General features: G+C 37.3%; 2 protein-coding genes, 1 long non-coding RNA gene and 1 other non-coding gene across 10 annotated transcripts; 2 read left to right on the forward strand and 2 right to left on the reverse strand.

Moving 5' to 3' along the window:
• Positions 1-49,530: 49,530 nt before the first annotated feature.
• On the reverse strand, positions 49,531-50,529 carry LOC120071821 (uncharacterized). Its single transcript, XR_005480348.2, has 2 exons — positions 50,422-50,529; positions 49,531-49,945 (listed from the first exon to the last, which is right to left on the reverse strand). It is a non-coding gene; the product is annotated as an uncharacterized LOC120071821 (long non-coding RNA).
• An 18,539-nt stretch (positions 50,530-69,068) lies between these two features.
• LOC120072241 (prohibitin-3, mitochondrial) lies at positions 69,069-72,271 on the forward strand. Its single transcript, XM_039024657.2, has 2 exons — positions 69,069-70,075; positions 71,961-72,271. Exon 1 carries the CDS (start codon positions 69,224-69,226, stop codon positions 70,061-70,063), a length of 840 nt encoding a protein of 279 aa, XP_038880585.1. The 5' UTR covers positions 69,069-69,223; the 3' UTR covers positions 70,064-70,075; positions 71,961-72,271.
• Positions 72,272-84,303: 12,032 nt separating this feature from the next.
• Positions 84,304-235,003, reverse strand: ATM (Serine/Threonine-kinase ATM-like protein). 7 transcript variants are annotated; one of them, XM_039022968.2, is made up of 79 exons: positions 234,705-235,003; positions 234,232-234,340; positions 233,996-234,139; positions 232,705-232,866; positions 232,371-232,566; positions 232,077-232,233; positions 231,848-231,990; positions 231,645-231,732; positions 231,263-231,366; positions 231,073-231,171; positions 220,713-220,769; positions 220,453-220,522; positions 219,661-219,726; positions 211,291-211,332; positions 211,078-211,148; positions 210,093-210,141; positions 208,850-208,921; positions 197,224-197,349; positions 197,054-197,140; positions 196,789-196,976; positions 190,068-190,668; positions 189,912-189,983; positions 189,641-189,802; positions 187,409-187,534; positions 185,875-186,002; positions 181,240-181,396; positions 172,802-172,848; positions 172,658-172,721; positions 163,167-163,241; positions 162,358-162,477; positions 161,761-161,946; positions 156,098-156,219; positions 155,917-155,986; positions 154,599-154,726; positions 153,940-154,081; positions 153,725-153,865; positions 153,217-153,315; positions 153,056-153,102; positions 152,495-152,672; positions 152,188-152,409; positions 140,088-140,159; positions 139,411-139,480; positions 138,889-139,006; positions 138,637-138,760; positions 137,570-137,704; positions 136,260-136,370; positions 136,130-136,177; positions 135,935-136,039; positions 135,677-135,763; positions 134,333-134,647; positions 124,749-124,864; positions 123,038-123,104; positions 122,890-122,964; positions 122,098-122,214; positions 117,597-117,761; positions 117,426-117,524; positions 117,121-117,272; positions 116,764-116,965; positions 116,623-116,670; positions 115,651-115,734; positions 114,697-114,780; positions 114,524-114,604; positions 114,250-114,339; positions 114,116-114,178; positions 113,874-114,014; positions 113,726-113,782; positions 113,530-113,589; positions 112,437-112,531; positions 112,194-112,302; positions 98,915-99,004; positions 97,067-97,146; positions 96,913-96,991; positions 92,659-92,705; positions 92,482-92,581; positions 85,893-86,024; positions 85,647-85,781; positions 85,487-85,552; positions 84,875-85,018; positions 84,304-84,718 (listed from the first exon to the last, which is right to left on the reverse strand). In XM_039022968.2, exons 1-79 carry the CDS (start codon positions 234,771-234,773, stop codon positions 84,641-84,643), a joined length of 9,027 nt encoding a protein of 3,008 aa, XP_038878896.1. In that variant the 5' UTR covers positions 234,774-235,003; the 3' UTR covers positions 84,304-84,640. The 7 variants fall into 7 exon arrangements, 5 of the variants coding, with proteins under 5 accessions (XP_038878896.1, XP_038878897.1, XP_038878895.1 ...); XM_039022969.2 differs by having other exon boundaries at positions 117,597-117,659; positions 219,661-219,735; XM_039022967.2 differs by having other exon boundaries at positions 219,661-219,735.
• On the forward strand, positions 224,891-224,993 carry LOC120072418 (U6 spliceosomal RNA). Its single transcript, XR_005480477.1, has one exon. It is a non-coding gene; the product is annotated as a U6 spliceosomal RNA (small nuclear RNA).
• Positions 235,004-275,958: the final 40,955 nt, after the last annotated feature.

Here is a 275,958-nt window from a genome sequence, read left to right on the forward strand (position 1 = left end):
TATTACATTTAATCCACAAATTCTGCTAAAAATTATAATTTAAAAGGCCGTACAATAATTCAGCCCTTGAAAACACAAATTACAAGTAATACAAACATTATGATTTTACAAACATTATGAGTTTACTGTCCCTCTCCAATTGGTTAGTATGGATCCTTTCATAATTCTTCTTGAACAGACCCCCCAGCTTCAGCAGTGTCTGGTTATAGGCATCTTTGTCTAACCACTGTTGTTCAAAGGATCACAAACAAAAAAGGTTTAAGACAAAGGATTGAAAGTGAAAATGTGATCAGAATTCATATTCAACTAACTGTGTTTATTGGGAATGTGTATAAATGGTACATTCAAGGAAAAATTCTTTACTAGAGTTCCCTAAGAAAAAGCATAAAGAGGTTGTAATACCAAATCTTTACTCATTTGTTGCACCTGCAAAATAAGAAAGCTCAATAGTTGAATAAATGAGAGAATCTTCTTTTTAAAACTATGAGTCATCAACTAAAACTTATTAAAACTTAGCATAATGCACATGTTCTCAAGCCAATCAATCATTTAGTTCCTGCATCTATCGCTTAGCTCCAACAGCCCATCGTGTAGCTCAATTTTTTAGTAAACGATCTTGCGCATAGGCTATCGTTTAGCTACCGCACCCATCGTTTAGCGTTGATGCCTTATCGTCTAACGCATTCGCCTATCACTTAACGCCATCGCCTATCGCTTAGCATTCCGCCTATCGTGTAGCGCGTCTGCTCATCATCTAGCGCAGCATGGTTATCGTCTAGCGCTCATGCCCATCGCGTAGTGCCATCATGTAGTCTATCGCTTAGTGTCACAATCGCTCTTTCGGAAGCTTCTCTTAGCGATTGTGCGACATTTGTTCCCGCTCACGAACAAGTCAGCCAACTCGAATACGGACTGCCGGTGGCACACCGAGTGTCTCTCGCAACCTCCACCCCTGTTTTAGGGAAAACGGGTTTGGAGAAAAGGTTTTCATAAGAAGTTTTTGTGAGTGTGAATAAAGAAAGAAAGATTGTAGTAGGCTAGAAAGCAATAAGCAACAACAACAGCTTTATAGAGTACTACTCCGGGTATGGGAAAGTGATGATTAGTCTTATCCCCATATAGTGCATTCTGAACAAAAAGCCAACTGGCACCCTTGCATATGCAAAAGGGCGAGTGGTCACTTACAATGAAAATGTAAAGAAAGCAAGCTAACTAAGCTAATACAATACAAGATATGAAAGTATGCTAGAAGGGGGTTGGATCGGGCATGCGGCCATGGGCAACAGGCCCTGGACAAGCATGACCGTGACATTCTCCCCCACTTAATTGGTTGACGTCCCCGTCAACTGACCTTGTTCAAAATCTGCGATGGCTGGAGCTGCATTCTTCCAATCTTCGGCCCGCTCCCAACTAATCTCTTCGTCGGGGAGATCCTTCCATTTCACTAAGAACTCTGTCAGTTCTCGTCTAGGTCTTCCAATACGGCGCGTACGTTTATTCAGGATTTGTGCAACTTCTTTCTTAGTGGAATTCTTCATCGTGACCGGTGGGCGCCTTAGCATGTTTCGTTGTTCATCCTCGGTATCGGGATGATAGGGCTTCAGGATACTCACATGGATGACAGGATGAATCTTCATCCATGAGGGTAACTGAACCTTATATGAGGTTCTCCCGACCTTCTCAACTACCTCCACTGGACCTTCATATTTCCTTACTAGCCGTTGGTCTCTCTGGCCTCGGAAACGAAACTGTTCCGGTCGTAGCTTGATTAGGACCTTGTCCCCGGCTTGAAACTCGAGGGCCCTCAGCTTCTTATCAGCCCACTTATTCATCCTTCTTGATGCTCTTTCTAGGTAGGCACGAGCTATCTCAGAGGTTTTTCTCCACTCTTTAGTGAAGTTATGTGCCTGAGGACTTTTGCCTACATAAGGGTGGTCCACCAAGTGTGGCATGAGTGGCTGTCTACCGCACACCACTTCGAAGGGCGTTTTTTCCGGTCGCGGAACTCTGCTGGCTATTGAAGCTGAACTGAGCCACATCTAATAACTGGACCCAGTTCTTCTGCCTAGCGTCGATAAAGTGATGCAGATATTCCTCAAGCATACTATTGAAGCGTTTCATTTGGCCGTCGGTTTGGGGATGATAGCTAGAGGAGATATTCAATGTTGACCCCAATATTTTGAACAATTCTGTCCAGAATGTCCCAGTGAATCTTCCGTCCCGATCGCTAACACTGCTCACGGGGACGCCCCATAATTTCACGATGTGTTTGAAGAACAGCTGGGCAGTCATCACGGCTGTGCACATTTTCAGCGTCGGGATGAAAGTGGCATATTTTGAGAACCGGTCGATGATAACAAGGATCGATTCGAACTCTCCCACCTTGGGCAAATGGGTGATGAAGTCGAGAGACACGCTCTCTCATGGTCTAGAGGGCACAGGTAGAGGTTCCAGCAGACTTGCTAATTTCGCCCTTTCGACCTTGTCTTATTGGAAGACAAGGCAAGTCTTGGTAAATTGCATGACATCGTCTCGAAGGCTTGGCCAATAGTAGCCTTGTTTCAGAAGGGCATAAGTCCTCTGCCAACCATTATGTCCTGCCCATGGTGTGTCGTAACACTCCTTCATCAGCGACCTTCGTAACTCCCTGGATCTGGGGATGTAGAGGCGATTGCCCTTGGTGTATAGTAGATCGTCTTCCACCCAAAACTGGCGTGTCTTCCCCTCTTTGACTAACTGTATGATGGCCTGCGCCGCTGTGTCGTTTGTCAAGTGAGTTTTGACAGTTTCTCGTACTGTTGCACTCAATGTACTTGCTTGTAGGCGGGCGAACATGCACAGGGCCGCATGTTCGCTATTTCAGCTAAGAGCATCCACCGCTTGGTTATTTTTCCCCGGTCTATGTTCGAATTGGAAGTCGAACTCTGCTAGACACTCCTGCCACCATGCCTGTTTCGACGACAACTTCAGTTGGTTGAAGAAGTGGCAAATGGAGTTGTTGTCGGTCTTAACCACGAACTTGGCCCCCAAGAGATACTGTCTCCAGGCCCTTAAGCAGTAAACTACTGCTAACATCTCTTTCTCGGAGGCGACATACCTCCGTTCGGCATCATTTAGTTTCCTACTCTCATACGCGATGGGGTGTCCGTCTTAGAGGAGGACACCGCCCAACGCGAAGTTAGAAGCATCAGTCTCTACTTCAAATGGCTTGGTCACGTCGGCAATTCCGAGGATCGGCCCTTCAATCATCACTTTCTTCAAGCCCTCAAAGGCGGCTTGACATTCAGGAGTCCAGCTCCATTGGCTATCTTTCTTCAACAGTTCAGTTAATGGCCTTGTTCTTCTCGAGAATCCTTCTACGAACCGCTTATAGTAGTTGGCTAGTCCGAGGAAGGATCGTAGTTCGGTCATGGATGATGGTACCCTCCAGTCTCTGATCGCGGCCACCTTGCCCTTTTCCATACCAATCCGACCACACTCAATCACGTGGCCAAGGAAATTTATGCGCTCTTGGGCAAAGGAGCACTTCTCTCTCTTTACATACAACTGATTTTTCCTCAACTTTTCGAAGACTAGTTAGAGGTGATGTCGATGGTCCTCCAGCGAGGCACTATAGACCACAATGTCTTCGAGATACACTACGACGAATTTGTCGAGGTATTCGTGAAACACTTGGTTCATTAAGGCACAGAAAGTTGCTGGAGCATTGGTGAGGCCAAAGGGCATCACGAGGAATTCGAAGGCTCCATATCTCGTGACACATGTCGTCTTAGGTTCGTCTCCTTCAGAAATTTGGACCTGATAATATCCCGACCGTAGGTCCAGCTTTGAGAAATACTTAGCACCGTGAAGCCGATCAAATAAGTCGGTAATAATAGGAAGGGGATATTTGTTGTGGACTGTGAGCTTATTCAAGGCCCGATAGTCGATGCACAATCGGAGGCTCCCATCCTTCATCTTCTGGAACAGTACTGGGGCCCTGTAAGGGGCCTTCGCCGGTCTGATAAATCCTACATCTAACAATTCGTCTAACTATTTACGGAGTTCGGCCAATTCTGGCGGGGCCATCCGATATGCATTCTTGGCAGGCGGCTTTGCCCCTGGTAACAACTCAATCTCATGGTCAATCTCCCTTCGTGGGGGTAAGGACTTGGGCAAGCTTTTAGGCATGACATCCCGATACTCTTCCAAGACAAATAGAACATCTTAGGGGATCTCCTTTTCAGTGGATTCAACTGATTCTATCGGGATGGCCATGAACGTGGGTTCATCGTGGGCCAGGCCTCTCTTCAATTGGAGGGCTGAGATCATTCTCACCCCATTTGGCTGCTTGATACTGGCTTGAACTACGGTGGGTGTAGATCCGGTAATGACTAGACATTTGGCGAGGGGCATTGGTATGACTTTATGTTCAAGTAGGAACTTCATCCCCAATACCACGTCAAAATCATCCATCTTGACAATCACGAAGTCAACGAGGCCCTTCCAGTCTCCTAACTTCACCGGAGTTCTCTTCGCTATCCCCGTAATCGGTAGGGCTGCAGAATTCACAGCTTTCATCTTTCCTGCATCTCTTTCCCAAGTCAAGTTTAGGCGGCGGGCTTCCGTTTCAGCCATGAAGTTATGGGTGGCCCCGGAGTCAACCATAGTGTTCTTGGACGATCTTTGGTTGACCCAAGCGTCCACATACATGAGTCCTTTCTCTAGTGGCTCCGTCGCCTTTCCCATTTTCTTCTGGAGTGCAGATAAGAATTTCAATGCCCCCATCCTGTGATTCTCAATTTCTGCAGCTGGCTCGATTACCGTTTCCTCCAGTTCAACCTTTTCTTCGGAGGTAGAGGCTAATGTGGCTTGAAAAGCATTGAACGCAGTTCGAATTAGACATTCGCCCGCCCTGAGAGGGCGATTATAATTGTTATGCTGTTGCGGCGGCCCCCGCCAGTTGTTTCCTGATCTCGGTTGGGATGATTTACGGTCCCCCCTGTGTTCTTGTCTCCTCCCCCAGGTCTGGGAGGACTGGAACAACTGTTTCTGTTTCCCCCATTGGAGGAAGTTGACTGCTTCCTCACATCTTGCGAGTCAGTGCTAAGGTCGTATAGCCATTCAGCTGTCGCATAGGCAGAGGGGAGATCCTATACTCTCTGTTCATATAGTTTTGATTTCGCCCACGGTTTTAGCCCTTCAACAAAGCAAAAGACCTTGTCTTTTTCAGACATATCTCGTATGTCCAACATGAGTCCTGCAAACTGTTTTACGTAGTCCCTGATGTTACCTATTTGCTTCAGCTCTCGGAGTTTTCGTCGAGCCAAGATCTCGACATTTTCAGGGAAGAACTGCGAGCAAAGTTCTTGTTTTAATCTATCCCAAGTATCAATAATGCATCGTCCTTCCTGTATGTCTGTAAATCGTGATCTCCACCACAGTTTTGCATCTTTAGCCAGATGCATCGTTGCTAGTGTGACTTTCGCCTCTTCAGTCACTGTGTTCGTCGCCTTGAAGTACTGCTCAAGGTCGAAGATAAAATTTTCCAGGGCTTTCGCTTCTCGCACCCTACATAAGGTTTCAGTTCTGGGATTTTTATTCTGCTTACTGCCATTGCTCCCCCAGATGGGGCTTGGTTCCCTACCGCTCGGATGTGAGATTCACCCTAGCACTCACATCCGCTATCTCGGCTCTAACGACGTCAAGGGCTGACCGAAAGTTTTCAGACAAATCGGTTACCATCTGAAGTATTTCTTTTTGGGAGCCGTCCAGCTCTTCGACGCTCCTCTATGTGGGCAACAGAGCCCGATGAGCTATCGCCACGTTCAAAGCTGTCGGACCGTGCTGTTTTGGTCTCGAAGGTCTCTACCCTCATCATCAATTCTCTGACGGGTAATCCGTCTAAGCGGCCCACTACCGCATCAATTTCATCGGCTTTCTCAGCAACTTCTTGTAGCCGAGTCTCTAGGAAATGGACATTATCCAGGACCTCTCTCAGGTAGAGCATTTGCTCTTCCATCTCTACCAACCTATCCACATGGGACTTGTTGAGGTTCTTCGTCGCTGACATGATCACTGATCTTCCTTCTGTGAGCCGACTTGGCTCTGATACCAACTGTCACAATCGCTCTTTTGGAAGCTTCTCTTAGCGATTGTGCGACACTTGTTCCCGCTCACGAACAAGTCAGGCAACTCGAATACGGACTGCCGGTGGCACACCGAGTGTCTCTCGCAACCTCCACCCCCGTTTTAGGGAAAACAGGTTTGGAGAAAAGGTTTTCGTAAGAAGTTTTTGTGAGTGTGAATAAAGAAAGAAAGATTGTAGTAGGCTAGAAAGCAATAAGCAACAACAACATCTTTATAGAGTACTACTCCGGGTATGGGGAAGTGATGATTAGTCTTATCCCCATATAGTGCATTCTGAACAAAAAGCCAACTGGCACCCTTGCATATGCAAAAGGGCGAGTGGTCACTTACAATGAAAATGTAAAGAAAGCAAGCTAACTAAGTTAATACAATACAAGATATGAAAGTATGCTAGAAGGGGGTTGGATCGGGCATGCGGCCATGGGCAACAGGCCCTGGACAAGCATGACCGTGATAATTATCCTTTATCGTGTAGTGCATCTGCTCATCATCTAGCACAGCACGGTTATCGTCTAGCGCTCATGCCCATCGCGTAGTGCCATCATGTAGTCTATCGCTTAGCGCCCGCACATCTGCTATACGATCGTCTAGCGCCCGTGCATCTTCTATATGATCGTCCAGCGCCCGCCTATACGATCGACGATTGTCCAGCACCCGCCTACACCATCGTCCAGCGCTCACACATATCTAGACGATCGTCTAGCGCATCGCTTAGCTCCTCGCATCTGCTAAATGATCGTCTACCTCATCATTTAGCTCCTCGCATTGCTACACGATCGTTCAGCGCCCGCCTACACGATCACCTACCTCATCGTGTAGCGCTACTCATTTGCTACACGATCGTCTACCCAGCGTCGTGCACTCAACATTTCGCTTTCATTGCTCATGCTCACGCATACCCAACGCAGAAGCAACTCTTGGCAACGCCTCTTGCCAATACTTCAACAAATGTATCATATACAACAAAACCATTAATCAAATCAAATTTCAAAGGCCATAGACACATAAAAAGTAGACCCAAATCTAGGAGCAAAGAGACATATTGAAGTGAAACCGCAGCTGGCTTTCATTGAGACATTACACAAACAGTTGAGAGGCGTAACATAAGAACAAAAATTGTTGTGAGTTTAAGAGAGGAAAGAGAAGAAGAACATATTGATCTGGACGAACGACGAACGATGAACTTCAGATCTTTAGATCTGGACTTCAGATCGAATGACGAACGACGACACACGGATCCAGGCGACTTCAGATTCGGGCGACTGGGTGCGGTGGCGCGGGTTGCACGACGAACGGACTTGCACGGAAGCCAGATCTACACCATGATAGACTTGCACGGGTTGCATGTCGGCACGAGTTACGTTACCCATTGACAAGGGTTTGGAAGAGAGAAGTGAGAAAGAAGAGGGTCTGAAGAGGAAAGTGTGAGAATGAGAGGAAAAATAAAATAAGGGGAGAGTGAAGAGGGAAAAATAAAAAAAAGGGGGGAAAATAGAAAATAGGGGGAGAGTGACGAGGGAAAAATTAAGCGGGTCTTTAATGTCGGTTTAAAATTAAAAGTAAAGGTACCCCTACAATGTCGGTTTAAAACCGACATTAAAGATCCGCTTTTTTAAAAAAAAAACAAAACCGACATTATACATCCGATTTCACTTTTTTCAACTGACATTAAAGGCGAAAATTCTTGTAGTGCTTTCTGAATGATAGTTGTTATTTTCTGGTTTTAGTACCTCTCTTTGGTTCTATATGCTAATCACCAGAGTGCATATGTAGTTCTTTGAGCATGGACTTGCAGTATAGAGAAGAGAATTGGCCAATAAGCTTTTTGGTTATGTACTTACACTGAGTCTTCAGATGTATGGTTGTCAATTGATCCAGAAGGTACTGCTTATCTTAAGTTGGAATCCATATTATCTTATGAACACTGTGCCTGTTTTATCTTCTCTCAACTGTTGAATTCAATATCCTCTTTAAAACGTTTTTAGTCACTGTAGTATTGTTGGGTTTTATGTCCTAAAATTCGTGATTTGTAAACAATAAATGGATTCTATTTTACAATAAAGTTGTTATTGAGGCTTATACAGTAAAAATGTTATTGAATATGTGAATTGCACTTAAAAATCTCAAATCCAATAAACTAAGAACCACTGGCTATTGTATGAATACTTGAACTATATGTGGAGACATATAAGTGGATCAAGTTCGAGTAATAGCCAAAATGGTCTATTGTATAGGGATAAGGATGGGTACCTTATCTTAGAGACACTATGGATGTAACCCACTTTGTATTTGATACAAACAATGTGATCCTATCGTTCATATGGAGATGCAACCCACTATGAAATGAGTTTTTATAAGATCGAACCACAAAATAGTCACATTTACTTTATAACGGCATCTACTATTAAGATTGACTATTTCAATACGATGATCAAGGTAACTCGATCTTAGTCCTGAGCTAACTATGAACTCTTGTTCATTTGGAATTATTCTTTAATCTACATGGGTGAGAGTGGCCTGAGTTTTCCAACTCAATAACCCTACCATTTTAGGGATAAGATCGGGTAGATAGCTGGGGACATAGTCCTGCAAGATGGAATTCGCTCCTATCCGATTATAAGAATAATGGATAGATTGTTCTCTCTTAAGTGCTGACTCCAAGTCTTGAACAAAGGGTCCCACCCTCTCATTAGCCCGAGTGGGACTCGACTTGGTGGTTGGACCACAAATCAATTGTTCATTAAAATATCAATGAGACTTAAAGAACAAGATGTAATTATAGGGGTAAAACAGTAAATTTAACCAGTTGTAATTACGAAAAACATGTGAAGGATCGACGTACTTATCATGATATATCTGGACAGAAATATATCTACAGTGAGGAGAGTGCAACTATTGGGCTATGGTGGAGTGTCCCGGTAGTTAACGAATGTTGGTTAACTAGGTTAAAAAGTTTAGTCGGTTAATCTCAGATCGTTAGGGCTTATGATCTGTAGGTCCATTAGGTCCCCCTACTAACTCATATTGGACTAAACGTTAGAACAATGTGATGAGAGAATTTGAATTGTTCAAATTCTGCTAAGGGAATAAGCATTAATTATATTTGATATACTAAACGACTTAATGTTTAATTATGAACTAAACAATATAGTGAGCTGAAAATATTTAAATATGATTTAAATATTACATACATGAATAGAGATTCATGATTGGGATTGGTGTTATTAGTTAATTTAATATTTGATATTAAATTAATTTTATTAATTAAATTGTTTAATTAATTATTTAAAATTAATTTGATCTAGAATTAGTTTTTTAAAATTAGTTTTAAAATTAATTTTATTCAAAATTAATTATTTGAATACTTTAAGAAAATTCATTTTGAATTTTAGAAATTCCAAATTTGTTGAATTTTAGAAGCAGTGGGATTTTTCCACATTTTAACCTCTTTAACACCTCAAATCCCACTTAATTAAAACTTCAATTTGTTGTCACTTTGAAGTGAATTTTAAGAGCATGATTTCTTCTTTAAATAGAAGAAGGATTTACGTAGATTGGGGTTGAAACAATTAGCTTTTGAAGCCGTTTTTTTTTCTCTCAAAACCATAGCTCCAAGTTAACTTTAACTCCATTTTCCCACAATTTTGGATCCCACAATCCGTTCTAAGGTCAGAGAATAGCGGAAAAGACTCTAGCGGTGGTCCACGAAGTGTTTGTGATAAAAACAACTAGAGGATCACTTCAATTTTAAGCTACATCAAGGTTTGCTCTACAAACTTTGTTTTATAGTTTTAAACAAGCATGTTTAATCCTTAAATTAATGTAATTAGAGTGCTTTAGATCTTAATTGCTTCCGTTTGCATGTAACTCCAACAACTGGTATCAGAGCATATTTTAGGTACTCAATTTGCATTAATTTAAGCTTGGTGGGTGAATTTTCATGGGATGAATGTTGTGGTTGCTAAAGTTGGATATATTATGGTTTTGATATCAAATTAAGCTTCATTATGTTGAAATTATTGTAATTATGCGCTTTTATATGGGCTTTAATGTGTGAGGAAGGGTTTGTATTTTTCCTAGAGTCGTTAGAGTTGAAATTAGGTTGTAATTTGAAGAAATTTGAAGCAAAGCTGAAACAGGGAGCTGGGACCTGAGCAGAGCGTCGCAACGATCCTCAACAGCATTACGACGCTGCTTTTCATTTTTTTTTCAGAAACGCACGTGTCAGGAAGAACGGTCCAACAAGATCAGTTCGGTCCGATTCAGCCCAATTCCAGTCGATTTCGTCCTATTTGAAGCCTTTGGCGTCCAGTTCAAGCTATTTTCACTTGGTTCGGGCCGATTCGAAGTGTTCGGGAGTGGTTCAAGCCAGTTTTTCAGTTATTATTGTAATAATTTAGTTGTTTAATAGCCTAGGATGCCAAAACTGGTCCACTTTAGTGTGCTTAATTAATTGTGCATTATGAATGTATGTTTTAATTAAATTAAATTTGTTTGTGCATAAAGTATGCCATATAGATTTAAAATCCCATCATAGGATAAACATTTTTCATGTATTGAAAATATGTTATAAAGTGTTCTAATATATAGTATGTATGTATAAGTTTTCATGAGAATTAATAAAAGTTGTTATATTAATTTATGAAATGTTTGGTTTATGTCATAGATTTTGTCTAAGTTATAATTATTATAAAATGAATTAGACTGTTAAAATGTATAACACAGAAAATTGCATGCTCACACAAGGTTAACAACTAGAACCTTTTTTAATAGTTAAAATAAGTAAATAACTTGTAAAATTAAGGTTACAAGATAACTCACTCGGAAAGATCCTGTCTAATGCTAGAGGTACTTAAGTTGACGGTTTACGGAACATCTGTTACCTGGGGATTGAGTTGATACTTGAGTTAGGTTAATATGAATTTATGAGCATGCGTGAATGATGTGAGGTTTTAAAGAGTTTATCACTTAGACATTGTAGGTTAAATCCAATATAAAAGTTATACTCAGATAAACACCTAGATTTAGATATATTTAACTAGCCGAAATATGCCTAAGTAAAAGCATACCCAAACCGTCTAGAACACTTCAGTAGGAGAAAAATGATTTTTACTTTTTAGCTCTCACATTTCTAAGAGTTCGCACCATGAGATCCATGCTCGGCTTTGTGTCACCCCGGGCATGGCCTCCATTTGGAAAGTGTTTGCATGGGTCAATAGCAAGGTGAATAGGGAAAGTTGTCTATAGTAAGTGGGAGAAGGAAGTGTATCAACGCATCCTACGATCTCTTCCATTAGGTTGCACCATGAGATTCCCATGTTCTGCCTACGTGTTGTTCTAGAGCGACTACCCATTCGGAGGGTCGTAACATGGGGACCAGAACAACGTAAGCTTCATAAATGAATAAGGTCTCTTAGGTCCATTCTCAACATTTTCTTTCCATTCGATAGAATGTTGGGACTGATCCTGAGATCCAAAAATGGAGGGTTACACTTACAAGAATTATTAATGAAGGATCTCATACCGAGAGTTCCATGAGCGGGTTTAGATCGCTCCGATTTCACAGTGACTGGAATATAAACGATATACATTCCATACTAATTTTTATGCATATTAAACTCATCAACAACATGCTCAGAATACGATAAAACATAGAGAAAAGGGGTTCATACCAGAGGAAGACTATCTTCGTATGTGTGAACTCACAACAGCGGAAAACTCGCATCGATCTACCAGCACCCGACGAGTCTGTAAACTGTTACTACACGATACGAACATACATGAACAAGGCCATAGGAACAACACCACCACAAGGAAAACCCGGGTATCCTTAGTGTCAAAAACGCAAAGAGTGGGCTCTGGTGAGTTTGGTAGAGGACGGAGGAAAATACTTTGTGTAGACGATAAGCGCGTGCGAGAAGAACTCTACTATCGTATAGCGGAGACGCTTATCGTATAGTAGAACTACACGATCATTTAGGAAAAACTGGACGATCGTTTAGGAAAGTGGTATAGGATTGTTTAGAGAACGGGCAAACTAGACGATCATTTAGACGAATGAGATTCTATCGTATAGGCTCTCGCGATCGCTCTTTCACGGTTTCTTTTGGGCGTGGGATATCAAAAGCATGACTGAATTAATTCTTCAAAATGAAAATGATTTTTAAACTTTAACTCGCCGGTTACCCTAACCTTCGCGGCCCCATGTTCCCATGTTCCCACGTTCAAACGTGAATTAATTGGTTAATTATTAAATAATTAATCAATTAATTTAATTAATGAATATAATCATATTATATTTATATTTTATAGTTTGATATCATATATCTACTATAGTATTTTTCCTCTACTTGATATAAATCATATTTATATCTAATTTCCTCCAAAATAATGTATCTCATACATTTAGCCAATTATATCATATATAATTAACCAGCCCAATTATATCATATATAATTGAACTTCCTTTTGTCAATTTGAACATTTCAAATTAACCCAAACACTGGTTCACGACTTTATCCAAGCTACCCAGGTGTCCTAATGGACTTGTGGCTCGAAGCTTCAACGCTACGTGAATAGCTGACTAAACTCTTTAGCCACGAGATTCACCATCCGTTAACTGTTAGTGATTCCACTAAAGACCAACAGCTGAACTCTTCTTACCACATATATATTTTTGTGTCCATTGGATATAACCAATCATGAGTACGATAACCCTTCACAGATGCTTGTAAGTACAACTGGGCCAATTTATGGTTTTGCCCCTGTAGTTACATCTCACTCCTTAAGTACCACTGATTCCTCTAATGAACAATACAACATAGTCCAACTATGTATGAACACCTCTTAGGCCAAGAGAAGGTGTGTAGCGTCACATTGTTCAAGTCCCAGAATCAGTCCTTAAAGGAGCCATCTATCTACTTACCCCTGCCTAGGGGAAGGAGTGAAATCCATCTTGTGTAGTTGAGCTCCCAGCTCCCAAACCAGACGTATCCCCAAAATAGTAGGTTTGAATCGGTGACTTGGCCACTGGCACCCATACAAATCAAAGGACCGCCCTCAATGGCAGGAGTTCCCAACTCACTAAGGATTGAGGTCATTACGTATGGTCATCCTAATGAAGTGAAGTCTCTGTCATGAACAGTGTTATATAACAAGACATTAACACTTCGTAGTCAGGTCTTATACAAACTCTTTGTATAGGACGCCCCCGCTCGCATGTCCCCAACAGAATGATCAGGATCAGATTATCTTTGGCAAGTCACAACACTTGTGACCATTCCACAAAGCGGGCCGCATCTGTAGCATTACCAGGATAAGGTTTCCCTCTCATATCCATATACTAGAGACCATTTTGGTTATCACTCAAGACATGATCCACTTGTATGTCACCACATACATGCTTGAGTCACATACAGATAATCAGGAATTTTATGTTTATTGGTTTGTGGTAAAGCAAATAAAACAAGTAAATGAGCAAAACAACAAGAGGTGAAGTAAATATCATATATTAACAATCACAGGTGTCCGTATATACTGTTTACAAACTATAGGACACGAGACTTTAGGGCATCAACCCCAACAATTTAGTGTTAGTAAGTTCTTGACCAAACAAGTGAACCAAATGCTATAGGGATAAGAGTTATTATGGTATTAGTGTTTAGTCAAGAATGTCTTGGTTCAGTGAAGAAGTAATTGACTGCCCCCCAAATCGGTTATTCTAACTCACTGAAGTATCGTTACAAAGTTAGTAAATTATATGGGTACATTATTAATTTTGCTAAAACCTGATTGGATTTAATAGAAATTCATTAATAGAACCTGTTTATTTTTCAGCATGTCTAGCTCATTAGTTCAACTACCTGCTTCCGAAAAATTAAACAGAGACAACTACGCAAGTTGGAAATCAAATTTAAACATGATACTAATAATCAATGATCTTAGGTTCGTTTTAACAGAGGAATGCCCTTCAGATCCCGACTCATCAACGAATTGAAATTTTCAGAAATCCTATGACATATGGATTAGGACAACGGTAATGCCCAAGTCTATATCTTAGCGAGCATATCTAATGTTTTGACTAAGAAACACGAGAGTATGGCCACCGTTAAGGAGATCATGGACTCGTTGCAGGCAATATTTGGACAACCGTCCTCATCTGTCAAGCGTGATGCTCTCAAATATGTTGACAACTCTCGCATGAAGGAAGAAACCTCTGTTAGAGAACATGTTCTGGATATGATGGTCCATTTCAATGTAGCAGAGGTAAACAGTGTTGTCATTGATGAGAAAAGTCAGGGTAGTTTCATCATGGAGTCTCTTTCGAAGAGTTTCCTATAGTTTTGTACAAATGCGATGATAAACAAGATTGAGTATAATCTGACTACTCTCTTGGATGAGCTTTAGACATACCAGTCTCTTATGAAGATTAAGGGACAAGAAGAGTAAACGAATGTTGTTACCTCAAAGAAGTTCCAAAAGGGATCATTCTCAGGAACTAAGTCTGGACCTTCCACTTTAAAGAATAAAAGTATTCAAATGAAAAAGAAGGGAAAAGGGAAAGGTAAGACTCATGCTGTCACACCCCCTCCCAGATTATCCTATAAATCTGAGAAGAGATGTGAAGACAACAATCGTCAACTCTCTTATGACAATTATGGTCCAACTTGTTCCTGTGAACCTATCTCTTTAGTACTTGTTAAACCTGATTAGCAATTCATAATCTTAACATCCTACCACAATCTCATCAACATTTCACTATACTTATATATATATATATATATATATATATTACTATACAGTTACTAGACCAACATACATTAACAAATTATGGAAACTTAAGTTTAGTACAACAACAGTTCGACACAAGTTCTACCCATTTTCCCATGATAGGCACAAATAAAATTAAGGTCTAAACATAACAAAGTGGACCACCTAAACTTCAAAATGCTTGGAAGATCCTAAGTAGTGATTGGCTGGCAAATCTTCTAGGCTTCGGGACGTTGACCGCCACCTGGGGAGTGAAAACATTTTAAAGAATGAGCTTAAAATACCCAGTGAGTGACTATTTTAAGAAATATGCTTTCATACAAGAACAACATAACCAATGCTTTCCACAAAACATTTAAAAGAACATCTACAGGGTTTTAAGATTAAAGCTGAAAAAAATGAAAACATGGCACATAAAAACCCTGAAATGAAACTCATCATCATTTCCTGCAAAGAATCCCTACTCCTCTAACTAAACATGTGGGAGATTCCTTTTGCTCAATCCCTAATAACCTTAGTTGAGAGAGAGCCCTTTTGCTCGATCTCATCAATGTCGATAACATAGATCTTACGTGCACGTAGAATTGATTAGGATTCTATCTAGCTTACCATACCTTCGGTAGCGAAGACCTTCATATAACTGGGTACCCTACCATACTTTTGGTACCAATGTCTAAGAGTAGGTTTTACATACAAAGCATAAAACATTTTACTTTACATGAATCTTTATCATAAAAAAGTATGCTCAACATGTTATTGGAATTCCTTAAAAAGCTTAATCTCATACTAAAACATGGCAGAATTCCTTAAAAAGCTTAATCTCATACTAAAACATGGCGTAAAGCTTAGTTGGAACGCATGGAAGTTATATTTAAAGTCTGTCATTAAACTATACTCATGTGTTCAACATCAATTTCCAGTACTTAAGTCATGTGTTAAGAAAATCAAGTTAAAACTAACTATGCGTTGCAAACTCATTAGTGAAAAACTTTGTAAATGTTTGAAAGCTAGTCACTCACAGTTTATGAGTTACTTCCTCAAAGGGTCATAGGTCTCCCCTATATGCATTTACCCCGTAAAAACAATAAGAACCTTGGCTAATGTCTTTAGCTCCCTCTTGGGTTTAACTTCACTATTCAACTTTAATATATACTAAGTCCAAATCTAGTTCAACGCGTCATCTTAATCCTTTTACTCGGTGCATCCCTAACACATAGGTACTCAGTGTATTACCATCTTTAACCAGACTTTACCTTGTAATTAGTTAAGTGGGTATCAATCCACACATAGGTGCTCAATGGCATTAGGATGCACTTACCTCGCCTATGCGATGGGTATTTGTGGCCACAACCCTCAGCATGCCTCTTCTTTTACACGCAGCCTCTCGAAAACTTGTGGAACACTTCGGCCAACGCCTGCTTACTCTATCACATACCCTCTCTTATGTGTGCACTCACCCACACTTAGCCTCATCCAGTTAGCTGCTTGTTTGTGCTTGGGTGGCAGCTACCTGTTTTTTCATCCAACCAAAAGTTCCAAATTTAATTTTCCAATTCGAATAACTTAAGTTCCAGACTTTATCTTATGAGACTTCCTTCTAAGGACTTATTCCCTGACATCTTAAATAACTTACCTTAAAATTCTAGCCTCTGATTCCTTTCCATGGGCTTGAAATTCTTCAATCTTTACAACATATTTGAGTAACCTAAGAATTTCAAGCCCTTGAGGAATTCTTCAACTTCCAGCTCAATTCCATAAGAATTTCCCTCCGACAACCCTGGAGTAACTTCTTCACTATTCAAGCTCCAAGTTGGCAACAAATTTTCTTCTTTAACACGAGTAACTGAGCTCTCTTTTTCTAAATTCCATTTATACTAGTGTATGCATGATCAGAGGGCTTAATAAAGTGACACCTAGGCCACTAACTCCAGCTTAAGGCTTTAACACGTCACATGGCCCCCTAACCGGGTCATTATCCTAAGTACTTCAGCCTCACCCAACGCATAGGTTGGACACCATCACAAAGGGTATGTTCATTGCTTAAATCCCCATTCTCTCTCATCCATTTCCCTATCAGCCATTGTCTCTTACACCTTGCCTTAGGCACTTGCGTTGAGACTTGCTGCTCGTCAAAGCCTTAGTTAACCTTTAAGGCACACCTCAACACCCCTCAAACCAGCGTTTATGCCTTTACACATCTACATCAACCTAACCTCTCTGTACCTCGATTAGCGCATACCTTGAGCCTTGCGACTCGCCTAACTCTTGCCTTGGTGCTCCACATGCGTTCTCCTAGGCAAGTTTGATTGTATACTTATTGCATGCCCTGACTTTTACTAACCTTTGGTGAAGCCAACACATCATGGATAACCATTCCCTCGGTAGGCTCTTCTAACCTCTTCATGGCCCTCAACGCAAGCCTCACATTTAGTCATTTTTCTCTTTGAAACCTTGAACACATGACATGAAAAAATCATCCTCAAGCTTTTTTATTTCTCTTAAGTACCACTTCCACTTATTTTACCAGAGAGCCTCCATTTCCACACTTTGAAAATTTTTTGAACTTCTCAACTTTGCCACACGCCTATCTTCTCATTTCTTTATGCTCTTGCCTAAGTGTCAACTACCCTTTATAACTCGAGAGCACATATTCCTAACACTTAGGAAATTTTCCTCTTTTAAACATTATATACAATCATAGCACATTTTACATAACATTCAACTACATAAACACCATTAACTCATAATCATAGAAATTTAAACACAATTAATTAGTAAAATATGCTTAGAGGTTTACAATTTACCTTTCACTTAGAGAAATTTCGTCCTCGAAATCTCCTTTAAGCGCTATCAATAAGATTTCTTCAAAGTTCTATACATCTTGGTACTACCTGGATGCATAGCATACGTTGAACTGTGAGCCTCCTCAAAAACTACATTTTTCAATGCCTCGTCATTAGAAACACATAACCTGTACTCCTTCAGTAAGATTCCATCCTGTCTTAACACATAATCTGTTCTCTATTGTTTACTTACCTCTTCAGCTAACTTCTTGAGACTAGGGTCTCCTGTCTGAGCTTTGATAATATCATCTACCAAGGTAGGCCTTACCTGAAAATGTGCCAAAAGTTCACCTAGGCGACCTATTGACAATGCTGCATTAGCATTCCTGAATTCCTGCAATAACCTTCCCTTTAGAGAACTAAGCACATTCCTGGGGTAACTCGACTTCCTGCTCAATGCATCGACTACCACGTTTGCTTTATCTGAGTGGTAGCCGATGGTGCAATCATAATTTTTAATTAACTCTATCCATCTTCTTTGCCTTAATTTCAGCTCTTTCTGCTTGAATATGTACTTCAAACTTTTATGATCTGTAAAGATATGACATCTCTCACCATACAAGTAATATCTCCAAATCTTCAATGCTAACACTATAGTTGCTAGCTCTAAATCATGTGTAGGGTAATTACCCTCATGCTTCTTCAGTTGTCTGAATGCATATGCTACTACTTTTCTATCCTACATCAACACACATCCTAATCCCTGTCTAGATGTATTATAGTAAATCTTGAACTCCTTATCTGGAACTGGATGGGTAAAGATTGGTGCAGGCACCAATCTTTGCTTCAGCTCCCGAAAACTCTGTTCACAACTATCCATCCATTCAAACTTTGCATCTTTTCTAGTTAAATTGATCAATGAGAGAGCTATCTTTGAAAAACCTAGTATCATGCCAAACCAAGGAAACTACATACCTATGTTACTGAGGTGAGCCGTTCCCATCTAACTATGGCTTCTATCTTCCAAGGATCAGCACTAACTTCTACTACTGGCACCACGTGCCCTAAGAATACTACCTAGTAGAGCAAAAATTCACATTTACTGAACTTGGCTTATAACTGCTTTTCATGTAGTGTTTGCAATACTATCCTCAGATGCTCTGCATGTTTTTCCCTACTATCTGAATAAACCAAGATATCATTTATGAAGACAATTACAAACTAATCTAAGTATAGATGAAATATCCTGTTCATTAGATCTATAAACACTATTGAGGAATTAGTTAAGCCAAATGGCATAACCAGAAACTCATAATGCCTATACCTAGTTCTAAAGGTCGTCTTAGGGATATCTGACTTCCTGACCTTTAACTGATGATAACCTGATCACAAATCGATCTTGGAGAACATCGATGCTTCTTTCAACTGATAAAAAAGATCATCAATATGAGGCAACAGATACTTATTCTGTATAGTTACCTTGTTCAACTGACTTTAGTCAATGCATAACCTAAGTGTGCCATCTTTCTTCTTTACAAATAAGACCGATGGTCCCCAAGGTGATACACTGGGCCTGATATAACCCTTATCAACTAATTCCCGCAATTGAGTTTTCAATTTCTTCAACGCAGCAGGTGTTGTTCTGTAAGGTGCCTGAGAAATAGGCATCGTTCCTGGAATCAGATATATAGTAAACTCCACCTCTCTATCAGGTGGTAATCCTACTAATTCTTCAGGAACACATTAATAAATTCTTGCACAATAGGAACACTTTCTGGTCTTAACTTTTTCCCTGTGAAACTGTAACATGAGGCAACTACGTTGTGCATCCTTTAGTCAACAGCTTCTCGGGCTTTACCGCTAAAATTATACAAGCAGAAAAAATTTTCCTTTCTCCTACAAACACTATTTCCACTTTTCCTAGTAATTTGAATGTCACTTCCTTCTTATGACAATCAATAGATGCATGGTATTTAAACAAGAAACATCCTCAGAATAGCATCAATCTCTAACAATTCTAAGGGAATCAAATCAATCACCATGCTCTGTCCCTCTATTAAAATCACATAGTTTTTCTAATAATCATTTACTATTAGTACATTACCAATAGGGGTGGAAATAACTAACTCTTCAGGCATAGTTTCTAACACCCTATTAATATTCAATGCAAACATGCTTGAAATAAATGAATGGGTCGCCCTTTTATCAAATAATATATGAGCAGGCCTATCTTGAATAAGTATTGTACCAATAACAATATATGGTGCATCTTCAGCCTACTGTTGGGTCATAACATAGACCTTACCCTGCTGATGTGGTTGTCCTGCTACGCTCTTCTATTTTGCACCACTGATGTGCTTTTTTGCTGCATCTACCTTAGGCTCATTCACAGTCTGGGATACTACTCTCTGCTCAACCTGTGCCCCGAAACTAACTAGAGACACTCTCTTCGATAATGACCGAGCTGTCCGCACTAGTAGCAAAAATTCTACCCCTCGTTACACTATCCTGAATGGCGCTTACCACGTTTCCACACTGAGGTTTTTTGACTGAACTGGCGATAGACTCTACTATATGCCCTGATCTAGATCCTCCAATTGTCTAACTATATCTTTGTCTGCTTCTCTTCTGCTAGCTTTCTGTCGTACTACCCTAGGAAGTCATTTGCTCACTGAAATAAGGCTTAAAATCTCTCTTTCCTGAGCCTCTTGGAGGGTGTCTTCGCTTCTCACCTCTGAAGACCTCCCTGTCTTGCGTATCCTCTGCCAAGCTTTTTTAAGCTCTCATTGCTAATTCAACTAGCTGAGAGAAATCCGTCCAGTTGGCTATAGCAGTCACAAATGTTCAAATCTCCTTCCTCAGTCCATTCTTAAATCGTTTACATCTATCCTTTTCCTCAACTATAATTGTATAAGCCTATCTGGATAACTCAATATACTGCTATTCATATTCAGCAACTTTCATCTTTTCTTGAACAAGTCTCAAGAACTCGTTTCTCTTTGCCTCATGAAAGGAAGCATGATAGTTTTTTTTCTTAAAAAATTCTCTTGAACTCATCCCAGGTCATCACCTCTGACCTGTTTCTTCTAGAGTCTATCACTTTCCACCACTATTTTGCTATTTTCAGTAATAAAAATGGAAGGAAATTAGACACAAGGATTTCCATGAGCAGCGGAAGGATCGTTCCAAATTTCAATCATATTTGAACAACAACAATTACAGTCAATAAACGGAAACTTAAAGGCTATGCACAACAGAAAATTACAACATGCTTTACTAAGATCAAGGGACAAAATACACATACCTTTGAAGACTCATCTTCAACACCCTTGATCACGAACAATCAGCAACCACCACACGAACATCACAAACGGCCTCCAAAAACCTCGACAATAGTTAGTTGAGTACGACACCACCACAAAGGCTACCTTGGTATTCCCGGTATGAGAATCCAGAAGTGTGGGCTCTGAGTGGACTTGGTTAGAGAAGAGACCAGAGGAACAATCGTGTAAACGATTGAGCAAGTAGGAGATGACAGTGTCTATTGTATAAACGATACACAATCGTTTAGAAGAAGCTCCACGATTATTTACCAAAAGCTCCAAGATCGTTTAGCTAATCGGCCAGTTGAGTGACTATTGTATAGAAACACTCTACGATCATCTAGTCTCTCTTCAGCTGTCGTTTCGTAAATCTCATTTACTTGAAAGCCACCGTGAGTAATTTCTGAGAATAGAAACTCTCAATCATCAACTTCTAAATTTAGGAAAACGTTTTTCCTTTTATCTTACGGTTACAATGAAACTACCAATAACCTCCCATTCAATTGGTTATTAGAGAAAAAGAAATAATTATCCAATACTTAATATTATTATAAATATATATGATAACCAATTTACAATACTATATTAATAACCTATAGTTTTAATATTTCATCTCATGAAACATATAATCCATAGCTCTTTTTCTATTTCATGACACTTAATGTAAATCTCATTTACATTAGTCCTCCACTAGATGTATCTCATACATCACACCGATCATATCATATATAATCGAATTACCTTTTGTTAATTTGAACATTTCAAATCAACACTAAGAACTAATCCTCAACTTGAATCCATTAAGCTACCAAGGGGACCTTATGGACCTGTAGCTCGAAGCTTCAACGGTATGTGAATAACTGACTAAACTCTTTAGTCACGGGATCCACCATCCGTTAACTAAAGGTACTCCACTAAAGACCGATAGCTGAACTCTCCTTACTACAGATATATTGTGTGTCCATCTTAACCAATCAACAGTGTGATAACCCTTCACAGATCGCTCGTAGGTGATAACGGGCAGAAATGCATGTTATCATAGTGCTAAGTTCTTAAACAATGTTGACTTGCGTTGATAAAATGTGTTACATTGCAGTCGCATGCGTTCATCGCATAGGAACAGTTGATTTTTGTATTTTTATGCAGAATATGCGTTGACGCAAGGCAGAAATTGCGATAATAGAAAATCATTGGTCGAGCGTAGCATTACTGCAAGGCTTTGCAGTGATTGTGTTCGCAAACATTTGCTCAAGAAGGATTGCCGCAACTCGGTGGGCGCATCTGGGTGAAAGACATAATTAATCGCGATGGGACAAAAAGCTGATGACGGTCGAATCCGAATTAAGTTGATAGCCGCTAATGATAACAAGTACATTCAGTTTTTCGGTGACGAATATTCGGCGCATCAGTCAGGGAATTAAAGCCATCCCATCTGTGCAATCATAAGAGAGAAGCCGCCTTTCACCTCGGAAGCTCTATAAATACCAAAGGCATCTTTTAGAAAAGGGGTTCACCTATTCACCAATTTAAGAGCTCAGCTCGTCTTTCTCCATAGCTTTTCCTTTTTATTTTAAGGCGGAGCAAGAGAAGAATAGAGACGCCAGAGATCGCTCAGGGAAACTCGAGAGAGAACCCTGAGGCGTAAAAGTAGAGAGCAGGCCGACTCTCGCCAGAGCGAGATCATCTTTTGAACACGAGTAGAAAGATGGTGTAAAAGCCTGGGGAGCAAGAAATTGCTACCGAGCTCTTATTTCTATTCTTTCATTGTTGTTTTGTACTTCATCTTTATATTTATACAATGGAAGTTCTTATTCTACATCTGTTCACTCTCTTAGTACGCATGAGTAGCTAAACTAGTCGAATGGGTTGAGAAGAACTAAGCTAACATGACCTAGGATTTTCATTGCTTGCGATTGTCTTGTTTTATGTTGTGCTAAATATCCATTTAGAGCTACTCGAGAGAGAATCTAAAGAAAGAACCTAAAACTCGAGAGAGTTAGGTTAGAATCTAGACTCGAGAGAGCAAGATTAGAACTGCAAAAACAAGAGATAGGGACTTAGAGATAAGCTCTATTTGCCAACCTGCATCGCATGCAGCCTAGAGATAAGTATGATATTATGTGGTCGCCTTATTTGTGTGTGTGTCATTTTTTCATCGCATAAATAAGAATAGAGGCTTATGTGTAGGTCCTATAGACTTCTCACATATATCGCATGCGTTCTAGCCTTAGAAGTCGTGGCATTCGAACCGAGAGGTGGTTTACTGTTGTATGCATGTTGTTAGATCGCATAGCATGAACGTATCCTAGGAAGTGTTAGCCGAAACTTTTCTCAACCCATTCACCACATATTCATCGTATCTTTCGTTTATCAACTCTTTTCGAACTCCGCCACATTTATTTATTTTTCATTACCACAATCAACAAAACCACAACTTATTTGAGTTACCGGATACCGCAAAGTTTTCATAAAAATTACCACCGCAACCTATTTTCCCAAGTCCCCCCAAGTCCCTGAGTTCGTCCCTGGACTTACCAGGAAACTCAGTGGGGTTTACACTTGGATTCCGCTGAGAAAATTTGAGTGCTCAATACATTTTCATCATTGCAATTCATCCATAATTCCACATCATAAAATAACGCATCAGTAGGTACAACTCGGCTAATAACCATTATGCCCCTATAGTTACATCTAACTCGTTAAGTACCACTGATCCCTCTAATGAACATAAGTCATAGTCCTACTATGACTGAGTTCTCTCTTCCAAAGAAAAGTTGTGGCCACTATGTTCAAGCCCTGAAATCAGCCCTTAAGGGAGCAATCTATCTACTTACCCCTGCTTCGAGGAAGAAGCGAATTCCATCTTGTGTAACTGATCAATTCTCAGCTCCCAACTCCCAAATCAGATAAGTCCCCAAAAAGGTAGGCATGTTGAGTTGGCAATCTGGCCACTCTCACCCATACTAATCAAAGGACTGCCCTCAAAGGCAGGAGTTCCCTAAACACTCAAGATTGAGGTCATGTCACCTATGGTCGTTTAGGTGAGATGTAAGTCTCCAGTATCAACAACGTTATATACATAGTCTAGTCATCTCGTGGTCCGGTCTTATATAAACTCTTTTTATAGGACACCCTCGTTCGCATGTTTCCACATGAATGGTCAAGATCCACTTGTATATCTCATATATATGCTTAAGTTTACATATGATAACCATGGATCTTTGTTTATTGGATATGAGTAAATGCCAGATAAAATGACTCTTACTTTATTCATAACAATGTGTATATATTACAAACTACAAGACACAGGGAGAATTAGGACACCAATCCCAACAATCTCCCACTTGTCCTAATGCCTTGCGAGACTAATGTATAATACAAGAAAAATACATGTACAATATACAATAAACTAGGGCATACCTCAGTATCATCTCCTACTTACCCTAGACAAGATGCCGCATGTCCCACAGACCGAGACTCTTCAGGTGACCCTCGAACACTTTAGCCGTGAGAGCCTTTGTAAAGGAATCAGCAACATTGTGCTCCGACATGATCTTCATGACTATCACATCATCACAATGCTTCATGACTATCACATCATCACGATGCACAATCTCCCTAATCAAGTGGTATTGTCGCTTTATATGCTTGCCCTGACGATGACTCTAAGGTTCTTTTGAATTTACCACAGCCCCACTACTATCACAATAAAGAGTGATAGGAAAATCCATATTTGGAACAACATCCAAATCTGTAAGGAATTTCCTCAGCCAAACAGCCTCCTTAGCTGCTTCACAAGCGGCTATGTATTCAACTTCCATAGTGGAGTCCGCGATGCATCCTTGCTTGATGCTTCGCCATACTACAGCCCCTCTATTCAGAGTGAACACTGACCCCGATATCGATTTACGAGAATCTCTATCGGTCTGAAAGTCAGAGTTCGTGTATTCTGTAAGGATCAGATCCTTATCTTCATACACGAGCATGTAGTCCTTCGTTCTCCGAAGATACTAGAGGATCGTCTTGACCATTGTCCAGTGATCAAATCCATGATTGGACTGATAACGATTGACAATCCCTACTGCATTGCAAATGTCGGGTATGGTACACAACATTGCATACATTAAGCTTCTGCAGCTGAAGCATAGGAAACCCGTGTCATTTCTTTAACCTCTTGAGGTGACTTAGGACATTGATCCTTAGATAAAACGATTCCATGCCTACAGGGTAACAAACCCTTCTTGGAATCCTGCATCCTGTACCTGATCAACATTTGATTGATGTACGATGCCTAAGACAAGCTAACCTCTTGTTCTTACGATCCCGAGTGATCTGGATCCCTAGAATGTATTGTGCCTCACCCAAATCTTTCATTTGGAACTTGGCAGTAGCCACTTCTTAATGTCAGTCAGATACCCTAAATCATTCCCAATGAATAGGATATCATCCACATACAATATCAAGAAAGCTACTGAGTTGTTGATGATCTTCTTGTAAACACAAGGCTCATCAACGTTTTGTTCAAAGCCAAACGATTTGACTGCACTATCAAACCTAATGTTCCATGATCTAGACGCTTGTTTTAGCCCATAAGTGGACCTATTAAGCTTGCCAACTTTTTGCTCTTGATCTGGAACTACGAACCCCTCTGGTGAGCCATATAGATGGTCTCTTCAAGATTACTATTAAGAAAGGTAATTTTGACGTCCATTTGCCATATCTCATGATCATAAAATGTGGCTATGGACAGGAGTATCCTGATAGACTTGAGCATGACAACAGGTGAGAAAGTTTCCTCATAGTCAACTCCCTCAACCTGAGTATAACCCTTTGCCACGAGTCGAGCCTTAAAGGTTTGCACCTTTCCATCTACACCTCTCTTTCGCTTATAGATCCACTTACACCCTATAGATCTTATCCCATCAGGCGAATCCACAAGCTCCCAGACGTTATTGAAGTACATAGACTCCATTTCCTGGTTCATGGCTTTAATCCATTCATCTTTGTCAACATCCTCCATTACTTTCTTAAAAGACAATGGATTCTCGACCCCATCATTAGAATGACGTTTTGGGCTTCATTCAAACCTATGTAGCGATCCGATGGGTTGATAACCCTCCTACTACGTCAAGGCAGTCTTACTCTTGAGCTGGTTGACTAGATTGACTGACCTCACAATCCTTATTGATCTGTCGACCTGTTCAACAATTCTTGTCGAACCTTCAATAGTCTCAGTATCACTAGAAATCTCACGTAAAACAAGATTACTTTGTGGCTTATGATTTCTAATGTGGTCTTCTTCCAAGAAGATAGCATGTGTGGAAACAAACACTTTGTTCTCACTCGGATCATAGAAGTATCCACCCCTTGTTTCCCTGGGGTAGCCTACAAAGAGGCAAACTTTCGAACGCGGTTCCAACTTCTTCGAGTTAGTCACAAGCACATGTGTCAAACACCCTCAAATCCTGTAGTGGCGTAAACTACTTTTACGACCTCTCCACAGCTCAAAAGGTGTTTCAGAAACACTTTTCGAGGGAACATTATTCAGAATATAGCATGCAGTCTCCACTGCAAAACCAAAACGAGTCTGGAAGATGAGCACAACTCATCATCGACCTAACCATGTCCAACAAGGTTCTGTTTCTCCTTTCTGATACACCATTTTGTTGAGATGTACCTGGGGTCGAGAGTTGGGATGTAATCCCATGTTCTATTATAGTTATGGAATTGGAGGTCCATATACTCTCCACCATAATCAGATCGTAGTGTTTTTATCTTCTTACCTAACAAGTTTTCAACTTCAGTCTTATACTGCTTGAACTTTTCAAGGGCTTTAGACTTACGTTGCATTAGGTAGAGATACCCGTACCTTGAATAATCATCTATGAAAGAGATGAAATATTTATGCCCACCTCGAGCCCTAACACTCATCAGACCACAGAGGTCAGAATGTATAGCTCCATGGCTTCCTTGGCTATGTAACCTTTTCCAATAAAAGGTCGTTTGGTCATCTTGCTTTCGAGGCATGATTCACACACTGACAAAGAGTTTTCTTCTAAACTCTTTAAAAGTCCACTTTTCACCAACTGCTTAATCCTATTGAGGTTGATGTGGCCTAACCTTAAATGCCAAAGATGGGCGTTTTCCTTAGGAGAAACCTTTGGTCTTTTAACTGTTATCGTTGTACTGAACATTTCAGTATTAAACAAGGCTTTTATGACTAACGGCCTTAGTACATATAAGTTACTTTCCATTGAACCAAAACCAATCTCCATTCCATTCTTGAAAATAAACACTTTATTCTTAGAAAAAGAGACGGTATAACCTAGTTCAATGAGACAAGAAACTGAGATTAAGTTCCTTTTAATACGAGGAACTACTAAAATATTATCAGTAACAGATAACGTTTCTTGTACAAAAATAAATGCAGCCTGCCTATAGTAACAGCTGAAACAACCTCACCAATATTGACTCGAAGAGTCATCTCTCCTTGTGGCTACGTTTGCCGGGAACTGAATCCTTGGTAAGAGGAACTAACGTGGTTAACTTGGGAGCCTGCCTATAGTAATAGCTGTACTGAACATTTCACTCTCTACCTAACACGTCTCTAAAACCAATAAATCAGATTTACTGTCTTTAGACATCCTCCTCTTTTGGAGAGTAGTGGAATCTGTATCAGAACCTAAATAAGCTCCAAGTTCAATTTCAGAGAACACTTATCTTCTATGAACTTCAATAGAGTCAGCAACATTTGCTTCCTCTTCCTGAAGTTTAACTTGGGAACTGACACTACTGGTTTTGTTATCCATCCCTTAGTGCCCGAAAAGTAAGAACTGACATTCAAACAAATCTTGTTGAGTTCATGATCTTGCATGCAGTGACCATGTTTTCAACCCTTTTGGCCAAAACATTAGGTATGCTAGCCAAAATGTGAAGTCGAGCCAACGAATTAGCCTTCATCCACACTTCATATGCATTATGAACACTTCGCGATGCATCAAGGGTCCGGACTTGAGAACACTCCTCAACCATGACAAATTCGAGGTCGTTTACCACGAAATACGTTTTACAAGACTCTTTCCACTATATGTAATCATTCAAAGTAAAGGTATTAAACGAAAATACAAATGTGTTGTTGAAAACAAAAAACACATTGACCTACGTTAGGTTTTAAGCAAATACCCGTTGAAAAACATACAACATCAATAAGGTTTAACAAAACTAACATGAACCTTGTGTGATATCTAGTTTTGCAATGACGCTTCAAAGGTTTAGGACAAAAGCCACTGAAGGGAGGTTAATTATCCCTCCTCCGAATTGAGAAATTCTCAACCAGTCATTAATACCAGAACAACTCTTGCTCTTATAATGACTAGCCATCATTGATTTGGTCAAGAGATCATTAACTTACTTAACAATCTCCCGTAAGTGTTACCCGCCATTTTAGGCCCTAGAGATCCGCCCTAAGCAGCCAATCCGAAGGAAAAAATTTGATTGAGGAAAAATCTAAAGCGACCCTATCCACTTCTAGAGTTCACTTTGATCTTGACCAACTACACAAAACCCATCTGAAGAGGGACGCTCCCAAGGCACCATGAGGGAGCACAGAATGATCTCATGGTGTGAACCAATGACAGAGACTGTAGGACATGTTGACATGCACCCTTCACCCACTTACTATAAACACTCTTTCCATCCATCTTGTTATTAACTCATGCAAACACCATCCGAAGTGGGATGCTCCCAGGACACCACGAAGCCAAGTATGAATCTCATGCTGTGAACATACAGGGAGAAACGTGAGTGGAATCATTGACATATCAGATACATTTCTTCCTCCCACTGAGTATTTTATAACCTAGGGTTTAGTTTACTTAGAAAAACACGGCTAAGAATTTTAATTAAGTGACTTTTTAGGTTTGCCCAAGAGTAACATTTACCTTGGATAGTTTAAACAACTTTTGATCATCATCCATTAAACTCTTTAACAAAGTCTTTGACCAACTGTCGCATGCTTGCAGAAATCTATCTAATTCACCTTTCCAGGTAGGTTCCCAAGTAGGGTCCGTTTCCGTCAACTTAACTACCCCAACCTAGACAGAACCCGCCTTAGACAAAAAGTCCTGATAGATAGATTTAATATAGTTTTATCTTTTATGCCAATCAATATAATCCTATTAAACCAATTTAAAAAGATTAAACTAGGTTAGTAATCCCATTAGAACCTTGAACTTAGGTATCTCCATCCAATTTTAAAACCCTTTTAAAACATGAGTTCACACTAAGGTTGCATGTAACTCTTTCTTATTGATTTTAGTTCTAATTTCCTTTATAACACTTATAACCGAAAACAACCAAAACCATGCACAATGCAAAGAAAACACATAAAAGGAATTCATAACGCTTATAAACAACCTAAGTGTCATGCTCCATGCATTGTTCATTCATTGTTACCTTTTTATATAACACTTCTACAAAACAGCAATGAAACAAGCAAAACATGCTTCCATTCATCCTTATACTATAACACCTATAATATAAAGATGATGCATGAATATGCTTACTGCATGCACAAATATAACTCTTATATTTCATGATGCAAGCGCATGTTATCAAGTAATTTCTTCATGTCATATTATAACACTCATAGTACATGATGCATGAATGATTGCACAATCTAAGGTGGGTTTCAAATCTATATGTCAAACACTTTGCCATATAAACCACATACATCTCATGTACAATAAACAAATGTTGATGAACCGGGAAATAATGCCACAAAATTCTCAAATATAAAAGCTAACTATTACAAAATGCAAAGAGCCTTCGGTTCAAATAGGTGAACCGGGTCTCAAATCGTCGAGCGAAGTCCGCATCTCCACTGATTATGCACCAAACTTCCCCGTGATCATCCACACAAAGAGCAAACTCTTTACTCAATCGTTTACCTACGCTTCGAGCAAAATGACCGTGTACCTTTTACTATGCGATGAAGCACGAGGTACGCGATCGTGCAGTGCTCCGCAATACAAGCCTTATATGATCATCTAAACGACTACGATGCGATGAAGCATGATCGTCTAAACGATCGCTGAGCGAGCACCTTCGTATTGTATACCTTGTGATCGTGTAGGAAGTGACTATGCGATGAGGCATGCTAACTACTTGAACGTTTAGCATGCGCCTTTTTCTAAACGATGAGCATCATATGCTCCCCTTACAATCGTTTACCTTTAGAGTCTCCGTGATTGGGCAACCTACACGGTAGAGTAAACAATTTACCCCATCGTTTAACATTAGCTAGACGATTGTTTAGTAAATACTACACGATCGCATAGAAAAATCTACACGATCGTTTAGTTAAGCCCCAACGATCGTTTACTTGAGGCTACACGACATGACCAACTCTTGGTTTTCTTCTTCGCTGAGAGTCGCATCTCCATGCTTCGAAACTTCATCAAGAACGACTCGACTAACTCAAACACTGTGAGTTACAGACTCGATTGCACGTTAATTACACCAAAAACACAAGGGCCCTTACAAATTAACACTTTGTAATTTAAAGAAAGCTTTAAACAGAGGCAATTAACCTGTAAACATTCATCAACGCCATCCACAAATGCATTTAACAATTAAACGCAATACAGAAAACCCACCACGATTATAAAAGAAGATCAAAACAGAAGTGAAAATTTGGAACATTAGAACAACCTGGCTCTGATACCAATTGAAGGAAATGGGAAGGATTTCCATGAGCAACGGAATGATCATTCCAAAATTCATTCATATTTGAACAACAACAATTACAATACACAAATGGAAACATAAATGCTACGCACAAAACAAAATTATGACAGACTTTACTAAGAGATCAAGGGATAGATTAACATACCTTTGAAGACTCATCTTCAACATCCTTGATCACGAACGCTTGAATAGACTCCAAGACTGCAACACCCGAATGCTCAAACTCAGCGATCTTCAAGATAACGAACAATCAGAAACCACCACACGAACCCCTGAATGGCCTCCAAAAACCTCAACAATGTTGAGTTGAGTACGACACCACCACAAAGACTACCTTGATATTCTCGGTGTGAGAATCCAGAAGTGTGGGCTCTGAGTGGACTTGGTGAGAGGAAGAAATCGGAGGAACAATCGTGTAAACGATTGAGCAAATGGGAGATGATGGTGTCTATCGTATAGACGATGCCCAATTGTTTAGAAGAAACTCCATGATAGATTAGCAAAAGCTCCACGATCGTTTAGCTAATTGGCCAGCTGAGTGACTATCGTATAGAAACACTCCATAATCGTCTAGTCTCTGTTCAACTGTCGTTTAGTAAATCTCATTTACTTGATAGACACTATGAGTAATTTCCGAGAATAGAAATTCTTAATCATCAACTTCTAAATTTAGGAACGCATTTTTCCTTTTATCTTACGGTTATCATGAAAATACCAATAACCTTCCACTTAATTAGTTGTAGAGAAAAAGAGATAACTATCCTATACTTTATATTATTATGAATATATATGATAACGAACTTACCATACTATATTTATAACCTATAGTTTTAATATTTCATCTCATGAAACATATAAAACATAACTCTTTTTCTATTTCATGGCACTTAATGTAAATCTCATTTGCATTAGTCCTCCACTAGATGTATCTCATACATCACACCGATCATATCATATATAATCGAGTTACCTCTTATCAATTTGAGCAGTTCAAATTAACACCAAGAACTGATCCTTAACTTGAATCCATTGAGCTACCAAGGGGACCTTATGGACCTATAGATCGAAGCTCTAACGGTACGTGAATAACTGACTAAACTCTTTAGTCACAGGATCTACCATTCGTTAACTGTCAGGCACTCCACTAAAGACCGACAACTCAACTCTCCTTACTACAGATATATTGTGTGTCCATGTTAACAAATCAACAGTGCGATAACCCTTCATAAATTGCTCGTAAGTACAGCTCAACCAATAACCGTTATGCTCTTGTAGTTACATCTAACTCGTTAAGTACCACTGATCCCTCTAATGAATATAAGTCATAGTCCTACTATGACTGAGTCCTCTCTTCCAAAGAGAAGTTGTGGCCACTATGTTCAAGCCTCAGAATCAGCCCTTAAGGGAGCAATCTATCTACTTACCCCTGCTTCGGGGAAGGAGTGAATTCCATCTCGTGTAACTGAGTTCCCAGCTCCCAAATAAGACAAGTCTCCAAAAAGGTAGGCATGTTGAGTTGGCAATCTGGCCACTTTCACCTTTTTTACCCCCGAAATTATGTTTTACTCCTTAAGTTCTATTGATCCTCTAATGAGCAATTGGTTTGTGATCCAATTACTAAACCAGATCCCTCTCGGTCCAATGAGAATGTGAGGCCCCTTGTTCAAGACCTTAATTAAGTACTTAAGAGAACAACTTTCCTCTTATCCCTAAATCGGGTAGGCATGAATTCCATCTTGCACCATATGTCCCTAGTTATCTATCCAGTCTTACCCCTGAAATGGGAGGCTTATTGAGCTGGCACTGTTGAGCCAACCCTCACCTATAAAAATCTAAGGATAATCCCGATTAAATAAGAGTTCATAATTAGCTCATGATTAAGATCGAGTTACCTAGGTCATCTAAGCGAAATAGTCATTTTTAAATAATAAACAACGTTATAAGTAAGAGTGACTTATTTCTTGATCCGATCTTACGCAAACTCATTGTATAGGACACCCCTGCTCCTCATGTCAATACATGAATGAATCATTATCACTTCGTTTGTAGCACTTTACAACAAATTATAACAACTACAGAGTAGGCCGCATCCGATAGTGTTACTAGAATAAACCATCCAACCTTATTCGAATACTATAGATCATTTTGACTATTCACTCGAACCTGATCCACTTTTATGTCTCCACATAAAGTTCAAGTATTCATATAATAGCCATGGATCTTTGTTTATTAGATTTAGTCTTTACAAGTGCAATTTACAAATTCAATAACAACTTTATTGAATAAATGTTGAATAACATCTTTATTGATAATAGAAAATGTTTTAACTCAATAAAACCTACATCATTCCCAGTGAGTAGGATATCATCTACATATAATACTAGAAAAACTATTGAACTATTGATGATCTTTTTGTATACACAAGGCTCATTAACGTTTTGATCAAAGCCATAATATTTGATCGCAGTATCAAACCTTATGTTCTAAGATCGAGAAGCTTATTTCAGTCTATAAATGGACCGATTAAGCTTGCGTACCTTTTGCTCTTGACCTTGGATTATGAATCCCTCGGGCTGCCATGTAAATGGTCTCCTAAAGATTTCCATTTAGAAAGGAAGTCTTGATGTCCATCTGCTAAATCTCATAGTAATAATATGAGGCAATGGATAGGAGTATTCTGATAGATTTAAGTATGGCAACTGGTGAGAAAGTCTTCTCATAGTCAACTCTCTTGGGTATAACCCTTTGCCACTAATCTAGGCTTGAAGGTTTGTACCTTCTCATCAGCACCCCGTTTCCTCTTGTAGATCCATTTACAACCTATAAGTTTATCCCCATCAGGTTGATCTACAAGATCCCATATGGAATTGAAGTACATAGACTCCATTTCGAGATCCATCACTTTAATCCATTCATCTTTGTCAATATCCTCCATTGCCTTCTTGTATGACAATGGATCCTCAACTGCACCATTAGCTATCATAGCCAAGATTTCTGTTAAACCCATAGCGAACAGGTGGGTTCGCAACCCTTCCACTACATCGAGGTTTTCTTAACACGAGGTGGATTTAACCTACTAAATGATCCTACTTCAACAACTCTTGTAGAGGCACTAGGTTCTCCAACAAATTCTTGTTGAAGATTCAGTAGTTTCTTTAGAAATTTCATTCAAGACAATATTACTTCAGGGCTTGTGCTTCCTTATGTGGTCTTCTTCGAGAAATGTAGCGTTTGCAGATACAAACACTTTGTTTTCTTTAGGATTGAAGAAGTAACCACCTCTCATTCCTTTGGGGTAGCCTACAAATAGGCACAATTTTGAACGTGGTTCTAATTTCTTAGGATTAGCCTTAAGCATGTGCATTGGGCAACCTTGATTCTGAAATGGCGTAAACTAGCTTTACGACCATTGGTGTTCTAGCAACACTCTTGGATGGAATGCAGTTTAGGATGTACACTGCAGTCTCTACTGCATAACCCCAAAATGAGCTAGGTTAGAAAGCGTGACTCATCATTGATCGAACCATGTCCAACAGGGTTTGATTTCTCCTTTCTGATACACCATTCTACTGACGTGTATCAGATGCCGAGAGTTGGGATACTATTCCATGTTCTATCAAATAGTTCAAGAATGTTAAATCCATAAACTCTCCACCTCATTAGATCAAAATGTTTGAATAGTTCTGTTTAATGCATTTTCAAATTCAGTCTTGAATTCTTTGAACTTTTAAAAAGATTCAGATTTATGTTGCATTAATAAACGTACCCATATCTTGAATAATCATCAGTAAAGGTGATGGCATATTCATAGCCTCCCCCTTGCTTTAACATTCATCGAACCATAGAGGTCTAAATGTATTAACTCTAGTGGTTCTTTGGCTGTGTAACCCTTTCCAGTAAAAGGTATTTTAGTCATTTTGTCTTCGAGGCAAGACTCACACACAGGTAAAGAATTCTCTTTTAACTCACTTAGAAGACCATTCTTCACCAATCTCTCAATCCTATTGAGATTGATGTGTTCTAGTCTTAGATGTCAAAGTTGGACATTTTATTTAGGAGAAATTTTAAGCCTTTTATGTTGAGTTACTACAGTTTTAAACATTTTTGTGTTATGGAGGGCACTAGTTGCTAACGGTCTTAGCACATAAAGATTGTTTTCCAGTTTTGCATAACAAATATCAACACCATTCTTAGAAATAAACACTTTATTTAAAGGAAAGTTAATAGTATAGGATTGTTCAATCAAAGACTTTATAGAAACAAGGTTCCTTTTTAAATCAAGAACTACATATACATTTTCTAACATAAGAAATTTGTTCTGTAAAGTCAACCGGAGACCTCTCACTGCCACAACTGAGACGACGTATCCAGTTCCAACCCACATCGTCATCTCACTGGAATTTAGTAACTGCCAGGAACTAATTCCCTAAAATAAAGAACGAATGTGGTTAGTGGCCCCATAATCTATAATCCAAACAGAATCATCATTCTCGACTAAGCAATTTTTCAAAACATGTAAATCATATATACTTTGCTTGGCCTTCTTCTTTTTTGCCAAGTATTTGGGGTAGTTCCTCTTCCAATGTCCATCTTGATTGTAGTGGAAACAAATTCCCTTTGTAGCCTTGACTGGCCATCTGCCCCTTTGAGCAGTAACTACAGGGTTAACTTTCCTTATCCCACCCATCTTCTTCTTTCCCTTTTTGATGTGGGAGGAAGAAGGTACAAACTTTGTCCCAAAGGTCAAACCTCTATGGAACTTCTTTGAGGATGAAACAACATTTGCCTCACCCTTGGGTTCCTTGCTTTTCATCAAGGATTGGAAGGTTTGTAACTCATTGAGTAGAGTGGCTAGGTTGTAGTCAATCCTGTTCAAAATAGCATTGCTACGAAAGTGGAGGAAACTTTCAGGTAAAGATTCCAAAATAAAGCTAACCTGATTGGCTTCATTGATGCTTAACCCATTCATCTCCGCCACGTTGAAGTGGACCATCATGTTGAGAACATGTTCTCGAGCAGATGCCCCTTCTTGCATACGAGCATTGAAAATGTGTTTCAGAGCGTCATGCCTGAGCTGTGCGGATAGTTGTCCGAACATTTCCCCTCAGGGACTCCACGATCTCATGGGCTGTGAGCATAGACTCATGCTTCTTGGCCAAGACTTCGTTAAGACTTTCCAAGATATATGCTCGGGTCTTATCGCTTGCCCGTGTTGAACACTTGTAAGCTTCCTAAACGTTTCGAGGAGCATTGAGAGCTAGAATGGGAGGAGAATCCTCCATTAGGACAAAACAAAGATCATCGTTGATCAATATTGTGTTGATTGTGTTTTTCCAACTAGTGTAATTTTTGCCTGCTAATTTATCCGCGGTGAGCAAGTTTAATATAGCGGTAGCCATAAAAAAATAATTATTGAAAAAGAACAAACTACTTATAATTAATTTACTTTGCATTAATCCATTCATACAACCAATCAGTTTTAACAAATTTTAATGTACCCTAAGTGACATCCAATTTTGCAATGATGTTTTAGTAAGGCAGGACAAAAGTCACCGTAGGGTGTGAAGGAAATCTAAACAAGACATCATGTGAGCGAAAGCGGATCGTTTCAAATCCCATTCAGAATGAACACAAACAATTACAGTCTCAAATGGACACGATTATGCATCACCAGAAATTACAGCATGCTACTTATAAAGAAAGATATAAGGGATAGAGTATGCAAACCTTTGAAGAACTCTTCTTCAAGTATCCTTCGATCGTTCAGCAAATCGTTCAATCAGTATAAACTCGAACGCAACGATCAGAACACGATCTCAACGAACGTCTGAATGAACCTCGATCCCAATCGAGTCCAACTCGATCCTCTAACTGAATTAAAACACCACCATAATGGTTACCTTGGTATTTTCGGTGTGAGAATCCAGAAGCTATGGGCTCTATATGATTTTGGATTGAGGAAAGCAAGAGGTAGGTGATGAAGTAGATGATCGAGTAACTGGGAGATGAAGATTGTCTATCGCATAGACAAAATACTCAATTGTTTAGAAGATGAAGCCTATTGTATAGACTTTACTACTCGATCGTGTAACAACGATAAAACGAGTAATTACCGTATATTAAACTCGTAGCTCGATCGTGTATGCTCTCTATGCTATCGTTTAGTAAAACCTTACTTGATAGCCTTTTTGTGAGATTATTCCGAATGAATCATCAACTTAATTTTGAAAAAACATTTTCCTTTTTATCTCACAGTTACCATAAAACTTCCAGTAACCTTCCATTCAATTTAGTTATTAGAGAAAAAGAATAATTAATTATCATATAATTAATATGTTATAAACAAATATAATAACTAACTTATCATATTATATTTATAACCTATAGTTTTAATATTTCATCATATGAAACATATAAACCATAGTTCTTTTTCTATTTTATGGTATTTAATATAAATAATATTTATATTAATTCCTCCAATTAATGTATCTAATACATCATATCAATTATATCACATATAATTGAATTTCCTCTTGTTAATTTGAACACTTCAAATTAACCCAAAATCTGATTCTCAATTTGAATCCATTGAGCTACCAAAAAGACCTCATGAACCTGTAGCTTGAAGTTCCAACAGTACGTGAATAACTTATTAAACTCTTTAATCAGGAGATCCACCATCCATTAACTGTTGGTCACTCTACTAAAGATCGATAGCTGCACTCTTCGCACTACAGATATATTTTTGTGTCCATATGACCAATCAATAGTGCGACGACCCTTCACAAATTGCTCGTAACTACAACTGGGCCAATTCACTGTTTTGCCCCGTGTAGTTACATCTAACTCCTTAAGTACCACTGATTCCTCTAATGAACAATGAGTCATAGTCCTACTATGACTGAGTTCTCTCTTCCAAAGAGAGGTTGTGGCCACTATGTTCAAGACCCAGAATCAACCCTTAAGGGAGTAGTTTATATACTTACCCTTTCTTCGGGGAAGGAGTGAATTCTATCATGTGTAGCCGAGTTCCCAACTTTCCATCTGACGAATCCCCAAAATGGTAGGCTTGTTGAGTTGGCAATCTGGTCACTCTCACCCATACAAATTAAAGGACCGCCCTCATAGGCAGGAGTTCCAAACTCACTCAGGATTAAGAGCATGTCACCAATGGTTATTTTAGAGAAATGTAAGTCTCAATTATCAACGACATTGTATAAAGAGACTAATTATCTCGTGATCCGGTTTTATACAAACTCTTTATATAGGATACCCCACTCACATGTCTCCACATGAATGGTCAGGATCGGACCATTTGTGGCACTGTACAACACTTGTAACATCTACAAAGCGGGTCATATCCATAGTGTCACCAGGATAAGGTATCCCTCCTTTATCCATCTACTACATACATTTAGGTTATTACTTAAGACATGATCCACTTCTATGTCTCACATACATGCTTAGGTTACATGAAATAACCATGGATCTTAGTTTATTGGATTTGAGTAAATGCTTATAAAATAACATTTATTTTATTAATAACAATATGTGTACAATATGTTTACAAACTACGAGACCATTAGGAGAATTAGAACACTAATCCTAACAGGGTGATCAAGTGTCCCTTCACTGAAATGAGACATTCTCAACCATTAGATAGAAACAACACCTTGTTATTTTGACTAAGAGTCGCCATTGTTCGGTCTAAAATCTATTAACTTCCTTAACAATTCTTGTAAGTGTAGCCCCTCATTTTAGGTTCTACGGTTTCGCCCCAATAAGTCAACCATAGGGAAAGAAGGGAAGAAGCCTATCTCCATCCACAGATCATCATTTTCTTTTTTTGTTGTTGGGCGCCTCCTGGTCGACGCAAGCTCGTTGCTCTCTACTTTTGCCTTGCGCTTGTCTTGAGCAGACGCAAGGATGGATTTTTGTCTTTGTTTGCGTTCCCTTGCCTTGCGTTGCTCTTCCTTTTCCTTTTTCCATTTTTCCACTTCTTTTCTCTTCTTTTCTCGGACGCGCTGCACATTTGCTTTGTGACGTCTTTCCTTCTCCTCCTTCTCCTTCTTTTTTGCTTCTTCTTCTTCTCTCATTTCTCTTTCAAATTACTCCGAGGCAAGCATAATGCCCTGCTCTTCCTTGAGCCTTCTTCTTTCTTCTTCTTCCGCTCTTGCGTTGTTACAGTGGACCTCTTTATCATGAAGTTTTCTGGCCAAATCGCCTGATGCAATGATTTGGTGCGCACGTGACATCTTTTCTTGCTTCTTCTCTAATTCTCTTTTTCTTTTCTCCTCCTTCCCTACTATGCGTTGAAAGATGGGTCGCTTGTGGACCCTTGTAGTGCATTCTCCTTACAACACCGCATAAGAGGGGTGATGTCAGGGTCTTCTCTGTCTTTAGATGCAACCAATCTGGTATGCGGCGATAAAATTTGTGGTTGAGCTGATGCTCTAGCTTACACTGACATCCCCTCTTTCACCCTTGCGGTGGTTGATTCTCCGTCAAAATCTAAGCTTTCCGCTCTCTTCCTTCTTCAGGCGCTTCCCTTCCTGCCTGCATTGTTTTCTTTCACTTTTCTTCTTTTCCTTCTTCTCCTTCTTCAACCGGGCGACTTCATCTCTTTCCGCCCGTTTTTCTTTACTTTTTCTCTTATCCTTTTCTTTGGCCATCCCCGGCTGCTTCTTCGCCTCTACAACCTCCAAAACAGCCCTGATGGGTCCCTTATTGGAGTCTGTTGGAATAGTCTCCTTAGGATCCAAAATGGCACGGGCCATTCTCCGCAAAGCCAATGCCAACTCCTTCTCTGACGGCAAGGGCTGGTTCATTACTCCTGCCTCCGGCAACCCCCCCTCTCTTTCTAAATTGCTCAAAATGCTCCCAAATACCTCCTTATCGTCCTTTCTTTTCAGTTCACTTTCAGTCGAAGGTATTGGGAGTGCCACCTCAGGTCTGGTGGTAGGAGCACTCTCCGTGCTCGGCCCCTCTCGGTTGGTGGGTGGTTTGGCTGCTACAGAGGTCTTTTACCGGGGTTTCTCGGCGATTCTTAGGGAAGGCTTAGGCTGGACGGCGAGGCGGCGGCTAGCACCAAGGAAAGTCGCCTCCCGTGCGGTGACGGTGGCTTGGGAAGGGGACGATGGTTGGGAAGAAGAGTGTGAAGATTGTCTGGCCATAGGTTTAGTGAGGTGAAAGCTCGGAAGGGATGGGTATGCAGAGAGAATTACTTAAGGTTTTTCTTTCGCGAGAGATGCAAATGAGCTCCTCGGTTGAAGGAGGTGCAATTTATAGGTTAGGCCTTGATGGGCCCAATGCAATCGCAGCGTGGCAGGCCTCGGTATTCCCAAAAAGCTTGTCGTCGCGCCCCTCCCATTATGATTTAGCAGAAAGGACGTCCTTTCGTCTGCTAAGTCATAATTCCCTCGGAAGCTGAAGCGATTAGACTACTCTCTTTGCGAATATTTTATCATTTTTTTATTTTATTTAATCGGATGGGCCCAATGTTAAGTGTTTAACCCAATGCATCCGTTACAGCAAATGTATATTTGTGGAGGATGGGTACAACGTATGCATTAGTGCAACACACCCCTCAACGCAATGCATTTCTAGAGGACGGGCGCACGGTATTTCTACCAGCGCAACACAACCATCAACATAGCGCGTTTCTATTGAGGACGGGCGCAATGTACATATGCGCGTAACTCATTCGTCAACGCAATGCATTTTTGGAAAACGGGCGCAAAGTGTATCTATTATCGCAAGATACACCCGTCATTGCAATGCATACCGAATGTTATTTATGGTATCACCAACATCACAACGCTTATCCCAAAACCTAGTTGATAAGATGTTGCGGTGTTCATTTTTTAAAATTTATTCACAGAAATTTTGAGATCAACGCAACTAAGGCTGGAATGGAAATAAATTGACTAGGAATAAAATTAATGCAAACTGGAATTGAAGTAGAAGTAAATTCAAGTAAGCAATAAAAACTAATTTAAGGAAGCAATAATAATGCAATAAAGAAAGCAGTAAAGCAAGCGGTAAAGAACGCGATAAAGATAGTGTTAGGGATGCTGATTGAAAAAGGTTCTTCAAGGTTACCGCAACCGCATCCCCACAGACGGTCAGACTTACCTGCACAATGTCATTACTGACATTGCTCCTTCCCATTTGATCCAGGGGCTTCTGAATTGCTGGGCAGCGTTCCTGGTGTTCTGTTTCTGAGCTTGGCTGCCAATTGCCCGACCTGGACCTCTAAATTCCTTATGGAAGATACTTGCGATTGCATGACCGCATCATTTTTCTCGATATAATTCTTCAGCAGAGCTTCCAAGGACGATGAATTCGTTGAGGTGTTGGATGAGGAAGGTTGGTTGTGCAATTGCTTTTGTTGGTGGTGACTCTGATTCAGACCTTGGTGAAAAGCCGGAGGATTTCCTCGATTCCCAGAATTGTTCTGCAGATTCCTTTGTCCTCCCTGGTCATTGTTCCCTCCCCAACTGAAGTTGGGATGGTTCTGCCAACCCGGGTTGTAAGTATTGCTATACGGGTTATTCTGAATGGAGTACACTGTCTGTGGGTTCGATGGGCACATTTTTATTGAATGACCCCCTTCGCATTGTGTACAGCTTATCGCTGCCACTTGTGCTAGCGCATTGGCTTGAACTGCACCCTGGGAGAGGGTTCCCTAATTAATTGCCATCGTTTGGTGAAGAGAGGTAACTGCGGCCATTTGTGCGGCCAATGTGGTCATTGTATCCGCAAGTACAATGGCACTTTCTACTTTTCTTCGTTTTGGGCCTCTTCCCCCGTACCCATCATCTACCTAGTCATCTGTGTTTCGTGAAATGCGATCCAAGATGACCTTGGCTTCAGTATATGTTTTGTCCATAAATCTTTTTGCTGCGGAGGCATCAGCAATAGCTTACGTTGATATGTCCATGCCATTTTAAAAGGTTTTCATTAGAGCGTAATCGAGAATCCCGATGTACGGACAATTTTTTACCAATCTTCTGAATCGCACCCATGCGGTGCTGAGAATCTTGTTTTCCATCTGTTCAAAATCAACACATCCCTCCATCTTCTTGCGTTGATTGCGGGCGGGAAGAATTTTTTCATGAATCGCTCGACCAACTGGTCCCAAGAATTAATTTTGTTTGGCTTTAATGAATGAGCCCACCTCTTCGCCTCATCTCGAAGTGTATACGGGAAGCGGTATAGTCTAATTCCTTCTGGAGTCACGCCAGGAATAGAGAATGTATTGCACATTTCTACAAAACTGGTCAAGTCAGCATACGGGTCTTCACCTTGTAGACCTCCGAATTGCCTTGCATTTTGGATCATTTGAAGCATGACCGACTTTATCTCAAATCGTGCATTCTCCTCCACTGTGGGTCTTGCAATTCTGGGCGAGAAGTCATATAGTTTGGGCGCCGCATAGTTTCTCATTGGGATATTGCGGTCGACAGCCAGGAAAACTAGATCTTGCACCGGCCAATTTACCCTGTGATTCCTCTCGGGCCTATCGTTATTGTGCGGCCAGTTAACATAAAAGAATAATGAATTTGGGTTTGCAGAAAAGTAAATTGTGGTAAAGAATAAAATGTGATGGTAAATAAATTGCGGTGATAAAATAAATGAATAAAAAATTAATGCTACAAGTTGAGGACTGGCTGTGAAGTTATGCAAAAGAATCTAATGAATGCGGTGGCAAGTCTTGTGAAATGAGTCAGAAAGAGAATGGATTGAGGGAAAGGACATCGCAAGTTCGTCAATCTTGCTGAGGATGCAACTAAGGTTCCGCTTTCCCTTGGCTTACATCTTTCAGTGATCGGTCGCATTCCCATATGTCTCTGGTGAAATAGGGATGAATGTGATGAACGCAAGGTTGTTTCTATCTCTGGAAATACTTCTCGCTTTAGTTAACGCATTCTTCCAACCTTTTTTCGATAGACGGAATAACATCTTCACTTCTGCTCTCGCAGGTGAAGATGTTGTCGAGCATGCTTTAGCTAAACTCAGCCGATTTCCTTAACAAGGATTAACTCACTCACTTAATCTTTCCCCTTTACCCAGGAGATTAGTGACACATGATGAAGAAAATGGATGATGAACGTGTGGAAAAAAACAAAGAGATGATAATGATTACGATAATGGTACTAAAATCTAAGAATAAGCGTTTGTTATAGATGGTGAATGAAAGATTAAAGATAGATGAACACAGTAGATGAATGAAAAATAAGAACAAATACGGAAAGAGTGTCAATGTCTTGACACAGATCCCGATCGGAGACGATGTGCTTGCTGGCGTATGGAAGAAATGGAGTGGAAAGCTTCCCTCTCAGGCTTGCTTTCCAGGTAGCAGTGACCTTTTGCGCCGAGGTTCTTCTTCGGGAATGGAAATAATTTCTTGCTCAGAGACTTACCTTTCAGTCTTGTCTCGCTGTTCTCCCGGATTTTCTCTAAATTGTCTCTTCAGACTAGCCTCCTTTTCATTGAATTTAAGGAAGCTATTTATAGACCTTGGCTCCTTCTGTATTAGTGGTCCCACTTTGAAAATCTGATAATTCCTGACATGTCTTGGTGGAAACGTCCGCTCTGCTCCATGATTGATTTGTCAGAATCGTACAACAGAAAAGTTGTACACTGTCAGAAGTCCTTGTGAATGCATCGCTCTTCACATCTTCGATCGATCGCCATATGCGGTGTAGTTGTTTTGATCTTTTATCGATTGCCACATGCGGTGGAAATGCGTTGATTGTTTGAGTCCATGATCGATCGTCGCATGCGTTGCAATTGCGTTGTTCTTTTTCGTTCTTGATCGATTGCCGCATGCAATGTGGATGCGTTCATTTTTTTTTTGTCCTTGAGTGGTTGTTGCATGCGGTGACCTATTTTCCTGAACAAAGACTTGGACATTCCATTTTGACATCGCAATGGGATTAGCGGGTGTGCTCATGACACTTTACAACTTTTGTATTTCTAAGCCAATTTCTATACTGTCGACACAACTTTTCCTTCTTTTTGCTACATAATCTAAATAAAACAGAATAAATAACTTATATTTCTACAAGTTATCATCAAACGTCCCACTCCCACTTACTATAAACACTCTTTCCATTCACCTTGTTATTGGCCCACCCAAATGCCACTCGTAGGGGCGACACCCATGGTGCCTCGAGCCTGAGTGTAGATTTCACGGTGTGAATTTACAGAGAGAAACATGTAGAGGATAAATGAAGTATCATATACCCTATTTTCCTTCCACTGAGTGTTTTACCTAGGGTTAATTAACTTAGGAAAAGCCCGGTTACTGATTTTAACTAAATGAACATTTAATTTGCTAAAAGACAACACTTGTCTTTGATGATTAAACAATTTTGATTGAAGTCTCATTAAACTCTTTAATAGACTTTAATCAAACTTGTGTGCATGTAACATACTTTAGTTAATCATAACATTTATAAATTAACCTAAGGTAGTATCATGTTTCATGCAATCTCAATTCATTTCTAACATATATAACAATTATATAACAGGATAATGAATCATACTATACCATACTTCCATACACTCATTCAACCATATATTATAATAATTATAATATAAATGATACATGGATATATGCTATATATATGCATGCATACATATACTATAACATTTATACTATATGATGCATGAGCATGCTATATAATTTAATTCATGCATATACATATATTATAACACTATAAATGCATGCATGAATATACTATAAATGCCTAACCTATGGTGGGGTTTTTAAATCTATATGACATACATTATGACATATAAATTAATAAAACATACAATACATGTATATTTAAGACTAAAAGGTTAATGGACCGGGTTAGGACACCTAAAAGGAATTTTAAAACTAACTATTACAAGAATAAGAGTCAACTGGTTCAAATACAAGTGAATCAGGCATTGAACCACTTAAACCAGACCAACCAGCTACCGAACCAAATCGGAACCGCCCGAAATGACTGAACCATAGTCAAACCAGGTGAACCGCGAGCCGAACTGGACAAGAATCGATTGGTTCTTTCCGCATCGCAGCGTTGCAACGTTGTACCTTGCGTTGCAACGCTATGGAAAGAACACGATGTTATTCTTCCTTGCAGCATTGCAACATTAGGGCATAGCGTTGCAATGCTGTGAGGCAGTCCCTTCTGGACAACATCGCACTCGATCAGAAAAACACCGAAAAAGCCGCGATTTCTCCAGATCCACTTCGAAAACATCACGAATGACTTAAGGACAAACAATTATAGACTCTATTGCTCATAATTATGCTAGGGGCCTTTACAAAAACAAATTGTAAATAAAAACATCCATACATCTATGCCCTATCCCGAAAACATCCATCAACCAAAATCCACATTCAACAATAGCCATTCATCACATGAATTTTAAACAAAATGCAGAAACAAAAAAAATACCCACCATCACTGTAGAAATTAATTTTAAAAAATAGAATTTGGGATCTAAACCAAAGCTCTAATACCAATTGAAGGATCCCATTGAAAGGAACCTTGAGTGGAAGCAGGATCGTCCCAATCCTCATTTTTTACATAATGAAATTTTTACATAAAAGAAGAAAAAATTATGCATTTACATAAATTATAGCATGCTTAATTTTTTTTTTAAAAAAAAAAAAAAAAAAAAAAAAAAAACTTAGGGTTTCAGAAACCCTTACCTTTGAAGACGGATCTTCATGAATCCCTCGAACTGGAAACGGACACTACCACGATGGAAACCTTAGTATTCTCAGATAGAGAACCCAAGAGTGGTGGGCTCTGACTATTGTGGAATGGGGGAAGGGATTTAAAGAAGAGATGAAGATGAGGAATTGTGATTGTTCTCTAAGAACAACCTTACACACAGAACGTTTCTGTCTTCTTGGATGAAGAAGGAGACTCTCTCCTATCAAAAGCCAAATAAAATCAACCAACCATTTATGTGGGTGGAGAGAGAAGGGGGGAGGGAGTTGTAACTCCCTTCCTAATTTAATTAAATTAATTTTAAGAAAAAATAACCAAATTAATTTATTTTAAAAAAAAGTTAATATATATATATATGTAAATATGATAACTAATTTATCATATGATTAAATCCCTCATTTAATTTGAATAATTCAAATTAATCCAAAAACTGATTCTCATTCAATCCTATTGAGCTACCAAGGGGACCTCCTAGACCTGTAACTTGAAGCTCCAATGGTACATGAATAATTAATCAAACTTTTTAAAGAAATTATTCACCATCCGTTAATTGTCAGACACTCCACTAAAGACCGATAGTTGCACTCTTCGCACTACAGATTTATTTATGAGTCCATTGGATATAATCAATCAATAGTACGATGACCATTCACAAATTGCTCGTAAGTACAGTTGGGCCAAAATTACTGTTTTGCCCCTATAGTTGCATCTAACTCCTTAAGTACTACTAATCCCTCTAATGAACAATAGATCATAGTCCAACTATGACTAAACCTCTCTCGGGCCAGAGGAGGGTGTGGTGTCACATTGTTCAAGTACCGAAATCAGCCCTTAAGGGAGAAATGTATCTACTTACCCTAACCTCGGGAAAAGAGTGGATTTCTTCTTGTGTAGTTATGTTCCCAGTTCCCCAATCAGATAAATCTCCAAAATGGTAAGCTTATTGAGTCGGTGATCTGGCTACTCTCACCCATACAAATCAAAGAACCGTCCTCATAGGCAAGAGTTCACAACTTACTCAAGATTCAAGTCATATTACCTATGGTCATCCTAGTGAAATGTAAGTCTCTATTATAAACGATGTTATATAATGAGACTAAACATTTCGTTGTTCGATCTTATACAAACTCCTTTGTATAGAATATCCCTGCTCACACGTCTATACATGAATGGTCAAGATCAGATCATTTGTAACACTTTACAACAATTGTAACACCTACAAAGTGGGTCATACTCGTAGTGTCTCCAAGATAAGATACATAGCCTTATCCATCTACTACAGACCATTTGGGTTATCACTTAAACATTATCCACTCACTTAAACATGATCCACCCGTATGTCTCTACATACATGTTTAAGCTACAAGATAACCTTGTGTTGGGGATGATGCCCTAAAGTCTCGTGTCCTGTAGTTTGTAAACAGTTTGTACGAACGCTTTGATGTATAATATATGATATTTACTTCACTTCTTGACTTTACACATTGGATGTTTTATTTGCTTTACCACAAACCAATAAATTAAAATCCCTAGTTGTCATTATGTAACTTAAGCATGTATGTGGTGACATACAAGTGGGTCATATCTTAAGTGATAACCAAAATGGTCTGTAGTATATGGATTTAGAGGGAAACCTTATCATGATAGTGCTACTAATGGGGCTCGCTTTGTAGAGGTTACAAGTGTTGTGATTTACCACAGATGGTCTGATCCTGATCATTCGTGGAGACATGCGAGCAGGGGCGTCCTATATGAAGAGTTTGTATTAGATCTGACCACGAAGTGTTAACATCTCGTTATATAACATCGTTCATGACAGAGATTTTACTTCACTAGGATGACCATAGGTAACATGACCTCAATCCTGCGTGAGTTGGGAACTCCTACCATTGAGGGTAGTCCTTTGATTTGCATGGGTGTGAGTAACCAAGCTGCCAACTCAAACCTACCATTTTGGAGATTCATCTGATTTGAGAGCTGGGAACTCAGCTACACGAGATGGAATTCACTCATTCCTCGAAGCAGGGGTAAGTAGATAGATAGATAAATCTCTTAAGGGTTGATCCCAGGGCTTGAACGATGTGGTGCCACACACCTTCTCTTGGCCCGAGAGGTGTTCATACATAGTTGGACTATATTTTATTGTTCATTAGAGGGATCGGTGGTACTTAAGAAGTGAGATGTAACTACAAGGGAAAAATGGTAAGTTGGCCTAGTTGTACTTACGAGCATCTGTGAAGAGTTATCGTACTCATGATTGGTTATATTTGATGGACATAGAAATATATTTATGGTAAGAAGAGTTCAACTATCGGTCTTTAGTGGAATGCCTGACAGTTAACGGATGGTGGATCTCGTGGCTAAAGAGTTTAGTCAGCTATTGACGTACCGTCAAAGATTCAAGCCATAGGTCCATAAGGTCCCCTTGATAGCTTGGATAGAAGTTGAGAATAAGTTTTTGGGCCAGTTTGAAATGTTCAAATTGATAAGAGGGAGTTCGATTATATATGATATAATTGATCTGGTTAATTAAATATGATATGATTGACTAAATGTATGAGATAAATTAATTTGGAGGAAATTGGATATAAATATGATTTATATCAAGTAGAGGAGAAAATACTATGGTTGATATATGATATCAAACTATAGGTTATGAATATAATATGATTATATTTATTATTTTATTAATTGGACAGTTATAAGATAATTGCCCGACGGTTTGTCCATAATCATGTGTTAGTGGGAAGTTCAATTCAGTTTTCGTAACTAAAAATTAAAAAGAAAACTGTTTTCATTTTGCACACATGCAGTTAATTTGTTAGCATCCTATTGCTTAGTGAAACCAGAGCCTATACGATAGTGCTTCATTTTACTAAACGATCACTCACCCGTGCACCCGCTTCTCTAAAAGATCGCCAATAGTTTACTAAACGATCGCTTAGTGCCCGAGCCTTACTAAATGATCGTACAGACGACACCTAGCTTTTCCTATACGATCGAGTACCTCACCTAAACGATCAAGCACCCTGACTATACAATAGTCGTTCCCTTTTCCCACTTGCTTGATCTTTGTATACGATAACCTTTCCTCTTCACCTCTACTAAATCCGAACAAAGCCCACACTTTGGATTCTCATTCCAAGAATACTAAGGGCTTCGAGTGGTGGTGTGGTCCCCATTTCCTACTGTTCGTGTGAAGCTGTTCGTGGTAGATGATCGGGGTGTTGTTGAACAATTGCCTGACGTTCTAGTGAGAGGCAAGGAGTCCGTTCGTGTGAGAGCGAGACTTGTTCTGAAGAAAGTCTTCAACTGGTAAGTCCTCGTTCTCTTGTTTATTTATCTTTAAACATGCCAGTTGTTTAATGCATATCTGTATGTATGAATGTAAATGTGGAAATTCTGTCACAATGAATTGGAAAGATCTGCTTCCGCTCATAGGTACTCTTGTATAAGAGTTCCTTTACCTTGCATGGTAGTTTATTGGTTTGTGGTTAATGTAACTAAAATATGAAATAAAATATTGTATATTTTATTAAATAAATAATGAATTTGTACAAAACATTTACAAACTATAGGACCCTACGAGATTTAGAGCATCAACCCCAACATTTAAGGGGTATATAAGTTCTGGATCATGACATATGAAATCTTTTACGGAGCTTTTGAACACTTGATAAATTAAAACAAGTAAACAGAAATAGTGTAAATAAACTTAACTTCTATGCAAGATAGGAGTCCCACCTCCAACTTAGGTTAACAAACCAATACAACAAGAACCAATGTTTTAAAAATATATTGAGCGTTACGCCTAAGGCATACCTCGAAATAAGAATCCAATCTTATAAAGAACTTGTTCTTTCTCATTCATTCTAGCATAATTAAGGCCACAATCCTATCAAATTTCAACGCTAGGGTTGCTCTTCAACAACTTTTTTTTTTTTTTTTAAGAAAATAAATTTTAATTTAAAGAGTCACAACCTAACAAATTTACCAAAATTCTAATTCAAAATTATAATTTGGGGGAGAATAAAAACGTAAAATAAAAAGATTTATACATTAATTCTCTATATGCTGATATAACATAAACAAATCAGATTTTAAAGCAACAGAACAAAGGAGACAAAATGTTCAAAAGTCGAGCACAAAGCACTAACCAAACCATTGCAGCAGAAGGCAAAGCAAGTTCCAAATTGACAAATATGTAACTGAAAGTTTCAACAGAGAATCCTCCCCGTGTGAGTTCATATTTTTTAGACTGAAACATACGAATGACAATAGCCAGAAAAGCCACCCACAACGAAATGAAAGCAACCAAAATAGCTCCTTTCAGCCCAAAACTTCTCCAATGCACAAAAGCATAAGCAACACTCAGGTGAAGGATCAAAGGAATTGCAGAAGGCACAGCCAGAAACATAACATCCAACTGAGGCTAAATAAAACTCACAATGTTCTGCAAAAACCCATAAACAAAAAACCCAGGAACCAGAAATTTCACATACTAAGCCGCCGTTTTCGACATCGGAATCTTGTTACAAGAATTTCAAGACAGGCTTTGGTAAAACCACAAATTAAACTTGAAAATCGAGAAGGAGAAAGAAATTATGCAAGAGGATTTCAGATGAATCCCTAAGAATCTCCATGCATTTAATAACATGAAAATCTACCCACTTTATATAATTGTTACAGGCCAAACCCTAATGCTTGAAATTTATGCTTGAAGATATTGGAATGAGGTTCCACAATAAAGAGGAAACAAGTTTTGCAAGGCTGAGAAATAAAACTATTTGAAATGGGTTTTTTATTTTAAGAGGATGGAACTAAATTACATAGGAAAATACCGATACTATAATTTGAAATGCATACAATCTAAATTCTCTTCTAAATTTCCTAAGGTTTCATGAGATTCACCAATAAAGCTAGCCTTACCTTAAGACTCAGAGCCGTAGTGACAAGGGCACACAACATGGTTGGAACAAGCTTAAGAGATTTGTCATTTATGCAGCCTTATTTGGTCCACTTTACACGGTCATGAGTGTTCTCATAGATTTACGCAGGGGTGAATATCTAGTTTGGCACTAAACCCAAAATATCTTGAAGGAACACATAATAGCAAATACATTGGCACTAAACCCAAAATAAAACCAAACTAATTACCACAACATAAAAACTAAACTGTGTACTCATATCCAACTATGTATTCTATTACTAATAAACTTTCTTCAACAGATTAATGTATTTAATAACTAATTTAATCTAAACCTTCAAGATTTGTACTTCTACTTGAAAGATTAATCAAAAGTATAAACCTTCCATTTCAAAATTTATGAATTCAAACAACACCTTACTTTCAACTAAACTGGATAGGGATTGCAAATTGTAGATAAACCAAGAGTTGAGCAACAACCAAAACTCAAAAACATTCAAATTGTAAAAATAGAAATGAAAAGTGACAATGAAATTGGAAGAAATTCAAATAACTTGGGTCTAACCTCCCAAATTAACTTTAATGAAATGAAGGGCTAAAGAAGATTTCAAGAACTTACAAGTCTTTCAATGTGTGGCTATCCTTTCAGGGAAGCAGGGAGTATTATTTCTAGAATCCTTCAACCTTCCAAGTGAAGGAAGTCGGACATGAGGATTTCCATGAGCAGTGGAAGGATCGTTCAAATTTCAATCCTATATGAACATTAACAATTGCAATCATAAACGAAAATATACGGCTATACATAAAACAAAATTACAACATGCTCTATTAAACGATCAAGAGAAAGAACACACATACATTTGAATACTCATCTTCAACACCCTTGATCACGAACGCTCGAATAGACTCCTAGACTGCAACACATGAACGCTCGTCCACCACGACCGCAACACAGCACGATCAACAAAGGACTCGAACACCACGATCTCCAAGATCACGAACACAACAATTAGCACACGAACACCACAAACTCAACGAACGACCTCCAAAGAACCTTGACTAGTGTCGAGTTGAGTATGACACCATCACAATGTCTACCTTGGTATTCTCAGTGTAAGAATCTAGAAGTGTGGGCTCTGTATGGACTTGGTTAGAGGATGAGACCGTAGGAGAACGATTGTATAAACGATTGATCAAGTGGGAGATGTCAAAGTCTATCGTATAGGTTGATGCCTAATCGTTTAACAAAAGCTATGCAATCATTTAGCTAGTCGGCCAACTGAGTGTCTATCGTATAGGAACACTCCACGATCGTGTACTCTCTCCAAGCTATCGTTTAGTAAATTGTATTTAATTGACAACCTTTCTGTGAGTAATTTTCGAGAATGTAAATCTCCTTTCAACAACTTCTAAATTTAAGAAAATATTTTTTCTTTTATCTCATGGTTACCATGAAACCACCAATAACCTCCCACTCAATTGGTTATTAGAGAAAAAGAGATAATTATCCAATAATTAATATTATTATAAATATATATGATAATCAACTTACCATACTATATTTATAACCTATAGTTTTAATATTTCATCTCATGAAACATATAAACCATAGCTCTTTTTCTATTCCATGGTTCTTAATGTAAATCTCATTTACATTAACCCTCCACTAGATGTATCTCATACAACACATCGATCATATCATATATAATCGAATTACCTCTTGTCAATTTGAACATTTCAAATCAACACTAAGAACTAATTCTCAACTTGAGCTACCAAGGGGACCTTATGAACCTGTAGCTCGAAGCTCCAACGGTACGTGAATAACTGAATAAACTCTTTAGTCACGGGATCCACCATCCGTTAACTGTCAGACATTCCACTAAAGACCAACAGCTGAACTCTCTTTACTACAGATATATTATGTGTCCATCTTAACCAATCAACAGTGTGATAACCCTTCACATATCGCTCGTAAGAACAGCTGGGCCAATAACCATTATGCCCCTATAGTTATGTCTAACTCTTTAAGTATCACTGATCCCTCTGATGAACAGAAGCCATAATTCTACTATGACTGAGTCCTCTCTTCCAAAGAGAAGTTGCGGCCACTATGTTCAAGCCCTGGAATCAGCCTTTAAGGGAGCAATCTATCTACTTACCCTGCTTCGAGGAAGGAGTGAATTCCATCTTGTGTAATTGAGTTCCCAGCTCCCAAATCAGACAAGTCCCCAAAAAGGTAAATATGTTGAGTTGGCATTCTGGCCACTCTCACCCATACTAATCAAAGAACCGCCTTTAAAGGCAGGAGTTCCCAAAACACTTAGGATTGAGGTCATGTCACCTATGGTTGTTTAGGTGAGATGTAAGTCTCTAGTATCAACGATGTTATATACAGAGACGAATTCTCTCGTGGTTCGGTCTTATTAAAACTCTTTGTATAGGACATCCCCGCTCGCATGTCTCCACATGAATGGTTAGGATCTACCATCTGTAATAGTTCACAACTCTTGAAAACCTCTACAAAGCGGACCGTATCTGTAGTGTCACCAGGATCAGAAATCCCTCCTTAATCCTTATACTACAGACTTATTCAGGTTATCATTTAAGGAATGATCCACTTGTATATCTCATATACATGCTTAAGTTTACGATAACCATGGAGCTTTGTTTATTGGATATGAGTAAATGCCAGAATGAAATAACTCTTATTTTATTCATAACAATGTGTATAATTACAAACAATGAGATTCCAGGAGAATTAAGAGACCAATCCCAACAATCTTCCACTTGTCTTAATGCCTCGGGAGACTAATGTACAAGACAATATAAATACATGTACAATATACAATAAACTAGGGCATACCCCAATATCATCTTCTACTTGCCCTAGATAAGATGCCTCATGTTCCGTAGACCCAGACTCTCCAGGTGACTCTCGAACACTTTAGCCGTGAGAGCCTTTGTAAAGGGATCAGCAACGTTGTGCTCCAACACGATCTTCGTGACTATCACATCACCGCGATGCATAATCTCCCTGATGAAGTGGTATTTCCGCACTATATTCTTGCCTGACGATGACTCCAGGCTCCTTCAAATTTTCCACAGCCCCGTTGTTATCACAATAAAGAGTGATACGCAAATTCGTATTTGGAACAACTTTCAAATCTGTAAGGAATTTCCTCAGCCAAACAACCTCCTTAGCTGCTTCACAAGCTGCTACGTATTCGGCTTCCATAGTGGAGTTCGCGATGCATCCTTGCTTGATGCTTCTATTGGGGTTTGTGCCTTAAAGTCTCATTTCCTATAGTTTGTAAACAACTTTGTAAGAACACTTGTGATGTGTAATATATATGATATTTACCTCACTTCTTGACTTTGCACATTTAGATGTTTTTATTTTATCATAAACCAATAAACTTAATATCCTTGATTGTCTTTATGTAACTTAAGCATGTATGTAGTGACATACAAGTGGATCATGTCTTAAGTGACAACCAAAATAGTTTGTAGTATATGGATATAGGAGGAAAACCTTATCCTGGTAACACTACGGGCGCGACCCGCTTTGTGGAATTATTACAAGTGTTGTGACTTGTCACAGATGGTCTGATCCTGATCATTCATGTAGTGGACATGCGAGCGGGGGCATCCTAATACAAAGAGTTTGTATAAGACCTGACCTCGAAGTGTTAATGTCTCGTCATATAACTCCGTTCATGACTGAGACTTCACTTCACTAGGACGACCATAGGTAACATGACCTCAATCTTGAGTGAGTTGGGAACTCCTGCCATTGAGAGTGGTTCTTTGATTTGCACGGGTGCGAGTGGCCAGAGCACTGACTCAAACCTACCACTTTGGGGTTTCATCTGATTTAGGAGCTAGGAACTCAGATTCACAAGATGGAGTTCACTCATAACCCAAAGCAGAGGTAAGTAGATAGATTGCTCTCTTAAGGGCTGATCCCGAGGTTTGAACGATGTGGCGCCACACACCTTCTCATGGCTCGAAAGGTGTTCACACATAGTAGGACTATGTTGTATTGTTCATTAGAAGGATCAGTGGTACTTAAGGAGGAAGATGTAATTACAGGGAAAAAACGGTAAATTGGCCTGCTATAATTACAAGCATCTGTGAAGGGTCATCGTACTGATGATTGGTTATATCCAATGGACATAGAAATGTATCTATGGCAAGAAGAGTCAACTGTCGGTCTTTAGTGGAATGCCTAGCAGTAAACGGACGGTGGATATCGTGGCTAAAGAGTTTAGTCAGCTATTCACGTACTGTTAGAGCTTCAAGCCTTAGGTCCATAAGGTCTCCTTGGTAGCTTGGATACAAGTTGAGAGTCAGTTTTTGGGTTAGTTTTAAATGTTCAAATTGACAAGAGGGAGTTCGATTATATATGATATAATTGAACTAGTTAATTATATATGATATAATTAACTTTATGTATGAGATATATTAATTTGGAGGAAATTGGATATAAATATGATTTATATCTAGTGGAGGAAAAATACTATAATTAATATATGATATTAATTTATATGTTATGAATATGATGTGGTCACATTCATTGGACAGTTAAAAGGAAAATGGGACGGCGGCTCTTCTGATTTAATAACGGATGAGTGAGTTGAAAGATCACTTTGAGATGCATAAATAGCTCACAGTGTGTTAAGCATGGGATGCACGGACATTGTGTTACAAAGTGTGTTATCGCTTAGAAAATTAGTGCCTACACGACAGTGCCTGCACAATTGCTTACCTATACGATATTGCTAAGCGATCGATTAACGATTACACCCGCACATGCCATTTACTAAACGATCGTTTACCTTTTCCTAAGCAACCGTTAGCTCCCGATATTTACTAAACGGTTGCATAGACGACCACTTAGTTTTTCTACACGATCGTATACTTCACCTAAACGATCAAGAATTCTTTCTATACGATAGACAAGCCTATCTCCCACTTGCTTGATCGTTGTATACGATCTCTCTTCCTCTTTCCCTCTACCAAATTTGAACAAAGCCTACCCTTTGGATTCTCACTCCAAGAATACTAAAGGCTTTGAGTGGTGGTGTCATCTCCGTTTCCTTCTATCCTGTGGAGACTGTTTGAGGTAGACGATTGGGTTTTAGATTTGCTGTGAAGAAGAAGCGATCTCTTTAGCATTATGAATGCATTTTAGTATGTTTAAATGTATATGTGGTAATTCTGTCACAATGAATTGGAAAGATCCGCTTCTGCTCGTAGGTATTCTTGAATAAGGGTTCCTTCAGCTTCGCCACACTACAACCCCTCCATTCAGAGTAAAAACTGACCCCAATGTCAATTTATGAGAATCTCTATCGGTCTGAAAGTACGTATCCTGTAAGGATCAGATCCTTATCTCCATACACGAGCATGTAGTCCCTCGTTCTCCAAAGATACTTGAAGATCGTCTTGATTACCGTCCAGTGATCAAATCCTAGATTGGACTGATACCGATTGACAATCCCTACTGCATAGCAATAGTCGGGTCTAGTACACAACATTGCATATATTAAGCTTCCTACAGCTGAAGCATAGGGAATCCATGTCATTTCCTCAACCTCTCGAGGTGTCTTAGGACATTGATCCTTAGACAAAATGATTCCATGCCTAAAGGGTAATAAACCCCTCTTAGAATCCTGCATCCTGTACCTGATCAACATTTGATCGATGTACAATACCTGAGACAAGGCTAACCTCTTATTCTTACGATCCCGAATGATCTGGATCCCTAGAACATATTGTGCCTCACCCAAATCTTTCATTTGGAACTAGGCAGCTAGCCACTTCTTAATATTAGTCAGATACCCTACATCATTCCTAATGAATAGGATATCATCCACATACAGTACCAGGAAAGCTACTGAGTTATTGATGATCTTCTTGTAAACAAAAGGCTCATTATCGTTCTTATCAAAGCCAAATGACTTGAACACAGTGTGAAATCTAATGTTCCATGATCTAGATGCTTATTTCAGCCCATAAATAGACCTATTAAGCTTGCAAACTTTTTGCTCTTGATCTGGAACTACGAACCCCTCTAGTTAAGTCATATAGATGGTCTCCTCAAGATTACCATGAAGAAATGAAGTCTTGACGTCCATTTTCCATATCTCATAATCATAAAATGTGGTTATGGGCAGGAGTATCTTGATAAACTTGAGCATGACAACAGGTGAGAATTCCTCATAGTCAAATCCCTCGACCTGGGTATAACCATTTTCCACGAGTCGTGCCTTAAAGGTTTGCACCTTTCCATCTACACCTCTCTTTCGCTTATAAATCCACTTACACCCAATAGGTCCTACCCCATCAGGTGGATCCACAAGCTCCTAGACGTTATTGAAATACATAGACTCCATTTCCTGGTTCATGGCTTTAATCCATTCATCCTTGTCAACATCCTCCATTTCTTTCTTAAAAGACAATGGATTCTCGACTCCATCATTAGAAATGACGTTCTGGGCTTCAGTCAAACTCATGTAGCGATCCAGTGGGTTCATAACCCTTCCACTACGTCGAGGCAGTCTCAACTCTTGAGCTGGTTGACTAGATGTACCGACATCAACAACTCTTGTTGATCTATCGGCCTGTTCAACAACTCTTGTCGAACCCTCAGCAGTCTCAGTCTCACTAGAAATCTCACGTAAAATAAGCTTACTTTGTGGCTTATGATTCCTCATGTGGTATTCTTTCAAAAAGATAACATTTGTAGAATCATAAAAGTATCCACCCCTCGTTTCCCTGGGGTAGCCTACAAAGCGGCAAACTTTCAAACGTGATTCCAACTTCTTCTGGTTAGTCACAAGCACATTTATTGGACACCCCTAAATCTGGAAGTGGCGTAAACTATCTTTACGACTTCTCCACAGCTCAAAAGGTGTTTTAGAAACACTTTTTAAGGAAATGTTGTTCAGGATATAATATGCAGTCTCCATTGTAAAACCCCAAAACGAGTCTAGAAGACAAGCATAACTCATCATCGACCGAACCATGTCCAACAAGATTTTGTTTCTCCTTTCTGATACACCATTTTGCTGAGGTGTACCTGGGGCCGAGAGTTGGAATGCAATCCCATGTTGTATCAAATAGTTCTGGAAATTAGAGGTCCATATACTTTCCACCACGATCAGATCGTAGTGTTTTTATCTTCTTACCTAACAAGTTTTCTACTTCAGCCTTATACTCCTTGACTTGTCAAGGGCTTTAGACTTATGTTGCATTAGGTAGAGAAACCCATACCTTGAATAATCTATGAAAGAGATGAAATATTCATACCCACCTCGAGCCCTAACTCTCATTGGACCACAGAGGTCAGAATGTGCAAGCTCCAAGGCTTCTTTGGCTCTGTAACATTTTCCAGTAAAAGGTCGTTTGGTCATCTTACCTTCGAGGCATGATTCACACACTGGCAAGGAGTTTTCTTCTAAACTCTTTAGATGTCCACTTTTCACCAACTGCTTAATCCTATTGAGATTGATGTGACCTGACTTTAGATGCCAAAGATGGTCGTTTTCCTTAGGAGAAACCTTTGGTCTTTTAGTTGTAGTTGTCGTACTAAACATTTCAGTGTTAAACAAGGCTTTTTGACTAACGGCCTTAGTACATATAAGTTACTTTCCATTGAACCAAAACCAATCTCCATTCCATTCTTGAAAATAAACACTTTATTCTCAGAAAAGGAGACGGTATAACCTTGTTCAATGAGACAAGAAACCGAGATTAAGTTTCTCTTAATATGAGGAACTACGAAAACATTATCCAATAACAGATAACGTTTCTTGTCCAAAAATAACTTCAACCTGCCTACAACAACAATTGACATAACCTCACCAGTACCGACTCTAAGAGTCATCTCTCCCTGTGGCAATGTTTGCCAAGAAGTGAATCCTTAGTAAGAGGAACTGACATGGTTGGTAGCACTCGAATCTATGATCTAGGAAAAATCATCATTCTCTACCAAACATGTCTCCAAGACCAATAAATCAGATTTAATGTCTTTAGACATCCTTCTATTTTAGAGAGTAGTGGGATCTGTATCAGAACCTAAATAATCTCCAAGTTGCATTTCAGAGAACACTTCTCTTCTATGAACCTCAACAGAGTCAGCAACAATTGCTTCCTCTTCCTAGAGTTTAACTTTGGAACTGACATGACTGGTTTTTTCATCCATCTCTATATGCTTGAAAAGTAAGAACTGACATGACTGGTTTTTTCATCCATCTCTATATGCTTGAAAAGTAAGAACTGACGTTCAAACAAATCATGCAATGAGTCCATGATCTTGCCAATGACCATGTTTCTTAACCCTTTTGGCCAAAGCATCAGGTATGCTAGCCAAAATGTGAAGTTTGGCCAATGGATTAGCCTTCATTAATACCTCATATGCATTACGAACATTTCATGGTGCATCAAGGGTCGGGACTTGAGGACATTCCTCAACCATGACTAGAGATGTCCATGGGGTGGGGCGGGGACGGGGAAGGCTTCCCCGTCCCCATCCCCGCGGGGAAAAATTCCCCGCCTTTATTTTTCTCTAACATTTTTTTAATTTCAATTAAATTTTTTTTACAATTCTTTAAACATTTTCAATGGATTTTTCATTTAAATGAAATATAATCAATTTTACTAATTAAAACAATAATACACATACAATTTAAAAAATATAATTAAAATGTTAAATTCTCATATTTCTAAAAATTAAAATTCAATATTTAGAGCATACTAACTTAAATATTACAACATCTAAAGAATTAAAGTAATAAAAATCTTGAACTTAAATAATTAAAACATCCATAATTATCTTAATAAAGTATATAATATGAATATGAATATATATATATATATATATATATATATATATATAAATTTATAATTTATATACAAAGTCAGGGGAGAGAGGGGTCGGGATGGGGAATATATTCCCCGTCCCCGGCCCCGAATTGTAAATGGAGAAAAAAAATTCCCCACTCCCTCCCCCATTCCTCGTGTGTTTGCGGATTCGGGGCGGGTCTCCGTGGGGCCTCTACCCCGCGGATTTTTTGGACATCTCTAACCACGAAAAATTTGAGGTCGTTTACCACGAAAAACGTTTTACAAGAATCTTTACACTGTATGTAATCGGACAAATTTAAGGCATTAAACAGAAATACTAACAAGTTGCTGAAAACAAAAACACATTGACCTACGTTAGACTTTACGCAAATACCCGTTAAAAAACATACAACATCCAATAAGGTTTAGCAAAAATAACATGAACCACGTGTGACATATGGTTTCGGCATGACGCTTCAAAGGTTTAGAACAAAAGCCATCGAAGGGAGGTCAATTATCCCTCCTCTGAATTGAGAAATTCTCAACCAGTCATTAATACCATAACTACTTTTGCTCCTATAATGACTAACCATCATTGATTTGGTCAAGAGATCATTAACTTATTTAACAACCTCTCGTAAGTGTGACCCGCCATTTTAGGCCCTAGAGATCCGCCTCAAGCAGGCAATCCAAAGGGAAAAAAATATGATTGGGGCAAAACCTAAACCAACCCTATCCATTTATGGAGTTTACCTTGATCTTGACCAACTACACAAAACCCATCCGAAGGGGGACGCTCCCAGGGCGCCACGAGGGAGTACATAATGATCTCACGGTGTGAACCAATGACAAAGACCGTAGGACGTGTTGACACACACTCTTCACCCACTTACTATAAACACTCTTTCCGTCCACCTTGATATTGACTCATGCAAACACCATTCGAAGGAGGATGCTCCTAGAGCACCACGATGTCAAGCATGAATCTCACTTCGTGAACATTTAGGGAGAAACGTGAGTGGAATCATTGACATATCAGATACATCTCTTCCTCCCACTGAGTATTTTATAACCTAGGGTTTAGTTTACTTAGAAAAAACACGACTAAGAATTTTAACTGACTTTTTAGATTTGCCCAAGAGTAACTTTTACCTTGGATAGTTGAAATAACTTTTGATCATCATCCATAAAACTCTTTAACAGAGTCTTTGACCAATTGCCGTATGCTTTTAGAAAATCTATTTAATTCACCTTTTCAGGTAGGTTCCCAGGTAGGGGTGTTCCGTTTCCTTCAGCTTAAGTACTCCAGCTTCCTTAGACAAAAGGTCCCTTATAGGTATATTACAATTTTAATCTATGTCAATCAATTTAATCCTATTAAACCGATTTAAAAGATTAAACTAGGTTGCTAATCCCATTAGAACCTTTTTTAACTTAGGTCTGTCTCAATCCAATTTTAAAACCCTTTTAAAAACATGTGTTCACCCTAAGTCCGTATGTAACTCTTTTTTATCGATTTTAGTTCTAATTTCCTTCATAACACTTATAAACGGAAACAACCAAAACCAAACACAAGTCAAGCAAACACATAAAAGGCATTCATAACGCTTATAAACAACATAAGTGTCATGCTCAATGCATCGTTCATTCATTGCTACCTTTTTATATAACATTTATACAAACAAGCAACGAACCAAGCAAAAACATGCTTCCATACACCCTTATACTATAACGCTTATAATATAAAGATGATGCATGAATATGCTCACTGCATGCCAAAATATAACTCTTATATTTAATGATGCATGCTTTCATGTAATTTCTTAATCCAATATTTTAACTCTTATAATACATGATGCATGAATGATTGCACAACCTAAGGTGGGTTTCAAATCTATATGTCAAACACTTTGCCATATAAACCACATACATCTCATGTATAAAAAAAATGTTGATGAGCCGAGAAAAATTGCCTCAAATCCTAAAAAATACAAGCTAACTATTATAAAACGGGGAGTCTCTGGTTCAAATAGACGAACCGGGTCTTGAACTGTCGGGACAAAGCAATGTGTCTCCACTAATCATGTACCAAACTTCCCCATGATCGTCTGCACGAAAGAACAAACGCTTTGCTCAATCGTTTTCCAACCTCTCAGAGCTAAACGATTGTTTAGCAACGATCGTGTACCTTTTACTATGCGATGAAGCACGAGGTACGCGGTCGTGCAATGCATTTTGTATCACGAAAACTCTATATGATCGTCTAAATGACTACGATACGATGAAGCACGATTGTCTAAATGATTGTTGAGCGAGCACCTTCGTATCGTATACCGCGTGATTGTGTAGTTAGTGACTATGCGATGAGGCATGCTAACTATACGATCGTTTAGCGTGTGCCTTCTTCTAAACGATAAGCATTATATGCTCCCAATACGATCGTCTACCTCCAATGTCTACGCTATTGGGCAACTAACGCTACATGATGGAGTAAACAATTTACCCCATCGTTTAGCATTAGCTATACGATCGTTTAGTAAATACTACACGATCGTATAGAAAAATCTATACGATCGTTTAGTTAAATCTCAATGATCGTTTATCTGAGGCTACATGACACGACTAACTCTTGGTCTTCTTCTTCACTGAGAATCGCATCTCCATGCTTCGAAGCTTTAATACGAACGACTTGACCAACTCAAACAGTTTGAATTACAGACTTGACAACATGTTAATTACGCCCAAAAACACAGGGGCCCTTACAAATTAACACTTTGTAATTTAAAGAAAACTTTAAACATAGGCAATTAAACCCGTAAACATCCATCAACGCCATCCACAAAATCATTTAACAATTAAACGCAATGCAGAAAACCCACCATGACTGTAAAAAAAGTTCAAAACAAAAGTGAAACTTGGAATATCAGAACAACTTGACTCTGATACCAATTGAAGGAAATCAGACATGAGGATTTCCATGAGCAACGGAAGGATCATTCCAAATTTCAATCATATATGAACATAAACAATTACAATCATAAACGAAAACATACGGTCATGCATAAAACGAAATTACAACATGCTCTACTGAACAATCAAGGGAAAGAACACACATACCTTTAAAGACTCATCTTCAACACCCTTGATCACGAATGCTCGAACAAACTCCTAGATTGCAACACACAAACGTTTGTCCATCACGACCATAACATAGCACGATCAACAAAGGACTTGACAACGTGATCTCCAAGATCACGAACACAACAATCACCACATGAACACCGCGAACTCAACGAATGCCCTCCAAAGAACCTTGACTAATGTCGAGTTGAGTATGACACCACCACAATGGCTACCTTGGTATTCTCGGTGTGAGAATCCAGAAGTGTAGGCTCTGTGTGGACTTGGTTAGAGGATGAGACCAGAGGAGAACAATCGTGTAAATGATTGAGCAAGTGGGAGATGTCAAAGCTTATCGTATAGAACGATGCCTAATTGTTTAACAAACACTATGTGATCGTCTAGCTAAAGCTTGCGATCGTCTAGCTAATCGGTCAGTTGAGTGTCTATCGTATAGAAACACTCCACGATCGTGTAGTCTCTTCAAGCTATCGTTTAGTAAATCGTATTTACTTGACAACTTTTCGTGAGTAATTCCGAGAATAGAAATCTCTTTTCAACAACTTATAAATATAGGAAAACATTTTTCCTTTTATCTCACGGTTACCATGAAACCACTAATAACCTCCCACTCAATTGGTTATTAGAGAAAAAGAGATAATTATCCAATAATTAATATTATTATAAATATATATGATAACCAACTTACCATACTATATTTATAACCTAAAGTTTTAATATTTCATCTAATAAAACATATAAACCATAACTATTTTTCTATTCTATGGTTCTTAATGTAAATCTCATTTACATTAACCCTCCACTAAATGTATCTCATACATCACACCGATCATATCATATATAATCAAATTACCTCTTGTCAATTTGAACATTTCAAATCAACACCAAGAACTGATTCTCAACTGAAATCCATTGAGCTACCAAGGGGATCGTATGGACCTGTAGCTCGAAGCTCCAACGGTACGTGAATAACTGACTAAACTCTTTAATCACGAGATCCACCATCCGTTAACTGCTAGGCACTCCATTAAAGACTGATAGCTAAACTTTCCTTACTACAGATATATTATGTGTCCATCTTAACCAATCAACAGTCCAATAACCCTTCACAGATCACTCGTAAGTACAACTAGGCCAATAACTGATATGCCCCTGTAGTTACGTTTAACTCCTTACATACCACTGATCCCATTAATGAACATAAGTCATAGTTGTACTATGATCGAGTCCTCTATTGCAAAGAGAAGTTGTGGCCACTATGTTCAAGCCCCAGAATCAGCCCTTAAGGGAGCAATCTATCTACTTACCCCGCTTCCAGGAAGGAATGAATTTCATCTTGTGTTACTGAGTTCCCAACTCCTAAATCAGATAAGTCTCTAAAAAGGTAGGCATGTTAAGTTGGTAATCTGGCCACTCTCATCCATACTAATCAAAGGACCGCCCTCAAAGGCAGGAGTTTCTAAAACACTCAGGATTGAGGTCATGTCACCTATGGTCGTTTAGGTGAGATGTAAGTCTCCAGTATCAACGACGTTATATACAGAGACGAATCACCTCGTGGTCCGGTTTTATACAAACTCTTTGTATAGGACACCCCCGCTCGCATGTCTCTACATGAATGGTCAGGATCTACCATCTATAGTAGTTCACAATACTTGCAAACCTCTACAAAGCGGGTCGTATTTGTAGTGTCACCATGATCAGGAATCCTTCCTTAATCCTTATACTACAAACCTATTCAAGTTATCATTTAAGACATGATCCACTTGTATATCTCACATACATGCTTAAGTTTACATATGATAGCCATGGAGCTTTGTTTATTGGATATGAGTAAATGCCAGAATAAAATAACTCTTATTTTATTCATAACAATGTGTATAATTACAAACAACAAGACTTCAGAAGAATTAGGACACCAATCTCAACTCCAAGAGCATAAGAAATGTCGATATTAATTTACAAACTCTACAGAAAAACTCTTATTTTCTTCCAAGAAAGAAATCAGATTGCATTAGGCTCAAATGCTTCAAAATATCAAATCCTTCAATAATTATATCAAAATCATAGGATTAAACTACAGAACCAATATAGGCAAAAGATTAGACTCGCCACAGAACATAGAGTTATGAAAATTCCAACTCTTGAATAAACCATCCAAATCAAAGATTAACTAGAAATATAAAACATTAAAAAAAAAGATGACTCACAGATGGAAGAATGGCAAGAGCGTAGGCCATCACAACATTAGTGATATCGGCTAGAATTGTAGATTGCTTGAAAATCTCATTTTGACAAGGTACAAAAATCCATGGGGATAGCAAGAGAACAGTTTATATTGATTGAAGAAATTTCACACAACCATGGAAATAAGGCGATTCGATGAGGTGTAGAAGTGGAGGCCCTTTAATTATGACAATGGATGAAAAAACTAGCCATTGCAGATATGCTTGAACATGAAGGGTGTTGGAATTTCAAAGAACAGTTCATGGAGATGTGCTCACCAGATCAACGATCTTAGTAGATAGACCCATTTCTCCCAAACCACAATCGAATGCCAAATTGAAGTCCACCAGATACCTTTCGCCTGATTCCATGGTTACATAAATACAGTGAGTACACAATCAATCCTCTCGATCTTAACTCATCCTTACACTATTTTGTGAGCCATTGCTCCACTGGTAGTAGCAATTAAGAATTGGTAAGAATTTTTGCCTTGTCACCTGCAAAAAGGAGACGATGGAGCTAGGGTAATAGATGGAGAAAATGGAGTTAGGGTAATAGATGAAGGCGAAAAAAGCAGAAGATAGGGAGAATTGATAGATGGAGAACAAAAATGAAACAATGAGAGAGGATGAAAGCTGAGAGTGAAAACAAGAGGACAAAAATGAAACTTGAGAGGGAAATTGTAAAAAGCGTGATCCTTTTTCGAGAGGGCATACTTTGCGTGCTTCCAATATTTAGCCTTCCCGCTTTTTTCTTTTGCTTTTTTATAGAATTGTTTTAAAAATTCTTGTGCTCTGAAGCTGTTAATGTTGGGGATGATGCCCTAAAGTCTCGTGTTCTATAGTTTGTAAACACAGTTTTGTAACGCTTGTGATGTATAATAAATGATATTTTGTTCACTACTTGTCTTTGAACATTGGATGTTTTATTTGCTTTACCACAAACCAATAAACTAAAATCCCTAGCTGTCATTATGTAACTTAAGCATGCATGTGGTGACATACAAGTGGATCATGTCTTAAGTGACAACCAAGATGATCTATAGTATATGGATATAGGAGGGAAACATTATCCTAGTAACGCTATGGATGTGGCCCGCTTTGTGGAATAATTACAAGTGTTGAGACTTGCTACAGATGGTATGATCCTAATCATTCATGTGGGGACGTGCAAGCGAGGGTATCCTATACAAAGAGTTTATATAAGATCTGACCACGAAGTGTTAACGTCTCGTTATATAACGCCGTTCATGATAGAGACTTCACTTCACTAGGATGACCATAGGTAACATGACCTCAATTCTGAATGAGTTGGGAATTTCTGTCTTTGAGGGTGGTCCTTTGATTTGCATAAGTGCGAGTGGCCAAGTCGCCGACTCAAACCTACCACTTTGGGGATTCGTCTGATTTGGGAGCTGGGAACTCAACTACACAAGATGGAATTCAATCCTTCCCCAGAGCATGGGTAAGTAGATAGATTGCTTGAGCGATGTGGCGCCACACACCTTCTCATGGCCTAAGAGGTGTCCACACGTAGTAGGATTGTGTTGTATTGTTCATTAGAGGGATCAGTGGTACTTAAAGAGTTAGATGTAAATATAAGGGCAAAACGGTAAATTGGCCCAGCTGTACTTACGAGCATCTGTGAAGGATTAATGTACTATTAATTGGTTATATTCGATGGACACAGAAATATATCCGTGATAAGGAGAGTTCAGCTGTCGATCTTTAGTGGAATGCCTGGCAGTTAACGGATGGTAGATCTCGTAGCTAAAGAGTTTAGTAAGGTATTCACGTACTGTTGGAGCTTCGAGCCATAGGTCCATAAGGTCCCCTTAATAACTCAATGGATTCAAGTTGAGAATTAGTTTTTGGGTCAATTTGAAATGTTCAAATTGACAAGAGGGAGTTCGATTATATATAATATGATTGAACTGGTTAATTATATATGATATGATTGACTTTATGTATGAGATATATTAGTTAGAGGAAAATGGATATAAATATAATTTATATCTAGTAGAGGAGAAAACACTATGATTGATATATGATATTAAACTATAGGTTAATGAATATAATATGATTATATTTATTATTTTATTTTGACAATTATAGGATAATTGGCCACTGTTTTCTCCTTAACCGTGCGTTAGTGGGAAGTTTCAATCGGTTTTCATAACTGAAGAATAAAATGAAAATTGTTTTCATTTTGCAAGGATCACAGTTATTTTTGCTCGCGAAGTGTTTGCTACCTATCGCTTAGTAACTTGAGAGACTATACAATAGCTCGAACTTACTACCCGATCGCTTACATGCATGCGCCTTCTTTCTAAACGACCACTTACTTTTTACTAAACGATCGTCTAGCACTAAGCATTTACTAAACTATCGTATAGACGATCGCTGCCTATTTACTACATGGTCGTGTACTTCACATAAACGATCAAGCATTTTGTCTATACGATAGATGCAGCCTTCTCCCACTTGCTTGATTATTGTATATGATCTTAATTTCTCCTTCCCTCTACCAAATCCCAACAAAGCCCATTCTTTGGATTCTCACACTGAGAATACTAAGGGTTCCAAGTGGTGATGTTGTCCCCATCTTCCTTTTGTTCGTGTGGAGACCGTTCGTGGTAGACGATCGGAGTCTTGGTGAACGATAGTTTGACGTTCCAGCGAGAGCGAGAGCACCTGTTCCCTTGAAGAGAGCAAGATTTGCCGAGGAGAAAAGTTCTTCAACTAGTAAGTTTTCTTGTTCTCGTGTTTGTTAATCTTAAAGCATGCCGGTAATTTTACAGTATGATGCATATCTATTTATTTGAATGTGAATGTGGTAATTTTGTCACAATGTCTTTGGAAAGATCCGCTTCCGCTCAGAGGTACTCTTGTATAAGAGTTCCTTCAGTTAAAAGGTAAATTTGTTGTAGTGTTCTTTTATGCTTTCACATTTCCAGTGTGAAACAATCACTTATAATATTTTGTCAAAAGTCAACAAAATATATATAAGGTTTAAATATAGAATCTCCTTATGTTGTTTTTTGAATTTTCATTGTTCAAGGTTATGTTTAGTAACCATTTGGTTTTTTTATTTTTTGTTTTTGAAAATTAAGCCCATTATAACAAAGTGAAGCCAAAAGTAAAAAAATGAGATGATTATCAAATGAAGCAGGTAAAGTGTTTCTCATCATCACTATGTACTAATTTCGATGAACTTAGTGCACTTTCCTTTGTCCCAAAAATACAATCCCCAGTGATGCAAATTGGTCCAGCCATACCCTTCACTCGGTGTCTAAAATTAAAAACAAGATAATGAATTATAACTCTAATAAAAGTCACTATGCAATGTTGTTATAAACTTGTGAATTTGTCTTTTTTTTTTTTTTTTACTTTTTGGAAGGGTTAAAATGATTCTCGTGCAAACCTATGTTTTAAAGAAATTAGAAGAAAATAAGCACAATTTTCAAAAGACAAAAGACAAGAGATAAAAAGAAAATGAGAGAGTACCAAAATTTTAGAAATCAATGTAATTTTAAAAGTGATTTTCTTTGGATTACTTAACAATTGGTTTAACCAAAATATTGAAAATGTAAAAATTCTTAAGTAATCGCTTTTAGTGCCTCTAAAATCAATAATTCCAAACAAAGTTGTCTCTCGAGAAATTAGAAAAGGGTGGAGATAGAAATTTTATAACAGTCCTGACCTGCCCAACTTAAAATAGAGAGGGGAAAAAAATTAATTTTGACCTATAAATTTGTCCAATTTTACCAAATATTATCACGAAGTTTTAAATTAATCAAATGGTCCCTGACTTAGATAAGAGTTGTAACCTTTAAGGAAGTGTTATAGTATTTACCCAATGATAAGTTTAAGTATGAAAATGTGTAGAAAAACAAATTTTCATATGTTTCATTGAACAATAAAACATGGTAGAAAAATAACATTAAAGATCATATTCTTATTAAATTTTTGTGAATTTGACAAAGTTAAGCTAAATTATAAAAAAAAAAAAAAAAAAAAAAAGAAGAAGATAAGTTTAATTTTGCATTAAACTTTTAAAAAGTTTTATTCTGGCTATTGAATTTTTAAAAAAAATTTAACAAACACAATAAATTATGGAAACCGATGTAGCGACTATTAAAATGTGATACAAATAACTGCAGAAAAATCGAACCAACTCAAAAAAAAAAAAAAAAATTCACATACTCACAATTTTGCCAACAAGATCGTAGCTCAATTGGAATAGCGTTTGTATTATCGACCTCGAGATCTGAGGTTCGATTCCCCCACCCCACACTTTTAATTAACAATACTTTTCAAAAAAAAATCAACCGAACGGAAGAGATACTTTTGATAGGTTTAGTTTTTTCAGCAAAATAGTGGAGAGGTGAGTTTGAATTTGGAAAAACCGAGAATTTTCTGTTTGATTCGGGTTTTCTGAAAAATATACGAACCGAACCGGTTATATAAATATCCCTAAACCCTAAATCTTGCATATTCTTTCATTTCCGATCCTAAACCCTCTTCTCCATCGTCTCTGTTGTGAATTCTTCTCCATCGTCTCCATTTTCATTTCCTCTTCAGGATGGGTAGCAGCCAAGCCGCTGTCTCATTTCTCACCAATATTGCTCGTGCTGCTTTCGGTCTCGGCGCCGCCGCATCGGTTCTGAACGCCTCCTTGTACACCGTTGACGGTGGTGAAAGAGCTGTCCTCTTCGATCGATTTCGGGGTGTAATTGACGAAACTGTCGGTGAGGGAACGCACTTCTTGATTCCATGGCTTCAAAAGCCCTTTATATTTGATATTCGTACGAGACCACACACTTTCTCGTCTGTTTCCGGTACCAAAGATCTTCAGATGGTAAATCTGAGCCTACGAGTTCTTTCTCGCCCTGAGATTTCGCGCCTCCCTGATATTTTCAAAACCCTAGGTCTAGAGTACGACGAGAAGGTCCTCCCTTCTATTGGAAATGAGGTTCTGAAGGCCGTCGTCGCCCAATTCAACGCCGATCAGCTTTTGACTGAGCGGCCTCATGTTTCGGCTCTTGTGCGTGAGAGCCTGGTTCGGAGGGCTAAGGACTTCAACATTGAGCTGGATGACGTTGCCATCACACATTTGTCTTATAGCCCGGAGTTCTCTAAGGCAGTTGAGCAGAAGCAGGTAGCACAACAAGAGGCGGAGCGGTCAAAATTTGTTGTGGCGAAGGCCGAACAAGAAAGAAGGGCCGCAATTATTAGGGCCGAGGGTGAGAGCGAGTCAGCTAAGTTGATTTCTGATGCTACATCGGCCGCTGGTATGGGTTTGATCGAGCTGAGGAGAATTGAAGCATCAAGGGAGATCGCATCCACCCTCTCCAAGTCGCCGAATGTGGCTTACTTGCCTGGTGGTCAGAACATGCTTTTGGCTCTGAACCCGAGCCGTTGATGAATTTGTAAGGTAATGAACTCGTCTCACGTTATTGATCATAAAGCGACATTTCTTTTCTTGCTTTAGTCTGTATGAGTTTGATTTCTTCTTGAAACTATTGGTGAACTTGTCTCTTCGCATCTTTTTAATATTACAATTCAATGTGATTCCACTGTAGAACTCTTAGTTTTATTACGAGTTGAATCTGTGAAAGCCAAGCCCCTTGTTTTATCTCTATTATTGTTTTTTTTTATTATTCTTCTAGTTTAATTATTAATCAGCGGATTGCCATGCTCATCAACTAGGGATATCAGTTGAATAGCCTAGAAAATGTTATATTTATATTGTCAATAAGAAAAATGGAAAACATCAAAAGATATGAGCCCCAGATACAAGGTACAAACCTTTTTTTGAATACAAGGTTTAGGGAAGCTGAAAAGAAACCATGGCCGAAGATTACTCCGCCATAGTGTTAGTATGGAAGGGCTTATGAAAAGTAATCATGGCGGAAAATTGTTTTGAATCCTTTTTTTTTCCCACTGGATGATGAATGTCAAAATCAACTAAAATTTGAATGTGAATTCAGTTCCTTAGTGTTGGAGGCTTTGATTTGCTTATTCTTGTGCTATTTTTTTGGGAAAGAAGCAATATAATTTATAGAGGGGTTGAAAAATCTATAGGGGAGCCATGGTCCCTTATTAGTCTTCATATTTCTCCTTGGGTTTCCTTGTGTAAAGATTTTTGTAATTTTCTTAGGCCTTAGTTTACTTGATTGGTTTGAACCCTTTCCTTTGGGTTTTCTTTTAGTATTCCTCTTGTATTACTTGAATGGAGTGCAAGAGATATTGCAATACTAAGAAAGATCGTTGGATATGAGAGAGAGAGATTGAAGAAAAGATGAGAAATAAAGGGACGGAGTGAACAATTTGAAGCAGTAGTAGAGGGAAGAAAGAGGGTTGGGTGCGATTGGAGTATTGTGCCTCCAGTTCAAAGAGGGAAAGAAATCTGATTTGGATGGAGAAGCCAGAGATATAAAATGAGAAAAAGGTAAGAGGAGATGTGAAGAAGTGAGAAGTATCTACATTTTGCTTGTCATTCGCACCTTCTTTAGCATGCCCTAAAGGTGTGTGCCTGTGCCTAGTTGCTTGTCAGAGAGCTTTTGCCCATAGCATGTTTTCACGGTTAGGGATGTCCTAGTAGTCTTTGTCTTAGATATTAATATCTTGCAGATTTACCAATTCCAGGAGTTGCACTTTCATTAGGAAGTATAATTAGTGCAAACCCTAAATTGGTCATACACATTTTTTTTTTTTAAAGTAACAGTGATTGTGGTCGAAATTTTTGTCTTGGTCATGTTGTGTTGCTTATCTGTGCATGTACTAAATCATTAGATTGAACAAGTAAAAAAAGAGGCGATGTACTGACTTCATGGTATGGTAGCTTCATTGTGATAAGAACTTTAGGAAATACGAATTCGTATGTGCCATTCAGCCTATTTCAATTCAATAATTAAGGCTTATTGCTAATATTTCTTCACAGTTGCAAGGCAAACATCTGATTTTTTTGGTGTTGATTCATCATCTAGTTCTTTTGATCACCTTATTTATTTTGTCTTTCCTCCAAGGCCCCCAGCACGGGGAAAAAATTTGGCGGGAAAACAAGCTTTTTGTACCCCCATGAATGGGGGTGTGTGCCTAATCCTCTAGTTCATTAGGATTTGAATTATCCGATCATTTTCATCTTTTTTCCTACAGACTATTTTGATGTGACAAAAACACATTATAATTCGCTCCAATTGGTCGAGTTGAAATTATTTTCCTCAAGTATTATTTAGTGACTTCTTTGATGGTGTCATTCTGTTGAGTTATTATCCCATTTAAACTTAGTTTTACAGAAACCTTGTTTCTTCTTGCAGAGTTTCTTGAAGGGGTGGGTGTGCCCAGAACGGAAAGATGATATGCTGAATGACTTGTCTCAAATCTTGACTTCTCCCCCTATATTCGTAGTGGTAAATGAACATGATAGAATAAAAGTCTTTTAACATTTTTTTTTGTTTGTCGTAAAAATTAGTTTGATGAGCGAACCTATTATTGATTAAGCACTAGTCTTCATTGAGTTTTCGCCTGGTGAGGGACTCCCTCTTCTCTTATGAGACATCTTCATTTGAACATGAGGTCTGTTTCATTTGGTATACAGAATGGAGTTTAATGATCTTTATTTTCTTCATCATTACTTACTACATCATAATTTGAATTTCAAAAAGATGTGTGAAAAAGTACTTTCTTTTTTACATTTCTCATAAGTAATTTCTTTTTTACATTTCTCCTTTTTAAGGAAACTTGAAAGTTAGTGTGAGTTTGAAACTGATTTTGAAGAGAACAACTTCTTCCACAGGCTTTAATAGCATTTTAAAAATTGTTAGTCATTAAGTCGGCGTGTAAAATATTACTGTAAGAAATTGAATTTTCAATGTCATTGAAGTAGAACATATTTCTTATCCTAAAATAGTATAACTCAATGTTTGTGTTAATTGCATAGTTGGCTCAAGTCACACTTTTTAAAATGTGTTTTTTTATAAATATTTTTTTTGCTTCCGTCGTCATCCGTTGAAATTATTGGAACAAGTGCATGTTGTCTATCGTCTCTTATTCTTGCTGCTAGAGCAAGAGAATATGTAGTGAGAAGAAAATCTTAGTCCAAGGAGCAAGAGGTCCATGAGTGATAGAAAAAATCTAAAGGTAATGGATCGAGAGCAATACCTTAACTTGAGTTTAATCCATGGTGATCATCTATTTAGAAATTATTTTTTTATGATTGATATCTAAATGTAGTAAGGTAAGATAGCTTGTTTCGTAAAATTAGTCAAGGTATGTATAAGTTGGTAAATATGCATGAATATAAAAAAAAAAAAAAAGAAAAAGAAAAAAAAAAAAAGAAAAAGACTAATGGTATGATCAATGAGTTATCTATATATGGAGAAAGGCCGACAAATAAGTACTTAAGGAATAAAAGTGTAAAACATGTCTCATATTATTTTAATTATTAAGTTAGAAGTGTAAAATATGCCTCATATTATTTTAATTATTAAGTTTTTGTTTGACGATACTACATTCTTGAATACTAGAATTCACATCACAAGTGATGATTTTTTGAAAGTACATGGATGCTCAAACCAAAAACCTACGACTACAATTGACGTCTTACCATTGAGTTGTATTCCATTGGTACATATTATAGAAAGAGAAATTGATTAATGCATATTGAACATAGGGAAAAGCCATTTGTGAGGGGGAGGTTCTCTTTTTCTTTTCTCCCTTATGGAAATGATGGAAAGAAGGCTAAAACGATCACTTTTTTTTTTTCTTTCTTTCTTTTATAGAAGAATGGTTGCAGAAGTATTAAATAATTAGAACTATGTGAAATATTATTCATTAGTGGTAATTTGAAAAGTAGATTCCATTTGGTTACTTTTATTATTGTTTAACTATAATTGTAATAAATTGTGGGATCTATGTAATATTTGTTGGAGTTGATGCCCTAAAGTCTCGAGTACTGTAGTTTGTAAATAGTTTATATAGACATTTGTATTGTATAATATATGATATTTACTTCTACCACAAACCAATAAACATAAAATTCCTGGTTATCTGTATGTAACTTAAGCATGTATGTGGTGGCATACAAGTGAATCATTAACAAAAATGGCTTGTAGTAAATGTCTTGAGTGATAACAAAAATGGCTTGTAGTAAATGGATAAAGGAGAGAAACCTTATCCTGGTAACGCTAAGGATGTGGCTCGCTTTGTGGAATGGTCACTAGTGTTGTGACTTGTCATAGATGGTCTGATCCTGATCATTCGTGTTGGGGACATACGAGCGCATGACCTCAATCCGAATTGGAAACTCCTGCCATTGAGGGCAATCATTTGATTTGTATGGGTGCGAGTGGCCAGGTCGCCGATTCAAACCTACTATTTTGGGGATTCGTCTAATTTAGGAACTGGGAACTCAGTTACACGAGATGAAATTCACTCATTCCTAGAGGTAGGGGCAAGTAGATAGATAGCTTCTTTAAGGGCTGATTTTTAAGACTTGAACGATGTGGCGCCACACACTTCTCTTGGCCTGAGAGGTGTTCACACATAGTTGGACTATATTACTACAGGGGCAAAACGAGAAATTGGCCCAGCTGTACTTACGAGTATCTGTGAAGGATCATCATACTCATGATTAGTTATATTCGATGGACACATAAATATATCTGTGGTAAGAAGAGTTCAGCTGTTGGTCTTTAGTGGAATGCCTGACAGTTAACAAATGGTGGATCATGTGGCTAAAGAGTTTAGTCAGCTATTCACTGACCGTTGAAGCTTCGAGCCATAGGTCCATTAGGTCCTTGGGTAGCTTGGATAAAGTCGAGAATCAGTGTTTGGGTCAGTTTGAAATGTTCAAATTGACAAGAGGGAGTTCGATTATATATGATAAAATTGGATTGGTTAATTATATATGATATAATTAACTAAATGTATGAGATACATTATTTTGGAGGAAATTAGATATAAATATGATTTATATCATGTGGAGTAGAAATTACTATAGTAGATATGTGATATCAAACTACAGGGTAAGAATAGAATATGATTATATTTATTAATTATTAATTGATTAATTATATGATTATTGGCCTAAAATTTCTCTCGGACGTGTGTTAGTGGGATCAGCCGCGTCAGTTATTGTAACCGAAGAATAAAATGAAATTTTATTTCATTTTGCAAGAGTTCGAAAAGTTCGAAAAATTTGGCATCGGTGTGGAAACGTAAACGATCGCATAAGTCGAGAGCCCATACGATAGTCGCTTTACGCCTAAACGACCGCACACCTCGCGCCTAAACGATCGCACACTAGTTCCTAAACGATTGCTTAGCTTTCCTCGATCGCATAGTGTGCTGTGTTTTTCTAAACGATCGTCTACTTTTTACTAAACGACCGCTTAGTAAAACTACACGATCGTGTAGCTTCTTCTAAACGATAAGCATTTAGCTATACGATAGCTTCCTTTTCTCTCCCACTTGTTTATCGTCTACACGATTAGTTCTTCCTCCTACCTCTACCCAACTCACCAAAGACCACACTTTGGATTCTCACTCCGAGAATACCAAGGGCTCCGTTTTGGTGGTGTCGTCCCCGCTGCGTTCACTTGTTCGTGATAGTTCGTGTTGCTGCTGTTGGTGTAGACGATCGTGCTGCTGCAGACGACTTGGTTGTTGGACGATAGAGATCGCGTAGAGGTCTTTCACTGCATCAGAGTTCATCATTTGAAGAGCGTCTTCAACTAGTATGAGAACTCTTTCCCTTATTCTTTATTGATCAAAGCATATCGTTAATTTTTGTTTGTTTGCATAACTGTATGTTAGAATATATATGTTGTATTTCGATCACGGTGAAATCGGAAAGATCCAAATGCGCTCATGGATGCTCTTCGTTAAGAGATCCTTCAATTGGTATTAGAGCCAGGTTCTGATATTCCAATTTCATTGTTGCAATGAATTACATATACATTCTTGGTTGGTGCATGTCTGCTCTGATTAATTGTTAAATTGCTGTGGATGTGCGGATTAATGGATGTTTTCATGGGTGTTAGCCTCGGTTTGATTTAATTCTTTTACATTTGCGGTTGTTTGTAAAGGCCTCTGCGTTTTTGGGCATTTATAATCGTTATCGAGTCTGTAATTCAAAGTCTGTTCAAGTTTTGAGTTGTTCATGAAGAAGATCGGAGCAAACATTGCAGTTCTTCGAGGAAGGAGATGATCAAGGGTTGATCATGTCGTGTAGACGATGGGTAAGCGATCGCTGAGTATCGGGTCGTGTAGACGACATGATGCTCACATATCGTTTAACGAGCGAGCGCTCTAGACAATCGTTTAGGTCAGCAAGCTTCATCGCTTAGTAACTGACTAAACGATCGCTTAGTATCACAAGGTAAATCGTTTACCCGTCGCCGCGTTAAGCGATCGCATAGACGATCAGGCTTCGCAGCCTCGTAGTCGTCTACACGATCATTTAGGTTATGTGTCTTATGTCTAGTGTGCGTTGGGCGATCGTCTATCTTCGACGTTTACTACACGATGGAGTCTTTCTGGTACTTTAAGACCTGGTTTTCCTGTGAACTGGTTCGCTCAATGAAAAATGTAATAGATAGGGTTATTTCATTCCGGTTTTTGTAAAGGCTCATCCCAGTCCATTAATCCTTTAGTAATTATATGCGATGTATAGTTTTTATATGTCATATGGTATGAACATATAGTAAATCCCACCTTAGGTTATGCATTGGTCATGCATCATCTCTTTATTGTAATTATTATAATTTAGAGAAGCATGATTTAATTATGTAAGATCATGCTCATGCATCATATAATATAAGAATTATATTTATGCATGCATAAAAAGCATTGACATGCATCATCTTTATATTATAATTGTTATAGTATAAGGGTGAATGATAGCATGTTTGCTTGGTTATTACTCTTTATATAAAAGTTATGTATAGTAATGACCGGATAATACATGAAGCATGACACATAGGTTATTTTATAATTGTTATAAACACCTCGTGTGCAATGTTTTTTAGTTGTTTCTTTTTAAAAGTTAAAGAGAAACTAGAACTAAAAGAAATAAGAAAGACATGCATGCTCATTTAGGTATAATTCATGGTATTAAAATGTTTAAAACTTGGATCACATAGACCTAAGATCACGATTCTAAAATGATTAGCAACCCTAAGGCTTTAATCTTTTGATCAGTTTAATAGAATTAAATTGGCTAATAAAAGGTTAAAGTGTAGCAAATCTATCTATAAGGGACCTTTTGTCTAAGGTGGGTTCTGTCTAGGTTGGGGTATTTAAGTTGACCGAAACGTAACACCCCTACCTGAGAACTTACCTGAAAAAGTAAATTAGATAGATTTGATCCATGCATGCAAGTTAAGGACAGTCCCTTAAAGTGTTTAAACGTGACTATTTGAACTTGTTCATATTTCAAAGACAAATGTTGTTTATGAGCAGAGTTTAAAAAGACGACTTAGACTAAAATCAGTAGCTGGATTGTCTAAGTTAATGAACCCTAGGTAGAACATTCAGTGGGAGGTATTTGAGGCATAAGATGCTTCACTTAAACCTTTCACGTTTCTTCTAAATAGTCCACACTGTGAGATCTACCCTCGGCCTTAAGGCACCTTTGACGTGTCCCCCTAATAGATGGTATTTGGTTAGGTCAGTATAAAGGTGGATGGAGAGAGTGTTCATAGTAAGTGGGAGCGGGAAGTGCGATAGCATATCCCTTGGTCTCCCTCGTTAGGTTGAATAAAGTTATTGCCCATCGTCTCGAGGCACCCTAGGAGTGTCCCCCTAAAGGGTGGTAGTTTTACGTGTCTCTTTATTTGATCTCCTGTAAGAGGATAAGGTAACTTAGTCTCTTGTCATAATCTGCTTCTTCCCTACGGTGGACTCATTAGGGCGGGACTCTGGCATCGAACACCAAGCTTCACCTTAACTACATACAAGGTACCTATGAAAGCCCTGACCATGGTGGACGCATGCACTCGAAACACAAAAGTCAAGCAAAAGATGCCCATTTCTTCTTTTAAGCAGAATAAGATTATAAGCTATGCTATATTAAGCTGAATTGTTTAAGATTTCGGATTTGGAACTACAGCCTCAGCCTGGGAAGAGACTTAAGAATTTGGATTTGAACAAGAAACTACGTCCCCATCGGCTTTAGGAAGGGCCTTAGCTTTAGCTTCAAGATCTCAGTTTGCACCAAGGTTGGCGAATTACTACGATCTATAGATTCCCATCGATAGACAATCCCAACCAGAATAGAAGCAAGTTGCTTCCAGTTTGGCTTATAGTCATTGTCTTTTAGCTTATGTAGTGGTCGACCTTTCTACACGTGCGCGCTCGGCAGAATGCCCCCTTGGTTCTGCATGAAGCCAAGCCAATACATATGATAGGTGAAGGAAAGACCTCCATTTCATAGCGCCTGGGGAACGCAAGTTTGATCGAGGATTGGAGAGAAGAGGTGGAAGAAAAGGCTCGGGATGGATTTAGGAGTCTTTATGCGAGCCGCATGCGGTGAGAGTCCCACATACAGTAACGAGGGGGGTTCGCGTCTATACGTGTAGTGTGGTGGTTGGGCCTCGAGGGGTCACACTTACGCGAAATTGTTAAAGGTTAACAGTTCTAGACCGAAAAATGGTCTGTTAAGTTCAGTTCCAAAAGTTGGTTCTGTCTAATGATTGAGAATGTCTCATCCTAGCGAAGGGGCATTTTATCACCCCACCGGTGACGTTTGTCCTGTCTTACTGGGGCATCATTGCAAAATAGAAGTCTTTCACTTAGGATACTTAAAACTATTTTGCAAAACTGTTTGGTTTAAAAGTGGTTTAGCAAAATCTAATAAATTTTTGTTCGTATTTTCAGTAACAACTTTTTCAAAATGGCAACAACCACATTGGCTTTATTAAGCGTCGAAAAACTAACTGGCGATAATTTTGCAACAAGGAAACACATGATCATGACGATCCTAATCATTGAGGATCTCATGTTCGCTCTCACGGAGGCCTATCCTTCTATTCCAACTCCAAATGTTGCTCGAAATGTTTGGGAGGCATACGAGCGATGGACAAGGGCGAATGAGAAGGACCGAGATTACATCTTGGCAAGTCTTTCTGAAGTCTTGGCCAAGAAATATGAGCCTATGGTCTCAGCGCGTGAGATCATGGAGTCCCTGCGGGGGATGTTTGGACAACCGACTGAACAACTTATGCATGAGGCTCTTAAATATATATTCAAATCCAAAATAGAAGAAGGCATCTCTGTTCGTGAACACGTGCTTAACATGATGGTCCACTTTAATGTGGCAGAGTTCAAGTTGCAGACCTACCAATCTTTACTGAAAAGTAAGGAGAGGAAGAAGGGTGGAACAAATGTTACTTCATCCTCCATGACGTTCCATAGAGGTTCGACCTCAGGAACGAAGTTTGCACCTTCTACTTCTAACTCTGTAAAGGGGAAGAAGAAGAAGGGTGGTAAGGGAAAAGGGAAGGCGCCTGCTAACCCACCGTCTGTCGCCCCAAGTAGGCGTCTACCAATTAAAAAAAGAAAGTGTTTCCACTGCAACCAAGATAGACACTGAAAGAGGAATTGTCCTTGGTATCTGAAAGAGAAGAGAGCAGCCAAGGCTAGGGCCAAGACCGATAAAGGTAAATATAATTTACTAGTTCTTGAAGCTTGTTTAGTGGAGAATGATGATTCAGCCTGGATAATTGATTCAGACGCCACTAGCCACATTTGTTCTTCTTTTCATGGGATTAGATCTTGGCGACAGTTAGAGGCTGGTAAGATGACGATGCGAGTAGGCATCGAACACGTCATCTCAACTGTGGCAGTGGGAAGGCTCCAGTTAGCTTTACAAAATAGGTTTCTTGTTTTGAATGATGTATATATTATTCCTGAACTAAAGAGGAACCTCATTTCCATAAAGTGTTTATTGCATTGTAAATATACTATCTCTTTTAATGTGGATAAAGCGTTTATTCATAAAGATGATGTTTTTATTTGTACTGCAAATCTGAAATCGAATTTATATGTGCTAAGACAGTTAGCCATTAATTCCCTCAATAATACTGAATTGTTTAGAATTGCCGTAACTCAATCAAAATGTTTACGTATTTCTCCAAAAGAAAATGCCAAACTTTGGAATCTATGTTTAGGGCACATCAATCTCAATAGGATTGAGAGATTGGTGAAGAATGGACTTCTAAGTGAGTTAGAAGAAAATTCTTTACCAGTGTTCGAGTCTTGCCTTGAAGGTAAGATGACTAAACGACCTTTTATTGGAAAAGGTTATAGAGCCAAAGATCCTCTTGAGTTAGTACATTATGACCTTTGTGGTACTATGAGTGTGCGAGCTCGAGGTGGCTATGAGTACTTTATCAGTTTTACTGATGATTACTCCAAATACGGGTATGTTTATCTTATGCAACGAAAGTTTGAATTCTTTGAAAAGTTCAAAGAGTTCCAAGCTGAAGTTGAAAACGCATTGGATAGACGGATTAAAATACTTCAATCGAATCGAGGTGGAGAGTTTTTGGACTCAGCATTCCAGGACTATTTTGATAGAACATGGAATCGTTTCTTAACTCTCTGCGCCTAAATGATCGCACACCTCGCGCCTAAATGATTGCACGTTAGTTCCTAAACGATCGCATAGTATGCCATATTTTCTAAAAGATCGTCTACCTTTTACTAAACAATCGCTTAGTAAAACCTACACGATCGTGTAGCTTTTTCTAAACGATAAACATTTAGCTATACGATAGCTTCCTTTTCTCTCCCACTTGCTTATCGTCTACACGATTAGTTCTTCCTCCTACCTCTACCAAACTCGAAAGACCACACTTTGGATTCTTACTCAGAGAATACCAAGGGCTCCATTTTGGTGGTGTCGTCCCCGCTGCATTCACTTGTTTGTGATAGTTCATGTTGCTGTCGTTCATGTAGACGATCGTGCTGCAGTAGACGACTTGCTTGCTGGGCGATAGAGATCGCGTAGAGGTCTTCCGCTGCATCATAGTTTATCACTTGAAGAACGTCCTCAACTGGTATGAGAACTCTTTCCCTTATTCTTTATTGTTCAAAGCATGTCGTTAATTACTATTTGTTTGCATAATTGTGTGTTAGAATGTATATGTTGTATTTCGGTCACGGTAAAATCAGAAAGATCTGAATGCGCTCATGGATGCTCTTCGTTAAGAGATCCTTCAATACTCATTATCTTTACTAGTGATCCATGTAAGATTCACTACCTTTATCGTTGCAGATACGGTTAATGTAAGAGAATTATGAATCTATCACTGTTATTGTTACCTTAATGAAAATAAGATCGTGAAGCATGGAAACTATGAGAAAAAGGGTCGAGTTGAAAATGGAGGGAATGAAATGAGTTTGTTATTATAAATCGGGCCTAAAATGTCAATCCAAACATGAGTTTTGGATTACATTCCATTCTAAATCTATCTCGTTCCAGCAAAACAAAATAGGCCTAAATATAACGGTAATGCTAAGAAGATATTGCAAACTAAACAACTTTAAGGGTTGACCAGATAAATGGCAAAATAATTTTAAAATTATGAAAATGGCAAATTTGGATAAATAATAAAAAAGCACCAATATAAAAATGTCAAAAATACCTTTCATACAAAGAAAAATCTCCAACACTAAAATATTGAAGTCGGAGAGTTTCTAACTAATTCAAAAAAAGATGAAATACACTATAACTAAACTAAATACAATGATTAACAAAGCAACCTGCCATACATCAATTCCAAAGCTACCTGATCTGATTGTTACTCAAACCAACGCATTAATGCAAAATACCAAAAAATCTTCTCAAGAGTAAAATTTTTTTTAACCCACACCAAACGAAATAAGGGATTTCAAGTTTTCTCACCCAACATTAATTCACACCGGAAGCATGAATAAGCGAACCCATTGCTAATCGCCCGACCAACCATAAAATCCCTCTTTTCAAACCACCTATAGCTACAAATTTCTGCAAACCCTCAAGATAATGCCTTCCATTGCTGAAAACCCAACAAATACATTGGAGAAACCCTTACATTGTCATAAGGTAACTGGCTCTAAACATTGGACGAAACTTTAACCGTCTAATGTATACTCTTCTCTAACACTCGATTATACTTCTAGAGGATATTGAAACTGATAGTGCTACAAGTGAATCCGAAACTGATCTTTTTGCAAGCGGAAGCACGATTCCAACCAATCTCTATTTGTAGAAGAAGGAAATCAACAATACCACAACATCTTCATATGTAAGGAACCAAACCAAACCTACCCTATTTTCTTTCGGTCACGCACTGTAATTTCCTCTATACATTGTTTCCACCATTAGAGTTAGGAAATAATTTCTGAAGAAAATCTTTGGATATTATATATAGGTATGAGTAATTTTTTTTCATAAATATATACAAATTTAGCAAATTGTTTTAAATTAATATTTTATTTAAAATATTTAAGCAAAACGATAAAATCTTTGATATACAAAATATATCCCTACTTAGGATTCCGAAACAGAAATAGAAGAATAATTGTTTAGCAACATTTTTTTAGCTAATAACTTTAAAAATAAGGAATAAAGTTATATATATATATATATATATATATATATATATATATATATATAAACTAAAAGGAACAAGGGTCCTTGAAAGATTGAGGGCTGCTAGAATAACTGATAGGAAAAAATCGGCACACAAAAAACCAATAATTCTCACCAGTGAAGATGAGATATATTACTAATCTCTACTTCCAATGATTCTATAGGAACAACCTAAAAACATGTATACAACTGAAACCATTAGATACATAGGACATAAAAAATGTAAACGAAGCAATAAATGAATTTGAAGAGGAAATTTATGAGAACCTGAAAGATAAAGAGAGACTAGAAAAATCGATATGGTCATCAATAGGGATATGGATAGATAAGGATTAATACTAGCCAAACCAAAAGATGGAAATACACCTTTAGGTGAAAATTTTGAAACTAAACATCTCGAGTTTGTTAGTTATTAAGAAGTTTGGTTTGCGAAAGAACATGGTTTTGGAAAAATCTTTTTGTTATTTGTTTTGGAAGAATTACATGTGGATGTTTTTTAGAAAACATAATAGGACAAGCATTATAATGCTTGAAACTATATCTCTTTCAATCAGTTATTCTAATACAGGCTACTTTCTTTTAACTGCTAGTGATACAATGTAAATTTATGAGTTATCTTTAAAAACATACCGTATTTGTAACATTTGAGATCAGAAATAATTGAACATCAACAACACACTGTATTTGATTGATTATGGATAAACTGCTAATTTCCCATTTACATATATAAATTAAAGTATACTAACAACAATAATACTTAAATTCTAAAGTGCAACAATCGAAGTAAAGAAACTTAACCTCATTATACTAAATCGAGACCATATGTTGTGTAAAGATATCTTAATGTTTCGCAAATAATGTACTAAAAATCTTAAAAGTTTTAGATATTTCAAAATTAATAAATGTACATACCATTAAATATCAATAAATACAGTGTAAATCTAGAACATAACACAGGCAAAGTCCAACATGATAAATAGTGAATTTATTTATAAATATATAAATCGATTACAGTTACAAAGTAACAATAACAATTTCAAAATATAATATTCCAAAATGAATAATTGTACATATCGTTCAATGTCAGAACGTGACACATACAATCCAATAAGAAAAACAGTGAAGTTATTAGAAATGTATACAATGAGCCATAACAAAAACAGAAAAATTGAAACGATGGCATAGCAAAAATTGAAACAATGGCTAGTTACTCATGTGTAGAAAATACATACTTTTCTTGAGGTATTGATAAAATGAAGGGTACATAAAAAATATTAAAATGATATAATAATATAATAGGATGAAAATGAATAAAAGGTGATTTAAAAAAATAAAATGATAAAATTCAAATGAGATACATAGTTTGTTAGTTGGTAATATGTATAAAATAATAAGTAAAATCATAATAACAAAATATTTTAATCCGAATTTAAAATAAAAAATTAATAAGATAATGTAAAATCCAAAGATATATTATAAACTAAAATCAAAACGGTAATAAACAAATTAAAAATTAATTAATCCTTAATATATTCGAAAAGTGGATAAATCAAATAAAATATGATATGAACCCACCCTCTCAAATTTCAAATGAATGAAATTCTCGAATCCTTAGGTTGAAATCTTTGAATCGATGTCCCAATTTACAATATATTTCTAATGAAAATTGATATACAATATAGCATGCAATTATAATGTATCTAAAAAAGTTATCATCCAACAATACCAAGGACAATTTAGGAATTATAAAAATAGATATCATCTGCGCAACACACTTTTGAAAAAAATCTTGTTAGTTACATTTTTTTTTTTACAAAAATCCAAATAGAAATCCATTATGGTACCAACAATTCTGATTATAGATGGTAAGCGTGGCCTCGTATTAATTAATTAATTTAGCGACCAAAAGTAATTTCTATGTACAAACCAAAAATAGGCAAAATGATGCAAGAACAATGAGAATTAGGAAGCTTGCACTTAGCCTTCTAAGAATAAATAAGTTTATATGATGACGGTAATAGTTAAATTCAGAAACATTTCCTTTGTATTAAACCTCCATCGATCATTAGTCAAGATGAATTGGGTTAGATAGTTGGAATCTACATTTTGAAGTTCTAAACATCAAAAATCAAAATTCAGAAAAGATTGCGAGTTTTTGAAATAAAAACGTCTTGAGGAGATTGTGGGAACCTACGTTTGGAACACTGAAGAAGGTTATTGACATCATATTTCTTTTTTGGGGTGGGAGCGAATGTACATGTAAATTATATACAAAAAGAGCAAGAAGAAAGAGAGAAGATCCGCCTGTACAAGATATAGGGTGCTCAATTGGGGACGTCAATAAGTAAATAAGACCAATCACAACCAGGCTCCCCAGCCAGGAAACATGTGACACAAACGATCCGGGTCGATAGCATCCTGTATAAGCTGTTGGACCTGTTGTTATTTTGGTGGGGGGATCAAAGATATTACTATAGTGTCAGAAGACAAAGAACCAAAACAATGTGCAATAAAATAGGCATTTTCCCTCAACATCTTATCAAAACTATGCTGATGTTAATGCATTGTTGTTGAACAGAAATATGAAGTTACCTGTCCATGGACACTTCTCATTTCGCCATCTTCATATCCATCTAGTTTTTGTTTGACTCGCAACAGTGCACGTGCAGCATCCTTATTGCCTTCATATTCATCTTCTGAGCCTTCGAGACTAGTCTCCAAGTCATCATCAGTTTCCTATCAAATGTATACAGGTAAGCACTTGTTTAATGTTTAATGTGACACCCTTACGATAGCTATAAAGAATCAAAGAAGGAAATGGTCGTTTTTGTGAACCTTTCACTTAATTATACACTAAAAAAGAAGATCTCGTTCCTTTGTAAGACTAGTCTCAAGATCCAAATGATTTCTTACTATGACATGATTGAAGAAACATGACAATATGAACTACTACCACTTGTGCTTGTAGAAGTGTAGAAGACAATTTTATTGTAGAACTCAATCCAGTAAATGATAATAGGAGTGCGGTTGAAGATATCATTTTCAGAATTTTTGTCTAAGTGGCCACTGCTATGTTTAGCTATACTAGGATTTTTAGAATGTTTTTGGCTTATGCGTCATACTGCCTTGTTTAAAACATTGCTACATCCAACACATTTTACATTCTACTGTAGAACCCTACGGTCTAAACAATTCATGTAGTACCTTTTGACGCTGCAATGCCTTCAGAGGGGATAAAGCCCATTTATACAGAGGATCATGGATGAAAACCTGCACGGATTTTTTTTTTTTTAATGTTCAAGGGGAAAAAAACTAGAAGTGCTGAACATTAATGTTTTTTTTCATGGTAAAAATGAATAAATACTTCAATGATGGTTAGCAGCGCCTCTTTATTTGTCCGCATAACAGAGAGAGTTTCTTCGCAACATCTTCTGAAAACCCCTTCCACCCCCGTAACACCCATGCCATCAATCACATCTCTTGTAAGCCTGAACGGAACCTAAGATAATTGATCAAAGCAACAAATGAAGAATGAAGATCATATTATATGTCAGTTGTTATGGTACAAAAGAAAAAAAAAAGCGGGATAAATTCTAGTAGCATAACATACTCGCTCAGGTGTCTTAAGCATCAAGCCTTGTTCAAAGGCAACTCCCAGATCAATGTGAACCACCTCAGCCGTAGCTTGATCAATTAAAATATTCATGGAATGTCGATCTCCTAAGCCAACAATATAACCAACCTGAACCATCGATTTTTTTTCAGAGTTTTGCAACCAAATTATTTTTCCACGGGCTCCAGAAGAACATCATACAAATCACATGTTCGAATATGATTTTTAACTAAATTTCCCTCCATATATTTTGCACCGATATTTAGTTTTTTCTTTTTGAAAAGGAAATAGTCTCTTCAATAAGATAATGAAGTGAGACAAAAGCTCAAAGTACAATATGACTACGAAGAGCAAGAAATCCTAGGGATCAACAGGTGCATCTAAGCATCCCAACTAGGTTGGGATGTCCTTTAGTACCCTCATCATCTTCAAACTACTGAAAATTGTACCTAGAACAGATCATACACCAAACCAACAAACCACAAGAACAAATACATCTAATTCCACAATCAACCAAACAAAATGCAATAAAAAAAATCTACTGTTGATTATTTCCTTTATTATGAAATTTTATTTTATACTTATTGTATTATATTTGCTGTATTTTATTCTTTCCTTATTTGTAATTATTTTATTCTTTCCTTATTTGTAATTAGGTATTTCTTCTATTTAAGAAACCCTTTCCTCCTAAGATTAATAACAGAAAAAATAATGTTCTTTTAGCATGGTATCAGAGCAACAAAATTTTTGAAACTCTAAAAACCCAATTTTTTTTTTTTTTTTCCTTTTTGAAACCCTAGAAAAAAAATCCAACCTTCTGTCGTCGTGATTTCGCAGTCTGCTGCCGCCGACCACCTTTTCCGCTGTCTGTTAGCTATAATTTTCCTAGTTGCTGGGAAGAAAGCCGCAGACTTCCACGTTTTCTGCCGCCGCTTCACTTCAGACTTGAGAGTAAAAAAAAAAAAAAAAAAAGAATGAAGACCATTCTTTCATCCGAGTCTATGGATATCCCAGATGGGGTCAAAATCAAGTGCATGCCAAGATCATCGAGGTTGAAGGTCCTCGTGGTAAGCTTGTTCGCAACTTTAACACCTTAATCTCCACTTTCAACTTATCACTGACGAGGCCACCGACAAGAAGAAGCTCCAGATTGAAGCCTGGTTTGGGTCTAGGAAGACATCCGCCGCTATTCGTACTGCTCTCAACCATGTTGAGAACCTTATTAGAGGTGTCACTAAGGGCTATCGTTAAAAGATGCGTTTCGTCTATTAGTAAACTTTCTAAGGATTGAAATTTCGTCCATGTTGGTAACTTCACCTCTATTGCAGGAAAATGAACTATTCCTTTGACTGCAAAACTTATATTACGTTCTGTCCTTCATGTTCCAAAATTAGCTTGTAACTTGTTGTCTATTAGTAAACTTTCTAAGGATGCTAATTGTCGTGTTATCTTTTGTGAAACTCATTGTATCTTTTAGGTTCAGGAATCGGGTGGAAAATTGATTTTTTTTTTTAACCAATTTGGTTAATGGAATTTAGACCTCAAAGGATTAATTTGAATTTTGGACTCATTATTTTAGGCTATGGTTAAATTTAATTTGGTAATTTATGTTTTAGGACTGATTCAAGTTTACTCAAAAGCTTTAAGGAGATTATTTATGTGAACCATTTTTGTAACCAAATTTGAGGTAAGTAATCTACATAGGTGATAAATTTAAGATTAAATATAAGGATTGTAAGACTGTTTGAATTGAGATGCATGATGATAAGTAAGCTCATCTTGATTATGTTTTGAAGCATGATGTGAGTACCAGCATGAACCAAGTTATTTTGTTATTATGATTTGCTAAATGAAAATTGAGCATGATGATATGTATTTGCATATTTGTGAGACTATGTTTTATGTTGCATGTTATGTTTATGATAGTCGTAGTTACCCCTACCCATAATTAGATACCCACTAGAGATGGTGATCTCCTTTGGGATTTCACCAAAGGTTCGTGTTTCTTTTAGGATTGACCAGAGGTGGTGATCTCCTACGAGACTTCACCAGAGGTTTGTGTTTCCTTCGGGATTCACCAGAGGTTTGTGCGTACACCTAATCTATGTTAGAGTAGGTTCAACTATTCACTAGTTAGCCATCCCATGGAAAGTAGAGGTTATGAACGTCCCACTAGGGGGTGACATCTAGAGAACATAGATGCTTAGCCTAACCTCGGTAGTGGGGTTACTTGTTGAGTATTTTATACTCATTCTTTCTCTTGTTTATTTTTCAGGTAAGGGTAAGAACAGGCCGATGAATGACAAGCAGAATCCGTGATCGAGCCACTGGGACCAGTCATATGCGTCCCATCATGTTTACAGGATTTTATGTTTTAAAATTTTAGTTTTGATGTTTGAACTTCAAGTTTTGAGTGTTTTTGCTTTTAAACTTTTTTAAAGAGAATTTTCTAGTTGGTTTTATGGTTTTATGGGTACCCTGCTAAATGGACTTCAGTTATTTAGTCTTAATAAAGATAATTATTTCATGCTATTTATTTGGTTTTGTTAAGTCATGAAAAGATGTCAATTTAAATTGTATTCATGCATGTCTATAGTAACGACCCAATTTAAGTTTTAGGAAGCCGCATCGTTACAAGGAATGCCTAAAAACCCAAGATAAGTTAAAATATGAGAATAGCTTCCACCAACATTTACTTGAGAAAGGGCATACAAAAAATAGGTGCCATAAATCTTCTCCATTAGCTAAACAAAGGGGGCAAATGGATGGAGATAAAAGAATGACTTTGTAACTTATGTTGGAGAGTGGCCAAGCAATTTAGAGAGCCAGAAATGATAATCCATACCATGATTCTTTTGGGGCATTTGGATCTCCATAGTGCTTAAAATAAAACTTTCTCAAGTGAAGATGAGGCATTTAAATGCTTGGACAAAGACTTAACCGTGTACTTACCCCAGGAGTCCAAGGACCAAATTCTAGAATCAGGAGTTTGGGGAAGTCTTTTGCCTTCCAAACTGCATAACAGTTGCTGAAACTCTGCACATTCCACATCTTTTAAAGCTCGACGAAAAGATAGAATCCAAGATAAAGTAACCATATCCCAATGAGCATTTATACAATCATCTGAGGTGGAAACAATTCGAAATAAATGAGGAAATGATGACTTGAAGGGCTGATCAAGGCACCAAGGGTCATGCGAGATGTTCATTCCATTCCCCAATTTAAAAGCTGCATAGCTATTAAAACTGCTCCATATTTTTGAAATTCCAATCCATGGGCTGCTCAAACTCAAAACATACTTTCCAGATGTGTGCCAATACTTTTATTGTAAAACTCTTAGGTTTGAGAAAAAATCAGAATGCTCTGTTTATTCACCAAAGATATGAATATATACAAGTGTACAAAGCATAGAAAAGGAAAATATTACAAAATATTTACAAGAATGGAAAACCCTGAATTATAACACTCCCCCTCAAGTTGGAGCATATATGTTAATCATGCCCAACTTGTTACATAGATAATCTATACGTCTTCCATCCAATACTTTCGTGAAGATATCTCCTAATTGTTCTCCAATCTTTACATATCCTGTAGATACCAACCCTTGTTGAATTTTCTCACGTACAAAATGGCAATCAACTTCAATATGTTTAGTCCTTTCATGAAATACTGGATTAGACGCAATATGAAGTGCTACTTGATTATCACACCACAACTTTGTCAGTGTGGTGATTTCAAATCCCAACTCAACAAGAAGTTCATATATCCAAATCAATTCACACACAAATTATGCCATTGCTCTATATTCTGATTTTGCACTTGAATGTGACACCACATTTTGCTTCTTACTCTTCCAAGAAATCAAATTACCACCAACAAAAACATGATACCCTGATGTTGATCTTCTGTCTTCTTTAGTTCCTGCCCAATCGGCATCTGAGAAACATTCAATATTAGTATGACCATAATCCTTATATAATAAACCACGCCTGGAAGCAGCCTTCAAATAACAAAGAATCTGTTCCAATGCAGCCCAATGATCAACTGTAGGGCATGACATGTACTGACTCACAATACTTACTGAATAGGTTATGACGGGTCGAGTCACTATAAGGTAATTAAGTTTTTCCACTAACCTCCTATATCTTTCAAGATCTTTTAGCAATTCTCCATCTTTTGTGAGCTGTAAGTTGGGCATCATTGGGGTACTACATGGCTTAGCCCCTAGCTTTCCTGTTTTAGTTAACAAGTCAAGTATATATTTTCTCTGTAATAATAGAATTCCTTTCTTGCTTCTTATTGCCTCAATTCCTAAGAAGTATTTCAACATGTCCTAATCTTTTGTATGGAATTGACTATGAAGAAAGGTCTTTAGAGACTGGATACCTAAAGCATCATCACCAGTAATCACAATATCATCCACATATACGACTAACAAGATGACACCACCCTCAGATCTCTTAAAAAAGACTGAATAATCTGACCTGCTCTTCCGCATTCCAAAGCTTTCAATCACCTGACTAAATTTACCAAACCAAGCTCGTGGGCTCTACTTTAATCCATACAAGGATTTACGAAGGCGACACACCGTTCCATTCTCCCCCGGTTGCTCCATATACACCTCTTCTTGAAGATCACCATGAAGAAATGCATTTTTAATATCAAGCTGATGTAAAGACCAATGATTGATTGAAGCTAATGAAATAAATAACCTCACAGATGCCATTTTTGCTACAGGAGAAAAAGTATCAGCATAGTCAACGCCATAAATTTGTGCATAGCCTTTCTCTACGAGGCGCGCTTTTAACTGAGCAACAGAACCATCAGGATTGACTTTAACTGCAAACACCCATTTGCAACCGATAGCCTTCTTTCCTGCAAGGAGAGAAACTAAATCCCAAGTACAATTATCATCTAAGGCAGTCATCTCCTCCACCATTGCGGCACACCAACCAGGATGAGACAAAGCCTCATGAACAGTTTGCGGGATGGATAGACTCTAAGGATGCAATGAATGAACACGTGGAAGGCGACAAATGGTTATATGAAACAAAAGAGGAAATAGGATGAGCACATGTACATTTACCTTTACGAAGAGCAATAGGAAGATCATCACCCGTTCTGAATCCAATAATGAAGAAGACTCTGGTACAAGGCATGGAACTGGAGAAGGTTGTCGTCGAATATAGACCTTAATGATGGAAGGAAGAGTAGAGGTAGCCACAGGTAGAGATGAATCAAGAAGAGGATCAAAAGGAGAAATAACTGTGTAGACAAGGAAATCATCCTTTAATTCCTTATGCTCCCCTTGACTTTTATTCAAAGAGAAAGACGGTGATGAAAAAAATGGGGTATGTTCAAAAAACGTGATATTAGGAGAGACTAAATATTTATTTAGACTAGGACAATTACACCGATACCCCTTTTGAACACGGGAATAATCAAGAAAAATACATTTTAAGGACTTTGGATCCAGTTTGGTGTGCTGAGGCCGAACATCTCGAAGAAAGCAGGTACAACCAAATATTTTGGGTGGAATGGAAAACAAATGTTGCTTGGGGCATAAAGTACGAAAAGATATCTCACCCTTAAGAATGGAAGAGGGCATGCGATTTATTAAGAAACAAGCTGTGGAAACAGCATCAACCCAAAAGGATTTTGAAACATGCATCTGAAACATCAAAGCTCTGGCTGTCTCAAGGAGATGACGATTCTTTCGTTCTGCAACCCATTTTGAGATGGAGTATCAACACAAGAAGATTGATGAAGAATGCCATGGACATCTAAATAAGACTTGAGTGTATGAGAGAAATATTCCTTAGCATTATCATTCCGTAGGATTTTAAGAGTACCACTAAACTGAGTTTGAATTTCAGCATGGAAGTTACGAAAATGAGAAAGTAACTCAGAACGACTTTTCATTAAATATAACCACATAACACGAGAATAGTCATCGACAAATGTAACAGGACATGGACCCCAAACATCAGAATGGACTAATTCAAAAGGAGCACTAGCTCGTTTATTGACTCGAGGAAAAAAAAGAGACAATAAGCAGCTGGATTCTATAAAAGTGGTAAATATTGATCGTCAATATTCAATAATCATGTTGTCTTATTTTTTTCCTTTTCCTTTGTAATGACTTTTTTTTTCTTCAAAAGAGGGAGAAATGATGTTAGATTTTGTAACCTAGTCCTTCGCACGGTTTCTCGTGTAAGTCTTTCTTTCATTGCCTGGTTGATCATTCTCCCGTTGGGGTGTCAGTTCTTTCGGTTCTTTGGAGGATTGAGATTCCTAGGAAGATTAAGTCCTTTACTTGACAGGTTTTTCATGGTCGCGCTAATACGTTGGATAGATTTGTGAAGAAGATGCCTTCGTTGGTTGGACTATATTCTCAAGTGTTGTGATTTTGCAAGTCTTCCTTTCATTTTTTTCTCAATAAAAGTGATTCTTTTTATCCAAAAAAAAAAAAAAAAAACTTCCTTTTATATGACAAAAACCTAGCTTATACATACTAGAATAAGATAGGATATTCCATTTCTCTTCAAATTAAGTTAAACTAGGCAATGTCGGGGCGAGAGCTCACCATTGAACTAGCAGCCACACTTCGAGTGTAAGCAAGCCTCTTCTCAAACCAATCAGCTGGTTGTAAGAACCTCTCCAAAAAAAAGTAATGCATGACGGGCCTGTATGAGTTCTATCAGCTTCAAATATCAGATAAATGGCAAAATCTATGGCTCCTAGTCAAAGAAAGAAAGCAAACCTGAAATTCTCAGAAACTTCCTGGAATGCTTTACGCTTGTCCTTCTCCTAATAGAACACAGAATCAATTTTAGAATAAAAATAGACTCTAAACAATCGCCTATATACAAACATCTATATGAATTTTAAACCTAAGACGGATATATTTGATCCAAATAAATATTACTAATTACTACCCCCCAAAAAATGCAGAAGGATAAATTTAATTATTTGTGGAAATGATTACGTTTTACATTTACCATGTAGAATTTTGAGATGATATCTTTTCAAATGTGACGAGTGTAATAACCCGAGTTTTCAGTAATTTTAAATGTGATTATCTTAAATTGATTGGACATGTATTTCTTTAATTTTGGTTTTAAGAGCCAAATTAAAGAAGATAATGAATTTAAATTGAGTTGTTTAGAGAAATTTGAATTTAATTCAAATGGATAGAATTGGGGTTTATTTTGGAATTTCTGATTTAATTAGAGAAAACATTGGAGAAAATCCAACGAACATTGAAGAAAAGAAACAAATGGGACCAAATCTGTCTTGCATAGGGGCATTCCAATTAGGGATTTTCTTTTCCTTGTTACCAAAAGTGTACTCTTTGCCAACATGTGGAGACAAATTTCTTATGAAAACAAAACATCATCCGCTTTTGGGTGAAGGTTAATTTGATATTATATCATCTAAAATAGCAAGGTCTACCCATTCATATGATTCATCTTTTGAGTAAAATCAGTTTCTGTCTCTTTCTTTATTTTCATCAAAGGATTTCACATTATCCTAGTTTTGATCCCCTCTGTGAACCTATGATATAAGATGTTCCCAAACCATTGAGAGTGATTTATATTCCTTATTAAATGAGCTCATAGCGAAATGGAATTGCTTCCAAGCCTGATCCACCCGTTGGAGTCCATAGGATAGACCACTATCTTTCCACTAATAAAAAGGTAGTTTATTAGTTTATCAAATATTCTATCACGCATAGGTTGTAAATATGAGCAACTGGGAAAGCTAATTATGATTGCTGAGAGAACTAGTATATGGGAATGTCAGGAAGTCAGAGTATGAGAGTTGGAAAGCACCGAGTATCATCTTAGATTGATACCACAATGTCATAGTTTTACATCCAACCACAACCAATTGTGGAGATCCTCATGTCCTAACACTCTTCCTCTATTGGACTTGTCGCGAGGATACAGTAACCAACTTGAGCCAATTGTTAAAAGGAAATTAGGGTTCATTCCTAATTTGTATTTTCCTTTTCTATTTCTTTCCTTTGTTGGATCTACTAGAGTCTATTTATTCTCCTATGTAAAAGGTCATTATGTACTCTAAATTACTTTGATTCATTCAATAATATACAAATTTAACATGATATCAAAGCATTAGATTTTGGTCATTAAATCCTAGTCGTCAAAATCCTGTTCTTTCTCTGCCTCCGTCGATCGACATAGACGGAGGCAAACCCATCGCCCTAGTATAGTTTTCCTGTCAGCGTCATCACAGCTCATTGCTGACCATAGCTCCACCAATCAATGAAACCCAGATCGGTTCCGTCTTCCACTTGCCCAAATCCGCGGTGTTTTCCTCTGCACTCCTAGGTCTGCCACCTAGGTCATTGACCACCAATTCGCCCAGCCATTCAGATTTGCTCAACGACCTCAGTTTTGTGCCCAACCTAGATTCATACCACCCTTGCCATATCCGGCCATCTGTGACCATACCTCAGCTCCATCTCTCTTAGATTTCATCTGCCGCCATCCTCTTTGCCCAATCCATGCCGTTCGCCGCCACTCACACAATGTCATCGTCTGCGCTGCCTTTAGTCTCTCGCTGGTGAGCCATTAGTTGAAGGTTGACGCCGACCCAGTGTTTTCTCTTCTCGCATGCACGGTTTAGCCATCAAATCTGGTGGCATTGGGCCTGTCCATCCAGATCCGTGCATCGTTAACCGAGTACACACTCAAAGTTTGTTCGTCCGTTCCAGATCCGTTCAAGCCCATTCATCCGTTGACTTGAGTTCCAACCCGAATCTCTCTGTTCCGCTGTATGTGGGTCTAGGTTCATGGGTTTCTCAGTTCAAATCTTAGTTTAGAAATTGCATGCCAAGATCTAGTGACCATGGAGTTTCTCTATTCAAACGTCCATCGACCTTCACAACCAAAGATCCGCCGCTACTTGTTCATGGTGTCTCAGTTCTGCCTAGATCTCCTTGCAGTCATGGGCTTAGGTAGTGGCTATTTTCTTCAATGTGTTTTGCGTGGAAACTTGGTTTGGTCCAGTCTATATGTTTTGGTTCGATTAATTCCACTTGGTTCGGTTTAGTTTATATGTTTTGGTTCAGTTAATACCGCTTGGTCTAGTTCAGTTAAAAAATCTAGTTTGGTTCATTTTGATTTGGTTTGGTTCAATTACTTTGGTTTGGTTCTGATTAGTTAAATCTAGCCTAGTTCGGCTTGGTTCAGTCAATGCGGTTCAGTTTACTTCAGTCAAATTGGTTTCAGATTGGTTCAGTTTAATTAGTTTGGTTTAAGTTGGTCCGATTTGGTTTATTTGCAATTATGGCAAATCTCCTTTTGCACAAAGGTCTTTATTCCATTTTCAATTCGGCTGTTTATGGTTTTTGTTGAAGATCTATGTGAGGATCTTTGTTCTAGCCCAAAAGTTCTTGTTCGTTCTTTGTAGGTTTTGTTATAGATCTCTATATGAGAATCTATGTTTCTAGCCCAAAAGATTCTTGGTTTGTCGGTTTTAGCCTAGAATTTCTTCGTGGGTTCTTCGGAAGTTATCTTTGTAAACTCAAGTTGTTCGTCAATCTACTACCTTGAGTTTGAGGAAGGTGTTAAAAGGAAATTAGGGTTTATTCCTAATTTGTATTTTCCATATTAATATTTTCCTTTTCTATTTCTTTTCTTTGTTGGGTCTACTAGAGTCTATTTATTCTCCTATGTAAAAGGTCATTATGTACACTGAATTACTTTGATTTATTCAATAATATACAAATTTAATAAACTCTATACAATGGCAATGACAATCTTGCACATTCACTAAAACGTCACACCAATCACATAAAGCTGCAACTCCTTTGCTTATTTTGAGTTGGCCTTTGCTTGTGCTTGCAACTCATTTGCTTTCACTAAAAGCATCCCAATAAGGCATGTTGCCCCATGTGCATACCCTGTCTTAAGCAACTAAGGATCATCTAGCCTTTCTTCCCAAATTAGACATCCAACATAACCCAAGGCCAAAATGCGATCAACGCTTCATGACTTGCTTAGTCCCATACGAAATTCAGTCCGTCTTATCTTAGCTGATGATTGAAATTTCCATTAAAGCACCATCACTTCACTGCCCCATTAGCTAAAAATTTGGGTTGTTTGAATACAGTTGCTTGTATTGGGACCATGCCTATGTCAAATTCTATCCATCCAGCCTCATTGGAGGTGTTACCACCATAACCCTTAATATATTCTAAGGCAACGACCCAACACTTGACAGGTGTCATATAAATTATCTATGGTGTTACCACCTAGCAAAGCCTTATGTTTTAAAGGATGGTTGCTATCATTGCTTTGCTAATGAATACGGGGAAGCACCACTTTCCTTCAATAGATGGGAAAGCTCCACTTCTCCCAAGAATCCGGAGTCATTTTTCCAAAGTTCTTTAAACATGTTTCTCTCAGTTGCCCTTGTATGCTTATTCACAGTTTTGAGGCTCAGTCCAATTCATTGGAGCATTGCACTCCAACATCGATTTTTCTTTTCTCCTATAAATTTTAAATATGTTCTTCAATTATTGACATCAATCATAGTGAAAATCACTTGCCTGGTGGGATTCACTTTGTTGGCAACGTGATCCTCCATCTTGGCTTATCATTTTGTAGTACTTGACATCATGTTTAAGGCTTACTTGTCCCAGCCTCACAACACATGCTTTGAGTCAGATTGTAAAAGGTTGTGTTGAAAGCCTTGTACCGTGCTTGTTCATATTTTTTTTTTCTCTAGTACGATTGCTTCTTTTAAATGCAACAGCGTTGCAGCCATGCTCCTTACTTATAGTCTTTGTTTTAGGGCAGAACAATGTCTTACCTCATCTAAAAAGAACATCCGTGCAATTATAAAATGCAATTTTATCTATACTTGAAAGTGTTTGTCACTTAAATATTATAGAAAGAGGATAGAGAAGGTATGGCAAAATAAATATATTAAAGAGAATGAGATCAGTGCTATAGCACAAATAAAGGAACAAGGATAGTGTACTTGCTTTTGCCATGTAATCTCTGCATTCAAGAAATGACCAATCTCCTATTCTGTAGCGGCCATGAGCTCCTCCATTTCTGGTGCTGGAATATTTTTGAGGCTTTAATACTAGAAAAACCAATCCCACGGATGAATAAACACCACGGAAATTTACTAACCTTCCTATAAGATATTCTCCGAGAGGAATAGTTCCATCAACCCATTCAAGAATACCAGCACTTGGAGTAAAGGGAACGACCTAATGGATAAAAAAACTCAATATGCACCAAAGTAAAAGACATCCATTTTACCAAATTTAAAAAATTATTGGATTATTTACATGCTGAAACAAATATATTATACTTCTATAAGATTCCACATTGCAGATTCTAAGAACAAATTCAAAATTTTGTAAGATCAATTTAAAAAAAAAAACTGAGAAATATAATCTATTAGCAAGTTACAGTTCATTCTTGATATAGGTGTGTACAAAGAAAGTTCAGTCCGCTCAACATAGCTCAACCGTTAGAGGCATTATATGATGGGCTAAAATGTTAGAGGTAAATTAGGGTAATATGGTCAAATCCTTAATTGATAAGGATTAAGATTGGTTTCCATGATTGATTAGAATTAAGATTAGTTTTCTTGGTTTATTAGGATTAGAATTAGTTTCTATGATTAATTAGGATTAGGATTAGTTTCTTTGATTAATTATGATTAGGATTAATTTGGTTTCCAATTCTCTATAAATAGAGAGATTGTCTTCTTGTATTGACAACTTTTGATTCATAATAAAGACTTCTTTGGATTCTTGGAGAGAATTCTTCTTTTATCTCTTTAGGCTACATCAAAAACATTCATTACTTCATGATGAATTCTCAAATCATTGGTTTGCAACAACCACATTTAGTCAATAACACCAAATTTTTTAAAGCTTGGGCAGATGGGACAACCCAGGCATTGACCAGAACAGATCCCAAAGAAAGAAAAGTAAAAGATCCCAAACACTGGTTTGTAGTATTAAGATGACAGAAGCTATTAATAATCGGCTTGCTAAAATGTCAATTTCAAAGAAAGAAAAGTGAAAGATCCCAAAGCTTAAGAGGTTGTTTGGGGCGCTAACTTGGTTCTTATAGTCTGTGTTTGGGATGCAAACTACGTTAGTCTGGGTTATAATAAGCTTGTGTTTGGGGGTATACTATTTTAGTCTGGGTTACAAATGAAAATGATGAGAGAGGATGGTCAAAAAATAGTAAATACTTTAGACAGCAAGGTTTTTAAATAGTTTTACAATAGCTAAGTGTGAGTTGTAATATTTGGAAACTTCAACTATCATAATGGGAGGCCCAAACATTGAGTGGGCTAAATAGCCCACCTCACCCCGTGTAAGTTGGGGGCTTAAAAACCCCTAAGAATGTGAGACAGAAACCTCAAACCATTTCATCCAAATTCTCCAAAAGTTATAAAGAACATTGATTATATGAAAGAAAAGAAGTGGAAATAGTTTTTAAATATATATATGTTGATTATTTCCTTGTTTAATAATATCTTCATTGTATTTATTTTGTAATACTTGTTGTATTTATTTTTTCTTTATTTGTAATGGGTATTTCTTGTATTTAAGAAATCATTTCTTTCAAGTGGAAATATACAGAAACTACATTTTTACACAATATATCCACACAAAAGAAAAAAAAAAAACTATTCTACTTTTAAATAAACTTCTATGCTTAAAGAAAATATAACTTCATCTTCTAATTTTCTGAAGCTAGGGTAAAATGTCCAATGCTGTTGAGGAAAATTTAGAACTATACCTTGTGATGTATCAATTATCCAAGACTATCATAAAAATTCATTACTCAAATAACAAAATCCAATCGGTCCATTTATACAGGCTAACCACTAATCAAATACTAACTAACTATCCTAATCAACTAGCTTTTGGTTAGAAGTTTGTTTAGAAAGAATTAGATGGCAAAGTTAATTGTCAACCATAGATAACAAATAACCATATCTACATAAATCACCTTGTATGTCCGTATTCCTAATCTCCGCCTTTTTGCGTCCTGATGGTTTTGGAGAAACGTGTTGACTAATCCAAAAAATTGTTCCATAACCTGCAAATGATAAAAGGTCTTACTTAGAATCCCATGTCACATAGATAACAAATCAAATTTCATGGGAAAAAAAAAAAAAAAAAAAAAAAAGAAGAAAAGAAAAAAGAAAGAACGCACATGGGGCAATACAAAAGATAAAAAGGGAGGCCTAGTTCAAAAAGGGACAATACAAAAGATAAAAAGGAAAAGTCAGGGTCAAAAGGAGGTAAAACAAAATAGTCTACACCCTCTCATCATTCCTAGTATTTACTATTTTTTGACCATCCTCTCTCAATTTTTTTCCGTGTGGTGCATTATAGAAAACTATATATATAAGTCTAGTCTACACCCTCTCATAAAACAACTCTGCGGGGAGAGGAAACTTTTTGTCATGAAGGTAAGATCTAAGAAGTATGGACATGGACTCAAGACACATGAGCAAACACATGACTATAGCACATGGAATTTTCTAGAATACTAGGAAAGATCATGACAAGCATTTAGATGTTTATGCACAGTTCTCATACAAAATGTATTTTGAATTGAAGTACCATATACAATAAATGCACAGAAGAATTTGCAACACATGCAGAGTTGTATTGGGTGGAATTGTGTCCTCGTATAGACTTCACAATTTAGCATCAAAATTTGCAACATTTGCAGAGTAGAATTTAATTAGTTCCATATTTTCACCATGCAGTGCAGCAACCCAAGGCAAGAGCCACTAAAGCAGAATCAAATAAACATATTTTCGAATGAATTGAATAATGTTCGAAGATCAAAGTTCCAGTAGATCTTGGTAACATAGGGATCTTGCTTTTAGAATGAGTCTTGCATTGAAAAGGTCATCTTGCTAACACCAATTACTTTGAGGATCTTATCAGAGACTCATGGACCTCCACTCCTCAACATTGGGAACATGCTTTTAGAAGGAACCCCTTGATTGAGGTGGCCTTGGAGTAAGCTTCTATTTCCATCTCACTGGCTTCTACTTTGACTCGACTGACAAAAAAGGGCTTGGAAGAGAGTAGTGTTTTGAAGGCCCCTTCGGGCACTAGGGGTTTGGCGCTGCTTGGAAGAAGGCATGCGCTCTGTGAAGCCATAAGGCCCAAAGCCATGGGCCTTAGGGCTTTTTTCATAAACCCTAAATGCAAAAAATCCTATGTTTTTTTTTTTTTTTTTTTTTTTTTTTTTTTTTTTTTTTTTTTTAAAAAAAATATATAATGCAGCACAAAAAAAAAATCCTATCTTTCTTTTGTGCCTTGCACCAAGCCCCAAAAGATTTTTTTTCCTTATATATATAAAAAACAAGAAATGACACATTTCATTAAGAAAATGAAAAAAGAATTTGGATACAAACTCCAAAAGGAGCCAAAGGAAACAAGGCTGAGAAAAAGCAACAAAGAACCAAAAAACAGAAAAAAGCAATAAGGTGGACATACAACATATAGTTGAAACTAAAAGGGGACAATGACACCCGCCCAACTACAATATATATCATGAATAGAGAACCCTACAAACTTAGAACCTGAATTACATATTCACCATTTTTGGCAAAATGCCAAAGGAGTTTGATCTCCCCCTTCTCCTCAATGCTCAAAGAGCTATGAAACAGATATGCCAAAAGATAAACACAGACTCCTTACCTTAGCCTGTTTATCGCCCTATTCCAACTAACGGAATCATCCTAAGTGCCCGCGAAATCAAACACACTCACCCACGGTTAACTTTTTTTACTCCTCACCAATTACATCATTTGGTACGTACTCTCTCACTTTCACCATGAGAAAGATTTTAAATGAGCTGAATTAGATTTGTCACCAATTTAGGGTTTACACTTTTCTTTCCCTTTTCTCTGATTCTTTAGGAGGTTGTTCAGGAAAGTGTAAACTCTATCAACAAGCTTCACAGAATGCTTAGTTTAGGATGCATGTAGAGAGCCCAATCCACTATTTGTGTATGCCCTAGCCTAGTCAACCACCCAAAAACAGCCAACTTACAGATTAAGTTTTCTAGCCTTTTTCCCTACCTCACTCGCCCTCCGTAATCCCATCTATGATTTTTGTGCTTAGATGCCAAAGGTGCCTTCCTTCTGCAGCAAGCCAGTGGTGATCAGCGCAGCAGCAAACTGGGGCCAAGTCCAGTGCATTTGGGGTTCTCATGTAACACACTCTCTTGTCTCACTCTAATCAAACTAACAGACTTAACCAATAAACAGACAGGAATATTGATGTAAGAAGAATAAGGGTTAATTGGGTAATTAGGCAATATTCTAGGTTAATTCCCTTTTTACCCCCCACTTGTAATAAAACTCTATAAATAGGAACATTCCCCTCTTGCATGAAACACATTATCATTCTAATGAAAGATCCACAAGCTTGGTTCTTGGAGGATTACTCCTTGAGGCTACTTAGGCAACATCAAACATTTATTTGATTGATTCAATTTTGAAAAATGGTTTTGGTTGGCTCAATTCCTGTTGAACCCTTGCGCATTATTTATTGGATAATAATCTATGGGTAGCAAATTTGAACACTGACGAATTAAAAATTCAAGTTCTTAGATATGTGTTATGATCCTACTTTATTTATTTTTATGTAATATTACTAAGCTTTCATGCTTGTGTTTAATCGGTCTCTTTCTCGATTTGTGCTTAAGGGTGTATTTGGATTAACTTTTCAAGTGTTTAATTTTAAAAATAAGTCATTTTGGAAAAAAATTGAAGTATTTGACAACCACTCAAATAGCTTTTTAAACATTTTTAAAGTTCATTTTAAACAATTTTTATCAAAAGAGTTTAAATAAAAATGTGTTTTATTCTAGTCAATCTAAACATGCCCTAAGATTGCTCGTCTCCTTCAATTTGCCTTCTTGCTTGGCTGATGGTGAAGATTTGCACCATATCTTCTTTTAGTGCACTTTTTCCAAGCAATGTTGGTCGAGATTGTTTTCAATTTGTAATATTCAATGAGTGTTTCGTAATCTGTTCAAGGAGAACATTTTTCAGCTTTTGGTTGGCCCTATTTGAAATCCAAGTCTTAGTTATTATGCTCTAATGCAGTTAAAGCTCTCATTTCAGAGATGATTTGAAAGAAGTTCAAGCCTTTTCAGGATAAGCTTCCATAATTGATCGATTCAGCTCAAGTTAAAGCTTCTTTTAAGGCGCTCTCTTTCCAAATATTTTGAAGAATTTTCTACCCAAAATTTATGTTTGAAGTGGAAGGCTTGTACTTTTCCTGCTTAGTCTCTTGGTATTTTATTAGTTTTGGTAGTATTCGTTTTTTATTTTATTGTAATTTAAGCATTAGTCTCTTTTCATTATTTCAGTGAAAAGGCTTTAAAGAAAGAAACATTAAACATTCAATTATATGTCCAATAGATTTGAGAATTTTAAAAATGTTGAAAAGTCAGACTTATTAGGCACAAAAAAGAAAGTCTGGGGACTTATTACAAACAGAATAAAAAGGTGAGGGTCTTAATAGATACTCATTTTATCAGTTTTTAGATTTTAGATTTACTTTAGTTATTTTCGTTATTCGTATTACAATTGGTTAATTAAGTGGTTGGGTGGATTTCTATAACAACGAAATTTAAAGGAGTGGTCATAGTTTTAGCAATTTTTGGTAGTGGATTGTCTTAATTAAATTTGGAAAAATAGAATGTAAATTGCAAGGCTGTCTCCCGCTCATTTATGTACCTTGGCCTTCCTCTAGGGGCTACCCTAAACAATTAGCTTTTTGGCAACCAGTGATTGACAAAGTCCAAAGCAAATTGGACAAATGGAAGAGATATAACCTTTCAAGAGGAGGTCGCGCCACCCTTTGTAAGTCGGTTCTTTCTCATATACCAACCTACTATATGTCACTTTTTCAGATGCAGAAAAGGTGATTCGAACTCTAGAAAGAATATTGAGGGATTTTTTTTGGGAAGGGCATTCCAAAAGCAAAATAAATCATTTGGTTAAATGGAGTCTAGTTTCACAGTCCCAACAAGATGGTGGTCTTGGTATTGGTGGCTTGAAACTCAGAAATCAGAGCCTTCTAGCAAAATGGGGGTGGAGGTTCATCATTGAGGAAAACTCACTTTGGAGGAAAGTAATTATAAGCATTCATGGAAGAAGTAAGTTTGGTTGGCATACCAATGGTAAATTTTTCAGCAACCTTAGAAGCCCCTGGATTAACATCTCAAGATTCTGGTTAAAAGTGGATTCCTTGGCAGCCTTCAAAGTTGGTAACGGTGAAAGGGTAAGCTTTTGGTGTGATCCTTGGTTGGTTTTGGTTCCTCTAAAAATCTCATTCCCTAATCTCTTCTCCATCTCCACCAAACCCGAAGGTTCATTACAAGACTATTAGGATGAGACTTCAACCTCTTGGACTTTTTATTTTAGAAGATTGTTAAAGGATGAAGAGGCAGAAAACTTCCAGCTCTTGACTGGAAAACTCTATCACTGTAAACTTAATTTGCTTCCTGATAAAAGAAGGTGGTCTTTAGTACCAAGTGGGTTTTTCTCAATCAAGTCTCTTGTAAAGCATCTATCCTTCTCCTCCCCAATTGGTCCGCTACTAGAATCAACCTTATGGAAGTCTAAGAGTCCTAGGAGGGTAAATATACTGATATGGATCATGCTGAATGGCTCACTTAACAGTGCAGATATCCTCCAAAGGAAGATACCTACTCACTATATTTCTCCACAGGTTTGCTCTCTTTGTTGGGTAAACTCAGAATCTCTCTTACACTTGTTCTTCCGGTGTGTTTTTGTAGAAAATTGTTGGACAAATCTATTTAAGTACATCAATGTCAGCTAGGTTCTTGATAATGATTTTAAGGCTAATGTGCTTCAACTCTTGATTGGCCCATATTTGAAGAAGAAGCCAAGATTACTTTGGACCAACGCAGTTAAAGCTTTATTATCAGAACTTTGGTTCGAAAGGAATCAAAGAGTGTTTCAAGACAAAGCTTCTATTAGCTCCTTTAAATTTGATATCGCCTATATCAATGCCTCCTTTTGGTGCTCTCTTTCCAAAGCTTTTCAAGACTTCTCTATACAAGACATCAACCTCAATTGGAATGCCTTCATTTTCCCGCTCTCTTGATTTTGTAACAGCCTAGAGATGGTTATTAATTTTTAGTCTATCTTTCAATTGTAAGCCTTGTCATATGCAAGGTTTTCTTTATATTGTACTTAGCTATGGAATTCTAGTCCTTCTAGGAGATGACGAGAATGCTAGGGAGGTGTCAACCTAGTTGAGATGTCCTGGTGCATTTGCTGGTCCTTTTTGCGCTTTTTAGTGTGTTGGATTGTTTGCTCTTTATGTTTGTTTCCTTTCATTCACTTGTAACACCTTTCATTATCTTGATGAAGTGGTTTGTTTCATGTCCAAAAAAAGTATAGACCTTACTCTTAGAAGCGTGCTCAGAAGTCAGATTAGAAGAGGACAGAACCAATGCTATGAGTGGCACTAGCACCACCCATTTAGACTCTGCTACGTTTGGGACCAAGTCCTCTGGATCAGAGAGCGACAAACAGAATGGAAAGTCACCACCAATCTGTGAGCACTGTAAGAAACCATGGTACACCAAAGATCAGTACTGAAAATAGTTGCCAGCATGAAACCACTGAGGGTCTAAACATTCAATATCACCAAAATTTAAGTAAAAATTGCCACGATTTTCATCCTTAATTTCAATAGTTGCCGGCATGAAAACACTGAGGTTTCGTCTAACTTGAATTTTGGCTTCTAAACAATTAGTGAGGTTGAGAGTTTCTGAAGCTATCGATTCCAATCCCCCAAAGTAAGCACCTATGGCTTCAAACGTGTTTCTACACCAATAGTCCAGTGGAAGATTCTTGATTGATAACCAGCCCTCAAATCCTTTCATTACTAAGGGTCTGCCATGCCTTGACGGATTCCATTTTTCGAACGTCAAATGATAAGAACCAACTAACTGCTACTTGCCCGGGTATATAACTAGATCATTTAGATCACCATTACTGACCTTAATTAAAGCTTTATCTGCAAACAGGGGATTTATAGTTACAATGGAATTGAAGGCCTCACTTAACTCTTTTGTAATTTCCTTCCAATCGTTAAAAACCATGAGTCTTGAGATGATCCATAAACTACTAAAGTCTTCTTTGAATACTTCATGATCCTTTTGAATCCAAAAGGAGTTCTTGCTCTGTTCTCCCAACACCTGAACAGGGGACATCTCATGCGAATATGCATTAAACTTTGGTGGCTTAGAAACCAGATGAGGGAGCTCCTTTTTCCCTTTTAACACCTCTGAATAACTTCTTTCTTGATGATCCAAGAGAAGGAGGGAAGGGGGAGGAGGTGGCTGATCGAGAGTTATTGACCTGAACTAACTCAGAAGGGAGTTTACAGGAGGAAGAACTTACTTGTTGAACAGGGGGCTCTTTGAAGATGTGTATGCTGGCTTCAATCATGTCCTTGAATTCTTGCCATCCAGATTTGTCATCACCAAACGGAATGTGGATGTTCTTTCTTCCCCCTGAGGCTGGCCACACTGCACTGTGTAACGGTCATGCTTGTCCAGGGCCTGTTGCCCATGGCCGCATGCCCAATCCAACCCCCTTCTAGCTTACTTTCATATCCTGTATTGTATTAGCGTAGTTAGCTTGCTTTCTTTACATTTTCATTGTAAGTGACCACTCGCCCTTTTGCATATGCAAGGGCGCCAGTTGGCTTTTTGTTCAGAATGCACTATATGGGGATAAGACTAACCATCATTTCCTCATACCCGGAGTAGTACTCTATAAAGCCGTTGTTGTTGCTTATTGCTTTCTAGTCTACTACAATCTTTCTTTCTTTATTCACACTCACAAATCTTCTTACGAAAACCTTTTCTCTAAACCCGTTTTCTAAAACCGTTTTCCCTAAAACGGGGGTGGAGGTTGCAAGAGGCACTCGGTGTGCCATCGGCAGTCCGTAATCGAGTTGGCTGGCTTGTTCGTGAGCGGGAACAAGTGCCGCACAATCGCTAAGAGAAGCTTCCGAAAGAGCGATTGTGACAGTTGGTATCAGAGCCAGGTTGGCTTATAGAGGGAAGATCAGTGATCATGTCGGCGACGAAGAACCTGAACAAGTCCCATGTGGACAGATTGGTAGAGATGGAAGAACAAATGCTCTACCTGAGAGAGGTCCTAGATAATGTTCGTTTCCTTGAGACTCGGCTACAAGAAGTTGCCGAGAAAGCCGATGGAATTGATGCGGTGGTAGGCCGCCTAGACGGATTACCCGTCAGAGAATTGATGATGAGGGTAGAGACCCTCGAGACCAAGACAGTACGGTCCGGCAGCTTTGAACGAGGCGATAGCTCCTCGGGCTCTGTTGCCCACATAGAGGAGCGTGTCGAAGAGCTGGACAGCTCCCAAAAAGCAATACTTCAGATGGTAACCGATTTATCTGAAGACTTTCGATCGGCCCTGGATGTCGTCAGAGCCGAGATAGCGGATGTGAGTGCTAGAGTGAATCTCACCATCCGAGCGGTAGGGAACCAAGCCCCATCTGGGGGAGCAATGGCAGTGAGCCGAATAAAAATCCCAGAACCGAAACCCTTCTGTGGGGTGCGAGAAGCGAAAGCCCTGGAAAATTTTATCTTCGACCTTGAGCAATACTTCAAGGCGACGAACACAGTGACTGAAGAGTCGAAAGTCACAATAGCAACGATGCATCTAGTTGAAGATGCGAAATTGTGGTGGAGATCACGATTTACAGACATACAGGAAGGACGCTGCACTATTGATACTTGGGATAGATTGAAACAAGAACTTCGTTCGCAGTTCTTCCCTGAAAATGTCGAGATCTTGGCTCGACGAAAACTTCGAGAGCTAAAGCAAACAGGTAACATCAGGGACTATGTAAAACAGTTTGCAGGACTCATGTTGGACATACGAGATATGTCTGAAAAAGACAAGGTCTTTTGCTTTGTGGAAGGGCTGAAACCGTGGGCAAAATCAAAACTATATGAACAGAGAGTACAGGATCTCCCCTCTGCCTACGCGGCAGCTGAACGGCTGTACGACCTTAGCACTGACTCACAAGATGTGAGGAAACAATCAACTTCCTCCAATGGGGGAAACAGAAACAGCCGTTCCAGTCCTCCCAGACCTGGGGGAGGAGACAAGAACACAGGGGGGACCGTAAATCATCCCAACCGAGATCAGGAAACAACTGGCGGGGGCCGCCACAACAGCATAACAATTACAATCGCCCCCTATCTTGTTTCATATGTAGAGGGCCACACAGGGCGGGCGAATGTCCAAATCGAACTGCGTTCAATGCTTTTCAAGCCACATTGGCCTCTACCTCCGAAGACAAGGCTGAACTGGAAGAGACGGTAACCGAGCCAGTGGCAGAAATTGAGAATCCCAGGATGGGGGCATTGAAATTCCTATCTGCACTTCAGAAGAATATGGGAAAGGCGACGGAGCCACTAGAGAAAGGTCTCATGTATGTGGACGCTTGGGTCAACCAAAGATCGGCCAAAACCACGATGGTTGACTCTGGGGCTACCCATAACTTCATGGCTGAAAGGGAAGCTCGCCGCCTGAACTTGAATTGGGAAAGAGATGCAGGGAAGATGAAAGCTGTGAATTCCGCAGCCCTACCAATTACGGGGATAGCGAAGAGAACTCCAGTGAAGTTAGGAGATTGGAAGGGCTTCGTTGACTTCGTAATTGTCAAGATGGATGATTTCGACGTGGTACTGGGAATGGAATTTCTGCTTGAACATAAAGTCATACCAATGCCCCTTGCCAAATGCTTAGTCATTATCGGATCTACACCGACCGTAGTCCAAGCCAGTATCAAGCAGCCAAATGGGGTGAGAATGATCTCAGCCCTCCAATTGAAGAGGGGCCTGGCCCACGACGAACCCACGTTCATGGCCATCCCGATAAAATCAGTTGAGTCCACTGAAGAGGAGATCCCCCAAGACGTTCTATTTGTCTTGGAAGAGTATCGGGACGTCATGCCGAAAAGCCTGCCCAAGTCCTTACCCCCACGAAGGGAGATTGACCATGAGATTGAGTTGTTGCCAGGGGCAAAGCCGCCTGCCAAGAATGCATATCGGATGGCCCCGCCAGAATTGGCTGAGCTTCGGAAACAGTTAGACGAGTTGTTAGAGGCAGGATTTATTAGACTGGCAAAGGCTCCTTATGGAGCCCCAGTACTGTTCCAGAAGAAGAAGGATGGGAGCCTCTGGTTGTGCATCGACTATCGGGCCTTGAATAAGCTCACAGTCCGCAACAAATATCCCTTTCCTATCATCACTGACTTATTTGATCAGCTTCACGGTGCTAAGTATTTCTCGAAGCTGGACCTACGGTCTGGATATTATCAGGTTCGAATTGCTGAAGGAGACGAACCCAAGACGACCTGTGTCACGAGATATGGAGTCTTCGAATTCCTCGTGATGCCCTTTGGCCTCACCAATGCTCCAGCAACGTTCTGTACCCTAATGAACCAAGTGTTTCATGAATACCTCGACAAATTCGTCGTAGTATATCTTGATGACATTGTGGTCTATAGTGCCTCGTTGGAGGACCATCGGCGTCACCTCCAACTAGTCTTTGAAAAGCTGAGGAGAAATCAGTTGTATGTAAAGAGAGAGAAGTGCTCCTTTGCCCAAGAGCGCATAAATTTCCTCGGCCACGTGATTGAGTGTGGTCGGATTGGTATGGAAGAGGGCAAGGTGGCCGCAATTAGAGACTGGAGGGTACCATCATCCGTGACCGAACTACGATCCTTCCTCGGACTAGCCAACTACTATAGGCGGTTCGTAGAAGGATTCTCGAGAAGAACAGGGCCATTAACCGAACTGTTGAAGAAGGATAGCCAATGGAGCTGGACTCCTGAATGTCAAGCCGCCTTTGAGGGCTTGAAGAAAGTGATGATTGAGGGGCCGGTCCTCGGAATTGCCGACGTGACCAAGCCATTTGAAGTAGAGACTGATGCTTCTGACTTCGCGTTGGGCGGTGTTCTCCTCCAAGACGGACACCCCATCGCGTATGAGAGTAGAAAACTAAATGATGCCGAACGGAGGTATGCCGCCTCCGAGAAAGAGATGTTAGCAGTAGTTCACTGCTTGAGGGCCTGGAGACAGTATCTCTTGGGGGCCAAGTTCGTGGTCAAGACCGACAATAACTCCATTTGTCACTTCTTCAACCAACCGAAGTTGTCGTCGAAACAGGCACGGTGGCAGGAATGTCTAGCGGAGTTCGACTTCCAATTCGAACATAGACCGGGGAAAAGTAACCAAGCGGCTGACGCTCTTAGCCGAAAGAGCGAACATGCGGCCCTGTGCATGTTCGCCCGCCTACAAGCAAGTACGTTGAGTGCAACAGTATGAGAAACTGTCAAAACTCACTTGACAAATGATACAGCGGCGCAGGCCATCTTACAGTTGGCCAGAGAGGGGAAGACACGCCAGTTCTGGGTGGAAGATGATCTACTATACACCAAAGGCAATCGCCTCTACATCCCCAGGTCCGGGGAGTTACGAAGGTCGCTGATGAAGGAGTGTCACGACACACCGTGGGCAGGACATAATGGTTGGCAGAGGACTTATGCCCTTCTGAAGCAAGGCTACTATTGGCCAAGTCTTCGAGACGATGTCATGCAATTTACCAAGACTTGCCTTGTCTGCCAACAAGATAAGGTTGAAAGGGCGAAATTAGCGGGTCTGCTGGAACCCCTACCTGTGCCCTCTAGACCGTGGGAGAGTGTGTCTCTCGACTTCATCACCCATTTGCCCAAGGTGGGAGAGTTTGAATCGGTCCTTGTTATCAACGACCGGTTCTCGAAATATGCCACGTTCGTCCCAACGCCGAAAATGTGCACAGCCGTGATGACTGCTCAGCTGTTCTTCAAACACATCGTGAAATTATGGGGTGTCCCCATGAGCATTGTTAGCGATCGGGACGGAAGATTCACTGGGACATTCTGGACAGAATTGTTCAGAATATTGGGATCATCACTGAATATCTCCTCTAGCTATCATCCCCAAACTGACGGTCAGACGGAACGCTTCAACAGTATGCTCGAGGAATATCTGCGTCACTTTATCGACGCTAGGCAGAAGAACTGGGTCCAGTTGTTAGATGTGGCTCAGTTCAGCTTCAATAGCCAACAGAGTTCCGCGACCGGAAAAACGCCCTTCGAAGTGGTGTGCGGCAGACAGCCACTCATGCCACACTTGGTGGACCACCCTTATGCAGGCAAAAGTCCTCAGGCACATAACTTCACTAAAGAGTGGAGCAAAACCTCTGAGATCGCTCGCGCCTACCTAGAAAGAGCATCGAAGAGGATGAAGAAGTGGGCTGATAAGAAGCGGAGGGCCCTTGAGTTTCAAGCTGGGGACAAGGTCCTGATCAAGCTACGACCGGAACAGTTTCGTTTCCGAGGCCAGAGAGACCAACGGCTAGTAAGGAAATATGAAGGTCCAGTGGAGGTAATTGAGAAGGTCGGGAGAACCTCATACAGGGTTCAGTTACCCTCATGGATGAAGATTCATCCTGTCATCCATGTGAGTATCCTGAAGCCCTATCATCCCGATCCCGAGGATGAACAGCGAAACATGCTAAGGCGCCCACCGGTCATGATGAAGAGTTCTGCTGAGAAAGAAGTTGCACAAATCCTGGATAAACGTACGCGCCGTATTGGAAGACCCAGACGAGAACTGACAGAGTTCTTAGTGAAATGGAAGGATCTCTCCGACGAAGAGATCAGTTGGGAGCGGGCCGAAGACTTGAAGAATGCAGCTCCAGCCATTGCAGGTTTTGAACAAGGTCGGTTGACGGGGACGTCAACCAATTAAGTGGGGGAGAATGTAACGGTCATGCTTGTCCAGGGCCTGTTGCCCATGGCCGCATGCCCAATCCAACCCCCTTCTAGCTTACTTTCATATCCTGTATTGTATTAGTTTAGTTAGCTTGCTTTCTTTACATTTTCATTGTAAGTGACCACTCGCCCTTTTGCATATGCAAGGGCGCCAGTTGGCTTTTTGTTCAGAATGCACTATATGGGGATAAGACTAACCATCATTTCCTCATACCCGGAGTAGTACTCTATAAAGCCGTTGTTGTTGCTTATTGCTTTCTAGTCTACTACAATCTTTCTTTCTTTATTCACACTCACAAATCTTCTTACGAAAACCTTTTCTCTAAACCCGTTTTCTAAAACCGTTTTCCCTAAAACGGGGGTGGAGGTTGCAAGAGGCACTCGGTGTGCCATCGGCAGTCCGTAATCGAGTTGGCTGGCTTGTTCGTGAGCGGGAACAAGTGCCGCACAATCGCTAAGAGAAGCTTCCGAAAGAGCGATTGTGACACACTGCACACTCTACAAACCACTTATCTTTAACTCAAAATTTGGCTAAACGAATGAAACTCTGGTCTACTCTTTCCTTTAGTAAAAAGAATTCAAATGTTGGGCCAAACAGAAGTCTTCTAAAACTTTCTTTAAGCCACAGGGCTGAGACCATAGAAAGGAACATGGTTTGGCCTCTTTTCAAATCTTCCACGAGGAACCCGGGTCCCTCTTGCCACATACAGAAAAAATGATCAAGAATGCTACAACTTTTGATCTCCATGGCAGAAAAGCGCACAGACACAAAACACAGAAAGCCGAGGGAAGGAAAACCGCCAGAGAGTGAAAGAGAGGAGGGAAACAGGAGGGAAAGGGGTGCGGTTAGGGTGAGGAGACATGGTAAGTACCGACGGGATGGGAAGAGGAGGGGGTGGGAGGCTGAGTTGGGACGGGAGGGGAGAGGGAGGAGGGAGGGGAGAGAGACATTTTTTCGTCGCTAAAATGCCAAGGGGACCCCTTATCACCCTTCCCGACCCTTGTTCTTAACATGAATAAATTGTGCAAGAGCCTGAATATGAATCCTTAACCTCAAGGAGGCCTCCACCAAATAATTTAAGATTAATATAGTTAGAGATATCCAGTTTTCTCCCTTATTCTCGTAAGGTTTTAATTTAACAAATATGCTGTCCATAAAATGGACAAACAACATAGGTCCATAGGTTCAAATCCTAATAGTTTGTGCATAAAATAGGAATCTTGAAAAAAATCATGGGAAGCATGCTAATTTCAGAACCTATCATCATGTAACATGCCTAGTTTACATTTCTAATAGAAGTATTAGGGATTCCAATGGTATCAAAATTTCATCACTGAAATCTTACAGCATCTTGTCGCAAATCATCATTTCCTGATTTTGCAAGTTGTCGGTATCTGTGGCCATCTGAACCTTCGCATTCAATCACTTTGGGAGCGTTTATGCCATTCATAATCCTGCATATATATAGATATATTTATATATTTTTTAAATTTTAAAAATTAGTCGATGAATTTTTCTGGATGCCACAAATAACTTCCAAACCACAATTCATTAAGCAAGTCTGCAGGACAGAATAAAAACTACATACCTAACTGTATCAGCCAAGCCTTTGAAATATGGGAAGGAACCTTCCTGATATTGACAACTTCGGTCAACTGGAAAGGTAGCCGTCACCACAGGTACCTGATGGTCAAATACAAGGAGGAAGAAAATTTCAAAGATTTTACTACGAAGAAAAGAGAGTATTAAAATTGTCAATCTTCGCATGACTTAACTAGTTAAGACATATAAGCTCGAAGATATGAGGTTTGAAAAGGGTGTACTAAAATGCCACATAGAAACGCAATTAGGAAAACATGACAAGGAGCTTTAACTTATATACAAATGTGTTATAAATAAATCTTATTCATATTCCCACGAGTTTTACAAAGATGAGAACATTATTTCATTAGATAACTCTTCGGGGGATTTTCAAAAATAGAAAAATAAGGGAAACTATTTACACAAAATAACAAAATTTTAATGTTCTTTGATAGTAGAGACTGATAGAGGCTGATAGAAATCTATCGGTGATAGAAACTGATAGAAGTTTTTCACCGATAAATGCTAATAGAAGTCTATCAGTACCTATCAGTATTCTTTTTGCTATTTATGCAAATAGTTTCACATTTTTTCTCTATCTATGAAAATTTCCCCAACTCTTCCTTTTTTTTTTTTTTTTTTTTTTTTTTTCAATAATATAAGATACAAAATTCCGTATTAAATTTTAATTGTAGTGCTATTACATAGATTTGGATACATAAAATAATTAATATGACAAGTATGAACTAATCTAAAATCTAATCACTGATTAAATACAAGAAAATATTTCACAAACTCAAAATTTATAAATCTGCACTTCATTTCCAGACTTCCTAAGCCTGCAGTCCAAACACAGGTTTCTTAAACTCAAACTACCTAAACCTCCCAGCCTAACCCACAGGCTTAGCATTCCAAACCTACGCACCAAACGCCCCCAAAAGGTCTTCAAATAGATTAAATTTTACCCGATAAACTATAAAGAGTAATCCCCTAATTCCCAGAAAAAGTAATTAGATTACCGTTAGGATCAAGAAACATATAAACTACGTGCATTAACCTAACACCCTAAGAACCTAAGAAATGGAGCGAGAAGCACCTACAAGTTCCAATGGCGGAAGACTACGCAGTTCTCTTGGAAGCATCATCCTTTTATTAGTATCCTGCTTTTGCGATTGAGTCAAGGAAATCATCACTATTTCTTCACAGAAGGTCGTAGATAAATATTGAAAAGTGAACCAAGTAGGACTTCTTATCCCAGGGTAGAAAGAAGCATAGTCGCAAATTTTCATGACATACCTCTCTCCTTGTCTCCAGTTCTGCAAGCTTGATATAGATTTCTACCATTTGCTTGACCTATGTTCATAGGCTTAATTTATATAAATATGTGTGTCAAGTTTCAAATAGAACCATATATTGAAGAAAAAGTCACGGTTCCATGAAATACCTGTCTAATCAGAGCTCCATGGTTGGATGACAGCTCCTTTAATAGATACTCTGCTGCAAATTTTTTGTCCATATCCACAATAAATGAGTTTCTGCTGCGTTGTTTGTCTTTAACACGGTCACCGTTTGCCAGGGCAAGAAGCTGCAGAAATCAGAGGGAATCATTTTTGTTTGTTCGATTATTTTTTTAGGCTACACAGCAATGTAAAAAAAAGCATAGGCAGTAAAAATTAAGTCAAATACCTGAAATATAGTGTGGTATGGATGGTCTATAGCCATTTTTTTTACGAGAGAAACCAAGGCTACCTGCACAGTTTGAAGGTCTGATCAACCCAAACAACAAATGCCAAAAGAGACCTAACCACTCCCTCAAGAACCTGAAAATTGTTTGGTCCTTGACCATCCTTTGCGCAGCCCATTCTTGAAGCAATTTGGTAAACCAGAGGTATAAATTTATACGACTGAACCTACAGGATGTTCAAATTATATTAAACACTCCTTTCTTTTCCTGGGATATGACATGAATTAAATTCTCAAAATAACAGGAAGAACTGTTTTAACTACTAGCAGCTTATATTTCATATAAAAACTACGTGAGAACTGAGAAGTGTACTGTAATAATGCATCTAACCAAAAAAATTGTCGATATACCTCAGCAATTGTGCTCCGCATGTTATTTATGACATTTTGCCTAGAAGAAAGGCTGAACCACAATGAAACTAGTCGAAACACCTGGAATCAGTATGTCCAATTGATGAAGAAAGAAAACTTTAGTTAACCTATTGACTTTATCTTGAATAGAGAACTGGACAAGTAGTACATACCACTCTCACGTCATATTTGTCACCAACCTCCAAGCATCGTTTATATCCTTCTAATGCTAGGCTGAGAAAATTGTCTCGGTCATCCTGACAAAAATTGCAGGAAAAAAAAAAAAAAAAACAGACTTTGTTGGACTTGCCTATCTTTTGAGAGGGTAAAAAATATATTGATCTATTTTGATATTGCAACATAGTTCTTATATCATAGAAGAGATACCCAGTACAAATAAGGAAGGAAAATAACAAAGAAAAGTATTGACAATGAATATTTACATAAATGTTCCTAAATAACAGATATTCCAACAGCATATAGAAACAAAGAGCCTAAAGTTCCATAGAAACATGAAGACATGAAGCATGGATTCTATTTTGGGTGACATGTCCATGGATCAGCAACGGGCTTCTTGGCTTCTATGATACACAGAAAAGCCTTAACCCTCTGCTTACATAGCAAACTACTGCTTAATCTACTCTCATACGCTCATTTACCATAAAGAGTTCTTATCATTAAATATTAAAAAAAAAGAAAAGAAAAGAAAATAAAAATTACATTATTTTTTTTTTAAAATATCAGTAAATTAGATAAACATGGATTCCTTTATAAAGGGAAGGAAGAATTGCCAAAACTCTCTGAATTCTAAAATCTTTAACACATACACACATAGGCGTGTATATTTATGTCAATATAAAGAGAGCAACGATAATGATTTTTGAGTACGTCTCTTATTTCATGTCTAAATATATTGAATTATCAGTTAAAACGTCTGTGTCCTCGTCCATGCTTCAAAAAATGGACAAAAACACAAAACAACATATCCACAATTTATAAATTATCAAACAAGGTTATGTTCATATTAGAAAAGTTCAACATTTCACACAGCCAAATCACAAACTGAACGTAAAGTATGAAAGAGAAGCTTAATTAGGATACTTTTCAACTGTAAAATGTCAAAATACCTGCAATTTGTCTGCCTCTTCCCTGTCCATGGAAAGTTGCTTTTGTAATTCTTGTATTTTCACTGTAAAGTCAGTCTTCTCTCCCTATATTGAAGTGCAGATAAAATATTGTTATATAGAGGTCTAACTTTGAAAGGAACATAATATTCGTATTCCTATAGCATAAACAAAAAAGAAAGAGAAAAGGAAAGAAACCATCTTATTATAGGGGGGAAGTCCCAGTACGAGGAAAAAAAAAGAAGAATAAGAATAAAATGAACGATAGATTATTACAGCTGACATAAATATTTACCACTGACATTTACTGAGAATAAACCAACAAAAGGTAATATATCTCCCCATAGATATAGCAACAAAAAGTTCAGTGATGACCAAATATCTTGCGGTTAGTTTGATAATAATTTTCTCTCTCTGAACATTATGCTCATTTACTAATGTTCTTTTGGTTTTCCATATCAATTTTCCAAAACAAAAATAAACAGATCCAAGTATCTTTTCAAAAGTGAAAATTAATAACACCTGATTGTTTATTTAGGAACTTCTTGTTATAGTATATATGTAAATATAAGAGCTTATTAGTCTTTTGTCCTTTATTGTAATTCTACCGAGTTTAGGGCTTCCATGTATATTCATATATTGAACTCGTGTATAGAATGAGTGAGGAGTTCTCTCATATTCTGGTCTAACATTATCACTTCTCACAAGACCTCACAAAAAAAGAAAATAAAATAAATAATCAATAAATAATAAATAATAAATAATCATTATCAAACAGGCATCTAAAGGTGATTTAACATGGTTGGTCCTGATTTGATCAACGTGTTCAATAATATTTACTGAATGCACAGAAGTGAAATGACAAAATAAGACAAAATATATGTATACACATTAAAGAGCATGTCTTTAAAACCCAAGCCAACCAGTAATATAGTGGGCCAATAGTTTCAAGACTGAGAGAAGGGAGGGATGAACCTTTGTTGAACTTTTTAGTCGTCTAATGAGTGCTTCCAACTCCATTGTCTGCAAGGCCATAAGATGTTGGTAAAAATGATAAATAATAGTTCATTATAAGTTCCTTTGACGCTTGATTCCATATTTTACTTGAGTCACTACCTTATGCTTCCTCAGATGCATTGCTGCTTGCCATTCATTAGAGTTGAGTCTTTCTTCATAACTCCTAAACAAAGCATCAGCATAATGTGCAAGATGAAAATGAGTCTGGCTCTGTCTCCCAACTGATTTCTTAGTAAGGAACTCCTGACCCTCAGCAAGAGATACTGCCGGTTTTAGGTACTTCTCTAGAATAGTTCTTGAACTGTACTTAGCCATACACAGAAAGAGCTTACAGTTAAATAACGATACTGGTACAAAAGGCTTCTCTCATTTCTTATCACCAAAATAAAATCTAATAAAATAAATCAAGACAATTGAAAGATGTAACTTCCTTAATTCATGGAAAGAATATATTACTTGCTCGATCTAGTTTCAGCTAGCCACTTCCCCACCAAGCGTAATACATCTGAAGCTTCCTCACTGGATTGGAAGTGTTGCGAAACATGTTCTGCAAGGCTAATTGCCATTGAGTGCTGCCCTTGGGCACGCAACAGCTTTGCTTCTTCAAGCTGCTTGTGCAAACAACGAAGTGAATAATTTAGTATCTCTTTTGGATCCCGTAAAAAGAAAACCATCATCACTTTAGTATCATGCACATGATTGAACAAAATATTAGACATTGCCAAGTTCAACAACATTGACGAGGAATAGAAGTTGTGTACCCTTCCAAGCCAATACAGTGCTGAGTTCTCTTCTGCCTCTCGAAGACAGAGAGACTTTAACTCATGTAAGGCGTCAGCCGCTTGAGAATATCTAGATCCCTGAAAATTAAAAAACTATAGATCAGAAAATTGAACCAAATTGCAGCTTCCAGATGGTATTGTATTATGTACCTTGCGAAGGGTGGAAGCAGATTGCAAAAGATGTTGCACCATACAATCCTTACTTTTCAAAACCTGAAGTAGAACTCGACGAAATGCTATAAAAGGTTCTAATAAATCCATATGTAGTTGAGTACTTTTCAGAATACAGCTCCAATCAGAATTCAGCAAAGATAACTAGATCAACAGTTAAACTTTGTTAAACAACAATCCTCAATTTCTGATAGGTATCTTGGAACATGAAGGAAAAAAAACGAATAAAGAAGCAATCCCTATGTATGTTTATCAGTTAAACATACACTGAAGCATCACAATTATGTCAGGCAATGACATTTTGTATATGAATAAAATAGAGGTTAACGGTCATATTTTGTGAAGGAGCTTCAAATAGTCAGATGACACTATTAGTTGAGCAACTAAAGAAAATTGAGGTAATAGTCCAGTTGATGCACAAGGAGCAGGTACTACCCTTCGGTACATATACAATTTGTCTCCTTAAAAGGAAAGGAAGAAGTAATATATTTCTTCATTATTCATTTACTTTCTTCACATAAAATAAACTGTCAACCTTTGCAATTGAATTGGAGGCCCCAGTCACTCTTATTGTGATCAGTGAAAATTTCACGAGGTAGAGATGAGACAAAAGAATAATAAGAGTAACTGTACCATCATAGTGAACCTTTGGAACTTTCAAATGGTAAGGAAAAAAGAATTTAAAAAGAATTATATGAAATGTAACTGATGAAAACAAATGATTTTACGTGTAATTAATTTCAGAAAACGTGTGTTTTCTTTCTTAAATGAAATAGAAGTTTTCCTCACAAAATCCCCTTTCTTATTTCTTATCAATAAAAGCGATGAAAACACATGATTTTACGTGTAATTAATTTAAAAAAATATACTAAGTAACCATTATCATAGGAGCCTCACTTTATTATGAAGAAAATAGCAAGAGAACGGATTTATGTGAAAACCCTAATAGATAAACATTGCGGGTGTTGAAAAAAGTTGTTTTAGCCCTAAGGGCATTTTTGTCTTTTTCAAGGTGTCTACAGTTTTAGGGTTTCTGTAGCTATTTATATCTGAGTTTGGGAGTTTTGTAAAGTGTAACAAAATTAATAAAATATCCTTCGAAGTGACAATAGGATAGCTGAACGGAAAAATCGCCACCTTATTGAGGTGGCACGATCTTTCATGATTCCTGCGTCCTTACCGTCGTACCTATGGGGAGATGCTGTGCTTACTGCAGCTCATCTCATCAATTGAATGCCCTCCCGTGTGCTAAAATTCCAAACACCTATTGAGTGTTTTAAAGAGTCGTTCTCGTCCACTCGTCTTTTCCCTAATATCCCCCTTAGGGTGTTTGCCTGTACTGTCTTTGTTCATAATCATGGTCCTCACCAGAATAAGTCCGCTCCTCGTGCTCAAAAGTGTGTGTTTGTTGGGTATCCACTCCACCAATGGGGCTACAAGTGTTTTTCAACCTTCCTCCAGAAGTACTTTGTCACTATGGACGCCACTTTTCTCGAGGATAAACACTTTTTTCCCGTTAATCCTCTTCAAGGGAGACCGCTAGTGAAGAGACTAACACAACCACCTATTATGTTCCCTTAGACCTTCATCCTTAACCTATCCCTGAAGCAAATGACTCTGTCCTTCCTACGAAACAGGTGTTCTGGATTACTACAGGAAGAATCTTAGAAAGGAAATAGTTCCCCTGGTTGCTCCTCTGGAAGTTGTCCAAGAGTTAGAACCGGAACGAGCTCAAGGTACCTTTGTTCCATCCGATAATGAGTGTGTTGAGGGTAATGTGGTTGAGGGTGATGCAATCAATGTGATGAACTCTGACAATGTCGAGATTGGCAATGAAAATAAGCTATCAGGAGATACACAGGAAACTGAAAGCTTGCAACAGAAGGATGAGTGTGATTCTTACTCTCAACCGTGCACTGATAAACAGGTAGACAAACCTGGTGAGTATGATGCTACTCTTGATCTGCCGATTGCTCTATGCAAAGGAACTAAATCATGTACTAGTCACTCTATGCAGAGTTTTTTGTCCTACCGTAATTTATCTTCGGGATTTAAGGCCTTTACTACCAACCTGGATAATGTGATGATACCGAGCAGTGTGCATAAGGTTATGGAAGTTCCTGAGTGGAGAGCTGCAGTTATGAAAGAAATGCGAGCGCTTGAAACGAATAAAACTTGGGATCTGGCTGTGCTCCCTAAAATACACAAAACCGTCGGATGCAAGTGGGTGTTCACGATGAAGTACAAATCTGATAAGACTATTGACAGATACAAGGCCAGGCTGGTTGCAAAAGGGTTTACCCAGACATATGGAGTAGATTACTCACAAACCTTCTCTCCGGTGGCAAAACTTAACACGATTCGAGTTCTTCTCTTAGTTGCTATAAACAAAGACTGGCCTTTACATCAACTAGATGTAAAGAATGCATTTCTGAATGGTGAATTAAAAGAAGAGGTCTATATGAGCCCGCCTCTAGGTTTTGAAGCAAGGTTTGATAATTGAGTTTGCAAACTAAAGAAATCTCTAAGATAGGTTCACAACTTTCGTTAAATCCCAGGGGTTTGATAATCTCTAAGAGAGCTTGGTTCGATAGGTTCATGACTTTCGTTAAATCCCAGGGGTTTGTTCAAGGGCATTCTGATCATACCCTGTTTACTAAGAGATCGACATCAGGGAAGGTAGCTATTCTGATTGTCTATGTTGATGACATCATTTTATCCGGTGATGATACAACTGAGATTGTCAGGTTAAAACAGAGGATGCCAAATGAATTTGAAATCAAAGACCTTGGCAGTCTGAGATACTTTCTTGGAATGGAGGTAGCAAGGTCAAAAGAAGGAATCTCTGTTTCTCAACGGAAGTATACTCTTGACGTTGAAAGAAACAGAAATGACTAGGTGTAAACTTGCAGATACGTCGGTCGAAGTCAATAGCAAGTTGGGAGATTTTGGTGAAGATGTCCCTGTTAACAAGGAGCGGTATCAACGTCTCATGGGGAAATTGATTTACCCCTCACACACCAGACCTGATATATCTTCTGCAGTCAGCATGGTTAGTCAATTTATGCAGGCTTCGTGTGAGAGATACATGGAGGCTGTTACTCGGATTTTGAGATATTTGAAGTCTACTCTTGGAAAAGGATTGGTGTTCAGAAAGCATGACAAGAGGTGCATTGAAGCATACACGACTCAGACTGGGCAGGTTCTATTACAGATAGGAAGTCCACATCGGGGTACTATACCTTTGTGTGGGGAAATCTAGTTACCTGGCGAAGTAAGAAACAAGGCACTGTTGCTAGAAGTGGTGCTGAAGCAGAGTACAAAGCTATGTGCCTGGGAATTTTTGAAGAAATATGGTTTAAGAAGGTTCTGACTGATCTTCATCAGGAAAGTCATGGCTCTATGAAACCGTACTATGATAATAAGGCTGCTATCAATATCGCTAACAATCCTGTTCAACACGACAGAATCAAACATGTGGAAATTGACAGGCACTTTATCAAAGAGAAGCTGGACAGTGGCAGTATCTATATTTTCCCTATATTTCATCAAGTCAACAGATCGCCGATGTTCTCACCAAAGGGCTACCAAGACAGAAATTCGACACCTATGTTAGCAAGTTGGATCTTATTGATATCTATGCTCCAACTTGAGGGGGAGTGTTGAAAAATGTTGTTTTAGCCCTAAGGGTATTTTTGTCTTTTCTAAGGTGTCTACAGTTTTAGGGTTTCTGTAGTTATTTATATCTGAGTCTGGGGATCTTGTAAATTGTAACAAAATTAATAAAATATCTCTTTCGTGATTTTTTCTCCTTGGTCTAGGATTTTCCACGTTAAAATCTTGTCTCCTTCTCCCCGTTTCAATAACGAGCACTGGGTAAGAATTTACTATTAATCTATGATTTGAAGGCGGAGAATTGCCAGAATATTATAAATAGTATTTAAGGTTTAGGATAAAAGGAGATAATGGAGGTGAAGGATGGAGAAGGTAAGAGTTTTGTTTTGTTTTGTTTTTTGTTTTTGTTTTTTTAATTTTTAACAGATTTTTATGTTTTTAATTTTGTATTTTAATGTTTTTGTTATTCAAGTTTTTATTATTTTTTTATTTAAAATAAACTAAAGATATATATATATATATATTTTTTTTAAAAAAAGCAATATCACATCATACTCATAATTTAATAAATTTAAGCCGCACCACATCAACGTGAAAAATGAAAATAATAAAAATGTACATAGTATTGGGAAAATACTCAATGTCTTTTAGATGAGAAAGTCACAGATATATAGGGGTATAAGATAACCCTAAACTAAGGTATGCACAACTACAATAAAGAACAACTGGACATAATAACATATATTATAAAAAAGGAATGTCCACTCATCACTACACTCCAAAGAGTTGATGACAAGGACCAAAAGGTCCAAAAGTGTTAACAGGACTAAAAATGAGATCACATGCACATCGGATTGAGGATTACCTGGTCCATTGTGGGAATCACATGATCTGAGAACACTTTCGGATTCCCATGAAGAAAAATTGAATCTTCAGAATCCATCCAACGTAATCCCCAAGCCAAGCCCAGATGATAAAAGATCTGCATAGGCAGACAGAAGAAAATACAAACTCGGTAATCATGTAATTAGAAAATTAGTCACATATTCAAATAAACTACAAGAATACTTTGTAAGATTCGATCAAGCTATAGGAATCAAATAAAAACTTTTGGAACCATAGAGATCAAATTGCAATTAATCCCAAATCATAAGAACCAAATTTAAAATTTTAATACTATAGAAGCTAAATTAAAAATCAACCTTAACCCATAAGACCAAATTAGAACATTTCAAACCATTGGACTAAATTCAAAATCAGCCAAAAACAAATTGAAACCTCATTTCTTCCCAAATTAATATTGATTTTCATTTAACTTCTACAAGTGAGAGGAGTATTAAAACATTGATAGAACTAAAAAAAAAACCCATCAGTTGGGTTGATTGGTGCCTAAACAAAATCAGCCCAAACCACAAGGACCAAATTTGTAAATGTCATTTAGCCCAAAAAAAAAGAACAAATTGAAAACGCAGAAATCCGTTCAATGTGCTATAAAGCATGATGGAGAACAGTTCAAACTTCAAATCTAATATCTGGTGAGGATGAAACACTCAATCCAAGAAAATCTTTGTTCTCACAGTCCTGGGAATTGACGAGATGGTGCATCCTCATCCTCCATGGGTCATTTATCTCATAAAGCAAGATATAAGTTACGCACCTGAAGCTTAATTATAGTTGAATATATATATTCGGTGCTTTCTTCACTTGCATGAGTTATGGACCACACTAACTCCTACAATAAACTATGAGTCAGTACACAAACAATTCTGATCTCAGTCAATGCAGATAGAAGAGACAAATATTACCCGCTTTGAATCTTTGAACCTTATATAAAATTCATCAAAGTCTCCTTCTTCCAATGCCCGCAAACAACTAATATTCAGCATGCAGAACCCAGAAACGTCATCATTGTAAAATACAAAATAATAGTATTACTATTAGGTAAAATTTACCACACTTCTAATAAATCTTTGTTTGGATATATTAAGTATTTGGGTTCATTAGACAATGTTTGGGTTGTGTGGGGAAGTGCATAGTGAAATTTGGATTTATATAACTTGTGTTTGAATTGTAGAAAGGAATGATTTCATTAAAGTTGAGTTTGTACACGTTGGAGAAATTTGGGTTTGTATAACTTAGTTTAGATTGTACAAAGGAAGAACTTCATTACACTTTTGAAAAGGAAACGATACTTTAAATTTTGAAAAGGAAACAAGAAATTAATTTTTTTTTAAAAAAATTATAACATTTACTCATGAGAAATGGGTTAATCACACGAAAGAAAGGGAAGACAACCTACTGGCCAGGGGAAGAGGGCCCACCCCCCACAACAAGAAAACTACTTTACAAATATTTAATTATTCATGCAATTTTTTTTAATATATATATTTACCATAGCAATCTTAGAGAGAGTGCAAAATCTATTTGAATCATTTCCAATCTATGGCATAATGCTATAATGTACAGATTGATGTGAGAGACAGTGCAAGGGCTTGTATTATGAAATGCTACATTGTGGGAAAAGAACATGAAAAACCAAGTGGCAAGAAAAATTGATACGAGTAGAAAGGAAGACAAATGAAAAATTAGGAAAAAGCAAAATACTTCCGAAACAAAGTGGGATAAAGGAGTAGCTCCAAGAAACTCAAGATGATATTATTAATAATGAATCAAAGATGATGGCTAAAAGCCAATTTATATAAGACTGAAGCAGCTGGTTCTAGGTAACCTGGGCAGCCAGTTACAATTTGTTAAAAACTAAGGTAGCCGTTGTGATAACCTGGGCAACTGGTTACAAGAAGTCTAACTGAATTAAACTAACAAGATAAACACTAAGCTTCCTACGTCATGGGACCATGGCAGCCTTGTTATGGGGCCGTGCATCCCCCCCTATGGCATGAAATTTCAGATACTGAAACAAAATGTTCCAATGAATCAATGATTGGATAACTTAAGTTAGGAAGATTCCAATTAGTGGAAGTGCCACATTGCTTTCAAAAACATTTATTGATCCACTCTAATACATAAAACAAAGACGGAAGTTGGATGGCAGGGAAGTCTTCTAGTTCGGTGCACACTAAAACAAAAAGAGACTTGACAGAGCAGGAAATTGAGTCCTGTATTATCTAGCCCCCACAGACAATATCATCCAGTCCTAAGCCAACAGATTATGTATGTCTTAATTGTACTTTTTTGTGGGACAAGATCGATATATGTATACATGTAAAGGCCTGAGTTAAATTACAAGTACAAGGAGGGACTAATTCTAGGATGTTATTTCATGGACTCTCCTCCGTTTGGCTGATAGCCACTCAAATTCGAAGTAAATAGTGGTTAGATTTGGCTTTTAAATGAGAAATTCCAAAATTCAAAGTAGATAGTAGTTAGATTTGCAGTGTTCAGTCAACCATTCGATGTAGCTTGGTGTCATGGGATCTCAAATGATAACAAAGCCTAATGATAAGAGATTGAAAAATGGGTTGCTGGTTTAGCAACTTTGGTTTTTGCATCAAATACCTATGCAGGTTTTCGTTGAAATGAATATTCTTGTTTTGACAACTTGATGAACCAGAATCAGGTCCTGCATAAAGCAAGGAGAAATCCCAGTTTCCTGCACGCCAGGCAGCTTCATACTGTACCCATACGATCACACAATATTCAGCTTGATTAAATTATACAACTATGGACACATAGTAAACAATGAAACAAGCTGATAATATAACCAAGGATTATAATATCGGTTGATATATTCATAAAAAGAAGGAAGACCTAAAACTTAAAAGGAAAAAATCCTATCACAATAAATACAATATAACTAAAGCAAATATTTAAGGCATAAGTTAACAAATAGTAAGATCTATAGCATAGTTTAAACCTAAACTAATAACTATATCAATTTAAACCCCAAACTTTTTGTAGATGTATCAATTTAAGCACCGAATTCTTTCAATTAAACTTCTAAAGTGTTATAAATGAATCGATTAAAAAATATTTATTAAGATTATATTTGTAAATTGTCCATGCACTCAATTCTTACACATTATGGACTTCTTCATATATCGAATTAATAAAGTAGACAATTATAATTGATGCATGGACAATTTTCAAAGGAAATCTTAATTGAGAGTCTTAATTGATTTGCTTATGAATGTTTAGGGTCTAATTAATAAATTATAAGTTTCACACGATGTTTATCCAAACATAACGTAATGAAGGATGTAAATTGATACACTTACGAAATTTCAAGATTTAAATTGATACAATTTTAGTTCAAGTTTAAAATAAATAAAACCTCATTCCCAAATGCTCTCTCCTCTCCCCAAACCTTCCCTCCGACCTTTTTCTTCCCATCCCACCTTCATACAAGCTCCGATTATTCCCCATCTTCCTTCCTTACATCCATTCTTTTTTCTATGGAGGTGAAAAGTTGTATTATTTTTTATCATTTCTTTTGTACGTGGCAAGATGGCAATGGTTTCTTAGTGGAAGATATGAAAAGGGGCCAGAAAGTATTCTTCTCAGTGACTATGGCATAGTGGCTCGATACCAGCATGAAAAGGTTATCGAGTGGTCAAACTTTTGAGTCCTTTTTACTTAAGGAAAAAGTTGATCAAAGTGTAATTTTTCTTTCAAAATTTCGTGACAATGAACGTTGGTTTGTGGAGTGTGCGGTCTGACTTTCAACTGGAAGGAGGAAGAATATTCACATTCCTTATTGAGATGGCAAGTCATGTTGGCAAGAGTTCAAATAAATGGTTAGCTTTTATATTAATATGTTGATTATTTCCTTTATTGTGAAATTTTATATTGTACTTATTGTATTATATTTGCTATATTTTATTCTTTCCTTATTTGAATTATTTTATTCTTTCCTTATTTGTAATTGGGTATTTCTTCTATTTAAGAAACTCTTTTCTCCTAAGATTAATAGGAGAAAAGATTAATCGTTTTTAGCATAGCATCAGAGTAACAAAATTTTTGAAACCCTAAAAATCCAAAAAAAAAAAGAAAAAAACCCTATTTTTTTCTTTTTGAAACCCTAGTAAAAGACCAATCTTCTGCTGACGGTTGCCGCTGTCCGTCAGCTATAATTTTCCTAGTTGTTGGTTCGTTTAAGCCTTTGTGTTTTTTTTTTTTCAGATCTACTGATCTTGTATTCTAGGTTTCCTTTCTTTCAACGATATGTCGGACACTAAGGTACCCATCATTCGAGTTTACGACAATCATGGACATTCAATCAGTACCACTGTCCAAATAACTACCATTCGACTCAATGGGGATAATTTTCTTCGTTGGTCCCAAAGTTTTCGAATGTATATTCGTGGACAAGGGAAGATTGGTTACATCACAGGAGAAAAAACCAATCCTAATCCAGATGACCCTTCATTCGCCGGATGGGACGCTGAAAACTCCATGATTATGACTTGGCTTGTCAATTCCATAGTCGAAGATATTGGTTGTAACTACATGTGTTACTCTACTGTCAAGGAATTATGGGATAGTGTAACTCAGATGTATTCTGATTTGGGCAACCAGTCACAAGTATTTGAGTTGAACTTAAAATTGGGTGATATACGACAAGGAACTAGCTCCGTTACACAATACTTTCACTCATTAAAAAGGATTTGGCAAGACCTTGACCTCTAGGACCAAAAGCACTATAGGAAAACTGTTGAAGATGGTCATATTTACAAATTCCTTGCCGGCATCAATGTTGAGTTCGATGAAGTTAGAGGTAGAATACTTGGAAAAACTACTCTTCAAACTATTAATGATGTTTTTTCTGAAGTTCGCAGGGAAGAAAGCCGCAGGAATGTTATGATTTGCAAAAAACCTATTGACTCAGTTGAATGCTCTGTGTTGGTGACTGAAAATATTGCAATGAAGGCTTATAATCAATCCAAGAAGCCACATGAAAAGCCTCGTGTCTGGTGCGAGCATTGCAATAAACCTTGACATACACGTGAAACTTGTTGGAACCTTCATGGAAAACCTACGAATTGGAAAAGTTCTAAGCAACATGCCTCTAAGGATAATGTTGTTGACTTCAACCTGTTTAACAAAGAGCAAATTGATCAAATTCTAAAGCTGCTACAAACCAATTCATCAACTGGTAATCCTAGTGTTTCCTTGGCACAAGCAGGTACTTGTCCTCAAGCTCACTCTTGCCTTAATTCATCTCCATAGATTATAGACTCTGGAGCTTCTAATCATATGACCGGTTCCTCTTGTTTATTTGAATCATATTCTCTTGTGTATTGCAATGAAAAAATTCACATTGTCGATGGCAGCTTCACCTCTATTGCAGGAAAAGGAACTATTCCTTTGACTACAAAACTTATATTACGTTTTGTCCTTCATGTTTCAAAATTAGCCTGTAATTTGTTGTATGTTAGTAAACTCTCTAAGGATGCTAATTGTCGTGTCATCTTTTGTGAAACTCGTTGTATCTTTTAGGATCAGGAATCGGGGGGACGATTGAACATGCTAGGATGATTGATGGTCTCTATTACTTTGATGAAGTTTCTGCTAGTCATAAAAAAGTTCAGGGCTTGAGTAGTGTTTGTTCTCCTTCTGTTAAAGAAACTATCATGCTTTGGCATTGTAGATTAGGGCATCCAAATTCCTTTTATTTAAAGTATCTGTTTCCCGATTTATTTAAAAGAATTGATTGTTCAGTTTTTCAATGTGAAAGTTGCATTTTTGCCAAACATCATCGATACCTATTTGCCTAAACCGTACAAGGCTTCATCACCTTTTTCCTTAATTCATACTGATGTTTGGGGTCCGTCTAAAGTCTTAATTCATAGTGGTAAGTGTTGGTTTGTTACCTTTATAGATGACCACAATCGTTTAACTTGGCTTTATTTGTTAACAAAAAAGTAAGAGGTAAAAGAGGATTTTGTTCGGTTTTACAATATGATAAAGACTCAATTTCAAACTAAAATTCAAATTCTTCACTCTGATAACGGCACTGAATATTTCAATGAACAATTAACCAATTTTTTGTAAGAAAAAGGGCATTTTTCATCAAGCTACGTGTCGTGACATGCCTCAGCAGAATGGCATTGTTGAGCGAAAGAATAGACACTTACTTGAAGTTGCTCGTGCCCTTATGTTCTCTATGAATGTTCCAAAATTTTTGTGGGGTGATGTCGTTCTTACAATTGCATATCTGATCAATCGAATGCCATCTAAGGTTTTGAATTTTAAAACTCCTCTTAATCACTTCAATGAGTTTTTTCCTAATAACCGACTGTCTTCAGATTTACCAATTAAATTGTTTAGGTGTACTGCTTATGTCCACACTTCTCCTCTTTCTCGAACTAAGCTTGATCCTCGAGCCACTAAATGCATTTTTGTAGCTATGTTTCTCATAAGAAAGCTTATAAATGTTTTGATCCTTTGAACCACAAGTATTTTGGGAGTATGGGTGTGTCTTTTTTTGGAAAATCAACCTTTTTTGGGTCCATATTTTCTTCAGGGGGAGATATCTAACCTTGGAGATAATTTTTGGGATACTTTATCTCTTCCAAACATCAGTGGTCCTGCCATTATGAGCTCTAATCCTTCGATACCAAGTATGGAGAGTTCTTCTTCAGGGGGAGAAACACTACAAAATGACTCTACAAGTCTAAATCCTGAACTTCGGGTTTATACTAGAAGAAACTTGACTCAAAGATTCCGAGATCAGACAATTGACTTATCACAGGACCAATCAAATACTCCGATGAATGATCCTGAAGATCCAGGTATTAGACACTCTACTCCTATTTCTCCTAGTTCTTCATCTCCTTCTAATCCTTACCCGATGTCTCTGATCTTCATATTCCAATTGCCCATAGGAAAGGTACTCGTAAATGCACCAAATATCCCATTGAAAACTATCATTCTTATCATAGGTTATCCGACTATCATAAAGCCTTCACATCCAAAATAACCAACCTATTTGTTCCAAAGAATATACAGAAAGCCCTAAATAATTTGAATTGGAAATTAGCAGTGATGGAAGAGTTCAATGCACTGAAACAAAATTGCACATGGGACATAGTCGAACTACCAAAAGATAAGAAGACGATGGGATGCAAATGGGTGTTCACTGTAAAATGTAAAGCTAATGGTAGTATTGAAAGGTACAAGGCCAGATTGGTTGCCAAGGGGTTCATTTAGACCTATGGCATTGATTATCAAGAAACATTTGCTCTAGTAGCTAAAATTAATTCTATTAGAATCATGTTGCCTGTGACAGTTAATTTTGATTGGCTTCTTTTTCAACTTGAGGTGAAGAATGCCTTTCTCAATGGGGATCTTGAAGAAGAGATTTTCATGGACTTGCCACCTGGTTTTAAGGTGGATCTCGGGATTAACAAAGTGTGCAAGTTAAAGAAATCATTATATGGGCTTAAACAATCTCCCAGAGCATGGTTTGAACCGTTTGGAAAGGCAGTCACAAGCTATGGATTCAGTCAAAGTCAAGCTGATCATACTATGTTCTATAAACATATGGAAGTGGTAAGTTTGTCGTTTTGATAGTGTATGTTGATGATATCATTCTTATAGGTAATGATGAGACAGGACTGGATATCTTGAAGAAAAACCTTACTAATGATTTTCAAATCAAGGACCTGGGAACCTTAAAGTATTTCCTAGGAATGGAGTTTGCCAGATCAAAAAATGGCATTCTTATCAACCAGAGAAAGTATATTCTTAACCTACTGAATGAGACAGGTTTACTTGCAAGATAGCAGAAACTCCTATCGAGCAAAATTTAAAATTGGTTGCTGCAACTGAAAAAGAAGTAAAAGAAAAGGAAAAGTACCAGAGGCTTGTAGGGAGACTCATATACCTCTCTCACACACGTCCTAATATTGCTTTCACAGTTAATGTAGTAAGTCAGTTCATGCATGCTCCTGGGTCAGTTCACTTTGAAGTAGTTTATAGGATTTTGAGATATTTGAAAAGTACTCCAGGAAAAGGTACATTATTCATGAAGCATGACCACCTAAACATTGAGGTTTACAATGATGCTGATTGGGCAGGAAGCACGACTGATAGAAGATCTACTTCGGGGTATTGCTCTTTTGTTGGAGGAAATCTGGTTACTTGGCGAAGTAAAAAACAAAGTGTGGTTGCAAGAAGTAGTGCTGAAGTAGAATTTAGGGCATTAGCCCATGGTATTTTTGAGTGCATATGGATAAGAAGACTATTGGAAGAATTGAATTTCTCTCCGACAATGCCTATACGCATCTATTGTGATAACAAGTCAGCAATTTCCATTGCCAACAATCCAATCCTTCATGATAGGACCAAACATATTGAAGTTGATAAACACTTCATAAAGGAAAAGATTGATGCAGGAATAATATGCATTCCCTTTCTCCCGACAACAGAGCAAATTGCAAATGTGTTAACCAAAGGTCTTCCAAAGTGGCAATTCAACAAGTTGATTGACAAGCTGGCTATGAATGATATCTTCAAACCAGCTTGAGGGGGAGTGTTGATTATTTCCTTATTGTGAAATTTTATATTGTATTTATTGTATTATATTTGCTGTATTTTATTCTTTCCTTATTTGTAATTATTTTGTTCTTTCCTTGTTTGTAAGTGGGTATTTTTCTTCTATTTAAGAAACCCTTTCCTCCTAAGATTAATAAGAGAAAAGAATAATGGTTTTTAGCATAATAGACCCCTGACCTTCCCTGTTCATTCAGATAATATTCAACATCCAATTACTGGGGAAAAGTTTGATTATGAGGCTAAGGTTGGTAAGCGAATTTTTGCTGCATCAAATTTTGCTTTGGAGTGGAAAAGCTCATATGCAGAAGTCATTAAACAAGGTAGTTAAAATTTTAAGCATACCCATCGTAGTCCTTCAACATATCGGGTTAAGAAGGAATCAGAAGTTTTGAACTTGAGCTTGAATTCCTCGTTTGTGGTTTCTAGATTGCATGCTCACTATTGATGGTTGGATGTGAAGACTGCTTTGGAGGAACACTTTCATACTCGAGTTTTAATCAATCCATTCATGGATGACAAAGCACTATTGAAAGTCGATATTGATCAAAAAATTTTCAAGAATATTGGTAGATGGCAACGATTTGGCAAACTTCATTTAAAGATGGATGTTTGGTCAAACAAGGCATTTTCTAGACCAAACTTGATTTGTAGTTATGGAGGCTGGATACGTATAAAAAAATTACCTTTAGCATTTTGGGAAAGCTCAGTATTTTATGCAATTAGACAACAATTAGGAGGTTTGATTAGCATTTCATCCCAAACTTTTAATTGTTTGGATTGTTCTTCAGCTATGATCAAAGTTGAAAAGAATGTTTGTGGTTATATTCCAGCATCAATGAGTATAAAAGATTTAAATCTGGGAGATTTTACCATCATTTTTTAGGCATTAGAAGATTGAAAAACTCAAGATTTGAAGTGTTCGAACTTGTAAATATGCTCGAGTTTGATTCTTCAAATTCTATTGACCAAGACTGAATATTAAAAGCACTGAAAGATGAAATGCATTTAGAAAAAGAGAAGTTCATAGAGTTTGCCATGGAAATTGATGAAAAAGTTGAAATTTCTTGATAGGTGAGATGGAAAGTCTCAGAATGTTGAAGAATGTACTGCTGTGAACGACATTATTGCAGAGGAGTTGAACGGTCATTGGAAAAGGAAGAGTCCTTTGCAACGGAAGTTGGGAAGTCTCAGAATGTAGCATCCTCGATTGTTGCAGAGACAGTTGAAGACTCATTAGCTATAGCGGTCAAGCAGAAGTCCCAAGAATTAACTATAGATGAGTTACCTAATAATGTCTTAAAGAAGAAAGAGAATTCTGGAAGGAAGAGATCAACAGTTGACTTAGCAAATGAGTTAGATGAAATAATATTAAAGAGGAAAGAGACTGTTGAATATCCTTGTTGATGTAATACATGAGAAAGGGGAATATGAAGGATTCTTAGTTGTTAAGGATAAGGTTCATGTTTTAATCCTCCAATATGCGGACGATACATTAATATTTTGTAAAGAAGATGATGAAAGTTTGAAGGCATTAATTAATGCCATTGAATTATTTCAATGATGTTCGGGACAAAAGGTTAATTGAGACAAATCTGCATTATGTGGAGTGAATATTGATGAAAACAGAGTGTTGGACACTGCTTCCAGCTTGAATTGCAAAACAGAAACATTACCTTTTCATTATCTTGGTCTTCCTCTTAGAGGATATCCAAGAAAGGTATCTTTTTGGCAGCCAATTATTGATAAAATCCATAAGAAGCTGGATAGATGGAGGCGTTTTAATTTATCAAGGGGTGGTAAACTTACTTTGAACAAGGCAGTTCTCCCAAATATCCCAATTCATTATATGTCTTCCTTTGCAATGCCTTCGAAAATCATGTCAGAAATAGAGAAGATCATGAGAAATTTCTTTTGGGAAGGATCTGACGGAAGCATTCACCTTGTCAAATGAGAGTCTCCAAAGAAAAAAAACACGGAGGCCTTGGTTTTGGTGATCTAAAAAACCGAGATGTGGCATTGTTTGCAAAATAGGGAAGGCGGTTTACGCATGAGAAAGAAGCTCTTTGGTGTAAGGTAGTAAAAAGTATCCATGGAATTGAATCCTTTGGGTGGCACACAGCTGGAAAAGAAGGGAGAAACCTTAGCCTCGGATTACTATTTCCTGGATTTGGCAACAAGTTGCAACGTTTGCATCCTTTAACCTTGGTAATGGTTTTAGAATTTCTTTTTGGCAAAACAGCTGGTTGAGTTCCTCTCCATTGTGTTTCTTGTTTCCAAGATTGTACAAAATCGCTTAGTCTCCTGATGGTTCCGTTTTTCAACATTGGGATTCAACTACTTTATCGTAGTCAATTAACTTTAAAAGATTATTAAAAGATGAAAGAAATGCATGATTTTTAAAATCTTCCACTTTTATTAGAAGGGAAAAGGATAGTTGAAAGGCAAGATTGTAGATCTTGGTCTTTACATGCTTCAGGTGTATTTTCGGTGAAGTCATCATTCAGGCATTTGAACTCATCTTCCCTGATGGACAGTAAGTTGCACAAACACTTATGGAAATCAAGCTGCCCAAGGAGAATAAATATCATAATTTGGGTAATGCTTTATGGTTCTCTCAATTATTCACAATCTCTTAAAAGAAAGCTGTCAAACCATTATCTATTGCCCCTCAATCTGCCCCGTGTATGCAGAACTCTGAAACAGTCGGCATATTTTCTTTGATTGTCAATACTTTTTGGAAATATGGAGGAAGTTATTTGCAAAATTTAATCTTCATTGGCTTTTTAGCAATGTTTTTAAGGAGAATGTGGCTCAAATTGTCATTGGCCCTTTAAAAGCTCATTCGCTTCAGTTATGGATTAATGCAGTTAAAGTAGTTCCGTCAGAAATTTGGTTTGAGAGAAGTCAGCGTATTTTTCAAGAAAAGTCACTTGAATTGTCATTGGTCAAATTGTCATTGGTCCTTCTTTAAAAGCTCATTTGCTTCAGTTATGGATTAATGCAGTTAAAGTAGTTCTGTCAGAAATTTGGTTTGAGAGAAATCAGCGTATTTTTCAAGACAAGTCACTTGAATGGATTGATCATTATGAGATTGTAAGAATTAAAGCTTCTTCTTGGTGCTCCCTCTCTAAGAAATTTTCGGATATTTTGTTCAAGATATTTGTCTTAATTGGATTGCTTTCATTCATTATATGTATAACGTCTTTAAGACACATAGTTTCTTATTATATTTGTCATATTTTGTTTTGGGATGAGGATGCTATGGGTGCATCAACCTAGTTGAGATAGCCGGGTGCATTTACTAATCCCTAGTTCTTGATACTTCATAGTTTCTTGTAATTTGAGCGTTAGTTTCTTTTCATTTCATTAATGAGAAGTGTTGTTTCCTTTTAAAAAAAATTAATATAACCTCAAAGTTTAGGGATGTAAATTGATATTTTCCCTTCATCTTAGTTACAGAAATATCAATGGTTATTGATACATTCATCGATATATCCATAAAATTAAAATTACGATAGTAATATCAATATTTTAATCCTTGGTTATAACACAACAAAACACCCTTGGAAGGTTGGAAGGAAAACCTGCAGTTCCATGAACTCTAAATCATGCTGAACATGGTCATCCCGGAATGTTAATCCTTGGCAATATAAATCCAGGACGTGTGCACAACCAGTTTTCTGCAGAGATCTCATAACCCCCTTGTAAGGTTTCCAGTGTCCTGACACATCTTCCAAGGTAGACATTGACTGTTGACGTTTTGGTTGCTTATCCATAGAAATGCTTCTAACAACACCATCCTCTTGAATCATGGAATCCGATCGTACTCGTAAGTCATAATATTCAAGGGCCTTGCTCCAATTTCCCTCGTGCTCAAAGGTGATGATTTGTGATGTCAACTTTAACAGTCACCAATGTACATGCAAATAAAGAGAAATGAGTAAACTTTTCCAAATAATAACTTGTTTCTGTTTGAATCTACGTTTGTTCATTCATTTGGGACTGGACTGCTGACTTTTCTATGGCTTACTAAGTTGAGGAGTAAATGAAATAGCCTTCAGTATGTTAAACCTCTTGCAACTAGTAGATACAGGTTGTTACTTGAAGTATATTATGTTAAATAACCGTGACCCACAAGTAGGGGTGAGCAAAAAGCCGCTGAAAACCAAACCAACCGAATTGAGGTTGGTCGGTCGGTTTCTGGTATTCATATAAAGAAATGGAAAACTAACCAACCGACCGATATATATAGATATTATTTTTTAAAAAAAACCCCTAAGAAATAAGTATAACAGTAAGCCCAATACCATCAAGCCAAGTCCAAACCTATTGCCTTAGTATTGATTTATTATTTTCTTTTTTTATGTTGTCTAAATTCTAAGTCCACACTCCACTACATGATTGATTTAAATTTTTTCATAAAAAAATGATTTATTTAATTTAAAAAATTACAAATTATATTAACCTAACAATAACACTTCATCAATTCATCTTTCATTTTCATTCACTTTGGTTTTGCTTGGAAAAGAAAAAAAAAAAAGTCAAAACCGACAAAATGTCGGATTTCATGCACTTTTTTTATCAGTTTTCGGTGCCAGTTTTCTCCCAAAACCGACACCGACCGACAAATGCACACCCCTACCCACAAGCTTAAGCTAATGGATTATGGTAAATTTAATTAAATTAACATTTTGTTGAAGACCCACTAGCGGAAATAAATATTAATTGAGCAGAAAATGACATTACAAGAATTTGAACATAGGACGTCCTACTCTGATACCATGTCAAATCACTTAAGGACCCAAAAGCTTAAGCTGATGAGTTATAGTAAATTTAATTATATGAACACTTAAACATATTATACCGGTTAGAAAAGAACTACAGACTATAAAATACACTCAAGCTAGTAGCAAACTATGCTAGCTCACCTTGTGAGAGCGTATAATTCCATACAAGCTATCAGGTTCATTGATTCGAGTGACTGCTGAGACAAGTATTTCAATATGACGTGGCAGCTGATGCATGAAAGAGAGAGAGAGCAATTAGACAGGACTAACAGATAAACCTTCTGAGCACTGAGTATCTCAAATGTTTCTAGAGCCTCCTACATTTATTGATTACTTAATTAATAAACAGTTGCAGACTTACTCTATTATTTACAAATGCACTTTTTGCACACAACTTACCGTTTCCACGAAAGAAAAATCCGGGGTCCCCAGGGAAAGGCATCCAAAATGCTCTTCACACCAATGCTCAACGTACATGACAGAGCTAAAGTATGAACCAGAATACTACAAAAATATATATATTTGGAAATTATGAAAAACTGACATGGATACCAGACACTTAACATTAAGGAGAAAAATATCGAAATCACTGACAATTGCAGCTTTAGCAACAATAAGGTAGTCAATGGAAAGCCAATAAACCTGCAAAACAAATAACTTGTCAGCTATTTAAGCAATAGCTAATTAGCCTAATCCTTATTTTTATATATGACGTGAATCATACTTTGTCCCAGGAGAATGGTGGCATCACAGAAGCATTTGATGCAGCCACTGGATCTCTAAAATTAATAGAGGTGGAACGGGATCTAGAACTCTTACTTGATGCCTTGGAAGACTGAAGGAGCAAAGAAGTGCTATTAGCTTTTGAAATACTGTTATTGGAAAAAGAAAAAAGGAAAGAAAAGAAAAGCTTTAACAATACTGTTCAATAGATAAAATAAAATGATGAATACAGAAAAAAATTAAGACTCACAATAACCACAATAAAGATCAAAGTTCGTTATTTTGAACCATCATTATTAATTTTAGAGCAAATGTTTTCATCTCATCGTGAGAACAAAACAAACACCCATTAAATGGCCTTGATTTAAGATTCTATAGATACCCAAGAATAAAGGATGCTTGAGAATAATATGCATGAGAATAAGATTATTGGGATACTCAATATGACTATGTTTGGTTGTGAATGAGAGTGTTATTAGAATTTATGGGAAAAAATTGTGTTTGTATTTAGTTTATGGAATTAATCATGAAAACCTTATAGAATTTTAAAAGATTAATTAATTAAACAATTCAAAATTTTCATCCTAACATTACGATCGATCATCAGAAAGGTACTTGTAACTCATAAGCATACTAAATATCCTATTGCAAACTACCTTTTTTACCAGAGTGTCTAATGATTATAATAAAGCTTTCACCTCTAGGTTAACCAATCTATTTATCTCAAGGATTATACAGGAGGCCCTAAATGATCCAAAATAGAATTTAGCAGTTATGGAAGAAATGTATGCTTGGAAAGAAGGAATTATAAATCCACTTCTCCAAGGAATGAGGCAAACAAAAGCATTGCTTATATTTCTCTCTTGGGAATTTGTTTGTAGGGTGGTTGTAAGACCAACACTTAGTTACCAAAAAATCTACCAATAATATGATGATAGAAAAGTGTGCAAATAAACTACTTCTATCAACCAATTGAAGGCTAGCAAGAAAACGTTATTTTTATTCAACTTTACACCCAATTCCTCACTGCACCTTTTAGATGTCAAATGGTGTTAGAGTTACTCTTCAATAGAAAGAAAAAAAGGGTCAATGTCTCACGTATTTCTAGGAATGAATCGTGATACACATTTCATGTAGATACATATAGAGCATTATTTTATGTTTCAACCATCAAGAATTGATAACAGCATCTAATCAAGGTAGGATCTTGCATAAGGTAGCATCTCACCTAACATATCATCCATAAACTAGTATAATTTTATATTAAAAAGAAACAAAGTCCAAAAGGGTATTCAATATTGTATAACCAACCTTATAATGATCTTTCCTGAAAGATACAAAAGATTGTTCCATGACATGGTATAACCGAAGTTCATTGAGGGTATTCAGAAGTACTTGAATTGACTTAATCAACTTGTTGGATTCTACAAATATGTGTTCTTGCACCTGCAAATTAATCATAGGTAACAAAAGTGAAGCAAAGCTCCTGGTATCATTGCAAGGTTAAGTAACCCCAAACATCCACTGTTCTCTTCCAACAAATATAGAACCCATTTCATTCCATTTTAGGTTAAGATAAATAAATCCAACCATGTAAATAATAGAGAGATCCAAATTAAAAGAAAATGAACTGGAAGCACTATTAACCGGAGTGGGGATCACCCCTAAAAGTTCAACCTATGGTGTAATCTGGGTAAAGAGCATGGAGGACCTTGAAAAGGTGCTTGTGCTTCATCTTTTCATATTTTTCTGTAAAGTAAAACTTTTCTGGTTTAAGCGCTATTCAGCAATTAAAGATACTAATGTCAAGGTGTATGATGGCACTTGGCAGCACTCAGACTCTACACTCATTAACTGAAATTGTTGATTCACTACATGGATACAGCTTGGCTGAAAGAATTTTTAGTCAAAAGAAATCTGCCCCTTTACAAACTAATGGCCCTTTATATAGGGAGCAAACTTTGATAACCACCGAACTACCCAACTAATCAGCCGAAACAAAAACAAAAGAACTAAAGAACAAAGAAACGGTTGTTGCAACTGACTTAACTAAACTAAAACAGAAACCAGCAACTGCAACATAATAAAGCCAATAAAACTCGACAATGGTTACACCACCAAACCCCCAAGTAATGGAAAAGGTTGAGAGTATCTTAATTTAACAACACATGAAACAGTAAAACATAAATTTCAAGGTCAGGAAACAACAAAAATTTCTCAAACTTTACTAAATCCCAACTGCCTATTTCAGTTCAAAGCCGAGAGTATCTGCTATATTAAAAGAAGTAAATTTACTTGGGCATGATAAAACCTACAAACGAGAGCAACAATGAAGAATAGAATGCTAATGATCTCATGACAAATACACAATACAAAACCTGGAGTGAAATTAGTTTGTGAAGATCAATATCCAAATCCTTTCTTCCAGCTAGATTGACAACTACACTGGGTAAAAGAAGCTCAGCGATCTCAGCTTTTAGCAGCACAATATCTAGACATAATCTGAAAGCAGAGAATTAACCCCATCAACACAAGCTCATTTACTAGAAAGCAAAAAAAAAAAAAAAAAAAAAAAAAAAAAAAAAAAAAAAAGAAAGAAAGAAAGAAAATGGAAAAGAGAAAAAAAAAACCTTAGAATCACATCATTTGAATGTCCAATTAGCGAGTATACTAATGGACAAATCCACTTCCCGAATGTTTTACCATTGGTCTCCCACACGGTGGAACTTTCCACTGAAATGGCCTCAGCTGTTATAAAAGTTAAGTTGATTATGTGCAGAAAAGGAGATTATCAGCATTATAATAAACAGAATAGCCTAATGCAAGCTATTCTTGAGCCGATGGTCATTGATCATAATTGTAGATTTTCTAATTCCAGTGATGTATGAAAATGAAAAATGTAACACTCGATTTTGTAGTGATATATGAAGTATGATAAACCTTTTACATCATGAAGCAATTAACAATCAGAATATAAGAGGTGAATTCTAGAATTCTAGACTTTTGCATCATCTACCAAGAAAATCATAAAAATCATGATCCTGAGTGAGATAATAAGCTTAAATGTCCTTTATCCCAGAGGGAACTATAATTAACTGCTGATTCAATCAGCATTGTTAAGAAGGGTCAATTAAAGAAGTAGACATGTATACCTTTAAATCTCCTTTCAAGATCCAATAAGTACCTATCCACCAGCTTGATGTTGAGCCCTTTCGAGTGAACCTAAGTTATATAACGAGATACATGAATAATAGATTCATCCTACATATTAATGATTGTTAGTCAGATTGAATGGAACAAACTAACATTTCAGAATCAAGCAAACCTTTTCCCATAGCAATAGTTAGTACCATTTTCCTTGTCATGCATTGAAACCACCGGCATTACATTTCAGTTCCAAAATATTTGCATTATCTTAAAATTTTTAGGCCCAGGTCAACTTAAAACTGGCTGTCATACACAGGGAAAGACTGCAGCATATTTGATGAAGAATATTGCCAGTATGTATGCTGCGAGCATCTTTCTTAAATAAAATCATCATTTCAACATTCCCCATGTAGATGGCAACTGATTAACTATGAGCATTTTTCTTAAATAAAATCATCTTTACGAAATTACCTGTATGTTATGAAATGGGGCATAGAATGGAACCACTACAAAGAAGTTCCAGTAGTTACTTCCTATTTCTATTAATTGTCGACATTATAAGTCATGTAATTATAAGATTATGCAGCTCTGTCTATAGCATATATGTAGTCATTCATAAGAAACAAAGAGTATGAACATTCCATAACTAAGTATTGATCAGAATAGAAGGATTAAAACTTGCCTCTAAAAGCGATCTCTGATAAGAATCAAACGTGAGTAGAGCACTTTGACCTTTTTCAGTGGAGAGCACAGCCTGGTTAAGAAGGGTGAAAAATTTATAATTTTTTAGATTAGAAAATTCAAAACTTAGCCTAAATAATAATAAATTTTAAAATTTGAAAGTCCAGGGATCATATAACACAAGTATCAAAGTTTACAGAATAAATACGTATCTATATTTATATTAGAGAGTAACTTTATTTCTTCAATCATTTAAATTGTTCTTTTTTCTTTTTATTTTTTTCATTCATTTAAATCGTTTCAATTTATTATCTTAGGTTCTTACATTTAATAAAGGGAAATTATTTTAAATGAAAAAACTGCTAAAAATATTTACAACTAATAGCAAAATATCACATTCTATCTATGATAGACTGCAATAGACAAGTATCAAAGACAGAGACGAAGACTTCACTTGAGGTAGAAAATGATCCAGTAGCCAGAGGAAAAGGCAGCAGGAACATAGTTTTTTCAATTTCGGATTTAGTATTACAGAAGAAAGAGAAGAAGCCATCTCAGCCAATGGGTGATCATTTTAAGGTTATTCAAATTGAAAACATTGATGATTTTAAATAGAAAACTTCTGATCGAATGTCTCTTGACATTCCCCTGGAGGTAATTCAAAAGATATGCTCCCTCAATTCCAAATTCCCGCCAAATTCAAAGGAGCCTTCCACCTTTCCGCACATTAATACTTCAGCCTCCAATGTCATCATTAAGGAAGACACTTGCGTTAAGAAGTCTTCTTTTGTTTGTCCAGAAAAGAAAATTGTCCAGCCGAATAGTTGTGCATCCTTAGACATTCCAATGGAAGGATCTCAACAGTTTGAAAGCCATTCAAAGGTTGGAGCATCGTTCAGTTCAAGCAGCCCAGCACCAGCCCACATTTTGAATCCTAGTGGCATTTCCTTCTCTGAGGATAAAGATGGATGCCAGCGGTGTATCTTTCTTGACCATCCTTTGTCTCCTAAGGCCAAAGATTGTGTATCAGTCTTGGAGACACCTGCTCAACTCCACTCTTCCCCAAAAAAATTCTCAAGATTGTTGAAGCCTTATCCTAAGCATTTTTCCAGGAGAAAGAAATCTATTCTCAAATCTAGAGTTTTTGCTACCAGCCCAGACTTGTTGAAAGAATGTTGCACCCGAGCTCTAGTCCCAGCCCTCTCCATTAGGTCAGATCATCTATCCTCCCCTACTCAACAATTCAAACTTTCAGTCTTCCACATTTCCAACCATAAGACCAAATTTTTAAGAGGCACTCGGTGAACCTCCCCTATTTGTCAAAAGAAGAGGACTTATGATTCAGATAATGACTCAATTGGGAGTGCCAGTAGTGAGGAGTTAGAAAGATATGGTGAAGAAGATAATCAAGAATTTTAAGACCAAGTTGACAATTTGCGGAGGAGCTTATTTCTATGTTTCAAATTGAAGAAGGGCAACAATCAGAGGAGTGGGTTGGAACTCTAGCCTTAAGCCAATGCCTCAGTCGGACATTATGGATCAATTGAAGTCCACAAATGCAGATTGTGGACTTGTTATGGGGTAGTCCGACCCCTCTCAGTCAGTCTGGTTCTGAAATTTGCCACAGTTTTCAACATGAAATTTGTTCCTTGGTTCACAGAGAGTCTAAGTGTTACACTTAAGTGCATTTTGGAGATCAAATGAAATAGGGTGGGAGTCTGTTGAATCATATGGCAATCAGTTTGGTGATGGTTCCAAGTTGTTTTGGTCGAAGGTGATGGGGTTCTTCTTCAGCTTCAGACAGCCTTGCTCTGATTTTAGTCTTGTGGATTTGGTCTATGTTTCCATTTGATTTGTTTTTCAGACTCGAGAAAGTTGAATCGGGCTTCCTCTCCCATGGAGTTTACCCTACTAGTTGTCCTCATGATAGTGTTGGTTTGTTCGGTTAGTTTTGATTTGGTGGTTTCTGGGGCTTGGTGTAAAAAGTCAATTTATTCGAATTTGGATTCTATTTGTTCATCTTTGTTTGTTTGTATTTGTTCTTTCAGTCTTATCCAATTTGGGTCTTTTGGCTGTCTCAGTTTTAAGTTTGGGCTTAGCTGTCTCATTGTAATCTTGAGCATTAGTCTCTTTTCATTAAATCAATGAAAAGTGATGTTTCCTTTTAAAAAAAATGAAAAAAAAATGAAAAGAGACTAATGCTAAAAAATACATTAAAATGTACATCCAAAAGGAGAGAAATTGAGAAAACAAAAGAAGACTATACTATTGAGATACAAAGAAAAGAAGATTTCAAAAAGCAAACACTTAGAAGGCATTTAGGGTGCTAAGTTAGTTATTATAGTTGGTGGTTATTGTAGTCAATGAGTTATAATAGTCTATAGGTTACAATAGTCTGTGTTTAGGGTACAAACTATTAGTATGGGTAGGAAATAATAACATTGTAATAAAGAGGGAAAGAAAGAAAGAATGAGTAAGAAATAGGACTATTTTAGTACAGGTAGTAGGAAATAGTAACATTGTAATAAAGAGGGAAAGAAAGAATGGGTAAGAAATAGTAAACACTGTAACAAAGAGGGGTTTGAAATATTAATACTGTAGTTAATTGTATGTTATAATAGTTGAAAACACCAATTTTTATAATTGTTGTCCCAAACATGGAGTGGGCTTAGCCCACTCCACCAACTTCAAGTCGGTAGACCAAACACCCTCTTAAGACCTGCTATAATAGTCCATTCCATCAACATCAAGTTGGTAGTCCAAACACCCCCTTAAGACCTAACAAAACAGCTCTAGAAAAGAAACCAAAGCTAGTTGAAATACGTTAAAATTAGCCCTAAGGGCATTTTTGTCTTTTTACTATATTTGCTAAATTAGGGTTTCACATTATCCTATTTATATCTGAGGTTGGATCTATTGTAAATGAGACATAAAAAATAATAAGTTCTTTTCTACCGTGGTTTTTCTTCCCTGAATTAGGATTTTCCACGTAAACTCCTTGTGTCGTCTTCTTTCCCTATTTCAATATGGTATCAGAGCTAGGTGATGAAACCCTAGCCCCGGTAGAAGAAACTCAGTCATCAAACTTGATAGGTGAAGATACGCTGATTAATGAGGCTGTGATTCAAGCAGTGGTTGACCGCTATCTCCGAACCATCATCCCAGGTGGCTCAGCCGAACAGATCCAGCTGGCGAGCCGAACAGCAGGTGGTGGGATTGCTCCAGCTAGTGCGCCGATTAGCTTCCAGTCTCAGCCGTTCCAACTGAACACCATCGATCGGATCTTTCCAGCCGAACAGCAGGTGGTGGTGGAAGGTCACGCCTTCCAGCCGGAGCACGCGATCGGGTCACAACCGATCGGACCCTCAACTTCGCACACAACCGTTTCAACCTCGCACGTTCTCCAGCCGGCGCACGCGATCGATCTACAGCCGGTAGGTATCTCAGCGTCGCACAGAATCGGATCTACACCAGACGGTCATGGGCTTGCTCCAGCTGCCGGGTCGGGTCAGATTGGCGCGATTTCTTCCGCTTCGCAGCAGATCGCCGAGCCGTTTGTCCGTTACCCACCATCACAGCCGTCTGGAAGCAGCGCCGGTCACGGGTTGCCGAACTTTGCTGCTGGTGGACTTCCGGCAGTAGCTTCTTCACAGTATCATGGTGGACAGCCTCTTCCTCATGTATATCCAGTTCAGCCCCAGTTTCGAATGGGTGAGTCCATTGAAGAAAATCCCATGGTATTTAGACAGAAAAATTCCAGATCTGAATCTCATGGGGAACTCCAACAACAATTAGCTAGTCTTCAGCAACAGATGGTCGCCCTGGGAGCCCGATTGAATGGCCATGATTCTTCCCCGATGTATTCAGAAAATCCGGTATCAATGTTTCCTACTCCAACTTCTAATCTTTTATCTGGAACAATTGGAAATTCTGCAAGAATGATCACAGGAGAGAAGTTGAATGGGCAAAATTACTTCTCTTGGTCCCAAACCATTAAAATGGTTCTTGAGGGACGCCATAAGTTTGGATATTTAACTGGAGAGATACCACGACCGAATCTTGGGGATCCTCAAGAACGTGTCTGGAAGGCAGAGGATTCTTTGCTCCGCTCAATGTTAATTAGTAGTATGGAACCACAAATCGGGAAACCCTTACTCTATTCAGCCACTGCCCGAGATATTTGGGATGCAGTCCGAAGGTTATATTCGAGGCATCAGAACGCATCCCGCCTGTATACCTTACGTAAACAGGTTCACGAATGCAAACAAGGGAGCATGGATGTAACGTCATACTTCAGCAAGATGTCATTGTTATGGCAAGAAATGGATCTATGTCGGGAGATCATCTGGACCTGCCCACAAGATGGAATTCAATACTCCAAGATAGAAGAGGTTGAGCGTGTGTATGATTTTCTTGCCGGGCTACACCCCAAATTTGATACAGTTCGCAGTAGAATACTAGGGCAGAAACCAATTCCGTCTCTCATGGAGGTATGTTCAGAGGTTAGATTGGAAGAAGATAGATCGAGTGCAATGAACGGACCAAGTGTTACCACTATAGAGTCAGCTGCCTTCGGGGTGAAGTCCGCTGGAGCTGATGGTGACAAGCAGAATAGTAAAACACCCCCAGTTTGTGAGCATTGTAAAAAACAGTGGCACACGAAGGATCAGTGCTGGAAATTGCATGGTCGCCCTCCAAATGGTAAACGTCGCCCTCCGAATGACAAGTCGAAATCTGGGCGTGCTCTAGTGGGTGAATCAGTTGAGGGGGCTGCACAACCTCAGACACAGCCTCCAGTGACTAATCCTGGTGATTCAGGTACCGTAGGAATCGGAACAGTTGCTCAATCAGGTAACCCTCAATCCTTTAGTTTCCTTGCTAAGGGGAATGAGTTATGGATTCTAGATTCAAGAGCAACCGATCACTTGACTGGCTCATCCGACCGGTTTCTCTCATACTATCCAAGTGCTGGAAATGAGAGGATTCGAATTGCGGATGGGTTCTTCGCTCCTGTTGCTGGAAAAGGCAGACTGTCACCATTTCAGGGGTTAACTCTGCAAAATGTCTTACATGTGCCCAAAATTTCTTACAACTTATTATCTATAAGCAAAATAACAAAAGATTTGAACTGTAGAGTTGTCTTCTCACCAGATACTGCTTTGTTTCAGGACTTGAGCTCGGGGAGGACGATTGGCACTGCCCGATATGACAGAGGCCTATATTTCCTTTCTACAGATGCTTCCTCCAGAAGCTTGTTTAGGACTAGTCTTTTATCTTCGTTTGCTATATCTGAAACAGATTATTTATTGTGGCATTTTCGTCTTGGACATCCTAGTTTTCAATATATGCGGTATTTGTTTCCTCATTTATTCCATAATGTGAATGTTTCTTCATTATCTTGTGATGTCTGTATACGTGCTAAACAACCTCGCGTGTCATTTGTTTCTCAGCCCTATAAGCCTACCCAGCCTTTCCACCTGGTCCACAGTGATGTTTGGGGTCCCTCGAGCATCGCTACCCTGTCTGGTAAACAGTGGTTTGTAACTTTCATTGATGACCATACCCGACATACATGGGTATATCTCCTTGCTGATAAGTCCAAGGTTTTATCTACCTTCAAACAGTTCTATACCACTGTATTAACACAGTTTAACACAAAGATTGCCATTCTCCGAAGTGACAATGGTCGTGAGTTTGTCAACCACACCTTCCAGGAATTCCTAGTGTCAAAAGGGATCATCCATCAAAACTCGTGTGCATATACTCCACAACAAAATGGGGTAGCTGAACGAAAAAATCGCCATCTCATTGAAGTTGCTCGTTCCTTGATAATTCCAGCGTCTCTTCCTTCGTACCTGTGGGGAGATGCGATTCTTACCGCAGCTCATCTAATTAATAGAATGCCTTCATGAGTTCTAAAGTTTCAAACCCCTCTTGAATGCTTCAAAGAGTCCTATCAGTCTACCCGTCTTATTCCTGAAGTTTCTCTTCGTGTGTTTGGGTGTACAGCCTTTGTTCATACTCATGGTCCACATCGGACTAAGTTTGCTCCACGAGCTAAAACATGTGTATTTGTCGGGTATCCCCTTCATCAGCGAGGCTATAAATGCTTCCATCCATCTTCCAGAAAATATTGTCACTATGGATGTCACGTTCCTTGAAGACAAACCGTTCTTTCCCGTTAGTCATCTTCAGGGGGAGACCACGAGTGAAGAGACTAACAATTCCACGTACTCCATACCCATTAGCCTCAACCTTGAGCCTAGTCCGAATATTCCTGAACCTGAGCTTAGTCCCAATATTCCTGGACCTAGTCTACCTAGTCTTGAACCTAATTCTGCTCCTGTTGTTCCCGTGTCGGTTCTTCCTACTAAACAAGTGCCCTGGGTAACATATTATAGGAGGAATCTCAGAAAGGAAATTCAAGAAACCTCTGGTGTTCCATCGGAAAGTGTCCAAGCGTCGGAACCAGCACAAGTTCAAGATCCCGTTGTTTCAAAGGAGTCTTGAAGAAAAGTCTGGGAACATAGAAAATGACGAAATGAGCTCAGAGAAGGTTGAAATTTCAGGAAGGGATGAGATGCTGAAAGATCTTCAAGAGGATGCAGAATTGTCTCAAAAGTCCGATACTGAAGAGGGACAGACGAAAACTGACAACTATGATACCACTCTGGATATGCCAATTGCTCTGAGAAAGGGAACCAAGTCATGTACAAAATACCCTTTGCATAGCTTTCTGACCTATAGTAACTTATCTCCTGTTTTTAAGGCTTTTACTACTCAGCTAGATGCTCTAACAATACCTACCAGTGTACATGCGGCCATGGAAGTTCCCAAATGGAAAGCAGCAGTAATAGAGGAAATGAAAGCTCTTGAGGCAAATAAGACTTGGGAGTTAGTAGCTCTCCCTAGAGGTCACAAAACAGTTGGTTGCAAATGGGTGTTCATAGTGAAGTATAAGTCTGACAGAACACTTGAGAGGTATAAAGCCAGGTTAGTTGCTAAAGGATTCACTCAGACGTATGGGATTGATTATTCAGAAACTTTTTCCCCAGTGGCTAAGTTAAACACGATTCGTGTTCTTCTGTCTGTCGCCGTGAATAAAGATTGACCCCTACATCAACTAGATGTAAAGAACGCATTCCTAAATGGTGAGTTGGAAGAGGAAGTTTATATGAGTCCACCTCCAGGTTTTGAAGCTAAGTTTGGGAATCATGTTTGCAAACTCAGGAAGTCTTTATATGGGTTGAAGCAGTCTCCTAGGGCGTGGTTTGATAGGTTCACCGTGTTTGTTAAGTCCCAAGGGTTTGTTCAGGGGCATTCTGATCATACCTTGTTTACCAAAAAATCACCCTTAGGAAAGATTGCTGTGTTGGTAGTGTATGTTGATGACATCATCCTATCAGGGGATGATACGGCAGAAATTGCTAAGCTAAAACAAAGGATGGCAAGTGAATTTGAAATTAAGGATCTTGGTAGTTTAAGGTATTTTCTAGGGATGGAAGTGGCAAGATAAAAAGCAGGAATATCTGTTTCTCAGCAGAAGTACACTATGGACTTGTTAAAAGAAACAGGAATGACCGGATGCAAACCTATTGACACTCCTATTGAGGTCAATAGCAAACTGAAAAGTGTTTCGGAAGGAGTTCCTGTGAATAAGGAGAGGTATCAACGCCTAGTAGGAAAACTGATTTACTTGTCTCATACTAGACCCGACATCTCCTATGCTGTGAGTGTAGTAAGTCAGTTCATGCAGAGTCCATATGAGGAGCACATGGAAGCTGTGACTCGAATTTTGAGATATTTAAAGTCCACCCCTGGGAAGGGCTTGGTATTCAGGAAACATGACACACGAAGCATCGAGGCATATACTGACTCAGATTGGGCCGGATCTGTGACTGATAGAAGGTCAACCTCAGGGTACTGTACCTTTGTATGGGGAAATTTGGTAACTTGGCGGAGTAAAAAACAGGGTGTAGTGGCCAGAAGTAGTGCTGAGGCAGAGTATAAAGCTATGAATCTGGGAGTGTGTGAAGATATCTGGTTGCAGAAAGTTTTATCTGATCTTCACGAGAGTAGTCCTGGGCCTATGAAGCTGTATTGTGATAATAAGGCTACCATCAGTATTGCGAATAATCCCGTACAACATGATAGAACCAAACATGTTGAAATTGATAGGCACTTTATTAAAGAAAAGTTAGACCGCGGAGCTATTTGTATTCCCTATGTACCTTCAGTCCAACAGTTTGCCGATGTTTTTACGAAAGGGTTATCGAGACAGACGTTTGAAGCTTGTATTAGCAAGTTGGGTCTTGCCGATATCTATGCCCCAACTTGAGGGGGAGTGTTGAAATACGTTAAAATTAGCCCTAAGGGCATTTTTGTCTTTTTACTATATTTGCTAAATTAGGGTTTCACATTATTCTATTTATATCTGAGGTTGGGTCTATTGTAAATAAGACATAAAAAATAATGAGTTCTTTTCTACCGTGGTTTTTCTTCCCTGAATTAGGGTTTTCCACGTAAACTCCTTGTGTCGTCTTCTTTCCCTATTTCAATAGAGCACATAAACTTTAAAGCCAAAGCCAACTGAAGACCAATGAGAAGACGAGGAAAGAAGTCATTTAAGACCAAAAGTGTGAGGATCAAACCACAAAACAAACCAACTTCTAAACTGCCGCAACACCTCCTGGATTTGATCTTTACTTATTGGGAAACACCACCTCCTGGATTTGATCTTTGGTTATTGGGATGACCTTTGGAGCTATTTGATTCAACCCCCACATTACCTTTATAATCATTTGTGCGCCCAATCAAAGCACTACTAGAATCAGATGACGTAACTGCTTCTATCTTCTCGGTACAAAGTATTCGAGTGTAAGCTTCTTCCGACGATGAGATATTTGAGCTTGACAACACTTAATCTTTGGCCATCTCATATTTAGGTGCAAGACCTACTAAAAAACTCATGACAAACAACTTTTCACGTTGAGCCATTAGAACTTTTGGATCCGTGTTGATTAGCATCAAGGCATTGAATTCCGCACATGTATTTTTAACCTCCATAAAGTAGCTTATAAGAGATTTTTCTCCTGATCAAGTTGGTATAAAGTCTTACAAACATCAAATACTCTATTAATATTCTCTTTCAAGGAAATCCAAATATTCCAATAGTTCCTTGACTGATTGAAGTGATTTACTAGTTCAACGATTTCACGGTCAATAGAATTCTTGATTTGTAGAATCATTCGTTAATCATACCGCCACCAAATCCTTTTATTAGCATCAATCGGTGGCTCTTCAGTGATGTGATCATCCATCTCCATGCTCCTAATAAAATGGCGAACATTTGATCTCCATGAATAGTAGTTGGATCCATTCAACTTGTGTTCAGTTACTTTTGACACCATAGGGACAATCTCAGACATGACTACTAGTTTCTTATCAGTCATTACCTAAAAAAAAATAGACATCAGACAGCAGAGAATCAAACCCTATTTACCGAAGAGATGTCTTTACAAGCAGTGAGGATATCTATATATCCCAAACAAACACACCACCAAGAAGAGTCAACAAAACTGAGGAAACCCACAGGAGACGAACCAAAACAGGTGGCACACGCGCCTACACGCGCCGGCGCGTGGACCGACGGCAGAAGGGAAAAAGTGGCGCATGAGCCTCACGTGCTGGTCAAATGGAATCCGAACTTTGGGATTCTGTAGATCGGCGACTGGGCTCCTCGACGGACTGGGCGGTGTCGAAAAACTACCTTTTTTCTTTTCCAGGCGGCGGCGGCAGCGGCTGGCTGCGACGGCGACGAACGAACCGAAGACAGCGGCTATGAGCAAAAGTGTAAACTCACCCCTCTACAAAACCCTAAACGTAACACAAACGGGTTCTAAATTCTCAAACCCAAAGGTTCACAAAACCCTAAGTTTGTTTAGAGGGCTCTGATACCATGTAAAACTCTTAGGTTTGAGAGAGAATCAGAATATTCTATTCATTCACCAAAGATATGAATATATACAAATGTACAAAGTATAGAAAAGGAAAATATAACAAAATATTTACAATAATGGAAAACCCTAACAATATAATTATAACAAAAAGGAATAATCACTTCCAAATAGAAGTCTACACTGGTGCAGATTGGGCAACAAGTCCTACAGATAAAAGATCTACCTTTGGTTATTGTTCCTTCATTGGAGGAAATTAAATTACTTGAAGTAAAAAACATAATGTGGTTGCCAGTAGTGCTAGAGCAAAATTTATGGATCAAAAGGATACTCAAAGAGTTGAAGATTTTTTTGTCTACGCCTATACGAATTTATTGTGACAAGAAAGCCACAATTTCTATTGCCCATAATCCAGTTCTACATGATAAAATAAAACATGTCGAGGTTGATAAGCATTTTATTAAATAGAATATTGAAGCAGAAACAATATGTATTCCTTATCTTCCTACATTAGAGCAAATTGCTGATGTACTAACTAAAGGTCTTCCAAAGAAACAATTTGATAGATTGATTGACACGCTGGCTATGGAAGACATCTTCAAACTAGCTTGAGGGAGAGTATTGGAATTCCATATTAATTTATCTTTTATTGTTTTTATTCTTTCCATATGTAAGAGGTCTTTCTTCTATATAAGAAGACCCAAATTGTATTCTATAAGAAAAGGATTTTATTCCCTCAAATTCTAAAGGGAGATTGCTCACTCATGTCTAACACTATGGATAGGCTGCAAAAACACGGTCCTTGGTGCTGCCTCTTTCCATCATGGTGATACCTTTTTCAAAAGAACCACGAATCACCCAACCACTTGTTCATCACTTGCCCTTTTGTGGCCAATTTTTGGTAGGAGGTTACTAAGTTTTTCGTTGGTCCCGAAATACCCCCAATGACTCTCGATTGGATTTTATCTTTGTGTACTGACCATCCTTTCAAGAATGACAAAGAAAGAATATGGACCAGTATCATCTCAGCTATTTTGTGAAAGATTTGGAAGGAAAAAAATGGTAGGATTTTTCAAGACAGGCAAATCTTCTAAGGAGAGAGTTAGCCATTATGAATGCTTTCTTTCCGTGTAAAGATATAAAAGCCGTCAAGAGCTATAATTTCTCTTTTCTTATTTCAAATTGGAAGCATCTTTTGTATACCCTTTGAAAGGGCCCTTTTGTGTATTCATGAATATTTCATTTATGCAATGAAATTGTATCTTATCCAAAAAAAAAAAAAAAATTATTTATTAGCTTGAAGGTCTTGTACTAAACAAATATCAACGGTTTTTTAAAGTTAAATTGGTTGTCATAGAAGGTTACTTCTATATTTCTTTCGTCATTTCAACTTTTTGTATTGTTACTATTATAGTGAAACCAAAATACATAAGAATCCATCACATCCTATATTTACACATATTTTAAAATTATCTAATTTTCCAATGTCTTTATCTCCAATGATATGTATTTAGATTATCTTATGTAACTGTTTTATATATTTAAACAATATGATACTTTTTACAAACAAAGTCTTTTTATTTCTTCAATTTTAAAAAATAGCTTTTTGTCTGGCTCAAAAAATTGCTGAACGTTCTTTCTTCGAGACAATCCACCAGACCCTACAACATTTGGGTGTGAAAGAAACTCGTGTTATATTAAATCCTAGGTAGGTGGCCACCATGGATTGAACCCATCACCTTTTGGCCCTTTATCAAACTTTTGTCCTCCTTTATATTAGTTCATTTAAATATTCTATTTGGTTACTCATATACTATGTTTCTTTCTCATTTAAAAAAGACAAAGTTAACAAAGGAAATATATTTTTTTATTGCAAAAATAATATTAGTACGAATCATATTTATTATTTAAATTTTTTGTCTGATTAAATATATTTAGTACAAGGATTATTTTCACACATTAAAGAACACAAATATTAAGAATAAAATCCAACACTTTTTTCCATAATTATTCCCCACTATTTTCAAGAACATATTTCCATGTGCATCATTATCAAAGTTTCAAAGCGCAATGAGCATCTTATTACGCCATTTTCCAGTTCAAGAAAGAGAAGAGAGAACCAGAAATGGGTCTTCATAGACTAACCTGGAGAACTTGGGACGTCATATCAACTATTTTAACAGAGTCATCCATCAGGTACCTTTTCAAATGTTTTAAAAGTTCAACCAGAAGGTCATTAGATATGCCAGTTTCAATCTCGAAGTTTATTTCTGAAGCACTGCCATTGACAACAGGCCGAAAAATGTGAATGGTCTTAGAGTCCCCAGGTAGATGGAAGACAACACAGTGTGGATCACCTATACCAACCTGCAAAACCAATGAAGGGACAAAAATATTTCAAAACTCATAGATATAATGTATTCCCTATTAGAACGATGTAGAAAATCAATACCCTAGATACAAAATCTGACACCAACTCCCTTATACAACTCGTATCTTCTGAACCACACATTTGCATAAGTTTCCAGACTGCATCTTCCACTTCATGATCATTGTGCCAATCAATACTTTGAATATTCTCACTGTGAAAAACTCGACCCCCAATCAGCTTCTTATGCAATGCTTTTAAACTGCAAGATAAGCCAGGTTGTAAAAGACATATCAGAAGCAACTCAAAAGCAATAGCACCATCTTCACCATATGTAGGCTGGAATAACCAAATCAAAATAAAAAAATAAAACACCAATTGAGCATTTTAATATCTAGAAACAATAGCAGAAGAGAAAAATCTGAGTATGGTATGTCACTAGTTCTTAATACGGTAAAAAATTAAAATTAGAAAAATGATAAAAAGAAGTTGAAGCAAAAGTCGTGGAGTAAGAAAAGAGGGGGAAAAATCTTTAGACCATATTGCATATTCTCTATATTGACCGGAGCACAACCTAATTCAAGATACTAGACCCATGGCAAACAAAATATCATATTTAAAGATATGCAACAAAATTAATTCTACCTCCATAATAGTAATCTTGGCGGTAGGTTGCCAGAACGCTTGACTAACTGAAAAAAAGATGAGACGTGGGACATGAGGAATTACCTAAATACGTCAAGGGGGATCTAATCTAATCCTTCAATTGAAAAAATAATCTCAAACCAAAAGCTTAAAACACGTACTCTCAATAAATGATCCCTCGGAGAATACCCTCTGCATAGTTCCTGATGGAATTTTCGAATATCATCAAACATATCCATGTCAGGAAAGGGCTCCAGTTCCTGCGTCACAAGGAAAAGAAAAATAAATAATCATGATTCTAAAAATATATGGCACAATATAAAATTAGATGTAAAGACACGTATGCCATCTGATTATAAATTAATCCTTCATATTCATAGAATGCAGAGTCAAATCTTTTACTTAAGAAACTGAAACATTTTATGAAAAAAGAATTACAACAAGCTTAAGAGGATTAAGGAATCCTCTACAAAGAAGACTGTGCTGCAGTAATTCAGTTTTCGTTCAACTAAACATAGAGATAAAGGTTGGTCAAATGGGAAAAACTGCAATCCCAGTTTCGAAAGTTTGTCCACATCAAAAACTTGAATCTTTAATCGCAATCAACTAGGGGAAACTAAATAAAAGCAATCAATAGAGCTCATTATTTAACAAATGGGAGAAACCTACTTTGACATAATCATGGAGAGATGAATCAGAATCCACTGTGAGTTGGCGAACCAAAGATATGACGTGAGTTGATTTATTGCCAAGAGAATCCCCATCAGCTTTAGAGGGGATGCAACATGCCACCAGCTTTGAGATCAAGAACTATGGTCGCAATGAATTAGAAGGCGGGCCAAACAACTAGGAACTCAAGGAAATAGTGAGCAGATTGTACATACCTGAAGTTGTTCTCCGAGGACTCTAGTGATTTGTTTGCTAGAACTAGATTGGAAAGATTCCAAGAGGATTGAAAAGATGCGACAACATTGGTCTTGTAACGATTTATTGTCAATGAATTGCCCAATCAAATTGAATAGGTAGCTGCATTAACTTAATAAGGTCTAACTAAGATCTAAGATGTTGGTAAACAGCGCATTAGCAAAATTCAATATAACATGTATGTGTATGACATGAAAGAACATCTAAAGAGACAAGGGGAATAAAACAAACGAAAAATTCAAGTGACCGACCACGTGAGATAAATAATATCTTCAAGGTTTAGAGTGTTGAAACCAAGACATGAATGTGTTGAGACAATTTTGCTTTAGAGTTTTTTTTTCCATTTCTTTCTTTCCTTTTTTGAAAAGAAAAGAATGGCTTTTCATTGAATTAATGAAAAGAGGCTAATGCTCAAAATACAATGAAACAAAATAAAACATGACAAGTACACTTAGAACAATATAAAAGAGTTATGCTTAAAAAATAAATGCATTCCAATTAAAATTCAAGTCTAAAACTTTAATATAAGAAACTTCATCTTAGAACTTATTAACACAGGAACAATACAAAAGAGTTATATTTTTAATAAGAGAATGTCATGAATACGAAATGCACTCACTTTGAAGTGCTAGAAACAACAGCTCTGTGACCAAGAATATTGATCAGCACTTCAATTGCCGCCAATCGATGAGATTTATGCCTGTGATGAATTGCTTCTGTGATTTTGTAGTGCATCTCTACTATAAACTGCACGAATACAACAGAGGTTTATTTGGTAAAATACATGGAATAAAAACAAAGACTAAACAAGGACAAACATAGAAGGGTTTCTAATAATAGTCCTTATATTGCAATAAACTATCTTTTTCAAAGTAAGAAACTGAAATTTCCTTAGAAGTTGAAGGAATTTACAAAGAGGAAGGACATGCCAGGCTATATGCCTTTCTCAAAGTGAAGCAATAGAACACTGCAAAAATAAACTATCTTCTTCAAAGTAAGAAACTGTTTGTCTCCCTCATTTTGTTCTTTTTTTTCTCCAAAAAAGAAACAAGTCTTTTCATGGATGGAATGAAAAGAGTTTAATGCTCTAAGTACAAAGAAACAGAATAAGCAAAATAATGAAAATAAACCAAGTAACCAAGTTTTTTTTTTAAACGAATCAAAGCAACGAAGCCAAGTAACCAAGTTCAACTAGCAAAGCCAGAAAAGAAAAGAAAATACAATCAAATACATCCCATATCGAAACAAATTGGCTATTGAACGAAGACCACTGAAACTGAAACTATGAGAACAACCATGTGGAGCAAGGACAAAGCAGAATAGTGAAAAAAAGATCAAAACTTCAAAAACAAGCTGAGGTTTCAACACTGCATCAAAAATCTTGAGACAATATTCTTCCAACCGAAGAAACTTCCATCAAAGGCAAAACTTGCAAACTCTAGGGTTTCTTTTTAGAGCTTTGGAAACGAAAGAAGCTTGAAAATGAAGTCGAAACAAACTGGATTCATCTTGTTCTGTTAGATTGGTGGTTATTGAAGGGATTCAATATCTTTTCTATGAGTGCTTCTTTTCCAAGGTTCTATTGTTTTTTCAAGACAAGCATCAGACTTAGCTTGTTCAATTTGAATTTGCCAGACTTAAAAGTTTCTTCTTCTTGGTGTTCTCTCACCATTCTATTTGCAGAATTTTCTGTCGTATGCTTAATGTGGGATTGTATTTTTTTCCCGTTTAATTATCTTGTATTGATCTATGTGTTACTTTAAGCGTACTTAGCATGTTTTTGTTTTGTTTAATTTTCTTGTATTTTGAGCTTTAACCTCTTTTCATTTATTCAATGAGAAGTCTCGTTTCCTTAAAAATAAATAAAATAAATAAATAAAAACAGACTACAAGCTGCGTAATACGTTTTTTTCAATTATTAAACATATAAATAATACCGTGAATACTCTGTCTGGACGGAAAACATTGATTCTGTCAATAACACCACTTGTTGTTTCTCTGTTCTCCCTTGAAGAACCAAGTTACAATAAAAATAGTCACGTCAGCAAAGTAGGAAAAACGAAAAGCTACAAAAGAAAATATATAAAGAACAGCAGGAGCAAGATAAGAAGATTTCACATTTCCAAGAAACCATCAACAACGGTTCGGATAGCAAGCGCGATAGTATCCTTTGGAAAGAATGGATTCATAGGTTCTGAAGTACATGATGCTAAAGCTAAGATCTGGCTGATAATGGACACCTACAAGCAGGTAGTAACAAGTAAAATGATTATAGAACATCTTAAGCAAAGTCTGTTTTCTTCAAAGATCTATCATGCTCTTTTTATTTTATTTATTTTAATTTATTTTGCCTTCTCCTCTGTTTATAAGAAACGGGAGTGAAATAGAGCTTTAATTAAGAAAAAAACCAGAGAGTTACGAAAGGGATCTCCATCCAGCTAAAAGCATGCTAAGAAATAAGTTACAAAGATCTTTAATCTAAGCGAGTCAAGAAAGACTAAATGATGTAATAGGATGGGGATATTTTGGTAAAATCAACTTAATCTTGGTTAATCCTTGATTAATTACATTTTAATTACCAATTTAGTTTTAATCTCTTTTAGTTATCCTTTTGGGACTCTTGTAATTCTCTAAAAATAGAGAGAGACTCCTTGTATTAGGTCACATTCTCATTAATAAAAAGACTCTTGATTTGATTCTTGGAGATTTCTCTCCTTTTAGTATTTAGACTACATCAAACTGTTATCAGAACGTCCGATCAGTGCCAAGCTATGTAACACCCTGAGTTATCATGTAAAGTTTACATTATTGTTTGGATAGTTTGGAATTCGAGATTTAAATAATTGGGATTTAATTTGGCCTGTGAATAAAAATTGGATTATTTTATTAAGACAATTTGATTTGTTTTATGTGGATGAATGATTTAAATTAATTTGTAAGGAAATTTTGGAAAGGATTAGGGATTTCGTTTTACAAAGATTTTGGAATTTGGGTAGGAAAATGAGGAAAAAAAACCATATAAACAGGGGTTATTTGAGAATAGAAAGTAAAAGAGGAAAAAAAAATTAATTCCCTTCTCTCTCCCTCTCAGTTTACGCATCAAAAAAAAAAAAAAAAAAAAAGAAGAGAATTCTTATTTGGCCTGTGAATAAAAATTGGATTATTTTATTATTTTGCTATACGACTGACGTGTGCTCCCTCGGGACACACTTACGACTAATCTATGTATCTTCGGGTTACACAATATGACTCATGCATGTTTTTCCGGGTTCATGTTTACAACTAATCTGTGTACCTTCGAGTTACATACTATGACTGATGCGTGTTCCTTTGGGGTCACGTTTATGACTGATATGTGACTCTTCAAGATCATTACGATTGATATGATATAGGTGTACACCAATGCCTAGATAAACTAGTTAACAGGTAACCTAGAGAGCCTAGTAACGGATCACTTATTGGGTATTGTTATACTTATTCTTTCTTCTTTTATGTTTTTCAAGCAATGACAGGAATGGATCGGCAAATGTCGGATGGGACTTGAGATAGATCCATACGGGGACACTAGAAAACACTTCTGCACTATTCATGTTCTTTTTTAGTTAAATGTTTTGAGATTTGAGTTTGTCGTCAGACGGAACAGTTTATGGTTTTGTTTTGTTTTGATCATTATTTTTCTATAAAGGTTTTGTTTTGGATCCGACCGAATGTTCTCTTTTTATTGTTTGATTGGCTTATTAAAACAATATTTTTTGTTTGAAATAGTCATTATTATCTCACTGAACTTATGATATAACAGTCAATATGTTGAATGAAAATGTGTTTAAGAGTAACGACCGATGTCAAAGTACTCGAAGGGTCAGGTCGTTACAAGCTAACTGCTACCAGGGGAAGACCGAGAAACTCTTGGCAACGCCAATTGCAAGAGGACCTTCGTGAGTTGTGCTCATTGCCAAACAACACACACCTAACTTGGGGGACCCTTTAAATTCAAGAAAATTGAGAAGAAGCTTGAAGAATCATCCAAGAACGGAATTTTATAGAAGATCTAATGCTTTAAGACAGAAATTACTATTCGTGCTATAAAGAACGACCAATTCAAAACATGTTTGAAAAAAAATTCAAGAATCGGTCCTACAACAATTTTGATGAAGAAACTTGTTCAAGGATACCCAATTTGTACATCGATCCCGAAGTATTAGAGGAAATGAAGAAGGGAGCCAAGAAAATCCAACATTTGTTGGAAGAGATGACTCAAAAGATGGAACAATTTTCGGAACATTTGCAAGAAAATCAAGAATCCATCCAATGGGGCTGTGAAATCGGGCAAGAAACGAATGGAAACGAAATCCATTGGAAAGATGAAGACCAATCGATAAAAAGAAAATTGAAGAAATTGTCGACAACAAGGTCAAAAAAATCATTAAGATTAACTCTGAGATTTCACAACATGAACCGGACGAAGAACAATCGATTAATGAAAATGATGGTGGAGACGTTGAAAGCAAAGGCATGATAGAAGCAGAAGAAAATAGCCATGGGCGTCCTACTTCGAAAAGGTTCGAAATCCTAATTGCAGTTGACCACGAAACGTGGAAGATGCTATGTTCGAAATTGAAAAAAATTGGGTTTCAGAGTGGAATAGATGACAACATACAAGAAGTCGAATTGAAAGTTAACGAAGGCGACTCATTTGAGGAAGAAGATGAGATTGACCTATTCGTTGCACAAAACAATTCAAAAGATTTGACCCATCACCTAGTTGACCCGACCCACGTGTTGTCAAAGCATACTAAAAGAATTATATAACGAATTTGCATCTTCCATTTTCTACCCACGCCTAAAGATAAACAATTTTCAAAGTTTCAATAAGGGTTTCCCATTGTCAAATGATTTATTTTCACTCGGAAGATTATTGTTGATCTTACAAAGGATTTACAAGGAAAAGATAAATATACCGTCTATTAATTGGGTTTGCAGGGAAAAGATGAATATTCCATCTACTAATTGGGCTCAAGAAATTTGGATGTTATTGATATCGGTTGCTCAAAGGGGTTTCCTTTTGAGTGGCTTACTTTTGTATTTCTACCTTCATTTCCGTTTTAAAACTCGAGAACGAGTTTCTTTTCAGAGGGATAGAATATGGTGTAATAGGATAGGGATATTTTGGTAAAATCAACTTAATCTTAATTAATCCTTGATTAATTACATTTTAATTACCAATTTAGTTTTAATCTCTTTTAGTTATCCTTTTGGGACTCTTGTAATTCTCTATAAGTAGAGAGAGCCTCCTTGTCTTAGGTCACATTCTATTAATAAAAAGACTCTTGATTTGATTCTTGGAGATTTCTCTCCTTTTTAGTATTTAGGCTACATCCCAAAAGGAGAACAATGTCATTCTGAAGGAGCTCAGAGAACTTCTCAAAGTCTTTGAAAACTCTCCTGCTCCTCATTAGCCAAACTATCCACAAAAGGGTTGTACAAGCATTTATCCAAATATCACGAGCTCCACACTCTCCATTGGCGGCAGGTCTGCACATTCTAGGTAAAGCTCTCCAAAGACTCCTGTGCCATTTTAACTGTCCAACCAAAAACAACTTATAGTTCCATCCCTTGTAACAATAAATGAGAGTCTTCAACACATATCTACAATTTTGATATATTTCTCCAAGTCATTCTTAAAAACAATCGGTAAGGCACTTTTTAAAAGGGGAAAGTACATTCGCCCTCATGACATTGACTTAGAGAGAATCGGCTTTTGTCAAACCTCCACAGCCAATTGATGAGCAAGGTTTTCTTGTATCAGAATACCTCCTAACAAAAACACTCAAGAACACAAAGAACATTAAAGATAGAAATATATATTGCAATATTAATGAAGAAACTACAATATACTACAGCCTTTCGAGAGGGCTACTCTTTCCCAAATTCCCCGAAGAAAATCCCACAAAATTCTTCACGCCCTTGCTCCCAACCAACTCCCTCTATTTATAACAAAAGCCCTAATAAACATATTAGTAACTTACTAATAACCATGATAATAAGCCTAATATTTTCTTAACTAGGAGACTTACATATTGTATCGTCGTAAGCTTGAATTCTGCAAATTCCAAGTCCACCTTGAGAAAAAGGAAGGGGTAACCATTTTCCAGTTGATAACATGGGATCCTCCACTCATCTCTACCCCTCCCCCCAAAACATTCTAATTAATCTTTTCAATGTTTTGTTATATGGTGTAGACCAAAGAAAGAACTTTATTCAAATGTAGAATATCCTCCAAAAATACAACTTAAGCAGTATTTAAAGGCAGACATTCGGTTACCTTCAAGCTAAAGAACCGGTAATAACAGCCTAAAAAATAATGAACACTTCGACTAAACAGTAACATAAAACACAAAACAACTAAATAATTTCCAGCCAACAGAGACCTATGATAAAATTACATAAAGACCCCAAAAAGACTCATAACACCTACATCACTATACCACAAGAGTATACAAAAGGCTTTGAAGACCAACAGGTAAATTCGTAGGTTTGCACAGCCTACATGAGAGTAAGTCTCCCTCCTTGGAACAAAGGTTCTTCCAAGAAGCAACACGGTTGGCTACTTTCTAGACCACGGGCACCAAGAAAGCCAACTATTTGGAATTGCCACCAAGGTGGAGGCCTAAATAATTGGTAGGATGGGGGCTAGGCTTGCATCCCCCACTCGTCATCAACCCTCAAACTCAAATTGATACCCACAACAACATAAGGATAAGTTTTATAATCAAGTTCCCCTAGAGCTCTTTCTTGGTCTTTACATTGCCGAAATACATTCTCTTTTGACAGTTCGAGTTCTAGGGCTTGCGTTCTCAGAGTATCTCAATTGGTTCATTAGATACTTTTTGGAGGACGATTTGATAGGAAACATAGAACGTCATTGATAAATAACATTACAAACTTAGGGTCCTATCCAAAGGATTACAAAAAATCATTTCCAATTTATACCAATTAAGTGCGGTATAGCTGTATAAGTAACACGAGAAATAAAAGATTCAAAGGCAAGTGATGCTTTTGTGAAGATACGCAAGTTCTTTTCGTGCCATAGCAACAATATGAATGCCCAATTGAAGTTAAGCCAAAATGTCTCCTCATTCTTGAAAGGGTGGCCAAGGAGAGCAACATTTAAAAGGGTTCAAAGATTCGTGTCAAATGCCTGACCACCCAAAACTTTGAGAGGATGACGAAAAGGATTGTGCAAAGTACATGAAGAAGTGGTCGTGGGTTTCCAATCCCTTAGAACACATAATACAACACGAAAGCGACAATGATATACTCGAAAATCTACGTTGAAGCTTATCAAAAGTGTATTTTCCAAGGAAGATAAAAATAAAGCAAAAGGAACAAAAATAGGCATTTTCCAAGAAAGACATGTATTACAAAGCAAGACTATCAACCAATTTTTTTAACGAGGAAGAAACATCTCGCTGATAGTTAAAAGCTACAAAGAACAAAAAAGACATGACTACCAAAAGTAGACTAAAGAAAAGTATCAAGCACTGAAGAAACTAAAACCTTAAGCCCACATCCCTGCAAAGTAAAATGAGATGCTACTTTTATTTTCTTATGAAAAGATATAAATAAGATAAGAACCGTATCGTTAACCGACAATCCATCAATAGGTAGTATGAAGAGCAAATAATTCTTGAGCATTCTCATCTGACATAAAGCTGGTCAATGGCAAAGAGAACATGAATGCGCATTGAATCTTAAATATTAGTGGAAAGAAAGGATCAAACCATATGTTTCTTTATAAGTATGTCTCTTTCACTCTCAGTTATTCCGGCAAAATGCAACATCGAACTTTGAAGGACTATAGCTCCCTTTTCACATCCAGAGCTCTTACTGCAATGCAGTGCCATACAAAAAGAAAATATTGGCACAAAATATCTTCTAATTAGAGCTTCCACTGGTTCGCCAGCAACCTGTTCATTTTTTTAAAACCAGCAACAAACTTTTCATAAATGAAAAGGCCAAGATGTTCTATCATACAAACTCCCAAGGAGTGAAAAAGATATTAAAAAAAATACAAATACAAATACGGACAAAAGAAAAAGTATGAAGAGTGAATAAAAGAACCTCAATTAATACAAATACCACAAGGAGAGTTTAAGTTCGTAAGTATACATACAGTACAAAACACAGATAAAAAAATTCAAAAGAATCCTACATTTGAGTCCATAGTATTTAAACATTAATCTCTACTTCTTGAGCACCAAGTATTTTAATGTATTGAATGACTTTAACCAAAAATCTGACAGCAGATGCTTTTATTGAAGCTATTATGTTTTCTAGATACACGAACTGGGACAAAAACGTTCCACTCTTAAACTTACACTAGCAATCCAGCCAAGGTTGGAACCATCACCACGTAAAATAATAGCAGGAAGAAGCCAGTGGCAGCAGTACTGAATAAAGTAACTAGGTTCAGCATCCAAGACAAAAAGCTGCCTTATCTGCATGCATGGTAAAAAGGAAAAGAAAAAAAGAACAATTATCGACAATATAAGAAGAAAATTAAAGAACAGATGCCTTCAGAAATTTAAATGCATTAGAAAGACAACCACGGAAGGAAGAATGCTCATATTTCAACTTCTATATTTTAATATAATTTCTCGTTGATATAATGAAAATGAATAAATGTTCAAGAGATACAAATGTTTTTCTTTAAAACGGAACCTCTTTCATTGATATAATGAAGTGACACTTCAAGAGATACAAATGTTTATATTTCAAATTAAAGTCCTTACTTGCAATACATAGTCCCTGCTCCATGGTACCCAAATAATGAAGGCCATGGTAGATGCAGGTACTAAAAATGCAAAAATAAAGAAAGAGCATGGCAAAAATGTATTGCAGGAATTAAGTTTTCACGGCATAAGACTAATCAACATCTAAATAGTAAATAGTAATCGGTCAGAAATTTCCAGATTTTACCCTGGAGACAAATTTTTTCTTTAGTAGTAGCAGTAATAGTTTTTTTTAAAAAAATTAAAAAAAAAAAAAAAAAAAAAAAAAAAGAAGAGAGAGAGAGAAGGGAAAAAGAGGAAATCAGTTTTACCCTGCATTAATATTGGGGTGAATAGGAGCAATCCAATTGTTCAAAGCACATAAGATCAGAGATATAATGGGATCAGATCCATACCTCAATAAGTGCAGCTAAACTTACACCACAAGTAACCCAACAAAAGAGAATTGATCCAATGAGTTCCTCCAAGTACTGCAAAAACATTTTAGAATCTCATGATACGCAATATAAAGAATTCAGAATTTCACAATTGTTGAAACTAAGGTAACTGTATGTATGTTGTCCATTGAGGACTGTTTGGATAGTTGATCATAGCTATCAGATGCCTGACTATAGCTATCAGATGCCTGAGAATACAATAAAAGGTATGAGAATATGATATCTAGTTGGTTCCAAGAAAACTGCTTACAAGGGAGTGTTATTATATTTTTATGAAAAGATAATATTAGTGTTTGTTTTATAAAACTAATTCTAAAAATTATACAAAAGTAAAATATTAATTAAATGAAGTAATCAGAGATAACTAAAGATTATTGATTTAATTAATTGATTTTAAACCTTTCACTAAAATGTTATATGATACAATTAACTATGGTTATTTTTAAAAAAAGAAGATTTCTATTAAATTATTTATTCGAATAATTTTAATATGTTTTATTATCAGTTTCTAATACAAACATGGCTTAGTAGATAAACCACCATTTAACATTGAAAAGATCGATGCCTCGATCCACCACCATGCAATTGTTGAATTAAAAATAGAGAGAGAAAAGAACCGTTTCATTATTAGTTAACCAACAAAAAGAAATCAGCAAAATAAATTTTTAAAATTAGTTCTAATGAATAATTAATATAGAAAAGTTTACTTTTTTGGTCCCTAAGTTTTTCAATAATAGGTTTATTTGGTTCCTGAAGTTTCAAAATATGTACCTCTTTGAACCTAGTTTTGAAAAACAGTTTTAAAAAGTCCCCCTACATTACCTTTTTCATTTGTAACAAAGTAAGATTTTCTCTCTTTTCAAGAGCCACAAATAATCAATTGCTACTAACCCCTACTCTAGGCAACTATAGGCAAATACTAACCCCTACCTCTACACAAATGGGATTCGGAATGATAAATACTCAAACAAGATCAAATTCTTCATTCGGGAGCTCTCTCATGAAGGCATAAACATACACGATAGACTTGAAAGGCACCTTCCCTAAATGGCCCTTTCTCCAGTGTTCGCTTTGTATAAACAGCTTGGAGATCCAACCACACATTTTTTATACAGTGCCACTTGCTCAACTTTGAACTAACTTACGAGGTGACTTCGGTTGGTTATTGGCCCTCCCTCATGATATGTTCACTTTGCTTGGTCTCCTTCTCTTGGGCCACCTGAGCTTCTTTGAAAGAATTTTGTTCGCGCCTTTTTCTGGTCGATTTTGGGTTGGAAGGAATAAAGGAAATTTAATACAAAGAAAAAAGATTATCCAGCTTTGTCTGACAATGTTGCATATCTTGCTTTAATTGGTGTAAATTGAATCCTCTTTTCTTTTTGTTGAAAATAGAGGGTTTTAGCCCTAAAGGCATTTTAGTAATTTAGCTTTACTCTAGTTTGTATTAGGGTTTCTTACCAATCTATTTATATCAGTGTCCTCTCTTGTATGTATTATCAGAAAATAATAAAGAGTTCTTTGTATCGTGATTTTTTCTCCCTGTTTTAGGATTTTCCACGTAAACGTTGTGTGCTCTTTTCTTCTTTTACTTTCATCATGGTATCAGAGCATGGAGATGAAACCCTAGCAATCATCCATGAAAATCAACCAAGGGAGTCACAACCAGCCAGCGATAGTGGCGCCACGGCCGTCGACATAGCTACTGATGTGCAGGCCGCCGTAGAACGGTATTTCCAGATAGCCCTTCCTCACCTCCTCAAGCCAGCCAACCCTACCAGAGCTGACCAGCTGAATGGAGCCCAGCCAGCAGTACACCCGATCGAGATGAGCAACTTCCAGATAGCGTCGTTCCAACCGGGTGCCGTCAAACAGACCTGGCCAATTGCCTTCACGATCGGGCCAAGAAGCATCTAGATGGCATCAATCCAACTGATCGGTTTTGAGCAGACCTGTTCGTTGCTATCGTGATTCGCTCTAGGAGTGTATTGTATAAAATAAATTGAAAGAATAAGTTCTAAGTATAAGTGATGCGTTTATGCTTTGATGCGTTTAAGTAATTGTAACCCGTTGGGGCGTTAGATATATGCAACAAAACGCACAACACTCTTTATAATGACGTTCAAGTTTTCCTAAATTAGACCCAAGTATAAATCTAATTTAGGTTCCTAGCAAGTCCAGGGTCGAACTCAGGGATTCAGTTAAACAAACGCAGACCTTGCGTTGTATCTATTGTAGGGGTTTCCGTAAATAAATGAGATAAATGTGTTATTTACACTAAAGTGTTGTGCCTGTGCAAGAAGATACAAAAGAGTTAAATGGTGAGTGATGAGTCATGCGAAAATGGAGTTTAATGTAAGTGGATGTGTCGGTCTAAGATGAATGTACACAAACCAGAATGTGATGTGGATGAGATGGGATGATTTGCTTATCTTTTGTTTATGTGTTAGACTTTATTCAACACTTCTCAATGCGAATAACATACAAAACCTATCTCTAGGATGCATGCGTCTAACACAGAATGCAACAAACACCAGTAAGTCTATCTCTAGATGTACTAGGCGTTCTACTTGATGCTAGCTTATTTACTCTTGCGAATAATCTAAGCTAAGGATGTTCTTACCAAGTTGTCAAGTTGGCTTAAGCATTGAAATGAAGTTTTGCATATAGTATTAATACATTCAACATAAACAAGAGACAAACAAGGGCAAAGTGTGATGGATCAAATATATGAATTTTATAAAGAAACAGAGTGTCTTTACAAAATCAATATTTAATCAAATGAAATGAAAGCGATAAATGAGATGAAGGAAACTGAGTCAAGCCAAAAGAGTACAATCTCTTGTATTTCTTTGGCTCAATCTCGTTGTGTCAATCACTTGTATAGGAATTGGACGAAGTGTCTTTCTCAAGATTGGCTTCCTCCGCTCCCTGACCGGCGGAGGTGGTGGTTCTCAACCCTTCTGATCGTCTTGGCACCACAGCATAGCTTCTAAAGAACTAAAACTATGACTACACTATACAGAGAGTAAGGATCTTGATAATTTCCGAACTTCTTAATTCTGGAGGGACTTCATCTATTTATAGGCAATGGTCACGTCCACTTGGTGAATGGGCATTAAAGTCCATGCCCTGGTCAGCCGCCTGACTCTCGAAAGCTTTTCAGACGCCGCCTGCTGCAGGTGCCCATACTTGCAACTAGTGATATGACACAATTAGCCTGGATCAATATATCTTCTCTACGTTGAACTCCCTCCGACGCATGGCCCATGCGTTAGAGCTTTCCCTGCAGCACTTGTCTAATGTGTTAGTGCCACGATATTTAGTAATAAAACTTCTTTTGCATGAGTTTGCTAATGTTTGAATAAATCCATGTGTTTCTTCTAAAAATGAGGAGAATTTATCATTAAAAACCTTAGTTGTTCCCACTTAAGAGCAAAAATAACTTGTATTTCTACAAGTTATCACCACCCCCGAATTTGAACAATACTTGTCCTTAAACATTCCAAAATAATTCTTTGTTATCTCCTTTGTCTTAAGTGTGCAGAGTTCGCCTCTCATCATATTCAGTCATAAGCTTGAGATAAGAGTTTGGAAAATGTAACTCAGATTTACTCTTTTCTAAAAGGGCTAATGTTTAGTTTCAGGTGCAGGAGGCCTTTTATCAACTCCTTTCATTTCTCAAAACATTCCCGTTTTTTCTAAACCAGCAATGCGTTAGATGCTCTTTTTAAAATAAATGCCAGATAAAAAGGAAAAAATTATGAATTCACTTACCCATGCGTTGTTCCAAGTATCCCACTTTCGTTTTGGCTTGCCCCCACGGGTGTCATGCGAGCATCCAACTACGGGTGAGAACCCTTCACAACTAAACTCTTATCTAATATTCATGCGTTTCAAGATATAATTTCTTCTGACAAGATAGAGGAGTTCTATGGGACACGTTGGTCTAGGAGACTTAACTTCGTTCTGACTTGTCCCCACGGGTGTCATGCGAGCATCCAACTACAGCTAAATGCCTGTTCCAACTTAACTCATGTCATTTTGAGGTTTTTCTTTTGAAGTAATGACAGAGGAGTTACATTTAACATTTTTCTTATTTTGTTCCCTTTTCTTTATGATGTACTCATTTGATGCATCTTAACTCGAATTTCTGTCATCCCCAATTTGGAGATGAGCTATACTCATCCCAAATTTGGAGACGAGCTAAATCCTCATTGTTAAAAGAGAAACAAAATTTCAAAAAGGCTTCGAGAATCCAAAAGGAGTTTAAGACTTAAAGCTTGTATGCGTTAGAAAGAAAACATAGACTTTTTAGAGAAGTTCAAGTCTTGTTGATTTTCCTAACGCCTACTCCATACTTATAGATTTCATAGTTGATATCATTGAGGTTAGGCAAAGCACAAGACTTAGAAAATATCTAAAGAACAAAAATCAAGTATGCTAAGGTCAAACGCAAGGAACAAAATGATAGGAATTTCTCATTCATTTTCATAGATTCACATGAAGCAAACAAACAAGTCAAGCAAATACAAAAGAACATCAATTTAATCAAAATACAAAAATAACCCAACACCCCAAAACTTATTGTGCTGGCGCGTCATCTCTGCGTTCTTCTCCAGGGTCTTCATCCATAAAGCGCAAAGGGTTTCTGAGATGGGCAGGCAATGGAGACAGAGCAAACATTCCAACTAAGACCTGGTTGATGTACTGCGTTGTGTAACCGAATTGGTCTTGCATCCGTCTTGTTTGCTGCCTTAGATAATCTCTTAGAACCCGGTTCTGTTGCTGAAGACCTTCGATAGATGCGGCCAGTGGTCTGAGCTGATCACTGATAAAAGTTTTCAACTCTTCTAAGTCAGCGCTGTGTTGAGGTGGTGTTGGTTTTTCATTTCTTCCAACTGGGTCTTCAAAATTTGCTACGTTGCTTGATCCTAGCCCAGTTGGTTCAAAGATTATTGGAGGAGGCACAAAGTTGGGAATTGGATTTGGTGGGGGCGAAGGAAGGGAATAAGGGATGTCTTGATCTATCTGAGTAGGCTCTTGATGCGTTTGATCAAGACTCCCTTCTGGTGGGGCCATTGGTGAGTCATGGAGAGTAAGGTTGAGGGTTGGTTGCACTTCTTCATCTGGAAGTTCAAGCTCAGCTTCATGTTCTTCGTGCACTGAAGCTTCATCGCTGTGTTCAACAATCTGGACGCGTCTTCTTTTGGGGGCGCGTTTGGATGATCGAGGCCTGATTGCCATTTCCTTGGTAGGTAAGGTAGGTTGATGCGGCGAACCGCGAAGTAGACGCCTTACTAACTTTATATCTATCAAGCCACAATATCTTCATGATCATCCCCCAGAAGGATGCCCCCACGTTCACATAGTGCACAGATCAGCCATGGGAAGTAGAGTTGCCCTCGCGGTTTAGTCTTGATGGACTTGATCTGATCCCTTATAATTCTTCCAACGTCTAAAGGGATGCACTGCATGACGCAATAGGTAGCCAGGACACGTTCCTTTGACAGTGTTTCATCATGCGTTGTAGGCATGATGCTCCGTTTGATCAGATAGTACCATAGGTTTGCGTCTGGGGTTAAATTCCTGGAAGCTAACATCTTTGCTCCGTTTCTAGATGTTTGCCACTTGCTTCCAGGTTTGGCTACGGCTCTTAACGCATCTTCTAGTTGGCTTGCCGTTGGCTGCTCCAAGATGCGATTTCCTTCCGCGCCCGGATTACTATCAATGTTGAACACTTCGTTGATCTTGTCAGCTGAGAAACGCACTAATACCCCATCAACAAAGGCTATGTTCTTCTCTATATCAAATTCACTGTTGTAGAACATGCGGACGAGGTTGGGCCAAATACGAGTGTGCCCAACGCAGAACTGACTCCACCCCAATGCGTTTATTGTTTTTGTTATGTATATTGGCAGTGGGTGGCGATCGGGAAAGAAGCCATTTTCTAAGAAGACCTCAGGAAGAAAGCGTCAATTCAATGATATACTCGTAAAAAATGAGGATACTAATACGTTGAAAATACATTTTTTTTCTTTAAGAAAATATAGGATATAGATAAATTTAGCATACAAGTTAATAACAATAGCACAGAATAGAATACAAACACTGAAATACAATTAAAAAAAAAAAAAAGCAACATCTAAGATGCTGAAGTACAATAGTTAATAAAATACAATAGAAAAGTGACTCATATTACAAAGAAGAAGAAGAAAAAGATTAGAGGGAAAAGTATGAAGATAAACGAAGAACTTCTTCATTGAATTGTTGAAGATATTCAAATGGTTTATATTTTGGTGAACTTTGTGAGGACTCAAATGTGAAATAGAGATTATATGATTCTAGTCCAGGGTTTGGTCCATTATTTTTTTTTTTCTTTTAGTTTTAGACTCGAGTAGTGAGATTTTTAAATAGGTTGCCTAATTTTAGATTGTGAAATATTATATGAGTTACTTGTCTTTTTTCTTTAAAAAAAAAGTACGCATAGAAATAAATAAATCAAATCGCGTGTCAGATACGTATCTAAAAAGTATTTGAAAATATAGATACGTCAAATCGCGTGTCAGATACGTATTTGGGAAGTATCTGGAAGTATCGGTATCCGATACGTGTCTGATACTGATTTTTTGCCGCACATGAAGTATTTTTGCTTCATAGAGAGGGGATTTTTGTTTCTCAACAGAAATATACGCTTGATTTACTAAAAGAAACAGGAATGACTGGATGTAAGCCCGTTGATACTCCTGTAGAATTCAATGCAAAGCTTGGCAATTCTGTTAATAGAGTTCCAGTCAACAAAGAGAGATACCAACGTCTAGTTGGGAAATTAAATTACCTATCTCATACTAGACCGGATATATCCTACGCTGTCAGTGTAGTTAGTCAATTCATGCAAGCACCTTACGAAGAGCATATGAAGGCTGTGGAACGCATCCTGAGATATTTAAAAACTACTCCTAGTAAGGGTTTAATGTTCAAAAAAACCAACAAACGGTGCATTGAAGCTTATACCAAATCTGACTGGGAAGGCTCTATTGTAGACAGAAAGTTATCATCTGGGTGCTGTACCTTGTATGGGGAAATCTCGTTACTTGGAGAAGCAAGAAACAATGAGTGGTTACTAGAAGTAGTGCTAAAGCAGAATACAAGACTATGAGTCTTAGAATATGTGAAAAAATCTGGTTGAAAAAAGTTCTGTCGGATCTCCATCAAGTTAGTGATCTTCTGATGAAGCTCTATTGTGACAATAAAGCAGCAATAAACATAGCGAATAATCCAATTCAACATGACAGGACAAAACACGTGGAAATCGATAGACACTTCATTAATGAAAGATTGGACAATGACAATGTTTGTATTCCGTACATTCCTTCTGGTCAACAGGTCACAGATATCCTCACAAAAGGATTACTCAAGCTAAGCTTTGATTTTTGTATTAGCAAGTTGGGTCTAATTGATATCTATGCCCCAACTTGAGGGGGAGTGTCGAAAATAGAGGGTTTTAGCCCTAAGGGCATTTTAGTAATTTTTCCCTGGTCTGTATTAGGGTTTCCTACCCGTCTATTTATAGCAGTGTCCTCTCTTGTATGTATCATCAAAAAATAATATAAAGTTCTCTGTATCATGGTTTTTTCTCCCTATTCTAGGGTTTTCCACGTAAACGTTGTGTGCTCTTTTCTTTTACTTTCATCACTTTTCATATAGTCTTTCGTCTCTTTTTCCGAATTGAACATCTCTTTTGTAACTCTTGATTTGGGCCTTCTCTTCATCCTTAAATTTTGTACATCAATAAAAAAAATCTTCTAAAAAGAAATAGTAATTTTTTTATTATTTTTAATGTTGATATGGAGAATCATAAAATTCAAAACTAGTTAAAACAATAATCAAAACAAAAACCTTCTCTCTCCATTTCTCTTCTCTCACTCACTTCTACACCTCCTACTCTTCCTCCCCGTCTCCTTCTCATGCTTCCTCTTTTTCCACCGGTGCTGACTCTAGAGCTGGATGTACAAGAAGGTGGCCAAGGCATTAGGTAAGTGAGCGGGGAAGATGAGGATAAGGAGATGGAAAAGGAGAGAAGGCATCAGCATTGGTGGGGAAGTGCCAGCACCAGGATGCAGGTGAAGGAAGAGGGGTTAGGCATGGGAAGGGAGAGAAGAAAGAGTAGTTTTTTTATTCTTGTTTAATTTTCCACATCAGCATTAAAATAATAAAAAAAAATTATCTCATTACTCTAACAAGAAGTGCAAAAAAATGTAGTCATGGACAAAACAAACCTATTACTGAAAACTCCTAAAAGTGTACATTTTGAGATCTTTGAAACCAAACGAACCGATCATTAAAAACCCGAGGACCAAAAAAGGTAACTTTCTCTTCAATATAGTAAATTTATTTGTGAACCACATAATATTTAATACAATAGAATAATTAATTATATTAATATTTAAATATCATTTTAAATAGAAATTAATGTTTAATTAACTTTAATATAGTTTTATCAATTATTAATATGATGTAAATATATTTCAAAATTTTAAATCAATATTGATAACATAAACAACTATTATATACAACATAAAATTTGAATAAATATATAAAAAGTAATAAAAGAGATCCCTAGTAATAGAATAAAATGGTCTAAAATATATAGGCACGTTACCTATAACCTAGAAAACCAATACAAATTAGGGGTGGGGGGAATTGAACCACGGACCTCTTGGTACTCAGCACATACAAGTGCCAGCTCTTGTTGGCACCTGGAAAACCAGTAATAAAGCCTAAAAATTAAAGTACCAAAACTAACCAGCAACAAACAATCTCAACTAATAAACAACTTGAAACCTGACAAATAAAAAAGAGAAAAGTACTAAAAAGTAAAAACCACTCCAAAACACATAATTATCTACATCACATTTTGTGAGGATATGAGATACCCTCTTTTCATGGGCACAGGAAATTCTCAATAATGGGTTATTCCCGGCTCCATGGTAACAAACCTTTTTTCTTATATTCGTGAGTGTCCGGGTCAGCTTACGCACACCACAACTAATCTCACAGGACAACTTGCTTGACCTTACAACATTTGGGTGTCAAGAAAACTCATAAGAAATTAATTCCTAGGTAGGTGGCCACCATGGATTGAACCCTTGACCTCTTAGCCATTTATTAAAACTATATCTCTTTTTTACCACTAAGCCAACCCATGATGGTTCCATAGTAATAAACCTTGAAACAAATAAAGTGATAAGTAACCCCATTCCCACTCCCACCCTCTTATTTCCATGAACAAAATGGCACGTTATAGTTGATATCCTGTACCCTAAACCCTTTTAATCAAAGTTCGCAATTCTTAATACAAAAAGTTAGCAGAACCCAATAAGAATATGGAATGATGACTGAAAAAATGTATAAAAAAATTTAAGCACAAAGGCCTCAGCTATAAATTTCACCTTCTGTCTTCCCGAATAATTGAGCTCTCTGGCCAGGTTATCAAGCATGGCAGAGACCAATTCCCTGAAAAGGAACAAAAAACTATTAACTGAAAAATATAAACCCCAATAAATTGTATGTTTGAAACAAGTTAGATGAAGCACCTTTGACTAGGATCAATGGCCGAGATTGCACACATCATGAAAACAACCTGTAGTGCCATATAATACCAATAAAGAACGAGAGAAACAGAGCTTTCTCGGGAGTACAAAAACCAGCCCATAAAATATCAAATTAACTTGTCAAAAAACTACTATAAAGAGTGCTTTGCTTATTTCTTTATTAAAATTTAAAACCAAATAATGAAACTGTAGATAAATATAATTAGAAGAATTAGAAATGGTAAAAGAATTAGTTTTTCATTGGATCCTTGGTTAGACAAGTTGCTCTTAGAAAAGCTTTCCCAAACTTTTCAGAATTGCACTAAAGCCGCTAGGATCAGTTGAGGATCATTGGGACTCCATTCTTCAATCATGGGCAGTTTTATTTAGAAGATTCTTAAAAGATGATGAATTGGATAATTTTCAAAACCTTAATGGCTTGTTATTACAGAAAAAAGTGATGGACAGCTTTGATAAAAGAATTTGGTCATTAGAATCCGATGGGAAATCCTCAGTCAAATCCTTAGTGAAACATCTACAAATTTCCTCTCCATTAGAACAGGATTTGGAAAAAGCAATTTGGAAGTCCAATAGTCCACGTCAAGTTAACATTACCGTTTGGATAATGATATTTGGAGCTTTGAATTGTTTGGAGATTTTGCAGAAGAAGCTTATAAATCAGTGTTTGTCCCCCACAGTTTGTCCTGTGTATGGCAGTAAGTGAGTCTTTACAGCACCTCTTCTTTGAGTGTCCCTATGTTACTCCATGCTGGAATTCTTTATTGGCAGCTTTCAACACAAGCTGGGTTTTTGGGAACTCATTCAGAGATAATGTGGAGCAGATTTTGATTGGTCCTACTTTAAAACCAGCACCTAAACTGCTATGTAATAACGCTATCAAAGCCCTGTTAACGGATTTGTGGTTTGAGAGAAATCAAAAAGTATTTCATAAAAAAGCAACCCACTAGAAAAATCGCCTTGAGACAGCGAAGCTTAATGCATCATCTTGGTGTTCCCTATCTAAGGGTTTTGAAGACTATTCGGTGCAAGATATATGTCTGAATTGGAGCTCTTCTCCAACAAGATAGATAGCTCTGGATATTGTATTACTATTATTTTCTTGTTTGTAAGCAAATTAGGGTTCTTGAGTACTTGGATTTTATTGGTATTTTGGCTGTTTTTTGAGGTGTTTGGTAGGGTTGAGCCCCGACGATGTCCTTTTTGTATTGTTGTTTAGTCCATTGTATGTGCTGCATATAATGATTTAGTTTTGTTCAGAGATGATGAGGGTGCTACGGGGTGTCAACCTAGTTGAGATGCCCGGATGTGCCCCTGATCCATGGGTCTTTTTATTTTATGCTCTTTGTATAACACTCTTGTACTTTGAACATTAGACTTATTTCATTTTGTTCGTTTCCATCTCTTTTTTTTTTTTTTTTTTTTTTTTTGAAAAGGAAACCATACTTTTTATTGATGCATAAAAAGAAAGTATAAGAGATGTGTACTTATAAAAGAGCGATACAAGACAAGGGATCAGGAGACACACTTGGACATCTCAACTAGGTTGACACCCCCATAGCGTCCTCATCACATCCATACAAACTCAAACAAAACGAACAAAATAGAAATTACAGGAGAATTGAATACAGAGAAAAGTTGTCCTCTTTTGAGAAACATAATACATAACAAAGGAGAAAACAAGAAAATAATTCTAACTACTTAAGTCTTCAAGGTTGGAGAGTAGTGCCCCTTCTCTTTAAAACATAATCAGTCTGGGAGGATGAAGGCTTGCCAATTTAAACAAATATCCTGAAGGGAGTATGCTGCAAAATGTTTAGAAAGAGAACACCATTGAGAAGCATTAAGTTTAGCAGCCTCGTGACAGGAGAACCACGTGAGTTCTTTATCTTGAAAGATTTTTTGATTTCTTTTGAACCAAATTTCAACTAATAGTGCTTTTACTGCATTGCACCAAATCAGATTTGGGGCTTTTTTGAGGATAGGACCAGTAAGTAGTTGCTGAACATTATTTCTAAAAGTATTATCAAAAGCCCAATTGATGTTGAAGATTTTAAAAAGGACTAGCCAACAATTTCTGGCGAAGAGACAGTCAAAGAATAAGTGTTGTAAATCTTCTTCTGCTGATTTACATAAAATGCACTGATTAGGAGAAAGAAAGTGGGAGGGCAGCTTGTGTTGTAGGACTGAGGCACTGTTTAGGGTTCCAAAAAGCATGATCCAAACCGTAATATTCACTCTTCGAGGGTGGTTGGTCTTCCATAGAGCTTTTAAAAGGTGAGTGTCAATAGGTGAGGCCAAAGCAAGATGGTTAGACAAAGATTTTACAGTGAATGAGCCACTTGCTTCTAAAGACCAAGATCGAGAGTCAAGTCTGATTGTTGGCTTTATGTTGGAAATCAAGGAGAGCAGGTTCTGAAAATCTGGTATTTCTTCTTCTTTTAATAGTATTCTAAAGGGTAGAGACCATGAGAGGGTTTGAGAATCCCAATGATCCAAAACAGATCCATTTTGGTTGGAGGCAACTCTAAATAAAGATGGAAAACTGAGTTTAAAGGGTGTGTTACCAGTCCAAGAATCTTGCCAGAAGGCAATTCTGCTTCCATTTCCCAGTTTGAAGACTGCCAATGCTTCTACCTTCAACCAAATTCTTGAGATGCTAATCCAAGGGCTGCGAAGACTGCAAAAAGTCTTTCCAGAAGTGTGCCATTCACCAAAATTTTTGCCATGAATACTCTTTATAATTTGTGTCCATAGAGAGGAGTTCTCTTGGATAAATCGCCACCCCCATTTGGCAAGAAGTGCCAAATTTCTTCTTTTTAAGCCTCCTAGGGCCAGACCACCATCCTCTATTTTTTTTTTTTTTTTTTTTGAGACAACCTCCCATTTTACCAAATGATTTAGCTTCCCTCTATGTCCTTCCCAAAAGAAATTTCTCATAATTCTTTCTATAGAGGAAATAACATTTTCTGGCATTAGAAAGGAAGACATATAATAAGTTGGTAGATTTGAAAGAACTGAATTGCATAAAGTTGCCCTACCGCCCCTTGAGAGGTTATACCTTCTCCATTTGTCAAGTATACTCTGAAGTTTGTCAATCACCGGCTGCCAAAAGTATACTTTTTTTGGATATCTGCCCAATGGAAGACCAAGATATAAAAAAGGCAGCTGCAATAATTTACAACCTAGCCTTGATGCCATGGCTTCTTGCTTGGAATTTTCAATATTGATTCCACATATTGCTGATTTTTCCCAATTTATTTTCTGACCAGAGCACCATTCAAATAATGCAAGAGTTTGTCGAAGAATCTCTAACATTCCATCATCATTTCTACAAAATAAGAGGGTGTCGTATGCAAATTGGAGAATTGATATATGAATATTATCCTTTCCTACCACAAATCCTTCCAACAATCCTTTTTCATGAATTCTGTTGACAAGGCTGAAAGGACTTCACTTCACTGACTAAAAGAAAAAGAAAAGGAGAAAGAGGATCTCCTTGTCTAATTCCTCTTGTTGCCATAATTCTTCCTCTAGGTCTTCCATTGGTGAATATGGAGAATTTAGGATTGGATATACAGCCCATAATCATGTGATCAATCTTGGATGGAAGCCTTTATCATGGAGGATTTTTTCAAGAAACTCCCAATCGACTCTATCGAAGGCTTTTTCCAAATCAAGTTTTAGTATCCATCCCTGTTTCTTTTTAACTCTATAATCCTCTACAGCCTCATTTGCTATAAGAATTGGGTCAAGAATTTGCCTTCCTTCTATGAAGGCGCTTTGTGTCAAATTTATTAGGCTAGGCATGATCACTTTGAGCCTTTCCGCAAGCACCTTAGCTATTATTTTATAAACAATGGTAGATAGGCTTATAGGTCGAAAATCTTTAATCAAGACTGCTTCCTCCTTCTTTTGAATTAAGAAAATAAAATTCTCCTTAATACATGAGTTGAGCTTACCATTGTGATAAAATTCCTCGAAGACATCTTTAAATCCATCCTTCAACAAGTTCTAGAAATGAAGAATGAATTCCACTGTGAAACCATCTGGTCCTGGAGCCTTATTTTTCCTAAGGCTTGAATAGTAGTTTTAATCTCTGTTGTGCTGAATTTTGCAATCAAACGAGAATTATCTTCAATTGAAACTCTTGACCAAGCCATATTCAAAGGGATTGAACGAGTACCCGTGCATTTTGTATATAAATTGGAAAAGAAATCTAATATAATTGTTTCTATTTCTCTGAAAGATTTGGTTGGCAACCCTTGTTCGTTGAATAATTCAGCAATAAGATTTTTCCTTCTTTTAGCTGCAAGGAAACGATGAAAGAAGGAAGTATTCTCATCCCCCAAAAGTAACCAATTCAGCTTACTTTTCTTAATTAGGTCTCTTTCCTCTGCTTGATAAAGAGATAATAGGTCAGCCTTTAAAGATACTCTCACATCTTCTGCTGAAAAGTTCTCAAGGCTGTCGGCTTGGAGGTCTTTCTCCTTAATTTCTTTCAGTAGAGATTCTTCTCTGATTTTCTGGTCTTTTTCATGCTCTGCCAGCCACCTTTTAACACTCTCTTTTACCCTTATTAGTCTGGAATATAAGGTAAAACCAGCCCAATCTTGCTGTCCTTGTATCGACAAAGAGTTTTCAATTATCCGACAACATTCCTTATTTTTTAACCAGCTGTTACAGAATCTAAAAGGGGAGGGACCCCATTCAAAAGCACCAGCTTCGAAAAGAAGAGGGAAGTGATCTGATATAGTACGAGCTTGTCTTGATACTCTCGAGTCTTCAAAGAATTCATCCCAATTATGAGAAACAAAGAATCTGTCGATGAGGAATCTTGATATCACTACTCCATCTCTTGACCAAGTGAATTTTCCATTGGACATACGAATTTCAAGTAGATTTGACTCTCTAATGAAATTATTGAAGTTTCTTATTTCTCTCGATGATCTTCCTATTGGGAATCTTTCTTGTCTTCTTCGGATGCAATTAAAGTCTCCTCCAAGGCACCATGAAACATCACAAGAATCTGATATGGAAGATAATTCAGACCATAGGCCATCCCTTTCTCTATAGCAATTTGGACCGTATACGTTTGTTATCCAGCAGCTTTTTCTACAAATTGTCTGACATTTTAAGGTCAAAGAGTATGATGCTTTGAAAATCTCTAAAACTAAAATTTTTCCTTCATCCCACATTGTTAAAATACATCCTGCCCTACCTAACGCTGCCACAAAAGCCCAGCCAATTTCTTTGGAGCTCCATAAACTTTTTATAAAAGGTAGATCGAAGTTGTCTCTTTTTGTTTCTTGGAGAAGTACTATGTCTGGGTTTATTTTTTTCAAGAGTCTTTTGATTGCCAACCTTTTATTTCTATCACCAAGCCCTCTGATGTTCCATGAAATAATCTTCATTATTGCTTCTAAGGTATGTGAATTCCGGACAATTGATTAACCTAAAGTAAGTTCACACTCTTCAATCAATGATTTGAACTCCTGAGGTATGCAAGATTTGATAAATGGTGGTGAAAACAGGAATCTCTTCTTTTCAACTCCCTGTTCTTCCTCTGTTTGGAAAAGAGTTTTTAAAACATCCCCACTTAAGTCTTCTGCTGAAGTTTGGTCAATTTCCTGGAAGTCATTTTCAAGTTCTTCACTGCTTATACTTGTTATTGATACATCTTCGAAGTCATGAGAGATTCCATGAAGTGGAGATCCTTGCAAAAGAGAGATATTTGGATTTGAATTCTTGAAAGATGGATGATTCAGGGGAAGGACTGACCTTTTTGAGTTTGTTTCTGGGAGTTGAAGTCTTATGTAGTAATTCTCAATCAAATGACTGAGGAAGAGCCAGTTTTTTTTAAATTATCCGTTGTAAAAGGAGGGGAAACGTTGAGCATTAACTCCATTGGTTCTTTCTCTTTCCTCAATAATTGTGGCCATTTACATTCTTCAATTAAATGCTCACCAACTGGCTGATTTATAGGTTTCTTTTGCTGAAAAAACAAGGAAGACTCTTCGACTTCCGCTCACCCATTCAACTTTTTCTGTGATGGGGGATGTTTCATATTCTTTTTCTTTTTTAGAGGTGACTCTTGGCATTCTTCTTCGCAGGTTTCTGAGTTAAACAAAATGGCCTGAGAATCTTGGCGTGACTCTTCACATTCTTCTGGTAATTTCTTGCAGTCTGAAAGAGGATGGTGCTTCAAACTTTTTTCATTTTGATCAGGATATCTCATTAAGGTTGCATACGGATCTCTTGCATACCTCGGCTTGGAATCTGAGGAAAGAAGAAAGGACCAATCTGATCCAAGCTCTTCAAATTCTGCCCCTTCGTCTTTCATGGCTTGCTGAACTTGATAAATATCAATTGGATTGGATAACTGGTTGAGAAGAAGATCTCCTTTGCGATGTTTGACAAGCTCATCACATTGTATATCGCCAAAATTTAGAAAAATGTTTCCACGCTTTTCATCTTTTATTTCTATGGTTGCTGGTATGAAACCACAACTATTCCTTCTTACTTTAATTCTTGCTTCAGCACAATTGATGAAATTAAGAGTATCACTTGCTACACTTTCAAGTCCTCCGAAATATGCTCCTATAGCTTCAAATGTGGCTATGCACCAATAATCCAAAGGTAGGTTGTTTATTGAGATTCAACCCCCAAATCCTTTCACTACTGAAGGTCTGCCATGCTTTTTTTTATTCCATCTTTCAAATAAAAGATGATAAGGCCCTATTGACTGCCATTTTCCAAGTGCTTCAATCAGTTCTTCTAGCTTCCCTTGGCTTAGCTTGATTAAGGCTTTGTCTTCAAATAGAGGATTGATGATAACTGGTGTATGGAAGACTTGTTTCAGGTTTTCTTCTATTTCCTTCCACTCATTAAAAGCAAAGAGTTTGGAGATGATCCAAAGCTGGTTAAAGTCTTCTTTGAATACCTCTTGGTTTTTCTGGACCCAGAAAGTTTGCTTGAGATGCTTCAGCTTCGAGTTTGAGGTAGGCTGCAGGGTATGCCTTCTGTTTTTTCTTTTATAACTGGTTTTTTTTTTTTTTCATGGATCTTCTTTCAATCCATTGATGTTGAGATCTTTGATTACTAACCTCTGAAACAGGGAGTGCAACCTGGGAAGGGTCAAAAGAGGGCAAGGAGGTTAAGAATTCACTTACCATATCGTTGAAGTCTTGTCATCCAGTTGTACCATCGCCATAAGGGATGTGTATGTTTTTTCTACCTCCTGTCCATGGCTAGACCGCGCATTCCACGAACCATCCCCTGTTATCATGAAATTTGGAGAGATGGATGACATTTTGATCCACTCTTTCCTTTTGAAGGAAGAATTCAAACGTTGGTCCATTCAGCAGCTGCTTTAGTCCTTCATTTAGCCATTGTAACAATAGAGAAGAGAATAGTATCTGTCTTTTTTCCATATCTTCTATGTATACTCCATTAAGCACTTTCCACATACAAAAAAGGTGTTCTCCTATTTTGCAACTTTTTATTTCCATGAGGTCTGAATCGGGGGTAAGAAACTCGGAAAATAGATAGAGCAAGGGAAAGAAGAGGCAAAGTGACTGATCGGAGAGGCTTAGCATCAGTGAGGGAGGAGGAGGGTGGGGGGATTAGGATCGGTCGCCATTGCTTTGTGTAAGGGTATGGGAATATTTCCATTTCAAATATATATATATATAAAATATAATTAGAAAATCAGCTTAGGACTTTGTCATACTCATTAACTAAAATGAATAATTAATATGAACCCGGACTGTTCTTCTGCCATTATTCAAGTTGAACAAAATGTTTGTGGTTTTGTTCCAGCTGTTATTGAAATAAAAGATGAATCTAAAAGGGTTTTCTCTATCCATTCGGATGATATCCAGTCCTTAGATGCCCCAGGATTGTCAACGAACAAAGTAACTTGAAGAGAAGAACTGATAATCCATATCCACTAACAGATCACAATTATTTTCCATGTACAATACAAAGAGGCAAGGAAAAGGCCGAAATAAAGATTTCCAATTTAAATATCAACCATAAGTAAATATTAAAGTACTATACTGCACACAAGAAAAAACGTAATATTTCCAGAAGTTCATTAATATCCTGTTTTTCTTTTTCTTTTTTTTTTTTAAGAGCAACAACATATCTCATGGTAAAGAATATGTGCCTTAATGTTGATCTATGCATAAGTTGGAAAAGGTTCGTCTATTTCTTTCCAACACAAAACTGAAAGCTATAAAATTCCAAAAATAACTGATAAATATGAAGAGAAACTGATCAATATGATGAGACCCGATCCATAAACAAAGAACATCCTGTCTTCTAACGGCATTCTTGTTGTGATCTTTCAAGAGATATGCAGTAAGCAAATACCTTCAACTCAGTCTATTTGAAACAAAACTATTTAAAAGAACGCTTACCTCCAACTCTATTGCATCACTATGTAAAGCAAGATGTCCAAGTGTGACAATTATGGTTTCCATTGTAGGACAAAGCTGCACACCAGCATCTAGGACTTCCCTTGCTGTAACAACTTTTTGTTTTGAGCACAATACCAATGAAACACCAAAACTGGAACTGGATTTAAGAAAAAAAATACTCAGTATCAATGCATTAGGACTTCCAATGATGTTGGAAAACGAAAAAATGAAGGCAATATACAAGATTTAATAGAAAATATACAATCTGAGATAAGATTCAAGCCTCTGATCCAACTCTCTTTGGAAGGGGCACCACTCAAGCCCCAAAACAAGTGAAAAGTAACAATTACAAACAAGAAAACAAAAAACCTGTTGCCTCAAAAGAGAAAGAAAGGAAAAAAAAAAAACTAAATACCTTCCTTTGGAAAAGTGCAATAAGGTTGCGTTTGGGATTTGTTAGATTTCCTTTTTCTCTCTTGTAATATTGGATTGTTATTATGTGTATATTCATCATTTATGTCTGTAATTTTTTTTTCCTAATTGGTAGATAGTCTTTCTTCTATATAAGAAGACCTTGAATTTGATTCATAATTAAGAAGAATAATATTACACTATTCTCTTCTAATTTCTACTTGGGAAAAGTGCAAAGGAAAATGAACCATTAAATTGACTGATACTCTTTCTTTGCAGTCCATTCTCCACGTTCCTAAACTAGCATGTAACCTTTTATCCGTTAATAAACTTTGTCGAGATTCTAATTGTCATATTATTTTCTTCGATTCTCATTATATCTTTCAACATCAGGAGTCAAGACAGCAAATTGAGAGCACTAGGATGCTTGATGGTCTCTACTACTTTGATCGAGGTTTTTTTCAGTAATAAAATAACTCAGGGTATTAGTAGAATTAGTTCTCTTTATGATCACGAACAGATCATACTTTGGTATCGTAGATTAGGACATCCCAATTTTCACTATCTAAAACACATGTTTCAAAATTTGTTCAAAAATATGGATTATCCACAACGAGAAAGACAGACGACCAAGAAAGAAAGGCTCCACGTTCTCCAAGTGGTTGATCTTAGCGTGCTAGCCGCAGCTGAATTTCTATATTTCATTCAAGACAGGAATGGTGTCTCTTCATTGTGAAAGTTGCATGTTTGCAAAAAGTCACCGATCCACATCTATCCCAAAACCATACAAAGCCTCCAAATCGTTTTATCTCATTCATAGTGATGTTTGGGGCCCTTTTAAGATTTTTACTCAAAGTGGTAAAAAGTGGTTTGTTACTTTTATTGATGATCACACACGTCTATCTTGAGTCTATTTAATGACAAATAAATCTGAGGTGAAAGATCTTTTTAAACATTTTTATGATATAATTGAAATTCAATTTCAAACCAAAATCAGTATTTTACACTCTGATAATGGCACTGAGTATTTAAATACATCTTTGAGTGATTTTTTAATAGCTAAAGGCATTTTACATTAGTCTACTTGACGAGATATCCCTCAACAAAACGGAATTGCTAAATCGAAAAACAGGCATTTATTTGAAGTTGCACGTGCCATAATGTTTTCAACGCATGTTCCTAAGTGTTTATGGGGGGAAGTTGTACTCACAACTACCTATTTGATAAATAGAATGCCTAGTAAAGTCTTGAATTTTAAAACCCCCCTTGAATGTCTTAAAACGATTTTTCCAACTTGTCGCATACATTTTGATTTCCCCAAAAAAAAATTTTGGTTGCACTGCATATGTTCCTAGTCCTTTTTTTATCAAAACTCGATCATAGAGCTACAAAGTGCATCCTTGTAGGTTATGCTTCAAATCAAAAAGGTTACAAATGTTCTGACCCTCAAAGGAAAAAATTTTATGTGAGTATGGACGTGTCTTTTTTAGAAAAACAACCATATTTTATCCAAAATTCTCGTCAAGGGGAAAAGTCAAATTTAGAAGATAATTTTTGGAAAACCATTCCTTATATTAGTCACTTTTGACATGTTTGTCCCAATTCCTGCTAGAAGAGAAGTCAATCAAAGGAACCAAGACCAGAGAGTTGATGCTACACAAAACCAATCTGAAATTTTGATAAATGATGCTGCAGATCCTCTCCAATTCCCAATGTTGAAAGGTCTAGTAATTCTTCTTCTATTCCTAATCTTTTGAATGTTCAAAATACCTTACCTATTGTCTCTAATCTTGATATTCCCATTACTATTAGAAAAGGTACTAGAACTTGTACTAAATATCCCATTGCAAATTACATCTCATATGAAAAATTGTCAAATAGTCATAAAGCCTTTACATCTAGGATAGACAACTTTTTTGTTCCAAGGAATATATAAAAAGCCCTAGATGATCCAAATTGGAAAGTGGCAGTTATGGAGGAAATGAATGCTCTAAAACAAAGTGGTACTTGGGAAATAACAAACTTACAAGAGGATAAGAAGACGGTGGGGTGCAAATGGGTGTTTACGGTAAAGTGTAATGCCGATGGCAATGTTGAAAGGTACAAGGCTAGATTAGTAGCTAAAGGTTTTACTCAAACCTATGCAAGATTATCAAGGAGACTTTTACTCTTGTTGCAAATATTAACTCTATCAGAATCCTTTTGTCTCTTCTAGCTAACTTGGATTGGCCTCTTCATCAATTAGATGTTAAGAATGCTTTTCTCAATAGTGATTTATAAGAAGAGGTGTTTATGAGTTTACCACCAGGTTTTGAAATGGAATTTGAAAATAACAAAGTTTGCAGATTAAAGAAATCATTATATGGTATCATTATATGGTCTCAAACAGTCTCCAAGAGCTTAGTTTGAATGCTTTGGGAGAACAGTCACTAGTTATGGATACCAACAAAGTCAAGCAGACCATACTATCTTCGATAAACACTCGGAGAATAATGGAACTGCTATTTTAATTGTCTATGTTGATGACATTATTCTCACAGAAAATGATGAAGAAAGTTTGGTTGATCTTAAGAACAAGCTTGCGAGTGAATTCCAAATCAAAGACTTAGGAGCTTTAAAATATTTCTTAGGGATGGAGTTTGCAAGATCTAAAAAAGGGATTTTTGTAATCAGAGGAAATATGTTCTTGACTTACTTTGAGAGACAGGTTTACTTGGATGTCAGACAACAGAAACTCCTATTGAACCAAATCTAAAATTACAAGATGCAAATCTTTAAGTAAAGGCCAAAGACAGATACCGAAGACTTTTAGGTAGATTGATCTATTTATCTCACACATTTGCAGATATAACATTTGCAGTCAATTTATGCACTCACTGGAACCCACTCATTTTGAAGCAGTGTATAGAATCCTGAAATACTTGAGAGGAACCCTAGGTAAAGTATATTATTTCAAAAACATGATTATTTTCCGGTTGAAGTGCACACTGATGCAGATTGGGTTGGAAGTACTTCTGATGGAAGATCTACTTCTGGCTATTGTTCATTTGTTAGAGGAAATTAAGTTACATTGCATAGTAAAAAATAAAATGTAATAGCCAAGAGTAGTGCTGAAGAGAAATTTAAAGCCTTAGCCCATGAAATTTGTGAAGATAGATTAACAGGATCCTCGAAGAACTGAAAGTGTCTCGTAAGACATTTATACGAGTTTATTGTGATAACAAGGCTGTCATTGCTATAACTCGTAATCCAGTTCTACACTATAGGACAAAGCACATTGAGTTGGCAAGCATTTCCCGTTGATACAAGTGTAATACGCACATCTTATTTTCCAACGACAGAACAAACACATATATGCTAACAAAAGGTCTTTCGAAAAACAATTTGATAACTTCTCAGTAAGCAGGCCATGGACATCTACAAACCAGCTTGAGGGGGAGTGTTGTATTTCCTTTTTTTCTCTTGTAATATTGGATTGTTATTATGTGTATATTCATCAATTATGTCTGTAATATTTTTTTTCCTTATTGGTAGATGGTCTTTCTTCTGTATAAGAATACCTTGTATTTTATTCATAATTAAGAAGAATAAGATTACATTATTCTCTTCTAATTTCTACTAGATTGTGTTTGCAGATAGTGAAAGTGATTTAGAGAGGAGCTTAACCGTTTTTCTTTTTAGTGTTTGGTAAACCTGATTATAAATTAATTTAAAGAAAATCTTTTTTCAATTATGTTAATTTGCAAAATCAAATTAATCGCCACTTTTAAGATTAACTTCCTAAAGAATCTGAAGCCTCTACTACTAGTATTAACCAACTCCTAAAAATTCCTATTGTATCCCTTTCACACATCCTTTCTTCATATGAAAGACCTATAAAATCCCTGTTATCATCTCATTCTTCTTTCAAGTGTTTAGATGTGAATAATATCTTCTGAAGCCACTTTTATCTTATAGTCTTGGAGTTTCTTTCTTCTATATTGAAAATCTGGAACCAAGCGCCATTTCTCCAACCATTTGGGCTCATTTTAAATTTTTCATCAGACCACAAAATTTCTTCCGTGCTTAATGTTTCAAATCCAATCAATAATTTCCAGTCTGAAAAGAATGAAAAAAGACCTATTTAAATATTTTTATCATGATGACATAATTTAAGACCAGGAAAATTGATATTAGAAAAGAACTAATATAATTTTAAAAAATAACCAAAAAAAAAAAACCAACCATATATCCTGGAAAAGTTCATCATGGCCATCCCATGTCTGGAAGAGAACACCTATTCGTTTCGCCAGGGAATACCTAACTCGATATTCAGGATCCCGCAGCATTACAAATAACCTTTCAATCATTGTCTAGATAGACCCATCATAACATCAATTGTTAGGAAATAAAGTTCACTGTGCAAGAATGGAACTGTGAATGAAAATGGAAGGGGAAAAAAAGGAGCGAGATTGAAAACACACATGAAAGTAAAATACAATAAAATTAAGGTTCAGAAAAAGAGAAGACAATAAAAACATAAAAATATAGACAATAAATAAAATTTACAAGCAGGAAATTGTTGGAAAAACCTAGTAAAGTGTTAGATACTTAAGCACCTTGAAGAACTACACCCTAAAAGCTAGCTATTGGGGTAGGAGAGCCAAGCCACTTAAGTACCACATTGGTCATCCTATTCTAACCAATGTAGAACAAAGGCATCTCTACTACCTTGGTTCCTAACAATACCCATCCCCAGAAAGCCCACGTCTAGGTGGCTACTCCAACGATACTTCACTCGGTCACACCCAGTCAGAGCCCTCCACCAGTTCCACTCCAAAACATCAACAATCGACTCTGATACCATTGTCAAGTACTTAAGCACCTCGGAGAAACACACTCCAAAAGCTAACTATTGGGGTGGGAGAGCCAAGCCACTTAAGTACCACATTAGTCATCCCATTCTAACCAATGTGGGACAAAGGTATCCCATACTACCTTGGTTCCTAACAATACCCCATTCCCAAAAAGTCGACGTCTCAACAACTACTCCAGCAGTACTTCACTTGGCCACACTCGATTAGAACCCTCCATCGGTTCCACTCTAAAACATCGACAACCAGCTTTGATACCATTGTTAAGTACTTAAGCACCTTGGAGAACCACACCCCAAAAGCCAACTATTGAGGTGGGAGAGCCAAACCACTAAAGTACCACATTGGTCATCCCATTCTAACCAATTTGGGACAAAGGCATCCCATACTACCTTGGTTCCTAACAATACCCTATTCCCGGAAAGCCAATATCCTGGCGACTACTCCGACGGTACTTCACACGACCACACCCAGTCAGGACCTTCCGCCGGTTCCACTCCAAAACGTCGACAATCGACTCTAATACCATTGTTAGTTGGAGAATCACACCCCAAAAGCCAACTATTAGGGTGGGAGAGCCAAGTCACTTAAGTACCACATTGGTCATCCCACACTAACCAATGTGGAACAAAGGCAACCCATACTACCTTGGTTCCTAACACAAAACCCATGTTGTGGCATGAAGGAATAATGGTTGGAACAAATAGAAAGTAAAGAACTGCACGGATAAAGTTGAAAAGGCTAGGTTTGTTTGGTGCATTTTGAAAAGTTGGCGTCAGACCTTTCTTTGTATTATATTATTTTGTAGTATAATGAGAAGAGGTCAGTAAAATGTTCATGCATCTTGTAATTTGCTAGGAATATAAAAAATAAGGATAAGTATTCTCATGCATCAAAATGATTACCTGACCGATTTCTGGATTGATTAAAATAAAGTCACAAATGCAATCAATAAGCTTAACACGCCCCAACCAGTCAAGAAGGTCAGTTTCAGCAATCCTGTTCACTACTTTTCCAATCCGAACCAAGTTCTGCAATTAAAAATTAACATTATTTTATTGACTGATCAAGTTGTCTACAACAATATTTGAGAAAAAAATTAAGAAGAGAAACATTAAGCCCGTGTATTTTTCATTTTCTTCCGAAATCAGGTATTTCATAAAAAATAATAAAAAACAACTCAGTATGGGCCTGACGTTTGCCTAAAGACACTGCTATTTTAAGCATTTCAAAAGTTCAATGGTATTCACAAGCAGAAGCTTAAGCTTCTTTTCTTGCTAAGAAGCTTGTTGAACTGGGTCCAAGTCGTCAATAACGTCAAGCTCTTTAAATGACTAGCCAGCTTGTAGAATTCGTCTCCCTCCGTTAGAAATCTCAAAGAAGCATCATGATGTAGCATAATCAGTAACTATTTTGTAATTTACATTTTTTTTTTAAGGAAACAAAGTTTTGATTGAAATAGTGGAAAGAGACTAATGCTCAAGATACAAAGAAACAATCAATACAAAGAAAAATTCAAATGCAAGACAGAAGTCTTAATGACAAGGCTTAGCAACTATTTTGTAATGTTCATTTCAATGGTTAATTGTTTTAGACAGTAGTTAATTAGTTGTTTACCTAGGTAGAAGGTTCTGTAATTGGGTCATAAGATTAGTTAAACTGTCGTTACAAAAAGGTGATATCAATTTAAATTACATCAACTAAGAGATAAGAAAGTAATAGATGTGAGAGATGCAGTGAAATCCAAATTTATCAATTTCAGAATCTCTTTGGTTTCTTCTCAACCTTAAATTCCAGAAGCCCAACTCTCCATTTCAGAAATCCTTGTTTGCCCCTGACTTAATTTTGGATCTTGGGCATGAAGAGAGAAAATTCACCCTTAAAAGAATCATGAAATCATTCCTTTGGGAAGGAAATAGTGGTAGCAAGATCAATCATTTGGTTAAATGGGAGTTGGCTTCCAAATCCCAAAATGCAGTTGGTCTTGGTGTGGGTGGTTTGAAAAATAGGAATATGAATCTCCTTACAAAATGAGGATGGAGATTATTGCATGAACCAGATTCTTCATGGGGCAAAGTGATTCATAGCATTCATGGCGGAGACCGTTTCTCATAACACACGGCTGGTTGGGGTGGTTTAAGTCTTAAAATCATGTGGATTAACAACTCAAGAGTATGGATGCGAGTGGAAAGTTTTGCTTCTTTCAAGCTTGGTATTGGTAATCATATTTCATTTTGGCATGACACTTGGTTGGCTAATTCGGCTTTCAGCCTGAGATTTCCTCGGCTGTATGGAGTTGGTCGAATGCCAAATGCCTCGGTTGCAAATCATTGGGATGAAGATTCATTTGTCATGGGCTGTCTTTTTTAGAAGATTGCTTAAAGATGATAAAATTTTAGTAAGATTTTCTACATCTTGCTGCATGCGCAAATTTGTGGCAATAATTCTAGTCATATTGGCTTGAACTCAAGCAATTTCACATTGAACTTTCCTCAAGAGTTAATTGCCAGTTAACAGATTGAGAGGAGAAAGAAGATGCTTCCGCATCTAAGGTAGGAGGTTTGGGATTCTGGTTGGTGTTCTTTATCACCATCAGGCCCTTTCACAAAGGCATTCCAATAGAAATTTGATGTAGACTACAAATCTTGGAGAATTCTTGAAGGAAAAGTATTATTCAATTGTTATCCATTCATGAGGGGGAAGACTCCTATTTATAGACTTCTACCATTTAATTATGTTAATGATGTTTGTATGTCTTAAGCCTTTTTGATGTATCGTTCTATGACCTACATGTCCCATTTGAGGTTGTTTTGTAATGGAAAATGATGAGGATGCCACGATTGTGTAAACCTATTTTGAAATAATCTGATGTATCTACCGACCCATAGTTTTATTTGAGTTATATAATTTTATGTTTCTTTGTACTCTGAGCAATAGTCTATTTTCATTATATCAATGAAAAGTTGTTTCCTTTTAAAAAAAAATACCAGCATAGAAGAGTAATCAAAGCATAGAAGAGTAATCAAAGTTGTACATGACCATTTTAAAAATTGGAGAAATACTAAACAAAATTTAGTATGTTTGTTTAACTATGGGATTTCAAACAATTTTTAAACTGAACAAGATCCAAAAATTACCTTCTCAAATTGTGAATCCTTAAGAAATCGACCACCATTCTTACTTACAACCCCATGCAAGGATGAAAGGTTCCTAAGTAAACCACCAACAGCGTCTAGTGTGCTAGACAAATCCAACTTAAGATTTACCTTTGTACTAATCATATTATCCATTATATTCATCTGCATAGAAAACAAGGGGAGAATACTGTCATCATTAACACTTGCATTTTTTCAACTTCTTAGGCGACTTACAAAGAAACAGTGTCATGCATTGGCTGATTAGTTTTACCAAGTTCTGAACTTTTTCCGAAGACGACCACAGGATATTTTGGCTGAGATGGTACATAATCTCTTCGCATACCTAAAAAGAATATGCATATGAGTAAAAAACCCCTATAACGAGAAAGCATGGTAATATTAACTTATCAATGAATGTTCTATGCACCTTTGAATCACATTCGTTCTCAAGGAGTGCAAACAGAACCTCCCATGTAGCTTCAAGCAAAACTGAGGAAAAACTTGAAATAAGTGATATCATCCTCAACTTCCAAACTGTTGCCGAAAGCATGCCAGGCGCCATACTCCTTTTAACATCCATGTCATTGGAGTCATTATTCACATCCAATTCTATATCCAAAATTCTACTCACTTCAGCATCAGCCGGGGGGAAATTCTCCACAGGAGAAACAGGTGCATCAAGATCTTTCAAGATTATTTCAAAACGAAGATTCTTATTGGATATAGAATATTCTTGATAGAGGTGAGAAAGTGCTTTCAAAAGATTTTCCATTGAAAGATTGAATGCACCAGACAGATCAACATCCAGAGCTTTACAGCATGTTTCCATGTTGAAAATAGAACTGGAAGAAAAACTTCTAAAGGATGTGACAACAGAGCCCGTCATGTCAAGGAAGGAATCAGAGCCAAAGAAATTGGGATGTTTAATATCCCTGCAGTACCCTTGGATTACATTAACAGCATGATTCATCATTTCTAAAATGAAGCGGCCCAATCTGGAAATGAACAAAGATGCTTTCTCCCATTGCCTGTTGATGCAAGTAGAACACGTCAGATTAGTACAGCTACATAAGGACCAAGAGGGAGTAGGGAAGAGAGAGAGAGAGAGCAAAGCTTCCCAAAGAAGTAAAAGGAGATTTTTTTAACATTTCAATGACACGCTAAAGGTCCCAAGTTAAAATTAGCTGGATACTCGAAAGCTTTCTTTGACTCCAATAACCTATTGACACTAATCTATTTATCAACACAAGTATCCATAGATGAACATAGTTCAACAACATATGCAAGTTTGGTAGTAGATGCATAAATTTGGTATTATAAAGACAGAAGTTTGTTTCTTATCAAGTATATATATATATATATATATATATATATATATATATAACAACCTAAGGGTGGGTTAGAGAAAACCACATCCCAACCAACTAAACTAACAAAGTCTTCCAATCATTATAATCATGGAGAGATTGTAATTATAAAAGAATTTCTTATCAAGTTGTAGCATGTTGTACTCTACTCAAATAAGTCATAGCCCACAAAAGCAAGCATAGCTCAACAGGTATACAAATGTGTTAGCAACCAAGAGTTTTGTGGTTCAAAACGAATCCCCCAAAAAGGAGAGAGAGAGAGAACCATAGCCCACACCTCCACAAAATTTTAGCCCTCTCTAAGACCCATTCCTTCAATAGATTCCATCATCCAACCATCAACCTTGGCTAGAAGGCACCTCAGCATCTCAAAAACAGACAAAAGGGAGAACCAAGCCTTCTAGGCAAAAGAACAATGAATAAAAATATGATCAAGAGATTCAGCATTCCTAACGCAAAGACTAAGGCCAACGGAGAAATGGCCCAATTAGGGTACTTCTTAGGCAACTTCTTTGTCGTGTGCAGACTTCTATACAAAATGGTCCACATGAAGAATTCAATCTTCTTAGGGACTTTACCTTCCCACGCCTAATCCACACACATAGTCCACCATAGTGATTCTCACCCTATTTGCTGGCTTTGAAGGATGGATAAAAGTTGACTTAGTTGAAAAAATCTCCGGTGAATTGAATTCTAGCTTCCAGAAAACTTTATCATAGCCAAGGCCCTGCTTAAGGGCTTCAAGGAGCTTAGTAAAGTTTGTCCACATCGGTAACTTTATGTCAAACAAGTTGCCTCTAATCCCAAGGTCCCAAGTCTGGGGTCCTCCCTCCAACGACCAGCAAAAACTTTTATTTAGTTGACATGGCAAAAAAGATGTAGTAGGATTAGAGTAAATTGAAGTATCTCGGTCAAATCCTTAATTGATTAGGATTAGAATTAGTTTCCTCAATTAATAAGATTAGGATTAAGTTTCCTTGGTTAATTAGGATTATGATTAGTTTCTTTGATTAACTAGGACTATGATTAGTTTGTTTCCAATTCTATATAAACGTTTAATTGTCACCATCTCATAATCATAACTTTTGATCCATAATAAAGATTTTGATATGATTCTTGGTGAGTGTCCAACAGAAGATGGAGGCAGGAATATCATAAATTATTGAAATAGAAGAAAAGAAGACCGACACAAGGAGTTTACGTGGAAAACCCTATTTCAGGGAAGAAAAATCACGGTAGAAAAGGACTTATTATTTAATGTCATGCGTACAATAGACCCAACCTCAGATATAAATAGAATGAGATGAAACCCTAATTTAGCAAATATAGTATAAATTACAAAAATTCCCTTAGGGCTAATTCAACGTATTTCAACACTCCCCCTTAAGTTGGGACGTAGATATCGGCAAGATCCAACTTGCTAATACAAGTTTCAAACGTCTGTCTCGATAACCCTTTCGTAAAAACATCTGCAATCTGTTGAACTGAAGGTACATAGGGAATACAAATAGCTCCGCGGTCTAACTTTTCTCTAATAAAGTGCCTGTCAATTTCCACATGTTTGGTTCTATCATGTTGCACGAGATTATTCGCAATACTGATGGCAGCCTTATTATCACAATACAGCTTCATGGGCCCCGGACTACTCTCGTGAAGATCAGATAAAACTTTCTGCAACCAGATTTCTTCACACACTCCCAGATTCATAGCTCTATACTCTGCCTCAGCACTACTTCTAGCCACTACTCCCTGCTTTTTACTCCGCCAAGTTACCAAATTTCCCCATACAAAGGTACAGTACCCTGAGGTTGACCTTCTATCAGTCACAGATCCGACCCAATCTGAGTTAGTATATACCTCGATGCTCCGTGTGTCATGTTTCCTAAACACCAAGTCCTTCCCAGGGGTGGACTTCAGGTATCTCAAAATTCGAGTCACAGCTTCCATGTGCTCCTCATTTGGACTCTGCATGAACTGACTTACTACCCTCACAGCATAGGAGATGTCGGGCCTAGTATGAGACAAGTAAATCAGTTTTCCTACTAAGCGTTGATACCTCTCCTTATTCACAGGAACTCCTTCCGAAATACTTTTAGGTTTACTATTGACCTCAATAGAAGTGTCAATAGATTTGCATCCAGTCATTCCTATTTCCTTTAACAAGTCCAGAGTGTACTTCCGCTGAGATACAAATATTCCTGTTTTTGATCTTGTCACTTCCATCCCTAGAAAATACCTCAAACTACCAAGATCCTTGATTTCAAATTCACCTGTCATCCTTTGTTTTAGCTTAGCAATTTCTATCGTGTCATCCCCTGATAGGATGATATCATCAACATACACTACCAACACAGCAATCTTTCCTAAGGGTGATTTTTTGGAAAACAAGGTATGATCAGAATGCCCCTGAACAAACCCTTGGGACTTAACAAACACGGTGAACCTGTCAAACCATGCCCTAGGGGACTGCTTCAACCCATATAAAGACTTCCTGAGTTTGCAAACATGATTCCCAAACTTAGCTTCGAAACCTGGAGGTAGACTCATATAAACTTCCTCTTCCAACTCACCATTTAGGAAGGCGTTCTTTACATCTAGTTGATGAAGGGGCCAATCTTTATTTACGGCGACAGACAGAAGAACACGAATCGTGTTTAACTTAGCCACTGGGGAAAAAGTTTCTGAATAATCAATCCCATACGTCTGAGTGAACCCTTTAGCAACTAACCTGGCTTTATACCTCTCAAGTGTTCCGTCAGACTTATACTTCACTGTGAACACCCACTTGCAACCAACTGTTTTGTGACCTCTAGGGAGAGCTACTAACTCCCAAGTCTTATTTGCCTCGAGAGCTCTCATTTCCTCCATTACTGCTGCTTTCCACTCGGGAACTTCCATGGCTGCATGTACACTGGTAGGTATTGCTAGAGCATCCAGCTGAGTAGTAAAAGCCTTAAAACCAGGAGATAAGTTACTATAGGTCATAAAACTATGCAAAGGGTATTTTGTACATGACCTGGTTCCCTTTCTCAGAGCAATTGGCATATCCAGAGTGGTATCATAGTTGTCAGTTTTCGTCTATCCCTCTTCAGTATCAGACTTTTGATACAATTCTGCATCTTCTTGAGGATCTTTCAACACCTCATTACCTCCTGAAGTTTCAACCTTCTCTGAGCTCATTTCATCATTTTCTATGTTCCCAGACTTCTCTTCAAGACTCTCCTCTGAAACAACGGGATCTTGAACCTGAGCTGGTTCCGACGCTTGGACACTTTCCGATGGAACACCAGAGGTTTCCTGAATTTCCTTTCCGAGATTCTTCCTATAGTATGTTATCCAGGGCACTTGTCTAGTAGGAAGAAAACCGACACGGGAACAACAGGAGCAGAGTTAGGTTCAAGACTAGATAAACTAGGTCCAGGAACATTGGGGCTAGGCTCAGGTTCAGGAATATTAGGACTAGGCTCAAGATTGAGGCTAATGGGTACGGAGTACGTGGAACTATTAGTCTCTTCATTCGTGGTCTTCCCCTGAAGATGACTAACGGGAAAGAACGGTTTATCTTCAAGGAACGTGACATCCATAGTGAAAAAATATTTTCTGGAAGATGGATGAAAGCATTTATAGCCTCGCTGATGAAGGGGATACCCGACAAACACACATTTTTTAGCTCGTGGAGCAAACTTAGTCCGGTGTGGACCATGAGTATGAATAAAGACTGTACACCCAAACACACGAAGAGGAACCTCAGGAATAAGACGGGTAGATTGATAGGACTCTTTGAAGCACTCAAGAGGGGTTTGAAACTTTAGAACTCGTGAAGGCATTCTATTAATTAAATGAGCTGCGGTAAGAACCGTATCTCCCCACAGGTACGAAGGGAGAGACGCTGGAATTATCAAGGGTGTAGCCCGGCAAGAAAAACATACACATGCTCAACCTCTTCTATCTTGGAGTATTGAATTCCATCTTGTGGCCAGTTCCAGATGATCTCCCGACATAAATCCATTTCTTGCCATAACGACGACATCTTGCTGAAGTATGACGTTACATCCATGTTCCCTTGTTTACATTCGTGAACCTGTTTACGTAGAGTATACAGGCGGGATGCGTTCTGACCCCTCGAATATAACCGTCGGACTGCATCCCAAATATCTCGGGCAGTGGCTGAATAGAGTAAAGGTTTCCCGATTTGTGGTTCCATGCTACTGATCAACATTGAGCGGAGCAAAGAATCCTCTGCCTTCCAGACACGCTCTTAAGGATCCCCAGGATTCGGTCGTGGTATCTCTCCAGTCAAATATCCAAACTTATGGCGTCCCTCAAGAACCATTTTAATTGTTTGGGACCAAGAGAAGTAATTTTGCCCATTCAACTTCTCTCCCGTGATCATTCCTGCAGAATTTCCAATAGTTCCAGATAAAAAATTAGTAGTAGGAAGAGTAGGGAATATTGATACCGGATTTTCTGAATACATCAGGGAAGAATCATGGCCATTCAATCTGGCTCCAAGGGCGGCCATCTGTTGCTGGAGACTAACCAATTGTTGTTGGAGTTCCCCATGAGATTCAGATCTGGAATTTTTCTGTCCAAAAACCATGGGATTTTCTTCAACGGAATCACCCATTCGAAACCGAGGCTGAACTGGATACACATGAGGAAGAAGCTGTCTACCATGGTACTGTGAAGAAGATATTGCCGGAAGTCCACCGGCGGCAAAGTTCGGCAACCCATGACTGGCTGCTCCCAGACGGCTGTGATGGTGGGTAACGGATAGAAGGCTCGACGATCGGCTACGAGGTTGAAGAAATCACGCCGATCTGACCCGACCCAACAGCTGGAGTAAACCCACGACCATCTGGTGCAGATCCGGTTCTGTGCGACACCGAGGAACCGATCGGTTGTAAATCGTTCGCGTGCGCTGGCTAGAGAACATGCGAAGCTGAAACGGTCGCGTGCGAAGTCGAGGATCCGAACAGTTGTGAACCACTCACGTGCGCCGGCTGAAGAGCGTGCAAAGCGAAAAGACCTTCCTCGATGGTATTCAGCTGGAACGGCTGAGTCTGGAAGCTAATCGACGCGCCGGCTGGAGCAAGTCCACCACCTGCTGTTCGGCTGAGCCACCTGGGATAATGGTTCGGAGATAGCGGTCAACTGCTGCTTGAATCACAGCCTCATTAGTCAGCGTACCTTCACCTATCAAGTTTGATGACTGAGTTTCTTCTATCGGGGCTAGGGTTTCATTACCTTGCTCTGATACCATATTGAAATAAAAGAAAAGAAGATGACACAAGGAGTTTACGTGGAAAACCCTAATTCGGGGAAGAAAAACCACGGTAGAAAAGAACTTATTATTTAATGTCATGCGTACAATAGACCCAACCTCAAATATAAATAGAATGAGGTGAAACCCTAATTTAGCAAATATAGTATAAATTACAAAAGTTCCCTTAGGGCTAATTCAACGTATTTCAACATAAATATTAGCTAGATTCGTGTGTAAGTTGGCACTGGCATGTGTAATCTCATATCAAAGAAACAAAACTTCATAATTGGGAGGTCTTTTTTATAACTTATCTTGGTAGTTTCATGAAAATGTGATATGTATGTGATCGATTCGTAATCTTGTTTTTTTTTGTGCTTTATTTAATTTTTCAAGTATTAATGGAAATTTTGTCAGCTTTCTTTTCAAACAAAAAAACAAAAAAGAAAAAAAGAAAAAGAACAGAGAAAACTTAAGAGTGGATGAGAAAGATATTGAATGTACAAGATGATGAAAACCTTATCGAAGTTGAACCATCAATGAAGTTTGCCATTAGAGCACATAAAATGAAGATATTCGAAGGAAGAACTTTTTCCCTCTCCATATCAATCAATGCTCCAAGAACATAAGTCTCCATTTCATCCAACAATGGATCTCTGATCTGACGAGGCAAATGAATAGCCTTACGGCCTCGGGATGGGCATATCTGAATCAACAGTAATAGACAAAGTGAGAAACTACATAGCTATAATTTCAAAGGCAGGGCAAACAATAAAACCCCACCTTAACACTAGAACTAAGATGTATTTTGGCCACAATTTCCACAGAACACTCGAAAATTTCTTGCGACCAATCTTGAGAAGTTTCTTTCTGCAAATATAATCAATTTTCTATCACCAAGAAAATCCTCTAATTTATCTTTAATTTATAGGGGAAAGATACTATTATCAAACCACATCTTTCTTCAAACATTCATCTAAAACCCCTGTAACATCTCTTGAAGGAGCACAACCCACACAAAGAGCATGAACAGCTGTAGGCAACAAGACTATCAACTGCTCGTTGAAACTAGCAACCTCCTACATAAAGCAGAAGCAGTTGTCAGCAAACCATTCACAATGTTATTAGCAAGTGTATTTAATCTCGTATATCTAATAATACAATTTCAAGGAATCAGACATGAGTTTTTGTGTGTGCCACGTGCGGGCAAGATTATACTAGAGAGAAAGAGAGTTATAGAAATGGAAAAGGAGCCTTTATAAGTGAGCTATTTATGGAAAATATTTAACTAAACGACTTCAACAAGTATCGTATCCAAAAAAAAATATCAACAAACAGACTTAATGTATAACTTATAGAATCAGAATTAACTTCATCCATTAGAGTAAAACCCATCGAGGTTCGAAATATCGATATCAATGGAAATATCAAGGCCCCGATTCTATGGAAATATCGATATCGATGAAAATTTCGGAGAACTTTATCGAAACCGAAGGAAATTGTAATAATTAGTTAACTATAATTGACATTTTTTTCTTTTTTTGAAAAGGATACGGGTCTCTTTATTATTGCAATATAAGAAGAGACTAATGCTCCAAAGTACAAGAGATTTATACAAAGAGCATAAAGAGCAAACAAGTAAAAGCCCGAGCCTACTAGAAAAGAAATACGAATACATCTTTAGAGAATGAAAAGATCCCCGAGATAGAAACTGGAAAAAGTTAAAATGCTGGGAAGATAAAAGCCTGCCAATTAAGAAAAATGTCTTGGATTGAGAAGCCATCAAATTCTTTGTTCAAAGAGCACCAAGCCGAAGCATTCCTTTTAGCTGAATCAAAGCGAAACTCCCAATTTTTTCCAGCATCATGGAAAATTCTCTGATTTCTTTCGAACCAAATATCAGAAAGTATAGCCTTGACCATGTTGATCTACAGCAGCCGAGGCTTTTTTGGTAGAGAGGGACTCGAGAGAAGATAGTTTAGATTGCCTCTGAGACTATCACCAAAAACTCCTACAAAATTAAACATCTGAAAGAAAGACCACCAACACTTTTCTGCAAATGTGCATGAAAAGAAAAGGTGTTGTAAATCTTCACTAGCCGAATTACATGGAGGACAAATAAAGGGTAGTAGAGTGACTGAATAAAGCTTTCTTTGCAGAACCATAGAGCAATTCAATAGGCCAAACAGCATAATCCATATCTAAATGTTCACTCTCCTTGGGCTTTTAGATTTCCAAAGAGCTTTGAAAAGGTAGAACTCCATAGGTCGCTTGGAACAGAGGTGGGCTGAGAGGGACTTGAATGTCAAAAAACCTGATGCTTCCAAGGACCAATGACGGCTATCCAGGTTAGAAGATACTGCCTTTTCTGATAAAGCAAGCAGCAGTGCTTGAAAGTGAGCAATCTCCTCATCCTTTAGCAGCCTTCGAAAGGTGATGAACCAAGAGTTTAAAGAGTGATCCCAATGTTCAGCTATGGAACCCCTTGGTAATAAGGAGATCCTAAACAGAGATGGAAAATGAGAAGACAATGCAGAAGGGAAAAGCCAAGGATTTGACCAAAAGCTAACTCTATTCCCCTCTCCAACAGTAAAGGGAGCTAAATTTTCAACCTTGGACCAGCTTTTTGAAATGTTTATCCATGGGCTTCTCAAACTATTCCCATACTTTCCGGATGTGTGCCAATCAAAAGGCCCTTTGCCGTGGATGCTGGAAATGATCCTTCTCCAGTAGGAATTCCCCTCCATCATGTACCGCCAGCCCCATTTGGCAAGCAAAGCCGTGTTCTTGGCTTTGAGTCCTCCCAAACCAAGACCTCCATTTAAAGTAGATTGAAAGACTAAACTCCATTTAGCCAGGTGACTGATTTTGCTTCCTTTATGGCCTTCCCAAAAGAAGTTTCGGATTAATCTTTCTAGGGAGCAAACCACTGAGTCCAGCATTGAAAAGATAGACATATAGTATATTGGGAGGTTTGATAAAACTGAAGAACAAAGCGTTGCTCTTCCACCTCTTGAGAGATTAAATCGTTTCCATTTATCTAGCTTCCGATGTACCTTTTCTATCACAGGCTGCCAAAAGGAGCATTGCTTAGGATAGCCTCCAAGGGGTAAACCAAGATAAGAGATGGGGAGGGCTTCGACCCTGCAATTAAGAAGACCAGCCATATTTGATAGATCACTTTCTGCTATGTTAACTCCACTGAGGGCTGACTTTTCCCAGTTAACCTTTTGACCAGAACACCATTCAAAGAGACCGATTGCTTCCTTTAGCTTTAGAAGCATTTCGTTCTCATATTTGCAAAAAATGAGAGTATCATCTGCAAACTGGAGCCATGGAACATGGATCCTCTCCTTTCCAACCACAAAGCCCTCATATACTCCATTAACGTACAGCTTTTCAATGATAGAGTTGAGCACTTCACTTAATAAGATAAAGAGGAAAGGTGACAAGGGATCTCCTTGTCTAATACCTCTTGAAGCTAGAATACGACCTCGGGGTCTACCATTGATGATGATTGAGTATTTAGGGTCTTTAATGCAGCCCAAAATCCATGAACTCCACCAGGAGTCGAAATTTTTTGCAATTAAAATCTTCTCTAGAAAAGACCAATCCACCCGATCGAAGGCCTTCTCCATATCGACTTTTAGTATCCAACCCTTTTTCTTTTTTGCTCTGTAATCTTCCACCACTTCATTAGCAATCAAGACAGCATCAAGAATTTATCTTCCTTCAATGAAAGCATTCTGAGATGGGCCGGTAATAGAATTCATTACTTTTTTCAATCTTTCTGCGAGAACCTTTGCCACTACTTTGTAAGGTAGGGTAATAAGGTTGATTGGTCTGAAGTCCTTGATGGAGACTGCATCTTCTTTTTTTTTGGATAAGGCAAATGAAGTTTTCTCTTACACACGTGTTCAATTTGCCACTAGAATGAATGTCCTCAAAGAGCTTAGTAAAATTATCCTTGACTAAAGGCCAGAATCTTAAGAGAAACTCTGAAGTAAAGCCATCTGGACCAAGGTTTTTATTTTTTCCCAAAGATTTGAGGGCCAAAACAATTTCTGCTTCCATGAAACTTGTAGTGAGCATAGCATTCTGGACTTGTGAGACTTGGGGCCAATCTAAAGGGGCTGGTAAATACCTAATACCTGGGAATTTAGAGTAGAGGAAATCATAAAAGTTTAGGATAATTCCTTCAACTTCCTTGGATGAGTTTGTAGGCACCCCTAGGTCGTTAAGAAGCTCAATAATCTGATTCTTCCTTTTCCTTGCTGCCAAAAACCGATGAAAGAAACTAGAGTTTTCATCTCCCAATTTCATCCAATTCAACTTACATTTCTGTATTAGATCCCTTTCTTTCAGCAAATAGATTCTTAGCAATTCTGTTTTTAGTTTGGATATGTTGGCTGCTAACACTGAATCCCAACCCAAAGCGTCAATCTAAACTTTTTTTTCAGCTATTTCCTTTGACAGGGCCATTTCCTCTCTGTTTTGTGCTTTTTGGTATTCAGCTAACCAGGTTTTTAGTGCTTCTTTGACCAGCCTTAAGTTTGCATTGATGACATAGCCTGGCCATCCCTTTATGTTGCTGTTTTTCCAGGATTTCTCAATGGAAGAGACACTCTCTTTATTGAGTAACCAGCTGTTACAAAATCTGAATGGAGATGGGCCCCAATTAATAGTTCCTGCACTTAGGAGCAAAGGGAAATGATCAGAAAGAAGTCGTACCTAGCGGTTCACCTTTGAATTAGTAAACAATTCGTCCCATTCCTTGTTAATAAAAAATCTGTCCAGTAGAGATTTAGAGTTGGAATTTTCTCCCCTAGACCAAGTAAATTTCCCATTTGATAAAGGAATCTCTAACAGATTGGCTGAATCGATGAATTCATTAAAAAGCTTCATGCCTTTGGTATATCTTTCAGCTGGTTATCTTTCATGACTCCAACGGGTTAAGTTAAAATCCCCTCCTAAGCACCAAGCATCAGGGCAGTACCCTGCATTGGCTGAGAGCTCGGGCCATGCATATTTTCTCTCCTTATAATCTACCGGCCCATAAACATTGGTAACCCAGCAGACTTTCTTGCATAAGGTACGACATTTGATTGTCAAAGAATATCCCCCTTTAAGGGATTCTACAACCTCAATTTTACTGTTATCCCACATCGTTAATAAACCACCAGACTTTCCAAAAGAATCCACTGATTCCCAACCAATTTCTTTAGAACTCCAAATAGATTTGATGAAGGCAGCATCGAAACTCTCTTTTTTGACTCCTGCATAAGTACTACATCTGGATGTAAGCTTTTGAGCAGCCTTCTAAGTGCAATTCTCTTATTCAAGTCTTTAGGACCCCTTGTATTCCATGAAAGGATCTTCATTAACTGGAGAGTGGGAGGAGGCTATCAGGGAAGGGGATTTTCAGGCCAATATGAAGCCGCAGTCCTTAACTATTAAGGATAGGTGCTCTGGAATTTCTAGAGGCTGAACTGAGGTGGGGCAAAGGGTGCAATGCTCCAAAGAGATATCCTTTTCTTCAATAGAGAATAAAGCCTGGAGGTCTATTCCAAGGGCAGAGTCTTGGAGCCTTTCATCTTGATTCGAAACAGGGCAAAAATCCAATTCAGCACTGCTTACACTAAAAGGTGAGTCAAACTCCCGAATTTCTAAACTTCTTGGTTTTAGAGGGGAGCAATGTAATCCCCTAATGAAGGTGTTGCTTGACTCTGGAATTTTGAAACTGGAGCGATTGAAATGCAGAGTTTGAGGGCTGGGGAAGGCTTTATTTAAAGTTGGAGAGGGGAGTTGGATTTTGGTGCAACTTACCTCTAACAAGTCTGGGTTGCTTTCACTCTGCACTAAAATGGAAGGGTCGGAAGCCACACTTGTTGTCGTTAAGGGCCTGACATGAAGTCCTGTCCATCTATTTTTTAAGGAGGTTTTTCTCCAGGTGAAGACATTGGAGAAGTGAGCCCAAGTGTTTGATTGGTTTTGCACTGGAGCATGGCAGCCTGGGGGATTTCCAGAGTGGTAGGCAATAATATTGGAGGCTAGATTAAAAACACTGCTGACCTGTCCTTCTTTTTTAGACCTTTCAGATACCCCTGATTTATTGGGGAATAAATAAACTGAATCATTCAAATTTTAATCTTGACCTTCCTGTTGCATTTCTGACGTGTAAAAAACATTTTGGGGGGGAAGATGGATCGGCTGAAGGGCTGGTAAAGAGTTTCTTCCTCTTTATTAGATAAATTGTTGGAGACAACTTTATTTAATAGTTGAACGGCTAGAATCTTCTCTTTCATCATTAAAGACAACTCTTCGTTTTCATTTGTGACGTTTCCTCTTCCTTTCCAACTATCATCTGGCGACCTTTCCCCTTCGTCTACTCTGTTTGGCCGGAAAAGACTCTTCGGATTGGCAATCGACTGTTGAATATTTTCCATTGGAGTATTGGGGTTCCTCAAGTAGCTTGGAACCGACTGGTAGGAAGCTAAAAAGGACCAATCTGAATGTAGGGTCAGGGAATCGACCCCTTCATCCTTCAAAACTTGATTTAAACGTAATATATCTAAAGGATTTGAGAACTCTTCAATAGAAATTTCACCGGAATTAATAATAGGGGATTCCGAGCACTGTATATCCCCAAAATTCAAAAAAATACTACCAAGGCTTACATGTTTAACTTCAATAGTCGTCGAGATGTAACCACATAAATTTCTTTTAACTCTAATTATGGCTTCTTGACAATTAATGAGATTGAGGGTCTCAACAGCTATACATTCCAGACCAGGCACCAATGGCTTCAAAAGTACTTCTGCACCAAAAATCCAGGGGAAGATTTTTTATGCTCAACTAGACCCCAAAGCCTTTCATGGCTATTGGCCTTCCATGCTTTTTCGAATTCCATTTTTCAAAACGAAGATGAAAAGGACCAAATTGTTGCCATTTTCCAATAGACTCGATCAATTCACCAAGGTCTCCTTGTTCAATTCTGATTAAAGCCATATCTGCGTGCAGGGGATTTAGAGTGACTTTGGAGTTGAAGGAGCCTCTCAAAACACTTGCTATTTCCTTCCATTCATTATGTACAAAAAGCCTTGATACTAACCATAGGTTGTGGAAGTCTTCTTGGAGGACATCAGATTCCTTTTTTACCCAGAAGTAGGTCTTACTCTGTTTCTTACTTGCTTGGGGCAGGGGGCTGGAGATGCGGTCTGAGGGATGTTTGAGTAGAATGGTCTGGTAGTGAATCGATGGAGGACTTTTTACCTTTCACCACATCTGAGAAACTTTTTGTTGAAGATGCTTGAAGGTTATCAGAGATTATTCCAGAAGATGAAGGGTCTGAAGTAGAGTGACTCACCATTTCCTTGAACTCATGCCACCCTGTCACACCATCACCGTAAGGAATATGGACATTTGTTCTGCCTCCTGAAGAAGGCCAGACTGCACATTCAATGAACCATTGATTCTTGCTATGAAACATAGCTAACCGGATGAAGCCCTGATCCACTCTTTCCTTAAGGAGGAAAAATTCGAAGGTTGGCCCATTCAAAAGTCTTCCTAGGCTAACATCCAACCATCGTGCAGCATCTGAAGAGAGGAAGGATTTTTTACCACTCTTCAAGTCTTCCAGCCAGAAACCATTCTTTTCCTTCCACATACAAAAATAATGATCTGAAATATGACAGCTTTTTAGTACCATGGTGTTGCGAAAACAGAGGTGATTGGCTCAAATGCAGAGGAGGGGTTTAGCTAAAACGGAGGTGAAGGGTTCTAGAGGCAAAGGAGGGGATACAAGGGAAGAGAAGGGGAAGAAAGGAGGAGGTACCGGCCGGAGGGGAGGGGACTGGGATTAGGAAGGGGTAGTCGGGAAGGGAGGGTGATCACCTGAGGGCTTGAGGAGGGAGGAGGGAGGAGAGAGCCGTTGAGTAACCATTTCTTTGGTCTCTACGTTTCTTGACCATTTCTAATCATCATTTCTATAAAGTAAGACAACATTTAAGTGTATATTATAAAATATTTATGTAAATATTGATGCGAGAGCATAATTTTAAAAAAGAAATGGAAAAATAATTACAAAATAATATCAAATATTGAAAATTAATTACAAAATTAAAGAACATGAAATATTTGCATACAAAATAATTGTGAAATGTTTATTATAGAGTGAAATGGATACAAAAATGAAAAATCATAGCATTAAACTAACATAACATTACATAGTAAGGTTTGAAAAATCATAACATTAAACATAAGAGGAAGGTAAAAAGCATAACGTTAAATATAACACAATATAATGGAAAAGAAAGAAGAAAAAGAAAACTCTAGAAGTAGATAGAGCTTGAGAGAAAATAAGAGGAACAATAAAGAACTCACAAATTTGAGGTGAAATAATGTGAAAATTCAATAGAAAAGATTTGAATAAAAATATGTGGTTTCTTGAAGATAAAATTTTTTTATGGTAAAAGAGGAAAAACTTCCACTGAGCTAGCATAGCTAATTGTTACAAAAAAAATCAAAAGGAAAAAAAACCCTCAAAATTTCAATAGAAATATCAAAATATCGACAGGAATTTCAACATTTCGAGAAATTGGGGAGAAACCAAAATTCCCCCATAGCGAAATTTCAAGCTTATCGAAATCTCGATTTCGACCTAAATTTTAAACTATGAAACCCATGCATAATTCTTCTAAGAAAAATTACACTTTAGATCTCTGAGATTTGAGTTTAGTAGCATTTTGGTCCCTAAGTTTTTTAACTCGATATTTTAACCCTGAAAGTCTGATTTTAGTACCATTTTGGTCCATGTCGTCAAATTCTATTGATTACTAACAAAAAGCTCACATGGCACACAATTTTTATTAAAAAAATTATTAAAATAAAGAATAAAAAAGTTAACATTCTTTTTTTTCTCTCCTCTTTATGCCTTTTTTTCCTTCCTTTCCATCAATAGTTGCCACCGGTGTCACTGCCATCGTCTACTACCTCTTTTTTCCCCTTTCTTTTCTTATTTTTTTCTTTCCTCTTCTTTCCTCTTCTTTTCTTTCCCCTTCCTCCTTTCTCACTTCCCATTTCTAATTTGGAAGGAAAACAAAAAACAAAAAACAAAAAAGAAGTGGCAATGGCTATGGCAACTGATAACTTGTTGAAGTACAAGTTATTATAGCCGAAATTTCATGTCCGCTTGTTCTTTCACTACAATATGCCAAATTATTCTGGGATTTCGTCCATAAAGAATTTGAGTGCCATATGGCCCTCCAACAGCACCCTTTGGACATCCTTTCAAAATGGAGAAGGTGCTCTTGATGAATATTCCTATTGTCTACAAGGCTTGAGCACAACTCTCGTGTTTTCACCGATATGGAACAAGTTACAAGACTACAATGCATCTCTCACTTCTATTACCTTCTCTTCTCTTAGTTGGTGACTTGGTGTAAATTGATCTCCTCTTTTTGAAACTATAGTTTAACTAATCTTTTGGCCAATTTGAGAAGTTTTGCATCACATTCAATGAAATTTTTCTTCCTATTAAAGAAAAAACAAGTTATTATAACCTAAATTTGGAATAATCATGCCCTCTAATGAGGTTTATGCATCTTAATGGAAGGAATTTTCATTAGTTTGTTACGTTTTCAGTCACACGTGAGGCTTTAAGCATGATAATTTTGAGTCACTTGCAGTCTTTTATGCTGAAAAAATGATGAGATTACTGCACTGAAATGGAATCAAAGGAGCATTAGTGCCAGAATCGCACTTTCTTAAGACTTGCATCGCAATTGCATGGCACTTGTTCTCGCCCTCAAACAAGTCAGCCAATTCAAACTCATATAGCCAATGGCATAACGGGCGTATTTCGTAACCTCCTCCCGTTTTTGGACAAAACGTATAAAATGAGGTTAGAGAAAAAGGTTTTCGCAAATGTTTGAAAGCATGTTTGAGAAAATGATTGTTCTAAGCCAATAAGCAATAAGGGACAACAACAGCTTAGATAGCATACAACTTCAGATATGAATGTTTGACAACTACTCTTACCCCCATATAGTATATCATAAGTTTTTATGTGAATGTCACCCTTGCATATGAAAATGGTGAGGAGTCGCTCACTAACAAAAGTACATAAAAAGTAAACTAACTTGCATAATAAAATACACAACATGAAAGTATGATAAAAGGAGTTAAACATGGGCATGCGACCACGGGCAACACGCCATAGACAAGAATGACCATGACACCTAGCAGTTAGTTTGCGCTGCAAAAATAAGGGAAAGAAAAAGCCTCATTATGTTGATGATGCATCCACTAAGAGCCTTCAATTTGTACGTATAGAGGACATTTCCCTTGAGCTAGAGACCACCAACAAAGTTCTACTTCAACGCATAAAAGTAATCTGCCACAATAGGATATTGGTGCAGAAACCCCACATGACAACTAGTGTTTTTTTTTTTCTAAAGGAACCCTAACTTTTCATTGAAATGATGAAAGGAGACTAATGCTCAAGATACAAGTATATAAAAATAAGACGGCAAACCCTTCCACAACAAAGCATAAGATCTATCCAAAGAACTAAACAATCCAAAGAAAACAAGAGGGGACGAAACTCTAAGCAATCTCACAACTAATCAACCAAGGCAGAGACTAATCTTGAAAGGTTCAAAGAAATCTTCCAAAACAAAAATTTGCAAGGTAATCTATAACTGCAATTGATCAAAACTCCTCAGCCCGGTAATTTAAAGGAAGATTGGTATTTGAGGAATGAAGTTTGCAAGGAAAAGATAGACATAGAGAGGTTGGAGCAAAAATTTCACCCACATTTCTGGAGAGACAAAACCTGTTGAGCCAATGATTCTCTTGGACAGCAACCTATCTCCGAGCAGAAAGTGAAGAGCTTCGAAACAGAACTCTAGTTTCTTACTAGATTGTATTGATATTTACATATTCATGTTGTTTTCAAATTATTGTTGATTTGAAATCTTATTTCATTTAAAAAGTTTAATGGTTATTATGTCTTCATCTTAATTATGTTAAGCAAGTTATGAGTGGCTAGATTATTTGGGAGGCTCAGGCAGAACACCACTTACCAGGTAGCTTGTAAGTAAGGTCACGTCATGGACATCTGGGCTTTTTCTAGTGAGAGATCAATCAATATAAACCTCCATCCGTTTTGTCAACCAACCGGGGTCCAAGCCTGAGAAGGTTGGGGCTATGTGGATGACTAGTAGATTAACAGTGGAGTTCTCTTTTTTTTTTCTTTTTTTTTTCTTTTTTTTTTTTTTTTTTTTTTTTTGAAAGGGGAAGAAAAATGGAAGCTTTAAAAACTAAAAGATGCACCAAAATCATAAGTTTCTGATAAAAAACTTTAACTGAAGAAATGAAAACCAAGAGTGGAGGAAAGGATGATGAATAAGAGTGAAGAGTTGTTTACCAAATTACACTAGACATAGTGTAATGACTCATAAGCAAAGAAGGACGGATTATATTCCATCAAATCAATCACAGACATGACATCTGTTGTGCTTAACATTCTCCTTGAAAGAGGTAGGATAAGTAGGATCCTGTGTTTACTTCAGTAATGTCCATGCCCAAGCAAACAAGTGAAAGGGAGAATGGTGGGAGACCATAGCCAGCCTTTTTAATTCAATTTCTCTTCATCCACGGTGTGTTTCAAATTTTACGAACCGGAAACTATTGTATTGAGTCAGTTTTTATTGAAGTATTTGTTGAGTTTTTGTCCTGCACTACATCGAGTTCGCTTGGCTATCTTACAGTTGTACAACATTCAGTCCCTGTGTCCAATCTCAGTTTTACTCACCCAGTATTACTTGCTCTCTAAGAGGTATATACTTGTGCCCTTGGAGAGGTAAAAAAAAAATCTGCATGATTAAGTTTTACCATCATTATTTCCCTATTTTAAGCATCATAAAGGTCATAGCATGCAAGTACTCCCACGGATCAAAATGTAACTTATTATAATTGTGCATTCCTTTAGTTTAGGGTCCTCTAGTATACTCGAGCATACCTACATATATGACTCTAAGTCTTTTTTTTTTTTTTTAAAGGAAACAAAAAAAAAAATTGATATAATGAAAAGAGTCTAATGCTCAACTTACTTCAAACAAAAAGAGGGTATAGAATTAAAGAGTACAAACATAGGGCCATCTGAAAACAAGAAACAGAGTACTAATCAAGGAAAATAAATGCACTCCAATGAAACAAAAAAAATAATTAAATCTCTCGAATCTAGAATATAATCGAGTATTTGATGTAATATGGTTAGGGTGAATTGGCGTATCTTAGTCAAATCTTCAATTGATTAGGATTTTTGATAAAGGCAACAACTTTCATTGAGAAAACATGAAAAATATTAAGGTATACAAGCAAATAAAGCCCAAAAAGAAAGAGAGACCCCTCTATAGAATGGGGGTCCAGCTAACAAAAATGCTACCAATCAATCAATAAGTTTAATGATTGACCTATTAGCTGTTTGGCTGCTACATATTTAAGACTCAGCCATTATAAAAATATTGAAAAATTCAAAATTCAAAACTCAGAAATCAGTAAGTAAGAGGAATAAACCTTCAAGTTAAGAAGACCTAGAACTGCTCTCAAAAGGTTTTTCCTAAGATGGAAAATGTCCCGAAGGTCACCCTGGATGACAATAATACATCGAATAAAATAATAATAACAATAATAATAATAAAATACATGAGTCGGGAGTTCATTCCTCAATTGAATCTCATATATCAAACAACCACCAGAACAACATGGCACATCTTCAAACGGCTAACTCAATATTAAGAGAAAATGGAAATAAAAGAATTTCAAGCAAAGGAAAATCTATACTACTCAAACGGTAAATGCATCCACCCATTGTGAAGCTTAAAGTATGTCTGTTCGCTCTACATATCTTGCCTAATCAATGCAGAACGGAAAAACACCCTTTTTACTTTGACTAAACTTTGTGGAAGTGTTGGCTTAAGTACTTGCTTAGGATTTTTCTTCCTATTTTTCTCCCATAGGAAGGTTATATCTAAGAAGATGGGAAGGCTATGTCTAAGAATATTGTGCTATGAGATCACCTGTGATTTTGATTGAATTCTTAATTATGATAAATTGTTAACAAGATTGTTTTTTTCACAAAAACAGAACCAGTTCATTGATTACAACAAAACAAAAAAAAGGTCTTATTAGTTGAAGTAGTGATATAACTAAATTTAGCGTAACCCATCAACTTAAGTTTTTAGGTTCAATAGTGAATTAACATGGTATCAAAGTATAAGTTCTTCTATTTGAGCTCATTTCTTCCCATTGATATTGATTTTCACTTGTTTGACCATCTATGAATTTTCAAATCCATATAAAGTATGAACACTCTGTTGTTTTCATTACTTTCCAAACAAAAAGCCATAACAAACTAACCCCAAATAATCGAATTTTCATTCTGACACAAAAGTAATAACTTATTTGTTCACTTGGTAGTTACACCAAACTTTTTCAATATATTCCCCCTTAAGAAACCGAAATATATTGCAAACTAAAAGATAGAGCAATTACAGTTACTAGACAAATGACAAATTGACAATCTGAGCATTACAAAGTAAATGGTGATCAAGATGACATATGCAGAGACAGAAATTCCAGCTAAAGCAACTTGTTTAAGACCATTTTCTTAAGAAACCGAAATACAGTGAAAACCCAAAGATAGAGCAATTACAGCTACTGGACAAATGGAGAATTACAGTCTGAACATTGAAAAGTAAATAGTGATCAAGTGGCATATGCAGACTGCAGAGGCTAAAATTCCAGCAAGACAACTTACTTGAGACCCTTTTCTCGAGAAGTAACAAGATATTAAGTACAAAGCAGATCTGCAAGACAACCATAATCACATAATTAGATCGCACTCTACCCAAAATCCTGTGAAATATGACTAGCACAGAGTCTGAAGTCTAGACTCCTCTAGATGGCATCATAATTCATGACCATATAGTTAGAATAACATTACGAACATGCAAAGTTTGATTGAAAAGGAATTATGAAAACCCATCTCTGAGCCACCAGATTTTGTAGCCTCATTTGGATCAAATGTGTATTGCACATCTTTGATCAACTTTCCATGGAAATTACTAAATAACATGGATTCCATCACAAAACCCATTGACAATGAAAGGAGCAATCTATCTATCTGATAAACATTATGAGGTCCATTGATTTTCCAAATGTGGGATCCTCAACATGTCTCCTCAAGATGCTGCCTCTTTGGATTCACCATTCTTGGACTGAAAGCCCTTTTGGACTTCATAGACTCTAATACCATTTTAGATAACATGAGGTTCCATCTCAAAACTAATTAGCAATAAGAGGAGTAGCTCAACTATCTTAAAAACATTGTGAGGTTCATTGATTTTTCTAACGTGGGAGCCTCAAAAAAAATGAATATTTGAACTTTGAAACTAAATTATTTCATTACAGATATTTTACTAGATGATATCATGGAACCATGTGGTCAATGATGCAAAAAAAGAAAGTTTGGATTCATCCCAAAGATCAAAAAGGTAGATGCCACCGATCCTCCCCCACACTCACAACAGAACAATGCAGCTCGCTTCATAGTAATATAGGGACAGATCTTTTGAAATCTTTATGTTGTTAGTTTTTTTTTTAATAAGAAACACAGTTTTCTTAATAATAGTCATAATTATAATTTTAAAAAATATGTTCATTTGAAAAAGGGTCAAAATACTAGAGGATTCAAAAGATCTCCAATAGGACTAAAAAGGGTAAAAAAAATGAGAACAACTCACATTGACGGCATTTGTTTGAAAAATAAATGTTCCCAAACATCTTGAGGAATCACACACGTCTTCATTAAATCCTGAACAAAGAAGCTGCTATATGAGGGACTCTGAGACAACTAGAATGTTCTAGGATGTAAACAATACTTTACAATACAGTGGAAAGACTCAACCTAACTAATCAAAAGAGAAAACAAGAAAGTAAATTCTTCTGGAACTCACTCGTTCAATTATTTTTCCAAGAAGCAACAGAGCAGATTCCGCCTGCATTCATTCTCAAATACAGTGAACATCAATATAGAATAGCGTTAAAATGTATGCGTACAATCACTTTTGGTGATCAAACTAACACTTAACTAAGCTTTCATTGAGAAAATGAAAGTATATAAACGGATATACAAAAAAAAGTCCCGAAGTCTTAAAATTAACTAAGAAATGGAATCCAATCCAAAGAGAGTCTTATCCAATAGTTACCAAAAAGTGGAGAGATCAACGCCTACCGGCCCACTTGGTGTTAAATCAGAGAATATCTCATACCTCATTTGAAAACTTCTCCACATGCCTAAAAAACCGACTATTTTTCTCCAGCCATACCCCCAATTAACTGCAAAAATACAAGCTTGCCTTACTTTACCTTTATCCTCCCTTGGAGGATACAAGGCTGTCAAAGGACTTTTCCTTTATCCTGGAGAACCACCAGGGTGCAAAAAGATCCCACAAAGAACCTACCATGAAAAAAGTTTTACCTTTTCAAGGATCTTTAAGCTTCCAAAGAAGGGAGAAAGAGGAGACACTCTAGGAGGGGGAGGAGGGACGCATAACAAAGGAAAAAAGGAACGGGAGAATATATATCTATCCATTGAAGGATTAGGGGACCAAAAATGGATATCTCTCCTCCCCAAACTAAAAGAGAATCAAGAAAGGCTGATACAACCAATTCCCATCAAACTAGATCCTTCACATTAATACCCATCTAACCAAATGCAAGCCACCCTCTTCTTCAACCTTTTCCTAGCCCTAAACGTCTCTGGACAAGGTTTTTTTTTTTCTTTCTGAAATAGAAACAGAACTTTTCATTAATGAAATGAAAGGCGACTAATGCTCAAATTAATGAAATGTAAAAAGCAAAAAGAATCATAGGACGAGGGAATCAGCAGGCACACCAGGATATCTCAACTAGGTTAACACAATCATAGTGCCCTCATCATATCCCTAAAGGAAATTCCACTAATGAGAAGAAATACAAGTTTCCAAAAACTACAAATACAAAACAACAAATACAACTTAGATGAAAAATATCATAATTGGATTGAAGAGATGAAAGCATTTCAATTAAGCAAATATCTTGTATAGAGTAATTTGTGAAGGCTTTGGATAGGGAGGACCATGCTGAGCCTAAGAGATGGCTGAATCTAACAAAGTCAGTCCTCTTCCAACTTCAAAGACACTTTTAATCTTTTCTAGAACCAGGTTCCAAAAAGGCACTCTTCCAAGCTACCACACAAGGGAACTGGAAGACTAAGATGGAAGAAAAAATGGCCCACCCCACAACCCACCAAAGAAGCCCATGAATCGAACTTTGCGGCAGTACAATTAATACCATAACTCACTCTTACCCTAGTAATATTAAGGCGGGCCTAACATAGCCTATTCAAATTTTTAAAGAAGCTCCTTGGACCTAAACAAAAGACAAGAGTGCGAACTGTAGGTGTGATAAATAGACTCTAACGTTCCAAACCTTATAACCCCTTTTCCTCTTGCATTAGTACCAATCTACCAAGGACGTGAACAACCAAGAGGGTGCCTCACTTTGATCCTCACTTGACTACCAATTTATTATCTAATTAAGACAAAGATCCTATCTCAAAAGTCAAAAGGAGATTGCCTCACTTTGATCCTTGCTTGCTTACCAATATGTTATCTCCTCATCTTTTATGCTCCAAAGGTGGTTGTGTCTAAAATTGATACATGTATATAACTTTCTGTTGAAAGAAGCCAATAAAGAAAGATGTCATTGGTAAACTGAAATATGTTCTTGCTTCAAGGTGGGGTTGGATGAACAAGATTTGTTGATAACAATAGTAAAATTCTAATCCCGAGAAGACCTTATTCTTATTCCAACTCTCTGCGAGGAGTTACGTAACTCAATTCTTTGCAAAGATTGTGATGTAAGAAGAACAGGGGCTAATTGGGTAATTAAGTAATATTCTAGGTTAATTCCCTTTTTACCCTCACTTGTAATAAAACTCAATAAATAGGAACTTTCCCCTCTTGTATCAAACACATTATTCATTCTATCAAAAGATCCACAATCTTGATTCTTGGAGAGAGTTCTCCTTTTATCTCCTTTAGGCTACATCAATTGGTATCAGAGCATCCGTCTGGGCTAACGTGGACTATTATCAATGGAAGACTAGGAAACTCTTGACAATGCCGATCGCAAGAGGGAGCTTCATGAGTTGTGCTCGTTGCCAAACAACACACATCTAGTTAGGGGAACCCTTGAAATTCCAAGAAAGAAAGAAGAAATCGAAGATTTATCAAGAATTTGCAAGAATGGACTATTATCGATCAAAGAGGACATCCAAGAAAAAAATCAACAATTGGTATAGGCAAGAAAATCAAATTTACTTCCAAAAACAATGCTGGAATTCTGACTCAAGTGATTTAGAAGAAGAATTCCAACATACTAATTTTTCCTATGCTCAATTTTCTCAGAGAACCTATCATTATCCACATTGAAAATTCAATTTTAGTGATTCTAGTGACTCCGACGATGTTTCTAAGACAGTTTGGGATGGAGTAAGAAGGCGACAATATCGAAAAAAAGCCCAATGATCCAATCAAATCCATTTTTCAAGAAATCAACGTAAAAATTGGGAGTTAGATGAATTAAAGAATCATTAATATTCAGTGATGGCAAAAAAGTAACCATACTTATTTAAATATAGACTCTCCTCTCTCCTCTCTCCTCTCTCCTCTCCTCTCCCCTCCCTCCTTTCTCCACCTGCCTCTCACCCCATCTTGCCTAACGCCATTCTTCCCTCCCCTCCGATCAGCCTCTGATTAATCTCCTTACCTTTTTCCCTCCCTTTCCACACCCGAATCCCATGGCAAATAAAAGCTCTCCCTCAGCCACACCTCCCAAGAACGGCTTAGCACTGGAAGGTATAAGCTGCAAGATCAACGACATCCATTTTTGTGCTCATTTTCAAGAAGAAACCTTCATCATAGAAGATGTGGAAGCTAAGAAACACCTCTTCTTGGTAGAATCTCAGCTCCTCTGGTTCTAGGAAAACATTTCTGAACTTTTGAAGCTCCCAACCTCCAGTTTTGTCATCAATAGTGGTCATGATGCTTTTGGTGTAGTAAAGCTCTCAAAGATTCAAGTCTATTCAAAGTGGTTTTTAAGATGTGTAGTTTGGCCAGCGTCTGGAGGACGTTTTTACATTCATATTCCATCAGGTACTTCTAACTCCGATTGGCTTTCTTTTAATAATATGTTAGAAGGAGCATTAAACTTAAAAGAGAGATTATCAAGCCAAAATGTCGTTCGGAGGTCTAAATCTCTTACGCAGAAGTAGTAAGGAGAAGAAATGAAAACAGAATCCCAACTTCTACAGGAAAACAGAATTCCCACCCTTCCCAGGCTTCAAAAAAACAGAGGTCGCCAGAGTTTTGGATTCAAAAAAACAATGAAGTCCTTAAGGAAGGTTTCAGCAAATTATGGATAGTAACTCGGTTATTTGAATTCAACAATTGGTATGAAGTCTCAAAGGAAGTAATGCTTTGGGCCAATTCTAAAGTTTTGATCAATCCTCTCTCAGCAGAATCGGCTTTGATAAAGCTGGAAAAAGGAAATTTGGAAGAATTAGTAGCAAAACAAGGAGAGTGGCAGAGGATAGGACAACGTCATTTGAAATTTGAAAGGTGGAATACTACCTTACATAGTCGTCCAAGGTAAAATAAAGGTTATGGGGGGTTGGATTTCCATTAAAAATCTGCCATTAGAATTCTGGTGCAAGCAAATTTTTGAAGCTATCGGCTCATATTTTGGAGGATTAGAAGCCATTGCTTTAGAAACACTAAATTTTCTTAATGTGACTGAAGCTAGAATTTAAGTATAGAAGAACTTTTGTGGATTTTTGCCAGCTACCATCGAAATTTCAGATGAAAACAAGGGAAGTATTTTCTTACACTTTGGTGATATTGAATTTTTGGATCCTCCAGACAAGGTTAAGAAGTTTTTTAATGAAAAAGACCTTTCGAATCCGGTAGATATAGCTCGTACGAATCAAGTTTTGTTTGATGAAGGTCTTTTGAAATCAAACAAGTCCAAAGATTGGTCCTTCTTAAACTTAGTAGTCAACAATTCGAATTTCTCTAGAAATCCCCTGTTTTCAAAAGCTTTGATGACGCCAACAGAGGAAAATATTAACAACCTTTCGGATAAGGAAGTTCAGGAGTCTTCTCAGCCAAAAAATTTGTTTCAAGAGTCTTCTCAGATGGAAGAAATTGTGGTAATACCACCGGAAGAGAGGGCTGTTGAGATTCAAGTTGAGTCTAATAGTTCTGACTCTTCTGCCCTATTTAATGTGAACAAAAAGAGAGAGAAGGAAGAGTTGTCACTAAGAAGAGAGATGGAAGTTCAATTAATGGAGAGAGAATCAAAAAATGCATTAATACGCACAAGGGGAAGCTCAATAGGCATGCTCTCGGTTATCCCACCAGCCGCAACTCAATTTAATTCCAATAACAGCCAGAATATCAGCAGTTTTTCAAAAGAATTCCAACAATCTGAAAAATTAAATAATGGCGTTTTATTTTCAACAAACAGACAGAAAGTCCTTTTGAATGTTGCAGCCCCCTCGTGCCCTGAAACCTTGGATCCTTCTGCGGTTTTTTCAATATCAACAAACAAGGAAGTCCAAGAGTCCTTTTCGATTCCTTTCCTCAAAGATAAAGTTCTATTATTACCAAAGGAATATCTCGGCACCAAAATCTCTTCTTCTACACCTTCTGGTCATCTTCCAAACAATATAAGCAAGCAAAGGAAAGAGTTGCAGGCTGTTCTTTTGAAACCTTTCAGAAAACATCTCACAAGGAAGAAAACCTCTTTTCGAAATGATTGGACTTCCATGTTAAACACAGATCTTTTGGAGAATTGTTGTACTAAGGTGCAAATACCCTCTAGCCCAATTAACAAGTCAGTGGCTCTTCCCCTCGAATCATTCTCATTCTCTTTTCATGATTTTAAAGTGGGAGACTCAAATGTGTCTATTTCTCGAGGTGTATCTGAACCCTTTCAAGCAGCTATCAAAAATTATGCTTCTGATGAGGATTCCTTGCTGAGTATAAGCAGTGATGAGGAAGATATCCTAGCTCTTGATCCCTTCCAAGAAGAGGTTTATCTCGGACAGGATTATCAATACGATCTGCCCTGCCTTTTCCAATCAGAAGAGGATCACAAATTGGACAACAGCTTCCCTCCTTCCATTAAGGCCATCGACAAAGAATATATCCCCAGCAACTTGATCTCAATTGTGGAAGATTGTGATTTGATCTTGGGTTAATTCCATGGTGCATTGGAGGAAACTTTAACATGACCCGTCAAATTCAAGAACGATTCCCTATTGGAAGAATGACTAGAGGAATGAGAAAATTCAACAAATCCATTGAAGATACAAATTTGCTGGAAATTCCCCTTTCTAATGGAAGATTCACTTGGTCAGGAGAAGGAGCAACCGAATGGGGTCCAGCCCCATTTCGATTTTGCAATAGTTGGTTAAACGTAAAAGAATGTTGCAGTTTGATTGAAAGAAATTTGGAGGTAAACATTCAGCAAGGTTGAGCTGGCTATGCCATTTCGGATAAGTTAATGAAAAGCGCTTTGAAAAAATGGCATTTAGATTCAGAGAAAAACAAGAAAAGCAAGGAAGAGTTGTTGAAAGAAATTGAAAGAAGAGAAATTGTAGGGGGAAACACAGATATTGATGAGCAAGAACAAAGCATCAGATTGGCACTAATAGCAGATTTAATACACCTTTACCAAGTGGAAGAAAGAAGCCTCCTACAAAAAAGCAAGCTGATTTGGTTAAGCTTGGGTGACGAGAATACTTCGTTCTTTCATAGGTTTCTAGCAGCAAAAAAAGGAAAAATTTGATCTCAGAATTGATCAACGACCAGGGCATCCCAACCAAATCATTTAGAGAAATTAAAGAACTTATTGTAGGCTTCTATACATCCCTTTATTCCAAGGCTATTGGAGTAAGGTCAATCCCTACCAACCTGCAATGGGCAGAAGTATCAAGAGAGCAAAGCAGTCAACTTGCAGCCAGCTTTACACAACCAGAAATTAGAAGAGCAGTAATGTCTTTGAGCAGGATTAAAGCCCCCGGTCCAAATGGTTACACTTTAGAATTCTCCTTAAATTCTGGGAATTATTAAAAGATAGCTTCACGAAGCTTTTTGAAGAATTTTATGTTACATCAATTAATGGACAGCTTAGTTAGGAATGCAAAGAGGGGAACTTCCTTTTTGGAAGTGGAAATTGTTGATGGAAGGTGGTGTTTAAAATCAGAGGGTGATCAATTAATGGATGTTAAGGGTATCCTGTTGTCCAGATTACAAACCATTCCTTTTATGATCTCTTTATCAAGCCTCTTTCGCTCTCCAAGTCCCATGTCGCTCAAGCTTCAATTTCGTCTCTTTGTCAACAGCAGTCAGCAGTTTCATTCAGAAACTTTTGTTCATTGGTTGTTGTTTTTTTCCTATTCTTAGGGCTGGTCCTTTCTTTTGATCTTATTCTAATTGTGGCGAATTTTCCATTGTATTCTCGCTATTATTTTTGTTTCTTCGTACTTTGAGCATTAGACTCATTTCATTATTTCAATGAAAAAGTCTCGTTTCCTTTTCAAAAAAAAAAAGAATGGATTTTTACAGTCCAAGAAGAACGTTCAAGACTCAAAATTATTCTTTTGGTTATGAAACACGATCAAGAAAATCAATGGATGTCACTACGAGATTGAGGCATATCCAAGAATCCAACAAAATGACTACTTTGATCTTGTAGCATTGGAGGAAATAAAGAAAAGAACCAAAGAAATCCAACGTACATTGGGGAAAATAACTCAACATATTGATCAACTACCAATTTATTTGCAAGAGTTCAAGAATGGATTGATTTCATATACCGAACAAAAAGCAAAAGGATCACAATTGGAAAATTTTCAAATAGAAAATCATGAAGACAAAGTGAAGAAAACAAGAATTTGAAGATGTTGATTTGGAAATAATCAAGTGAAGAAGAAAAATCCAACAAAGAAGATGGAAGAGAAATATCGAACACCGAGCAAGAATCAAACAAGAACAACAACACATTGATTGCGGTGGAAATGGATCACCAAACTATCGAAAAACTTAAAGCAGATGAAAAATAAGACGTGATTCTTCAACAATTTTCTTTGAAATGTGGTTTTTTAATGATTGGTCCTTTGAATACGGCTTTGAATGAGCTTGAAGGAAACATCTTTTTTAGGTTTATGGCCAATGGAGAAGTTCATCTTTTGGTGGCAATATTGGATTTGTTGTCTCGAATTTATCCCTTTGATCATAATATTTTTGTTCAAAATATAGGACGTTGGTTTAGTCATACTCCGTTGAACAAGTTTATTTCCTTGTTTACTTCATAAATTGTTTCTTTTTAAAACTCGAGGACAAGTTTGCTTTTTGGAAGGGTAGAATGATGTAAGAAGAATAGGGGTTAATTGGATAATTAGGTAATATTCTAGGTTAATTCCCTTTTTACCCCACTTGTAATAAAACTCTATAAATAGGAACCTTCCCCTCTTGTATCAAACACATTATTCATTCTAATAAAAGAACCACAATCTTGATTCTTGGAGAGAATTCTCCTTTTATCTCCTTTAGACTACATCGGATTGAGTTCAAGGAGTTGTCACTAGAAAACCCACAAGAGAAACCCCATAGAATACCTCAATTCTTAATAGTATTGTCACAGGAAAAGAGCTTGTACAATACCAATCACCTCTTATTTTGCCGTCCTATAATTTTCTTAATCCATTTTATGGTGCAACGTTATTTGGGTAAAAGCTTAAAGATACTTGAAAGTAACTACTACAAGTAAGCAATATTTGTGCATTATTTCAAGAAGATTGGCTCGGATGTGAATCTTTGAATATGTTTTAGGAGGAAAAGCCTACTACAGATTTGGAAGGCTCTATCACTTATTTATTCATTTTCCTGTCTAGAATAGAAAATATTTCATAGCTATTCTCCGTCTTCAAAACTGAATACTTGGAGATCTTTTATGGTAACTCTTTTGGCCTTTCACCATTAGTGAGTTCATTTGTATATAAAGGGAAAAATATAAAACTGTTCAGATAATTGAAAAGCTTCTATTGGTATTATAAAGCTGAAACCCCATTGCATAACAAACTTTCCATAAATAAAACAAAGAAAAACAAAAAAACAAAAAAAAACAAAAACCAATTGCTCATGACATCCTTTACAGAGTATCTGCCAAATAGAATGTTTCCTCTTACAATGACGCAACAACAAACATGAACTTACCACCACAAACACATGACTAAACATGGGCAGTCCATGCATCAAACAGCTCCATATTGATTGCCATCCCTGATATAACTTCAATCCAAGTCAAATAAATTCAATCAATTTTCAATGGGGAGTCCCTCGCTCACATCCAAAAAAGATATGGTCAATGTTAATGTACTCGATACATTTTATTTTAGTCTAAATTATACATATATCTTTAAACTTTGAAGCAGGTTACAATGACTTCGAATAGATTCATATTGATCTGAAGAAAATCCAAGGAAAATTTTCTCTAAAATGAAATAAAAAATTGTTACTTGTCACTTGTTATAAAAAGAATATATTTAAATAATAATAACAATTTAAAAACCAAAAAAAAAAAACACAAAACAAAAACAAAATAAGAACTTCCTTTAAGGGAAACATCGTAAGCTCTTTCATACAAGTTTCTTCATCGCTACGAGGTCTATATGGTTCAAAAACATATGAGAATGTTTCTTGGAGTAAATAGTTTGTACAAAGATGTTGAACTTCCTTTGGGCTCTTAACTCAAGTTTATTTTCAAATTATCTAATATTTTTTATTACCAAAAGTTGGAAATCTTTCCAATAAGTTCTTTTTTTTTTTTTTAATGAGAAATTTTAATTTCTTCAAATCATCTTTTTCTGTAAGTTCTCCAATCCCCTAGTTAGCTTGGCTCTTCTTATTTTTGCTTTCTTTCTGTCCAGTCTTTCATTTACCGCATTAAAATTTGCTTTCCAATACAAAACAAAAAGGAATATGAATACTTTGAAAAGAGAAACACACCTTATCCTCGGACAAACTTTCTGACCGTTCAGTAGAATCCAATAACACAGCAGAAAGTTCTTGCAAACTCCTTCAAATTCATGTGGATATACAGGCATATGAGTTCAATGGGACAGGGAACTGAAAGTACATTCTTTCACTCGTAATAAAAAATGATCAGTCATGTGAATGAGCCAAGCAGTTAAAATGTGGAATTAAATTATCTACAAATTTGTATATTCCAAAAATTTATATAGACGTGAAAAGCTATATTAGCTTACCGCAATGTCCACAATAAACCATCATAAGAATGCCCCACATTTGCATCTTTCAATATTCTGCAACAAGCTCAAAAAAATCAAATTGATTGAAATTCTGTCCCTTGCTTCTTTTCACGTGTATGAACATTATGGTTGTGTAATGTGTTGTGTAGCTTTGGTTACCATGAACACTATGATTGAGCCTTCTAGTTTTAATTAGTATGCATCATGCCATATTACAGTGAAGAAAAGATGTGTGGTGTAACCTAGAGTGACTAAGGATGGTAAAAGGAATTGACCTCGAAATTATCTAGGATTAACTGAGGAATTGCTCAAGATTAAACAGTATTCCTACCACATCAACGTGCAATGAGTAACTTAATGTCAAACACAAATAAAACAAAACTCAGAAGATAAGATATTCACAGTTCATAAATCCTCTTGTGAATGTTACTGCGCACAAGTCATCTAATCTGGATAGTATCTCTCATTGGCCATATCAAACTAGATGAGGTGCCAATCAAATTTTAACATGATATTGTTGGAACATGCATTAATGTAGAAACTATACAACTTGATATAAGGATTGCACTGCCCGCATAAACCACATTAAAGCCTTAGGCGTAAGGAAAAATTATATTTGGTAAATTAAACACACATGTATATATTTGGGACCAGAGACAACATGAAATTAACTTTTTACATTTTAATCTCTCATTTCTGATAATTGCCAAATATAGAAAAAAAAAGTGAGGGTTAAAGAGATTTAAGATGGTTTTTTTTCATTTTTATAGACACTTTGAGGTATGATTTTGAAATGGAAACCAGCCTTTTCATTGAATTAATGAAATGAGACTAATCCTCAAAGTACAATATAGAGATACAAAATGCGAGAACAGAGCCTCGTTGAATTAATGAAATGAGACTAATCCTTAAAGTACAATATAGAAATATAAAAAGCGAGAACAAAGTTTGAGGATCAAGAGATGCACCGGACATCTCAACTAGGTTGAAACCCCCTTAGCATCCTCATCATGTCCATACAAAACGAAACAAAAACGTTCCAACAACAAAGGAAAACAAAAAGCAACAAACAGTCCAAACAGTATCAATACAACAAAAATACAGAAACTTAAGCTGGGAAAATAAAAGTGTTCCAATTTAAACATAAGTCTTGGATGCAAAAGTCTTCAAAAGGCTTGGATAATGTGCACCAAGAGGAAGCATTCCGACGATCAATTTCAAAATGGTCCAACCAGCCAAGTTGTTTGCCAAGGAACACCTTTTGATTTCTTTCAAACCAAATTTCAGCAAACAATGCCTAACCATATTAGCCCAAATCAGCCGAGGGCCCACTTTCAAAGTTGGACCTATAAGAAGCTGTTGAACATTGTCTCTAAAGACATCTCCAAACATCCAAGCGACATTAAAGAATGATAATCTCCACCAGCAGTGGACTGTATATGAGCAAGCAAAGGTGCTGCAAGTCTTCTCCTTCCCGTTTACATAAAGGGCAAATAGCTGGAGACAAACAATGATAGGGGAATTTCCTTTGCATGATCGAGGAGCAGTTTAGGTAGCCAAAAACCATAATCCATACTAGGATGTTGACACGTCGCGGGCATTTAGTCTTCCAAAGTGCCTTATAAAATGGCTTGTCCGATGGGGAAAATGGGCAAGTGTGCTGAGACGAATTTCACTGAAAATGTCCCAGATGCCTATAAGGACCATGTTCTTCTATCAAAGTTTCCAAAGACTCCTATCTGAAATTTGCCCGAGCAAGTCTTGGAATTCAATAATCTCATCATCATTGAGCAATCGACGAAAGATAATAGACCATGAGGAAGGAGAATCATCCCAATGTGCTGCAACCAAGCCCTTTGGGAATAAAGCAATTACAACCTTGGATATCAAATACTTGAAAGAGCCAAACTATCCCACGGATCTAACCAAAAAGCTATTCTGTTCCATTCCCACATTTAAAGCTAGCAAAAGCATCCACCTTCAACCAAGTACTAGAAATGCTAATCCAAGGGCTTTTCAAACTATTATCATTCTTCCCAACCCTGTGCCAGTAGTAGGACTTTGAAGCATGAAATGACAGCTTTATCCCTTCCAAAAGGGAAGAAAAAAAATGAAAAAGAAAAAGAAAGGGAGAGGAAAAAAACTCATTATATTCTAAACCCCCAATTTTTTTAATGAACTTTCTAGTTTCTCTCAACCTCTCTCAAGCTCAAGTATCACTCTCTGATGTAACCTAAAGGAGATAAAAGGAGAGGTAGTTGAAAATCAACATCCTCACATGATCCAGGTTTTACATGTTCCATGTTTATAAGTGCATTAAATACATTACAAGCAGGTGATCCTTCCGAATCATCTACAACTACCTCTTTCAAGGATGACATAAACAAAACTGATAATGGCGCAAAAGACAATGCTATTTTTGCACTTTCTTCTTCATCAATTGATAGAGATGGTTTCAACGCTCTTGGGGTGCATCAAAGAATTCACGAGAATGCCTTGAAGAGTCAGAGCGCTCTATTCTTCTATTTTCCTTCTTGTCGTTGAGTTTATTGATAGTTGATCTATCCTTTGCATTAGCTTTCTTCAATCCTGCTTGAATCACAACCTTTGCCTCCGGAAGATTTGATGCACTATCTTCAGGAGAAAAACTTGAAGTCCTTTCTTGAATTCCCAATCTGGATTTTGGAGTCTAAGGAGTATTAGAATCATCACGTTGACCATGCAAAACAACAGTACAATTAAAAGACGTGTCCTCCATATATGCTTGCACACTGCCAGACGGACTGCTTTCATTATGAAATTGAGTAGATGTTTGAGATCCCCTCAGAGACCGAATCACAACAGTTCCTGAACCACTTACAGATAACTCTTCATCTTCACTAGCATCTCCCATACCGTATGAATCTCTAGTGTTTTCTAATACATCACGTGGTGCATATCTAGACGCAGCTAGCCAGTTACCACTCTCTGCAACTCTACTAGGTGCAACCTGACCATAAGGAATTTCTGGTTTTCTTTCCCTAATTTGAAGTAAATTTGATTTTCTTGCCAATACCAATTGTTGTATTTTTATTCTTGGATGCCTTCTTTTGTCAGTAATAGTCCATTCTTGCAAAATCTTGAGAAATCTTCGGTTTCTTCTTTCTTTCTTGGAATTTCAAGGGTTCCCCCTAATTAGATGTGTGTTCTTTGGCAACGAGCACAACTCACGAAGCTCCCTCTTGTGATCAACGTCGCCAAGAGTTTCCCGATATTCCATTGGCAACAATCAATCTTGGCCCAGGTGGTCGCTCGAATACCAAATTGATGTAACCTAAAGGAGATAAAAGGAGAATTCTCTCCAAGAATCAAGATTGTTGATCTTTTATTAGAATGAATAATGTCATACAAGAGGCGAAAGTTCCTATTTATAGAGTTTTACTACAAATGGGGGTAAAAAGGGAATTAACCTAGAATATTACCTAATCATCCAAACTCCCAAGCTCGATAAATACCGAACCATGGACTGCAGAGACGAGTGTTGTTTGCCAAGTGTATGCCAATCAATATCAGAGCCATGAATTATAGAGATCACCAATTTCCATTGAGAAAGCGGCTCCTTAAAATAACACCAATCCCATTTTGCAAGCAATGACAAGGAAAGGGGGTTTAAAGTAACGTTCACATTTTGTCACAGATTTTGGGTTTCCTTACCTATTTTCCCCAACATTTTTCTTTCCACCTCATCATCTGTTGTACTCTTGTTCCAACTTACATAGTGATTTTTTTTAACATTTTTGTAAAAGATTTTGAGTTTTCTTATTTTCCTATCATCATTTTTTCAGCCCCATTATCTTATGTTTTCTGTAACTTTTAAGTGTTTTTTAGTCTACATTTATTTTAAGTTTCATTATCAAATCTTTGTCAATCTTACTATAGGCTAGTCTGGCCTAAGGTAATCAGTGGCTTTGGAAGAAAATAAATCCTGTAAAGTTACGAGGCCTAAAGCAACTGTCTCATCAGCACCTTAAGCCAACCTTGGTAGCATTTAATTAAATTTGAAAAGGAAATGAGATTTTTTTTTTTTTTAATAAGAAACAAATTTCATTGATAAATGAAATTACAAAAAAGGGGGAAAGAAAGCCCCGGATCCAAAGGAGTTACAAAAGACTTCTCCAATTGGACAAAATAGTATCGTCCCTTCAGGGACATCCGATAAAATTGGAACGATATAGAGAAGATTAGCATGTCCCCTGGGCAAGGATGACACGCACAAATCGAGAAACTGGACAAAAGAGTATTGAAGCTATAATCATAAAAGAGCTTAGACAATTTACACCAAGATATAATAGTATTAAGGACATGATCAAAAAAAGATGTCGATGTGCTGGATTTTGTTGTTGAAGGGGCGGTTGTTCAGTTCAAACCAAGCCGACCAGAGGAAAGCTCTAACAAAATTCATCCAAAGGAGGCCTTTTCTCCCCTTGAAAGGATGATAATCAAGAGTAAGGGAGAGGAAAAGGCTAATATATGAAGGAAAGGCCATATGCCAGTTGAAAGCAGGAAGGATAATGTTCCAAAAGGCTCTAGAAAACTCGCAGTACAAGAATAGATGGCTTTGGGACTCGTTGTCCTTTTTACAAAGATGGCACCAGCTTGGGGAAAGCAGAGTAGATGGGTTGCGACGTTAATGCTTGTCGTGAGTGAGGATGGCCCTATGGGAGAGCTCTCAAAGGAAGAATTTAAACTTTTTTGGATAAAGATCAGACCAAATACCTTTAATAGAGGCCTCGGTGGAGGGCCCATTGTTGTTGTAGCGGGAATCAATCCATGACTTTGTGGAGAAAATGCCAGATGGTTCCAAATTCCAAAACCATTTATCTTGGGCATGTTGGGGCTGAAAAATGTTTTGGAGTTGGGAGAGGGTGGCCCATCCATCAGTTTCCACATCATTGAGATGACGACGGAGATGAAGGTCCCAACCACTAGTGTCAACAATCCAAAGGTGACTGACCAAGGCATCCTTTGCAAGAGACGGTGCATATAAGTTAGGAAATGAGGTGATCAACGGTCTATTTTCAATCCAAGCATCGTGCCAGAACTATTGTTTCCCGAGCCCAATGTGGCAGAAACATGCGAGTCCACCAATGGTTGGAGATGATGCAAGGCCTTCCAAGGACCTTTTGATGAGGAAATCGATCTAATACCAACTTTGTTGTCACAGGGGGAACTCCAAATTTGGCTGTGATAACTCTGCGCCATAAGGCCGATCGCTCCAACCTAAAGCGCCAAATCCATTTTGCAAGGAGCCCCTCATTCCTCAGCTTAAGGTTAGTTATCCTCAAGCCCCCCCCCCCCCCCCAGATTGAGGGGTAGTGACTTTTTCCAACCAACAAGGTGAGAGTTCAGGCCATCGATCTTCCCTTTCCATAAGAAATCATGGAATAGTTTTTCAATAATATTAGCCACCTTGCTAGGGATGGTGAAGAGAGATAAGTAGTATGTGGGAAGGTTACTCAAAGATGCTTGAATAAGAGTTAATCTCCCCCCTTTGGAGATGTATTCGTAGGACCATGCATGAATTATTTGTTTGATTTTCGCAATAACAAGGGCTTAGAAAGATAGAGTTCTAGGTTTGCCGAGAAGGGGCAAGCCAAGATAGGTGTTAGGCCACGAACCAACCTTGCAAACATATAAACCAGCAATGTCCTAGAGCTGTGATGGGGACAAATTGATGCCAAGAATCTCGGATTTTTGGTGGTTGATGGATAGGCCAGTGCAAGATTGGAAAGCATCAATGACATCAAACAAGTTCCTGATCTGATCAAGGTTGTAGATAGAAAATAAAATGGTGTCATCTACAAACTGAAGATGGGAGATGGAGAGGTTGCTAGAACCAAGAGAAAAACCCTGAATCTTTTTATCCAATTCAGCCTGTGTAAGCATACGACTGAGGGTGTCGATCACAATATTAAAGAGGAAAGAGGATAGAGGATCACCTTGTCTAATACCTTTGATAGCATGTATCTTGCCCCTAGGGCGACCATTAATAATAATGGAGAAATTGGCGGATGAGATACAGCCTATAATCCATTTCCTCCCGAGGTTATCGAAGCCTCTAACTTTAAGAGAGTTGTCAAGGAAACCCCAATCAACAGCGTCAAAAGCCTTTTCAATATCTAATTTAATCATAATGCCCTTTTTCCCTTTTCTGGACCACTCATCAATGACCTCATTGGCAATTAGAGAGACATCCAATATTTGGCGCCCCTCAACAAAGGTTGACTGATACTCGGAGATCAAATGGGGGAGGACAACCTTTAATCTTTATGAGAGAACTCGAGCTAAAATCTTGTAAATACCCATGGTCAAGCTGATCGGCATATGGTCACCAACTCTTTTAGCACCAACACGCTTTGGGATGAGACAAATGTAAGTTTCATTAATGTTGGCATTGACGATACCTTTCTTAAAAAAATCTTGAAACACCCTCAATATGTCGGGCTTAAGGTATGCCAAGATTTTTTATAGAACTCGGAAGTATATCCATCAGGGCCCGGAGAAAGGGGGTTCATTAATGTTGTAAAGATCATTGGTGGAGGAACTCGGAAGACAAATGTAAGTTTCATTAATGTTGGAACCAAGGGCGCAAATAGCCCCCCAAATTTCCTATTCGGTGAAAGGGGATTCAAGCTGTAAAGACTGTTGCATCGTGAGGAAATGGTGGTTGCATGTGGGGAAGGCAGCAAGGCTATTCTTCTTTGTGTATTGACTTGTGAAAAAACTCGGGAATTCCTCAACAATTTCAAATTCTGTGAGAAGACTAACACCGACAAAGGAAATGATTTCAAGAATAGTGTTCAGTCTTTTCCTAGTGGTAACAATACGATGGAAAAACCTGGTGTTTTGGTCACCTTCACTAAGCCAAGTGAGCTTGCATCTTTGCCTCCAAAAGGTTTCCTCTTTAGCCACCACCGAGATAAGCTGAGCCTTTAGACTCGTCTTTTGAGCTCTCAAGACAGGTGAATAACCCGATGACTCCTCCATACCATCAAGTAACGAGATTTCCGCAATAATCTAATTCTTGTGGGTGTGCACGCAGCCAAAGATATCTCTGTTCTAGGCTTTTAGGACCTCTTTTAGACCCTTCAACTTTTTAACAAAACCATGCCCCGGGTGCCCGATCAAAGGAGTATTCCCCCACCAATGATCAACAAGGCCTCCGAAGTCTTTATGATGCAGCCACATATTTTCAAAGCGGAAAGGGGTAGGGCCCCATTTGTTAACACCAATGGATAGTAGGATCGAGAAGTGGTCGGAAGTTGGTCTCTCCAGTCTCTTGGAGGTAGTGAATGCAATTTCTGTTGGACGGTATCCGTGATCAAAAAGCGGTCAATGAGTGTGAAAACCGGGTAATGTCTATAACCTGACCAGGTGTAAGAGCCATTTTGTAAAGGAATATCTATAAGATCAGCCCCAACAATGAAGGAGTTGAAGGATTTCATGCTAACCGAGAGTGGGTTACCGTTGGATCTCTCATGGGTCCATCTAGAAACATTGAAGTCTCCCCCCAAAATCCAATTTTGAGTGCACAGCCCTTGAAGATCAAACAACTCTTGCCAAAAGAGAGGCCTGTCTTTTGCCCGAGAAGGGCCATATATACCAGATAGCCAAAAGGAGAAACCGTTAGCCAAAAAAAACTGAGTTGTGAGAGAGAAGAGACCTTTAAATACCTTACCAGCCATGATAGATGGGTCATTCCACATGAGAATGATACCCCCTGAAGAACCCGCGGCCTCCAACACAGACGAACTGATATGTCTAGAACTCCAAAGAGACTTAATGGTAAAACGGTCCACAACTTCCAGCTTGGTTTCCTGAAGAATGGCCATAGGCGGATTGTGTTTTAAGATGAGATTTTTCACAACTGCATGCTTCTCCCAAGCTTTGATACCTTGAACGTTCCAGGATAAAATGACCATAATGGTGTGTTCGTCCCACCAAGGTAGGCCTTTGGTAGGTCCTTGTCATAATTGATAGATGAGTAAAGCCTTTTTAGCTCATTAATACCTCTACTGTGCTTGTGGGAGTGCTTAGACTTTCTTGAGGTGGGTGGAAGAGTTGTAATGCACAAATTGTGTTCCAACAGCCAGGGAATCACAAGCCGAAGATTGGTGATAGGGTCCAGTGGACTAATGACCAGGGTGTTGTCTGGCTCTAAGTCACTCTCAACTAGAAGGGAGGTTCCCACTACCGAGCCATGAAGGGCTAAGCTACAAGGAGGGGAGGAATGATGGGAGGATAGAGAGGGAGGAGCTAAGGATAGGGGGAGAGGACTATGGTCTAAATCGTCCTGGTCAGAGATATAGGGGCAGGAGGTCAAAGGTCTATTCTTAGTGTCGGGAACAAGGAAGGACTTCTTGTTATGTAAAGTGATGGGCAGTTTGTTGGGGGAGGACCGAATGGTTGGGGGGGGCAAGGATGATTGGAGGGGAGGCGAGGGGTAGTTTAGGACAGGGTCGTCGCAAGGAAAAGATTGGGCGGGAAACAAGACCGGGCCGATGGTGGGCTGCACTCGAAGGGGCGCAGAGGGGGGGTGCAAAGTGAGGGCTGGGCTGGAAGGGGGTTAATCTGAGGATAGGAGGACAGGGTAGGGGAAGACAAAAGTTAGGCTTGGATGGGGGAAGCAATGGGAGGCCCATATGGAGTGGGCCAGTTGATGGGCTCGGTCGAGGTAAAAGGATTAGGACTGGCCTTTATGGATGAAACAAACTAGCCGGTTATGAGAGGGTACTTGTGGGTGGGGTGGGGGGAGTCAAATTGACTAAGGAAGGGAGACAGTTTGGTAAAAGTTGTTGACTCTGGGATTTGTCATAAAGGGATGTAGGGGGGTCAGAAAGAGGTACCTGCACTGGAAGGGCAGACGCTGGCAACGGGTACGGTCCTAAGAGACCCTTTTGCTCACTGTCACGCGCCTCGGAAGCCACATCTACTAAAGGGGGACAACCGTTCAGGGGTTGGGAGCCATGGATTCCGGCCACAAAACCCAGAAAGTGATTGTTGTTAAAAAACAGGTCAATTTGTACCAAAACAGGGGACGCTAATGAGGACGGTATAATGACAGAGACCGGAATGAAACCAGTGGAGTTGTCCTTAACTTTGATCAATGCTTCTAAAAGGTCCAGGCGTGAGAAAGTTTTCTTAGCAATTTCCAAAAAACCACCGCAAAAGTCCCCAATGAACTGTAAAGTACGATCATCCCAACGATCCAAAGGTAAGTTTTTGATTCTGATCCAACCGTCGTAGCAGGGGACCACCGGGTTGGCCTTGGTCAAGTTGTTATTCCAAGGGGAGAATTTGAGGGAAAACAGACCAACCTTGTACCAATCCTTGATCGACCCCAGGACATTTGCTTGTTCTTCATCCTCGCAGCTAAGGAGAGCTCGGTCGGCTTCAATCAGATTTAATGCACATCTGTCAGAAACATGGATCTAAAGGGCCCGCAAAATGCTATACAAATCATCATGAAAACATTGCCTTATGACAATAACTGTCGTGCTGAAGTGTATAGTGGCGTGAGATGAGGCCAAAAAGGGAAGGAATGACAACAGTACAAGCCTCATTGGATTGAAATAAGGTAGGTTTTGTCTTTAATGCCTCTTTAAAGGTTAAAGGACTAGCTTCATGGAGGGTTTGGGCTGCGCAACTAAAGGAGGTGGTAGTGGTTATGGGGGACCCTCCTTTCTGTCTAGGAAAGAACAAATCAAGGAATAAAAAGCTCTCCAACCATTTCTTCCTTCACCAATAGGGACCAGAATCTTATTTAAACCTCCATTGTTATCAAGCTTAGCAACTTCGGCCAATACCTCCCGCCAATTGTTTGATTTCTCAATCCACACTGTCTAATCATCCAATCGAAACTCCTTAAAGAACTTTAGGTTTAACGGAGCATTCAGTAAAGAGGAAAAGGTCGATCTGATCCAAGAGAGGGTCTACCAGTGCAAGAAAATAAGCTCGGTCTTTTGTGGTTTCAGTCAGCCGGATGCGGTAAGCGTGGTAGCGGTCATCGGCTTCAATGGAGAAGATCTTCCGGTCTATGGAGATGGAGGTTGGTTTGGTCGGAGGCACATTGGCAATGCTGGGGGAGAAGAGGATAGGGATGTGTTGAAGGTGTCACCGTCACTAGTGAGAAACTAGTGGTGGCGAGGAGAGGGAAGGCATATTTTTCCTCATTTATTGATGTGTCATTTAAAAAAGTTTATTATAATCAAAAAGGAAATGAGAATTATGATTAAAAAATAATCAAAATGAAGAAGACAAGAAGACAAATAATTTTAAAGTATAGAGCGATTGATCTACAACATTAAATCCTACATACCTCTCGAAATCTAAGCAAATTGCCTCAAACCAGTAGGTGAAAAGATCCTTACTGATGCGGGAATGGTAATTTCGGATAAGACAACAGAAAGTCGCATTCCTACAAGACAATCAATCCAATCACAAAAATAATGTTCCATGCCAAATGACAAATGAACCAGAGAATGCAAGACCATGTTTCATTGATTTACCATAACCATTTCCCTTCGGCAAGTGCCTCTTTAAGATGAACACTAGCAGGGTCCCTTTTAACCCGCTTTTCAGTTGATATTGCTTTTGGAGAAGTAACACATGCCTAAATAAATAAAACCAATGGGCAACCAATCAGGCCCATTTCTGGGGACCATAAACTACAACCATTCAAGAATCTAAATTATAATCCTAAGATAGATAGATAGATAGATATTTGGAATCTAAGAACCCTTAAAATGGAATATTGGACACATATTTGGAATCTCATTAGAAAAATACTTTCTTATTGTACATTAAGTGATTGAGTCAAAAATCAAAATAACAACTTCTCATCAATGAAGTGTGATAAATAAATATGGAATTGCATTATGTTTGGAGTACCCGATAGAGGACAGCTGCAGCAAGTTCTACCAACCCGCAATGTGAGCTACTCAAGGTTCCAAATTTATCATCTTTATTTGCATCAGACCTGAAAACTCTTCAAATATTTCCAATTACCAAACATTATAAGATGATAAACAAACTTTAACCTAAATGAGATATAATAAAAAGGGAAAAATCAAGAGAATAAATGAAATAGAGACCAAGGCACCCCCCCAACACTAGATATACTGCTTTGATCTAGTTCCTTATAAAGTACATCGAGTAGTTGTTCTATCAAAACCCTCTCATCATCAACTCCTCTCGTTAAACTTATTTGTAACCTTCCATAGAGGACAAGAGCATCCTGCAAAAGTAACAAGAAAGTAAAATATTCTAACAATAGTTCTTTTAAAACAACTTATAGTTAAGTCTATCCAACTTATTTCATACCTTTAGAGCTCGATCATGAGTCACCATCCAACAACGAAACACAAACTTTTGCACAGAATTATGGATCTCTAATAAGCTACTTCCTAGATTAGGACCATCCTTTAACAAGTATGTATTTACACATTCAATAAGTTTGCGGGATACTTTTCCTTCGTCCCTGACAAAGAAAAGAAAAAGAATTCATTCTTTCACTAAAAGAGACCAACAAAAACGCCAAGATCATGTTAACAATTCATAGGGGACACACAGTAATCAAAATGATAACAATTGGTTTAAAAGCAAGTATTATCATACCTCACAAGAGAGAAAATCTTAGCAATCCCATTAACAATTTCTTGCCTAATACTATCTGGGAAGTCACCAGGAGGATTTTCCAAAAGTGAATGGAGTGTCAAGATGCAACGGAAAAGCTCCTCTTTGGGAGTATACAGATTATCATTCTTCCCGACTAAACTTCCTTCCACCTTCTCCAAGTATAAAAGCAAGAGGTCTTTCCACATGGAAGAGAGAAGTTAAGATGAAATTAAACATCATATAGCAATCCAAATGATATGTAATTGTAGAGATGAAATTAAACATAAAACATAACAATAAACATTTCTCAGGTCGAAGTTATGACAGAACTTACTGCAGTATATGCGCTTCCTCAAATGAAAACGATAATCTCTTACAGCTATTAGATGCCTAATAATGATTCCATACTCAGACTGAAAGCATGATACAGTACTCAAGACGTCCCATGCATGACTAAAGAGTACCTTGACCACAGATATCAAGGGTACTGCGTTGCCTGGGACAAGAAAAACAAGCATCATAAGTATAATTTTAAGATATCCTGTCAAGAAAACTTCAGCAATATTTACAAATAAAGGAGTTTCATTGCTAACAATAATTGAGAGGCTACAACCTAAAAAGGGAACCAATAACGAACCACAACTAACAACCAAAAGTAATTGAAAGTATGAATGTTTTTTTAATAAGATTTTAAGTATGAATGTTAAACCACGTGGTCCATGAAGATCCCTCATCAAGAACGTGAACAAGTGGCTCACTGAGATTTATGCACTTTCATTAAACATAATCACCAATCTTGTACCTCCTCCAACATTTTTCTAATTTTTAGGACATGCCACAAATTTCAACAGAAATATGAATTACAAAAGAGACTGCAGATGTGGCAAAGAAAATCTTTTCAAAAAAGAAATTTTAAATCTTTTAGGACTTGCAGACGTGCAAGCTCTCTTTGCATTTTATCAATAAAAAGTCTTCGTTTTCTTTTCAATAAAAATATGTAGCAGAAAAAAGGAAGTTATAAAAGCATTAAAAATAAAAGTACAATTTTCCGGCTGGTAAAAGGCAACAGATACTTTAAGGTATCAACCTCACTGATCTATTGGATAATAAGCAAACTTCACAGCAACCAACAAATCAAACAAATAGAACACAGAAAATAACCAACGAAGAGTCCCAAAAACTCAAAAAATAAACCCAGCTTATCAAGAAAATGGTAACCTTCTCCTACCCTACACTCAGCTACTAACTTTCACAACGATTCTTCCATCCCTCCCCTCTACTACAAAAAAGAACAACAGCATTCCCATACAATGCATGACCACCCCCACTAACTAACTGTCTAGATAAATTTCTCTTTTAACTCTTTGTAGAATAAGTCTTCACCATGGGTTATTCCCCCCACCCCCTTTCACGATGGGAGGCCTCACACAGGGAACAAAAAGATGAGCAGGAGATTCACAACCATACTGACACATAATACACCAAGAGGGCAAGAGAGATAAATAAGGCATTTGACGTTGCAAGTGATCTGCAATATTAACAGCACCAAGACTAAGCTCCCAGTGGAAAATTTTAATCTTCTTGGAGTAAAAATCCTTCCAGATAGTGCATATTCAATTGCTCACCAGAAAACTTATTATCTTCTGCTTTTTGAATGACAGTTCTCAGTGTCTTCGCAAATATTAACTTTGGCACTCGCCGCTTGCTTGAAGATATCTCCATTGACACACATTGGATCAACAATTTTGTGATGAAAGGCCACGTTTCAGCTGAAGAGAAAACAACATAAATTAATTACCTAACATGGTTTTTGAGGAAAAACAGGAAAACATGCGCAAGTCAAACTAACAGTTGAACGTACGAGATGGAATTTCTTCTGGCTTGAGCTTAGCAGTGTTCTGTCCAATAAATTTACAGAAATCAATCGCTTTTTCTCCCTCTAGCCATGTATTCAACAACTTTATCCCTTCCTGTAAGCACATAAAAGAACATTAATGCAATGATCGCTTGAGCTAAGATGAATATTGATCTACTAGATGATGCAACTATCTGGCTCTGACTACATTAGATTAATTTTCAGCATACAAATTGTGAGAACTAGATACTTCGAACTAGATACTGAGAAGTATAACATTCAGCAATCCCTCAAGGTAACTACCTGGATACTGAAAAGGCATTTCGAACTCCCTATTGATCGAATATACATCGAAAACACAAAAATAAAACTTCTCATAGCTCAGAAACTACAGATATGCACTCTATAAGCTTTTTGCATCATGCATGTCTTGAGACCGGTCGAAAAGAAAATCGAAAGTACAAGAAAATGGTTCTTACCTCGCGAGCTTTAGCTTTATCAGAAGATAGCTTTGAAATGATATCTTGGACATCTCTGGAAGTGACCATGGCACCGTTCGGTGCTCCGGTTGCTATGCTACGATGTCAGTAATGAATGGGAGAGCTCAAAATGGCGGTTGAAGACATCGCAATGGCGGGAAAAAGTGGACAGGCCTGGCAGTGAAAAAGGGCTGTGACTTGGGAAGGGGTGCGAGGCTAGAAACTTATTTCGTTTCGGCTACACGAAGACTATGGAGATTGGGTAATCGCGGTTTCCAAAATCTTTTCCATTTTATTTTGTTTTTTTAAAATAAAACGAAAGGGAAAATATATATAAGTGAAAAATACTTTTTTTTTTTTTTTTTTTGACGATTGACATATCAAAACTACAATTAAATATTGCTCAAACTTTTGATATTCTTAAAACTTTTTATTTACCAAAACTTTTCATTTGCTCATTTTATATCTATAAATATGGGTAGTTCTAGGTTGTAAATCAAATAATTCATCATCTTTTTTCCATTCTCTATTCAAATTATTATATCATCATATTTTTAAAAGATTACATATTTTGATTCTTTTTCATTGTAATTCAAATAACGCAGCAAAAGCATATACAAGCTATCAAGATTTGCTTTCAAGCGTTAAAAGTTAAATTTGATTCACGAAGAGGTATTTTCTGGAAACAAATGAAGAGGTATCACAAGATGGAGTTTAGCTCGACAACACCATATGAACATTACTTTATGCATGTGTATTGCATAAAAATAAACAAATAAGACTTTGCAAACTTAGATAAGAGAAATAAACCAGTTTTACTAAGTGATGCACTGGAAGAATAAAGAACATAAAATTCACCGTTCGGGGTACCCTTGACTTTAATTGAGAATAAATTAATTAAACAAATGAATGCATAAATTAACCAGATAGTTTTTAATGTTTGACTCCTGAACCAAAACATGTCAATATTTAAAAAGAGTGTGGAAGCGATGTCAAGTCCCAACAGCTAAGTCACGGATTCTTTCTGTCATTTGTCATACGGTCTTTTCCCTTACCTAAAAAAATTGAGAGAAAATAACAAGTATAAAAATACACAGAAAGTGATCCAATACTGGGCTCACTAGATGATTTGTTAGCCAATTCTATCGGGACACAATTGTACTCTTTGACCTGAGGGGAAGAAAGCGGTGATTACCTGGGGTGAGGTTGACCTTCTTTCTGCGGTACGACTATTATCTTATTAGAGTCAGTAGCTGGGAATCTCTTCTTCCGCCTATTAGCGTTAGATTCTTTTTTTGACTTCTTGAGAAGACTTGTACATTACACGTCATAGGCATAAGCATAAAATGGGGAACCCAAAGACACACTTTCATAGGTAGTGATCCCGGACATGTGATGTGCTCAGCCCGATAAAACATTAACAGTCACCATTAGTCTAATCATGCAACATTCGACATTCAGATTTCGCACCAACCATAAACACGATATCCTAACCTCAATAACATGGCCATAGGTTTTCAAAACACTATCAAAAATCCATTCATCAGTAAAATCATAGCAAATCATTCCATCAAAATAGAAGCATGCATTCAGCGTAATAGCAAGCATCAACTTGGGGTTCAAAGGTGAATCGGTAATAAATCACTTACCTCATAATTTAAGCCTAAGCAAAAATAGCAATCCAAAGTCCTCTTTATCTTGAGTGAAATTCTTAGACATTAATCAAATTTAAATTTCATCATTAAGGACCTAATTTCAATCACCCAAATTCATCTCAAATATCTCCAATTAACTTACTCAACAACTAATGGTTTTCGGATGACCTCTACGCTTACTAAAAGGTCACGGTTATCGCTAGAAAGCAGTTCACAAAGATCAAAATCCTCATCCTAAAAGCTGAAAATCAATGGGTATCATTAGATTGAAACCAAAACTCGTGGGAATTAAAGATCCCCCAACCATTCATCCCAAAAAAAATTTATATAAATTTTTAAAAAAAAAACTCACCCAAAACTCAAGATTTTGACGAGATATCTCTCCCTTCGACGACAACAATGATACAGTGGACAGATAGAGAGGCGCAACTGGGCTGAGACGTGCTAACCGTTGATCAACAGGTGGCAACGCGAAGAACAGGCGACTGCTGGTTCGACCATCTACAATGCACAAGTGCACAACATATCCTCAAATGTTTAGTTCAAACGCTCTATTTGCCCATCAGTGTGTGGGTGAAAGGCTGTATTGAAATCTAACCGAGTACCCAATGCTGTTTAGAGGCTTTTCCAAAAACTAGAAGTAAAGTGAGGGTCTTCGTCAGATACAATTGATACTAACACCTCATGCAATCTCACTACCTCTTTCACGTATAATCGAGCTCACTTATCACCAAATACGTAGACTTCCTTGGAATGAAATGAGCTACCTTAGTGGGTCTGTCCACTTTAACCCATATCACCGTGTAGCCTTTCGCTCTTATCCGCTTATCTGCATAACTTTTCTGCCCGTCTCGAGCTGTCTTTAAACTTTCTCTAATAAGCTTAACACTTTCAGACGTCTACTGAACAAGTTCTGGGCCTAACAATTTTCTTTCTTCTACTTCATTTTAACATACTGGAGTCCTACATGGTCTTCCGTACAAAGCCTCGTATGGAGCCATTCCAGTACTCGAATGATAACTGTTGTAATATGCAAATTCGACTAACGAAAAATGTGTATCCCAACTACCTCTAAATTACAATACACATGCCCTCAACATATCTTCTAATGTTTGAATTGTTCACTCTGACTGACCATCTACTACGGATGAAAAGCTATACTGAAAGACAACTTGGTGTTTATTACCTTCTGTAAACTAGGCCATGAATTCGACGTAAATCGTGAATCCCGATCTGATTCTATCGATACTAGAGCTCTGAACTGGCTCACAATTCTATCAACATAAAGCTTAGCCAGTCTGTCCAATGTGAAAATAATCTTAACTGGTAAGAATTTGGCTGTTTTCGTCAGTCTATCTATAATCACCCATATCCCGTCATAACCTGATGGCGTCCTGGGCAAACCAGACAAGAAATCCACCGTGACATGCTCCCACTTCTACTCTGGTATTGGGAGTGGATTAAGTAATCCCGCTGGCCTTTCTCATTCAGGTTTAACCTGCTGACATACCAAGCATTTATCAACATATTCTGTTATCTCTCTTTTCATTCTTTAATGTTCTATACATTTGCGTACTGCTAGGATGCATAGCATAGGCTGAATTATGTGCCTCTTCTAGAATAGCCTGCTTAAGTGATAGGGTATTATGTACATATACCCTGCCTTCCCTCAGCAAAACTCCATCCGCTCTTATCTGATAATCAGTCTCCAGGCCATTACCTACCTCTTCAGCTATCTTTTGAAGATTATAATCCTCAACTGTTCACGTAAGATATCATCAACTAGGGTAGGTCATACCTGGAAGGAAGCTAGTACCTGGAATGAAGCTAACAATCCTCTCATTTGGCCAACTACTAGAGTAACCCTGACATTTCTAAACTCAAATGGCAGCAAATCTCTGATTAAGAAAATTGCAACTTTAGTTGTTTCTGACTTCCTACTCAGAGCATCTGGCACTACATTCGCCTTACCAAGATGATACTTGATAGTACAATCATAATCTTTGATCAATTTGATCCACCTTCTTTGCCTCATATTCAACTCTTTTTTTATCAAAAATATATTTTAATCTTTTATGATCAGTGAATATATGGCAACGCTCTCCGAACAAATAATGTCTTCATAGTTATAAAGCTAAAACAACTACCGTCAACTCTAGGTCATGAGTAGGATAGTTATGCTCATGTTTCTTTAACTGGCGAGAAACATAGGTTGTTACTTTCCTATCTTGTATCAGCACACACCCTAATCCCTGTCGGAAGGCATCACAGTAACTCTTAAACTCTTTACCTAGAGTAGGCAGAGTAAGCACAGGTGTTGATACTAGCTTCTGCTTCAACTCTTGAAAACTCCACTCGCATTCTGGCGACCATTCAAACTTCACATCCTTCCTAGTCAGGTTGGTTCATGGAAGAGCTATTTTAAGAAGCCCTCCACAAATCTCCTATAATAACTTGCCAAACCCAGGAAACTACGTACCTCAGATACAGTAGTAGGTCGTTCCCAACTAACTATTGCTTCTGTATTTTGGGGATCCACACTGACTCATGCTGTTGAAACTATATGCCCCATAAATACCACCCGATTCAACCAGAAATCACACTTACTAAACTTGGCATACAACTTCTTCTCTTACAACGTTCACAATACTACTCTCAGATGTTCCATATGCTTCTCCTTATTACTGGAAGAAACCAAAATATCGTCAATAGAAACTATTACAAACTGATTTAAGTAGGGATGGAATATTTTGTTCATAAGATCCATGAATACCGCAGGGATATTCGTTAAACCAAATGGCATTACTAGAAACTCGTAGTGCCCATACCTGGTTCTAAACGCAGTCTTTGGAACATCCATCTTCTTTACCTTAAGCTGATAATAGTCTGATCTCAAATATATCTTAGAGAACATCGTGGCTCCTTTCAGTTGATCAAAGAGATCATCTATACGGGTTAGTAGATATTTATTCTTGATTGTCACCTTGTTCTACTGCCTATAATCTATACATAACCTGAAAGTACTGTCTTTCTTCTTTACAAACAAGACCGACGTTCCCCAAGATGATATACTAGGTTTAACATACCTCTTATCAACTAACACCTGTAATTGAACTTTTAACTCCTTCAACTCTATCGACGCCATCCTATATGGTGCCTGAGAAATAGAAGCTGTACCTGAAATTAAATCAATAGTAAGCTCAACTTCCCTGTCAGGTGGCAAACCTGTTAACTTCTTAGGGAATACATCTCCTGCACAATTGTACATCTTCAAGTTTCAGTTTCTTATCCTGTGAAACAATTATATGAGGTAAATAGGCTTCACATTACTCAGCAGCTTCCTAACTTTCATTACTAATATTAAGCTACCTGGAACTAATATTTTACTACCTACAAATAGTATTTCCTATTCACTTGGTTACGAAATACTATTTCTTTCCTAAAGCAATCAATAGATGCATAATGCTTACTCAAGAAATCCATGCGTAGAATAACATCAAATTCCAGTAACTCTAATGGAATCAAATCAACCCATAAACTCTGACTTCCAATAACTACCTCACAATGCTTGTAGTATTCACGCACAACTAGAACATCTCCAACAGGTGTTGGAATAAACAAATCCTCAGGAATATTCTCAGACATTCTATCTATATGCAATGCAAACATACTAGATATGAATGAATGTGTAGCACCACAATCAAATAATACATAAGCACACTGGTTACATAGAATTACTGTACTAGTCACGATGTCTAGAGACTCCTTCACTTCCTAGTGAGTTATTGCATACACTCTACCCTGTCGCTAGAAACGTTCTGCTACCCCTTTCTGCTTTGCTCTACTGGAATCCTCACCTCTGGCTCCAGTTGTTCTGGGTTGATCTACTGTTTAGGAAACAACTTTCTAATCTGTCTGTGCCTCTCACACAAGCTGAGGACAATCTCTTTTAAAGTGTCTTGCCTGTCCACATTGGAAATAGACATTCTTACTACTGTAACTGTGAACCCCGAATCCTAATTTCTCTACTTGAGTATGTTCTCTACTAAAACTAGTGTGAGGAGTAGGTTGGTGTGGAAACTAGTGTGGAATGGTAGAGGAAAAAGTGGAGATTTGAAGAAAAAAGGAAATTTGGAAGTTTAACTCTTGGGGAAAATTTGGAAAATTTGGCTAAGTATAGAATTTTGTGTGGGATGCGTTGGAAGGGACCAATGCGTTGGAAGGATGTGTTGGATGATGGATGCGTTGGATGTGTTGGTGAAGGAAGGAAAATGGAAGTGAGGCATTGGGATGGCACGAGGGCTGAAGGGTGGCATGCGTCGATCAGCCTCGGGCAGCGCCCATGCAATACGTCAAGCAACCTCGGCCAGCGCCCTTGCAATGCGTCCAGCAGCCTCAGCCAGACGCCCCTGCCATGCGACAAGCGGCCATGCGTTGAGCGCCCTGTCGAGCGGCCACGCCCATGTGATGAGTGCCCTGTCGAGCAGTCATGTCGTGCGTCGAGGTGCCCTACCATGCAGCCAAGCGCGCATGCGGCCGAGCGAGTGAGCGATGGCCAGCATACACCGCACGCTCATGCGTCGAGTGACTAACCTATGCAGCACACTATGCGTTGGTGGTCAACACCATGTGCCCATGCCAAGCAAGCCGTGCAAGTGAGCCATGCGTCGAGGATGGACGGTCACCCTATGCGTAGGTGATGGTTAGCTCCTTACGATGGCTAAATTGAATTGTAATGATAGTGAACTGGCTTGCTATGCGTTAAGTAGAGGCTATCCGTTGTTTATGGACTAGGCGTTGAGTATCCAAGAGTTGGACGCATACAAGAGTGAGGTCACATAGAAAACGTCATCAAAACCATGTGTCTTCTTGGGAGGAAAGCCTTAAGCCTTAAGAATTTGAGTTGGTGGCATAAGATTGAAGGCTTATGCATTGGCAACATGGGAGTAAGACACTTAGCTTGCAATGATCACATCATTACGTTGATGAGGTGAGAAGGAGACACTTGGCCATGCAGCCAAGTAGGTGGTGTCAACTCCAGAGAAGGTTTGGATGCCTATAAATAGAGCCATGAGACTTCATTTTTAGTTCACAATTCAGAAATACCGTAAAAAGAGTGAGAGAGTGAGCAAACCTTGCGTTGGAGCCAAATCCATGCGTTAGACATAGAGGACGCATTGAACAGTGAGGTATGATGAGGACGTATCAACTTGGGATGAAAAGTTCTCCCAATTTACTCCTGCGTTTGGAGTGATTTCAAAGCCACCTAAAAGCTCTTTCAGGGTAGGGCTGCCGGAAGAAAAGCTCAAAGGGATCGGGCTGGAAACTGAAAAGAAGACAGAAGGGTCAGGCTGTCGGATCAGTTTGGGCCAATCTTGAAGATTCTGTGATTCCGGCCAAACCACAAAGAGTTCTAAGCTCAAATTTTAGGGTAAGCTTCCTGAGACATTTTAAAACATGTTTGTAGAAGGAAGTATCTCAAAATAAAGATCATAACTATGAGTAATCTAAGCTATAAATTGAATCTGGATTCTAGGGGTGAAAAGGGAGATACTAGAGTGAAAAGCTCCTAAGCAATCAAGGTGAGTGGCTAAAACGTTTTGACTAAAACATTTGCTTAAAATGTTTGATTACAACGTGTTATAGAAAGCATGTTTTAAAGAAGATTATTCTCATGTCAGGTAGTTTTACAAAGTGATTCCAAGCAAACCATGAGTTATGTTTTAAACGCATGCATGTATGAGAAATTGTTGAAAAGCGATTTATATGTGTTAAATATACTTAGCATGCGTTAGTACCTTTAAAGCCATGTTTTTATATGTGCTATACTTTACATGCTTTAAAGAGAAAGTCATTTATGACTAGTTTTACTTAAAACGCAATATCGAAGGACATTTGAGAAGGTATCTGCCCAATTAGATACTGAAGGACATTTGAGAAGGTACCAAACCTATCAGGGACTGAAGAACGTTTGAGAAGGTATCTGAACAAAAGTACCTAAGATATGATGGTACTTAGTATGGCCACGTGCACGTAGGTAGTTAGAGTCAGAGATTGAGCAAAAAGGTTCTCTCTTGACTAACAGTTAGTGTTGGGATTGTTTTATCCACAATAAAGATTATTCTCAACTAAGAAATAGTTTTACTGTTTTATGATTAAAACAACTTTATATGTTTTATGCTTGGAAAATGTTTATACTACATAGAAGCTTATATTTCAGTTAAACTCTTTATTGAGATTTGCATGAGAATTAATTATCTTTCTTAAGTCACTCACTGGGCGCAAGCTCACCCCGTTTTCAAATGTTTTCTCCCCCCCCCCCCCCACCATAGGTAGCGGTCAAATCCTCTGAAAATAGCTCTGCATATGCTCTGCCACTAAAGGAATAAGAGATTTGTAACCCGTCGATTTAGATGGTTACTGTTACTATTGTACACATGCTACTGTTGTTCATATAGGGACTAGGGTTTTTGAGTTTTGGGACTTGTGAATCTAATGTTGTAACGACTCTAAATACGTTATGCTTTTAAATTAATAAATTTTGGCCTAAAGATATTCCGCTATATAGAAGTTATATTTTGGTATCAGAGTTATTCCGCAAGAGGTATTAGGCAGTAAGTGTCAGGCAAAGGGTTGATAACTACTGCAGTCACGCCCTTCTCTAGGCTAAGAGGGTGGTCTGGGGCGGGGTGTGACAGTAACACATTCCAAAATGATGCTTCCCACAACTAGAATATAGGGGTTTCCTACTTATACTAGCTACTGACTTACCAGTACTTCCAGTCACCGATTTACTAGCTGACCTACCTGCAAGTCTTGATCTTTTTCTACTTGAGCGTTGCTGGCTTGCACCTCTCTGACTCTTCATAATTGACTGTCCAGATAATGAAGGCCTAAAACTCTTACCTCTAGATTCTGGTGGAACTCCTTCTTGCTTCTCCTTAACCTTTAGTAACGGTTCTACATCCGCTAAGCTTCTCTCTACTCTGATAGTTGTCTCAACTAACTGACTGAAATCCACCCAATTAGTTGTAAAAGTGACTGGAGTACAAATTTCCTTTCTTAAACCATTCTCAAATCTTCGACATTCCTCTTTATTTTCTGCTATAATCGGAAGAGCGTACTGTGATAACTCTGTGAACCTTTGCTCGTATTTAACGACCGTCATCGATCCCTGAACTAATCTGAGGAACTCATCTCTCTTAGCTTCCTGAAGGAGCTAGGGTAGTATTTTTCTTTAAAATTTTTTCTAAACTCTGGCCAAGACATGGCCTCTAAACCATCTCGTCTAACGTTCGCCACTTTTCACCATCTTTCGACTCCCTTCCGTAACAGGAACATCACTAATCCGACCTTACAGTTGTTCGAACATTTCATCGCACGAAAGAATTTCTCGATCAAATTTAACCAAATCTCAGCATCTTTCGGATCGGTGGCACCCTTAAACGTTGTTACACCTAAGGCCTTTAACTTTTTGATGTCGTACTTCTTTTCCAGATCTTCCTTAACTGACCTTACACTCGTCGCCAATCTCTAGGTGGTCTTGTCAAATACCCTATCCTCTAACTGAGGATTTGTTCTCACATGTGGGGTACTCGATTCACTTTCTGATGTCGTTTCTGTAACTACTGGATTTTTACCTCTTCTTCTACTGGAATCTGGATCCCTTCTAACTTCGGCATCTCTAGCAGTAGGGTCAAGATTCCTATCTACTGTCTGCTTGCTCAGCCTGCCATTTTTTCTCGGCATCTTTACACCTAATTATAAAGTACACATGTTAGGGACCTAAACTAATGCATGAACTCTCTCTTTTCCCAAGACCTTGTGCTTTGATACCAACTTGTCACACCCCTCTTAGACTACCCATAAACACTGTAAAGGAATGTGACTGTAGTAGTTACCACTCAACTAGAAGCACTTATTGCATAACTTTCTTACTCACCTACTTAAAAACCCTGGTAAACGAATGAATAATGGTGTATACAGAACAATTCAACTAGCATCTCCCTTTAAAAAATAGTAACAGGGTTTCATACATCCTAAGACAAACATAACATATATAAATCAAAAAAGCAGTGGGTCCCGACAAACTAGCCTTGTCCCTATATGAACATGACATGTGTACGAGTGCATACAAAACCAACATCAAAGCTTCTTTCCAAGCTAAATTCTTGAGTGGCAGAGCAGCAGTAGAGCTACCTCCTGGGAAATTGACCGCCACCTAGGGAGAGAAAATATTTCAAACAAGGTGAGCTCCTAGCCCAATGGGTGACTAGATAAGTATAACAACATACTTAAATTTTGAAAATCATCAAGTAAACTCATACTTAAAACTTTTATAACATGTAATATCTAGAAAGCATTAAATATCTGAATCCTTAGTTGAGAGAGAACTTCTTTGCTTAATCACTCAACGTCAAGTGTTAGCTGGTGTGGAGTGACCTCGACACAACCAACGTCAAATTTTCCTACGTACATGTGGTTATTACTAAGTACCATCATACTTTAGGTACTATTGCCTAGATACCTTCTCATTGTCATTCAGTATCGAGTTCTAGCATTAATCATTAAACTCATACTTTGAAAACATGGCATCATAAGATATATGCTTTAATACTTTTACTATCAACCTTCTGTTGGCTTTTTGGTCCTTAATCTCAAATTAATTAATTTTAATTAATTAATTAATCAATATTTTGATGATAACAAACTTAATTTTAATTATTGAAAATTTTAGTGTTTTAATATTTCCATAGCATAGAGCTCGAAACAACGATTCCAACACCTCTTGAATCACTCAAATCGGAGCTAAAACGAAGATGATATAACCGAAACAAGTCTATAGAGAAAATACCGTGGTGGATGACGTGGCATAACCAGACCATTTGCATGTAGACATGTGATAACATATTGGTTGAATGGTGGATCATTAAGAGATTAACATATGATGGACTTTTGATTTTTGGATTGATTTAAAAAATGAAATTTAAAAGAAATTTAAAAGGAAAATAAATTTAATATTATTTTATGTTTGTGTCTAACGGCTAATTTTTTACACATGGTATATTTTTTTATTTTTGGATTGACTTTAAAAAGAATCAATTTAAAAAGAAAATTAATTAAAAGAAAAATGAATTTAATATTATTTTATGTTTGTGTCTAACGGCTAGTTTTTGACACATGGTATGTTTTTTATTTTTTGGATTAATTTTTAAAAGAAAAGGAATTTAATATTATATCTTGTTTGTATCTAACGACTAGTTTAGTTTAAAATCTCCACCATTGATTTTTCTTTTCCAAAATCCAATGGTCCAAATTAATTGTGGTTTCTAAAAATTTTTCCATCTCTATATAAACCATCTTCCTCTCCAAATTTTGTACTAACAAATTTTATATTTCATAATCCTCCAAAACTCAAAAGTTTCCATTGTTGCTCTCTCTAAGCTCCCAATTTTTTTCTTTCTTTTCATCTTATTCTTGAGAGAGTGTTATTGTATTGTGAGGATAAATTTGTTGAGTGCTTAAACTTGTAAATCCACTCTAGTGAGAGTTGTATTGTGTTCTTCAAAAATTCCAACATTTGTAACGGTTTGATCCTAAACCGTGGAAAGGATCGAGTTTGCTCTTGAACCCATAAAAGAAGCAGTGGTGTAACGGTTGGGCTCTAATCCGTGGAAAGAATCGGAAAGATTTTATTCATATTCCCAAGAGGCGCTTGGGGAGTGGAGTAGGTCAAGTTTGACCGAACCACTATTAAAATTACGGTATCTTCTTCTCTAACTCTTTCCTTTTTATTTTTGCAATTAATTTAAGCAATTTATTGTATGTTTTAGTTTGTTCTTATTTATTTGCTAAAATTTGATAGAATTAAATTATCACACTTTTTGTCATCTTATTTGTTGCATAAATTGAATTTTTCTTATTATTTCTAAAAAGTGTATTAATTAGTTTAATTGGGTTAATTTAGAAAAAAAGTTTAATTAAATCCTATTCACTCCCTCTAGGGTTGCCATATCGATCCAACAACTTCATCTCTTACGCATGCTCTTTGGATAAATAAGTAATGAAATACTTAAGTCATGCTTATAAACTCCTTCAAAAACATAGCATACGTCATTAGCTTTCACGTACATAGCTTGCTTGGAAAATATTTTAATCATGAATATAGACAAGCATAAGTCTAATATCTCGTAAGCATGTGTTACTAAACATTTGAAAAATATTGACTTGTCACTCACAACTTTGGCAACTTCTTTAAGGTTGGTAAGCTTCTTCTATTGGTGTCAATCCTGTGGACACAACAAAATACTTTAGCTACTAGTAATGGTCTCTCTTTTGAGATTAACTTGCATAATTAAGCTCAACATCATCTCTAAAATAGGGTATCCTCATCTCAACGCATACCTTCTATGCATCCAGCACTTAGGAAAAATCTTGGTTGCTTAAGACTAGATCATGCGACCACTTAACACCAACCAAACTGGTATTAGAGCATCATTTAAACAGTCAATTCGGTTTAATTTTGGTTTGGTGGGTGTTGTTCATAAGTTGTATGAAAATGATGAATTGATATGTTTTTTTTGTTAGTTTTGGCATTGTTTTCTCTTTAATTATGTTGTAATTCTTGTAATTGGCTCTTAATTGATGGGCCTTAGTGTGTGATTAAGTGTTTGTAATTTTATTGGAGACATTAGAGTTTCAATTAAGATGTAATTGAAGAAATAAGTGAAGAAGGTCATATAGTAGGAACTGGATTTTCAGCCACTGTCCAATACTCGATGCACGATGCCATACTTGATGAGCAACTCGATGATATTTTGTGAAATACTTGATGCACGATGCCATACTCGATGGTACTCGATGCTCATATTCGATGGTATTTTGTGAAATACTTGATCCATGATGCCATACTCGATGGTACTTAATGCTCATACTCGATGGTATTTTGTGAAATACTCGATGCATGATGTCGTACTCGATGGCATACTCGATGGTATTTTGTGAAATACTCGATGAACATTGGCATACTCGATGCTCGATGGTACTCGATGGTTTTTGCCTGGTTCAACCCAATTTTGAGCATTGGAGTTCTGGTTCGAGAGGTTCGGGTCCAATTCAAGGCAATTTGAGCAATCCAAAAGTGTTTTGGAGCCGATTTTTGCTGAATTTTGTAATAATTAGGCCTTTGTTTGCTTGAAAATGCCAAAGCTAAAACCATATCAGCTTGTGTTTAATTATTTTTGCATGTGATGTATGTTATAATTAAATAAAACTTCTATGTGCATAAAACATGTCATGTAGATTTTAAATCCCACCATAGAAAGCATGTTACATGGATTCAAAGTATGTTATAAAGTGTTATAATATATAGTATGCATGTATATGGTTTCAAATGTTTTAATATAAATGTTATATTAAATATTGAATGTCTTTGATGTATGTTATGGTTGCTTAGCATGTCCAAAATTTTGTAAGCTGTTATAAAATTGGGTTAGACATTTAAAATCCATAACAAAGATAAGTTGCATGCTCACGTAAGTTAACCACCCGTTTTAATAGTTAAAATATGTCGACATCTTATAAAATGTGGTTACAAACTCAACTGGTATATAATCCTGTCTAAGACTGGGGGTATTTAAGTTGATAGTTTACGTAACACCTCCTACCTGGGGATTATGATCGAATAATTGAGCATTGTTAACCGGTTTTATGAGCAATATGAGCGGTGTGAGATTTTAAAATTGGTTTATCACCTAGACATTGTAGGTTAAATCCAATTATAAACGTTATACTTGGACAAACACCTAGACTTAGGTTGTTTAATTAGCTGGAACATTACTAAGTAAAAATATACCTAACCAAATAATGGAACACTTTAGTGGGAGTTTAATAGTATACATGATATGTTATTAGAACGCTTCAGTGGGAATTTAATAACGTTTCGGTGTGAGATTAATAACATATATGATATGTTATTTTTAGCTCTCATGTCCCTAAGAGTTCACATCGAGATTCATGCTTTGCTTCGTGTCAATTATACCTCAACTGCTCCATTCAGAAAGTGTTGGCATGAATCAAGATCAGATGAATATGGGAAGTTGTTCACAATAAAATCAAAAGTGATGTTCTTATTTTAAATCTCACGTCCTAAGATTTCACATCGTGAGATCCATGCAATGCTTCATGTCGATTATGAACTTCGACTGCTCCATTTGGAAAATGTTTGCATGGGGTCAAAATCAAAGTGAATGAAGGGAAGTTGTTCAATGTAAAATCAAATATAGGATATATTGATTTCAACTCTCACGTCCCTAGAAAGTTCATACCATGAGATCCATGCAACACTTTGTGAAGATTATGAACCTCAATTGCTCCATTCGAAAAGTGTTTGCATGGGGTCAAGATCAAGGTGGATGGGGGAAGTAGTTCATAGTAAATGGGTGAAGGATATGTGTCAACACATCCTGTGGTCTCTTTCATCTGTTTGAACTGTAAGATTCCTATGTTGCGTCTGCTTCTCGTCTTTAAGTCTGCCTTACTAGTTGTTTAATGATAGCTATCTCCTCGGAGGGTTGTAACATGGGATTTAGAACAACCCAAACTCCAGAAATGGATAGGATTTCTTAGGTCGTTTTTCAACCTTGACTTTCCAATTCGATAGCATCGAGGCCGACTTCTAAGGTCTGAAAATGGAGGGTTACATTTACGAAATTACTAAAGTGTTAGTAAGTTCTGACAAAAAACGGTAGCTAAAAAATATCGAAATATGAGTTATTCTGGAGATAGTATTTAGTCGAGAATATAATACTTTAGTGAAGGAGTATTTGACTGCCCCTTGGTAGCACTTATTTTTATCATTGCAAATAAATAATGATTATGGGTACATTATTACTTTTTGCTAAAACTTTATTTGGATTTAGTTGCAATTTACAATAAGAATATGTTTAAAATTTCAGCATGTCGAATTCTTCTAAAATACTCGCTTCTGCTTTAATTGAGGGTAATAACAATTCAACATACAAATTACTAGCAAATGATGATTCAAAACAAGTTTTAATAGAGAGAATTTTCCTCTATCTCCCAAATCATCTAAAGTTTTGAACAATATAGATGAGAATTAAAATTTCGAACGACAGAGTAAATGCGATTTACTAGTCATTGAAAAATACTTAGTGGAAGGCGATAAAAAGACCTAGATAATAAATTCAGGTGCTGCTAATTATATCTGTATTTTCTCTCACGAAACTAGTTCCTGGAGACAACTTATAGAAGGCAAAGCGATCTTTAAGATAGGGACCGGAGAGGTTGTTTCAGCTAAAGCAGTGGAAGATATGAAGTTATTTATAGGACATAGGTATATTTTACTTGAAAATTTTTATTATGTTCCTTTTATGAAAAGGAATTTAATATCCATCTCATTTTTGCTGGAACAAAATTACAAAGTTTCTTTTGAAAATAATGAAGTGTTCATTACTTCCAAATGCATATCTTTGGCACTTGAAACTCGATCACATAAATCTCAATAGGATCGAGAGATTGGTGAAGAATGGCAATCTAAATCAGTTAGAAGACAGTTCATTACTGTCATGTGAATATTGTCTTGAGGGTAAAGTGACTTAAATATCTTTTTCTAGAAGAGGTTTTAGAGCCAAAGAACCCCTGGAGCTAGTACATTTAGACCTTTGTGGTCCGATGAATGTTAAAGCTAGAGAAGGGTATGAATATTTCATCAACTTCATCAATGATTATTCAAGGTATGACTATATTTACCTAATACATTAGAAGTCTGGTACACTTGAAAATTTCAAGGAATATAAGGTAGAGGTTGAGAACCAATTAGGTAAAAAGCTTAAAACACTTTGATTAGATCGAGGTGGTGAGTGTATGGATTTGAAATTCCAGGACTTTTTGATAGAACACGGAATCCAGTTACAACACGCAGTACCTGACACACCACAATAGAATGGTGCAGGAAAAAGGAGAAATAGAACCTTGTTAGACATAGTTCATTCTATGATGAGTTATGCTCAATTGCCAAATTCTTTTTGGGGTCACGCAGTTGAGACTGGGGTGTATATATTGAGCATGGTTCCCTTGAAAAGTGTTTCTGAAACACCTTACGAGCTATGGAGATGACGTAAAGGTAGTTTTTGACACTTTAGAATTTGGGGATGCCCAACACATGCGTTGGTGCAAAATCCTAAAAAGTTGGAACATCGTTCAAAGATATGCCTATTTGTAGGTTACGCTAAAGAAACAAAAAGTGGTTTCTTTTATGATCCTCAGGAAGATAAAGTTTTTTTTATTGACAAATACAACTTTCCTAGAGGAAGACCACATCAAGAATCACCAACCTCGCAATAAGCTAGTAATAAATGAAGTGACCAGAGAAACGACAAATGCATCAACAAGAGTTGTAGATCCCGTAGGTCCATCAACAAGAGTTGTTGACGAAATTGGTACTTCACGTCCTTCTCAAGAGTTGAGAGTGCCCCGATATAGTTGGAAGGTTGTGCAACAGTCTGACCGGTACATGGCTTTAACTGAAACTCAAGTCATCATACCTGATGATGGCTTAAAGAATCCATTAATTTTCAAACAAGCAATGTAATATGTGGATAAAAAACAGTGGGTTAAAGTCATGGATCTTGAAATGGAGCCAATGTAATTCAATTCAGTCTGGGTTCTTATAGATCAACCAGAAGGGTAAAACCTATCGGTTGTAAGTGGATCTACAGGAGAAAACGAGACCAAGCTGACAGGTATAGACCTACAAAGCTAGGCTTGTGGCAAAAGGGTTTACCCAAAAAGAGGGGGTGGACTATGAAGAAACCTTCTCTCCGGTTGTCATGATAAAGTCTATTAGAATACTTTTGTCCATAGCTATATTTTATGATTATGAAACTTGGCAAATGGATGTCAAGACAACCTTCCTAAATGGCTATCTTGAGAAGAGTATCTATATGTCTCAACCAAAAGGATTTATTGAACGGGGTCAAGAGCAAAAGATTTACAAGCTTAATTGATTCATTTATGGATTGGAACAAGTGTCTCGATCCTGAAATATTAGATTTGTCACTGCAATCAAATCTTATGGCTTTGACCAAAACGTTGACAAACCTTGTGTTTACAAGAAAATCGTTAACAAAACTGTCACTTTTCTGGTTCTATATATTGATAATATTCTACTTATAGAAAATGAAATAGAATTTCTGGCTGATGTCAAGAGATGGCTTGCTATGCAATTCCAAATGAAAGATTTAGGTGAAGGGCAATATGTTTTATGGATTCAAATAGTTCGGAATCAAAAGATAGAACTTTAGCATTATCTCAGACATCTTATATAGATAAGATGTTGTCTAGATATAAAATGCAAAATTCCAAGAAAGGAATATTGTCTTTCAGACATGGAATCATCTGTCTAAGGAACAAAGTCCTAAGACACCTCAAAATGTTGAGGTTATGAAACGAATTTCATATGCATCAGCAGTAGGGAGCTTAATGTATGCCATGTTGTATACTCGTCCCAACATATGCTATGGAATCAGAATAGTCAGCAGATTTTAGTCCAATCTAGGATATGATCATTGGATCACCGGTAAAAACATCCTCAAGTATCTATGGAGAACGGGGAATTATATGCTCATGTATGGTGCTAAGGATCTGATCCTTATTGGATACACTGATTCTGACTTCACAAGGAAATCAACTTTAGGGTCAGTATTCACTCTAACTGAAGGAGCAATAGTGTGAAGGAGTAACAAGCAAAGTTGTATTGTTGACTCCACAATGGAAGCTGAGTATGTACCTACAAGTGAAGCAACAAAAGAAGTAGTATGGCTCATAAGGTTCCTGCCTGACTTGGACATGGTTCCAAATATGCACTTGCTAGTCACTTTATATTGTGATTAACAGTGGAGCAATTGCAAACTCAAAGGAACCTAGAAGCCATAAACGTGGAAAGCACATCGAACAAAAGTACCATTAGGAAGATTGTACACATAGGAGATGTGATTGTCATGCAGATAGCCTCACAAGACAACTTAGCTAATCCATTTACAAAAGCTCTCTTGGCTAAAGTGTTCGAGGGTCACCTAGTGGGACTAAGACTACGAGATACTTTCTACTAGGACAAGTGGGAGAAATAATAGGTATTTGATGCCCTAGTTTATTGTAATTTTTTTTTTGTTTTCTCTCATTGAACTCAACATTGTATATATTTATCCACTGGAGTTTTAGTCCAAGTGGGAGTTTGTTGGGTTGTATGTCCTAAAACTCGCAGTTTGTAGAGTTAAACATTTTTTATTATCAATAAAGATGTTATTCAACATTTTTTCAATAAAGTTGGTATTGTATTTGTAAATTGCACTTGTAAAGACTAAATCTAATCAATTAAGATCCATGACTATTATATGAATACTTGAATTTCATGTGGAGACATAAAAGTGGATCAGGTTCAAGTAAATACTCAAAATGATCTATAGTATACGAATAAGCTTGGGTGCTTTATTCTGATAATACTATTGGATGCGATCCATTCTGTAATTGTTACAATTTGTTGTAAGGTGCTACAAACGAAGTGATCCTGATTCGTACATGTATTGAATGAGGAGTGGGGGTGTCCTATGCAATGTGTTTGTATAAGATCAGACCAAAAAATTAGTCACTCCTACTTTAAAACACTGTTTACTATTTAAGATTGCCTATTTCGCTTAGATGAGCTAGTAACTCGATATTAATCCTGAGCTAACTATGAACTCCTGGTTATTTAGGATTATCCTTTGATTTGAATAGATGAGTGTTGGCTCAACAACGCCAACTCAATAAGCCTCTCATTTCAGGAGTAAGAACGGGTAGATAGCTGGGGACATAGGGTGCAAGATGGAATTCACGCCTACCCAATTGAGGGATAGAAGAAAGGTCGTTCTCTTAAGTGCTGAATTCGTATCTTGAAAAAGGGGCCCCACCCTCTCATTGGCCCGAGAGGAATCCAATTTAGTGATTGGATCACAAACCAATTGTTCATTAAAGGGTCAGTGGAACTTAAGGAGCAAGACGTAATTTTGGGGGTAAAATAACATTTGACCCAACCGTTATTACAAACAACTTGTGAAGGATCGACTTACTGATTATGGTGGACACAAATATATCTACAATGAGAAGAGTGTAACTATCAAACTATAGTGGTGTGACTCGATAGTTAACGAATATTGATTAATTTAGTCTAAAGAGTTTTAGCCAATTAATCTCAAATCGTCGGAGCTCATGATCTGTAGGTTCATAAGGTCCCTCTACTAGGTTGTAAAACATGGACACCTTGAATTAATGAATTGAATGAATTTGGAATGATATCAATTGGAAGTGTTCAAATTGAATTTCAATTTGAAATGTTCAAATTGAATTTAGAGTTTGAATTTGAATAATTCAAATTCAAATTAAGGTTTGTATAATTATATAACGTTTAATTTATTGAAATTAAACGAAATTGAAGAGTTTATAATATTTAAATATTGATTTAAATATTAATTACATGAATAGGATTCATGTTTAAAATTAGGGGTGTGATTAATTTAATATTTGATATTAAATTGTTATTTAATTAATTAAAATAAAATTATTTTTCAAATTTAATTCAATTTGAGAAATTGAATTCTGAAATTTTGATTTAAATTAATTTTGAATTAATTGAAATAAAATTCAATTTGTATTAGGAATTTGGAATTTTAGTGGAAAATTCCAAAGTTTCACCAACTAGTAGGTGGAACTCTACAATCCACACATCTATCCCACTCAATCTTCAACTTTGAAGTGTCTTTGACATAATTCACTGATGCCTGCATGTAGTTGAAGAATAAAAATACTCCAATTTGTGAGAATTCAAGAATAAGAGGATTGAAGAACTAGAGGAAAGAGTTCATGTTGAGTTATTCTCCTTAACTTGAAAACTCATCCTTTTCCCTTCACAAATTTAGCTCAATTGTGAGTTCCACCACTCAAATTCAAGACTGAGAATAGTAAAGAAGATATCTTAGTGGTTCACTGAATATTTGGAGCTGAGAATTCGTGAGGAGTAGCTTAGAACAGAGAGAAATTCTTCGAAGGTATGTGTTTCTTGAAACCATCTTATTACCCTTTGAACATGCTTGTTTTAATGTCAAAATTAAGAAATTAGAGTGCTTAATGATCCTGGTTTCTTCCACTGCTTGTTTTTGTATTCCAACAGAGTCAACGCCTGCTTATGCACTTATCCAGTCGCACGCCTTCACATGCTCAACGCAACCTTGCGCGCCTACTCGTACACACTGCACAACCTTTGCATCCAACACTCAGCGTATTCGCCCGCTCAGCCTGACGCACGTCTTTAGCCCTCTCGCGCACAGCCTGACGCGTTCCCTCACGCAAAGCCTCTGCGTTACTTAGTTCTTATGCGCGTATTATCTTTAACGCGTCCATGCTTTCAACACATGCCTACTCAATGCGTCATGCACTCCCGCACAACTCATCGCTTAGCTTGGTCCCTTGTGTGTGTGTTGAGCTGCCTTTTTGTTCAACCAAAACAATTGTCTGCTTGTTCAAAATTCTCAAAATCAACTTATAATTCAAATAACTTATTTCCAAGTCTTTTCTTAGAAACTTTCCTTCTATAAACTTGTTCAAAATTGTCTTAACTTGCTTACCTTAAATTTTGAGCTCAATATTTCGTGTGCTTTGGCAAAAATCTTTAAATCTTCAACACTGGCCCAAAATCACCTAGGAGCTCGGTCTTCTCTCAAATTCTTTGAATTCCAGCTCGATTTTTTTATGGAATTTCCTTTCGGCAGGCCTAGATTACCAACTAAACTCATAAGGCTTTCAAATGATTTGGAATTACTATGATAACATAAGTAGTTCATTCAAACCAACCTTTTTAAACTGACCAACCACTTTATACCACAGACTGCATGCCTCCCTTCAATTTCAAGTTGCCAACTCCTCCCACTAAAATAGATTAGGTAATTTGATTATGATAATAGCTGGCCACTTAATGGATGGTTAAGCTTATCACTTTCCCTTGGCCATCAACGCAAGGCTCATTCCTCACATCAATACTTGCTACCACTTGGTCGCATACCCCTTTGGCTATGTATCAACTAGCCTTAGCCAACGAGTGGCTCAACCCATCGCATCACCAATTAGACGCACGCCTTGGAATCGTTCGTACTACCGCGCATCAAGTCCAACTAACGCACGCACGTAAGCCTTGGAACTCACCTCATCCTCATCGCACTTCCCCTCAAGCAACACATGTCTCTTAAGCCTTGCGACAACGCAACCAGCGCAATCCAAGCACTCGCTTGGTCTTCCAGCGCATGGGGCCTTCATGTCACGCTCGCCTGCCGCTCAATACACAACGCATACTCTAGTGCAACTCCCTTGCATAGTTCTGTGGCTAACGCTTAGACTCCTTGTTGCACGCTGGTCAGCACGCACGTCTAGCCTTAATGCCTAGACTGCCTTGCCCATGCCAAGAGCTCAACGCCTCGATAACCGAATGCCTACACGCCTAGCGTTTCCACGCACATCAACAGCCTATCAAGGCCTTGACCACCGTCTGCCCCTTGCTAACGCATAGCAAGCCCTCGACCATACTTATCCTTGGTTTCCGCACACCACAAGCTCCATACGCTCATGTTTCACAAGCTTCATTGCAAGGCTACTTTTGTTTTCAACACTTAGCTAAATTTTTACATACTAATGCCAAACATCTTACTAACCGAGATCTTATATCTCAAAACTCAAAATTCCTTCGTTTCTTCTTCAATATCTTCATGCCTTTCCCTACAATCATAACATTAATTCATGCTTAACTTACTTAGCATATTAATGAACATACTTAGGTAGGAACATAGGGTTTGGGTTTCACAATACATCTTCGTGTTGCCAAGATGTATCAGCACCAAGATGTATCAAGAATGGGGAACTATGAGCTTATGTCAACAATTCATTCTGAAGATTATTGTCTATAAATACGCATAAACGTCCCTAATAAAGGAGACCATGATCCAAAGACACTGAAATTCACTTTCTGGATGTAACTCCACTTGACAAATTTTTTTAATAAGGTAAGAATCGCCCCGTTGTGCATCGATATTCCTCTATCTTAAGGTCGGTTGTAATATGAGCCATGCTAGCTGTGAAATGACTTCCCCCACTGCTACTGTAATTTTAGCCCGTTCAAAATCATTACATATTTGAGTATGTTTGGTAGTTAAGGCTGCTAAATTAGTTGTCTACTGAGAGCATCTGCCACCACATTTGCCTTTCCTTTATGATACAGAATTTTACAATTATAATCTTTCACTAACTCGAACCACCTGCTTGGATGAAACCCTTGTCAAGAAACTCTTACAATTGGATCCTAAACTCTTTCAGTTCTGCTGAAGCCATTTTATACGGAGATTTAGAGATAGGAATGGTGTTTGTTCTAACTCAATAGTGAAATCTCTCTCTATATATAGTGGCAAACCTGGAATATCCTCTGGAAAAATGTATGGATACTCTCTCACGACTAACTCGGACGACAAAGTGTCCTCAGGGTCTCTGGTATCAACTACACTGGCCAATAGGCCCTAAGCACCCTAGCCAACCGTCTTCATAGCTTTTAGAGTTGAGACTATCTTAGGCAAAGCCTCGATCTTGGCTATTCTAAGCCCAAAACTAGCTTCCGTAGGAGGGCTAAAGACTACTTCTTTATGAAAACAATATATGATGGCATGGTTGGTAGCCTACCAATCCATGCCTAATATAACATCGAAATCCAACAAATCTAGGACTAGCAAAGTCAAGTCTAACATATGTTATGCTATTACAAACTAACATGCTTTTACCCTCTCTATCACATGAATAACATCTTCAGATGGAGTAGAAACAGAAATCACATATTGAATGGCTCTAATTTTATACTAGCATGCTTCATAAATGCATATGATATAGATAAATGTGTTGATCCAGAGTCAAACAATACAAGAGCATAATGTCCCAAAATAGGAAGCATACATGTCACCACCGAGTCTGACTTATTTGCCTCTCGTCGAGTCATAGCATAAACTTAACCCTACTGTTGTTGTCTATTTAAACTCCCCTATTGTGAACTCAGAAGCTGATCCTTACCACCTCTAGTACTGCCACTAAGGCATTGGTTGGTCGTATGCCTCATTTTCTTACACTTGAAACAAGTTCTTGTACCAATCAAACAACGTCCTCAATGACGCTTCCCACACGATTTGCACACGGGCCTATCCCTTCAGACTTCTCCTTAATATAAACTCACTGCTTGATATGTCCTAGTGGCCTTTCTATGATCTGGCTCTTTTGTGGAGGCTTTAGAGCTCTCTGTCTGCTTTTCTCTTATGACCTGAGGTGGGTTCTACTGCCAAATACTTTAAAAACTCAGACCGAGATGGGCATCCTACCTGTGCTGCTACACGGAATGCTTCTACATAGGTAGTCGACTCAATCACGATGCTTCACACCACATCTTTAAGTCCCTGAACAAATTATTCAGCTTTATTTTCATTAGTGGACTTTGAGTCAGGGGAAAAACAAGACCCTATCAAACTCTTCCTCATACTCTTCACCGTCATGGTCCCTTGCTTTAGGTTCATAAATTTGGCCTACTTGTCGTACCTCACGTGGGCAAAAAATTACTTTTCGTAGAACCGTTCCATGAGTTGGTCCCATATTTCTTGTCCTTCATTATCATTTATCATCCTCTCTACTGAACGCCACTAGCTCTTGGTGTTATTGACGAGTATAAAGGCAACACATTGTAATTTTGTTCTTCAAGACACCACAAATACTGGAAGATACTTTCTACAAAATACAACCATAATTCCACTTTAGTAGGATCCTTTAACAACCTGTCAAATGTGGGAGGATCATATTTCTTGAAGGCTCGTAGGTGTTTTGTCTCCACTGAAAGACCTACCACAACTTGGTTTGATGCCTGATCTTTATTCTAAACTTGTGGCATTGGAACCTGTAGGGGTGGCATCTACTGCCATTGAACATGTTGGGCTAACTATTCCGCCACGATGTCCTTTAGTTTGCCACACCACAACCTTTGTAACAACTTCTCCAATCACTGCAGCCATGACAGTGTACTTGGGGGGATCTCTGGGGGTGTCTATACTTATGGGGGGGCCGTCAAATTTTAGGTCCCACTTCTTGCTCTAACTTTTTGCCATGTTGACCCATAAGGGTCAATAGGTGGTGGGAGGTCTTCATGTATAAACAGGTCCTGCACTTCTGAGTTTTGCACCCTTAGGGTCTTGTACTTCAGGATCTTGCTCCCCTCTAACATTCTTGCCTTAACTAACCCTTTTCTCATTTGTGATTGAAGGAACAGTGAAGTTCTATTGTGGAAGCAGGGGTTGATCCCAATTCTTTTTAATTTTACACATAACAAAATTTATAGAACAAGATTATGCAAAATATAGAAATTCACAGCATGCAATAGAGGGGTAAAATAAATTAGGATTTTGAAGATCTTACCCTTGAAAAAATCAATTTCTTCACGAAATCCCTCCTCGATCTACCATGAACAACTGGATCATGAACACCCAACGAGGACACCATCAAGCGGGGCCTTCTGTGTTATCTTTTGGGTAGAGAATCTTCAGAAGTGTGTAAGCTCTGAGATTTTGGGAAGAGGGATTGAGACATGGCTAACATTTTGTTCTTTCGATCTCTAAAGATCTGAATGCCCAGGACAAAGTGTGCCTCTCCTAAATCTTTCATTTAGAATTGGGTCATTAATCAATTCTTAATTTCAGTCAGTAAACCTACATCATTCCCAATGAGTAAGATATCAAATCTTATATTTCAAGATCAAAAAGCTTGCTTCAATCTATAAATGGACTGATTAAGCTTGCAAACCTTTTGCTCTTGACCTTGGGTTATGAATCCCTTAGGCTACTCCATATAAATGGTCTCCTCATGATTGCCATTCAAAAAAGTAGTGTTGATGTCTATTTACCAAATCTCAAGTATGAAGCAAGGAATAGGAGTATCCAGATAGACTTCAACATAGCAACGGGTGAGAAATTCTCCTCATTGTCGACTCCTTCAACTTGGGTATAACCCTTTGCCATAAGTCTTTCCTTGAAGGTTTGCACCTTCCCATCAACATCCTGTTTTCTTTTGTAGATCTACTTGCAATCTATAGGTTTAACCCTTATCAGGTTGATCTATAAGATCCCAAAAAAAATTGAAGTACATAGACGCCAATTTGAGATCCATAGCTTTGATCCACTCATCTTTGTCAACATTCTTCATTACCTTCTTGTAAGAAAATGGATCCTCAACATCTTCGTTAGCTACGATAGCTAGGGTTTCTATTAAACCCATATAACGAACAGGCGGGTTCGTAACCCTTTCACTACATTGAGGATCCCTCAATACTTGAGGTGGATTTGACTTACTAGATGATCCAACTTCAACAACTCTTGTTGAGGTAATGGGTTCTTCAACAACTCTTGTTGAAGGTTTATTAGTTTCATTGAAAAGTTCACTAAACATAATCTTACTACGGGGTTTATGCTCCTTATTTGGTTCTATTATAAAAAGGTAGTGTTTGTCGACATAAACACTTTATTTTTTTTAAGGATCGTAGAAGTAACCACCTCGTTCCTTCAGGGTAACATATAAATAGGCATAATATCACACCCCCTCCCAAGCCTTAAACCCTAAGACCGGGAAGGGAGTGTGAGAGTGACAATATAACCTTTTAAGACAATACCTATGCTCGATATGTCCCCCATGTCTCTATAAATTTTTAATAGGTTTACAACATTCCCTCTATCTATCTATACATATAATTAAATTTTCTTTCTATTCATGGTTTGAGCCGTGCCTCGAGAGTTTACCAAATTCATATCTGGTGGTGGTGGATGATGGACTCTTCCTTAAACGCTCCGCTTTGCTACCTGGGGGGAGAATAAAGAAAACATTTTGAAAAGTATGAGCTACTAAGCCCAGTGAGTGGTTCTTTTAAGATGAAATTCACTTTGAAAATCATCATTTTTGGGAAATCAATCACATGCCAATACTCGCATTATAACTCATGCACAGTCAAAGATATAATCATGCAACCAGTAATTTTTATCCCAAAAGTTACACGTAGCATGCATATCATATCATTAATCAATACAATCATCTATGGAAACCTTCCTATGACCCCAATTTCCGCCAATGTGCACATCGATCATTTTATTTATCCCGTTAGTCATGCTTAGGTACTTGACCATATTTCCCGTCGGTCGTCACCGACTATTATTTCCCACCGACCAAAGCCGACCATTATTTCTCACCGACCAAAGCTGACCAATTTTTCCCGCCAAACACCTTTTGTTAAGCATGCTAACCACATCCGGGGCATAATCGCAGTTTCCATAATTACTATACAAACAATATCATGACAATCATCATATCACCAAAAGCATATATTTTGCATTTACTTATACCTATATCTTTATATCAAAGTATAGAGTTAAATAAATATTCATAATATGCCACACTGTATATATACTCAGAATCTTCTTTTTATATCAAGGCTATATAATATACTGTTCACAATATGCTTCACACCTACCAAAGTTATAAATATTAAAACTATATCACATAGGCAGTACCTAATATGCATGTCTTTAATTAAACTTCACAACACGTAGCAAAGTCACATTAACACCCTAATATGCATTCAATTACTAAGACCTCACAGTATGTCAAAGCCATAATAACGTTCTTATCATGCATTTATATATATAAACATTCACAGTATGCCAAAATTGTAATAACAATCATGATACTTCAAAGTTGTAACACTCACGATATATCGAAACTATAAAGCTATAACACTCACAGTTTTGCCAGTTTCCTCTTTCGTATTTTGTTTCCCTACTCAGACCAAATTGGAATTTAAGCAGCACCTCTTTCAAATTTCCTTCCTTCCAGACCAACGATAGCTTTCCCACTAAATGCTCACTCTCTACTTAGGATTTTTACTATTGAAATTGTTTGGAATGAGTTTAACCTTCATGCCGAGGCCTCTTATTTATAGTCGTTCCCAGCCTCTTTCCTCACGACAACTCACCATATAAATGGCTCTTCCTTAGGCTGCTCATGCTTACTCTTGCTAACCGAGCTTTGAGTTGTCTAATTTTGGGTTTGCCAACCAATATTATCTAATTTGCATGTAATCTTAATCGTACACCACCTACTTAAGTTGATAAAAATCTTCATGCATGTAATCTCCTTTTGCCACTTCATCTGCTTAATTTCTGATTTATTTATTCAAATTACTAATGAATGCATCTAATTCTCCTCAAATGCGTCTATCTGTCCCAATCACACTGGTTTCGCTCTCGTGGCTCTCGCTCTTTCCAACTTTCTCGCTGGTTTTGCTCTCGTGACTCTTGCTAATGAACGTAACCTCCAACCCATCGCATGGCTCCATCGTCTCGCACTCGTTCATAGTGGTCTCGTTGATCTCGCTCTCACTCTCAGTCGATCTCCTACATTCACCCTCCACGCTCTCGCTCTCAGTACTCTCACTAATCTCGCTCTTGCCCACTTTCTCGCTCAAAATGCTCGCTCTCTCCAATCTCGCTCTCTCTCATTTTCTTGCTCAACTGCTCTTCCTAATCCCGCTGGTGTCGCCCTCTCCCATTTTCTCTTCACTCTCGCTTGGCATCACGCATAGGACAGTTGTTTGGTTCAACACTTCCATCACTGCATGCTCTTCGCAACACGTAGACAATACTTAAACCTTTGCGTTATTCCATACTTAATTAATATATCTTGGTTTTCCCGCGTCTAAATTCCTCATAATTTTATTATATTTCTTGTTTTTATATCCTATTTCCTCATGCTCTCCAAATTAGGGTTCGGGTATTACACACAATTTTGAACAAGGTTCCAATTTCTTAGAATTTACCTCAAGCACATGTGTTCGGCAAACCCAGACCTTGAAATGGTGTAGACTATCTTTACGACCATTCCATAATTCCAAAGGTGTTCTAGTAACACTTTTGGATGGAACACAGTTCAAAATGTAAGCTGTAGTCTATACTGCATAACCCCAGAACGAGTCAAGTAAGGAAGCATAACTCAGACCAAACCATGTCCAACAAGGTTTAATTTCTTCTTTCTGACGCACCATTTATTGGATTACAAAAACATGCAATGGAAGAAAACAAGATCATTAAGCATTCTAATTCTTTAATTTTGAAATCAAAATAAGCATGTTCATAGGGTATTAAGAGGGTTTCAATAAATACCTTTGAAGATCCTCTTCACACACAAATTTGAGCTACAATCTTCTCCAATTGAAGTTGTGAACCACCAAGAGATCTTCTCTACTATTCTCAGCCATGAATTTGAATGGTGGAACTCACAATTGGGATGAATTTGTGAAGGTTTTGGTGTAGGTTTGAAAAGAGGGAAAAACAATTTCTGCATAAACTAGTATTTAGCAGCCTCCTCTGTCTTTCAATCTTAAAATTGAAGAGCTTTATCATTCCCTTTCATGCAGGCACTTAAGAGACTAGCTAATGCCACTTCAAATGCATGGAAATAATGGGCAGTGTGTGTGAATTGGAAGAATCCACCTCCTACTAAGAGAAGTTTGGATGTTTCCACTAACAACTTAATTTCCCATTTTCATTTATAGTTTTAATTAATTTCAAAGTTAATTAAATCTAATTTAATTAACTTCAAAATTTCAAAATCCAATTTCTCAAATTGAATCAAATTGAAAATTATTTTGATTTTAATTAATTAAACATATTTAATTAATTAGATAATAATTTAATATCAATTATTAAATTAATCACACACCTAATTTTAAATGTGAATTCTATTCATGTAATTAATATTTAAATCAACAATTTCGTTTAATTTTGATAAATTGAATATTAATTAGTTATATCGAATATAATTATATAAACCCTAATTTGAATTTGAACTATTCAAATTCAAACTCTAAATTCAATTTGAACATATCAAATTGAAACTCAATTTGAAAACTTCAAATTTATATCATTCCAAAGTCACTTAATTTACTAATTCAAGATGTTTATGAGCTAGTAGAGATCTTATGAACCTACAGATCATGAGCTCCAACGATTTGAGTTAATTGGCTAAAACTCTTTAGACCGAATTAATAAATAATCGTTAACTATCAAGTCACACCACTATCGCTCGTTAGTTGCACTCTCTTCACTATAGATATATTTGTATCCACTTGATTTAACCATAATCGGTAAGTTGACTTTTCACAGGTTGTTCATAATAACGACTGGGTCAAATACGGTTTTACCCCAAAAATTACATATTGCTCTTTAAGTTCCATTGATCCTCTAATGAATAATTGGTTTGTGATCCAATCATTAAACTGGATCCCTCTTGGGCCAATGAGAGGGTGGGACCCCTTGTTCAAGACCTGAATTCAGCATTTAAGAGAACAACCTTCCTTTTATCCATAAATTGGGTAGTCGTGAATTCCATCTTGCACCCTATGTCTCCAACTATCTACCTGGTCTTACCCTTGAAATGGGAGGCTTATTGAACCGACGCTGTTGAGCCAACCCTCACCTATGAAAATTAAGGATAATTCCGAATAAACAGGAGTTTATAGTTCGGTGAAGATTAAAATCGAGTTACCTAGGTCATCTAAGCAAAATAGTCAGTCTTAAACAGTAAACGACGTTATAAAGTACGAGTGACTTATTTCTTGCCCTGATCTTATGCAAACTCATTGCATAGGACGTCCCCACTCCTCATGTTAATATATCAACGAATTAGGATCACTTCGTTTGTAGCACCTTACAACAAATTGTAACAACTACAGAGTGAGTCATATCTGATAGTGTTACCATAATAAGGCATCCAACTTTATTTGTTTACTTTAGATCATTTTGACTATTTACTCAAACCCGATCCACTTTTATGTCCCCATATAAAGTTCAAGTATTCATGTAATTTCCATGTATCTTAGTTTATTAGATCTAGTCTTTACAAGTGCAATTTACAAATTCAATAACAACTTTATTGAATAAGTGTTAAATAACATCTTTATTAATAATAGAAAATGTTTAACTCTACAAACTGCGAGTTTTAGGATATATAACCTAACACCATTCTGCTGAGGTGTACCAGATGCTGAGAGTTGGGATACAATTCCATGTTTTATTAAATGGTTTTGGAATTTTAGATCCAAATACTCTCCACCTCGATCAGATCGAAATGTTTTAATAGTTTTATTTAATGCATTTTCAACTTCAGCCTTATACTCCTTGAACTTTTCAAGGGCTTCAGACTTATGTTGCATTAAATAAACATACCCATATCTATAACAATCATTAGTAAAAGTGATGAAATATTCAAACTCTTGCTTTAACATTCATCGGACTATAGAGGTCTGAATGTACAAGTTCTAAGGGTTTTTTGGCCTTGTGACCTTTTCCAATAAAAGATCTTTTATCATTTTACCTTCGAGGCATGACTCACACACAGGTAAAGAATTTTCTTCTAACTCACTTAGAGGTCCATTCTTGACCAGTTTCTCAATCCTATTGAGATTTATGTCTTAATCTCATGTGCCAAAGATGGACATTTTCCTTAGGATAAATTTTAAGTCTTTTATTCTGAGTTACCGCAGTTTTAAACAATTCAGTATTTAGAAGGGCTTTAGTTGCTAATGGCCTTAGCACATATAAATTATCTTCCAGATTAGCAGAACAAAGTTCTATATCATTCTTAGAAATAAACGCTTTATTCATAGAAAAGTATACATATTACTTTTGTTCAATTACACATTTTATAGAAATTAAGTTTCTCTTTAAATCAGGAACTACGTATACATTGTCTAACAAAATAAATTTTTTTTTGTAAAGTATGTCGGAGTCCTTCCACTGCCGTAGCTAAGACAATGTGTCCAGTTCCAACACACATCGTCATTTCCCCAACCTTCAGTTGTCGCTAGGAACTAATTCCCTGAAATGAAGAACAAATATGGTTAGTGGCGCTTGAATCTATTATCCAGGTCGAAATATCATTTTCACTAAACAAGTCTCCAAAACAAGTAAATTATATTCACCTTGCTTGGCCTTCTTATTTTCTACCAAGTATTTAGGACAATTTCTCTTCTAGTGTCCCTATTGGTTGTAATGGAAGTAAATTCCCTTTGCAGCCTTGGCTCTGTCTCCCCTCTAGGCAGTAATTGGTGGGTTATCTTTCCACTTTCCACTTTTCTTCTTCTTCCACTTTTTAGTGCTGAAAAAAGAAGACACAAACTTAGTTCCAAAGTACGATCCTTTGTAGAAATTTTTAAAGGACAAGGCAACATTTTTTCCACCCTTTTGTTCCTTGTATTTCATCAAGGATTGGAATGTTTAGAGCTCGTTGAGCAAGATGGTCAGGTTGTAGTCAATCTTGTTCATAACAACATTGCTACAGAACTGCAAGAAACTTTCAGGTAAAGATTCTAGGATGAAGCTAACTTGACTGGCCTCATCTATGATAGACCCATTCATCTCCGCTTGAAGTGGACCATCATGTTGAGAACATGTTCTCTAACAGATGCCCCCTCTTGCATATGGACATTGAAGATGTTTTTTTAGAGCATCATGCCTGAGTTGTGTGGACGGTTGTTTGAACATTGCCTGCAGGGATTCCGTGATCTCACGTGTAGTGATCATGGACTCATGTTTCTTGACCAAGACTTCAGAAAGGCTTGCCAAGATATACACTTGGGCCTTCTCATTTCCCCGTATTCAACGTTCATATGCCTCCTAAACATTTTAAGGAGCATTTTGAGTAGAAACAGGAGGACAAACCTTAATTAGGACAAATCTCAAGTCATTAATGATTAATATTTTGTTGATTGCATTTCTCTATATAGTGTAATTTTTGCCGATAAGTTTGTCAACGATGAATAAATTTAGCATTGTTGTTTGCCTCACGATTTGTATTAAAAAGTGATTGGGAATGAAGATGAAAGATGATGGCTTAGGTGAATGGTGATGTTTGACGAATTACTTCTCTATGTGAGAAGAGACGATGTGTTGAGGTGGTTTTGATTTACATACAATGCGTACAAGCTTTCCCAAACCCAAGTATAAATTTGACACAGGCTTCCTGGTAAGCCTAAGATCGAACACAGGGATTTTTTACAGTCTAATGCAGTCCTCGCATTGTCTCAATTGTAGATTGGTTCCAGATTAACGAGAGTGAAGATTATCTATACTAAACATAATGTATGCATGCAAGAAAACGTAGTAGTTCAAGAGGAAAAAGGGGATCTATGGTTGGATGGTGCTAAGTGTTTGGGGGTTATGCATGAGTCCCAAGCTAGATGAACAAGTGATGAAAGCATGAGAATGGAATGAAGATGATATGGATGCTTATTTACAAACTGTGTATGTATATGTTAGGTCTTTGTCCCTTAAGCCTTATTGTTCAGCATTTCTCAATGTGAACGTCACATATATTCCTATCTCTAGGGTGCATGCGTTGGAGACAGAGAAAAGTAAAAATAGTCGCAAGTAGTTTTATCTCTAAACCTACTATGTGCCTGACTCAAAGCTCTTTAGTTAATCTACTCTTTCAAATAGTTTAACTGAGAAATAACTTTAATCAAGTGATTAAGATGATTAAAGCACGAAATTCAAGTATGCAATGACTTAGAAGGATGGTTGCCACACATAAATTTGAGTGTAAACAAATGAATTAATAGTGGATCGATCAAATATAAGACTGAATTTAAAGATAGCAAATATATTTACAATATTCTCAATTTAATCGAATCATTGGTAAATAGAGGTGAGAAGTAAAAGAAGAGAAGGAAGTCAAGCTGCATAGTTCAATCTCTTGTCCTCTATGGCTTGTTCTAAGTGCTTGTTGCCACCAACTTGGTGAAGATGTGATGAAGGATTCTTTCTTGAGCTTGGTTTCTGATGCGTGGAAAATGGAGAGTAAATATGCGTTCGTTCTCCATGCGTCGCTGGTCATGCGTTAGACTAAGGGAAATGCAATATGCGTCTAAGAATCTATGTGATGACCATGCATTCCTACCACAGGTTTTCTTGCTCTCTTACCAAGTATAACGAGATCGCAAGTTTCTCAAGATGATATGAGGTCAAACTCAGGGACTTGTAGCTAAATGTTATGAAGTAATGTGTTTGCAGGGAAGAATAAAAGAATAATGAAGTTTAAGGACTATGCACTACTCCTACTCTTAACTAAAAAAATTAAACAATAGAAGTATGACTGTGAGAGTTGGTAGAGATACGACAACTGTTAACGCGTAATAAGATGCATGGAAAAATAGATAAAATAATGGAGGGGATGACTTCACCGCATCAATAAGCTTGATCGCAAGGGTAACCTCAGCCAACACAAGTTATGCGATCATGCTATACACAATTGTCTAGGACGCATGCGATAGTGTCGATAGGACTTATGTCTAAGTTTCTATTCTTTCTCATGTGATCTAACACATAAACAAGGTGACCGTATACCACTGTATCCTACTTTTGGACGCATGCTATGTGACCGCATACTATCATATCCTATCTATAAGGTGCATGCAAAGTGTAATAGAAAATATAACTTATGTCTAAGTTTCTACTCTTGCTTATGCGATCCAATCTGACTCTCTCAAGCCTAGATTTGGTCTTTAGACTACTCTCTCAAGTATGTCCAAATGATGAATGATGCATTCATAAGACAAGATAATCACATAAAGCATGGTTGACATAAGATTATTCCTATCTTTAGGAACATTGCTTACTTTGCTTAGTGAGTTCCACTACTTACCCTTTCAAACAGTTAGTCGCCACTGATCAGCTCATAGACAAGCATTGCGACCACTCATAGACAAGCTTTGCTACAGTCTCACACTAAGCAAAGAAGAGTTTCTCACAATACTCGTGCAACGCACACCTCTCGATGGTTTATTATATGCTTCATATGTCTATGTCGCATGATTAAGTATGCGATACTCTAGCAATCTTACTTAGTCATTACGATGAAAGTATAGGATGATAAAGAAGAGGTAAATGAAGATGGAATCGAAGGAAATAAAGAAATTCATTGATCACAAAATGTATTAATATCTTAAGCAAAAATGTAATACAATACAGAGATAGAAAAGAGATGGAGGGCTAGATGTAGACAATGTCTTGCTTCCATCAGATGTATGTCAAAGCTGCCGATGGTGCCATGGATGGACGGTGGAGTAGTCTCTCTCTCGATCCATCTCGGGCGAAGCTCCGATCATCACTTGGAATGGTTGAAGGAATGAAAAACTCTCAAAGAATGTCTTCTCATGCTTTCGTCTGTGATCATAAGGATCTGCCCTAAGGTAGAAGCTCGGATGATTTGAAGTTGGGCTCTAAGGCTCTATTTATAGAACTCAATCACCGACAACATTAATGATTCTGCTCGAAATTTCTACTACTAACGGCGTGATGGACCTGCTCTGAATCTCTACTACTAACGGTGTAGTAGGTGTCGACATCATCTTTTGATACTCTCAAGGCATGCGTTCATGCTTGGTTTTCGAAGTACCATCGCATTCCACCACCCTTGCGTTCATCCCTCTATTATGGTTATTACTCTGTAGCCGCAACCTCTATGCGATGGACACATGCAGTTAATGGCCGTAACATCTATGAGATGAACGTATGTGATCGCCTTTGTGATGGTGGGATTCACCCATGCGATCGATTCCTGCGATAGCTACAAAAATAGACATTTGGACGCAGAATAACGCATAATATTGGGTTAGCCGAGATTTTTAATGCTGATCAATGCAAGCTCACTTTTCACATGAATTCTTAGTATAATCACCACATATTCTTCTTGTTAGCCCTCATAATTCTAAATACAAAGGCTTATAATAACTTGCATTTCTGCCAGTTATCAGTTTCCAACACTTTTCTGAATCAATGATGATAATGGACCTTTTCCTCCTAGCTCCTTGCAACGGAAAAATTCTTGGCTATCTGAATTCTCTAATATTTTTAATGTGTCTAACTCTGTTCTCTTGGCAGCAAACCTCCTATTTGTAGGCGTTTTCCTCAGTAACTTGCGACAAGACTCACATTAAATTCCATGTCCTGGTCAGCCGCCTGCCATTTCAGAGCTTTTCATATACCGCTAGTTAGGTGTCCATACTTGCAAGTGGCGATTTGACAGAAAATGCACAAGCCAATGAATCTCTTCTACGTCAGACATATTTGGACGCATGTCCTCGTGTTAGCTGGGTATGGAACACTTGGTGAAATTTCTTAATTTCCTGCAATCAGATGTGTTAGTGAAGCAAATCTATCAAGAATGCTACTTTTGTATGCATCGGTGATATGTTAAGGGATTTCATGTGTTTTTCCTTGAGTGCATTTTTATCACAAAGAATCCTAATTGTTCCAATCTTTAAGAGATAATAACTTATATTTCTACAAGTTATCACACATAAATCATTATGAAATTTGTTGAAATATACAATTTATTTTTATTAGTATTCAAGCATTACTCATTTGGAAAAACCAATCAAATTTAGCAAAATAAATTTGATACACCCTATGTGACATCTATTTTACAATGATGTTTTAGTGAGGTATGGTAAAAACCATCATATGGTGTTCAAAAACCATCATATGGTATTCAAGTACCCCCTTCACTGAAATGAGACCATCCAACCAATATACAAAACAACTCCTTATTACTGTAAATATCAGTCACCATTGTTCGATCCAGAAACTATTAATTGACTTAACATTTTCTTGTAAGTGTAATCCCTCATTGTAGATTCTAGAGTTCCACCCGAATGAGTCAGCCATAGAGAAAAATTAATTGGAGACAAACTAAAGCAATCCTATCCATTTTTGGAGTTTGAGTAAAAAATCATGCAAATGTCATCCGTAGGGGGACACAAGCAAATGTGCCTCCGGGCCAAGCATGAAAATTTACTACAAACTAATGAGAGAGACCGAGGGATGTGTTGACATGCGTCTCGCTCCCATTTACTATAAATACTCTCTTCATTCACCTTAGTATTGACCTATACAAGCACCACCCGTAGAGGGACACAAAAAAAGGTGTCTCGAGGTCGAGTATTGATCTCACGGTGTGAATTTATAGGGAGAAACATGAAAAAGAAAAAAATGAAGTATCATATATCCCATTTTCCTCCCACTGAGTATTTTACCTATGGTAGAGTTTTCATCGATCAACATGATGAATCTCAGCTAACCCGTTACTTTGGGTTAATTATGAGTTCAGTATTCTATTTTTGTAGCCAACACAGGAAATGAACGCAAACGTGGAAACCAGACCACCACATAGACGACCGCATGCGGATATACTCTCCATCGCTTAGAAAAACACGACTAATTATTTTACTAAGTGATTGTTTAAATTTGCCAAAAAGTAACACTTATTTTGGATTGTTAAACAACTTTGATTAATGTTCATTAAACTCTTTAATAAACTTTAATAGACTTTAATCAATGATTGTATACTTGTAGAAAATTTATCCAATTCACCTTTCCAGGTCAGTTCCTAGGTAAGAGCTTAAATACCCCAGCCTAGACAGAACTGACCTTAGACAAAAGATCCTTTAAAGATACATTTGCTACAAATTTAATCTTTTAATTAAAATCAATTTAATTCTATTAAATTGATTAAAAGATTAAACTTATTTCTAATCTCATTAGAAATGTGATCTTAGGTCAAGGTGAATCATATTTTAAAACTACTTTAAAAAATGATTTTAATCTAAGGTTTGCATGCAATTTTGAATTATTGATTTTAATTTATAATTTTATTCAATTATAACCTTTATAAAAGAAATGAAATAAATTAAAACCAATCATTGCATGTGGAAGCATACTTAGGTAAATTATAAAAATTATAAAATAACCTAAATTAGTGTCTCGCTTCATGCAATTCAATTTCATTACTTAACATACATAATACTTATGTAATAAAGTAATGAAATAATTGATAACATACATCCAACTATATACTGTAACACTTCTAATATAAATGATATACGACAATGTTATTAATGCATGCAAGCATATATTATATGATGCATGAGCATGCTATAAAATTAAATCATGCAACTATATATTATAACATTTATAATATAGATGATACATGAATAATGCATAACCTATGGTGGGATTTACTATATGACAAATATTATGATTTATAATTATATAAATTAAACCATACATCATATGTATAATTTAAACAACAATTATTGGATCGGGATAGAACTCCTAAACAATTAATTAAATTAATTATAAAACTTATATGAATTTAATTAATTAAAACAACTAACTATTGCATAATTATTAGCCAACCAGTTCAAAACAAGTGAAATCGGGCCTTGAACCGCTTGAATCGGACTGTCCAGCACCAGAATTGCCCTTGAACTACTCGAACCAAATGAACCAGATGCGATCAGATGCAACTCAAACTAAATTGCACGCGAATAGAAAAAAGTTTTCATTTCAGAACATTGCAACGCTATGAAAAAATTTTTCGTTCGCAGCGTTGCAATGCTATTATACACTAGCCACTGTACAATTGCAAATTTTGTCAATCATTCTCCTATTTAGGTCTCGTTTTCTCCAGAAATCCTATAGAAAACTCACAAATGACTAAAACTTTCAAATTACAAACTCTATAACAATTTATGCCGGAAAAACAGAAGGGCTCTTACAAATCAAAATTGTAAAATAAAGCTGTAAAACACGAATCCAATCTCGAAAACATCCAATAATCGCAAATCATTCACAAATCCATTCATCATATGAACAATTTACATAATGCAACCCACCAAATCTGTAAAAACATTATGGAAAAAAAAATTAAATTTTTTTTACCAAAACCTCGCTCTGATACCAATTAAAGGAACGGTGAAGTTCCATCACGTAAATGGGGATCGATCCCAATTTTTTTAAATTTTACACAAACAAGACTATACAAAATAAAAATATTTACAACATGCAATAGAGGGGAAAAAGAAATTAGGGTTTTGAAGATCTTACCCTTGAAGAAACCAATTTCTTCATGAAATCCCTCCTCGATCTATCATGAACAACTAGATCACAAGCACCCAACGATGACATCACCAAGCGGAGCCTTTTGTATTCTCTTTTAGGTAGAGAATTCTCAGGAATGTGTGGGCTCTGAGATTTTAGGAAGAATGATCGAGAAAATGAGGGAGAATTTACTTAGAGGAAAAAAGGAAAAAAAGAATCACCATCTTACTTCTCTGTGAAGAAGAAAATGATAAAAGATGATTCCTCTCAAAATTGCCCACCAACACACGTCTCAAACGAGAGAAAAGATGGGAGGGAATTATAACAACCCCAAAAATTAAATTCAAAAGTTAATTAATTTAGTTTTTTTTAACAAATATAATAAAATTTAATATATATTTATATGATAACTAATTCATCATATATAATATATATTAAACCATATGTTATATCGTATATAACACATAACCTATAGTTCTTATATTGTATCAAATACAATATAACCTATAATTTTTATTTCTTTCATACATGCATAGTATTTAATGTAAATTATATTTATACTAAATCTAATTACATGAATCTCATCCATATACTTAATATTTGATTCATATCCAAATATTTATTTCCTCTTAAATATACTTTATATTATAATGTATCAAATATATAATATTAATTATATCACATATAATTAATTTCCTTAATTAATTTAAACAATTCAAATAAATCCAAAATTGATTCTTAATAATCCTAGTTGAGCTACAAAGTGGACCTTATGGACTTGTCGATTGAAGCTCCAATTGTACTAGAATAATTAATTGAACTTCTTTAATTAACTTATTTAACATCCATTAACTGTCGGTCACTCCACTAAAAACTGACAACTGCACTCTTTGTACTACAGATATATTTCCATGTCCATTGAATATAATCAGTCAACAGTGCGATAACCCTTCACAAATTTCTCATAAGTACAGCTCGACTAAAATTACTGTTTTGCCCATGTAGTTACATCTAACTCCTTAAGTACCACTGATCACTCTAATTAACAATAAGTCAACTATGACCAAACCCCTCCTAGGCCAAGAGAGAGTGTGACGCTACATCATTTAAGCCCCAAAATTAGCCTTTAAGGGAGCAATTTATCTACTTATCTTGACATTGGGGAAGGAGTAAATTCTGTTGGGGAAAAAAGACTTTGCAAACTTAAGAGAAACAAACCATTTTTAAGGATGGCCGGAAGAATAAAGAACGTAAAATTCCCTGACTCTAATTTAGAATAAAATAAATAAATAAATAAATAAATAAGTAAGTAAATTAACTAAGGAGTTTTAAATACTTGACTCTTGAACTAAAACATGCCAATTTTTAAAAAGATAAGTGCAGAAGTGATGTCAAGTCTCAATGGCTGGGTCACGAATTCTTTCTGTCATTCACCGTCCGATCCTTTTCCTTACTTGAAAAAAAGGGAAAGAAAAGAATGAGTATAAAAATACCCAATAAGTGACCTACTACTAGGTCCACCAGGTGATTTGTTAGTCTTCCTATCAAGACACAAGTGTACATTACACATCATAGGCATAAGCATAAGGGGGCAAAGTCAAAGGTATGCTTTCATAAGTAGTGATCCATGAAAATCGCAATCATAAGCATAAATGGTGATCCCATAGGGACACAAAAACATAAACATAAGATGTGAATTCGAAGGTTCAAAAACATGCTATGTACTTAGCTCGATAAGAACACTAACAGTCACCATCAGTCTAATCATGCAACATTCGACATTCAAATCTTGCACCAACCATAAACATGATATCCTAACCTCAGTAACATAGCCAAAGGTTTTCAGAACACTATCAACAATCCATCTATTGGTCAAATCATAGCAAATCATTCCATCAAAATAGAAGTATGTATTTAATGGTGGCGGATGCATGATTGCAAATGGCAGCGAACTATCGAGACCACTGAAGTCGACTGAGTGCATGAGAAAGTGAAAGTGAGCACATGAGAGATCCAGACGAGATGTGAACGACATCGGCTTAAGGCAACACGAACTAAACGAGGCGACGGTGGATGGAACGGTTGGGCAGGCGAACTCCGACAACATCACGGTGGTCTGAGCTTCGAATGGCAGAGGAAGGAAAAAAAACATAGGGGTCCGACGATGTTGAAATCGTGAAGGAGAAGAAGATATTTTTTTTCCCTTTGACATGCTTTACGAGAAACCTATAATAATATTTATAAACACTCTTCCTCCTCCCTTAGACCCTAACTCCCAAAAACAAAATGTATTTTATATTCTTTTCCTTTTCCCTCTCAAAACCCTAAAATCGATAAAGGTATTTATATTTAAATATCACATTCTTTTTCATTTCCCGTTTCTACTTCCAAGAACCCCCAAATTTAAATTCAAAAAATTCAAATCTCAATCATTTATTCCAATTAAAATTATCTTAATCCATTTATTAAATTACAACCTCAAAATCCAAAATAAACTCCAAATAATTAAAAAAAAAAATCTGAAAATTTGGGACATCACATATATTGACTATCTTTAATGTATCTTGTTCTTTTAACTATGTCAACTAGTCTTTTAAATGCAAGGGGACTCATCTGTAAAATATCTCTACTCCGCTCTTCATTAGAAATAAAATTCATTAGAAATAAAATTCATCAGTAAACATCTTGATTATGTTCTTTCTAATTTAGGTTCCGACGGAAATCTTGTAATGAATGGTGGATTTTATTAAATTTCTAATAATATAGCTACGTAGCCAATTCAAATTGTTATAGCACCAACTACACGTCGTATATTTTGCTCCCAATTTCTCATGATATTAATCTACTCTCTCAACAGAAACGATAGATCATAATATAATTATTATAAAATATTTTTAATTAAATTAAAATAGATACTATGTTAGTTTACTTTTTTTTTTTTAACAAAAATATATTATCATCCTACTCTCATTTTATTTTTCATTCCATATATTTATTATTTATTATATACAAAATAAACATCACTTTATTTTTATAAGTTAATGTATATTTTTCAAAGAAAAGTTATATATTTTGAAATTTTAGACAACCTAAATGCTATTTTCATATATATATATATATATATTGCTTCTTGTAGTCGGGCTGTAATGCCTCCCTTCATTTGCTTGCCTCCTTCTAGCTTAAAAATCAAATCCACCAATTCTACAACAACTAAGAAGCAACATTGTATTTTAATTTTATCTCTCATGCAACATATCGTTTTTCTTCCCTTTTTTCATATATATATATATATATATATATTTATTTATTTATAACTATCAATGTTTTTTTTTCCGAAACCCATTTTTCTCACTTTTTTTTATTAGTGCACCTTCACATTTTTTTATCCTCTTAAAAACTATCACTATTTTTTAAAAAATTATTATTACTATAATTTAAATATTCTACTATTTTCTTAGTTTTTAGATTTTTTTGTCATTATACCAATATTTAACTATTGAAGGT

The sequence above is a fragment of the Benincasa hispida genome, chromosome 2 (assembly GCF_027475165.1).
Source record: "Benincasa hispida cultivar pf3 chromosome 2, pf3_genome.v1.1, whole genome shotgun sequence".
Lineage (NCBI taxonomy): Eukaryota > Viridiplantae > Streptophyta > Magnoliopsida > Cucurbitales > Cucurbitaceae > Benincasa > Benincasa hispida.

Excerpts from the sequence above, each read along its gene's own strand:
- LOC120072241 (XM_039024657.2), top strand. The coding sequence starts at position 69,224 with ATGGGTAGCAGCCAAGCCGCTGTCTCATTTCTCACCAATATTGCTCGT.
- ATM (XM_039022967.2), bottom strand. The coding sequence starts at position 234,773 with ATGGTCACTTCCAGAGATGTCCAAGATATCATTTCAAAGCTATCTTCT. Across the intron at positions 220,523-220,712 it reads GGTTTATTGTGGACATTGCG|GAGTTTGCAAGAACTTTCTG; the intron begins GTAAGCTAATAT and ends ATGAATTTGAAG. Across the intron at positions 85,782-85,892 it reads TGCTTAAGACACCTGAGCGA|GTTCCGTTCAGGCTTACAAG; the intron begins GTATGTTATGCT and ends CAATTATCTTAG.